Below are 251,747 nucleotides of genomic sequence, written 5' to 3'. Positions count from 1 at the left end.
GTGGCGCAGTGGGTTAAACCACAGAGCCTAGGACTTGCCGATGAAAAGGTCGGCGGTTCGAATCCCCACGATGGGGTGAGCTCCCGTTGCTCGGTCCCTGCTCCTGCCAACCTAGCAGTTCAAAAGAATGTCAAAGTGCAAGTAGATAAATAGGTACCGCTCTGGTGGGAAGGTAAACGGTGTTTCCGTGTGCTGCTCTGGTTCGCCAGAAGCGGCTTAGTCATGCTGGCCACATGACCCGGAAGCTGTACGCCGGCTCCCTTAGCCAATAAAGCGAGATGAGCGCCGCAACCCCAGAGTCGGTCACGACTGGACCTAATGGTCAGGGGTCCCTTTACCTTTAGTTGCCATTTTGGGGCAAGATGGATGGACTGATTCTCAGCTAAACATCTGGCTTGTTCAGATGACAGCCTTGAGCTAGGTTAAGAACTTTGAGAATTTATAGGGGGGGGGAAAGCCACTTGATCCAAGGATATATTGGCCAGTGGCGTAGCGTGGGGGGTGCAGGGGGGGGCGGCCACACTGGGCGCAACATCTGGGGGGGCGCACTTGCACTCGCAGCTCTCTGCCCCTACCTGGCTCACTCTCTCTCACTGCAGTGCTGGCTGTGCGAATCCAATCCGAGCCGCTGGGTCGCCGCCCACTGTGGAGGGGGGGGTGCCAGGCGTGCAGCGCGGAGAGAGAGCGAGGGACTGTCTGGGGGAGGGACAGTGCAGCGGCCGCCCAGCGCAGCGCTGAGCGCGGGAGAGAACCACACCAGACCAGACCAGGCAGCAGCAAGAAGAAGCTGGCAGCGGCGGCAGGCTAGGGGGCGCAAATTACTTGCCTTGCCCCGGGTGCTGACAACCCACGCTACGCCGCTGATATTGGCCACGCCTGACCTATTTTTTCTTAATGGTGACTGCTCCTGCTCAGGCTGCACAGAAAAAGCATTTTGGTTCCTGAAATTCATTCCAATTGTGCTGCTAAAATGTAACTGATGAAATTCTACAGGACCGGGTATTAGTGTGTGAAAACAGCCTAGATCCAGTTATCCCCAGGGATGCACCGCCAGATGGTGGCAATGTCAGGCACCATCCTGGGGCCCAGACATCTTTACTTGGTCGCAAGTGTTCGAAAAGCCTGGTGCAAAATGCACCTGGCTAATTTCAAACACTAATAGACAGGGCGGTGCTTTATGCTGGTTTTATGATTTTACATGCTTGCTGCAAAGTGGTGGGAGAAAGGGAAGAACCTTTTTCAACAGGAAATATATTTCTGGCCAACCATATGCTTCACCTTCCAATAGCTGTGCCTATAGTAATGGACCTCTCTGTGGAGTAAGGACACTCAATTCACTTTCTAGTCTGTTTCTAGGCCTGTCTAGACTTCTCGCAGAATGGAGGACTAGAATGCAGAGGTTCACTTCTGTTCTTCAGCATAGAAACCACAAAAAAATTCCCTCACCCACACACGAAAAATCTACCTCACGACATGCAAACATACAGAGAACTCAGCACGCCACAGCATTCTTCCTTTGTAGCTCACAAGAAACACAAGCTAAAAAGCAGCATTGTCTGAGGGTATATACACTGAACACAACCATCGTTCACTGTGGACACAGAGTCACTGGAATTGAGACAACAAGCCGCAGAAGCAAGTTCTTGAGCTGTTCTGTGACACAACCTTAGAAGTGCAATTTCAGCAAATATTACCGAGGTGTTTTGGATTTCAGTTAGTAAAGAATACCTAGAATTGGCAGGTGAAGCAATCAGCTACCTGCCACCATTTGGCATATCGCCTATCTTTGTGAGAGAGGTTTCTCAACCACAGTGACTCTCAAAACAAAGAAACAGCTTAGCTGTACAAAATATATGCGGTAAATACTTAAATAAATGCTTGTTAAATCTGCAGCTGAGGGCACAGCTGTAGCCAGGATGGGCTGAGCTCCCTCTAACTGGGATTGTGTGTGGTTCTAAATTTGCAAGTTCAGTTACTGGCTTTGGAGTAGGAATATTTCTGAGCTGTTGGGTTTTTTTTTTTTTTAATAATAATAATAATATGCTTCCCCAGAATAGTTGTCCTCCCCAAAACTCTCCTGACTCACTCAAAAGCCCCTACAGGCTCAAACTGAAAGTCCCCCCCCCAAAAAAAAGTTTATTCATTTTATAACACAAATAAAGAACACAGAAACAACAAACAATACAAACAAATTCTTGTCATAGCTTTGCTTTTCTAAACATTGTTAAGTGGGTTTCCCCAAGTCGCATCTCTCTGATTTTCATTTTACTTCATCTTTAGCAGTTTACATATATCATAATTTCTAACCATCTTTTTTTTCCTATCACACTTAAACCATAAAAAACCGCACATTTTATCACTTACAAATAATACTATTTTAAAATACACTATCTTCTACTTCTAACCCTACAGCCTGTATCCACTTCCAAAGCTATTCTAATATTGAAATATTAACATATTTTTTTCAAATATTCCTTGAACTTCTCCCAATCCAAACTGAAAGTTTTGAAATCACTGGCTCTTTTAAATTAAGCTGCAATGATTATGGAAACGGCAGGACGGTTGCTTACAAATATATAAAAATAAGGGGATTGTATTTCCCCCCCATACCCCCTACACACACTCTTTCAGCACCCAGCTTAAGTAAGAAGCTAAATGTATGAGGTTTGGGCTGGGAAGTCCCCAAATGGAAGGCAGCCGATGGGGAGGACATTTTTTTTGCAACCCAGGGGGGGGGGCTTTCCTCAGCGTGGGGGCTACACTCCCTCCCAGGCAGCTTGCCAGGGGCTGCACACAGCAGGCCAGAAACAGGCAAGGCGTGGCTCTCTTACGTTTGTAAATGAAATAGACTCAAGAGTGGATTTCATGCTCTTCCTTCAGCTCATAGTGGTGAGGAGGAATGGAAGTTCCCCCAGAATGTCAGCTTTATATACATTATTTACACAATGGGCCCCACGTGATTGGCTAATTCCAGGATTCACCTGTAGGCCAATCAGGATGCGGATTCACTTCCACCTGGAGCTGGATTGGGTGGCTCCTGTGGACCAATCAGACTGCTGCATTCTGAATACTATTGTTCTAGGACCAATAAGACTGCTGCATTCTGGACCCTATTGTTCTAGGACCAATAAGACTGCTGCATTCTGGACCCTATTGTTCTAGGAGCAATCAGACTGCTGCATTCTGAATCCTATTGTTCTAGGACCAATCAGACTGCTGCATTCTGGACCCTATTGTTCAAAGACCAATCAGACTGCTGCATTCTGAATCCTATTGTTCTAGGACTAATCTGACTGCTGCATTTTGGATCCTATTCAACTCAGTACATGACAGTAAAGGAGTCTCTGTTCCCTCCATGCAAAAAGCCAGAGGTTCCTCCGCCCCTCCACCTGCATCTCCTCCTTGCAGGAAAGCAGGGAGCGTGACCCTGGTGCAAGGACGCAGGCCAGCCATGCAAAGGCACTCAAGGGTTGGGGGGGGGGTTGCACACACCCCTCATGGCTCCTGGGAACTGTAGTTTGCCCCAGCCAGAGCTGCATTTCCCAGCATCCTTCACAAACTCCCAGGGTTCTTTGAGGCGATGTTCCCCTGGTTATTTAAAGGTATGCAGCCAATGAGAGTATGAAGTGAACCCAAGCGAGGGTGTGGCTTGAGAAGTGGCTGTGGCTCTTAATTTTTTCTAATTTCCCTCCAAAATGTATGATAGAAGGCTTTTTCTGCAATTACTGCAACATGGGCAGGCTTCTCACGGACGTGCCCTCAGCACCACTCTGCAGTGAAAACAATGAATTCTGAAATAATTTGGGATTTCTTGACCTGTTTGGTTTGAGTGTGTGTGTGTTTTAGTGGCATGTAACAGAGGTTTAAAACTGAATGTTAGAGGAAATAAGCTGCAGCTGTTTTTTCACTTCCTAGTTACAGCGCGCCCTTTTTTCCTTTCTTTTTTAAACCTGCCGATAACTTTTATTCATTGTGTGCTAATAATATCCTGAATTCTTCTGATACTAGTACACATGAGGGTCATTTAGTTCAAGGAGTTTGTGATTGGTTTTCCATTGCACTTCATGTTCTTATAGTCTGCATCAACTCGTCCCTTAAACACAAAACTCCACAAATGTACTATGGAAAAGAAGGAAAGATCTCCATTATCTCCCCACCTCTCCCCACAAACTCACAACGCCTGAGAGCAATGTCTCACATCCAATATAACTCTCTGAACTGAAAACAGAGGTGCTATTTGTTATCCATGAAAATCTTTCAGTACAAACATTTATTTTTTTTAAAATCCTCTTTTACATGGGATGTTAAAGAATTAACTGGTTATAAGTCTGGGAAAAGCTTCAGGATTTAATCATAGATGTTCATATTCAGCTCCTGTGTTTCTGCTCCATAGGCACAAAAACATATATTGATTTTTCTATAGGTTATGAGGAAATGACAAAATTCCAAATGAATTTCCTTTTGAAGCCTCACTTTGCAGGGAAAATTAGTTTGTTGCTACAGCCCTGGCGGAGGGCAAGTCCCTCTGGTAGCATTGACTCTCAGTAAGATGAGGTTGATTCTAATATAGCAATTTTGTAATTCATTTCTGCATCTAATTTATTGGCATAATCAAAGAGTGAATCACAGGTTGAGGCACTCCTGTGAAAATAATGAAAGGGCTCCTGACACACTTCCTTTCGTTCCATCCTTGCATGAGGGTTTGTTTGCATATCAGAGAGATCTGCTGCATCAACCAAACGTAAACTTCCCCTTTCCATTACTGATTTTGGTTGGTGACTAACCACACCCCGCTTGCCGTTCATCACAACTGTATTCAGACCTTCCAAGTGTCCCTATTTTCCAGGGTCAGTCCTGGATTTAAAGAAGCCATCCTGGTTTCTGATTTGATCTCCTAATATCCCACTTTCGCTTATGAATCCCTATTTTCATCAGAGAAATGTTGGAGGGTGTGGAATTATGCAACCCCCGAGCCAAGGTGATAAGTAACTATACAACCTTTAGAAGACATCTGAAGGCAGCACTGTACCTCAGGTTAAGAACTTAATTAGTTCTGGAGGTCCATTCTTAACCTGAGGTGCACTTTAGCTAATAGGGCCTCCTGTTGCCGCCACACGATTTCTGTTCTCATCCTGAAGCAAAGTTCTTAACCCAAGGTACTATTTCTGGGTTAGCGGAGTCTGTAACCTGAAGCGTCTGTAACCCGAGGTACCACTGTATAGGGAAGCGGCTTTTTAAAAATGTTTAATGTTTTATTGTTTTTATATACAGTGGACCCTCCAGATACAAATTAAATATGTTCTGGGGTCCGTACTTAACCTGAAACGTCCATAACTGGAGGTGCCACTTCTGAGCACGCACATGGCACAATAGAGCGCTTCTGCGCACATTCGTGGTGCGCAGTGTGTTTCTGCAGATGCGTGTGCAGTGAAACCCAGAAGTATACACTTCTGGGTTTGCCATGCAGAGCGGTATCCATCTACCCATGCCATCCAGAGGGTTTGTATCCAGAGCAGTATGTAACTCCTGTCCACTGTATGTTGGAAGCTGTCCAGAGTGGCTCAGGCAAGCCAGTCACATGGGTGGGGTACAAATAATACTATTATTATTATGGAATAGGTAAAGGTAAAGGGACCTCTAACCATTAGGTCCAGTCACGGATGACTCTGGGGTTGCGGCACTCATCTTGCTTTATTGGTTGAGGGAGCCGGCGTACAGCTTCTGGGTCATGTGGCCAGCATGACTAAGCCATTTCTGGTGAACCAGAGCGGCGCACGGAAACACCGTTTACCTTCCCGCCGGAGCGGTACCTATTTATCTACTTGCACTTTGACGTGCTTTTGAACTGCTAGGTTGGCAGGAGCAGGGACCGAGCAACGGGAGCTCAACCCATCGTGGGGATTTGAACCGCTGACCTTCTGATCGGTAAGTCCTAGGTTCTGTGGTTTAACCCACAGCGCCATCCCTATTTTTATCAGAGAAATGTTGAAGGGTATGCTGTATTCAGTTATTACATTTATATTTCAGATGCTCCTTCCACCTGCAACAACACGTTTTGCTTTGTAAAATGTAGCTCAATCTAGAGAGATGTTTCACGTGGCGTGTTGCCAGCCATCACAGCAACACTGCCACCACCAAGTGGACAAATAGTAAAACTACACCCATGTTTGCCTGGAGGTTGCCATACTGTAATTCAATCATTCCCCTTTTTTGTGCTTATTGGAAGGAGCTTGCAGGCAGGGGCTTCTTGTGCAGAAACTTGCTGCAAAAACAGTGCACTTATAGCTACATATTTCAGGAGGATGGAAGCCTGCAAATCAGCTGGCAGATGCTTTTTCACACAGCGAAGCAGAGCAGGCAAGACTCAGAATTGTTTCAAGGGTCCTCCAGGTCTATTTATTGAGGATCCATCCCGATTTGCTTGCAGAAGGCTAACACAGAGGTTAGACTAGGGTTGTGCACACATTGCCCTGGCTCCAGTGTGCTCCTGCCAGATGGCTTTTGAATCTGTGCATGCATGACATTACCTGTGATACAGAGCTGCCCTGTCGTTTCTTCAGAAATGCGTCCGTTTCATGCATTGCCCCTCAAAGCAGCTTCCATCGCGGCATTTTTGTGGTGTCAGGAAAACCGAACAGGTAATATGCACTGGCTGAAACCATCCCTACCCCTCTTTGCCAAGTACAATGTGCAAGTATCACTTGAGATTAAACATTTCAAGGTGCCAATCTGTAAATTTGTGGGGTTGTTATACAGCAATGAGCTTTGCTTGTGGGGAGTTTTCATGCTTTTCGGTTCATCCCACACTTCTAGTGCATTTTCTCATTAATTTCCTAAATACTAAGTTTTTTTATTTTTTTTAAAAAATGGTGGATTTGTGTGCCTAGGACACCACAGCGCTTTAATTGTGCAAGCCTAAAGTTCTGCCATGGGACTGAACCCTTCCCGCAAAATACTGAGAGCCCCATCAATACTCTTGTCCATGCTGTGTTCTCCTCAAACAACTGCTGTTCCACACTTTCTCCCCATTGAGGTTTCGTCAGTTGTTTTCGTGAATCGCTGTTGCTCAGTAGGTCTATCTTCCATGAATTTTGTCTCAATCGACCTAGCTGATATATGGGGAACATGGTGACCTCTAGACGTTTCTGGACTCCATCTCCCATCAGCCCCCAGCCGGCATGGCCGAATGTCAGGGATGATGGGAGTTGTAGTCCAGCGACGTTTGTAGTGATTCAGGTTTCCCATAACTGACCGAGCTGGACACCCTATACAGAAATGAAAAACATATTAATGATTATTAATTAACACATTTTCAAATCGTAGGTGTCGGAAACAACCAAGAGGTAAGCCTAAGGCTATTGCTTACCGTATTTTTCGCTCTATAGGACGCACCCAACCATAGGACGCACCTTGTTTTAGAGGGGGAGAACAAGGAAAAAAAATTCTCCCCCTCTCTGCTCAGCGCCCCTTCAGCGAAGCGGCAGGAGAAACGGAGCCCCTTCCATTTCTCCTCCCGCTTGGCTGAAGGGGCGCTGCGCAGCTCTCCCTCTCTGCTGAAGCCAGGAGAGTCTTGCTCTCCAGGCTTCAGCGAAAGCAATGCATAGCCTCTGGAGCGCAGCGGGAACTCGACCCGTCTCGCTCTCCAGGCTTCAGCGAAAGGAACCCGAAGCCTGCGGAGCACAGCGGGAACTCGACCCGTCTCGCTCTCCAGGCTTCAGCGAAAGCAACACGAAGCTAAGGAGCGCGGAGGGAGCGCTCCCTCTGGGCTTTGGAGGCTTCGTGTTGCTATCGCTGAAGCCAAGGAGCCTGCATTCGCTCCATAGGATGCACATACATTTCCCCTTAATTTTTGGAGGGGGAAAAGTGCATCCTATAGAGCGAAAAATACAGTATTTGGAACATTTTCTAGGCTACTGTCAGAATGGGTTGCTAAGGAAAGCAGAACTATTATGAAACAAAGGTTATGTAATCCAGGCTTGCCTTGATCCAGAAATGGACGGCTGTTGTTTCAGCCTCTGGCGGTGGGTCTCAGAAAATGCTGCCGTTCCACAACACACCAGGATGCAAATTCTATGCAGTTTTTAAAATTTGGAGCGGGGTAAAAAAAATACCAGAGAGACACGAGCGCACACACTGTCTTGAGAGACAAATAAAACTGAAAAGCCGTGTTTTCGAGTTTCCGTCGCTTTATTTTGCAAAAATAGAAAAGTCCCCTCTTCTGCGGCACAGCTGGGAGTGCAGGGGCAGGACAGATTCCTCTAAAACACCATGGAAAGCTGGTCTGTAAACATCACGGAAGGGCTTCAGACTCTTCTCCATCCCGCCCCACAACAAACAGACCCCATCTTAAGGCCTGGGGTAATTATTTCATTAATTCGTTTTATTTCATTTTGGCAGCTTAAAATGACTGGGGGAAGAAGCCAAGGCAGTTTTCGGCAGAGCCTCTCGTTCCTTGGGGGGGGGGCGCTGTTCCACCCGCCTCATCGCCTGCTCCGGGGTGGGGGTAAAGGTGCAACTCTTTGTGCTACCCACCCCCCTGGTGTAAACATAGGCAAATAAATAAATCCACCAAAAGTCTTGCCCCATTCATGGCCAGCAAGGGGCAGCAGAACCTTCGGCTCTCATTCCCAAAGCAGCAGAGGGGAGGCTTTTGTTTCTCTCTCCCCCCCACTGATGAAGCAGACGTAGGGGGAGATGGAATCGCAGCTGCCGATGGCGGAACATCAGCAAAAGGGTGCTGGTGCGATGCCACCCTCCCCAACCCTCGCTTCTTGTAGTGTTCGGGTTTAGTTCCTTTCGTATTGCTAGGAGCACAGGGAAGGGGAGGTGGGAGACGCTTTCTGCAAGTCTTTTGCCCTCTGGGGAGGAGAGGAAAGAGCATTTTCCATATTTGGTCCATTGGAGCTGTGGAGCAAAGCAGATCTCCTCCCCATCTTAGGCCTGGGAGAAGGGGAAACAAAGCTTCCTAAAGCAGGAGTGACCCGTCCCTTCCCCTTTATCAAAGTGCTGGGGAAGAAAACTTTGCCAGTTAAGGTAAACAGTGTCCCGCACCTCCCTGCCAAGTCCCCCTTTCCACACAACCTTATCAGAGAGCAGCTGGTTCTCGCTGCGGAGGGGGGAGGTTGTGGGTAGGGGGCAGCAGAGGCCCCTGAGGGACAGGATATGGGTTCAAGTCTGCAGCTCTGGCACCCCTGACCCTCACCCTTTCCTCAATATCTTTGGTATCTAGTGTCCTTTGGGGTCTGTTTCCCAGAATCCTTAGCACCGGGGTCAAAAGCATCCCAAGCGAGAACAGAGACAGCAAGCCACGCCCCCTGTTGCCCCCCCTCTGCCTTGGGAGGGAGGAGGAAGGATGGACGGACTGCTGCCCCTCTTCTCCCCCACCCCCTCCGACACACACACACACACACCTGATACAGGATTGATTTCTGCCCCAAACAATAAAACATTAGCGCTCTATACATACAGCTAACAAAAAACAACAAAAGACACACACCCCCAGCCCGTGAAACTCACCTCCCTCAAAAACAAAGACTCCACAACCCCTTGGAATCCGCAAGAGATGGTCATGAGCACACACACGCACACACATGTCCAAAAATCCCACAACAGGGATATATATATGTATGCTGAAATCCTAGCTTCACTCTCCCCATCCCGCAGAGTCATTGGTCCGAGATCCTTGTGTGCATTTCGGGATGTGGGAGAGAAATGCAATCCCTCTAGCCGCCTCCAGAGACTAGAATAAATAGTGTCCCGGATGCCTGGGTTCCTGGCTTGGGAAGGTACAGTTCACATCCAGCCGGGACTGTGGACCAGGTCGCGAGGGAGGAGGCCAGGAGCGCGGTGTGGTGTGTGTTTGGGGGCACACGTCGCAGAGTCTTTCTCTCTCGGCTCTCAAGGCGCCCCTCTTCCCACAGGCAGGAGTGCGAGGGGGGGCGGATTGCACAGCGGGAGCTCCTCCCGTTTTGAAAGAAGAGGTCTCCCAGGCCAAACCCCTTGGGGGCTTTCCCAGGTCCCGGATATTTGGCTTGAGGGCGCCCGACGCAACTGGGCAGGCGGCCTGGGGCTTTTGGCAGAGCTCTGGGGTTTGAGGGGCAAAGGCGAGTTTAGAATATACATCCAAGGGCCCTGCGGGGGGAAAGGTTTAAGGCAAGAGGCATCCAAAACCGCCCGAGAAGTCACCAAACGCAGCCGAAGAGGGGGGAATGTGGAGTCTCCCTAGTTGTTGCCGTGACACCCAACTCCGGCGGCCTGCAGGAAAGGCCCGAGTATTAAGGCAAAGAGTCCTGGAGGAAATGGGCGGCTGGAAGGACGGAGGAGATAGATGTGGAAAGGGTTTTCTTTTTGTCCTTCTCCCGGCCTTTCCTAGCCTAGATCCTGGCTCTCTTTGAGAGGCTAGGGGGCTTCCTCCTCTTCCTCCTCCTCCTGGCTCTTGGCATCTGCAGGGCTCTCCTCCGAGCTGGGGGGTTCTGCCAGGGGTGGGGGCTGCGACAACTCGTCTTCAAACATCTCGGGGTTTTCCAGCATCTCTCGGATGAGCGGTGGCATGGGACCAGGAATCTCCATCTTAAGGGTGATGGCTCGTTCGGCCCCTGTTTGGGGGAGAAGGAGGAAGAAGGGAGGTGTGAGATTTAACATCACAAAAGCAGTCCAATACAACGTTTCCTCTTTGCCCAGAGTGGACACACAGGGGAATGTTGCTTCAGCCAGTAGGACTTCCTGTCACACCTGGTCTGGAGCATCGTCCCCCTGCATGTGACCAGGTAGATGGGCGTGACCCTGGCACACCCTATAAAGGGGCTGGTCACGCAGCCATTTTGCCTTTTTCACCTTATCCCATCTTTTTTTTGTTATTTATTTATTTATTAAAGATTTTCTTGTTTTACAGAAGTATGTGTAATGTCTCTCGTATTTTTCCCATGCAACATTTTTACAAATCTGTTTCATTTGTTGAGACACTAGGGGGGAGAAAAAAGGGGTGGAGGGGGGAGAAGATTGGGGGGTGTCGGGTGGCGATGTTTCTATTTTGCTTAATGTATGTAGGGTTTGGTGTCAGCGTTGCTCGTGTAGGTTCTCTGCTGTTCATTTGTGTTTCGTTGGTGGTGAGAGAGGTTGGGGTTGGCCTAGGGTGTGGTTGTTTGTGATTGGCTGTGGTGGTCTTTGTTTTCGTGTGTGAGTGGGGTGGGTGGGTGTTTTGGATCAGGTTAGCCATATTGATCTGTATGCTGTGGGTGGATTATTGTCATTGTCTTGTTGGGCTGTGTATGTGATAAAGGGAAGGTGTCTTCTTCTGCTTGTCTCCATGTCAGTTTCAGTTTATTGGTTAATTTTTCTAGTAGGGCTGTTTCCCATACTATTTGGCACCATTGGTCCATGCTTACTCCTGACAGGCCTCTCCAGTGTCTGGTTATGGTGTTTCTGGCTGCTGAAAGTAGGTGGGTTATGAAAATCCAACTATGCTGGACAACGGCCTACGAGAAATATGTAAAATAACTAACTAAGCAAGTATTAGAAATCACCCCAGAATTGGCCCTACTAAACATCTTCCAAGACAACAATGCCCATTTACACCTTATCGCATCTTGATGCCTTTTGCTGTGTGCTGGCTTTCAGCCAGAAACACATGGGCTCATCCTTCACAAACAATGAACTCACACCTTTGTCTGCAACTGTAACTAAAAGCTAAAGCCTGTCTTCAAGGTCATACTGTGAACTGAATGTAAGTAAACCTTATCATTATAGTTGTACCTTGTTTTTCGAACAGCCTAGTTCTTGAACGTTTTGGCTCCCGAATGATTGCAACCTGGAAGTGACTGTTCCGGTTTTCAAACGTTCTTTTTGAAGCCAAACGTCCGACGGGGCTTCTGATTGGCTGCAGAAGCTTCCTGCAGCCAATCTGAAGCCGTGATTTGGAAGTCGAACGCTTTGGAAGTCGAACGGACTTCTGGAACAGATTCCATTCAACTTCCAAGATAGGACGGTACAGTGCTTTCTAAAAGAAGACTGTTGTGTCATTATTGTTTTTAAAAGGGAACTAACAGAGATTGAAGGGCCGCGGGTGGCGCTGTGGGTTAAACCACAGAGCCTAGGACTTGCCGATCAGAAGGTTGGCGGTTCGAATCCCTGCAATTGAGTGAGCTCGCATTGCTTGGTCCCTGCTCCTGCCAACCTAGCAGTTCGAAAGCACGTCAAAGTGAAGTATTTAAATAGGTACCGCTCTGGTGGGAAGGTAAACGGCGTTTCTGTGCGCTGCTCTGGTTCGCCAGAAGCGGCTTAGTCATGCTGGCCACATGACCCGGAAGCTGTATGCCGGCTCCCTCGGCCAATAAAGCGAGATGAGCGCCACAACCCCAGAGTCTGTCACGACTGGACCTAATGGTCAGGGGTCCCTTTACCTTTACCTTTAACAGGGATTTACCAGGAACAATCTGTACAAGCTGGACTGGATTGTTTAACTCAAATGGTTATAACGAATCTATCAATTAGCTGCCTGCTATGTACGGGGGTATGTGTTCTGCTACTAGCTCACTAGCGTGGGTGAGGAAGGATAATATTTAATCAATATATGTTCTCCTACTATCCTCAACTTTCCCACAGGAGGAAAGGCAGCCATGAGACCCGGGCGGAGTTTCCCTGGCAGCGGAGATGGCGAGAATAGCTGCACCGCAGGGCACTACTGCTACATGCTCTTCTCTGGCGCTACTGCAAGCGCATGGAAGGAATTGGCAAGTTCTTGCACACTGATATGGCAACTGGCCGGCTGTGGGCAAAATCTGTAGATGCACACCCCAGGAGATTTCTCGTTGCTCCTGGAAGAGGTCAGTGCCGGGATGTAGAAGAACCAAAGGTTTGCCGCGGAGGAGATAACGAAGGTTTCCCCTCTCCTCCCTTCAATGCTGTGATTTTGCTGGGGAGGAACCAAAGGGAACAGAGATCCCATAAGCTCCCATCCACCACTGAGGATGCTGTGGGCAAGATGGGGAGGAGACGCAAGAGAACAACAGTTCCTACACAATGCCTGGAAACAGAAAATGGCAGGGGTGACAACGAATGCGCCACGAAGTCGTTGGTTCTCAATAATCCGGTTTTGAGATGCCTGAGATCAGCACAGAAAAGGGTGTAGCTATATGTTTAAAGACTATTTGCAGAAATACTGTAAAATTAATGAATGTTAAAATGATGTTGGACTGAAAAGAAGTGGTTTTGGTAATAAGGTTAATAAGAATAGGTAAATATATAGTTATATGGATGAAAATATATAGTTATAATAGGTTAAGTTATAGACCAAAGATAGATGAGAGAGGGTAAGGATTTGCTGAAAAGACTTGGAAAACGGGATTACAAGGAAATAAGCAAATGAGCTCAAAGATGCTGAAAAATGGATTTATACTTTTTTAAAATATTTTTTCCTTCTTCTTTTTCCTATTTCTTAGTTATCTGTTTTTTGTATTTTGTATCTTCTTTTTTTTAGGTTGCTTTATTGTTAACTTTCTCGTTAGCTTGTGTTTGTTAGTTTTTGTTTGTTTTCTCTCTATGTGTAATTTTTTGCATAATCTCAATAAATAGTCTAAAAAAAGAAAGAAAAGAAAAGTGTGTAGCTATATGAAGATGACCATTCTGCCCTTAACCAGCTGCCTGCCCTCTGACTTACAACCAGTTCAACAAGTGCATCTGGCTTTGAACCTCCTCTTCAATATAGAATCATAGAATTGTAGAGTTGGAAGGGACCCTAAAGATCATCCAGTCCAACCCCCCTGCAAAGCAGGAATATGCAGCTGTCCCTTAAAGGTTCGAACCTGCAACCTTGGCATTATCAGCACTATGCAATAACCAACTGAGCTATCCAGGCAGCCTGACGGTAGGGAAGGGAATGGAGATGAAATATACTCAGAGTCGAGAGTGGATTTCATGCTTTTTATTCAGCTCATAGTGGTGAGGAGGAATGGAAGTTCCCCCAGAATGTCTGCTTTATATACATTATTTACACAATGGGCCCCACGTGATTGGCTAATTCTGGGATTCACCTGTAGGCCAATCAGGTCGCGGATTCACTTCCACCTGGAGCTGGATTGGGTGGCTCCTGGTCATTCTGGACCCTATTGTTCTAGGACCAATTGGACTGCTGCATTCTGGACCCTATTGTTCTAGGACCAATCGGACTGCTGCCTTTTGGATCCTATTCAACTTACAGTGGTGCCTCGCAAGACGAAAATAATCCGTTCCGCGAGTCTCTTCGTCTAGCGGTTTTTTCATCTTGCGAAGCAACCCTATTAGCGGCTTAGCGCTATTAGCAGTTTAGCGGCTATTAAAGGCTTAGCGGCTTAGCGGCTATTAGTGGCTTAGAAAAAGGGGGGGAGCGAAAAAAATCGCAAGACTCGCAAGACGTTTTCGTCTTGCGAAGCAAGCCCATAGAAAAACGGAAAACCCTTTCGTCTAGCGGGTTTTTCGTCTTGCGAGGCATTCGTCTTGCGGGGCACCACTGTAGTACATAACAGGAGACAAAACTAGAATGAGTTGGCTCTGGCTCCACCTACTGGTGGCTGCCTTGCCTTCTTCTGCCGCACCAATTCCAACGGGGACCAGCCACCACGCATTCACATCCAGGGTGCAATTGCTCGCAAGAATCCTACCCCCTTGCCTACGTGGCACTGTGTTGATGATGGGCTTGTGCTCACCTTTGGTGCTGATCCCCCGCAGGTCAGTGATCTTCATCAGCATGCGGGGGAACATGTAAGGCTTGTTGGGTCGACGTCGGCGAGCGTAGATCTTCAGGGCTTCCAGCAGTGGCTCTTGTAGCTTGTCCACTTTCTCCGGCTCTTCCAGGTCCATTCGATCTGGGGACGAAGAGACAGGCAGTGCTGTTTGTTTTGTCTTTTGAGTTCTTTATCGAAAGGCGGGGCAGAAATGCAATGTCAGCCCATCAGGAAGAGGTTACTGCATTGCGGAGGTTGGAAAGACAGCCATGTGGGATTCAGAAACAGGCATGTTCAGCACATTAAACTGGACCGTAACGCCAAGCATGCAACCATTTAGCAGAATTATACAAATGTGTATACAAATTACCAGTGTGATTGTTCCGGTAGAAGATTCTGGCCTTTCTAGTTGTAGACCAGTGTCTCACAAACCTGGGTCTCCAGTTGTTTTTGGACTACAGTTCCCATCACCCCTGGTCTTGCTAGCTAGGGATGATGGGAGTCATAGTCCAAAAACAGCTGGAGACCCAAGTTTGGAAACACAGCTGTATACTTTATGATACTATTCTGGGCTTTCTGCTGATGCAGATGTCATTTCCTATCCTTTCCCTGTAGTGTATTAGAAATCTTACAAAATTTGGTACTGGTTGCTTGCAAAGTAGAACTATCGGCAAGAACCAGACCTTAAAAAGGTCAACGGGCTCCCTTTGCCAGTCCTTAAAGACAAGGCTGGGACGCGGGTGGCGCTGTGGGTTAAACCACAGAGCCTAGGGCTTGCCGATCAGAAGGTCGGCGGTTCGAATCCCCGCGACGGAGTGAGCTCCCATTGCTCAGTCCCTGCTCCTGCCAACCTAGCAGTTCGAAAGCACATCAAAGTGCAAGTAGATAAATAGGTACCACTCCGGCGGGAAGCTAAACGGCGTTTCCGTGCGCTGCTCTGGTTCTCCAGAAGCAGCTTAGTCATGCTGGCCACATGACCCGGAAGCTGTAAGCTGGCTCCCTCGGCCAATAAAGCGAGATGAGTGCCGCAACCCCAGAGTCGGCCACGACTGGACCTAATGGTCAGGGGTCCTTTTACCTTTAAAGACAAGGCTAATAACAATGCCTGAGGAGGCTGCAACACGGCCATTACCTCCACAGATGAGGCAGATGGCGCTGAGCAGTCCTGTCTCTGTGTCGTCCATCTCAAGAGGCAGCAGTTGCCCAGCAAAGGCAAAGACCAGGTCTGTGAGGGGCCCAAATCCAGCATTGTGCATCTGGGTGCGGTTCAGGGTCAGCCCATCCGAGAAGGTCATGGTGTCCTGCTCTGGGGTGTAGCGGGTGCAAATACGGAGCATCTGCAGAAGGTGGAGGAGAGCACAGAGAAGACGGTCAGGAAGAAGGTCACGTCCAGAATGTCCTCTTAAGTGGGGAAGCAATAAAACTGCTGGCACATTTGCAAAGCTAAGCAGGGGTTTCAAATTGCAGGGGTTGGACCAGATGACCCTCAGGCATAGCTGTCAACTTTTCCCTTTTCTTGCGAGGAATCCTATTTAGAATAAGGGAATTTCCCTTAAAGAAAGGGAAACGTTGACAGCTATGGCCTCGGGGATCGCTCCCAACTCTACAATTCTATGATTAATAAGGGAGAGGTTCTCACTAGAGGTTATCCACTCTCCCTCTTGTCCCACTGCTTTCACCCAGGGAAAAACGATCTTTAGTGCTCAATTGGAGCAAATGGCAATTCGGGTTTTCTCTGGATTGACATTTGCTCTGATTTAGTATTTAGGAGTGGGCCTTTCCTAGGAATGGGGAAAACTGCTCGGATCCATGCTTTCTAGGCATGGCATAAGCAGAAGTGTGGATGAGCCCTAGGTCTGCAAAGAAGGTTGCAATTCTGTGTATTAGGTGCAGAGTTCAAGTGTCCTGAGAATCTCAGCCTCTCAAGTAAGCTTCTTGGCCTTTAACCCCTACAACAACAGGCTCAGAAGTGGTTGGAAGATGCCCAGGGAAATCTTGACAGACAGAGACGGAGCTGAGCAGAATTCCCAGCACACAAGAAGGGGCTTCAACATCCGGCCTTACTCCTTGCTCTTCTCTACAGTTAGCAGAGGCAGAACTGTCTGAGCACATGCTTAATTTTGCACCATTTCAGACAACCCTGCAGAAAGGCGTGGCGAAGCTTTCTCTCCGTTGTCACCGTTTGCACCCCGCATTATATGCAGCCCTCTGGCAAAGGCCACACACCCCTCGCTTCCCCAATCAGCTCTTGTTGCCTGCTGTAGCCCCTCACCAAGATGTCTAGGCAGGCCGCCTTGAGCAGGGTGATTTGGTCGGCGATGCTGAGGGTGGTGAAGCCTGGCAGGCGTTTGGCAAACTCCACAATCTTAATAATGCACTTGGTGGCCAGCTCACTGAACTTGTCCCACAGCCCCAGGTCCAGCTGTACTCTGTGGTCTGCGCTAGAGTTCTGGAAAAGAAAGGACGAGAGGTCAGGGATTGAAAATGCTGCCTTCTTCTCCCCACGTTGCATCTTCTGTTTGTGTTTGTGCAGATACAGGAGGGCTCGCACGCTTAGCGCAGCTTAGGAGTTTCTCCCACCAGTCATCATCCGATACGGCAAAGGTAAGCAGATGTCAGGCATTTAGGCAATCTATTTCTTTGTTGCTTTACTTAAGGACCCCTGAGGTCCACCAGCTTGAGCTGATATAGTGGCTTGAAAAGAGTGGTAGGCATAGGTCAAGGTCAAGGGACCCCTGACCGTTAGGTCCAGTCATGACCAACTCTGGGGTTGCGGCGCTCATCTCGCTTTATTGGCCAAAGGAGCCGGCATACAGCTTCCGGGTCATGTGGCCAGCGTGACTAAGCTGCTTCTGGCAAACCAGAGCAGCGCATGGAAACGCCGTTTACCTTCCCGCCGGAGTGGTACCTATTTATCTACTTGCACTTTGAGGTGCTTTCGAACTGCTAGGTTGGCAGGAGCAGGGACCGCGCAACGGGAGTTCACCCCATCACGGGGATTCGAACCACCGACCGTCTATTCGGCAAGCCCTAGGCTCTGTGGTTTAACCCACAGCGCCACCCGTGTCCCTCATATGGTAGGCATACACTTCAACTATAGGAACATGGCATCTCAGAGTAAATCTCAGCCCAGGAATTAGTGGTCAGTATCCAAATCAAGTTCACAGGTCCGTGGTTCCCTCCTGGTTCCCTCCCCACCCCCAAGCAACTTAATTTGGGAGCAAAAGTTTTTTAGTTATTGCAGTGGCAACCTAAGTCAGAAATTCTTGCTGATCTACTGCAAATCATCTAGAGATTCCAATCTACTTTCTGCCCACCCTTAACTACTAGGAGAAGGTGGTGCAGGAAGTGAACTAGGACCTTTTGTGTGTGTGTGTGTAAATCTCTCTTTGCCTCATCTCACGCCTCAGAACACCCCTTTTGGGGGACTTACACATTGCTGCTTTAAGTTCCAGGTGAGCTGGATGCAGGACTTATATCAGCAGGTCTCTGGCTCAGCCAAAGTGGGCTTGCGCCAGTTTATTTTTTTATCTTCCTTACATGTTGTCATGGCATCTATTTACCTCTCTCTCCCTCTCTATCTATTTTGACAAAGTAATAATCATAAATAGGTAAGAATAAAAATGTGCACCCCAACACCGAGACCATTGTCTCTACCTATTGTAACTATCCAACCTCCCAAAATTTCAACACCTTTTTGCGATGGTTTGACCCCTTTCCGTTTTAACAGTACAAATTCTACAAACACCTTCCATATCTCCTCAAAATCATTTCTCCTGCATATTCCCCACCATATCTTAATGGCACATGTTAATTTATCATACTAGGACCTTTTCAAACCTGCAACCATCTTTAGGTCCCACCTTGAAATATGGAACCACCTTAATGTCGTTCCTGCTATATATGATGGTTTTTATCTGTTCTATCTTCCTACCATTGTCTCCTCTCCCAACTGCAATTTCCCCCCTCTTTTGCAGTTTTCTTCTTCTTCTTTTTAATCCTAAACCATCATAATAACAACAAAATGTGAATGGTGGCAGCACCAGTGATGTGGTGGACTTTAGGTGAAAGCATGACCAGCTGTGTATATCAGCTTAACAGCAGAAGACCAATGTACCAGGACAACCTTTCCAGACCAATGTGCCATCTTTAGCCCAAATATGCATTTGGGGACCTACTTTAAAAAATTTATACCACATAATTTGTACAGTGGAAGAGTAGCTGCTCCGACCCAGCTTAGGTCAGGCTATGGGACTCATCTAGTCAATAGCTTCCCTGGAGTATATCGGTATCATAGTCTATTGGTCATCAGCTGGTGGGTTGGGAACATCCATATTCCCAACCCACCAGCTGATGACCAATAGACTATGATACCTATATACTCCAGGGAAGCTATTGACTAGATGTATTAGTTAAAAAAAAGGTTAATATCATATATGTAAAAATATATATGGGACGCGGGTGGCGCTGTGGGTTAAACCACTGTGCCGCTTGGGTTTGCCAATCAAAAGGTCAGCGGTTCGATTCCCCACGATGGGGTGAGCTCCCGCTGCTTGGTCCCTGCTCCTGCCAATCTAGCAGTTCGAAAGCACGTCAAAGTGCAAGTAGATAAATAGGTACTGCTCCGGCGGGAAGGTAAACAGCGTTTCCGTGCACTGCTCTGGTTTCGCCAGAAGCGGCTTAGTCATGCTGGCCACATGACCCAGACAAATGCCGGCTTCCTCGGCCTGTAAAGCAAGATGAGCACCGCAACCCCAGAGTTGGCCACGACTGGACTTAATTGTCAGGGGTCCCTTTACCTTTACCTTTACCTTTACAAATATATAGCTGGGGGTGAGGGGAGTTTCCCCTTAAAACAGGAAAGAATAACTCAGGGAGAACGCAATGCAAACTCAGAACAACGCAGAAGACTTCATATGCAACTAAATAATACTTAGAAGAGACCTGCTAAAATAAATACAAATTAATGAATTAACATCCCACCTTTCCACCAGGGCAGAACCCAATGTGGATCACACCAGCGCAAGTAGATAAATAGGTACTGCTGTGGTGGGAAGGTAAACGATGTTTCTGTGCTCTCTGGCTTCTGTCATGGTGTTCCATTGCGCCAGAAGTGGTTTAGTCATGCTGGCCACATGACCCAGAAAAGCTGTCTGCGGACAAACACAAGCTCCCTCGGCCTATAAAGTGAGATGAGCATCGCAACCCCATAGTTGCCTTTGACTGGACTTAACTGTCCAGGGGTCCTTTACCTTTTCCTTACCTAACTGAGGTAACATTTATTTCAATGGGCCTTTTACGAGTATGGTTTAGCTGAATACCATTTATCATTGTTGGTGAGGGTTACTGATATATTTTTTTTTATAAAATTTTTATTGGGTTTTCATATTTTATATAGACAAAAACAAGAACACAAAAGACAAATAAACACATAAACAAAGAAAAAAAGAAAAACAACAGCAAACATATATACTTTCCCGCAAATATTATTTCCTAACCCTGGTCATTGACTTCCCCCTACCCCCTCCCTTGCATCCCCATTTCCAAATTTATGTCAGCAAATTGGCATTTCCCTATCCTAATATTAGTCCTTTTATAAAAGCAAACAAAATTAATTTTTTCTAAGTTGGACCTCAATTCCCTTCCATCGATTTCCCATTTTGTCTTGAATAATGATCTTTTTAACCAAATCCCATAATCATGAGTGTTGTTAAAACTTAATTTTTCCCTCCCTCCCATCCCCGGTTTGCGTCCCTTCCCAAAGCATGTCCAAAATAACAGTTCTTAGCCCGGGTTCCTCACGTCCGAGGCCCTCCAGTCTCTTTCAGTCCCTCTCCGCCGGTCTTGTTGGTAACCCTTTATGTCAGTCGTCACATCTCGAAAGAGTTCTTTCACCATCAATCCAAAGTCTCTTCCCATATTTGCAAACAGCTGCTGAAGAGTTTCCACAAGGCATGAATCTTGAAGGTAATCAAAGTCAGAGTCTATGTGGAGGCCCCAATTATATTTCTTTATTTTAAATTCCTTGATTTCATAGACTCCCAGGGCCTCCACTTTCATCTTCTGGATCTTTCGTGGATTTATAGTAGATTTACTCCAATAGTCTCCTTGTTTGTATTCCGCAGGCGTCAGCTTCTGCTCAGTATTTTCCCACATCACTTCTTCTCTTTCTTGTTTTGTCTTCTCCTCTGCTTTTATTATCATTTCTGGTTCAGCTGTGGATTCTTTCTCATTGAGGTCCTCTTTACATTCAGCAGGACTACTTGTTTCAGAAGTCAAGGTCATCAATTGTTCACTCATAGCCGTAGTCTGCTCTTGTAAGATTCCAACCAAATAAAACATCCTTTCGATTTCTCCCAGTATCTTTCCATCCACAGCCATTGTAATTCCACAGAATTCCCTCTAGAGGGAATCTGGTTACTTAATATTCTTTTCCCCAACAGTCCTCTGTCTTGTTATTGTTTCTTTATTTCCAACAATTTTAGATCAATTGTAACTCTTTTTAATCCAGAGGTAACTTAGGTAGCAATTTTCCACTATTAACAGTCCGTTTGACAGCTTTGACAGCTGTCAAACTCTGCACTTCTTAAACCAGCTCCAAAGCAGGACGCTCCCGGGCCCGGGAGGGGGGGTTGTTTACATCAGAACATAAAACATCCAACACTTCTCTCTCCTGCTCGACATTTCCAAATCTTGGAAGTTACTGTCTTTTTTTAAAACTCACCCTTTACAGGGTAGGCACTCCAGCTTAGTTCTTTTTTCGTTGCTCTAGATCGTCTGCAAGGTAGGGGGTGCGGACTTCCTTTTAGCGCATCCCCCGATCGTCTCAAATTCAGTGGATAAATTTCTTAAAAGCCAAGTCCAAATTACTCACGGGTTGTTTTTTCAGCCGAATTTCAAGGAAGGAAGTCAGCGCTCTCCGGTCATGGCTCGCGGCTTCGCTCAGCAGAGGTAGCGATGGACTCTCAGTGCCGCGCCACCCCCCGTATCCCCTCCGCAGCCTTTAAAAAGGCTCTTCGCGAATCAGGGGGGGGCGTTTAAGGCACCCGCCGAGTCTTCAGTCCGCAGGCATTCCGCGCCTGCGGTTTTAAGGGTCCCCGTGTCGCCGGCACGGCAAAGACCCGTCCCCTGCTGAGCCGATTCCCTCCGGAGCTCGGAGGGAATCCGCCATTCCCAGATCGCGTCAACCCCGGAAGTCTGGTGAGGGTTACTGATATACATGCCCTCAATGTAAAGGTAAAGGGACCCCTGACCATTAGGTCCAGTCATGACCGACTCTGGGGTTGCGGCACTCATCTTGCTTTATTGGCCAAGGGAGCCAGCGTACAGTTTCCGGGTCATGTGATCAGCATGACTAAGCCGCTTCTGGAGAACCAGAGCAGCGCACGGAAACGCCGTTTACCTTCCCGCCGGAGCGGTACCTATTTATCTACTTGCACTTTGATGTGCTTTCAAAGTGCTAGGTTGGCAGGGGCAGGGACCGAGCAATGGGAGCTCACCCCGTCATGGGGATTTGAACCGCCAACCTTCTGATCGGCAAGCCCTAGGCTCTGTGGTATAACCCACAGCGCCACCCGCATCCCTTTCAATGTACAATGTACACAATTCAAATAAAAAAAATTCTACTCTGAAGAGTGAACCATTTAAATTACCCAGGTATAATATTTTCAGGGACAAGGTGTTTAGGGCCACACTTGATGCCTGCAGGCATGGACTGGGCTAGGATGAGATGTGCCCAGTGTTCCTGTTGCAGTTTGTTGTTTTCTACAGGGGACACTTATGAGCAAAAGAAGGGAGGAGAAACACGCTGCGGCTCTTACCGTTGTATATTTGCCCAGCTGGCAGAGGGAAGGGAAGGTTTCCTGGTGAGCTTTGCTGACCTTCTGGATGAGTTCTTCCAGCTCGGGTGTCATTTCGTAGCTGTCTACCACAACCTCCTCCTTCACGTCTTTTTTCTTCTTGTTGCGGTCGTTCCTCACGGCTGAAAGAGAGAGATGAGGGAAGGAAGGTGAGGAGGGAACAGGGATGGAATTTGGTGTGGGGAACTAATTCTTGCTCTTATGATATAACCCCATCAAAAAATGAAATAAAAATCCCTCCATTTCCAGACGCAGAGAAGAAAGAGAGCCATGGTGGTTAGGCCGAGGCAACGTGCGCGGTGGGTTGGTGGAATTTCTGCCGAAACCGTTCGCAGACGGCACCGTGGGGACAGGGGTGCTGGCTCCCATCCAAGACAATAAAAAATTAAGGTATTAGATATATAAGAAATGTTCATAAATGTACCAAGCAAACACGTACATAGATATGTGGACCACATGTCTGGAGCAGCACAGGAAGACCGCCCTGAAACCATTTTGACTCCCTAACTGACCAGATGTTTTCTCTGCAAGGAGAGAGGGGGTGAGGGAACCTTCCCATTGTCTCAGGAATTGGGTAAGCACCATGTCAAAAGAATAGCGGACTACCAGGAAAGGCAATCAGATAAGACATTATCAGATAACCTGGCAGACAGGAAAAACAACAACATTCAAATTTCTGTTGTAGACCGTCTTTTCTGTGATGTAGGTATGATGTTTGTGGGGGGTGGTCTTGGGTTACACCCCTTCTGTGATGTATGTATGATGTATGGAGGGGTGGTCTTGAGTTCCAGGGCAGGGAATTTAAAATGTCTATATAAGGGCAGGCACACCTTGGTTCTGGGTCCTCCTCCACTCTCCTGTGTGTGAAGGGAGTGCCCTGTTGCAACAGCGTTAATAAAGATCAGGCTTACTAGCTGCTTTGCTTCTCAATATTCTCTGGTTAGCCTCTGTTATTTTCTCCGACCGATGGAGAACCTACAAAGGAATCTCTAAGGGCTCTTGTGTCCCCCGTAAGGGAATAAGGGCAGATTTTTGTTTATCACACCAGGGAGACACCTCACCTAGAGATCTTCAACAACACATCCTGTGGATGAAACTGAAGCCTCTTGCCGGCCCTCTCAGCTCATCTCCAACTCCTGGCAACCTATAGCCTCAGGTGCTGTGTTGTTGCAGTGCCCTAGAGAAACATGGCGGCAGAAACTGGGCTACCGGCATCCACTGAAAACAGTTGCATGGATAGTTGCCAGCCTCTGAGGTCAAGGGGTGTCAATGGCGAACCACTGAGCCCAAGCTCAGGAATCTTTTGCCTAATGCAGGACTCGAATCCATGACCCTGAGATTAAGCGCCTCATGCTCTACCGATTGAGCCGCTCTGGACATATGTATATTGTTGTGACTGTCCTTTAGAGTGAAGGGTGTGTAAGAAATCTTTAACAACCACCGCCTCCACCAGGTGTATCTGAAGACGTGTGCATGCACACAAAAGCTTATACCCAGGACAAACTTAGTTGGTCTCTAAGGTGCTACTGGACATACACACACACACACACACACACACACACACACACATATATATATTAAAAATTTACATTTATATTTATTTATTATTTATATTTATTTATTATTTATATATTATTTATATATACGGTGGTACCTCAGGTTACGTACGCTTCAGGTTACAGACTCCGCTAACCCAGAAATAGTACTTTGGTTTAAGAACTTTGCTTCAGGATGAGAACAGAAATCGCGCAGTGGCAGCAGCAGGCCCCATTAGCTAAAGTGGTGCTTCAGATTAAGAACAGTTTCAGGTTAAGAACAGACCTCTGGAACGAATTACGTACTTAACCCGAGGTACCGCTGTATTTCAACTGCATCAGACCAACATGGCTACCTACCTGAATCTGCTTTTCATGCCGACGGTCCCAGGTTCAAATCCCCAGCATCTCCTGTTAGGGCTGGGAGACACCCCTATCTGAAATCCTGAATTGCTGCTGCCAGTCAGTGTAGACAGTGCTGAGGTAGATAGACCAGTATAAGGCAGCTTCCTATTTTCCTAGGAACTGACTGCAGCCTACCTCTATAGAGCAGGGATTCCCAAACTCACTCCAGCTGTTTGGGGACTACAATTTCCACCATCCCTGACCATTGGTCCTGCCATCTGTGGATGATGCGAGTTGGTAGTACAAAACCAGCTAGAGACCCAAGTTTGGGAAACCCTGATCTAGTGTATCTGGGGAATGGATGTAAATTATATTGGGATACAAACCAATTTCACCCACCCCACAACTGTCTTGTAAAAGTCCCAAATTCCACAGAAACAGCACAGGATTAACTTCTTGGATTCTACAGGCACTTCCCTACAAGAGAACTCACGTGTGGTTTTATTAAAGGTAAAGGGACCCCTGACCATTAGGTCCAGTCGTGGCCAACTCTGGGGTTGCGATGCTCATCTCGCTTTACTGGCCGAGGGAGCCGGCATACAGCTTCCGGGTCATGTGGCCAGCATGACTAACCCGCTTCTGGCGAACCAGAGCAGCGCACGGAAACACCGTTTACCTTCCCGCCGGAGCAGTACCTATTTATCTACTTGCACTTTGACGTGCTTTCGAACTGATAGGTTGGCAGGAGCAGGGACCGAACAACGGGAGCTCACCCCGTCGCAGGGATTCGAACCGCCAACCTTCTGATCAGTAAGTCCTAGGCTCTGTGGTTTAACCCACAGCGCCACCCGTGTCCCATGTGGTTTTATTAGCTCTTTGTAAATTTTAATCTCCCTTTTGTACACCAAACCAGATTGGTTAAATAATAATTCATTCATTTATTTTAAAGGACAGTCTGGGGGACATCTCGTGCTGTGGCGATTTTTAATGTGTCACTGATGGAATAAGGGTTGCAAGTTATTCCAGACCCTCTATCTATCTCATGGCATTCATTATCAAAAGTGGTTGAAGAGTCTATTGGCTGAAACCTTTCCTGGAAATAAGTCCCATTGAATATTTACTTCTGATAATGGCACATTGTAAGATTGTGGAAGCTGGAGCAAGCTTGCTTTCTCCTGCTCTGGAGGGTAGGGCTGGGACCAATGGATTCAAGTTACAAGAAACTTGAATAAACACCAGGAAAAAAACTTTCTGAGAGCTGTTCTCCCCCGGGAAGTGGTGGGCTCTCCTTCCTTGGGGGGTTTAATGCAGATGTTGGATGGCCATCTGCCTGGGATGTTTTAGCTGAGATTCCTGCATTTTAGGGGGTTGGACTAGATGCCTCTTGGTGTCCCAATTCTAGGATTGCACTCACAGTCCCTCACTCTCAGTGAAGGCTGGTTCTTTAGGGGAAACTCCAGCGGGTGCAGAATGCTGCGGCGAGACTCCTTACGGGGTCCTCGCTGCGGGATCACATTCACCCAGTGCTATACCAGCTGCACAGGCTCCCAGTGGGGTACAGGATCAGGTTTAAGGTGCTGGTTTTAACCTTTAAAGCCCTATACGGCCTAGGACCCTCGTACCTATGGGACCGCCTCTCCTGGTATGTCCCACAGAGGAACTTACGGTCTTTAAACAAAAACATCCTGAAGGTCCCAGGCCACAGGGAGGTTAGGCTGGCCTCAACTAGAGCCAGGGCTTTTTCGGCTGCGGCTCCAATCTGGTGGAACGCTCTGCCACAAGAGACTAGGGCCCTGCGGGACTTGACATCTTTCCACAGGGCCTGCAAGACAGAGCTGTTCCACCAGGCCTTTGGCCAGGGCACAGCCTGACTCCCTCCTTTGGCAATCTTCACAGAACTTTGGCCCAATGGTTGCCATCAATTTGATTTGAATTAATTTTATAATGAATTGATTTTAGAATGTACTATTTTATTGTTGTTAGCCGCCCTGAGCCCGGCTTCGGCTGGGGAGGGAGGGATATAAATAAAATTTATTATTATTATTACTACTACTACTACTACTACTACTACTACTACTACTACTACTAATGCCCTGCCAACTTCATTCTGCATTTACCCAGCCCTCAGCCTTCTTCCTTACACATCCCACAACGGAGAGCGAAGCTGTGTTGCTTGAGCAACGAGCTCCAGATGTTTCCAAAAAAAGAAAACCAGAGAGACCCAGACCCAGTGCCCCCTGGGCAAGGAATCTGGAGATGCCTGTGATGATTTCTCAGGAGTTTGTCTTGGGCTGGCATGTGTGTGTTCAGGTGGGACGTGGGGTGGGGAGAAACTGTATCCTCTCCCCTCTCTCTCTCTCTCCAACTTAGGGGTGCCAGGAGCAGCAGCAGCACCAGTATCTCCCCCCGCCCTCGCTTCCCCGGGCTCTGCCGGCACCCCTCCCTTTACCGAGAGCCCTGGGGTTGCGTGTGGACTCTCGCTGGCCTGAGCCTTCCCAGGCTGCCCTTCCTGTTCACCCCAGGATAAAGCGCCAGGGATCTGGGAACAGGATACGCCAATTGGCAGGATATACACTTTTAGCCACAGTCAGCACAATGCTGAAGGGGGTGGGGGGGCTGCTGCCAGCCAAACCATAGACCTCTTTGCAGCGGGGGCGGGGGGCGGGTAACACACACGCAAACTGAGAACCCTACTGCCTCAGGGTATTTCCCCCCCCCAACCTACTCTCCCCAGCACAAACACAAGCTTATGCCTTTGCTTTCAAGAGGCGAAAGCATATACAGTGGTGGTACTTCAGGTTAAGTACTTAATTCGTTCTGGTGGTCTGTTCTTAACCTGAAACTGTTCTTAACCTGAAGCACCACTTTAGCTAATGGGGCCTCCTGCTGCTGCTGCTGCGCCGCCGCCGGAGCACGATTTCTGTTCTCATCCTGAAGCAAAGTTCCTAACCTGAAGCACTATTTCTGGGTTAGCGGAGTGTGTAACCTGAAGCGTATGTAACCTGAAGTGTATGTAACCCGAGGTACCCCTGTAGGTTTAGCAGAAGTCTAGCTGTGAGGGTGAACACCTCAACCCCCCCCCCCCGATTCCTTGGTTTTTCTGCAACGCCCCCCCTTGCTTAGCACTAAATCCCATTTGAGTCTACATGGGATACTGGGAGGGAAAGGGAGGAGGGGCTGCGCTGGCCCAAATCCCTTAGGCCATCCGTTTCCTGTCTCTGTAGTGACAACCCATCGGGATAACATTCCTTCCCCAGCCAGCCAGCCATGCCCCACGCCCCTTGCCCAATCCTCTCCACCCACCGCCTCTCTCCCTTTAAAGTGACAGGCCCTCGGAAATAAATTGCCAGGTTTCGAGACATAGACATTCCTAATTAGGGGCTCTTAAAGAGACGGTGATTAATGTGAGCCCTGGCCCAGGCCAGCGCAAAGACATGCCTAAGCAGTCGGGAGTAAAAGCAACAGCCGCTGAGAGGCTCTCTGTCTCTTGCAAGGGCTAGGCAGCTGACAGCACTCTTGAAAGGGACGGCAAACTCCCCAAGTGACTAAAGTACCTCCCCCTCCACTGGGAGTTTTTTTGTTTGTTTGTTCCTCTGTGGGAGTGCTCTCGGAATTATTTCCCCTCAGAGGAATACACATGGAAAACGTTTCATCAGAACAGAATATCGGCAGAGCTCTGTGTGTGCAGTTTCTTTCGCCTGGAGGAGCAAGGCGGGAATAGTTGCAAACGACAGTCTCCCGCTCACGCAGCTTTCCTGAAAAACCCACGTTGCCTTTTCAGTTCCAAGGTAAATGTTCCCCAAATGCTTTTCCTTGGAGGTGGAATGCATTGAAAAGCACCACCGTGGAAGGAAACGCAGCGGCGAAACCAGATACAGAAAGCAGATGGCTTCGCAGGAGTTTTCAGGCTGCAGGAGCCAAAGATCCCTTCAGAGGCGCTGCCCTGGGTTGTGTGCCTCCTCTTAGATGTCCCTGCGATTGTATCTTGGCAACACAGGCCTTGGTATTACAAAATTCTACATTTGATGCGCGGCAAGTAAAGTGACAGAGGCCGGCAGGAGGGACCCATGCGCAGGCCACTCCTTAAAATAGTGTGGTTCTATTTGGGACGCATGCAAATATGTGCATGCACACAGATGTGCAGGGGGAAATGTTCCTGTGTACCCATCATCTAACCGTGACATGGTCCGTGTCCAAATCCATGGGGGGTGGGGACAAAGAGAATCTGCCAATTGCTGTTGCCAACAAAAAACAGACTATTCGAATGACTACTTCTGCAGTACATAAAACAGTAAGGCAGACGTGGTCCTTGCACACACAGGATGACAGTTTCAAAGTGTGTTACGTCTATGCCAGCGAGTGGGGGCATGCATGCCACCCCATTTGAAAGGCACTGAATGGAACGTCCCTTTGCTTTCTGTTTTGTTTTACCTACCGTAATCTCATTTGCTATCATCCCTCACACACTGCCCGCCCCCCGGGCTTAGAACAGAGCTCACCTTCTTTGGACATGCCAACCTCAAAGCACTTTTGCAGGCGGCAATACTGGCAGCGGTTGCGGGTGACCTTGTTGATCTGACAGTTCTTGTCCCGGTGGCAGGTGTAGACCATGTTTTTCTGGATGCTTCGGCGAAAGAAGCCCTAAAAGGTCACAGAGAGACAGAGAGGGAGAAAGAGGAACAGGTGACCAGGTGGGTGATGCGGAAGGAAGGCACTTAGGTAGTTCCAAGCCTCCTTTCCAAGTCTCCTTTCCCAGTGCAAATTGTGATATCCACGGCCACCTTCTCCAAAACACGCTGCTTCAGGTAGGACCGTTTTTGCAGCTCAGAGGCTGTTTCAGATGTCGTTGCTTACCTGGGTGAATCTTCAGACCTGGCTATGGCAGTATGAGTTTTGAATCCAGATCAGGGGAGTGGCTAGTGACTTTGGGGCATGGTCCATAGACACAAATGTACATGCAATTTGCAAATATGCACATGCCAGTTTAGACTTTAAATGGCACAGAAGGCAAACCAACTATTTCCCATCCAGATCACCCACAGGTTTAAGTTCTTCGCTTAATTTGCGGCCCAAGTCAGATACCCCAAAACAGTACCTCTTCGATTCATATACCCCCGGTTAATTTCCCAATTTATCCTGCTCCAAATCAATTCAATTCCTGTTCAGTTTCTTCCATTCCTTACACTCCAGATCATCTCCAAAAAAAAGGTCACCTTTGGGAGGCAACAAGAGAACGGGCCTTTTTTGTGGTGGCTCCGATTGTGGAATGCTCTCCCCAAAGAGGCTCACCTGGCCCCATCATTACATGTCTTTAGGCACCAGGCAAAAGCATTCCTCTTTACCCAGGCCTATGGCTATTAAATAATCTATGGCCTGTGAAAGTGTGGAGAAGAGGACTGTTATTACAATGACTATTTTATTATTAGGCTGTCTGTCAGCGTGCTTTTTATTATGTGTTATCATTGTATTTTTATCACTGGTGTTCTGTAATGTGTTTTTAACAATTGTACATCTTCTGATAAAGGGTGATATATAAATTAAATAAATAATAAATAAATAATAATTTATGAAATATCCTACTGATATCCCTTAATTTGACCCCTGCTTCCACTGAATTCACTACCCCACACAGGGAAACACTTGGGGCACTCAGAAAAAGATGCGAGGCCCCCTTGTTCCTTGGCCCACCTCTGACTTCTAAAAGTTTGTGTATCATAAGCAGCTGACTTGTAATGAATCAGATCTTCTGTTCTAGCCCAGGACAGTCTTCCCTGACTGGCAGTAGCAGCGACAGCTTTCCCAAAATCTCAGGCAGCGGGTCTTCCACTGCCCTGCCACTTGCAATCCTTTAACAGAAGTTGCCCCTTAAAGAGCTGGCATTTTGTAAGGGGCTGGGAAGTATGTGAACCAGGAAATTCTGAGTCCAAACATCATCTTAGGCAAGTCACTATCTCTCCGCTCCCTCAGTATGGAGATAAAGGGCAGAGGTGGGGAACTCTTTCAGCCAGGAGCCCTAGATCTTTATCTCCCACTCCGCCTGCAGGCCAGCTTTGATAGGGGAGACCACCACCTGTCAATCATCTGCTGGCAGGTGAATGATAGGTGCATGGTAAAAGCCCAGCTGTGGAGCAAGTCAGGTGTGGAGCAGCTGGGCATGGTTTGGGGGACACAGCCTCACAGGCCGAATGAGTCAAGCAGAAACTTTTAACTATAGCTCTCAGTTCCAGCAACTAACCCTCAAAGGTTCCCAAGGTGGAAAACACACGCTCCATATGCATGGATTCAGCCTCAGCCTGACGGATGTTAACCTGATGATCTTGGAAGTAGGTGCAGAATTTTCTGCAACCAGAAACCCCCCAATTCAACAACCGGGACACAGGAAGATGCAAGCCAGCATGCATATGCTTGTTTTGCACATTTCATCTTGCTTGCATAATCTGTTTTTTTGGGTGTTGGCATGCAGCTTCAAATTCCCTGCTGCAACATTCCTTTGGACGAGGAAAGGAGGCCTGGGTGAAGCAGCCAACCCCACCCTCCTGGTCTGAACAGATGCCTGCTTGAACTCACGATTCGGGCGAGCTGCACTGCAAGGAGCCCCCCCAGGGCAGCGGGTTAGCTGAGGTGTGCGACAGCGCCTTGTGGGGTGGGGAATCTCCCTCCACTCACCTTGCAGCCTTCGCAGGAACTGACCCCGTAATGATAGCCGGATGATTTGTCGTTGCAGACGAAGCAAGGTTTGTAGACACGTGGGGGTGGGGGCGGAGAGGGGGAGCTGGGCACCATCTCCTCCGAACTTGTGCTCTGCGTCTCCACCGCTGCAGAAGGAAATAGGGGAGGGTCAGGTGGAAATTTGGGACACTGTACACCCAAACAGCGGGGACGCGGGTGGCGCTGTGGGTAAAACATCAGTGCCTAGGACTTGTTGATCGTAAGAATCCCCGCGGCGGGGTGAGCTCCTGTCGTTCGGTCCCAGCTCCTGCCCACCTAGCAGTTCGAAAGCACCCCTAAGTGCAAGTAGATAAATAGGGACCGCTTTATAGCGGAAAGGTAAACGGTGTTTCCGTGTGCGGCACTGATGCTAGCACGCCAGCGCAGCTTCGTCACGCTGGCCACGTGACCCGGAAGTGTCTTCGGACGGCGCCGGCTCCCAGCCTCTTAAGTGAGATGAGCACACAACCCTAGAGTCGGTCACGACTGGCCCGTATGGGCAGGGGTACCTTTACCTTTACCTTTACACCCAAACAGCAGTCACAAAATTAAGAGACACCTGCTTCTTGGGAGAAAAGCAATGACAAACATCTTAAAAAGCAGTGACATCACCTTGCCAACAAAGGTCCGTATAGTTAAAGCTATGGTTTTCCCAGTAGTGATGTATGGAAGTGAGAGCTGGACCATAAAGAAGGCTGATCGCCGAAGAATTGATGCTTTTGAATTATGGTGCTGGAGGAGACTCTTGAGAGTCCCATGGACTGCAAGAAGATCAAACCTATCCATTCTGAAGGAAATCAGCCCTGAGTGCTCACTGGAAGGACAGATCCTGAAGCTGAGGCTCCAATACTTTGGCCACCTCATGAGAAGAGAAGACTCCCTGGAAAAGACCCTGATGTTGGGAAAGCTAGAGGGCACAAGGAGAAGGGGATGACAGAGGACGAGATGGTTGGACAGTGTTCTCGAAGCTACCAGCATGAGTTTGACCAAACTGCAGGAGGCAGTGGAAGACAGGAGTGCCTGTTAATGACATAAGGCTTCCCCCAATCCTGGCAACTGTAGTTTATCCCTCACATAACTACAATTCCCAACACCCTTAAAATGCTACACATCCCGGTATAAAAGTAAAGGGACCCCTGAGTATTAGGTCCAGTCGTGGCCAACTGGGGTTGCGGCGCTCATCTCGCTTTACTGGCCGAGGGAGCCGGCGTACAGGTTCCGGGTCATGTGGCCAGCATTCTTAAGCCACTTCTGGCGAACCAGAGCAGCGCATGGAGACGCAGCTTACCTTCCCACTGGAGAGGTACCTATTTATCTACTTGCACTTTGATGTGCTTTCGAACTGCTAGGTTGGCAGGAGCAGGGACCGAGCAACGGGAGCTCACCTCGTCGCGGAGATTGAACCGCCGACCTTCTGAAATCATACAGTGTTAGAAACTCAGGTATATAAGCAAGGCACCAAATGTGTAGTTGCCATTTGGGGGCAAGATGGCTCTAAAATCTTATTTTTCAAGGGATGCACTGTCTGTGATTGGTCATCAGGTAGTTCAGATGACTACCTTGAGCTAGGTTAAGAACTTTGAGCCCTTAAAGAAGAAAAGTCACTTGATCCAGGGACAGTCCACATGGATATTGGCCTAATCCTATCTCTTTTTCTTAATGGTGACACAGACAATTCAGTGTAGGAATATTCTTCACAATTGTGAGCAGGGCTGTGGGATGGGGACTCAGGGATGCCCAAACTTTTTTCAAGAGGGCCAGATTTGATGAAGTGAATAATATGTGTGAGGGCCGACCAAAGTTGTTGACCCTTTTTTTAGGACTGAAGTTGTTGATTTTATTTTGCAGCTGGGGAGACTTGAGGAAGAGAGAAAATTGCTTGCCGAATGACACCTCATGGCTGAAGGGGATCATACTTTATCAGGAATATGCTGGGATATATTCCTTATAATATACATGGGAGTAAGTGACTGGAGACAGGGCAGTTGGGATTGGGATGAGCCGGAGTCAGGGTGTTATGTACTGAGTTGAATAGGATCCAAAACGCAGCAGTGTGATTGGTCCTAGAACAATAGGATCCAGAATCCAGCAGTCTGATTGGTCCTAGAACAATAGGATCCAGAATGCAGCAGTCTGATTGGTCCACAAGAGCCACCCAATCCAGCTCCAGGTGGAAGTGAATCTGCAACCTGATTGACCTACAGGAGAATCCCGGAATTAGCCAATCACGTGGGGCCTATTGTGTAAATAATGTATATAAAGCAGACATTCTGGGGGAACTTCCATTCCTCCTCACCACTATGAGCTGAATAAAGAGCATGAAATCCACTCTCAACTTCGAGTATATTTCACAGCCATACACTGAGCAGGCAAATGGCGTTAACTGTGCATTACTTACAGGGAAGGAGGAAACATTAAAAAGAATTAGTCCTAAACTCCCAGCCTCTTGCCCTCACCATGACCCATAACGCCTGGACACAGTTCCTTCGGTTCAAACAGCATTTTCCACTGCCCCCCAACCCCGGCAAGCCATGAAACTGTTTGCAATTCTAGCTTTCAACACAGACTGAATTTCCTGTGACAAGACCCTAAATGCCACATTCCAGGCCAAACAGGTTGGAATTGTTACCAGAGCTGTGTAACCTAATCCCTTCCCCTGGGGGTGGGAAGAGAGGAATGACCCTGCCCAAAGGAGACATAGGTTAGAAAAGCTGGGGAGGAAATAGAGTGGGGGGGGGGGTTAGTCCACTTTCCCCTCCTGCAAAAGGTCTGTATTTAGCATCCCCCCCCAAAAAAAAAAAATTAAAGGTGTTTCCATTTTTAGGGTGGTGAAGCCAACATCAGATTTGCAACATTCATTTAAAGCAGCCTTTCTCAACCTGTGGGTCCCCAGATGTTGTTGAACTACAACTCCCATCATCCCTAGCTAGCAAGGCCAGACCTCAGGGATGATGGGAGTTGTAGTCCAACAACATCTGGGGACCCACAGGTTGAGAACCGCTGAATTTTAAAGCATATCCAATGCACATGCAAAGCACATGACTTCCCCCAAAGAATCATGGGAACTGTAGTTTTCCTTTCCCATAGCTATGATCCCAACCACCCTTACCTACAGGATTCTTTGGAGGAAGTCATGTGCTTTGAATGTGTGTTGGGTGTGCTTTAAATCATGTATAGTGTGGATCTGCTCAAATGGTGACATTCTCCTCACATGGTGAATGTGGACTCAGTCTGTATGGTAACCCTGGCCATTAACCATAATAAAACGACTTGTCTTATACGGTAGTCCTGCTTCTGGGTTATATTCACAGCTTTTTAAAATAAAAAAGTGTTTCACAATTACGATCATTCCACACCGGAGTTTAATTTAAAGTCCGGATTAGGAAGCCAGCTCCAATTTCTCTTCTTTTCTAATGCCAATTTTGTCACTAGAGTTCACTATGAGCTGCTTCTTTGCCATAACCCGGCAGTTCCAAACCTTCAATTGATATCCCTAATGTGTTTGTTTGTTTGCTCATTCATTCACAGGACCAGGCAGAAGGTGACTTCTTTCAGAACACACATTTTAAAACACATTCGAAGCATGTCTCCTCACCCAAAGAATCATGGGAACTGTAGTTTCTTAAGGGTGCTTGGAATGGTAGCTCTGTGTGGGGTAATGAAAAATATCCAGGTTTGGGGGGATTTTTTGGGGGGGTGCTTTCCATGGTACACAGCCTAAAACTGGAGCAAAATGATCCCCCCAATAGATAACGCAAGGGACATGGGTGGCGCTGTGGGTTAAACCATGGAGCCTAGGACTTGCCGATCAGAAGGTCAGCGGTTCGAATCCCCGCAATGGGGTGAGCTCCCGTTGCTTGGTCTGCTCCGGCCAACCTAGCAGTTCGAAAGCACGTCAAAGAGCAAGTAGATAAATAGGTACCGCTCCAGCGGGAAGGTAAACGGCGTTTCCGTGCGCTGCTCTGGTTCACCAGAAGTGGCTTAGTCATGCTGGCCACATGACCCGGAAGCTGTATGCCGGCTCCCTCGGCCAATAAAGCGAGATGAGCGCCGCAACCCCAGAGTCGGTCACGACTGGACCTAATGGTCAGGGGTCCCTTTACCTTTAATAGATAAAGCAACAACATTGCAGCTGTCAAGTTGATGTCAGGGATGGGTTGTTCAGAGAATTTGGGTGCTTGTACAGAGAATTCCCTGCCTATAAAATACAACAGGGATCACAGGAGTGAAGCGTTAGAAGATTCCTCCCTCACCGCCACCCCCTTCACCTTCCTGCTATCTGCAATATCTCCCAGCACAAACTCTTGTTTGCAAAAGGAAAACAGCACTTCGCAGGCCACTCTAACCACAATAGATAAGCAGCATATACAAACTCCATGCAGCCATCATGTCTCTTGAGCTCAGTTCTTATAAGTGACCCTGCAATAAACAAACCCAGCCTTCCCAACTCAACAAATAACCCTCCAATGAATATTCATTTCCCACAACAATAACGGCTCATTTGTGTGTTTCTCTCTCACTCCGCCTTCTAAATGACTCCACAACAAACAAGCTAATGCACAGCAGCCCAGAGCTAAGCAACAAAACTCATACTGTTAGCCTATGCCAGGCACCCCCAAACTCGGCCCTCCAGATGTTTTGGGACTACAATTCCCATCATCCCTGACCACTGGTCCTGTTGGCTAGGGATGATGGGAGTTGTAGTCCCAAAATATCTGGAGGGACGAGTTTGGGGGTGCCTGGCCTATGCTCTGTATCCTCTGTATCCTCTTGAAAACAAGACTCTTCATAGGCAGATATTCGGGGGGGGGCCTCAAATAATTTGGTGCTGGGCACCACACAATAGTGAAGGATCTCAGCATGCATTTTCTTTTCGAACAGCAGATTTCTCGCCCTTAAGATTGTGGAGATATGCTTGAAAGTACACACGGGTAAGGCCTAGACCAGGGGTCTGCAACCCGCGGCTCCAGAGCCGCATGTGGCTCTTTTACACCTTTGCCGTGGCTCCGGGGCGGATATTAGCAAGGGGAGGAGGCGCATTGTGCGCCCCGACACTCCCCACTGTGGCGGGCGCTGTACTGGCTGTGATGTCGCATGGGGGCAGTGCGTGCATTAGTCACGCACCGTCCCGACGTCACCTTCCCACCCGCTGTCAGATCGGAGGGCAGGGGCGCGCATGCTTTAAATGTCGCAATGGTTTTGCGGCTCCCAGGTTGTTTTTTCTTCAGAAACGGGTCCAAGTGGCTCTTTTTGTCTTAAAGGTTGCAGACTCCTGGCCTAGACAAATCTCAGAAGCTAGAAGAGCAAGCTGAACAACGTATGCCGTGTGGTGGGCTTCAGTGCCCTTGGCAAAACCTTTCCAATGGAAGCTAGATTTAAGGTTTCATTCATTTCCCCAAAAAATCAGTCCTACTCATTTTGGATTACAGTGGTACCTCGGGTTACATACACTTCAGGTTACATACTCCGCTAACCCAGAAATAGTGCTTCAGGTTAAGAACTTTGCTTCAGGATGAGAACAGAAATCGTGCTCCGGAGGCGCAGCAGCAGCAGGAGGCCCCATTAGCTAATGTGGTGCTTCAGGTTAAGAACAGTTTCAGGTTAAGTACGGACCTCTGGAACGAAGGGACCACTGTATCACGTAGTCCCATGCCTAAGGACAGTTCGGAAGGCGCAGATCAGGCCAGCTGATGCCCAGCCATATCCACACTTTCAAAAATGTTTGGAAACAAAGTAGGCCACACAAATTGGAACAAAGTGGAAATTCAGTGTTAATTAATGTTTTGTTTACATATACGCAAGAAAAAGGAAAGGGAAAGAGAGGCATGTGAGGTCCAGGTGAAATTAAGCAACATGCCAGATCTAGCCCCTAAATTGGAGATTCCCTCCTTGGCGTTTTGTCAGCACTTGCACCGATCACCTTTTCCGTGGTGACAGCTGATTGCATCAACCAGCTGTTTGCTGTTAATGCCTAACAGCTGATCAACAGGGTCAGTAGCTGATTGAACCCCACAGCTCCCAGTTAAGTGACGTATCTACAAGTTTCATCATCCTTCAAGCTGATAAGATAACAAGCTTCCTCTGTATTAGACTACCAGTAGCGTATAAGCCACCATGGAGATGTTGCCTGGATGCCGCTTGGAATGAAACACATATTTTTGTAGTATACATTTGTAGACACGTAAAAGTGTCAGCTGCTTTGGTCAATGTCTACCCCAAATGACTAAACTCAGGACTCAGCTACATTGGTAAAGAAACAGCTATTTGAATGTCCAATAAACATGCAACACCAGATGGCGCAAGAGAGCAGTAAATTTTAAAGCACAATTTTCCATAGAGATTGTTCTCTTTTGTTGAAATGATCTAATTTCTGACTTGTTTATAGCGTTCTCCACCCCCGCACCCGTGTTTAGATCCACCGACAGTGGTATTAGAAGGGACCTTCCTCTCTCCAAAGCTGTCAACAGTGAGATAGGTTGACCAATGTTCAAGACCAAATATATATAGACTGCAATGACTTATGCACAATTAATATATGTGCGGTTCTGAGTTGGTAAAAGCTGCAGGGGATGACTCCGGCCACATAATTTTCATGTGGGCAGGGATTTATGCAAAAACATGTGTCAAACAGACTGCAGCAGTGTCTTTCTCCAACATGGAAATTCTGCTTTTCATAGAATCGTAGAGTCGTGTCAGAACCCAAAAGTTTCCCTTTCACAAAAGGGTTTGCATTTTCCAAGTGGAAGTTCAGCATTAAACTTAATTATGAGCAGGCCTGCATTTTGCCCAGCAACTGTTTGACATGGAGTGCTGCTCCCATGTCCGAACACCTGTGTACCCAGAGGAGCCAGGATTCTGCTGCACCTTCCTAATGTGTGTTTTTGAAGGCGCATAACTGTTTGTTAATGCTTTGTGGGTACACTGTAGGAAATACCAGAGCAATGCCAGCGGCGAAAACAAGGTTGCTGCATAAAATGTGGAGCCACTCTTAAGATACAGCTGGGAGGGAGAGTCAGTGTCTCTGTTCTTAGCATCCGAGGGGCACCAGTATTAACAGGCTTCGTGATTCAACGTGGCACCTTCCATTTCCCCACAGGGAAATGGCTAAATAGAGTATCCATTTCAAAGCCACTTAAGTCCTTCACATAGCAGGAGTGCGGGCTGCAGGTTGTCACTGTGATGAGATTTCCAGGAGTGAGCCCCTTAATAGAGACAGGGCTTTAGGGCAACTGGCAAGCTGGGAGCTCAGCCTAGACCCCCTCCGTTTCCCATATGCCCCCTCCTCCCCACAGAAAAGTCTAATGGGTTCCTCTCTTTATTACACGCCACAGCTTCTCTGTCCAACATGGCAGCTCTTAAAGGCCTTCCTATTCACTGCGCGACCAACAATGAACCAGAGAGAGAGCCCTCTCCCTTATTTTACAAACCTCTGCAGCTTTCTGCTGCCTGCAAACCAAGCCACAGGCAAATGTGAAGCTGAGGGATATACAAGGCTAACCCCAGCACAGCCCTTTGTACTTAGAGCAGGTACAGAACGAGCCTTTTGCTTGCATTTTGGTTGGCTTGTGCTGGAGCACGTCCGTGAGAGGAACCAATGCCCAGGCCTTATGCGAAATATGGCCTATTAAAAACTGGTTGTTGCTAAGGTGTCCGCATCATTCCGGTCCTTTAAACGTAATTATTCAGCCCTGGGTCCCCAGGTGTTATTGGACTACAACTCCCATCGTCCTCAGCCAGCTTGGCCAATGGGCAGGGATGATGGGAGTTATAGTCCCATGGTTGACATCTGCGGGCCTAAGATGGAAGAAGGCTGCTTTGAAAGGCCTGCACAGGTCTTCTCCCACGGCAACATCTTTGTTTCAGCTTTATGCATGTGCTTTAATTTTCACTCTTGCAGTAACCTTGAGAAGCAGTTGGCTCTTGTTCTTGTTCTGTCAATGGAGAACGGAGGCAGAGAGACAGGTCTCAACATTTTATTCACTGGTCCCCACAGGTATTGTCTTAGGAACCACTGTTTGTTTCTCCTTTTCTGTGATTCAGGGATTGCTTAGGTAAGGATGTTCGCTAGGCAACTGTTTCTAAGCGATGCCTCTTAAGGGATCTCTTGGGTAAGAGCTGAAGTACAATTTTAGATTGTACTTGGGTCTGACAATGCTGGGTTCATGACCCACAGACTCATTTCTTGCCCTTGGGAAGGCAAATCTCATGATGGCAGCAGCTGCTGCTGAGCTACAGGGCTGGGGAACTTGCGGCCCTCCAGGTGTTGCTGGACTACATCTCCCATCATCCCTGGCCATCATCAATGGTGGCTGGGGACTGGGGCTGATGGAAGCTGGAGTCTAACACAATCCGGAAGGTCATGGGTTCCCCATCCAAGGCAACAAGGTACAGATTTAAAACTGGTGAGTCGAAAGCAAGAAGTCCCACCGAACAGACTGAGGGGTCTGAAGATGGTCTAAAAGATGTACGATGCAAGCAACTCCTTTCGGAACTGAGAGTTTTAACTACTCTGCCCTTTCTCACCCTGGACAGGGTCTGTAGGGAATGTTCAATTTCCAAAAGAGAGAGATGTCCCACACCATTAAGCAAGGCTCACTGGGAACAATGTTCTCTGGAGCTAGGTAGAAGGTGATCCCGACACACATGGGAAGAGATCTCAGTGAGTTCTTAATTTATTCCAGCACCAGGGCCTGGTTTCTGTCCATGGCTTCTGCCAGAGCCTATGAGTCACTCCTGGGAGCATGAACCTTACACTGCTTTGCTCATAGGCTCTTTTGGTGTTACTGGCACCTGTCTATTTCAAGAGTCAATGGAGTGCACCTCCAGGGGTGAAGTCAAACCACTGTGTTAGCAGCACCTAAGGAACCTCACTGATGTGGTTCAAAGCAGAGCAATACGTTTGTCACCAGCTGGGCTGCAAGAGTTGCGGAACGGAGGCATACAACTGTATTAGGAACTCCACTCTGGATTTGCGCAAAGGAATCCTCCTAAAGTCTTTTCTTCTCCCAAAGATGTCATGCAAGGCAGTCGAGGTTTAGGACCAGAGTTTTCCTTCTCCTACCAGGTTTAACAGGCTGAATTCTTATGTTGTTCCTACACTGCATGACTAAAAGGCAAAGAGCAGATTCACACCTTCAACATCCATCAGTCAAGAGGAATAAAGATGTCTCCTTCAGGCAGAGGCATGGTCAGAATCAGACAGGGGTCAAGATCTGAGGTGGACAGAGAGGGCAGGATAAAAAGGCCAGAAACAGATGCAAGGTCAAAGTCAGGTATGCAACATGATCCTCAGCGGCCGCCAGCAATAAGAAAAGGAGTAGAATTCAGCAGCCTCAGAAGAGCAACATGTGTCTCAGACTATAATAATAATAATAATAATAATAATAATAATAATAATAATAATAATAAAATAAATAAATAAATAAATAAATAATAATAATTTATTATTTGTACCCCGCCCATCTGGCTGGGTTTCTCCAGCCACTCTGGGCAGCTTCCAACAAAGATGAAAAATACACTAAAATGTCACATATTAAAAGCTTCCCTGAACAGGGCTGCCTTCAGATGTCTTCTGAATGTCAGGTAGTTGTTTATCTCTTTGACATCTGGTGGAAGGGCGTTCCACAGGGCGGGTGCCACTACTGAGAAGGCCCTCTGCCTGGTTCCCTGTAACTTGGCCTCTCGCAGTGAGGGAACCGCCAGAAGGCCCTCGGAGCTGGACCTCAGTTGAACGATGGGGGAGGAGACGCTCCTTCAGATATACTGGACCGAGGCCGTTTAGGGCTTTAAAGGTCAGCTCCAACACTTTGAATTGTGCTTGGAAACATACTGAACAGCGGAAACAGACTGAAGAGCTTCTATAAGGCTGGAGCTTTACAGAGCTTGGTTTGTAAGGACTGGCCCTTGAGGATCAGCTGACCGGCTTTTCGGACAGTCTTGGTACTTAATACTAGATGGCAACCTCAATGCATGGAGCCAAGTCTGCTGGACTGGCCATAGATGAAATGATGGCGCATCAATGGCAAAGCACCAGAGGTTCAAGACACAAACACCAGGGCCATACACCTTCATTCTTGGATTCCATTTCCAATCCCTGGCCTGGCACATTCTCAGCGGCAAATGTTCTCTGTTTGTAAAATGGAAGCAACTGGCCAAACTCGCAGGGTTCTTGTGAGGATGGATCACGCATGAAAGAGATGTTCGAAGCACTGCAAGCGAGAGTAGCTTCCTGCTATGGCTCTTGATATAAATTTGACTATCACCCACCATTACCACCACCAGAAAAAAAACCTTTTTAACCATGAGAAGGGAGGGAAACATTTAAGGTTCACCAATTCCTGTTTATCCATTCTGCCAGAGCCTCTTTTCCTGTCCTTGCAAACCTCTCCAGTGGAGTCTTCATCAGCATCAGAGAAGAAGGGACAATTAGAAGCTCATGAATTTTAACTCTCTGCATTATCCTCTTCTTTCAGATAAGACAATAGGCCTTTGGAGGCTGTTCCCTTGGCTCCAACAGTGCATGACTGGCTCCCTAGGGCCAGGAGATAGAGGCAGACAAAAGGGGGCCCCTGCCAGGTGATTAGATCTCACTGGAAGGCCTTTATTTACCTGAAAACAGCCCATAAACACAGAGGGTTGTGTCTGAAAAGCTGGTGAGAATTAAGGGAGATGGATAAGAGAGAAAGAATGCCAGGTAACACAAAGAGACAAACACACACACAGTAATGTGGAGATGGAGATGTGCCTTCGCAGCTTTTAATTGCAAAGCTCAGAATCTATAAGCTTTTGCAAGCCCAAACGCCTGGAATTCCATGAACCACATCGGAGCATTCTTTCTTATATCAGGAAGACATAATGTGGTGGTGGGTATATTTTATTAGATTAAGTCCAGTAGCATGCAAAGCATTTGTGCTTCACAGGACTCTTCATCAGGCAGACTAGAAAGACAAAAGTTCTACAAAATAAAAAAAATTCTTCCAGTAGCACCTTAGAGACCAACTAAGTTTGTTATTGGTATGAGCTTTCATGTGCATGAAGTGGGTCTGAAGAAGTGTGCATGCTTTCATGTGCATGCACACTTCTTCAAATAGCTTATACCAAGAACAAACTTAGTTGGTCTCTAAGGTGCTACTGGACACTTTTTTAATTTTTCTATATATTTCGACTGTGTCAGACTAACCTGAATCTAGAACTGTAGCAATAATTCCATAAGTGAAATACAGTTGCCAACAGTTTGCTGGCCCCTGCTAATATACCTTAAACTAAATCAAAAGATAGAAACTTCTACTTTGCAGAGATAAATATTAACTCATGCTAAAGTCTGCAAATCCATCTCCTACTGAAGGGACCAATAAATGACTTGGCAACCATAAAGTGAAGTGATTCTGTTCCAAAGCAACTAACAGTCAAAGCAAGCTGTGGGGTTTCAGAGACCTCTTCTTCAAGCACACATGTTCAAAGGGGGGGGGGGTTAAAACTAAAATATTATTCAAAATAAAGTTGATCAATTTAACTTGATAGTCTGTCTCTGCAACTCACTTATTTATTTCTTAAATATACTATTTAATATAATAAAAACTTCAATGTCACTTACAATAAAAAGACACAATATGGAAAATGTAAAAAAAAAATCAGTTAAAAGTTTCCTTAAAAACTGGATGAAAAGAAGATAAATACACAACTGTTTATCGCATATAAAACAGAGCAACCAAAAAAAATTAAAAATTCAAGTGGCAGAGTCCAGGAAACTTGGTTATATAGTGGTACCCCGGGTTACATACGCTTCAGGTTACATATGCTTCAGGTTACAGACTCTGCTAACCCAGCACCTCGGGTTAAGAACTTTGCTTCAGGATGAGAACCCAAATCGTGCTCCGGCGGCGCGGCAGCAGCAGGAGGCCCCATTAGCTAAAGTGGTGCTTCAGGTTAAGAACAGTTTCAGGTTAAGAACGGACTTCCAGAACAAATTAAGTACGTAACCAGAGGTACCACTGTATAAGCTTTTTTAATGCATTGGAAGGTTATTATTGTTTTTACCCCGCATTCAGAGGATGGCTGCTATAATCAAGAATGCCCACTTTTACACTGTCACCAAGTGACACTCAGCTAGTCATTTTGCAATAGCTGCAGCTTCTGAACCATGTGTGCAGTACATTAAAAAAGGTAAAGGTAAAGGACCCCTGACAGTTAAGTCCAGTCACAAATGACCCTGGGGTTGTGGCGCTCATCTGGCCAAGGCGGCTGACGTTTGTCCGCAGACAGTTTTTCCGGGTCATGTGGCCGGCATGACTAAGCCGCTTCTGGAGAAACCAGAGCAGTGCATGGAAACGCCGTTAACCTTCCCACCAGAGTGGTACCTATTTATCTATTTGCACTTTGATGTGCTTTCGAAATGCTAGGTTGGCAGGAGCTGGGACCGAACAACAGGAGTTCACCCCGTCGCGGGGATTTGAACTGCTGACCTTCCGATCGGCAAGCCCTAGGCTCTGTGGGGTTTAGACCACAGTGCCACCCGCGTATAGTCCATTACAGTACCCTAATTCTCTGCACAGTTACTAAAGTTGCAAAAGAGCCCTGCCCTGTCTTGCACCTACCCAACCTAGAACCCAGGGACCCGCTGCTAGGCAAAGGAGATACAGTGGTACCTTGGGTTACATACGCTTCAGGTTACATACGCTTTAGGTTACAGACTCCGCTAACCCAGAAATAGTGCTTCAGGTTAAGAACTTTGCTTCAGGAAGAGAACAGAAATCGTGCTCCGGCGGCGCAGCAGCAGCAGGAGGCCCCATTAGCTAAAGTGGTGCTTCAGGTTAAGAACATTTTCAGGTTAAGTACAACTGTAGATGAATGATGGGTTAGAAGGACAACCTGTTCTGAGGTGGTATAAGGCATGTGGCTGCGTCTTGCAGGAGAAGACTGATCACTGCGAGCAAACTTGGCTTTCACAGAAGCTTGTCTGCTGTCACCAATCTTGTCATGAACGAAGCTCTAGAGAAAATTCCTTCCAGTAGCACCTTAAAGACCAACTAAGTTAGTTCTTGGTATGAGCTTTCGTGTGCATGCACACTTCTTCAGATACACTGAAACAGAAGTAGTATGAGCTTTCGTGTGCATGCACACTTCTTCAGATACACTGAAACAGAAGTTGAACTAACTTAGTTGGTCTTTAAGGTGCTACTGGAAGGAATTTTTTTATTTTTGACTATGGCAGACCAACACGGCTACCTATCTGTAACTGAAGCTCTAGAGAAGCATTCAAGGAACCCCAGGAGTTTGCTTCTGTGGACCAGAGAAGCAAGATTTGGAAAATGGCCTCCCACTGCCCCTACACCCTCAGAACTGGGAAGGAGCAAAAAAAAAGTCCCTTCCCTGTGCAGTTTTGCAGAGGATGTATCAGAGCCAGAGTACAGACTTGTTTCCCCGGATTCCCCAATTGCATTTGACAGCTCACGCCTTGTTTGCCCGGAGTCACACAGCGTGAAGTATGGAAGGAGCCCAGGGTGGCAAAGGGACCACAGCCAAGGCCACCCAGAGCTCCTTGCATGGCTGCCGGAAGCCAAGCTGTCGGGCTTTTTGAGGCATCGTTAAGCGAGATAAAGAGTGTGTTCTGCAACAGGTGGGAGCAGAGGGCAGGAAATAAATTCCGCAGCAGGACAGGGCTCTCCCGCCTCCATGAACGGGGGGGGGGGGGAGAGCAGGCCTGGCCATAAATCGCCCCCGTGCTGACAGCAATCTGATGCTCCCAACAGAGGGAACAAACCCAAACACATTCCCAGAGGGCAGAAGGCCAATGCACCTTCACGGAGGCGGAACAAGAGGCATGAAATATGGTGGCTGGCCCATGGGAGTGGACGTCTGTGTCCAGTCCTTGTCCTCTGGGGAACAAATGAGAGCAGGAAATCCTAATATGCAGCCCAGCAGGGACTCAAGAGGCAGCATATTAATCATCATTTCAAATACTTCCATAGCCAGCTGATTGCATAAAATGCCTCTCAAAGCTAGAATCATTCTTTGGTTCTTCATAATCAGGTGGTAGAATTTCGGGTCGTATCACTGCAGGGGCAGCCATGTTTTTTAAAAAACATTGCTCATTTAAAACACAGGGAGACACACACACACACACACACACACACACACACACAAAACCTCCAAGCATGCAGTCAACTAGCACATGGGGGAGGGGGGACATTTAGCATACCCCTATAAAGGGGACATCTTTTAGGGGGGATGTTAAAAACTATTACCATCCCTTTGGCAGGAACTGGCAGTCTTAAGTGGCACAGTCCAGAATTCTGCCACCATCTTCTTTATAATATGTGGGTCAGTTCCACACTCCGTTCATCTTCACAACCCTTTGAAGTCAGTAATAAAAATCGCATTTTACAGGCAAGGAATCCTGAATACAATTTCAAACATGCAGCAACAAAATAAAATAAAACAAACCAGCCAGATGCAAAGTAGACCTGTCTCTCAAAGTGTGTTTTACTAGGTCTTAATAAAAAAACCCATGGTTTATCTGTTCTGTGTTCTCTTATAAAATCACATGCATATTCTTGTACTGAAATATGGACTGGGCATGAAAACGTGAGATGGACCATCTGCTCTGAAGCTGAGGGATTAGATTATATTACCATATACTAGAGGAGACTGGCTATATCCACACCATACATTTAAAGTACAGTGGATGCTCGGGTTGCGAATGTGATCCGTGTGGGAGGCACGTTCGCAACCTGCAGCGCTGCACATGCATGGGTCGCGATTTGGCACTTCTGTGCATGCGCAAAGCGCGATTTAATGCTTCTGCACATGCGCAAACACCAAAACCTGAAAGTAACCCGTTCCGGTACTTCTGGGTCCGGCGCAATGCGCAACCCAAAAATGCACAACCTGAAGCGTCTGTAACCTGAGGTATAACTGTAATCCAGTATACAGTGCTACCTCGGGTTAAGAACTTAATTCGTTCTGGAGGTCCATTCTTAACCTGAAACTGTTCTTAACCTGAGGTACCACATTCGCTAATGGGGCCTCCTGCTGCCGCCGTGCAATTTCTGTTCTCATCCTGAAGCAAAGTTCTTAAACCAAGGTACTATTTCTGGGTTAGCGGAGTCTGTAACCTGAAGCGTCTGTAACCCGAGGTACCACTGTACTGTACATCCTGGGAATCGTAGTTTCCCCCTCACACAGAGATACAATTCCCAGCACCCTTAACAAACTCTAGGAGGTCTTCCCCACCACCTGCTATCTGATCCTTTTGAATAGAGAGGCCAAGATTTTAACTCGGAGCCTTTTCTAATGTTGTTGGACTGGATAGCTCAGTTAGTCAGAGCGTGGTGCTGGTAATGCCAAGGTTGCAGGTTCAATCCCCATATGCGACAGCTACATATTCGTGCAGGGGGTTGGAGATCCTCAGGGTCCCTTCCAACTTTACAATTCGATGACTCTTAACTCACACCAGCCTCCAATGGCCTGGAACTGTACTTCAACAACATTGCCTGCCTCTGTTCTACATCCAAGGCATGTGTCCTAAAGCTGAGCTACAACCCCTCTCCTACAGAGAGTCAGGTCTGGATTAAACTCTTGCACCAAACAACCTGCAGTGCAGGCTCTAAGGTAAAGGTAAAGGGGCCCCTGACCATTAGGTCCAGTCGTGGCCGACTCTGGGGTTGCGGCACTCATCTCGCTTTATTGACTGAGGGAGCCGGCGTACAGCTTCTGGGTCATGTGGCCAACATGACTAAGCGAACCAGAGCAACGCAGGGAAACGCCGTTTACCTTCCTGCTGGAGCGGTACCTATTTATCTACTTGCACTTTGATGTGCTTTCAAACTGCTAGGTTGGCAGGAGCAGGGACCGAGCAACGAGAACTCACCCTGTCATGGAGATTCGAACCGCCGACCTTCTGATCGGCAAGTCCTAGGCTCTGTGGTTTAGCCCACAGCGCCACCCGTGTTCCTTTTAGTGCAGGCTCTGCTGTGCGCTAATTATCTGGATTCTAGAATCAAGAATTTATCAGTGTAAAAACCAGCCCCACACAGATCTTTCTAGGAAGTTAGCAAGCAGAGGATGAAGACAAAACAGCCAACTCCTGCTGTCTTTCCCCAGCAATGTAGCACTATTATTATTCACACACACACACGAGTGTCATGTGAAAGATCTAAATCTTTCTCAACTCTTCCCAGTGTGAAAGCTGAAAATACAGTGGTGCCCCGCAAGACGAATGCCTCGCAAGACGGAAAACTCGCTAGACGAAAGAGTTTTCTGTTTTGGAGGTGCTTCGCAAAACGAATTTCCAATGGGCTTGCTTCGCAAGACGACAATGTCTTGCGAGTTCCTGCTGGGGTTTTTTTCCTCCCCCCCCACTTTTTCTAAGCCGCTAAACCACTTATCAGCTGATCCGATCAGCAGATAAGCCACTAAAAGCCACTAATAGTGCTAATAGCTCTAATCCGCTAATCCGTCAATGGGCTTGCTTTGCAAGACGAAAAAAACGCTAGACGAAGAGAATCACAGAACGGATTCTTTTCGTCTTGCGAGGCACCACTGTACAGAGAAAAGTCTGAAAAGGGGGTGGGTGGAAAAGTGTCTTTTCTGCCCCCTCTTCCCAAAAGCAACCTCTGCCTCCCACCCTGGAGCTTCCCAAAGCAACTCTCCTCAGGGTCCAGGGACTCTGCTGAACAGGGTGAGCTATGGCACAGGGGCTGGGAAAAGAAGGCTCCCGGAAGATGAACTGAAGGCATCTTCCATCAGCTGGAGCGCCTTCCTGACAACTCTTCTCTCAGTCCATCGAAGAAGAAGAAGAAGAAGAAGAAGAAGAAGAAGAAGAAGAAGAAGAAGAAGAAGAAGTTATTATTTATACCCCGCCCATCTGGCTGGGCTTCCCCAGCCACTCTGGGCGGCTTTCAACAAAATATTAAAATACAGTAATGCATCAAACATTAAAAGCTTCCCTAAACAGGGCTGCCTTCAGATGTCTTCTAAAAGTCTGGTAGTTGTTGTTCTCTTTGACATCTGGTAGGAGGGCGTTCCACAGGGCGGGTGCCACTACCAAGAAGGCCCTCTGCCTGGTTCCCTGTAACTTGGCTTCTCGCAGGGAGGGAACCGCCAGAAGGCCCTTGGCGCTGGTGTCTGGGCAGAACGATGGGGGTGGAGACGCTCCTTCAGATATACTGGACCGAGGCCGTTCAGGGCTTTAAAGGTCAGCACCAACACTTTCAGTTATGCTCGGAAACCCTATAAGTTACTGTGTTTTGGATCAAATTGAAGATTTGTACTTATTTTGCATCAGTAACTTTTTAAAGGACTGTTTCACCATAGCTGCTTTCCGTACAACTTATTCATTCATTCAAAGGCAGAGCGAAACCGAAAGCATCAACCTCAAATAGCTCTTGCTGGGTAGAGGCTTCAACAGTGTGTCTCCTGCTGGGATTCATTACAAAATGCAAGTTCTCCTCTTCCTTTCTTCCCAGGGTGTGTGTGTGTGTGTGTTCTTTTATCAGCTCACTGATGGCCACAGTTTGCAAAGGAAGGGGTCTTCATTACAGGCAAGAATGTGAAGTTCTCTGGACACAAGTTTAGCAAGATTTGCCCCCAGGACGAAAATCCCCCCAAAAGCAAGCACACCAGTCTATTTATTTATTTACAGGATTAAGTGGGGGGGGGGGGACCCTTTCCACACAGGATCACAAGGCAATGTACACAATAATACAGAAATCTAACTAAAACAGTTGTCAACAGGTGTGCAGCTAATAAAAAAACACTAAAGGCAGCAATCAAACAACCTTCAGGTCTATAGCAGCTAAAAGACCAAAAGGACTTAAGGCACCGTGGAGATTTAAGGGCCAGTTTCACACCTTACGTCTGCAACCCGACTGCTGCTCTCCCCACATGGCTGACTCCCCATATGGTACCAGTAAAGGTAAAGGGACCCCTGACCATTAGGTCCAGTCATGGCCGACTCTGGTGTCGCGGTGGTCATCTCACTTTATTGGCCGAGGGAGCCAGCGTACAGCTTCCGGGTCATGTGGCCAGCATGACTAAACCACTTCTGGCGAACCAGAGCAGCGAACGGAAACGCCGTTTACCTTCCTGCCAGAGCGGTACCTATTTATCTACTTGCACTTTGACGTGCTTTCGAACTGCTAGGTTGGCAGGAGCTGGGACCGAGCAACGGGAGCTCACCTCGTCGCAGGGATTCGAACCACTGACCTTCTGATTGGCAAGTCCTAGGCTCTGTGGTTTAACCCATAGTGCCACCCACATCCCTTATGGCACCAGTAACAAGTACAAATTTCACATCATGCATCATGCCCACAGCATGTGAATTTTCCCATGTTGGAAGCAGTGACCTGATGCAAATATGGTGCTGGGGCGGAAAAGATTAATGCAATCCACAGCTATTTAGATGTTACTCTCTTGGCAAGAGGGGAACGAGCAAGACTGGATTACTGCAATGTGCTCTATGTGGGGCTTCCCTCGCACCTGATCCGGAAGCTGCAGTTAGCCGTGCAGAACGCTGCCGCACGACTGCTGACGGGAGTGAGGCCTTGTCAGCATATAACACCTGTGCTCAGAGATCTGCCCTGGTTGCCAATTTGCTACCAGGTCAAGTTCAAAGTGTGATAAACTATGCGACAAAGAATTCATTTCAAATGTGTCACATCTGATAATTAATGTACAGCTCACCCAAGTTGGCATTTTTGAAACAGGGAAAGTGATGTCCATGGACGTCACATGCCCATGATCACACAGGACAGTGGAAGGTGAGCTTGGGTGACATTTTTGTGTGTGTTTGTGTGTTTCTGACTCACTTCAATCTGCTACAGCTCTTTGTTTAACAACTTTGCCCTATAGTTGTTGGGTTAATAAGGAAGTGTGAAGGGACGCACATGGAAGCAAGACAGCCCTTTTGCTGATGGGAGCCTTGAGCTGTCAGAGAACAGCCCAGGGTTGTGGTAAACAGCTCCATAAAAGCATTGACCCACTGTGCAGTTGCTGTGAAAAAGGTGAGCTCCAAGTTATGGAAGATTAGGAAACAGATCAAAAATAAAGCTGCCAGTTATTGTGATGCCTTTATACAAATCTATGGTGCAGCTGCTCTTTTGATATACAGTGGTACCTCAGGTTACAGACGCTTCAGGTTACAGACTCCGCTAACCCAGAAATAGTACTGCAGGTTAAGAACTTTGCTTCAGGATGAGAACAGAAATCATGCTCCGGCGGCGCGGCGGCAGCAGCAGGCCCTATTAGCTAAAGTGGTGCTTCAGGTTAAGAACAGTTTCAGGTTAAGAACGGACCTCCAGAACGAATTAAGTTCTTAACCCGAGGTACCACTGTACTATGGACAGTTCTTCTCAAAGAGGAGCTGGAAACGGTGCACTTCAGGGAAATAAAAATGGACCTGGAACAGGTACAACATTTGGGGCTTTTTAGTTTAGCAAAAAGGCGATTTGGTTTCATAGGGCATGAAAAAGGTGTGCAAAATTAAGCATGGTGTGTGTATAACATAGACAGAGATACAGTTTTCTCCCTCTTTGATTATACTAAAGGAAACAAAGGTGAATGCTGGGAGATTCAGGACAGACAAAACGAAGTAACTTCTTCGCACCGTACATGGTTAACTTCTTATGGGATTCACTACCACAGATTTAGCAAAAGGGCATTAGGCAGATTCATGGGATATAACACTATCAAATGGCTTTGAGTTGTGATGGCCACACACAACTTTAGTGTGCCTCTGAAGACTAGTTTCTGGGAAACGCAAGCAAAACTGTGTGCTATTGTGCTCCTATCTTTTTATTATTATTATTATTATTGCATTTTTAAAACTTACAAAGAAAGCATATATTAAATATTACATCCAGATATTCAAAACTTATAAGAAAAAATACAAAAAGAGAAAAGGGGGGAAAACTAAAATATTAAAGAAAATAAGGGGAAAAAGACAAAACAAAACAAAACCAAAAAAGAAATTATAAAAGAAAAAAAAAGAAATTACACCAAGCACACCAAATTTTTCAAAGGGTACAAACAGTGATTTGTTTATACTATACGCCAAGTTCCCAGAAAGAAATTACATTTGTACTCCTTCTTTTCTTTTCTTTCCTTCTTTCTTTCTTTCTTTCTTTCTTTCTTTCTTTCTTTGTAGTCACTTTCTTTCCCTTCTGGAATTTTTTTTGAATCCCTTCTATGTTCGTTGATTTCCACTATCTCATTGCATTTCAATACTGTCCTTAAGTAGTAAGTGTTCTGTATTCATTTATTAATCTCGGTTTTCTTGTATATCTGTGAAATTAATCTAAGCACAACCAAGTATTATTTTTGGAACCATATTTTATCAGGTAGTTTTTGAAGCAACCCCATTCCTTTTTTGGGAATGGGAAAGGAAAGGGGGGGGGAGCCATTGTGCTCCTATCATGATTGTGGGAACCAACTGGTTGTCTACTGTGGAAAGAGACCGCAGGGTCTTTGGTGTGTGATGCTACCATGTTCTTGACAGCAAGATCAAAAATCGATGAGGAAGTTCTTCAAGCTCGTGTGCAGACAGTGCAGTGGTACCTCAGGTTAAGTACTTAATTCGTTCTGGAGGTCCGTTCTTAACCTGAAACTGATCTTAACCTGAAGCACCACTTTAGCTAATGGGGCCTCCTGCTGCTGCTGCTGCGCCGCCGGAGCCCGATTTCTGTTCTCATCCTGAAGCAAAGTTCTTAACCTGAGGTACTATTGCTGGGTTAGCGGAGTCTGTAACCTGAAGCGTACGTAACCTGAAGCGTATGTAACCCGAGGCACCACTGTATGCTTTAGGGTCAAAGAGAGAAGAAAAGAGCAAAACAAAATAAAATAAAAATAAAGTAAGAACCATACTTTGAAAGGGTCCCCTGTCACTTAACAACAGAGGTGAGGAATGCTCAGCATTCTGACCCAGTAAAATATCAGCGCTAGGAAGAATGCTGGCTTTGGCTATAGTTTACAGCAGCCCATCCCACACTTCGGAATTAACCCAGCAAGATCCTGGTTGTATTCCTACAGCGGAAAATAGAACCCAGGAGTTGTAGGTCACATCCCCCCCTTCCAGGTACACAAAGATCTCCAGATGAGGACTCTTGTGCTAATCTCTGTCAGTGGCTGACAGCTCTTCTTCTGGCAGACCCTCTTAATTTTCATCCCAGCCTCCAGACCCCCAAGGCACTGCATCTTCCCAAAAGCCCCTTTCAGCTCATCCATGTCTTTCTAGGATCCTTCTTGCACAACTCTGCCAATCAAGGTCCCAGATTCTGTGCCTTCAGCCCTATCTGGGGAGGGTGAGGAGAGAGAGATGATGCCCTGTTTGTACTCTAAGCATCAGAAACCACTGGCAAACTTAACACAAGGCTCCTTCAAGGCTCTTGTCAGGCCAAGCTGTTATCAGGCCTGTCATTTCCTGGAGAGCATCACATTTTAGCCCCAACTTATTCTTCTCTAAATAGCTTCTGTACACACCCAAATAACTGCCTGGAGCCACACAAAGGGGGGAAGAGGGGGGAAGAAGAAGAGGACTGCCTGTCTCTGTGTGTGTTTACAAACCACCCAATATCCACAGCAGGGCTCAGCTACCAACAGATGCCTAAATGGTGAAAGAAGGGAGATGTGTGCAGAGATACAGAACCTGACAAGCCAGATTTAAAGGGGATAGGCGATATCTGAGCCTCTGCATCTGCAGGGGACAGAAGCAACAATGTGAAGGAAGAAGCTGTGACTGCCCCCATCAGGCTGCCCTCCCGTGCAACGTAAACAAAATCACCCTCCTGCACTCTGTAATGTAACCATTGTGCCCTACTTCCTGGCATTCACATAGACACTTGTGCGCTTCACTTGCAAAGCATTCGTGGAGTTTTGCAAATCTGTTGTGCCTTTAGAGTACAGTGGTACCTCAGGTTAAGTACCGTATTTTTTGCCCTATAAGACTCTTTTTCCTCCTAAAAAGTAAGGGGAAATGTGTGCGCGTCTTATGGAGTGAATGCAGGCTGCGCAGCAGAAGCCAGAACAGCAAGAGGGATTGCTGCTTTCACTGCGCGGCAATCCCTCTTGCTGTTCTGGCTTCTGAGATTCAGAATATTTTTTTTCTTGTTTTCCTCCTCCAAAAACTGGCCTGGTGCGTCTTATAGAGCGAAAAATGAGGTGCTTGATTCGTTCCGGAGGTCCTTACTTAACCTGAAAGTGTTCTTAACCTGAAGCACCACTTTAGCTAATGGGGCCTCCTGCTGCCGCCGCACGGCTGGAGCACGATTTCTGTTCTCATCCTGAAGCAAAGTTCTTAACCTGCAGCACTATTTCTGGGTTAGTGGAGTCTGTAACCTGAAGCGTATGTAACCTGAAGCATACGTGACCCGAGGTACCACTGTGTTTGGGTTTGTTTTCTAAATGCACAATACACTCCCTTGTCTAACCCAGGTTGTTTCCTCCTAGCTTAGCAAGGTGCGCCAACTCCTCCCCATACTACAAGAGGCAGCGGGGCACAGTGAGACAGCCAACTAGAGACAGCCTTTGAGTGCCCTCCGAAACCAGGCACAGGTCAGGAGCAATGGTAGGAAATGTTCGATGATTAACCTCACAAGAGTCCTGATGGATCAGGCAAGAGGCCTGTTTTGTCCAGAATTCTGTTCCCACAGTGGCTAACCAGAGGCTTCTTATGGGAAGAAAACAAGAAGGAAGCCCCAAGCAGAAGTCATTGCTCACTGTTGTTTGTCAGCTACTGATATTCAGAGGAAATCCCTAGTTACTGTGCCTAACAGAATAGTTACAGATAGGTAGCCGTGTTGGTCTGCCATATTCAAAATAAAAAAATTCCTTCCAGTAGCACCTTAAAGACCAACTAAGTTAGTTCTTGGTATGAGCTTTCGTGTGCATGCACACTTCTTCAGATACACTGAAACAGAAATAGAAGGATCTGGCAACTTCTGTTTCAGTGTATCTGAAGAAGTGTGCATGCACACGAAAGCTCATACCAAGAACTAACTTAGTTGGTCTTTAAGGTGCTACTGGAAGGAATTATTTTAACAGAATAGTGGTAGCCTTGTCCTCCTCCGTGAAATGAGGGTGAATCTATTTATTTGTTTAAAATCTTTAAATACCACTATTCATTTCTTTAAAAAAAGCAGATTGAAACAAATATACATATAGAGAATTTTTTAAAAAAAATGAAAACTTAAAATTAGAGATCAACTAACCATTTCGGAGGGAGGGACGTGGGTGGCGCTGTGGGTTAAACCACAGAGCCTAGGACTTGCCGATCAGAAGGTCGGCAGTTCGAATCCCTGCGACGGGGTGAGCTCCTGTTGCTCGGTCCCGGCTCCTGCCAACCTAGCAGTTCGAAAGCACGTCAAAGTGCAAGTAGATAAATAGGTACCGCTCCGGCGGGATGGTAAACAGCGTTTCTGTGCACTGCTCTGGTTCGCCAGAAGCGGCTTAGTCATGCTGACCACATGACCCAGAAGCTGTACGCCGGCTCCCTCGGCCTATAGAGCAAGATGAGCTCCGCAACCTGCAAGTCGGCCACAACCGGACCTAATGGTCAGGGGTCCCTTTACCTTTAACCATTGCAGACAGGTATTTTCTTAACTGCCTGCATATGATTGGTGGTTTTCAGTGGATGCTTGAAAATTGAAACAGGAGACGGATTCTGAATCTCTATTGGCAGAGCATTCAGGGGATTACCATCCAGGGTCATATCTCTCACTAGGGCTAGATTCCCCCTCTCAGCTCCAAGCTTCCCCCTCTCAATCTCCACCACTAGACTGATTCATGCAGATCCAGGATGGCGAATAGACTCGTGGACTCATAATCTGCGCTTCCTTCCCCTGCCTCTCTTTTCAGACGGAAAGGAAGATCTCTGCACAACAGAGGTTTCAATTATTTACTCAGAATACATGGTGCAAAAAAATGAATGACTGTATAAATAAAAATCTTAATTGTATCTGCCTCCCTCATCCAACTCATGTACAGTGGTACCTCGGGTTACATACGCTTCAGGTTACATATGCTTCAGGTTACAGACTCCGCTAACCCAGAAATAGTGCTTCAGGTTAAGAACTTTGCTTCAGGATGAGAACAGAAATCGTGCTCCGGCAGTGCGGCGGGAGGAGGAGGCCCCATTAGCTAAAGTGGTGCTTCAGGTTAAGAACAGTTTCAGGTTAAGAACGGACCTCCGGAACAAATTAAGTACTTAACCCAAAGTACCACTGTATATAAAAATGGGAATGAAAACTGTACAAAAGTGCAACCAGCTTATAAAATACAAAAACAGGTTGCTCAGATTCTATCAGACAAGGCCATTAAGATGTTCCTCATAGTATTACTGGGTAGGACAAAACAGCTTAAGTCACATCACAAAAGTGGCACCTGTATATTCACAAACGTATACTGCATAATAAAATGTAAATGCGTAATAAATGCTGGTACTTTCTTGTGGCGGCTGGAAGAATGAGAGGAATGGTCTGAACAAGTGAGGACTGGGGAGCTGAGCAGAGCTCAAGTTCAGGTTCTGCAAAGGAGTTCAGTTCCCCCACCCCCCCAACCCTGTTAAGAGGCATTTGCCTTGAAACAAGCTGGAACTCCTCCGAGCTTTGGGAAGAAACCGCCACATAAAATACTCGCTTTTCAGCTGGATTCCTTTCGACGCTTTGGAACTGCACATGTTAGATCTTTTAAACTAACTATGAAAGCTAGAATTTAAAAAGGAAAGGAAAAAAGCTTTGTTCTTCTGGGACAGAAAAGCAGAGAAGAGGAGAAAGAGAGAGAGAGGAAGGAAGGAAGGAAGGAAGGAAGGAAGGAAGGAAGGAAGGAAGGAAGGAAGGAAGGAAGGTGAATCTTCAGGAGACAGAGCAAAGAATTAACCCAGGGGCTCTGTGGATAGCACAATGTGGCGAATCCCCAATCACATGATCACTAGACCCAATATTTCCTTGTACCCACACCAGGTGACTTTTGAACCAGGCTCTGGGTAATGGGTAAGGGAACCTGTGTCCCTCCAGATGTAGTTCAGCTTCTAAGTCCAATCATTAAAAGTGTAAAGTATTGCACTTGGGCAAAAAAAAATGAGAGGCACAAATACAAGATGGGTGACACCTGGCTTGAGAGCAGTACATGTGAAAAGGATCTAGGAGTCTTGGTTGACCACAAACTTGACATGAGCCAACAGTGTGACGCGTCAGCTAAAAAAGCCAATTCAATTCTGGGCTGCATCAATAGGAGTATAGCATCTAGATCAAGGGAAGTAATAGTGCCACTGTATTCTGCTCTGGTCAGACCTCACCTGGAGTACTGTGTCCAGTTCTGGGCACCACAGTTCAAGAAGGACACTGACAAACTGGAACGTGTCCAGAGGAGGGCAACCAAAATGGTCAAAGGCCTGGAAACGATGCCTTATGAGGAACGGCTAAGGGAGCTGGGCATGTTTAGCCTGGAGAAGAGGAGGTTAAGGGGTGATATGATAGCCATGTTCAAATATACAAAAGGATGTCACATAGAGGAGGGAGAAAGGTTGTTTTCTGCTGCTCCAGAGAAGCGGAGACGGAGCAATGGATCCAAACTACAAGAAAGAAGATTCCACCTAAACATTAGGAAGAACTTCCTGACAGTAAGAGCTGTTCGACAGTGGAATTTGCTGCCAAGGAGTGTGGTGGAGTCTCCTACTTTGGAGGTCTTTAAGCAGAGGCTTGACAACCATATGTCAGGAGTGCTCTGATGGTGTTTCCTGCTTGGCAGGGGGTTGGACTCGATGGCCCTTGTGGTCTCTTCCAACTCTATGATTCTATGATTCTATGATTACTGTCTGTGTTGGCTGTGTTGTCTGGTGTGCATGAGTGATGGGACTCCAATCACATCTGGAGGGTCACACCTTCCACACACTCTCTCTCTTTTAGGTTCTCCATGTGTCGCTAGAAGATTCCTTTTTTAAAAAAAGCCAAAAAGAAGTGACCGGAGTTTCAGCCTTTAAAGCTATGGAATTTTACTTACATATTGAAATCGGATTTCTTTAAAAAGAAAAAAAATATATTTTTGATTACTGTGTGATATATATTGTTATGATGACACAGGCTAAATATTATTAAACATGAAATTGCGGGGGGAGGGATCTCAAAATTTATTATTCTGGAAATTATTATTCCATGCACAGCAGCCAAAGAATTAGAAATATAGCTGGTGTAGTTATGTTAAAACCACTGATAGCTGCTCCTACACAGAGGCCTAGCAACAAAGGTTATAGTGAGGAGGACAGACAGCAATATGGGGCACAGCAAAGCATGCATGCCCACATCTGCTCAACCTGGTGCCATCCAGATGTTTGGGATGACAATTCAAATCAGACCACAACCAGCATAGCACCAGGATGAAGAAGGGCTGTGCCAGAGAATCTGAGTTAAGAAACAATAGCAGCCTCGTCCAAAGCTCTCCTCCCGCAGGGCACTCGTCCATAGGGTAGGGCAGCTTTCACACAGGCATGCCTATCCTGGGTGGGATTCAGAAAAGGAGAGGTGCTTTTTGTGCATACAGACACAGGCACTAACAAACCACACACACATTTACGCTAATGAACTGCCTGGATGGATGTCCTTTCCTAAAGCAGCTTTCACGGCATGCAGGTGAACAAGACCTTGTTTTATCCAAGCCAAAGTAAGCATGGTTTATTCCAAAGCAGGGGCCCTCCTTACGGTTCATGTTTTTAAAAACAGAGCATGCCAAGTTTGCAATCCTGAGTGTTGCTCTGAGCAGTTCTGGGTCCTTTTATCTGTTGATGAATCTCTTATAAATCAATTCACCGGCAGCCGCTAAGCAGCCAGCGAGGAAGCGAGCGAAGGGACGGGACAGAATCTGGAGCAGCCTCTTACAGATGCCATCAGCAGCTGCAGAGCACTTTTAGCTCCACAAGTCTGGGAGACATTCACCACCACCACCACCATCCCCCACCACTCCTCTTTTGTTTCATCAGCCAGGAAGGCCACCAACCTTCAGACCAACCCCTGCACAAAGCCAGTGGTCCATCTACACTGGCCAACTCAGGGTCCCTGCTGTTCCCTCCCTTCCTCGCCCCCCTCCCTGCTTAATCCGGCTCGAGGAGTAGGGGTTGTTGGAGGGCTTTAAAAGCCTAAATTGCTGAAATTGAGGAAATTCCTGCCCTCGCCTTGCCGGAGCTTCAAACAAGCCATTTATAACCAGCCGTAAACTGTTTGCAGCTGGGACACTATACAAGCCATTTGTCTCAGCAGCAGCATTCCTGGTGGCAGAGGGCTTGTCCCATACCTCTTACACACCATAATATACACACATCCCACAGAGTGCTCACATATCCTACACTGATCATAGAGCCACATGCCTCTCCCGCCAACATGATGCCCATCATGGTCACCGCACTTGCTTACTTGTACACATACAGGCCATACCAATGCACTTTCAAGGCATCACATGCTTATGTAAACAAACATTGTGCTCATCACACACTTGCAATTTTGTCTATAACACTCAAATACGCTGCGCATGCACATATCCTGCCACATTTCCACACGCACCTCACACTTAACCTAAAACCTAAATAACTCTAAGCTTCTTGTGAGCGTTTGCATCCAGGACTACTAGAGTCTTGGCTTGCTTCTTTCGTTTTGCAATGAAAGCAGAGATTCTCAAGCTGCTGAATTCCTCGCCCACTAGAAATGTCTGTGCTTGCGCCCAGAATTGTGGAGAATATTCAAGGCCCTGTGTCTACTTTTCTAGCAATGTTTACGGTCTCTAAAATGAATATGGTGTCTAGCAGTGTACTAGTCTAATTCAATAGCCAGTGAGCACATGGTCCAGACCTCTCACACAAGATCAGTTTGGTGGATGAGCCTTCTTATTATCCATCTCTACCACTACTTGCCAGAAAGAAAAGAAAAAAATCAGGGCAGGACTCCGGGTAGATGTGACAAGGCCAGGTTCTAACCTCTGCTCAGCCACAAAGTTTGCTGAGTGGTTCTGAGCCTGCCATGCTCTTTGTTCAGACTAACCTACAACTCAAGTGCTATTGCGGAGAGAAACAACACTTGCTATGAAACTCTAGTAAAGTTATATATGTATGAAAAATAACACCATTTTCTGCTGTTGTGAGGGCCTTTATCCCTAATGCCAGACTAGAGTTTCATTCACCAGTATTACATAACTTTTATGTCATCTAGAGATTCAGATTTCATAGGGAGTTATAAGCTGGCTAAGGCTGGATGGCATGTCATTGGTGGCACTGCGACTGTGTATTCACTCAGGAGAGGCCACTCCATAGATACAGAAGCTCACATGTCCTCCTATGTCATATTTCCATAACGGTTGCGCAACCAAGGCCTAGTTTTCCAAGCAACCATTGTGGGTAGCCACGTATCACTGTAAGTGCTGAGACATGAGTAAGACTTGCAAGAAAGTTCAACGAAGTTACTGGTCCACGATTTTATTTTTACCAATTTGTCTGACACACAGACCTTTTGTTAGGTATCTGCGGCACATCAAGGCAAACCGCCCTGAGATCTTATGATGAAGGGTGGTATAGAAATCTAGTAAATAAAATAAAAAATCAACGCAGAACAGGATTGGAAAACCTGTGGCTGGACTACAATTTTTGATCATTGGCCATGCTGGCTAGAGTTGACAGGTGCTGAAGTCCAGTAACATCTGGATGGTCACATGTACTGTATGTATCAGGCCTGGGGAACCTGTGGTCCCCAGATGTTCCTGAACTACAACTCTTACGAGTCCCAGTCAGCATAGCCAATGGGTCAAGGGATGATGGGAGTATGCATGTAGAGTCCAACTGTGGCTTCCAACACTAACAGAATCAGTTGCCCCTTTCTTCTGGATAGACACTTTTTTTGTGCCAGATGGTGGAGGATCACTGATGCCGAGGCAGATAAACCATAAAGCAGAGATGTGTCACCACAAAAATCAAGCAAAGTTAAAAACTTGATGCAGAGGGGATGCCTCAACCCTCTCTCAGTTTTGCAGCTACTTCCGCAATAAGGAGGAAAGTGCTGATTGACACGAGCATACAACAATAAATGGTCTCTTCCCCTGCATCCCCTGTACCCAAATAATAAAAGATGGCATGGTGCCACTCAAAAAGTCAAACATCAGCAAAGTCTTTCCCTTTTTTCTGGGCTTCTGCTGGCTATTAGGATGACTCTTAGGGTGCTCCTGTGATGAGGGCTTGTTATGTCCCCCTCTGTACGATAACACTTTATCTGATCTCTTAATTGTGTTGAGATGTTTTCGTTGTACGCTCCTCTGTATTGTGCCCTATCCTGGGATCAGGGGATGATGGGCATCTGAAAAGCACTACTAACAAATAAGCCAACAAAACAAACAAACTGGCCCATCTTTGCCTTTCCTGCATTACCACCAGGTATGTATCCTCCTCACTCTTTCCTTTGTCAGCTCCTGACCCTTCCTGCCCTCCAAAAAGTACACTTCTTAGCCCTCCAGAAAGAAAGAAAGAGGGAGGGAGAGACCAGATCAGTTCCAGAGCCCCAAAAAGTTCCTGGCACTCCATGGGTACTAAGCACTTATTTAAGCAGCAGTAGTCACTGGAACTGCAAGCCATCTGCTAAGTGAAAAATGAACCCCTGTGAGCTGTTATAACCTGTAAAGAGTTATATCTGTAAAGAGAGTGGTGCCAGTATATTTGTCAAGCCTATCTTGAAACTATAGCCTATAGTCCAGAATCCCAAATTCTAGATGGCATGGGTTACTTGACGGTGATGAAAAGGCACTCTGGCCTTGCCCAGGGAAACTTCTCCCTTTATCATTTAAGATGTTTCTGAGTTGAACCTTGATCTTAAAATCAGGTCCCTGACTGAGCCCTGACTCGAATTCAGCATCAGAATCCTCCCTCTGTAATAAAATCCCTCTGTTTCCTTGGAATGGCCATTGCTGAGTTTTCATTAAACAGCACAGTAACAAGAATTTCTTAGTTCCTCACACAAAGAAGGGTGCTGCTTCTGGTTGTGCCTCTGCAACCTTCTGCAAGCGCTCGGGGTGGGAGAAGGAATCCTCCCACAGTTCAATTATAGACCTAGGCAGGAAGCGACGCGTTTTGATTTCCAGGCGCCGGCGAAAGAGTTAAAGTGCCACATTTCTTGAGAGCGCTTTGGCAGCCGGGCTGGGGTGGGGCCGCTCCAAACGAAACCGCTTTGAAAGCGAGCTCCCCTCGGGTAAGGAGGGGGGCGGGCGGGAGAAAGGGGAGCGGAGCTTAACCCTGCCTCCTCCCCAGGTGCCCCCAAAGGTGATGGGGAGATGTCTTTGCACCACACCGTGTGTGTGTGTGTGTGTGTGTGCGCGCGTAAAAATATCAAAGGATTGTTCTTCTGCAAGTTGTAAACACTGGTGGTGGGTGCCAAAAAGCGGGGAAGGGAGGGAGGGAGGGAGGGAAGCGATTTGGCAGCTGCTCAAAGAGAAAAGGGACCCGCTGGGGACACCCTTGGGTGTTTGACAGATCTCGCAAACACAACACCCCCAAGCCTCCGCTTCTAATTCCAGATTTCCAGATTCCAATAGTGTCTACAGTCTAGTGTGTGTACCAAAATAAGGACGCAACATTGCCTAACTAAAGGATTCTATTTGCACGGCGTGGTAGACTACAGCCAAATCCCCCCCCCTTTTTTTTTTACTTTAAATCGAGAAAAGATAACAAAAGTAAAAAAATTAAACCCCTGCTGCCAGGCTTTGTGAAGGATGAACGCCCTCCCCCCCGCCTCGCCTTCTAGGCATCGTCTCCCAAAAGAAAGTCTTCCTTCCTTTCTGCCGTTCCTCATTTACTCCACATCCCCTCCACCCACACCCAGGTCGCCAAGAAACTTCAAAGTTCCCCCCTCATCTGGTGTTCATAATGCGCGTTTCCACATCAAGACAAAAGAGCCACGAACGAGAGGGACCCCCCGTTTCCATGTAACCGAGACACAGTAGATCGCTGCCCAGATTACAGAAGGAGGGGGTTGCAAACGTCCCAGAGTTTAAGTCACGCAGCTCCCCTCTTTTTTTTTGCAGAGGAAGGGGGGGAGACCCATAAAATTTCGGATCCCGACCCGCTCTCTGCTCCCTCCCCCCCTCCCCACGCCTCTTTCGCGGCGCAAGAGTTCCGAAGCAGGAAAAGAAAAAGTTGGAAAATTGGAACGCGAAGCAACCAATCAGCTCCGACGGCACGCCGAACAGCGCCCTCTAGGAAGATGCCCCCCGGATCCACTCGCGCCCAACGCCCACGCGCGGTTATTAAAAAGAAACAAAACAAAAAAGCCCTGCCCCCAACCCATGTCAACACTCGCTGGACGCGGAACCCAATTCATTCTTTTGCATGCGCGTGGCACCCCAGGGACGCACCCTCCCCAAAGGAGCCACCCTTGACCAAAACAAAACCCCAAACACCAGCACGAGCTCGGATCACCTACATTGCAAGCTGGCCGGCTGGGGCCACCCGAAGGGATCCAAGCCCACGAAACACGGGCTTGACTTCCGCAGCATGCACGGGCTCCGGTTGGTAACATCGTAGAGTTGCCGCGGGGTGACGGCGAACGCCTCCATGCAGTCGTACATCTCCGGAAACAATCCGTCTGGCGTGGAAGCGGGCGGCGGATCAGGCAAGGAATGGTGGTGGGGGTGAGGATGATGATGATAATGGTGCGTTTGTGATTATGATGATCCTGGAAGAGTTGGAGATGTTCCGCGCCTCCCACAGCAGACGCGCAGGGGGCTTGGCTTGGCTGCGCCCCCACATGCAAAGCTTCTCGGCTGCACGCGCGCAGGGCGCACGCCGCGAGCGAAGCTGGTCGCCGGGGAGCGCAGGCGCTGCGATCGGTTTCGCTGCCTTGCTTAAAAGGCTATTACCTTGGGGGCGAAAGCGGCTAAGGACTTCCAAGCTCGTGGGTGTGGCTTGGAGCCGAAAAGGGGTGGGCCGTGTGGGAGGGACACACACGCATACACACAAAATCTGACTACAGTATACGCAGCAGCCACACGGACGCAACAACGCTCGGAGGAAGACCTAGGAAACGCGCGCAAACACGGATTCGGCAGGCGCGCAAGAAGGAAATAATAAGGGTCACAGTCCATTTGCACCGTATTCTTCGTTCTTTTCCAAGCCGCACTCGCGATGACAGGAAGAAAGGGGGGGGAGAGAGAACAACTGCCTAAAGCTCTCAAAAGTTTCGCAAAAGGGCAAGCTGATTATTCATATTTACTGGGAAGTCTGTTCTCCTGAGAAATGCGCAGCTTCTGCCTAAAGCGTGTGGTTCACACAATCACTGCTCTTGCAAAACTACACATCCATATCCACCATCCCTGATATTACTGGTTGAATTCCTCATTTATATAAGCCAACACTGAAAAGAGAGGTCGTAGGTGTGGACCTCCATTATCGTTTTTGCCACTTTTAAAGACTATGGCAAGGTCCTCAAGAGGTGTATTACGAAAACGGCTAATGCAACTGAAGTGAGCTGGTGTCAACACAGGATGTGTTCTCACAAGGTCTCCTGACCAATTGCAGGTAACTCGGTTCTGGCCCCCCACTACATAAAGCCTACCCACCTAAGAGAAATCCTGACTACGCCCATGCAAGGTCTCTTAATATTAATTAGATTCCCCCATCACATCAATTCCTCCATAGTCAAGTTAAAGAATGGAAAGTGTTTATTTTATTTATTAAATGTGTCAGTCGCTTTGCCCAGGGCAACCCAAAGTGACTTGCAACCAAACAAAGAGACAATAAACCCCACAGAGATACATTAAAATCAAGAGGAAATACATTTAAAACATCCCTTTCCCACTTCTAAAGGGCCACGGATAGTCAAAGGCCTGGTTTTGCCTGGTGCCTCAAGATATACAATGATGGCACCAGGCGAGCTTCCCAAGAAGAGCGTTCCACCAACAGGGAGCCACCACCAAAAAGGCCCGTTCTCATGTAGCTACCCTCTGGACTTCTAGTGGAGGGGGCACCCAAAGAAGGGTCTCACATGATGAGCACAGGTGTTCTGTTCCCTACCTGCTCTGCCTCATGTCTATATATATGGGTGGAATGGGCATCGGGTTTGGAATTACCGTATTTTTTGCTCTATAAGACTCACTTTTTCCCTCATAAAAAGTAAGGGGAAATGTGTGTGCGTCTTATGGAGCGAATGCAGGCTGCGCAGCTATCCCAGAAGCCAGAACAGCAAGAGGGATTGTTGCTTTCGCTGCGCAGCGATCCCTCTTTTTGTTCTGGCTTCTGAGATTCAGAATCTTTTTTTCCCTTGTTTTCCTCCTCCAAAAACTAGGTGTGTCTTGTGGTCTGGTGCGTCTTATAGAGCGAAAAATACAGTACATCATCAAGCAATGGTTGATATTCAATGACAAGAGGTGAGATATCAAGAATCCACCCAGGCATGCATTTTGTGTGTGTACAATTCAGGATAGTTAAAGAGCTGCTGGTTCATATCTCAGGTAAGTAAGCTAAGGTTTGCACAGTGTTTCCGCATGGGCATGAAGCCCCTTCACACAAGCCACAATTAAATCAGAAAGGCTCTAATTAACCATAGATTTCCATTCCTCTGAACTAGGAAAATATGGTTAGTAGCTGCAAACAAGCTATGTTATAAACCAATGGAGCTGGTTGCCCATTTTGGAACCAGTCATGATGTTAAACTAACTTTAAACTGTGTTTTAATTTCCCGGCTTATCCTGAAGCTAGTAATCATAGTTTTCTGGTTCAGACAACAGGGGAAACTGCAAATAATTAGAGACTTCTTGGTTTAACTGTGGCCCGCATGTGTAGGCAAAAGGCTCACGCATACTATAGCCTAAGAAGGCAGGATCACCCAAACATGGCCACAAAGTGATAGGAGGATGCATGATGTAAACACCCATTTATTTTTAGCAATGATTTTAAATCTGTATCAGTGAGTACAAAATCAGTACATGGTGGTTAATCTGAATTTAATTAAGGAAACTAGAAAGTTCATAGAGTAAATATCTGGGACCTGGGCATATATATTCATGCTGCAGAACAAAGTCAAACCTTGGTTGTCAAACGCAACCCGTTCTGGAAGCCCGTTCAGCTTCCGAAAACGTTCAACAACCGAGGTGCGGATTCTGATTGGTTGCAAGAGCTTCTTGCACTCAAGCGTAAGCTGTGTTAGACGTTTGGCTTCCGAAAAACATTCAAAAACTGGAGCACTTTCTTCCGGGTTTTCAGTGTTTGGGAGCCGAAATTTTTGTCAACGGAGCCGCTCGAGAAACGAGGTTTGACTGTACAAACTTTCTCTTTCAGTGCTCAGTTCTATGGTCTCTCACTTTTTCTCTTTCTCCCACACACTTTCAGACCTTGATTTCAGCAACTTTGTAGTGGTGCAGTAAATCTGGGTAGAGCTGTGAGCTGGGCACATGGTGAGCAAAGCAATTGCACAACTGCTTTAAACACAACGTAAAAACCCACCCCAGATCTGCTCAGTCCAGGAGAGTGGCCTGCTACTAGTTTGGGTATCTCAAGGATGCAGGAGTTGGATGTGCAGAAATCAGCAGGTAAAACGCGTTCACAGCATGGAAATAAACATTATCACCTGTTAATTCCTGCAGATCAAACTACTGCTGTTCAAAAGCTGGCAACCTAACTGGCAACCTGGGGGTTGCTCTTACTTGTCACAGGTGGCAAATCTGGCTTCAAACAAAATATCCTGCTGTCTTTGTAAAGTTAGAGGAGTATTCTTGAGCCAAATTTTATTGCAGGGATGAGGAAAAACCAGCCCACAGTGCCTCTGGATCCAGGCTACAGCCTCTCCTCCTCAACTCTGCCCCCTCCACAGCAATAAAGTCTTTTTGGGGGGGAGTTCCCATTGGTGCCAATGGAAACTTCCCCCTGCCAAAAAAAAGCCAAATTGCCATGTGTGGAGAAGGAGAGATTGGGGGGGGGGGGTCGTCACAGATAGGATGGCAAGGGTTAACATTCTACTCCCCACACAATGTGACCCCCTCCAAATCGTACATGGTAATTAGGCTTAGAGAAAAAGCTTCCATTGACATGGCAGTTCTTGACCATAGAAGCCTTTCTCCAGGCTAAATGAAACAAATCAACTGAATAATAGTTTTATACTAGGACCAGAGGCATACCTAGGGACCCTTGCACCTTTGGCAAGGAGCTGTATTGGCACCCACCACCATGTCCAAGAGCTTAAAAAAAAGAAAAATCTGGAACTCTGGAGCTTTCCCCCACAAAAACCTGTTTTTTAAAGCTAAAGTGCAACAAATGGCAATCCGGGTTTTCTGCGGATTGCTGTTTGCTCCGATTCAGCTTTAAAGAGTGTGTGGACATGGACCTTTAAAGCACAGACCATGCCTAGAAAATGTAGACAAGCCCTTTGTTTGAATAGCTTTCAGTCTTGCTGAAATAAGGTCCAGGCAAGTTGCAAAAGCTCGCACAGGAAGCAGTGATGGCCACCAACTTAAAAAGGTAAAGGGACCCCTGACCATTAGGTCTAGTCATGACCGACTCTGGGGTTGCGGTGCTCATCTCGCTTTATTGGCCGAGGGAACCGGCGTACAGCTTCCGGGTCACGTGGCCAGCATGACTAAGCCGCTTCTGGCGAACCAGAGCAGCACCCGGAAACGCCATTTACCTTCCCGCCGGAGTGGTATCTATTTATCTACTTGCACTTTGACGTGCTTTCAGACTGCTAGGTTGGCAGGAGCTGGGACCGAGCAACGGCAGCTCACCCCGTCACGGGGATTCGAACTGCCGACCTTCTGATCGGCAAGTCCTAGGCTCTGTGGTTTAACCCACAGCGCCACCCGTGTCCCTGCCACCAACTTAGATGGCTTTAAAAGAGGATTGGACAAATTCATGTATGAGAGGAATACCAGTTGCTGGAAACCACAGGAGGGGAGAGAGCTCTTGTGCTGAAATCCACTTGCGGGTTTTCCACAGGCAAATGTTCAGCCACTGTGGGAACTGGATGCTGGAGAAGATGGGCCACTGACCAATTAGCATTGACCAAAAAGCAGGAGTAAAAACTAAAATTCAGTTTTAAATATATTCTGAGAGTCTTCTACTCTCTGTCTCACATGGACGTTGATAGGTTTATCATATAAACAAGCACAAGAAACCAACACCTTTTCAAAGCGTGCCTCTCTCACAAGTGTTGGCTTAAATTCTTTCTCTCTCACACACACACCCAAGCTGCATACCTTCATCTTAATGCCCCCTGAACCTCCAAACCACAACTGCGGCCATCAGAGGATGCATCCCTGACCATCTGCTTTGCAAGCAAATTGCTCTCCCAGCCCAAAATCCAGGGTTCTGCCAAATCAGTGACAGGGATGAGTAATGCAGAACATTATTCTGAGAAACCACGGTAATCCCACATCCCTGATGGACAGACTGGCTACCCGTGGGACCGGGTCAGAGTCGACAGGCCTAAGCCACCTATCACATTTTGTTGGGTGGGGGAACTGATCCTGTTCCCAGTGCCCTCAAAGCAGAGTAAGAACAGCGCAAGAAAAGGGTCCCGCAAAGCCCCACCTGTTGACTCTGCTCCACAAAAGCTTGTGCCATCATAGGACGTGTTCATCTTTAAGATGCTACATGCCTCCTTGTCATTTTTGCCGGTCACGTTTCCTCTTTGGAAGGAGCCGTCTGTTGAGTGTCCTCGATCCAATCCAACCATGAAGCCTTTTAATAGAATTATTAACCACACGAGTTGGAAGGGACCATGAGGGTCATCTAAGTCCAACCCCCTGCAGTGCCAGAATCTTTTGCCTGATATGGGGCTCAAACCCACAACCTTGAGATTAAAAGTCTCATGCTCTACTGACTGAGCTATGATTTTGCACAAGTAGCGAGCCATACCACATGTGTTTGGCAAGGCAGCTCATCTCCGACAATGGGTCTAGACTAAGTGTGGGGGACCTCAACCCTGGGGACCAAAGGCAGCCCCTCAGCCCTATCTGACACCCCCTGGAACTTTCCCCAGGCCCCCTCATTGGCCACACCCTTCACTGGCTTTGCTTTTCACCCTCTTCAGGGTGTTTTTGCTCTGATGAAGCTACTTCCTTGCCTGGATGGAGAATAAGGTAAAGGTAAAGGGACCCCTGACCATTCGGTCCAGTCATGACCGACTCTGGGGTTGCGGAGCTCATCTCGCTTTATTGGCCGAGGGAGCCGGCGTACATGTGGCCAGCATGACTAAGCCGCTTCTGGCAAACCAGAGCAGCGCACGGAAACGCCGTTTACCTTCCCGCCGGAGCGGTACCTATTTATCTACTTGCACTTTGATGTGCTTTCGAACTGCTAGGTTGGCAGGAGCAGGGACCGAGCAACGGGAGCTCACCCCGTCGCGGGGATTCGAACCGTCCTTCTGATCGGCAAGTTCTAGGCTCTGTGGTTTAACCCACAGCGCCACCCACGTCCTGTGGATGGAGGATAGAGAAAGGCATTGAGAGTGTGCAGAAACTAGCTCAATGTACAAATGAAAATTTTACATTTATGGGTTTGCCCACCACTGGCATGTGGAAGGCTGCCCCCAAGAGAATGCTTCCCTCAGGCCAGAGCAAGTCCCCTCTCCCCAATCTATTTTTTATTTCTTTCAAGGAACAGGAACGTGGGTGTCTTCTGTCTTAGTCAGTCATTAGGACTTATGTGGAACCCCCCCCCCCCCGGAGCAGAATCCGCTTTTTATCCGGCAGCTGCGTTCATGGCAGTGCCAGAGACCATGGCTCATAACATGCTCTGATAACAGCCAGCCTGCACAGCCAGAATGTCAGTGGCTTCCCTTTGGAAATCCATCTCACCTCCTTCCAGAGAGGAACAGCTAGCAAAAGTATGGGACACTGCACTGTCAAAACACCTGACTCACAAACGGAGAGTCCTTACGAGCTCATCAAAAACAGAGCACTTTTGTTCAATACGGTGTTAAGATTTTCTCCTATGTTAGCTTGACTGCACAGCCCACTAAACCCCCTGCTCTACAGATAAATACCAGTATGTGAAGAAGCTTTACTGAAAACCAGATTGACTCAACTTTTCAGACCCCCCCAAGTGTCCCTATTTTCCAGGGAAAGTCCCGGATTTACAGAAGCTGTTACGGTTTCTGATTTGATCCTGGAATGTCCTGCTTTTCCTTAAAGGTAAAGGTAAAGGACCCCCAACAGTTAAGTCCAGTTGCGAACGACTCTGGGGTTGCGGCGCTCATCTTGCTTAGGACATCCCTATTTTCATTAGAGCAATGTTGGAGGGCTTGGAGTTATGCAACCCCCAAGCTAAGGAGATAACTACATAAGGCATCTTATGTATCTTTGCGAGACATCTGAAGGCAGCCCTGTATAGGGAAGTTTTTAAAACAAGTTTTTTAAAGTTTAGGTTTTTGGTATGTTGGAAGCCACCTAGAGTGGCTGGGGCACCCCAGTCAGATGGGCAGGGTAGAAATAATAAAGTTGTTGTTGTTGTTGTTGTTGTTGTTGTGATGTCCCTATTTTCATCTGAGAAATGTTGGAGGGTATGCCTTTTTCTTCTTAATACAATAGTTGCGGCATTGCACTTGCAATAGTCTCCCCATTTCTCCCTCCCCTCATTTTATTTTTGTTTGTTACACTCTCATTTCTCCCTGCATTTTGTACCTGCTTGTGCCAATAACATTCTGTATGAAAAATGGCATTATTATTATTATTATTATTGCCGGCCAGCCTTTCAATAGAACAATAACAGGTGAAGTTATGCCAACTTCTTCTTCACTCAATGGCTGAGATGCTCCAAAAATGACATGGTGGTAAAATAATAATGATGATGATGATGATGATCAATGACATGGTGGTGCCTGGCTTCTCCCCAACAGATGGGATGTTTTTTTCTCTCCCTCTCTCTTTCGCACACCGCACAAAACGCGCTTTTAAAAAACCCCTCCTCTCTGCCCCGTCCCCAGCTTCCACTAAGCGAGCCAACACAAACACACTTGCTAGCTGAGTTGGACATGGCCTACTTTTTGCCCCCCCTTTTTTTTCTAGCCCTGGCTCAGCTATCTCCATCTCTCTCTATCCCCCACCGCCACTGGCCCTCCGCCCCACCAGCAGCTGAGCCAAACTTAATTCCTGCCCCCCTCACCTGCTGGGGGCAAAAAGCAACATTAGCTTTCCTTGCTGGTTAAACCAGGCTTCCCCCTCGCAAGCTAGGCTCCCTCTCCACTGGTTGGGCTAGGCTCCTTGCCAGTAGCTGGCCAGGCCAGGCCAGGCTGTTCCACCCCGCTCTTCTCCATTCCCCCACCCCCTGAAGCCTCTCCCTTTCCTTCCAGCGCGAAGGCCGAGCGAGCGTCAAGCGAGCCAGCGGCATGAACTCTGCAAGAACCCCCTTTGGGTGCAGTAACCTCCGCATGACCCAGCTCCATGGCAGGCCTTCCCTCCGCTGCCTGCAGCACAGCAGCCAAACCAGGCCCTTGCTCCCTCTCCTTCCTTCTGCTCAGTTTTTCCACAGCCTCCCGGTGCCCCACAGTTTCCAGAAAAGAAAAGAAAAAAGCCTTGCAAACAGCAACCACCCTAGCCCCACAGACCCCCATCTCCCCATCACTAGGGGGGCAACTGGTCGCTTCTGAACCAGTATTTTGGATGCTGCTTTTTAACCCTAACTGAAAAACTGGATTTTTTGTTTTCTTTTGTTTTAAAACTTTGCCGAATCAGCAAACAGCTTCTGATCTGCATGTGCTTAAATGTATTAAGTGGCCAGAGAATTCTTCCATAAGCAGATTTTATCCTCCCCCCCCCCGTCCCCATCCCGCCACCACTGCCACCCACCCCCTTGATGATCTGTGCCAGTTTGTGGGGGTGGCAACAGACAGAAGATTTCCAGAGCTCGGAGGGTTGGGAGGAGGAATCAATGCAGCCCCACAAGAACCTCAAAGCAAAAGTTCTGGCAGAATGGAAAGGCAGATTTAACTCGCAAACCACACGGTGCCACAAGTGAAAGAATCCCTTGGATTTGCCCAAGGATGGGCACCCATAAAACAGTGGTCTAGCCCCTTACCCTGCCAGGCGCAGATCGAGTGGAGGCTTGGGGGGCAGGGAGAGAGAAAGAAAGTCTTACTCCTTGTTTCTTACCCCATAGGATTTCTGTAACTAACTTCTAGGCTTGTGATAAATCCATCACCCTAAACCACAGTCTCCTCTCTTTTCAAGCAGCCCTACAGTTCAATTCCCTCTCCCTCCCCTCACCAAGGCTGCAAGTCAGCATTCACAAGTGCTCGTTGTTGTTTTTTAATCCTGGATTAAATAATCCATTCCTTTTCTGATCCTGTGCTTCCAGTGCCTATACTAGATTTAAAAACAAAAACCTACCATCTACAGCCACCCTTATGGTGGTAGCTTATGGTTAAAGGGTGCAAACTGGTACTAACTAATCACTTTCTGAACGCAAACACAGATAGCTTCTGCCTTATATAGGTGGGGGCTGCTTCTTGTCCCCCCCTTGCTGCTCTTCCCGAAAACTCCCCAAGCCTGTACAGATACATGACTCTACCCTGCAGCTGCTCCCCCCTTTCCCCCCTGCCTTGTGGCTTTCCTTTGCCTGACTGGGACTCTGGCCACAAGGGATTCTTTCCTGTATCCCTCTAGCTTGCACTGGCGGGATCTGAAAGGTCCCAATTAGCCTGACCCGCCTGCCTGCTAATTCAAACCAGAAGCATCTCTGCACGGGCTCTGGCTCTGGGGCTGTGCTGCGCAGGAGCAGCATGTGCGCAGACATTCCCTCACTTGCTCCCCCCCCCATTGTCCCCACACAGCCAGGCAGCCCTGCTGCGAACATGAGGGGGGCAGAGAAGAGTGTGTCGGAGGGGGGGAGCATTTTTCTCTTCTTCCCAACGTACACGGTCCTCATCAGCGTCCTTGCTCGTTTTTTCAGAGACAAGTCTCTGTTCTTTCAAAATTTGCCTGCAAGTCCGAGCCCATCCAGAAGACCAAATCTTCCCTGGCATTGCTTGGTCTTCAGAATAAGCCTCTTGCCATGTTCAATCTCTTGCATGGGTGTAGCCAGAATTTACTGTATTTTTCGCTCTATAACACGCACCCAACCATAACACGCACATAGTTTTTAGAGGAGGAAATCTGTAGGCATGCCACCCGTAAGCATTCCCTCCATAACACGCACAGACATTTCCCCTTACTTTTTAGGAGGAAAAAAGTGAGTGTTATGGTGCAAAAAATACGGTAGGTTGGGTCGAGGGAGAGACACCCACCTGTCACTATCCTCTGTCTAGCAGATTCAGAACAAAATGTCTCAACAACAGTTGTTTAAAATTACTTTCTTTTGACCCCAAGTGCTCAGAAAAATAACTGTCAAAATCTTCCTACAATTTCTACTTTTAGTTAAGCGTTTTGTATTTATTTGATTTTGGGGCCCCTGCCCCCCCCGGCTACACCCATGGCCTCTTGCCCAGCACTGCTCCAACTCTGCATCACAGAACAGAAAAAGAAGCAACATCTTTTCCGTGAAAGTGGAGGGGTGTGCAAACTTTCCAACTGCACAAGAACCACCCGTCAGCCGGAACAGAAAAGTCAATTATTATCAGCTATAGAGAAAGTGGTGGATGGGAAGGAGAGGTTGATGGTAAATACGAGCAGTGACGTCATCTCAAAAATTTCAGCGCTTCAACACATACGGATGCGTGAACCACCAAGGAGCTTAACGACAATCTTGTCCCAATGACCCAGGAACCTGAGATTACACCCCTAGCTTCCAGGAAAATACCTGTGTTATGTCTGGAGCAGTAAAAAGTGTGGGAGCATCTGATAAATTAGTTTGGCTATTGTGGCAATAGCCTGTGATACGCAAGAGCTGTCTTAAACAGAGTCAAGTCAGTGGTCCATTGGGTCCAGTGTTGTCCACTCAGGTAAGTGGCTTTCCCTATCCTTGGGCAGAGAGGTCCTTCCTGGACTCCAAGTGGCCCTATTAACTGAGATCCTTTAACTCAGAGGTTAAAGTGTTGTTGTTAAAGTGCTGTCACTCCAAGTGTTGTTGGTCTCCAGCTGCCATCAGCCTCAGCCAGCATTGCCAATGATCAGGGATGATGGGAGTTGTGGTGCAGCAATATCCGGAGGGCCACAGGCTCCTCTTCTTTGCTTTTACTAGAGATGACTTAGTTCAAACCTAGCACTGTATGTAAACTGGAGTTACTGTCTTTCTATAGCTGCCCTTCATTAGTTCTTTTTCCAGTTATCCAGTTGCTGGTTTCCTTCTGTTTAATTACAGTGGTGCCTCGCAAGACGAAAAGAATCCGTTCTGTGATTCTCTTCGTCTAGCGGTTTTTTCGTCTTGCGAAGCAAGCCCATTGACGGATTAGCGGATTAGCGCTATTAGTGGCTTTTAGCGGCTTATCGGATCAGCTGATAAGCGGCTTAGCGGCTTAGAAAAAGGGGGGGAGAAGGAAAAAAAACCCGCAGGAACTCGCAAGACATTTTTGTCTTGCGAAGCAAGCCCATAGGAGATTCGTTTTGCGAAGCACCTCCAAAACGGAAAACTCTTTCGTCTAGCGAGTTTTCCGTCTTGCGAGGCATTCGTCTTGCAGGGCACCACTGTATTCAGTTTGAGCCTGATCACAGCAGGCTTCAACCCACCCCTGCAGGCCCCCAGTGCCAAGGCAGGACAGATTAGTATCGAATTTGTACCTAACTACTGACGTTTGACAGCCAGGAGAATCCACCTGGCTGGCACAGTACTGCCCTCCTTCTTTCGTTCCCTCCCTCCCTCCCTCCTTCCTTCCTTCCTTCCTTGAGAATTAGACCTTCAAATTTCTTTGGTGTGAACTTTTGACAGTCTCAAAAAACTAAGTGTGTGTGTGTGTGTTTGTATGTGTGTGTGAGAGAGAGAATGGAAGTATAATTTCAGGGTTCCAGAGAAACGACAATTTCTTTTGAAGTTGGTATTTCAAAATTTATTTGCTGAGTCATCCCATCTGACCCACGAAAGCAGCTGAGTCCCCACAAACTGTTTGCTCATTTACAGTCCCACACACTGCAGAGTTCAGCACGCCTAATCCCATTGAAATCAGCAGCCTTGAAATGCAAATAGTTTTTCTTAGGCTTTAGGCTTAGGCTGTTAATGTAAAATCATTGAGCCTATTCGCCTCTCTCCCTTGCCTAGGAACAAATTATGCTTGGGGTTGGTGTGAGAGGTTGGTGTGGAGAGGGGGAGAAGACTGGAAGAAGATCTTCCGATCTTCCAGAACTTCTAGTCCCACCCTAGATCCGGCACATCTCTCTAACGAAAAAGATTGCGCGAACCCCGTTAAGTGACGCCAGGAAGTTCCAGTTGTGGGAACTGATCCTGGGCACGAAACGTCTTCAGTTCCCACCAGAGGAGAGGCTGACGACTGTTTCCTGTTGCAGCAATGTTGACAGCTTCCTCCGCTGGCTGGGGCTGTGTGGCTATGGGTCTGGGCATGGCAAAGTCACTGGCATCGACACCTGGTGGCAGTCGACACACTTGCTGGCTTTAAGGAGCTATTCTCTGGCTTTCTTCTCTGTGTCTGGCGGAGGAAAGCGCACAGGCAAAACCAGGACTGGGGTGGCCCAATTATTTACACTGGACAGCAGCGTTCAGAAAACTTTACATGGGCAAGATGGTGCCCCACAAAAACACGCCATGCTTGCATCACCAGACTGTTTCCAGTCAACTACCCACACCTTGCCCTTTCCAACCCAGCTTGGTGTACCACTCAGGGCTTGTTTACATCTTCTTGTTTGTGTTCACATCTAATTTGCATGGTCCACATGGCATTACCCTCAAACACTAGGACCTTGGGGTCCCTTCCAACTCTACAATTCTACAATTCTACGATTCTATGAACACCAACCTTGATGTTTCCCCCCCTGCAAATTTGGGTTTATGCAACACAGGGACAACCTGATTGGGAGAAATGGGCTGCAGACCACTCCACTCAGGATCACAGAGTGTTTCAGAGCGGGTGGGTCAACCTACTTTCTGCTACTCCCCTTGCCATGCTCACTACTTCCTTAAATTAATACTTTCATTTCTCATAACAACACCCACACGCATCCACATTTCTTTTGGTCTCTCAGATTTGCACAAAACCAGAAAACTAAAAAAAGTGTGCGTGCAAGAATTGACAGTTGTCTGTGTGAATGGCTTTAAAGGAGGATTAGATCACTATGATCACTATGTTCTGCCTCCTCTGTCAGAGACAATACTGAATACTGCTTACTGGGAATCACAAGTGATGAGAGTGCTGTTCTGCTTACAAGCTTCTTGTTGGCAGCTGTAAGAACAAGATGCTTGGCTACATGGGCTTTTGATGTGACCCAGCCACATGCTATTAAGCGTACAGAGCAGGTGCAGAGGCCCCGATCCAAACGGGGACCCTGATGGAGGGTAAGAAGGCTGTTAACCCTTCACCCTCCCACACACGGTTACGGTCCCTGTCCTGTGCCTGTTGTTTGCTTTTGGAAGAACGCTCCCATTGGTGCCAATTAATTTTAATTGGGAAAATGGTGTGGATGTGTTTATGAAGTCTTAAACCTTCTCTTCCAGAACCACGGTCTCAGTTCAAATTGCCCTTCACACAGCTGATATAAGCATTTTTTTAAACAGCAGAAGACCCCATACATATGTCTCCCATGTCGTGCCACACTATGTTTGTCTCTACTAATCTGCTTCCCAAACTTTTTCACCATCACATATATTTCCCCCCCAAAAGATATTTATTAAAGTTTTTAAAATATAACAATGAAAATGAAAAATACAAAATACAAAATACAAAATACAACATAAAAACAGTTAAAAAACAGGTAATTTTCCATAACATATCTTCCTTACGCTTATTTCCCCAGACCTCCTCATACCTCCCTTCTTTGTATTCCACTTCAATTTGTTAGTTCAGCAAATCCTTACCATTAAGCTTTTACCCATTTGTAAACCTTTTTTTCGTATCTCCTAAAGCATTACAGCTGGAAACCCCTTAGTTTCTATCCAACATCCTTCTAGCATTCATTAATTTTACAATATTTCTGTAAATAGTCTTTAAATTTCTTCCAGTCTTCTTTCACCATCTCTTCTCCCTGGTCTCGGATTCTGCCAGTCATTTCTGCCAATTCCATGTAGTCGATCACCTTCATCTGCCATTCTTCCAGAGTGGGTAAAACTTGTGTCTTCCAGTACTTTGCAATGAGTATTCTTGCTGCTGTTGTAGCATACAACACGATCACATATAACCACATGCAGACTCATTTCTGCATCCCTGATCAGGGGGATACAACAGCTCCCCTATGAGGAAAGGTCGCAGCATTTGGGGCTTTTCGGTTTATAGAATCATAGAATTGGGAGGGACCCCGAGGGTCATCTAGTCCAGTGTTTCCCAACCTTGGGTCTCCAGCTGTTTTTTGGACTACAACTCCCATCATCCCTTGCTACCAAGACCAATGGTCAGGGATGATGGGAATTGTAGTCCAACAGCAGCTGGAGACCCAAGGTTGGGAAACACTGATCTAGTCCAACCCCCTGCAATGCAGGAAACTTCTGCCCAACGTGGGGTTCGAACCAACAACCCTGAGATTCAGAGTCTCAGGCTCTATCAAATGTTCTCATGAACCGAAGCATGCCACTGCTTGTGACCTGGTAGCAGCTGGTGCAGCAACGTTGCTGAAGCAAAAGATGAATAAGAGGTGACATGGCAGAAGTCATAGAGAGTAGAAGTCATGGCATGGAAAAAGCGGTTAGAGAATTTTTCTCCTCCTGCATAATGCTAGAACTCGTGGACATACAATGAAGCTGGGCATTGGAGGGTGCAGGAAAGACAAAAAGAAAGTACTTGTTCACACAGCACATTGTTAAACTGTAGAACTCGTTCACACAGGAGGCAATGATGACGACAGACTTGGATGGCTTTGAAAGATTAGGCAAATTCATGGAGGCAAACACCATCAGTGGCTATTAACCATGGTGGGTATGCTCTGCTTACATGGTTGGAAGAAGTGTTCTTCCGAAACCATAGATGAAGAAAGCCTCACTGACATCAACAGGAGTTGATTAAAGTGATCAAAAGCTTGCAGTCCTAACAACACGAGGGAATTTATACTCTGGCATCTCCTGCTGAAGAAGGTCAGTCTCATCCTTTGAATTATTTTCTTCCAGGCAAGGCCACTCCTGTTTTACAAGCAGGTATACCTCCTGGCATCTTATCTACCTGTCCTCCGGGTTGGTTTCCACCCAAGAGAGCCTGGTTGCCTCAAGCTAGGTTTATGTACCTGGTTCACATACAGGTATTAATTTTGGAAAGTGAGACATCTGTTGTGATTCAGTGCCACTTGATAGACTTTGAAGCTTGGTCTCATCTAGTCAGGAGGAGCAGGAGGAGGAGGAGGAGGAGAACAGGTCATTTTGCTTACGCACTCTTCCCAGTTATTATTTCTTGACCTGTTGCCACAACAGAACAAGATGCAGTCTTCAACATTGTCAAATCATATACAGAAACTGGAATGAACCAAGGGAATCCTTTGGTCAAACCATTACCTTGGCAGCCTCCAACTGACCCACCTGTTCAATTCAGGAAGGAGTGAATGCTCACCACCCAGGCCCACAAATCACTTTTGAAAGCTGTCACTGGGTCTCAAACCCACATCATGAACTAGCTGGGAGCCACTCTTTCAATGCAGCTAGAATGAAGGCATTCGATGCATGTGCAGAACGTCTGTTCTTTATTAATTATTCCGTACAGCTACGCATCTTCCACAGAAAAGTACAGCGGTAAAGGTAAAGGTAGAGGGACCCCTGACCATTAGGTCCAGTCGTGACCGACTCTGGGGTTGTGGCGCCCATCTCGCTTTATTGGCCGAGGGAGCCAGCGTACAGCTTCCAGGCCATGTGGCCAGCATGACTAAGCCGCTTCTAGCGAACCAGTACACGGAAACGCTGTTTACCTTCCCACCAGAGCGGTACCTATTTATCTACTTGCACTTTGACGTGCTTTCGAACTGTTAGGCTGGCAGGAGCAGGGACCGAGCAACGGGAGCTCACCCCGTCACGGGGATTCGAACCGCCGACCTTCTGATTGGCATGCCCTAGGCTCTAGCTGCATGTGCAGAATGCCTGCTCTTTATTAATTATTCCCTACAGCTATGCATCTTCCACAGAAAAGTACAGCGGTACCTCGGGTTAAATACTTAATTTGTTCTGGAGGTCCGTTCTTAACCTGAAACTGTTCTTAACCTGAAGCACCACTTTAGCTAATGGGGCCTCCCGCTGCCGCCGCACAATTTCTTTTCTCATCCTGAAGCAAAGTTCTTAACCCAAGTTACTATTTCTGGGTTAGTAGAGTCTGTAACCTGAAGCGTATGTAACCTGAAGTGTATGTAACCCAAGGTACTACTGTATAGGGTATGGCTTTCCAGCAGGCCTCCTACACCCAATGAATGACTAAAGGTGTGGAGGGAAATAAAACAAGGACGGGGGAAGCTCTGACCCTCCAGATGTTGGCAGACTACAACTCCCATCATCTTTTACCATTGGCCATGCTGGCTGGGGCTGATGGGAGTTAGAGTCCAACCACTTTGGGAGGGCCACAGGTTCTCCCAACTGTATTGAAGAAAAAAGTGGATCCCATTGGGTTCCTGTGTTGAGAGGGCAGGCTTTTCTCTTTCTGGGTTGTTCTGAACCCTACTCATCATCACACAATCTGAGGGTGCAAAAGGAAGGAGAGGAAGGGGGTGTTGGGGGGGCAGAGGGGCAGGAGGGGGGGAAGCATATTGCCAGATTCTCTCTGGAGCCATCAGAGGAGACGGGAACAGCCTCAGGCACCTTCCCGCATTCCAGCCAAATTGATGCCATAAACACACTGAAACATTCAGAATTCAAGAGAGAGAATATGAGGGGGAAGCACAGAGCAGAGGGACAGGGTGACAGCTAATTTGCTTTCTAGAGCCCATTCGCCCACCCGGCTTCCTGCCCAAATGCAGGATCAGTGGACACTAGCCTCTCCGAAAAGGATACTGTTCCACAACAAGCCTTGGCCCACTGGGTAGTAGTATCCCGTGCCAATTCTATGCAGAACAGATCCACCCAAATTAATGGAGCCAAGTGAATCACATCTATGGATTTCAACAGGTCTACTCTGTGTAAGACCAGCATTTGCCACAAACCACACTGCTGGGAAAATGCATACTCGCCACCCCACCCCACAAAACCCCAGAGAGGTTTCCTTGGAAGAAAACATATGGCTCCTGCACAAGAAATTAGCAACAACTGTCCTTTTTCTTTTTCTCCTACAAGCCGGCCACCCAGGAAAAAGTCCCAAGTTTCGTCTTGTACCCCGCTCAGCTTTTGGCAGCTGTGAGGTCCGTGATACCGCAGGCCAACCCAGCACAATGGGAAAGCTAGGAGGGATGGATGCAAAGGTACTGAGGATTAGCCTAAGCACAACTAGGTACACAAGAAAGAACTTTTTCAAATAGAGCCGCCCTGGAGTGTCCTGTCTTGCCTCTTGTTTCCTGCTTGTCCACCGAAGGATGCTGCCCTGTGGGGGAGAGGAGCACAGTTGGCCGGCTCCACCATCTCTTTAGCACCAGTAGCGGCCTTGTGCGGAGGAGGAGGAAGAATATTAAACAGGGATGGAGATAAGGGGCGTGCAGCACTCTCGGAAGCTGCTGTAAACTTGGCCTCCCCCATGAGCGTCTCCCAGCCAGGAGAGTCAAGGCCAGTTCCAATGGACAGCTGCTACAAGGTTGTCTGCTCCTCTTAGTGGATGGGGGACAACGAAATGGGGAAGGAACACAGTGAAGTTTGCCCAACAGCAGGGGAAGGAAGTACGGCACCGAACATTACTTAGGCACTGTCTGCAGTGCAGGAAAAGCCCATTCAGAACCAGTGAACTCCCCAACTCCTGGCCCTGGGAACTGGTCACCTACAAAGTCTCTATCTTACTAGGATGAAATATAACTTGGTTGGCCCTCATCCTGCCAACTACTGCATTCAGGCGCTGGTTTGGAATCAAGACTGCTTCTCCTGATTCAGATGTTTCGGAAAAAGAGAACTATGGTGTCATCAGCATATTGATGACACCATGCCCCACTGACGGCTTGCCTTAACAGATGTTGGTGTATGTTGCATTTGCTTTCCTGGAACCTGAACCGAGGCAGGTTCAACACAGACCACGGCTGGCATCATCCAGTACTAAGAAGCCCAGCACAAACAGCTTAATAAGACTTTTAAAGGCTTTTCCTTTGGAGAAACAGTACCACATTTGGAACCGTTTTGCTGCAAGAGATAAGGATATCTTCCCTCTGAGTGATGCTTCTGTTGTGGCGAGGTCTCATTCTTCTAGCATTTTAGAAGGAAATTTGATTAAACGGCTGCTGATTAAATGTGAGGCTTCTTCCTGACACAGCTAGCCCCTTCACTGCCACTGAGATCTCTGTGTGCCAGATGGCTGCGTGACTGACGAAAGCAGCTACTGGCTAGTGCCTGTGTCATCATTAATGGCAAGACATACATGTCCTCACCCCGTAACCCAGTTTGCTTTTAATTTGTGTCCGTTCTTTCCAGAGCAAGCATGTTCCTACATTACCAGATGAGTTCTAGTACAGACATTTATTAACCAGACTAAGCATGAAATTAGACTTCTCTTGCATGAATTTCCTGCCACTTGCAAAAACGTTTTTCTTTGCAATTTGCTTATCATTTAAATGTGTGCATCCCACTTCAGCACTGAAACAGACACCTATTCCTTACCCTCTCTTATTTATAAGGAAGTGAACAGGTGTTTTCATCACCCCTCCATTTATGGGGATTTTTGGCTTCGACTGTAGAATTGGACACAAACACCAGCATAATACTAATGGCCAAGTAGCAAAGCATATCATTAGCCCAACAGTCCCTTCCTCATTGCGAAGCACTCTTGGGAAGAGATGCATTGTAGAAGGGAAGGGGCATGGGGAATGGTACTTAACCTTTCCCCAGCCAGTCACTTTTCTCCTGACACTTGTCACCCCCCTCCCCTGCTTTTAGCCCACCAGTGTTCTAGAACCATGTTCACCTTGCAGGTCTAGGGGGAACATGGGAAGGGTGAAAAACACCCATTTCTCCCCACCCCACAAACACACACTGCTGCTCTACTGCAAAGAGCTCCCTCCTTAGGGTGCTTTGTAAATAAAGGTAAAGGTACCCCTGCCCGAACGGGCCAGTCTTGACAGACTCTGGGGTTTGTGCGCCCATCTCACATCTATTGGCCGGGGGCCAGCGCTGTCCGGAGACACTTCCGGGTCACGTGGCCAGCGTGACAACGCTGCTCTGGCGAGCCAGAGCCGCACACGGAACACCGTTTACCTTCCCGCTGGTAAGCGGTACCTATTTATCTACTTGCCCCCGGGGGTGCTTTCGAACTGCTAGGTGGGCAGGCGCTGGGACCGAGCAGCGGGAGCGCACCCCGCCGCGGGGATTCGAACTGCTGACCTTTCGATCGGCAAGCCCTAGGCGCTGAGGCTTTAGCCCACAGCGCCACCCGCGTCCCTGCTTTGTAAATAGAAAGGGAATAAATGGAGGCAGTGAGAGATTTTACTTTTTTGGGCTCCGTGATCACTGCAGATGGTGACAGCAGCCACAAAATTAAAAGACTCCTGCTTCTTGGGAGAAAAGCAATGACAAACCTAGACAGCATCTTAAAAAGCAGAGACATCACCTTGCCAACAAAGGTCCGTATATTTAAAGCTATGGTTTTCCCAGTAGTGATGTATGGATGTGAGAGCTGGACCATAAAGAAGGCTGATTGCTGAAGAATGGATGCTTTTGAATTATGGTGCTGGAGGAGACTTTTGAGAGTCGCATGGACTGCAAGAAGATCATATCGATCCATTCTTAAGGAAATCAGCCATGAGTGCTCACTGGAAGGACAGATCCTGAAGCTGAGGCTCCAATACTTTGGCCACCTCATGAGAAGAGAAGACTCCCTGGAAAAGACCCTGATGCTGGGAAAGATGGAGGGCACAATGAGAAGGGGACCACAGAGGACGAGATGGTTGGATAGTGTTCTCGAAGCTACCAGCATGAGTTTTACCAAACTGCAGGAGGCAGCGGAAGACAGGAGTGCCTGGCGTGCTCTGGTCCATGGGGTCACGAAGAGTCGGACACGACTAAACAACTAAACAACAACAAAATGAAAGAGAGGCTGTGAAGCAAGGCTAACATGTTGTATGGCTATAAGGAGAATGTTGCGTCCGTTGCGCCAAAGAAAACAGACAAACAGAACATCTGTGCAAACCCTGAAGAGAAGGTAGGTTGAGAGAGCTAGGCTCCGCAACTCTAGATCCTTCTGTTTGAGGAAAACAGGCCCGAATGGGTAGGAGGTCTGGGCTTCTGCAGCAGGGAGGAAAATGGCAAAGGATGTGCGTTGTGTCCAGGAAACAAAGCAGCAGTCTTCCCGTTTTCGTTTTTCTGATCTCAACTGACCTATAATCCAGCACTCTTCCCCTACTTCTGGCTGCAGCGTGGGAGGAGCAAAGATGTTTTGGGACGGGGTCTCCAGACTTTCAGAGGGTGGGGGGGAAGCCATCCAAGAGTGAGAGGTGTGAGGTGTGTGTGTGTGTGTGTGTGTGTGAGAGAGAGAGAGAGAGAGAGAGAGAGAGAGAGAGAGAGATGGAGGGAGCGGAGTCGGGAGAGAAACTGACAGCACTGCTCCCTTCTGCCTGGGCCTTGCTTGCTCTCGCTCTCTTTCCAGATGAAATAATTATTTCCAGCCGCCCTGCCAGCTCATTCAGCTGGCCAGGAGGGAGTCCCAATTCATTTCAGGCAGTGCAGGCCAAAGCAGGCCTCAACGCTCGTAACGGGGGCCCGGCCACTAAAAGGGCTTAACAGATTGAGGAGCCAGCACGGTCCTGGGCCTCAGGCGGCTGTTAGATGAGAAGTCAGGGATGCGAGTGCAGTGCTTCAGTCCTAGCAGCCGATTTACTGGGGCTCAGACTGGCCTGGAAGGCCTTAATCTCTCTCGCCTTGGAATACGTATTTCCTTCCTGTTCCAGATATGCGGGGGCCTGGCCGTGATTAGTCAGTGACGGTGGGGAGGCACTTTCCATATGCTCAGAGGCACTAGGATGAGTCCTGAGGGTGGAAGCTGAGTTGCATTTCCTTAGGACGTCCCTCATCAGAGAAAAGTTGGAGGGTATGGCAGGACACCCCTGCTTTCATCAGAGAAATGTTGGCAGGTATGAAGTTATATGAGCCAATGAGATAAGTAACTATACAACCTTTAGAAGACATCTGAAGGCAGCCCTGTGTAGGGAAGTTTTTTAAATGTTTAATGTTCCATTACATTTTTATATGCAAAGATTTTCAGGAGCCAGGTGCAAAGAAAGCCAAACAGATGAGCACTGTGTGCAGGCTGCACAAATATGCTTGCATTGGGACATTTCCACCAGGTCAATATACTTAGGGTGCCTGGATGTAAAAGATGAACAGGGACTCTTAAAAGGGGTACACAGGAGAAGGATTTTTGGCAGGTGCAGGCTGACATGCAGGCTTGAGAAACACCGCTCCTCCCCCTCCGTGTTTGTTTTCATACCGCTGCTGAAGTTACAAGGCCCCATCCTGCTTTGCTTTGGGTCACCTGAGAGATACTGCATCAGACAGAATCGCATCAGCTTTCAGATAGTGCAGAAGCAACAAAGTTGTTCCACAGGCATCCACTAGAGGGACACGGCTATATTGCAGCGCAAAGCACTGTGCACTGTCTGTAGCTTTGGCAGAACCCAAACGGAACGTTTAAATGACCCCACCCTAAGACCTCGGCCTAAAACCTGTCAGAGCTTCTCAAGAACAGGTTCAAGGAAAACCTTCCCAGCCGAACTGCTCTGATGGTTCGTTAGGAATGCATTCCTGTGTCCTGAATGGATTTTCCTTGATTAGGAGGAAGAGGAACCATCATGGTTACTCATTCATGAACTTCCCTGACCGAAGAGGCAATAACATTTAAGGGTTCTGCCTTCTTACTGGCACCCTTGTAAAACATGAGCTGTCTATGTCATCCACTCCCACAACCCCATTATCCTTTTTCTCACTTTCAGCAAGTGGTGGGGAAACTTTGGGCTTCCGGATGTTGCTCCCTGGTGCTGGAGGAGACTCTTGAGAGTCCCGTGGACTGCAAGAAGATCAAACCTCTCCATTCTTATGGAAATCAGCCCTGAATGCTCACTGGAAGGACAAATCCTGAAGCTGAGGCTCCAATACTTTGGCCACCTCATGAGAAGAGAAGACTCCCTGGAAAAGACCCTGATGTTGGGAAAGATGGAGGGCACAAGGAGAAGGGGACGACAGAGTACGAGATGGCAGGACAGTGTTCTCGAAGCTACCAGCATGAGTTTGACCAAACTGCAGGAGGCAGTGGAGGACAGAAGTGCCTGGCATGCTCTGGTCCATGCGGTCACGAAGAGTTGGACACGACTAAATGACTAAACAGCAACAACAACAAGCTGCAGGCAGAACAATACTACAGAGCAGTGAAAGATCTCCATTCATTTCTCATTTGTCTTGAGCCGGATTCAAGATGCTAGTTTAACCCTTAAAGTCCCTGGGCCTTGCCAATGTTAAAGTAACACCTTCTTCCCCTATGTTATTCCCTACCTTTATAGATTGGTAAGAGAGACCCTGCCAGCTTTGTGACATCTCCTTCTGATGTTAAGCTGACAAGCTGAAGATGCAGTGCCTTCTAATTGTTAGCACAACTGTGGCACTCCCTCCACAAAAGGTGCTGCTAAATACTAAAACAATCTATAGGCTTGAAAAAAAGGAATGTACCACCTTTTCTGAAGAGCTATGCTAATGTTGATCTTCCTGCTGGTTTTAGGTTGCTAAGTGGCACCGGCACTTTTTAATTTATTGGATTGCTTTGTGTAAGTTTCCCTGCCTTACATTTCAGAAAGGCAGGTTAGAAATTAAAAGGATGAAAGAAAGAATTCAGTGTCAGGGTGACAATGAACAGCACATTTGATCCCCGGCTGTGACATGTGTGTGCATGTGATATGTGAACGCTGTTAATGCAGGGGAGAATTTGGAAGAGAAATTAAAATGCACACTGCAGTCGGTTTAGTTTTCTTGCATTCCAGCTAAGAGCAGATTTGAAAACAAAGCCAAGGTATGCCTCGGGCGCCGCGAAACACTCCATGCGATCGACGCTGATAATAAAAGACAATTTCAGAAGACACCCAGGCACCCCCGTGAAGTGCAATTGAATTAGATGTGACGCAAGTCACGTGAACGCAGAGGGTCCCCCTGGTGGACAAACAACATGCAGACAGGTTGGAAATAGGAGCTTGGGGGCTGCAGTTGGCAGAGCTAAAGCAACAGAAGGCGCCAAGTAACCTGGGGCTGCCCAGGTCAAGATGAAAGGGCTTAGCCTGGTTCAAGGGCACCTTGCTTCCTGGGCACATCCCTTCCTCCAAGGTAGTGCTGTTCAGACAAAGGCACAGGCAGGCTTACATACGCACAGCTCTGAAGCACAGAAGCATTCAGTGAACAGGAGGCATGAATGACTGACAGCCCTGCAGCGTGGGGACGCTGCTTTGGCGTGCTGGAACCTGCACGCGAGAAAGCATGTAGGGCTCCAATCCCTGCATTGGCAGGCGGGAGGAGCTGAGCCTGGAGGTCTGGCACGGAGCCCGGGCACACCCTGGGGCGGGAAAGGGCAGAGCGGTCGGAACATGCCCCAAAGTATGGGGAGCAGAAGCACAGAACCCGGCAGGAGCCAGTTAAGACCCACACCTAGCAAGCCCTGGGCACAACACCCCTAACACCCCAGTTCAAAAAAAGCCCCGGTGAAATTGAGGCACCGTGTACACAAGAGACATGCACACACACAAAGAAAAGGGTTTCTCTGAGCCCCTCCACAGTTAAGGTTTTCCCCTAGTGAGACTGGGGGAAAGCAACTCCTCAAGGTTGACGCAAGGTCCCCTACAAAGTAGAGGCCAGATGCCCTCCCCAGGGTGGGATCCGTCCCAAAATAGCTCCGTGAAAAGTCAAGCTCCTAGCCAAGATTGCTGTGTGGGCCAAGTCGCTCCACCCACTGTGAATTCCCTCCCTCCCCAAATATCCACGAGGTGGAATGCTTTTCCACACACACACACACAGGCTTGTAAAATTACTGCGTCCTGGAAACTGCTTGTTTTTTGACATCATGGCAAAACAGCATGGGAGGGTGGCTTTCTGTTTCGACATAACCAAATGGCCTTGTGAAAGCCACTGTGTGGCAGTAGTTCCATTTTAAAAATGGCTGCAAGAATTGCTATGTGTTTCAAGTTCAGGGTTTGGTATCCACACCCTCCAATCTGGTGATAATTCTGAGCTCAGAGTCTTTGACTTTACATATGCCTAAAATCCACTCTAACTTCGGGTGCCCAGTGATGGTGTGATAGGCATGTCAAATGACAGACAGCACCTATTCAGGCAAGCTACAAGGCTTGGTTCTTAGCTAGCTGCACTCAGCACCAAAAGGTGCATATCTTTTGGCTGATATGGTTTCCTTACTAGGCTGTAAAGGACTGTAAAGAGGCTTTGCCATTTTGATACCACAATATTGCCATGCACACCTATATCAACAGAGCTTCCATGCTGGAAGCAAGACCTGGTCATATTTAAATCGTGCTTCCTGATAGTTTACCAGGAACTTGGCAACTCATCACTGTTTGGTAAATTCTGGACTAATGTACTACAATATGCTTTGCATGGGACTGCCCTTGAAGATTGTCCAGCTAGTTTAAAAAATGGTGCAATGCTCCTTCTATCAACGTGGGCACCCGTGACCACATAATACCTGTGCCAGTTAGTTTCCAGGCACAATTCAAAGAGCTAGTCAACAGTTTAGCCAACATGTTCAGATTCAGATCGTGGGCTCACCACCTTGCTCAAGCCACATTTTTTAAGGTGAGGCCGATCACCATCTCAACGTATGCCAGATCACTCACACAGCACTGATTTGCCCTGTGGAAATACCTGTCTGAAATATACTCAGAGTCGCAAAGTGATTTCATGCCCTTTATTCAGCTCATAGTGGTGAGGAGGAATGAATGAAAGTCCCCTCAAAGTATCTGCTTTATATACATTATTTACACAATGGGCTGCACATGATTGGTTAATTCTGGAATTCTACTTTAAGCCAATCAGGTTGTGGATTCACTTATATCTGGAGCATGATTGGGTGGTTCCTGCCAACCAATCATACTGCTGCGTTGTTCTTGGACCAATCAGACTGCTGCATTCTGAATCCTATTGTTCTAGGACCAATCAGACTGCTGCAATTTGGATCCTATTGTTCTAGGACCAATCAGACTGCTGCAGTTTGGATCCTATTCAACTCAGTACATAACACTGTCCAAATGTCAACTCATAAGAATTGCCCTTTCGAGTACAGACACAAAGTGGGCAAACTTTTTTCTCTTGAGGGCTGCATTCCTTTGGGGGTAATCTGTCCAGGGGGCCATGTGCTGCCTGGCCTAGTCAGGGACGAAGCCAGAAGAAAGCAGGGCAAGAGGGGGCAACTGAGAAAGACCACCCCCTCTTCTCATCCTGCCACCCCCTTTTTCTCACTTTTACCTGTCGGCAGCATAGCTGTCAACGTTTCCCTTTTTTCAAGGGAAATTTTTCGGCTGTGGCTCCAATCTGGTAGAACGCTCTGTCACAAGAGACTAGGGCCCTGCGGGACTTGACATCTTTCCACAGGGCCTGCAAGACGGAGCTGTTCTACCAGGCCTTTGGCCAGGGCACAACTTGACCCCCTCCTTTGGCAATCCTGACAGGACTCTAGCCCAATGGTTGCCATTAATCTGATTTGAAATGATTTTATAATGAAATGATTTTAGAATGTTGTATCATTTAACTGTTGTTAGTCGCTCTGAGCCCGGCTTTGGCTGGGGAGGGCGGGATATAAATAAATTATTATTATTATTATTATTATTATTATTATTATTATTATTATTATTATTATTAATTCCCTTATTCCGAATAGGATTCCTTGCAAGAAAAGGGAAAAGTTGACAGCTATGGTCGGCAGCCAGGGGACAGACAGATCACTTTTTGTCAAGATCACTCTTTAAACTGCTTCCTTGCAGAATACTTTTTAAAATTAGGCTAAGGATGCCTATCTCTTGTGTAGAACCTGTGAAGAAGAACCACCCTGTGAGATCTGCTAATCTATACAGCACCTAACCCTAAATACAGTATTATGCAGGAGAAGCAGCCCAAGACAGGAGTCCACCTGCACAAATCCTTTGCCACCAGGTTCAGTTATTGTCTAGACCAGGGGTCTGCAACCTTTAAGACAAAAAGAGCCACTTGGACCCGTTTCCGAAGGAAAAAAACTGGGAGCCGCAAAACTCGTCATTATAAAAATAACTTTTTTGTCACTTTTTATTATTTATTTGTTTGACCCCTCAGAATTACTCCTCCTCATAGAAATAAACGTTAAATTAACAAGTTACCTTTTTGTGTGTGTGTGTTCTTCACTCCCCTTAAAAACAGTGACCAGCGTACATGCCCCCTTTCAATGCAGTGACCAGCGTACATGCCCCTTACAATAGCGGGCGGGCGGGCAGGAAGGTGACGTCGGGACGGTGCGTGACTAACGCACGCACTGCCCCCATGCGACAGTCAGTACAGCGCCCGCCACAGTGGGGAGTGTCGGGGCACACAATGCGCCTCCTCCCCTCGCTAGTATCCGCCCCGGAGCCGCTGCAAAGGTGTAAAAGAGCCACATGCGGCTCCGGAGCCGCGGGTTGCAGACCCCTGGTCTAGACACTACTGTAAAACCCTGAGGGTGTAATTCATCTACAGGTGCCATCTCCTTCAGCCTTACAATAGCTTTCCTTAGTATACTTATGCTTATTAAAATTTGTATATTGCCCTTCATCCATAGATCTCAGGGAGGTTAACAGCATAAAAGTACAAGATAAACACACACACACACACACAAAATAAATAATAAAAACAGGAACAAGTACAAAACAATAACCTCCTTCTCACTTTTGCTCTGGACTGAGACATTTTCCTCCCATCCCTGCAAGCAGCTCATTATGAAGAAGGGGTCTAGAATCCAGGCTGAGGCCCAAAACTCTTTTATCGACTGGTTGCCAGTGAGATCCCTACCAGGGACTCTATACCAAGCCAGTGCTGCTTATGAACTTTCAGCCAGTGAATCCGAAGACCTAAAACACTGCTCTACAGTGGTGCCCCGCAAGACGAATGCCTCGCAAGATGGAAAACCCGCTAGACGAAAGAGTTTTCCGTTTTGGAGGTGCTTCGCAAAACGAATCTCCTATGGGCTTGCTTCGCAAGACGAAAATGTCTTGCGAGTTCCTGAGGTTTTTTCCCCCTCCCCCCTTTTCCTAAGCCGCTAAGCCGCTTGTCAGCTGATCCGATAAGCCGATAAGCCGATAAAAGCCGCTAATAGCGCTAATCCGCTAATCCGTCAATGGGCTTGCTTCGCAAGACGAAAAAACCGCTAGACGAAGAGAATCACAGAACGGATTGTTTTCGTCTTGCGAGGCACCACTGTACATTTGGCTGGAACAGTTTCAGGGGAAATCTTTCCAGGGCCCAGAACAGAAATCCACACTCCACACCCAGCAGCTGCATCTCTATGTGGTCAGGTCAGCCTGGCACCCATACCACCCTGGCAACAAAGCCCCAAGCGCCCACCGCCAGCACAACCCCTTTCGGCCGAAGGAACTCACACAGTGATGCCATTTCCTTGGGCAGGTCGTTAGGGTAGCTCCGGAAGTAGCCTCCATTGGTGAGCACCTCAAAGTGCGGGTTGGGAAAAGGGAAAGGGTAGACCGCAGGCGGGAAGCCGTTCACATGAGCCAGGGGGGTTCCGCCAGAGCAGCCCCTCTCCTTGTTTCCTGCCATGGTTGAGGGCGCACGAGAGGCTGGCTTGAGAGAGTCAAGATTCCCCTTAGAAGATCTGGGTTGTGCCGTCACTGCTCTGGGAAGGTGGTTCCATGGTGGTGGTGGTCTGTGCGGGTTCTCAGCCCCCCCAGCGAAGGTGTTTTTGCTCTTCTTCCTCCTCCTGTTGTGCTGTCCTGCATGGGAGAGAATAAGCACACCAGAAGCACATTAATGTCCGTCGTGTTCTAGCAGAGGGTGTTCTAAAGGTAAAGGGACCCCTGACCATTAGGCCCAGTCGTGGCCGACTCTGGGGTTGCGGCGCTCATCTCGCTTTACTGGCCGAGGGAGCCGGCGTACAGCTTCCGGGTCATGTGGCCAGCATGACTAAGCCGCTTCTGGCAAACCAGAGCAGCGTGCGGAAACGCCGTTTACCTTCCCACCGGAGCAGTACCTATTTATCTACTTGCACTTTGACGTGCTTTCGAACTGCTAGGTTGGCAGGAGCAGGGATCGAGCAGCAGGAGCTCACCCCGTTGCAGGGATTTGAACTGCCAACCTTCTGATCGGCAAGTCCTAGGCTCTGTGGTTTAACCCACAGCGCCACTCGGAGGGTGTTGTACTTGAAGTTAAACGTTTAGTTCTTCACCCACCATTTCCCCATAGAGTCAAACAGCTTGGGAGGCAGCCCCTTCTTATATTTCAACCTCTCATTCTTGTATAGGTGAGAGATGGCTCCCGCAATCCAACAAATATTGCACCCTCCATTCCTCGACAAAAATTTAAAATTTTGCATGTACACCAGGGCTGGTGTGCATGTACATGTTCTCTTGAAGGGTGGGGGAGGAAGCTAATAATGTTGGTCATACCCTTCCCAGCTTCACTAAGGTGTTGGGTTTTCACCATCTTTCAAAAGAGCAGATGTGTGTTCTAACATTGGTGCACATATAATACTTCCTATAATTTCAACAAAAGCTTTGCTCAGCGTTGCCAGTTTTTCACCAGAGATAGGGGACTTTGGAAGGAATGGCAGTAAGACAGGTAATGCAAAAGGGGGGGGGAGTTCTGGGTTATACACTATCAGACTGTCCCCCAACCATGTAGACAAATGGGAGAGTGCTTCCTCCTCCCACATTAGCTAAAGGGAGCATAGCTGAGTAGTAGAGCTCAGGGATGGCGTGCAATAAATACAGTGGTGCCCCGCAAGACAAATGCCTCGCAAGACGGAAAACTCGCTAGACGAAAGAGTTTTCCGTTTTGGAGGTGCTTCGCAAAACGAATCTCCTATGGGCTTGCTTCGCAAGACAAAAATGTCTTGCGAGTTCCTGCGGGTTTTTTCCCCTCCCCTCCCCTTTTTCTAAGCCGCTAAGCCGCTTATCAGCTGATCCGATAAGCTGATAAGCCGCTAAAAGCCTCTAAAAGCTGCTAAAAGCCGCTAATAGCGCTAATCCTCTAATCCGTCAATGGGCTTGCTTCGCAAGACTGAAAAAAACGCTAGACGAAGAGAATCACGGAACGGATTCTTTTCGTCTTGCGAGGCACCACTGTACGGTATTTTTTGCTCTATAAGACACACTTTTCCCCTCCTAAAAAGGAAGGGGAAATGTGTGTGCGTCTTATGGAGCGAATGAAGGCTGCAAGGCTAAGCCAGAAGCCAGAACAGCAAGAGGGAGAGCTGCGCAGCGCTCCCTCTCGCTGTTCTAGGTTCTGCCTTAGCTGCGCGAAGCCTCCGCAGGGCAGCGGGGAGCCTTCATCTTGCTGCCCTGCAGAGGCTTCGCACGGCTATCCCTGGCTTTTGTGGGAGGTGGGGCAAGGGACAGAGCGCGCGGCTCTGTCCCTTCCCCCACCTCCCACAAAAGCCCCCAAGATCCGTGCTCCCTCTAAAGAGCGCACGGCTTTTGCGGGAGGTGGCGGGAAAGCCAGGAGGTTTGCTTTCACTGAAGCCAGGAGAGCAAGAGGGATTGGTGCGCACCGATCCCGCTTGCTCTCCTGGCTTCAGGGATAGCCCCGCAAAGCCTCCTGAGCGAAGAGAGGCTTTGCATTCCTTTCTTATTTCTTGCTTTCCTCCCCTAAAAACTAGGTGCGTCTTATGGTCCAGTGTGTCTAATAGAGCGAAAAATGCGGTAAATAGATCTCCAGGTTTAATACGTGCCACCTCCAGTTAAAAACATCAAATAGCTGGGGATGTAGGCGGACTCTACCAGAGATTCTAAAAGCAAAGGTTTGGGGGGAAGGGGGCGTTCCTCTCATGGGCCATTGATCCAAGGGGAAACGGAGCAGGGATGAATTGAGGACCAAACACAAGTAAAAAGAGAAACTCCTTTGAGAGCATAGATCAGGTCAGATGTTCAACTGCAAAGCTCTCCTTAGGTTCAGGGCAGCCTCCTACCCGACAGCTTGCAGATCTGGCCAGATGACAGTCAATCTGATTCACAATTTCAATGGCATTGCAATGCAGTCCTGGGCAACCTCCCATCTGAGAACTTCAAAGGTGCACATGAAATTTGACAACCCTGCCACCACCACCCTCCTGTTTCCAGTTAGAGTAGACAGTAATGGGCTAGGTGGACAAATAGTGGGCATTGCTCAAAGCGGAGAAAGCAACTATGCACACGTGATTTTGGCCTTACGCTAAGATTTTCCAAAGTGAGGAAAGTTGACATATACTCGGAGTCGAGAGTGGATTTCATGCTCTTTATTCAGCTCATAGCGGTAAGGAGGAATGAATGTTCCCCCAAAATATCTGCTTTATATACATTATTTACACAATGGGCTGCACGTGATTGGCTAATTCCGGGATTCTCCTGTAGGCCAATCAGGTTGTGGATTCACTTCCACCTGGAGCTGGATTGGGTGGCTCCTGAGGACCAACCATACTGCTGCATTGTTCTAGGACCAATCAGACTGCTGCATATTGGATCCTATTGTTCTAGGACCAATCAGACTGCTGCATTTTGGATCCTATTGTTCTAGGACCAAACAGACTGCTGCATATTGGATCCTATTCAACTCAGTACATAACAAAAGTATAAGAAAGAAACCGTGGGAAGGAATACCCATTGTCTAAAAGAAGCTGAAAGTTGGCAGAGTCATGGACTTCAATGGGTACGTGGAAATGAAATGTGGCCTCTCTCTTCTGTAAGGATGAGAGCAGCTCCTCCAAGGATCCTGAAGCTATGAAAGGAGTCTTCGCCCGCCCCCCCAAAAAAATTGGGCAACACACATATTAGGTGAAGAGGCCACTACAGGAAAATGACCACAGCAATGCATATAGAGAGGAAGCAGGAAGCTGAGGAAGGGGAAACTGAGTGGACAGGTTTAGAGGGAACCTGGGAATAAGATTGTCAACCTTTTATTTATCCTTCTGTGCCTGCAACAGCCTGGAACACACTGAAATTAGCAGATAAAGCTTTTTGTGCCACTTTTAGTTCCATACAAGGTAAAGCTTGATTTCTTTTAATTTCTGCACGTGAGAGTGCTTTTAAGGTTACAGGCACAGTGCAGGTAAAAAGCATCAACAAACCTACTAGCAAAAACAGTTAGGGACGTGGGTGGTCATAAATTTCCAAAAGAAGAGTTGTTGATGCTGAAGCATGCCCAGAAACCAGTCATCTTAGGCTGGAAATCCTGTCCCAAAATACCAGGTGGTGTGTGGGATTGGGGTTTTTTTTGGGGGGGGGGGATTATTCGGTGGTAAATGAGAAGCACTTGCCACACAATCAAGGGTACCCACGACCTTCCGATTTTCAGGAATCAGGCCTGGCATTGAACTAAGTTATCAGGATTGAGTCCTGGAGGGTAGGATCAAAAATAGTCGTGGTTTCAGGGGGGTAGAGAACAGACTACAATGATGTGGCAGCCCAGGAGGTAAACCAGAGCAGTCCGACAATCACACCTTTATATCATCTATCTATCATCTATCTATGTATCTAGCTAGCTAGCTAGCTAATCTAGCTATCTCTCCAGTACAGCTACTGTAACAGGTATGAGTTACTCGTGCGTAAACTGGTGCCTTTCTCGGTTAATTTGCCTTGTTAAACCTTTCTGACTGCACAGCCCCTTCTCATCGTGGCTGCCTCAGTCACTGGCAGAATCCATCAGTGGGCGTTTCTTGAACCTCTTCCAGCATAAAAGTTGTTTGACGCCCAGTCTCCTCCGCCTCTCACTGCGCGGGAGTCTTCTGCGCAGGGAAGGCGTGGGTAGCGGAGGACCTGGGCTCTCCTCACTGATGTCCAGTGAAGAGTCCTGGAGCCCTCTCTCCACTTCCCCCGTCTGCCCCCCTTTATCCCCGGTGTTGCGCTGATTGGCTTCCCCCTCTACTGAGCTGTTTCTCCCCCTGCTGCTGGGTCCTTCGCCAGCATCATCTGGGAGCCTCCCCTTCGCCTCTCCCTCCGATGTCAGTTCCCTGACAGCTACTAAAGGCTATTCCTGTCCAATCCTTCTCTGTAGCACAGATACCTGGCAAACCACAACAATTTATTTATGTATTTATTTATTTGATTTCTATCCTGCCCTTCCTCCAGAAGGAGCGGAGGGCAGCAGACACAGCGATGATAAAACATTTATTTAAGAGCATTTACAAACATTATCTCAGCCAGTGATGATGTGGCGGTCGCCAGAAGCATCGCCCTCCAGCCATCAAATGTCCAGGTTAACAGGAATGTTTTCAAATTTCTCCTGGGTGTCAATAAATGAGGGAGGCTGACGGCCTTCCACTCACGGGAACCACAACGGAAAAGGCCATGTCATCTGTCAACACCAGATGGGCAGCTCCCAGTGGTGGCTGATCGCCAAAAAACAAACAAACCCCAGTTTATACTGTGGTACCTCGGGTTACATACGCTTCAGGTTACAGACTCCGCTAACCCAGAAATAGTGCTTCAGGTTAAGAACTTTGCTTCAGGATGAGAACAGAAATTGGGCTCCGGTGGCGCGGCAGCAGCAGGAGGCCCCATTAGCTAAAGTGGTGCTTCAGGTTAAGAACAGTTTCAGGTTAAGAACAGTTTCAGGTTAAGAACGGACCTCCGGAACGAATTAAGTACTTAACCTGAGGTACCACTATATATTGAGGTTGCCCTCAAATCAGTTTAAAATGATATATTTAAGATTTTCTTTTGCCTTTGGCATTTTCAGGAGTCAGTACCACACACAATATGTAAGGACAAAGGGGACACTTTGCCCAAGGGAAAGAGAGCGATTTCCCACCCGACAGCAGTGGAGAACAGATTTACAGTGGTGCCCCGCAAGATGAATGCCTCGCAAGGCGGAAAACTCGCTAGACGAAAGAGTTTTCCGTTTTGGAGGTGCTTCGCAAAACGAATCTCCTATGGGATTGCTTCGCAAGACGAAAATGTCTTGCGAGTTCCTGCTGGTTTTTCCCCTCCCCCCTTTTTCTAAGCCGCTAAAACGCTTATCAGCTGATCCGATCAGCAGATAAGCCGCTAAAAGCCGCTAATAGCGCTAATAGCGCTAATCCGTCAATGGGCTTGCTTCGCAAGACAAAAAACCCGCTAGACGAAGAGAATCACAGAACGGATTCTTTTTGTCTTGCGAGGCACCACTGTACAGACTTTGTCTTATGTCTGCATTAGGTCTTTGCCCTGAAGGCTGGAAATCCCTTAGGGAGGGAGGAGTGATGCTCATAACCCCCCCCCCCCGGCAATCGCCCTTGCAAGCTGAAGCCTCTGGCCCAGTCTGTTTCCCTACGAAAAACTTCACTGCACGACACTGCTTCTTACACTCTTACAAAGCCCTTCCTTCCCAGGGCAATTTGAAGCTGAGTTCCATAATTTCGAAGCCAGATCCAGCAGAGCCAGTCCCCAAATCCAATTGAGGAGGGTTTGGAACTGAGCTGCTGCTCAGCCTCAGTTTACACACACACACACACACACACACACACACACACACGTTCCAGCCTGCCTAGCAAACTGGGAACCGAGAGGCTGTCCCTTTAAGCCTTTCTCTCCACGAGGGCGTGTGCGTATTTTCCCTTTTGAACCATCTCCAAAAGCAGGCAAGTCCCCCCCCCTCCTTTTTCCCCTCTTTTCTCCTTCTTCTTTGGGTACTTTTTACCATATGATTTAAATCAAGAGTCATTTCAGGTTCCCAGATAAATGGAGCTTATGTTCTTGCTGCCAGCACTTGGCTGGGGCTGTACCACCCTGGGGGTAGAATGTGAGCTCACATCTTCCACATGGAACCCAACACCACAGGCCTAATTTACAACAGCCCAGGCAGCGCCTTTTCCTGCCGACTCTGTGTCTCTGGCTCTCAGAGCTACCCCCTATTCCACCCCCAGCCCCCAGCACATCACTCACTCTTCACCTCCGCTCCCTATACCCTCGCTTCTTTAATGAGCACACACACACACACACACACACAGACACACACACACTGCACACTCTTACTTTCGCCTCTGCTTCATGCCTGCTGCCCCAACTCCCTCTTTAGGTTTTTTGCCTCTCCCTCCCCACTCCCTTTCTTTCATTTTTCTTCTCCCACCGGGATGTGGTTCCACCCCAGTATGAGGCCAGTTTGAGGCGGCTAATGCATCAAGCGTACCACAGGCAAGGCATGGGCGGCCTCGGCGATGCCGCCACTCAGAACGCCAGCTGCAGGGCGAGAAGGAGCAATGCGTGGAGAGAAGGGGAAGCGGGAGAGCAAAATAATAACGACCCACTACCGTACAACTGAAGGGACGCGGGTGGCGCTGTGGGTTAAACCACAGAGCCTAGGACTTGCCGATCAGAAGGTCGGCGGTTCGAATCCCTGCGATGGGGTGAGCTCCCGTTGCTCGGTCCCTGCTCCTGCCAACCTAGCAGTTCGAAAGCATGTCAAAGTTCAAGTAGATAAATAGGTACCGCTCCGGCGGAAGGTAAAAACGGCGTTTCCGTGCACTGCTCTGGTTCGCCAGAAGCGGCTTAGTCATGCTGGCCACATGACCTGGAAGCTGTACGCCGGCTCCCTTGGCCAATAAAGCGAGACGAGCGCCGCAACCCCAGAGTCGGCCACGACTGGACCTCAGGGGTCCCTTTACCTCTTTACCGTACAACTGAGAGGCACAGACACGCACAATACAGACATCCTTTGGCATCCTCGAAGCAGTGGTTGGTTACCTAGCCACACACACGCCCTGGCAGTGCCCCCTGGCAGCCGGTGGCAAGGAAACTGAAGGAAAACCATGCTAGGCACCACCTCTGTGGTGTCTGCCCCAGCCAAATCTGCCCACCGGTATGGGGTGGGGTGGGGGCAACCCCTTTGCGCTCGGCTCCTTTAAAACGGCAAGGACTTTGGCTCACTCTGCCTTCGCCCCCTCCCTCCCTCCCTCCCTCCCTCCCCATCCACCCCCCTTTTCCCCACTGCCGTGGGTTCTGCCAAGTGCCCTGAGCAGCTAAAGCCACGAGATTTCAAGCGAGCAGCTAACTTAAAGGCTTCATTTCCGTAAACTTTTCCATATGTGAGGGCCTCTCTTGAAGCTCGTGTTCCAAAAATAAACGCGCCGTCAGGCCGAGGTGTCCAAGCACACGGAAACCGGGAAAGAAACCCACTGAAAGAAAACAGCACCGGCTCCTGCCAGCGGTCTTGGGGCACAGTTGCCTCAAGGAGGAGAGAGGGGAAGAAGAAGAAGGGGTGCCTTTTGGGGGGTTGGGTGGGGGAGGAGGTGGGGAGCGGGCTGGTTACAGAAGGGAATGTTTTTAAACGGTGGAACATCAATAAAATCCCAGCCGAGGCTCCCGCCTCCCTCTAAAACACCATTCGGAGTTCAACTTAATTCCAGGCATGCATTTGATTCCCTCGCCATTAGAGGGATCCTGGACCTCGTATTGCCCCATCAGAGGATGGGAGTGTGGGGGTCACAGAGAGGTCACTCTAATGGGGCTCCTTCTTCTCTGGGATTCATCCAACATGGAGACACTGAAACCCATATGTGCTCCCAGGCTCCTTTAATTGTTCCTATCCCTCATGGGCAAAGGAGCTTATGTCTCTCCATATTTCTGTGGTGTGGGGAGGGGCCGCGTTTCTAAGAAACAACCAGCGCTGTTAAAATATATATTTATTTATTTTTTAAAAAAACAAAACGAAAAAATAAATTCTTTGGAACAACTAACATGATAGCTCGCAGCAGCCTGGAGCCATCTCGTTTCAAAGACTTTTTTGTTAGATTGCTGTGTTTTCTATGTCACTGTGCTCTCGCGCTTGCTCAAACACACACACACACGTCTCAAACACACACACACAAAAGTCTCTGCCCGCGAAGAGCATACACTTTTAAGAAGAGCATACACTTTTAAGCAAAAGGGAAACCAAGGCCATTAACGGATTTGGCCCCAGCAAGGTAGAAGTCTGAACTTTGGCACTCATCTCACACTAACCTCAAAATGACACCCTGCACCAACACATCTGTCTAGCCTTTATTTTTGGTAGCGTACCAAATTCCTCCCCCAGCCCACACTCACCACCCTGCCCCTTTCTGGTCCTTCCTTCAGCTGAACCAAATTTCCGGTTCCCTCCTGCTCTCCCCCCACAAAGTTTCTGCAGGAGCCCCAAATAATCAACCACATCCTAGGAGGAGAAGGCAGAATATGGAAAGAAGAAGAAGAAGCAACAATTGAACAAGGTTGCAAAGAAAGCAACGGGGCGCCTGGACCCTTTGCTGAGAGGGGTTTTTGTGGGGAGAGGGGAGAAACTGAAGATGTCTAGTTTTTCTGCATGGTATCTGAAAAAGTGTGCATGCACACGAAAGCTCATACCAAGAACTAATTTAGTTGGTCTTTAAGGTGCTACTGGAAGGAATTTTTTTATTTAGTTTTTCTGCAGAAGAGCACCCATTGCAATTTTGTAAAACAGAAGGTGAGAGTGAGAATTGCATGGAACAGGGACAGGGAACTTCCAGATATTGTTGGACTCTAATTCCCATCACCCCTGCCCAGCATGGTTAGGGATGGATTGGAGTTGACGTTCAACAACATTTGCAGGACTACAGGCTCCCCAGCCATGGTGTAGAACAGGGTTTCCCCAGCAGGTTTTGGACTACAATTCCCATCATCCCTGACCCACTGGTGCTGCTAGCTAGGGGTGATGGGAATTGTAGTCCAACAACAGCTAGAGACCCAAGTTTGGGAAGCCATGGTGTAGAGCACAGTTGGCTAGGCAGCCAGCCCAAAACACTTTGCTACCTGAGATGGAACAGCAACCCCCTCCCCTCATTTTGGCACCTGAGGCAGAAAATCTCGCAAGTGCCACTCTCCATTCCTGGCATAAGAAATACAGCAACAACTTTTTTTTTAAAAAAAAAAGTGTTTCCTTTTCGCGACACCCCCAAAAAAGATGCCTGAGGCAGTTGCCTCATTCTGACTAGTGGTAGGGCCGGCCCTGCCATGGTAGAATGGCGTGTGACTGTCAGCAGCAATCCTGGATTTCAAGAAAGGGTCCATGTCAGGGACTGAATCTCCACCATTAACCTACAGTCCTTGCAAGGACCATAAACACCCTTTGCATTTTATATAGTTTGAGCATTGGAATTAGACCATGGAGCCCCTGTTTCAAAGGCACGCTCAGCCTTTACGCTGGGCCACTTTCTCTCTCTGTCGCTCTCTCATCCTAGCCTATGATGCAGGTTTGTTGTGAAGCTACAAGGAGAGAGGGACTATGCATGCCACCCTGAGCTCTTCAGAGAAGGAGCAGGATTTTAAAAATGTAATAAATAAATAAATAAATAAATATTTATTACACACATAAGGTAAAGGTAAAGGGACCCCTGACCATTAGGTCCAGTCGTGGCCGACTCTGGGGTTGCGGCGCTCATTTATTGGCCGAGGGAGCCGGCGTACAGCTTCCAGGTCATGTGGCTAGCATGACTAAGCCGCTTCTGGCGAACCTGAGCAACGCACGGAAACGCCGTTTACCTTCCCACCAGAGTGGTACCTATTTATCTACTTGCACTTTGACGTGCTTTCGAACTGCTAGGTTGGCAGGAGCAGGGACCGAGCAATGGGAGCTCACCCAGTCGCGAGGATTCGAACCGCCGACCTTCTGATCGGTAAGTCCTAGGCTCTGTGGTTTAACCCACAGCGCCACCCGCGTCACAATACACACATATTCCTGTCCTTTTCTCTAACATAACTTCAGCCTCCCACCCATTGGCATAGGTTAGGGAGGTAAAAAGCCTCAGCTTAGCAAAGAACTTGCACCCAAAGCCTTTCCTGATCCAAGCCCAATCACGCCTTCGACTAGACCAGGCAGCCCTCTTGAGCTGACGCTCTTAAGTGGCAAGGAGTCACAGCAATCTGTTCCAGATTAAAATGGAGCAGTTCGCTTCCCCTCCTCCTGTCTCTGCTTTGCCTACACATGTCTACCAATACTTCTGCACAATCCAAAATCCCTGCCAAAAAAAAGTTACAAACGCTACCCTCCCTCCCTCTCTCCATTCCCACTCCCCACTTACACACACACACACACACACACACACACACTCCAATTGGCCCTACTAAAAGATTTATGCTACTACACCAGATTTGCTAACTGGAATACATTAGGAAAATAATGCCCCTTTTGCATGTTCATCCAACGCGCATAATTTTTTAATCGCGGCGCTTTATGGTTTCGAGAACGCGGGGTTCCTTTCATGCAGAAATGAGCCCCTTCCTTAGCTATAATAACCCCTAATTTCAATTTGCTCTCCTATCCCAAGCACCCTGGCAGCCACAAATACTAAGGGAACATGGAGCACACCACATTCCTTAACCTCCTCATCAAAGAGAGAGAGAAAGAGAGAGAAGGGGGTGGGAGAAAAAGCCCCTAAACTTTCCTTTGCTGTCTGCAAGCGTGTCTGGAGTGGTCCGGGGCCAGTGGGAGGGGAAGGGGAAAAATTGGTTTCGTGTAGAATTGAGGTATGGGGTGGGGGACTGGATTTGAATTTGGACAGAAGCCATTCAGTTGGGTTTGTTGGCTTTAAAATAAAATAAAAAAGCTTATTCCAAGGTGGAAAAAGCTACATGTATTTTCCACTTTACTTAAAAAAAAGAAGTCCGGAGGAGAAAGGGGACAACACAATGACAGGATTGTGGAAAAGGCTGAGTTGGCACTTAGCGGGCAAAGGTTATGGTAAAAGGTGTTTATAAGGAATATGCAAACATGAGCATCAAGGGAGTCATTGCTCATGGTTAGAGGCACTGAAATCCTCTGAAATTAAGCTGCCATGGTGTACATTTTCCATAGTCCTCAATGCCCACAATGGAACGAGTTGTTGTTGAGTTGTGCTCCATTCTCCCCCACCAAAAAGATAGAAAGACTTCACCCCCGTTTTTACACAGACTTTGCAAAAGTATTTCAAGAAGGAACATAGCAACAGCCTTTTGTAAAGCATGTGTGTGTGTGTGTGTGTGTGTGTGTGTGTGTGTGTTTTAACACGAAGCACCTAAATGGAGAGCTAAACCAGAAAGAAAGAAAAATAAGAATTTGGCTTATACCACAGAGATGTTTGTTAGCTTCCATTAAAGGCTCAGCTACAGAGTTGCCAGCCACAAAAGTTGGGGCAGGACCCCCAAATCATAATATTGGGACAACTGAAGCTCTTTTTAATATGATTTCTGGGCTTTCGGGTTACAAAGAGGCCGCGCCTGGGAGCATTATTTTTCTAACTTTGCAGCAAGAAGTTATCACTGGCTGGGATGCTAGAAATGGAAGATCAGCTATCAAGCGCGACTGTCCTGGAAAGTTCACCACAGTTTTACAGAAGTGAGACACAGTGTGAGTGGGCCAAAATGCCTGCCAGGAAGCCCACAGATAGCCAGAGACTCAAATCCAAGCCTTCCAGTCCCAAACCCCCTTGAACTCCATGCAAACTAACCTAGAACACCTTTGCCAGATTCTATCATTGCAAATGCCCATTAGAATGCACACAGAACCCAGATGCAAGCTTTGAAAAAAGCTTCAACGTTTTATCATCCCCTGCCACTAACAAGCACCACTTGCAAGTGCAACAGGCTGCTTAAAAGGACATTGTAAATGAAGGGTTCGAAGCTTCAGGTTCTGCTAAACGGAAAGCCATAGTTTGTCACTGCGTTCAACATACACACCAACATTCTGCTGATAAAAATTGGGGCATGGGCCTTGCGCCTTCTTCCCAAAGCCCAGGAAGCACTCCTTCTTAATGCCGCTGCCGCTGGAGGAGCTACTTCCTTGGTCCCCATCCGCAGGTGGTGCGAAATCTGGGCATCCCGGGCGAAGGCAGAGCCTGGGTGCTTTCAAAGAAACCGTGACTGTCCCGCTTAAAACGGGGCATTTGATAGTATGGTTTGACTGCAGCAGAGACCTAAAAGCCAGGGTCGAGCTGTGCTTTTCAACCCTTGTTGTTGTGGTTGTTTAGTCGTTTAGTCGTGTCCGGGTCTTCATGACCCCATGGACCAGAGCACGCCAGGCACTCCTGTCTTCCACTGCCTCCCGCAGTTTGGTCAAACTCATGCTGGTAGCTTTGAGAACACTGTCCAGCCATCTCGTCCTCTGTCGTCCCCTTCTTATTGTGCCCTCCATCTTTCACAACATCAGGGTCTTGTCCAGGGAGTCTTCTCTTCTCATGAGGTGGCCAAAGTATTGGAGCCTCAGCTTCAGGATCTGTCCTTCCAGTGAGCACTCAGGGCTGATTTCCTTCAGAATGGATGGATTTGATCTTCTTGCAGTCCATGGAACTCTCAAGAGGAGACTCCAGCACCATAATTCATAGGCATCAATTCTTTGGCGATCAGCCTTCTTTATGGTCCAGCTCTCACTTCCATACATCACTACTGGGAAAACCATAGCTTTAACTATAAGGACCTTTGTTGGCAAAGTGATGTCTCTGCTTTTTAAGATGCTGTCTAAGTTTGTCATTGCTTTTCTCCCAAGAAGCAGGTGTCTTTTAATTTCGTGACTGCTGTCACCATCTGCAGTGATCATGTAAGTAAAATCTCTCACTACCTCGATTTCTTCCCCTTCTATTTGCCAGGAGGTGATGGGCTCAGTGGCCATGATCTTCGTTTTTTTGATGTTGAGCTTCAGATCATATTTTGCGCTCTCCTCTTTCACCCTCATTAAAAGGTTCTTTAATTCCTCCTCACTTTCTGCCATCAAGGTTGTGTCATTTGCATATCTGAGGTTGTTGATATTTCTTCTGGCAATCTTAATTCCGGCTTAGGATTCATTGCGGTATTTGGATGAAATGGCAAATTAAACTTCTAACCTTCTCTCTCAATGGAGGCAGGGGAAAGACAAGGAGGCTAGCCACAACTTCTTCATGTCAGGGCAAACCATGGTTTGTCGTCAAGCCTGAACGCAACTATAAGAGGCCATCTTTTCGTTCCTGTTTAACACACCACAAGCTTCAGAAAGCAAGCACATGTATTCTCAACTTGTAGCATTGCCAGTTAAAATTAGCCCTCACCCATCAATCAGTTGAAGCTGGAGGTTGTCTAATTAGATGTCATGGTGAGGTGCAGTAGTTAGAGTGTTCAATTAGGGTTGCAGGTTCAAATTCTCACTCATCTGTAAAGCTCACTGGGTGATCTTCGGCCACTTGCTATTTCTCTTAGCCTTTTCTACCTGACAGGGTTGTTGTGAGAATAAAATATGCATGGAACTCATTGGAGGAAAGAATAAATTAAGAATAACAGTTTATATTTCTCAGCAAACTAAGCAAATATATACTGCCCCAAGCTTTGTTTTCAGCTTCATTGTACAAAACTTGATAGGCCAAAGCACAAAAGCTGGTGCCTGCCCACAAAAGAGGTACAAGCTCTATGGTGTCTTTCAGATTTGCTGCAAATTTGGGCTGCATTCCTGCACACAATTAGGTTGCTCATATCCCACCAAATTCAATGGGTGGTATTCAGCCAAGTTTTACTCAGAGTAAACCCACTGAAATGAATGAACACGGCTAAGTTAGGCCCATTGATTTCAACAGGTCTACTCTGAGTAAAACTTAGTTCAATAAGCACCCAGTGGGATTTAAGCAATCTAGTTATCAACAGGACAACAGCTTTGAAGCACGCAATCCATTGTATGCTGGAGGGCAGGTTCCCCCCCCCCGGGGGGTATGGTAGGGTACACATACCCCTAAACATTTTGTGACTCTAAGTTTGACCTCATTGAGGGGCAGTATTTCAATATGAGTAGGAAAATGAGAGTACCCCTAAACATTTTTTAAAAGGAAAAAAAAGAGCACTGTTGGAGGGTATTATTTTTCAGGAGAAAAAAAGAGAAAATATCAGGGTGAAGTAGAACCACGATATCTTGGGCATATGTTGCCAAGTGCATGTTGAAGCATGTTTTCATGACATTAAAAAACACAGTAAAAAGATCGTAACTGTGATTAAAGCCAGAAAGTCTAGAGCAATATGAAAAAGCATGAAAACCCACTAAATCACTCAAGTAGTTGCCGAAATGATGTGGTTATCTAGTTGGCTCTGCAAAAGGTAAAGCTTATCAAAGCTTACAAATGCCTATTCATAGAGCACTTTCAATGAGTAAAAAAGAAGGAAAGTACTTTGCAGTCTTCATCCTGTTATCTACATAACAATCCAGTGGAGCAGACCTCTATTATCCTCATTATTCATCTGAGTCATCCAAAGACAGCCAGTTGCCTCTCATCTCAAAGCTCCCTGCTTCATTCTTTGCAGTGTTTCTGATCCACAGGAATACCCTGCCTCTAAGCAAATCGCCTTCTGGTCCTAGGGTAGCTAACAAGCTTGCTTTTTAAAGCAGGCATAGGCAAACTGCGGCCCTCCAGATGTTTGGGACTACAATTCCCATCATCCCTATCTAACAGGACCAGTGGTCAGGGATGATGGGAATTGTAGTCCCAAATGTCTGGAGGGCCGGAGTTTGCCTAGGCCTGCTTTAAAGCAAGTGATACAATTAGCCACAAGGCACATCCACAGTTACAAAGCAGAATGGTCATGCAGCAAATATTCAATTTTATTGGGATTTAACTGCCAAATGGCAAACTACTGCTTAGGAATGTGGTAAGCACTCTTAATCCGTGGCTAATTCCTCTTCCCCACTGCGCCCTGAGACAGTGTGCACATGAAATTTAAAAAATAAATAAACGAAGATAATGAATTGAGAAAGGCACCCCTAATGCATGAGTAGTGCTACTGCATGCACTGTTGAGGTACAGAGAATTTATACCACGCACCATTTCTCAAGGTCCATGCAGAAGTACAAAATTCTGGCTGCAAATTGTTGCATGCACCTATCAACATACTGGGGTGTGGACTATGCATATTTGAGAAAAGTTAGGATGTGAATTAGAGGGACACGGGTGGCGCTGTGGGTTAAACCACAGAGCCTAGGACTTTCCAATCAGAAGGTCGGCAGTTCGAATCCCCGCCACGGGGTGAGCTCCCGTTGCTCGGTCCCAGCTCCTGCCAACCTAGCAGTTCGAAAGCACGTCAAAGTGCAAGTAGATAAACAGGTACCGCTTCGGCGGGAGGGTAAACGGCGTTTCCGTGCGCTGCTCTGGTTTGCCAGAAGCGGCTTAGTCATGCTGGCCACATGACCCGGAAGCTGTACACCGGCTCCCTCGGCCAATAAAGCGAGATGAGCGCCGCAACCCCAGAGTCGGCCACAACTGGACCTAATGGTCAGGGGTCCCTTTACCTTTACCTTTTAGGGTGTGAATTGTATAATCTGTGGGTATACGTTTCACTCAATGTGGACTTGGGGTACACACTTCTTCAGTGTGTGTAAGGATATGCATCCAGATACTAGTATCTGGAGAGCAAAACAGGGAGAGAATGCGCACTAAGGAATTCAATACGCTGACAAAATAAATTGTGGAGTGAGTGTGACAGCATTAAGCTTGGCTCCAATCCAAAAGCTGTGGTCTTTATTTATCTATCTGCTGCATGATTATTTAACATGGGTTTTCTGCAGATGACATTTGACAGTTGAGGAGGTTTTGTCATAAGGCACCTTTGTGTCTTGCCACAGTATTATATTAAGTACCAACAGGATGTGATTGCTAGCAATGCACTACTGGAATGAGCTATCCACATAAACAACAAGGCTATGAAAGTTAAGACTCAGTCCCACCAGACAGGACACATATCTACTGCTAAAGGCAAGGTTGCTGTCAAGGAGACAGGTCAATTATAGGGCCAGGAGCACATTTAAGGTATCTCATTGGCATCACCTCTGGGAGTGCCACCGATTTCACCAGAGGACAAAAGCAGACAGAAGACAAGCGAAAGGCTTTCGAAACAGAGTTCACAGTTGCTCCATACCCATCTGGAGGTAGGATGTGACAAAACAAGACGTCACATTAACAAGTCAGGCTTCCAAGAATGTGGCTGTTTGTGACACTTGCAGGAAACAGCATGTGTTGCTCACCAGTTTACAGTGCCATTGGGTGCATATATAATCTCAGCTTCAAGACTCCCTGCCGGTCTTGCCTAGTGCTTTTCCAGTGTTGCATAGTTTTACTTCGCCCTGTTCGCTGTGCAACTGCCTCACTCCTGCCAGCATTCCTATGGAGACTACATACTGGCGAGAAGGTTTCTGGCTTGGCTTAACAATGTGCTGACTTGTGGCTACTGGGGATGCTACTGTATGTGGGTGAATGGACTAGTGTGCTTTGCCCTGGGCCCAGCCATACCTTTACCTGTCCCACAGTACACCTGGTGCCATAGGGCCCTACACCCAAATGGCACGGTAGGCCAAATGGGGAGAAATAAATAAGACCGTGGGGCAGAGGTTCTCCCACCTTTGGCTGTGGGCCTGTTCTCACTGTCACTTCCGTTAACAAACCCTGCCTTACTGGGCTTATTCCAGGCACTGACGGAGGAAAGGGGGGGTGCGGTGGGTGCATCCACCCCGGGTGTCATCCCTGAGTGGGGTGACATCATTGCCCTGCCCCCCTGGGACGCTCGCCGCTCGCGGCACCCTCCGGGGATGCTCGCCCCGCCCTCACGGGCAGTTCACCCTGCTGCTGGGTGCGCCGCTCCGGGTGCCCAAGCAGCTAGCTCTGCCTCTGATTCCAGGGCTCGTGCAACAACACTGCAAGCTAAGCTTTGGCTCAACATTAAGCCTTGAGCATACACCCAACGCTTAAACTGCTTTGTCCCTACATGCATGGATGCAGCAGGACTCCTACACCCCACCCCAGGGTGTTTCGGTGTACCCTAGAGAGGGCTGCCGCTTCCTAACTAGGAAGCGATCCTATGGTAACTGCTGGTGGTGTACGGAGAAGGTGCCATCAGCAAGGTTTGCAAGGGATGGCTGGAAGAAAACAGCAGAGAACTGTGGCAAATGCATGTATGACTTCAAAGAGTCTTTTGTAGAGTTGGAAGGGATCACAAAGGTCATCTAGGACAACTCCCTGTAATTCAGGAATCTTTTGCCTGCATCCACGGCTCTGAGATTAAGAGTCTCCTGCTCCACCAACTGAGCGATCCACTTCGTGGATCTCCATTTCAGAAGATGCTCGGATGGAGTCTGTGAACATTTGCCCTTGGGTCATCTATACCGAGGTGACACAATGTGATGGGTCCATGTGAATGCAAGCTCCCTACAGCACTGTGTGTAGCTAGGGTTTTTCATGGAGAAGAGGTCCATGAATATAGCTGTGTATCTGTGTGCACATCCAGGCATGCACTGGTATGTTTGTGTGAGAGAATATGCACACACACAAACACACAGACACTGTGGATGTGTGTGTGTGTCTATATAGATACACACCCTTGTTTTCAACTTCCCAGTTCACAGTTGAATTCTGGAAGTAGCTTGCTGCGGGCGTGGCTGGTTCAGAACCCACAGAGAGTGAAACACAGGAACTGCCTCCCCGACCCGTCCCATATGGGAACAAGCCTACAAGCTTGAGCAATAAAAACAAAACAATCTCCAAAGAGGTTCTTGGGCTGAGCACCTGGGAGCAGGGCCCTTCCCTTGACTGGCAGCACCGCATTCCTGAGCCCGCCAGCACCCAGCCGCTAACCCTTTCCACGCCGGCACCGCTCTCTCCCATTACTGATCCCACACGCAGCACTGGGTGGAGGAGAGAAGGGTGGGGCTGGTTTGGAATTAGAAGCCCACAATCCCCAATGTTCTGCTACAGGCACTAAGGGGCCACGACAAAAGGTGTCGGAGGTTTGACTGCTGTTCCCCCCCCCCCAGGGTCAATGTTTGTGCCAAGAAAGCAGCTTGCAAAGGCTGTGGAGCTCCATGCCCAGGCTGAGATGAACCATGTGCCAACTCAGACACGAAGCAAGGTTATGAAAATACCTTCTACTAAATCAGGCAACTGATTCCATCTAGCTCAGTAATGACTGAATGGCAGCAGTTCTCCAAGGTCTGCATTTTAAATAAAAGGACACATTCCACTCATGTAAAACACACTGATTCCTGGACCATCCGCGGGCCAGATTGAGAAGGCGATTGGGCCGCATCCAGCCCCCGGGCCTTAGGTTGCCTGGCCCTGGTTTCACCTCTGAGCTAGAATGCTTCCTTTAAAGTAAAGGTAAAGGGACCCCTGACCATTAGGTCCAGTTGTGGCCGACTCTGGGGTTGCGGCGCTCATCTCGCTTTATTGGCCGAGGGAGCCGGCATACAGCTTCCGGGTCATGTGGCCACCATGACTAAGCCGCTTCTGGTGAACCAGAGCAGCACACGGAAACGCCGTTTACCTTCTCACTGGAGTGGTATCTATTTATCTACTTGCACTTCAACGTGCTTTCGAACTGCTAGGTTGGCAGGAGCTGGGACCGAGCAACAGGAGCTCACCCAGTGGTGGGGATTCAAACCACCGACCTTCTGATCAGCAAGTCCTAGGCTCTGTGGTTTAACCCACAGCACCACCCGCGTCCCTTCCTTTACTATGCTTCCTTTACTAGGTGGCAAAGCTTGCATTTTTGCCAGGGCTTGCATGCATGCAGCCCCAGGAACTGCTTTGAATTCCAGGCCTTAGCACGGCTGCATGTTTTTTTAATTTACTGACCTCATGTGTATGTGCACTAGACAGCAACATTATTTGGGCAGCTTAACAGTTTTAATAGAATAATATTGATTTAAATAGAATTTTAATTCTTAAATCCACCTTTCCCAACATGGCACCTTCCAGATGCTTTTGACTAAAACTCTCCGCAGCCTAACCAGTGTTCAGGGATTAAGGGAGTCATGGTTCAAAACCAGATTTAAAACAGCCCACGAGTAGGCACCAAGCGAGTCTCTCTGAGGAGGGAATAACAGAGCTGAGGTGCCGCCACCAAAAAGGCTCTACCCCAGTAGCCTCCTGTAACATCTCACTGGCAGGGTCCCACCCCTAGAATGATGAACTCGTGAGAATGCCCCTAAGCAGGTGCAAAGTGTATTTCCTTCATCACTAACTGCATTGAGTCTCATACCTCAAGGATTATAGGGAAGGACCTCCAGATATGGAGTGGTGTTTATAAATTTGTGAAGTCCTTGCAAACATTTGTGGCATAAGAAAATTATAGGATTCCAGCAGCAGGAATACGTTATGGGACACACACTGATTGGAATCAAAGCAGTACGTCTGCCTCGAAATGTCCACAGGTGCAAACAGTATTGAAAGTGAGATTGCATATAACTACCCCAATTGAGCACAAATCATCAGGAAAACACCAGAAGGTTTTCTATTGGGAGTAGTACCAGGAAGCCTAAAGGAAGAAGACAAGACCTTATATTTATACGCAACAGTAGCCGCAAGGCTATTGATTGCGAAAAATTGGGAAAGCGGTATTGTACCGACAAAAATAGAGTGGCTTGCCAAATTACTGGAGTACTACAATATATCCAAAACAATGGGAGAAATTGGAAGGATCTCAAAAGAGAAGATAGACAGGGACTGGAAGGTGTTTAAAGGATACTTGCCAAACCATATCGAAAAATCAGAACTCCTATTAGAATGAACAAAGTTCCGTTTCAAATACTGAAATACTAAATAAGATGGATAACAATGTGTAACAGAAAAAGAAGTATGAAATTAGGTTAAAGGTGTGTGAAAGAAAGTAATAGAAGTGGAAAGGTGTGGTGAGGGGTGGTGGATGGTGATGGGAAATGGAATTATTTGTGGGATTGAGTGTAAGTATGTTTGAACACTTTTAAGGATTGTATGAAATGTATGTTTGTATGCTTGTATATCTGTAATATATGTGTATTAATGATGAACTATTTTAACAATAAAAAAAATATCATCATGAACATCGTGAATAAAAAGGATGTCAGTGGTGGGGGGTGGGGCATATGTACAAAAGCAGATGCACAAAAATAAGTGACTGATAAAACAGAGATCAGCTTAAAATTGTTTAAAACTTTCCGCTACCACACAAGTCAGTTCCATAGTTCGATCTCACACCAGGCTCTTAGAATGCAAATGATGGAGAGAATCTCAGGAAGGAGACATTTGCTAAATAAATGCAATGGAGGTTTTAAAAATAATTAAAAGCAGAGGTGAAGGTTTCAAGTATTCTCTATGGCAAGGCTATGGGTGTTAGGTTATTCAGTCTGAATAGCCAGAAATTCTTTTATTTCTAGTATCCCAGAGGTTGGATTAATTTGTTCATCTGCTGGAAATATGTCCGAATCTGAAAGGCTACGGCCATCTAACTTTTAAGAATGTGTTGCAACAGGTTGTTCAAGCTTTTTTTCTGTTGTGTTTGCTGCCTTGCAGTTTCTGAAATGTAACCGCAAAGCAGTCGTACACGCACCCACTCGCATGCTGGTGGCACATGGAGAGCTCAGCCCTGGCATGCTGCTGCAAACCTCCCTCAATGGGGATTTGTAGTTTCAAAAGTTGAGGTCAGGGTGAAAGCCCCACCCCACTGGAAGCTTCACAACCATCTTATTGAAGCTTTCCTCAGTTACAAATCAGCAAAAGTTGGGGCTTCCCCCCCACACAAACACTATAGGTGTGAACGACTGAGGCAGTCATGGGAATCACACCCCTACCGCCAAACCAAAGTTCTATGAGTTGGTAAAAATAACCCCAATTTTAGATAAGTATATAGCCATATCATGAAATCAAAAGCACAGGCACTCATTTGCCATGTACACAACCCCACGTATTGTATGCACCAGCCTTAGAAAACACAGCAGCCAGGATTAGGGCACTGAGAGAGTTATCAAGCGCCAAGAGGAGCGGCCGCTTTCTAGGTCAAAACCAGCTTAAAGCCAATTTAAGACACCTGAGGAAGAAAATCAACATACACCCCCCCCCCCGCCCGGGGAAAAACAGTGTTGAACAAAAATCCATTTTAACAAATGAAACTCTCTTATACAGTGGTACCTCAGGTTAAGAACTTAATTCATTCTGGAGGTCCGTTCTTAACCTGAAACTGTTCTTAACCTGAGGTACCACTTTAGCTAATGGGGCCTCCCGCTGCCACCGCACCGCGGCTGCACAATTTCTGTTCTCATCCTGAAGCAAAGTTCTTAACCCGAGATACTATTTCTGGGTTAGCGGAGTTTGTAACCTGAAGCGTCATACAGTCATACCTCTGGATAAACACGTTTCAGGATAAGTATTTTTGGGTTGCGCTCCGCGGCAACCCAGAACTAATGGAGCGCGTTACTTCTGGGTTTCGCCGCTCGCACATGCGCAGACGGTTAATGCGCATGTGCGGAAGCAGCGAAACGTGACCCGCGCACACGCGCTGTCGCATCTTACGTTCTGTTCAGGATGCGAACGGGGCTCCGGAACGGATCCCGTTCGCATCCTGAGGTACCACTGTGCTACCTACTCTCCACCCCAGGTATACATATGCCTCATTGGAAGAGGGGAATTGCAACGCAAGATTCTCAGAATAATTACAAGTATTTGAAAAGGCACAATTCGATTTAATCCTAAGAGCACTTTCAGAGATGTGCTCCTCTGGCTCAGGTCCAAGGGCTGAAATTCAACGCACCTCTTGCCGTGGAACCATCCAGATAGGACTCTCTTGCAGCATGCTTGCCCCAGGTGCTTCTCAGTGATTGGCAAAACATGTCACATGGACAACGAGACAATGCTGCTTTTGTTCTTCTGCCTGAGCTGCGTCAGCAGACGACACCAAAGCAAATCCACCAACCCAGCTGAGGATGTTCTATGTAAATTGCCCTACAGTCAATGCCAGATTTGGGCGGTGCGGGCGCTTCCCCTGCAATGGACTCCAAATAATAAGAATTATTGTGAAAATAAGAAATATAGGGGGGACACCAAATTTTGTGCTTGCTCAGGGTGCCATGTTACCAAAGTCCACTGCCTGTTACCATACACACAAACACACACACACATACACACTCCAACTTTTTTGGGCTGGAAAATCCGAAACCCAACTCCCTTCCCAAAGGCTGGAAAAGATTTGAGATCTAGGTCAACATCTCACCTATCTAAGCCACAAAAACCTAACTGCTGGTTCTTTCTGTGCTGGCTCCCCTCTTGTCTAGAGTACCAATTCGATGAGCTTTTCACACAGTTCAAAAGTACATTCCTTCTGCTAAAAATAAAGCAAAATCTGTGTGGACACAGAACACTTTCAAAACCAGTACTTATACTGAATATTGCATTTTTCAAATCATATGACAAGAGTAACAATGATCCACATTAAGACCTTTGCAGGTCGATTATAGTTAACTCATTGACATCTCTTTTCACATTTTAGAATGGCTGCTTGCCATGTTACACAGCTCATCAAACATATTCAAATCAAGTTACAGTAGAGATAGAAAGGTGGTCTTGGCATCAGGTGTAAAAGCACCCAGAGTTTAACCATGCTTAAAAAAAAAAAAGTGCAGTATTCAAGATGGGAAACCTCTACCCTTCAACTTAAAGGTAAAGGGACCCCTGGCCATTAGGTCCAGTCGCGGACAACTCTGGGGTTGCGGCGCTCATCTCACTTTATTGGCCAAGGGAGCCGGTGTACAGCTTCCGGGTCATGTGGCCAGTATGACTAAGCTGCTTCTGGCGAACCAGAGCTGCACACGGAAACGCCATTTACCTTCCCGCCAGAGCGGTACCTATTTATCTACTTGCACTTTGACGTGCTTTCGAACTGCTAGGTGGGCAGGAGCTGGGACCGAGCAACAGGAGCTCACCCCGTGGCGGGGATTCAAACCACCGACCTTCTGCTCAGCAAACCCTAGGCTCTGTGGTTTAGACCACAGTGCCACCCACGTCCCTATCCTTCAACTTAGGAGTGTATTTTGGAAACCTGGCTCTTCCCAGTTGGCAAATTCATCGAAGTGCCATACATAATCTATTCAGAGAGCACTTTAGGAAATGATAGTTCCTCTTTATGCAGATGCCCACTCCAACTAGGATTTGGTCCACCAGCATTTTTCAGGGACATATCTTAGAAAAATACCCCTGCCAACATGCCCTAATGCCACAAAAAAATGGGTGCAGGTGGAAAACCCACTAACTGCAACACTATCAGCTGCAAGCTACAGCTGAACATGATAGTGCTTAAAGGTGAGTCTTCGAAACCTGTCTTATTCACTCCCAGGTGCCTCTACCATGCCTATAGGTATAAATGCCTTCTAAACGGACTCTCTAAGCAGGTTGTGAACTCTCATTCATTGGAGGTTTTTAAGCAGAGGTTGGATGGCCATCTGTCATGGATGCTTTAGTTGGGATTCCTGCATTGCAGGGGGCTGGACGATGGCCCTCGGAATCATTTCCAACTCTGCAATTCTATGATTCTATGTTTGTTTGTTTTTTTAAAATACCTTTAACTGTGCTATGCTACAAAAGTGCTCCAGCAGGTCTGAAAGGCATGAACACATACCTAGTTATACTTGAGTGAATCCACAGGAGAGCATATATACCCAGTCTATAGACTGCAAAATCTTAGCCAGAGTTCAGGGCTCTCTTACAGACCTGAACACTGTGATGAACCAAGAATTGCACAAAGACAATATTGGCTGTCTCTTAGTGCAAACCCAGGTCTTCGAGCCTGAACTTCCACAGCCACTGAGCTACCAGGACTGGCAGCAACAGCAGCAGATATGTCCTATGCTTATAATATTTCATGCTCTCGCTAATTATGCTGTTTTAAATGTGCATTTTTATATCTGACTTCCTTTAGCGACGTTTTCTTTTGAAATGTTTTAAGATTGTTGTTGTTGCTGCTGTTGTTACCTTTGCTATGTTAAATGTGCTTTCTGCGGTTGTAATGTTTTATTTTTATTATCTTGAAGATATTTTAGCTTCGTGCTAATTACGCTGCTTTGAATGCATAATTTGTATTTGACTTTCTTCAGTAATGTTCTGTTCTGGATTGTTTTATCTGATGCTTTAATGTAGGTTGTAAATCGCTTTGAAATTCCCCCCTCCCTTAAAAATATAAAGCAGTATAGAAATAATAATAATAATAATAATAATAATAATAATAATAATAATAATAATAGGGGTAACCTGCCAGAAAACATCAAGTTACTTGAATGTGACCCTCCAATTTTTATCATGTTTGCCTTTCAAACATCCCCTGAGATGTAGGTCAACACTATTCTAGTCCCACAAAGACGCGGAACTGAGGCTGAGGTAAAGTGAGCTGATCTAATCCAGAGAGGATGAGGAGGAGGCCATTTCCTAAGCCATGGGTAGGCAAACTAAGGGCTGCGGGCCGGATCAGGCCCAATTGCCTTCTGGATCCGGCTCACGGACAGTCCGGGAATCGCCACGTGGATTGCCAGCATACGCGTTCTTTCCCTCTCCCTCATATGGCAGCGGCGGCAGCGCTTCCTCCCTCCCTCTTCCTGGCTTCTCCCTGCCCTGCCTAGGGGAGGAAGGGGGCTGGGCTTTGTTGATGCAGCAGCAGCAGCAGCAGTGCTTGAGCGGCCGCCATTTTAAGCAGCCCCTCTCCAGAGCCCTTTCGCACGCCACTCATCGTCCCTTTGCCGCCACCGCCAGCCCCTGCCGCTCACAAGACACAGGTAAGCAGCCACTGGGGCCCATGGTGCTCTTGAATCATTTTTTCAAAATACAGTCCAGCCCCCCAACCTGCTGAAAAGGTTTGCTGACTCCTGTCACATAGGTAAGAAAAGAGTATCTGGCACATGTTCTTGGTTTTTTCAGTGGAACAGCAGAGCTGGCACCTAAAATGAGGAAACCAGTGCCACTCTGCACATCATATGAGAGGTAAGCGAGCCACTTCCCAAATTCAATATAGACACATACAGTGGTACCTCGGATTAAGAACTTAATTCATTCTGGAGGTCCGTTCTTAACCTGAAACTGTTCTTAACCTGAAGCACCACTTTAGCTAATGGGGCCTCCTGCTGCCAGCGTACCGCCAGAGTACGATTTCTGTTCTCATCCTGAAGCAAAGTTCTTAACCCGAGGTACTATTTCTCGGTTAGCAGAGTCTGTAACCTGAAGCGTCTGTAACCTGAAGCGTCTGTAACCCGAGGTACCACTGTACTGCAAATTTGATCGAAGCAGCATGGGGGGGGCAGACTGCTTAACCACTTTCCATGCATGGTACTAATCCCCCCCCCATCAAGATCATTATGTGAAGATGGGGGAAAAGATACAAGATTCACAGGTCTTTTTCCCCACGTGGACAAAAGCAGCTGGGAGGGGTGATTATTTCCCAACAGGGAAAGGGTTAAGTACTCCCTGCACACTGCTACTGCTCCGATCAATTTCAGACACCCCCTCCAATGGCTGCGTTAAAGTGAAATTAGCACTGTGAGACACATCACACCCAGGTTGGCTCCCAGAAGCAGAGAGAGCCATTCATATCCACTGCATCCCTCTTTCTTGCCTGATTGCAATTTTGTTAAGTTTTATTGCTTGCAGAAAGTGTTGTATAAGTTTGCACGAATTCCAAGCCTAAATCGCAACTGAGCCGTGAAGTTCACAGGGTACCCTTGGGCAAGTTCACTGCCAAGCTCACCTCCACCCAGGGACCGTTGTCAAGATAAAATTAGATATGGATACAGTGTAACCTGCCGTAAGCCCTTGGGATAGGGCAGGGATGATCTCTGAAGAAAATAACATGTTGCATGATTACACCATTCCAGAACGGTATTTGGCTAGAAGCAATTGCGAAAGTAGACTTTTTCAAAGTTCATCTAGCAGGGTAATTAATATATCTGTTCGTAAATCACAGAACTGTAGAGTTGGAGGGGAACCCAAGGGCCATCTAGTCCATCCCCAGCAGGTTCCTGAAACATCTAATGGTACAGCTCAGATACACTGGCATCTATAACCCAAAGGGTGCAGGAACAGACAATGCACAGCACAACAGGAACACTGGCAGAATTGTACTGTGAACAGTGCGAACCATGGAACAATTAAAGTGGGTGCAAACATAGGGCTGTTGTTTCTTTGGTGCTATGAATCTGTGCATGTTTCCTGCCTGCCGCTGTACAGCATCTACACATCTTCCTTGACTGTTACGCTTTACTGCTGAAATACCACACTTCTCAAGTTCTTGCAAGCTCAGTGTTATAAATCTGGGGACACGAGAGTGCATTCACTGCTATTGTGATTGCTGCATGGAATGCAACTGTACGAGTGTCAAAGACATCTATAGGATATGTTTTGCGGTTCTTGCTTGTTGTTGCATTGCCTCTCCCAAAGAAGTTTCGAAACCCTCTTGGCTTGTGGGTGTTCCTTTTCAGTTTCAGTTTTTTAGTTCACCCTGGGAAGTGAGTTCTCCTCTGCTTTGACAGGGTTGCTCTGCGGTAGCACATGCCTAAGCAGATTTTAAGAAGAGAAGGGGCATGCAGTAGCATGGAAAGCTACAGCTAATGCAGTGTGAACAGTGGGAGGCCAAGGACGGAGGAAAGGAAGCATTTCTTTACACTGTGCATGTAGTTAAAAGTACAGAATTAGCTCCCCCAGGAGGCAGCGATGCATTTAAAAGAGGTTTAGACAAATTCAAGGAGGAAAAAGCTCTCCATGGCCTTTGTAAATCCCTTGTTGCTGGTTTGCAAATGGCGTGGAGGGGGGAATATATGCTTGGCTGAGGCCGCATCCAGTATGTTCATAGTCAAAGTGATGTTTGAACTGGGGATTTCCTGGCTGACGCTGTTATAAGAATTTCACTCAGATTTCTGTTGTAGACCACCTTTTCTATGATGTAGGTATGGTGTATCTAGGGGGGTGGTCTTTGGACCACACCCCTTCTGTGATGTATGTATGAGGTTTCTGGGGGTGGTCTTGAGCTCCAGGGCAGGGAATTTCAAAATGTCTATACAGTGGTACCTCGGGTTACATACACTTCAGGTTACATACGCTTCAGGTTACAGACTCCGCTAACTTAGAAATAGTACCTAAGGTTAAGAACTTTGCTTCAGGAAGAGAACAGAAATCGTGCTCCGGCAGCGCAGCGGCAACAGGAGGCCCCATTAGCTAAAGTGGTGCTTCAGGTTAAGAACAGTTTCAGGTTAAGAACGGACCTCCGGAACGAATTATGTACTTAACCCGAGGTACCACTGTATAAGGGGAAGCACACCTTTGTCCTGGGTCCTCCTCCACTCTCCTGTGTGTGAAGGGAGCACCCTGTTGCAACAGCGTTAATAAAGATCAGGCTTACTAGCTGCTTTGCTTCTCAATATTCTCTGGTTGGCCTCTGCTATTTTCTCCTACCGATGGAGAACCAACAAAGGACTCTATAAGGGCTCGTGTTCCCCATAAGGGAACAAGACCAGATTTTGTTTACAACAATGCTCTAAGCTTCTACACCAGCTCTCACGTAAGTACGCCCCTTTGGCTGGGATGCTTCCTGCTCAACTAGTTGTGTGCTATAGCAGGAGGATGGGAAGCCCCACCGCCACCGCCCCAATTTCTCTTTGTGGCATAAAACATAGCAGAAGAAAACAAAGGAAGTCTCAGTAAGAGTTCCTTAAGTAAGTCACTTCCAAGAGATCATTTTTGTGGGTGGCCACCACCCCTTTTATTGCTGTTTACTATTTGTTGCTCTGTTTAGACCACCAGTAAGACCATGCCAGTCCTCCCTGATTGCTGCCAATCCAAACCATCTTACCAGCAGTGTAGATGTAGGTGGCACAGCAACTCCAGCGCAAGAGCAGCAAAGGCAGCGCAGAGAGAAAAACACACCTCGCACTGTGCCCTGTTTTTACTCGCTAAGGGCACAACTACAGACTGAAATCCCTGGGTTTCAACCAGTGTGCTGTGGTACCCTGGGATGCCTTGAATGGTGGTCAGGGGTGCTGTGATGGCCTGGGATTCGGACTCGGAGGCTGAACCTGAGGAATCCCAGCCTGCACAGGAGTCCCCGTCTCCAGAACCAGCTAAGCCGGGGCTGGGGCTTGAGCCTGAAGGGTCCTCACCTGTGCTGGATCCTCAGGTGCAGGCACCAGCTGAGTCTGCTCTGGCTCCTGAGGTGATGGAGGACCCGTTGCCTGCAGGTGCTCCACTCTCAGCCCCGTCAGGGGAAGGTGAGGTTGCCTCCGGGTCCAGTAACCCTCCAGCCTCACCTGAGCTGCAGAGGCTCAGGGCAGAGAGGCGGAGGGAACTAAGTTCCCGCAGGAGGAGTGCTCGCCTCCAGGCCAGGAGAGGCGAGTCACCTGTGGACCGGGGCCACCCTATGCCTCCGGGAAGATAAAAGCCAGCCAGCCCCAGTCCCAAGTTGCGGGAGCAACGTTGTTGGTAGCCTGTTCCTGCCTGCACCCTGTCCTGCCGGATCTCCTGACCTCACCTGACTCCCTGCCTTGGACCCAGCTTCAGCTTTGACGGACGGCCTCAATACTGCTCCCTCGACCTCGGACTCGACTCGGACCTCGCCTCACGGAAACCCACGGGACCAGCACAGGTGCCATGGGCAACACCGCCTCTGTCCCTCTTCCCTTCCCTTCCAATTTTCTGTTCAGTGATGGCATCACTGGGTGAAGCTGATATCTGGATCTAGCATGAGCTCCCAATCTGGAGGGAAAGCTAGACTTTCATTTTGAAATCAGTCTCCAATAAGCGAGCTTCGAATTAGGTAACCGCTTGGTCTAGGCACTTTCCCAACACCGCCTCCCAAACATGTGGGATGGAATGGCATCCTCAGCTGCGAGGTTACCTGTTGCAAGCGTGGGTGGGGCGTGTGCACCTTTATGGAAAGAGACTCGTTTTCATTGATGCCTCTTTTCCCACACCAACCCGAGGCGCACCTGACGGAATTCTCACATCTAGAGGAGTACAGAAGATCCAAGGGAGCCCCACCTCTGATTAAATCGGGTCACCCTAACCTCACCCCAGATAATTAGTGGTATTACAGAAACAGCTATGTGATGTACACACTTGCCCAACTGTGGTTTTAGTTTACCCAATTAACCTATTGAGATGGAGCAGAGCTGGCAATAGCCGTTAGGGCAATGCAGGCAGCTTCCTGGGGCAGCAGAATTCAAGAGGTAATAAGGAAATGGATTGAGGAATACAGTTAGTGCCCCCCATCAACCAGACGTTTGGGACAAAGGAAATATCCCAACTTCACAGGTTTCCCAACTGGCCTCCATTCACTTCTGGAGCAAGGGAAAAGCAGTGGCGTAGCGTGGGGGGTGCAGGGGGGGCCGGCCGCACCGGGCACAACATCTGGGGTTAGGGTTAGGGGGCGCAAATTACTTGCCTTGCCCCGGGTGCTGACAACCCACACTACGCCAGTGGGGAAAGGGACTGTAATCAGAAAATAAACCCACAAATAACAGAACATACTTATGCCTCCAAACACACACGACTTCGTGCAACAAGATGAGGGGGACAGCGAAATAATTTTTTTGCCTAGGGCAGCAAAAATAACTCCAGCCAGCCCTGTGGTAGGGACTGAGATATATTGGAAGCTGCCCAGGGCTTTGTGCAGTAGAAGACCGCCCTGAGTCATATTTGGCGCCTGGAATGCCACATCAAAATGCCCGGTTTATGTGCTGGAGTCTGCAAGATGCCCTGGGGGCATCTGAGGACGGGGAACAAACAACACTGTTTGTATGAAAGCTGCTTCCTCTACACCTACCCTGCCCTGCGACATAGTTCTGCCCCCAGTGCACAACAGCATTTTGCCTCTTCCTCTCCTTCACACAGGTTTACAAAGCAAGTCACCCAGAAGCCAGAATGGGTTGTGGGGTGTACATTATCTGGTTTTTGCATGCTTTCTCCAAAGCCCCAACTCTGCCCATTGTGCTGCAATGGTTGTGTGTGTGTGGCCTAGCGGAGAAGCAGGGATCTGCTGTCGCTTAAGGTTCAGGTGGCCTCAGTGGCTTGGAATGCCTCCCATCACCTTCGGCTAGTGGCCCACTGTCTGGACAGTGACAGCCTAACTTCTGTTGGCTATGCTCTGGTAACCTCTAGCTTGGATTACTGCAACATGTTATACGTAGGGCTGCCTCCAAAGATGGTTTGGAAGCTTCAGCTGGTGCAGAATTCAGCAGCCAGGTTGCTCACTGAGCACACCACACTGATTCTGGTCTGACTGCACTGGCTGCCAATTAGTTTCCAAGCCCAATTTAAAGTGATGGTTTTGACCTACACAGCCTTAAACTGCCCAGGACCACAATACCTGAAGGACTGCATCTCCCCCATATAAACCACCCCTGACTCTGCATTCATCATCTGAGGCCCTTCTTCGTTTGCCTCCTCCATGTGAGGTCCGGAGGGTGGCAACACAGGCCTTCTCTGTTGTGGCCCCCCATCTGTATAATGCTCTCTCCAAGAACGTTCGCCTACTGCCTTCACTATATATATTTTAGGTGCCAGACGAAAATGTTCCTCTTCAAGCAGGCCTTGGGCTGATGGATATTCTACAGCCTTTTAAATGTGTCTAGACAGCATCTTAAAAAGCAGAGACATCACCTTGCCAACAAAGGTCCGTATCGTTAAAGCTATGGTTTTCCCAGTAGTGATGAATGGAAGTGAGAGCTGGACCATAAAGAAGGCTGATAGCCGAAGGATTGATGCTTTTGAATTACGGTGCTGGAGGAGACTCTTGAGAGTCCCATGGACTGCAAGAAGATCAAACCGATCCATTCTTAAGGAAATCAGCCCTGAGTGCTCACTGGAAGGACAGATCCTGGAGCTGAGGCTCCAATACTTTGGCCACCTCATGAGAAGAGAAGACTCCCTGGAAAAAACCATGATGTTGGGAAAGATGGAGGGCACAAGGAGAAGGGGACGACAGAGGACGAGATGGTTGGACAGTGTTCTCGAAGCTACCAGCATGAGTTTGACCAAACTGCGGGAGGCAGTGGAAGACAGGAGTGCCTGGCGTGCTCTGGTCCATGGGGTCACGAAGAGTCAGACATGACTAAACGACTAAACAACAACAATAATGGCGGACAAACGTCAGCTCCCTTGGCCAGTAAAGCGAGATGAGTGCCGCAACCCCAGAGTCGTCTGCGACTGGACTTAACTGGCAGGGGTCCTTTACCTTTTTATGAGACGGGGGGAGGGGTCTGTTCTGCTGCTTTGTTTCACTTATTTACTTGTTTTTATCCTGTATTTTTATTCTGTGAACAGCTCTGATATCTTATGAAGAAGGGCGGTATATATATACAACAAACAAACAAGCCCAGCTGGGATCTGCCCAGCAATGCTACTGATGATGCAACTGCTATCCCACATCTGCTATCCCACAGAATTTTGGCAGTGGCATCAGTACAGCACCAACCCATGTCTGCACCATTCCGGGCTTATACAATGCAAGCGAACTTGTTCCAAGAGATGCAAGTGTTAACAGATCAACAGCCAACTAATACTGTAGAGCATTGCCACTGTGATGTTATTGGACAGCAAATCCAATCGTACCTGACCACGGTCCATGCTGTCTGGGGCCCAATGGGAACTGGAAGTCCAGCAAAATCTGGAGGGCACCACATTGCCTGCCTCAATAGCAGGTCACAATCGCTGAATACAATGGCAGATTACTGTTCATTAGCATCACCGCCGTGTCAGTTAATTGACAGGCCTGACCACAAATAAAAACCTTTGCACTCCTGAAATGCCCAACCCCACACTGGCCAATTACCCACTCGTGCATCTGATTTGACAAACCAATAAATGTGACCATGGCTTTTTCTTATAATCTGTATATCTCAAGTTGGTAGCTACCTAGCCCATCTTGATGAAACAATTGTACTAAGGTTACCAAAATAATAATCACAACAGCTGACACCCACTGGTGTTCCACTGAACTCAAAATGCACTTGATTTTTAAAACCTTGGTACTTCACAATGCCGATAAGTCCTGAACTTGTTTCTCTTCAAAGCCACGAGTTTGATGTGTTACAGCAACAAGGAATATTTGAAACTCTCACATGAAGCTAGAATAAAAGGGGTACAAATCTTCACTGAGATTTGATATGTCATTTTATTTCAATTTGAAGAACCCATTAACCAAAAAGTTAATCATTTTGAACATTTTGTTTAACCAGGCTACTCATATAATCCCATCCTGTTCTGTCACGAATGGTTATGGCAGAAAATGGAGACATTTCTTTCATCTTACCCTGTGCCGACACTGCCTCATTGCTTCCTGCTTTCCTTATACTTTACAAGGTGTATTGTTTAGTTAGGGAAAACTGTTTCAAAATGGATTAAAAACATTAATAAGAAAAGGAAAGAATATGCAGATATTGGGCTGTATTAAGCTACCATGTCCCATCAGCAGAAGGATTTATGTTTGTGCAATGGGACCCCCCTGCCCCAGCTGGCCTGTGCCCCAGGCCCTCCACAAAACTGCTTCAGAGGGTTGGGGGAAGCCCTAGAACAGAAGGGGGGAAGGAGAGAGGAGAACCCTGTTTTGTGCAAGCAGAAACCCTTGTGCATAGTGCTACAATGGATCCTACCCATTAGCTGCAGGATGAAGATGTTAATTACCCACCATACAAAAGGATGCTCAGGTAAATCAGAGAACATGTGCCTTTTCCCAATGCATGTTCGCTTCTGCATGCTTCAAAAAAGGAGTGAGGCACTTGAACTGTTCTTAAGAGTGGCGGTTTTCATCCTTTCTTTAGGGATCCCTTTGATTTGCTTGCCACTCAGCCACATCTGCCAAGGAAACTGCTGTCAAGAATCCTGTGCACACATCAAATTCAAAAGGAGCATTGGGGAGGCCTGCAGGAGACCCGTCCTGAACTGAGAGACCTCTTAGAATCTCTTCGGTGACTGGATCTGGTCATAGGCCGCATCCTTATCTCTCCCACCCATGGCACAAGTGCCTTGGTTTTTGTTCACGGCGCTGTGCATGGGGCTTTGCAAGCTCCGGCTATCAGCTAAATGCCACCCTTTGCAACCCGCTTTTGCACCTAGCCATGTCTTCATCTGTAGGGCTGGAGTTTTCCCACTGCTGTTCTCAGAACTCAGCCAAAAGCTCCCTGGCGGCTCTGCATTGATGGAGAGGTTTGGAAGCCACAGCAAAGTTGTCAGAGGGATGTTTGTTCACCCTCACTCACCTTCTCATTCGGGAACCCCTCACATGCTTCCAGGGAACTCTGGGAAATGCAGCCTTCGAAAAATGCTTAAACACAGGAAAAAGGTAAAGGACCCCTGACCATTAGGTCCAGTCGTGGCCGACTCTGGGGTTGCGGCGCTCATCTCGCTTTATTGGCCGAGGGAGCCGGCGTACAACTTCCGGGTCATGTGGCCAGCATGACTAAGCCGCTTCTGGCGAACCAGAGCAGCGCACAGAAACGCCGTTTACCTTCCCGCCGGAGTGGTACCTATTTATCTACTTGCACTTTGACGTGCTTTCAAACTGCTAGGTTGGCAGGAGCTGGGACCGAGCAAGGGGAGCTCACCCCATCGCGGGGATTTGAACCGCCAACCTTCTGATCGGCAAGTCCTAGGCTCTGTGGTTTAACCCACAGCGCCACACACGTCCCTAAACACGGATGGTAGCAACACAACTACTGCCATAGTCTAAAAAGCCAACAAGGACAGCAGCCCTTTCTTTCACTGGAAAGTTGGAAAATAGTGGGGCCCAGGGTAAGGCGTATACTAGCTCCCCACCTCAAAGTTGGGTGATGGTTCAGACTTCTCTGTCCTGCAAGCCCTTGGGTTGGGCAATAGGTTCCAGAACTACAGTGCCTCTGTATGTCTTCTAGAAATGAAAGATGGTATATTATCATCAACATCATCATCAATAGGGCATCCACTTACAGGAAATGCAATGTGCTAAGGAAACAACAGGACTCCAATTTGCAGCTATGTTGATTTATATGCATTGGTGCAGAGGAGGAAGTCAATGGCTATAATTTAAATAGAAATGAATCTCATAGTGCATTTCATAGTGGTGACCTGTGTGCCTCTTCAGTCTGCTGCAAAGGTGCTAATTAACTGCTGATGGGCCACTTGAAAGGGCCCTCCCTTATTTTCAGATCTTTACACAGGACCTGGACCACTGGGCATCTTCCAATAAAGGACTTTTCTCTGTAAAATAGGGCACTTGCCCACAGGACCAGAACTAACCCTGGAGTTAAGGAGGAGGAAGAAACTTTGGATTTTGTTTTCGTTTTAAATGTTTCTTTGTTGTTCCCACCCAGCCCCCTTCATCTGCAGCCTTCCAGGCCTCTCTCTCTCTTTTTTTATCAAACTTTACCATTTCAGATACTTTATTTGAGAAAGGGGGGGGGGAATGAGGAGTGAGGTGAGGTGGGGGGAATTTAGCTCCAGCACTCCTTCCCCTTGGCCTCCTGGCTCCAGCTTGCGAACAAAGCCCCCATTTACTGCCTGAATATCACACTTATGTTTAAGGTATTTCCACCAGAAAAGAGAGAGACAGAAAAAAATCCCAAACCTTTTTCCATGACCGAATTAGCTCACTTTTTTTTATGGCTAGCAAGCTGAGGCCTGTCTCGCAGGCGGCAGAGCAGGAAAGTCTGAGCAAGCCTTGCATTTCCCACCACCACCCCACCCGCTTCGCACCCCCTCATCCCCTTAGCATGGGGAGGGGAGGGGGAATTGCTGCACAGGCATCTGGCTTCACACACACACACACACAGTTCCAATGAACCCGTTTTGTACAAGAAGGCAAGAAAAGGGAACAGGATGGATGAGTGACAAGCTGGGAAAGAAAGCATTGGACTTGCGGCACATGGAGTAATATAGGAACACAATAGGATTCAGCAGCATTCAGGGACTTGGGGGCCACTCCTGAAAATCCTGGCAAAACCATTAAAATGCCCCAAGCCTACCTTGCATAAGATTCTGGAGCTCTTCAGCCTGGCATTTCTTCCCCATCCATCCCAAGAGATTCAGTGGCTAGATAAGCCATCAGCAGCTCTCTTCCCTTCCAGCACCCAAGCTTAAATTGCTAACTCAGCCTTTCATTCATGTCACATGTCCACCAAGACTCTTGCACCTGGCAATCTCCAGACCTACATTAAGGTTTGATTTCTCAAAGCAAGAGGTCTTGGAGTTCATGTCCACCTTCTTATCACACCCGTTGACCCCACATTTTGAGCTCAAGAAACCTGGCAGTTGGGAAGATGCACTCTGTGCATGTTCAGGGGCCCTTTCATACTACATGATCAGGGGCTGAGTCCTAGTACAGGCGCAAGGGATCAGGTTAAAACTGCTCTCATACTCCTTCATCTTGCTGCTGTGCTGTGTTGCTTAGTTCAGCACCTGTCCCTTCCTCAAGTCCCTGCAGCAGCCACAGACAGAACTCCTTTCTCTGCTTCTTCTGCTGCTGCTGCATTCAAAATTCTGGCCCTTAAACAGTCAAGAGCAGTGAGGGCAGTGAGTAGTGAGGACCAGACATGACTTTGGGAGAGTCTTCTCTTTTTAAAGTTAAAAGTTAGACTTCCCCTATTCTAAATCGCTCCCCTTATACAGACACACACACACACACACACACACACACACACACCACACACTTATGCACATCTCACTTGCACATGACCACGTATATGCGGGTCGCAGTGAAATAAATACAAAAACAAACAGACTAGCCTTCCCTAGCTCAGGGCTGCTGCCCAAGTGAGGGAAAGCAGCCTTCGTTTGACCAGCAGCAGCGCAGGGCAGGAAGCGCCTTCTCCCTGCCTCCACTGCATGCCCATGCCCCCATCCTAGCACCAATTCTGCTGAGGGTCCTTCTCGGCCTTTGCCCTCCGTGGCCAGCCGCCACTGCGCAAACTAGCCCCTGCCCAGTTAAGGGAAACGTGTGGATCCCGGTGGGCTTCATTCCTTGGAGTCCTCACCTATTTAGCTGCCTTTTCATGTCCACCGCCCCTCAGACCACGTGGTGGGCCGGACTATATTTTTTTTGGGGGGGGGGAATGAACAAATTTCTATGCCCAACAAATAACCCAGATATGCATTTTAAATAAAAGCACACATTCTACTCATGTAAAAACACCAGGCAGGCCCCACAAATAACCCAGAGATGCATTTTACATAAAACAACACATTCAACTCATGAAGAAACACGCTGATTCCTGGACTGTCTGCGGGCCGGATTGAGAAGTCGATTGGGCCGCATCCGGCCCACGGGCCTTAGGTTGCCTATCCCTGTCTTATACCATGCGGATACTTGGGTGAAAAGGAAAGCCCTTCTGCAAGGAGTCCCCACCTACAAACTGGAACCACATCATGACGAATGGCACTGGGGAAGGTCACCCTTTAGCCGTACAGTGGTACCTCAGGTTACATATGCTTCAGGTTACATACGCTTCAGGTTACAGACTCCGCTAACCCAGAAATAGTACCTTGGGTTAAGAACTTTGCTTCAGGATGAGAACAGAAATCGTGCTCCGGCGGCGCGGCAGCAGCAGGAGGCCCCATTAGCGAAAGTGGTGCTTCAGGTTAAGAACAGTTTCGGGTTAAGAACGGACCTCCAGAACAAATTAAGTACTTAACCCGAGGTACCACTGTATAAGGATTTGATACACCAAGCGTTTGTTGGGATAAAACACACACACACACACACACACACACACACACACACATATACAGTGGTACCTCGGGTTGAGTACTTAATTCGTCCCAGAGGTCTGTTCTTAACCTGAAACTGTTCTTAACCTGAAGCAGCAGTTTAGCTAATGGGGCTCTCTCGCTGCTGCCACGCCACCAGAGCACGATTTCTGTTCTCATCCTGAAGCAAAGTTCTTAACCTGAAGCACTATTTCTGGGTTAGCAGAGTCTGTGACCTGAAGCGTATGTAACCCGAGGTACCACTGTATGTATGTGTATATATATGTGTGTGTGTGTGTGTGTGTGTGTGTGTGTATCTCACAAGGGCACAAGTCGCCGGAAAGACAGAAGCTAAGCTTGTGCTTCCACACCAGCTCCTCTTTCACACCAGGCGTGAGCCCAGAACGGTGCGGTGTGCGCAGGTGTGGCAAACCCCATCCCCACGCTGGGGTCAAATAAGGGATTTCACAGGGCGGGTAGGGCCAGCAGGGATACGAACTGGCTCACCTGGTATGGGTGGGTGAGTGCCGTTCCTCCTCCCTCAGGCGTGTGTCCAAGAGCAGGCACGGAAACAGGAGGTGCCAGTCCGGTGGCTTCGGCAGCCAGGAGGGTGGTGCCCGACGCCTTGAAGGGAGGCGAGGCTGTTTTGCTGATGATTCCCCAAGTCAGGATTTGCATGGCACCGCTTCAGAGGGCTTGGCTGCATCCGCCGTCCTCCTGCCCTCACTTCCCTGAAATGTTATCCTGGCAGAGGGGACTCCGCGCTGGCCAGCCCACTTTCGAAGTCCCTCCATCTTGGAACCCCCCGTCTCTCCCTCTCTCACACATCCTTGGAACCACCCAACACACAAAACTCCCTGCCACCGCTACCTCCTGTTTGGCTGGATTCGAACCAGAAATGTCAAAGCCCACACCCAATCCAACCCGCTCACACACACACACACACACACACAGACACACACACACCCCACCCCGCTGCTTTTAGGACAGACAATGCAGCATTCACGTCGTCCTGTCAAGAGGTGTTGTGCTTACGGGCCCTGGGGGTGTTGTGGAGAGGTGAGTCAGGGCCAGGACACCAAGGAGAGAAGAGTGAGAGTTGGCGTGGGAAACCAGGCAAGACTGTGCGAGGGTGTGGGCCGCAAGGGGGAGAGAGGTGGGGCTGCAGCTGGATTCTAGAACAACCATCGCCTACATGGAGGAGGGAAAGAACCCAACCGCTTTATTTAGGTGGCGGTGGGGAGACTGAGACATGCTGCGTGCTTGCCAGAGGTACAAATCAGGGCACATCCTCTCTCTCACACACATACACACATATGTACATATCTCAGGGCAACAGCTAACTTCTCAAACTCTGTGCACTCTCTCACTTTGGCACAATGTTTGGTTTCCTCATGTACATGACTGTTCTGTGCCCTCGCCCCCAGCTATAACACTGCGGTGCTCAGTTCATGCAGTCAGGCGGTAGAGCAGGAGTGTTCCAATAACCAGAGGTGGTCGCGATGTTGTTGTTTAGTCGTTTAGTCGTGTCCGACTCTTCGTGACCCCCTGGACCAGAGCATGCCAGGCACTCCTGTCTTCCACTGCCTCCCGCAGTTTGGTCAAACTCATGCTGGTAGCTTCGAGAACACTGTCCAACCATCTCATCCTCTGTCGTCCCCTTCTCCTTGTGCCCTCCATCTTTCCCAACATCAGGGTCTTTTCCAGGGAGTCTTCTCTTCTCATGAGGTAGCCAAAGTATTGGAGCCTCAGCTTCAGGATCTGTCCTTCCAGTGAGCACTCGGGGCTGATTTCCTTCAGAATGGAGAGGTTTGATCTTCTTGCAGTCCATGGGACTCTCAAGAGTCTCCTCCAGCCCCATAATTCAAAAGCATCAATTCTTTGGTGATCAGCCTTCGTTATGGTCCTGCTCTCACTTCCATACATCACTACCAAGGCACAAACAACATAAGCCAGGGCAACTGCTACAGCCATCTTATCATTCCTGGTGGTGAGCCTGTGAAGAACTGTCTCCGCAACCATGCCTCTTGACTGCCACTGGGTGCACATGAAGAAACTCCCTTACACAGCAACCAGCAGAACTGCCTGAAATAATACGCTTTCAAAGAACAGCTGCTACCAGAGATCATGATGCTTTGGAGGTGTGTCTGCACAATAGCTTTAAACCACTTCCATCCCCGTTTGACCAATCTGCCTCCCAGCCGAGGAGACTCAACAGCGGCAGTTCTTGCAGAAAGCAAAGCGCTAGGAATCTCAAGCAAAGACTTCTTAGCACCCTCACACAACGACACTAACCGCAATTCTTTGGGGCCAGACTACGACGATTGCATCACTTTCAAAGCTGTCTAAACTTGTAGCACAGACCCCGATCCCTGCCATGCCAGATATCCACAGGCCCAACAGCAACTGCGGTGATCCCAGCACAGATCACAGCTAGCATAGACTTACCGGCAGGAGTAACTCAGGCGGAACGGCAACAACAAAAAGCCAGCGCAGGGAGGATGAAGACAGATATAACACATATGTACCGTATATAACTCACAACACAGTGCTCAGGTGCAGAGTGAAGCCAGCTTCCTCATTGTAACCAAAATGACTAACCTGCTATTCAGAAAACTGAATGCCGGCTCTGCTAGTCATCTTTCCCCTCCACCCATCCTTCAAGCATACTGTTTAGTTAGTTAGTTAGTTAGTTAGTTGCATGAATATTCATATATTTCTGTTCAAATTTTTCTCCCCACAATGACATTTTAAAAAGATTTTTTTCCCCAGTGCAAAGCTGCTCCAAGGGTTTTTGGTAGGGCACCACCAACCAATTAACACTACGTGCAGCTAGCTGCTGTTTCAAACTTGGAGAACCATTCCATTTTCAAGGTTCAGCTCTGGAGAGAAATATAACCCAAAATCAGAAGTTAGTTTCTGCCAATTGAGATCTGGCTTCCCCCCCCCCCCCACCGCTTCTTTTTCTGGTCTTCTTGGCTACGTAGTCTGCAAGTTTCTTAGGACAGTGTTTCCCAAACTTTGGTTCTCCAGCTGTTTTTGAACTACAATTCCCATCATCCCTGACCACTGGTCTTGCTAGCTAGGGATGATGGGAGTTGTAGTCCAAAAACAGCTGGAGGCCCAAGGTTGGGAAACACTGCCTTAGGACAACATCCCTGCAGGCACCTGGCAGCAGAACAGGAACCTATGATGATAATAATGGACTGACACAGCCAAAAGGATGACCTGCAGAAGTTAGGATTCAGAGCACTGATTGTTTTGATGCTTCGGGGTGCACCTAGAACAGGCATAGGCAAACTCGGTCCTCCAGATGTTTTGGAACTACAACTCCCATCATCCCTAGCTAACAGGACCAGTGGCCAAGGATGATGGGAATTGTAGTCCCAGAAATATCTGGAGGGCCGAGTTTGCCAATGCCTGACCTAGAATGAAAAATTTTCCCACCTCAGAATTTTTCATGCTTTAAACTACAATAATGGAACATGGTATCAGGAAAAAGAAAGGGGTTGCGTTCCCATTTCTCTGTCCCCCACGTGGACTGCACAGCCCTTAATTCATCCTATCAGCACAAGCTGCAGCTTGCGGTCCAATAAATATACTCAAGTCCCATGTGGAAGTGCCCTTAGGCTATGTACAAAAGGCAGGTCTCTCTCTAGGAAGAGATACCTTTTAATACAGGGGTTTAATGCTACAGTCACCTATTTGAACTGTGCCACCTGTGCTGATCTTCCTAGTCTGTTTGGATTAGCAGAATTCAGAATAGGTGTCAGCACGGCCCCCTCTGCTCCTTGAGGATATCAGGTGTGCAGATTCAGCATACCTGACAACACCTCGCACACTCCTGCACCAGGAAGCACTTTCAGGAACATTAGGTTCATGCAACAAGCAACATTTTTCATCTGGTAGATTTGCATATGCTGAGTTGTCCACAAGACACATGTCCCAGGTGGATGCAGCTAGCTAGGAGCACCAGTTCACTCTTCGGATATTTTTCAAGGTGTGCTGTGTGTCTCACTGCCTTACAGAAGCTCGACCCATTCATGAAACACACAGAAGAGGTCAGCTCATTCACTGAAAAAGAAAGAACTGCCTGTATTATGGTCCTAAATCCGAGATGAAAAACTGCTCTGTTTCTCTGTCTGCTTCCCTGACAAATGTTGGATCTCATGCCTCCTGTTTTGCTTTCGAGCTTTCCATTTATCCCACCCTCCCCTTGACAAAGTAGCCCAAGTATCTGCAGCTTGTCCTAACTTGCAACATACCACATGACAGAGTTTTTCCTCTCTCTGCACCAAGCCGTTGCCCACCACCTACCCGAAGTATGTCCTTGGCTGTACCACACAAACTATGGTCGTTTCTCCCCACGTCCCGCCAAAACGATTCATGTACACAGGGGCTGTACTGTGTCTGTGCATGGTAACTGTGCCCTTACAGTTTCCTAAGCCTAGGACTGCATCAGATGAATGCTACATACACACATGCAAGCAAGCAACAGGGAACTCCAGCACTATGGCCATGAGCACATCTTTATTTTCCAAAGTCCATTGTCCACATGGGTTTTTTTTATCTTTTCAGATGGGTGTTCAAGGGCTGAGCCAACATTTCCTTTCTCTCTGTTTCTGACCTGCAGCTCATGAGCTCACAGCCTAGTTGTCCTTCAAGGTTAAGGCTAGGCATTGTTGCTGTGGGTCAGATTTAATAACGACCCCTGGGATAAGGACTATGGGTAGTATAACACACCATTTAATTACTTCCTTGCTCACCAGAACGATTCTCAACATTCAGCAGGGTGTCTCTAGGGTCTAACTTCTGCTATGCCCTAACACAAGTTGGATATGGTAGCAGGTTCCATATCTCAGGATTATATCCCAATTTAGCAAGGCAGGTACTTCCATTACTCAAACCTAAGCAGGCAGACACTGAGTATGCCACTTAGCGGTCAACTCAAACCCACCATAGCCTTGGGGAGCATAGCAAGAACATGTTAATCCTTTGGACAGCACACTCCTGCTTCTTCCATTAGACCTCGGTTCCTTTGTCAATGGTGCAAGAGACACAATGGATCTATGAAGCAACAAAAGGATGGTGAATCGTTTGTGCAAAGACAATGATATTCTCTCCAGTTTCCTACTGACACCACCTGCCCCTGCTTTTGTTCATAAAAAGGGCAGGGTGGATCTAGAAAAACCACTTTGCTGCATTGTTTTCTAGGAAGCACATCATGCTTCTGGGAAGCTCCTATCCACATGAATCTCACTGCTTTCAGGCTCCCCAACACTAAAAAGGTGACGTCTTTCTAATACAACTTCTCAATCTGTGGGGCAGGGCGTGCCAACTCATTTGCAGATAGGGGAAACTGTGGAGGGCACCATGCAGCAACAATGCACATGCTCTCCCTTCCACCAGGAATTAGGCTTGGAAAAGGGGTTGGGGTTTTGTTTTGTTTTTTTGCTTTTTCTCAAGTTATTGAGGGGAGGGTTCTGATCTTTATGGGGAGCGCAAGTCAGAAGGCAAGAGATAACCTTCCCTCCACTGCTGCAAGCTCCAGGAAGACCACCCTCCTCTTGAAGCCAGTGGAAGGTCTCTTTCAAGCCTAATTTCAGCAAGGGGCAACAGGACCCTATTATGGGTGCTAGGGAAGGTCTCTGTGGGCACATGCACACCAGCAGGTGCCACACTGGATATCTATGAGCAAGGGGACCTAAGAGACCAGACCAAATACCCTGACTCATCCTTCTAATGTGCTACCTCTACTGAAAAAGGAGGGAACCTGAAGTTAGGCTGTGTCCACACTCCTGTTTGCTGGGCACTTAACTGCATTTCCAGTGCTGGGTTTTTAATCTGAATTCACACAGTGTTATCCAAAATACATGCGTGTCCTGTACTTTGTTATAAGATACTAGTGTTTGGTGTGTTGTTTCTCAAACCATCCTCACACCAATGGGAGTCCTTAAGCCTTTCCTAATTAGACTCTAGCCAAGGTGTGAACACCCTTAGAATGCTGCTATGAAAAGAAAACAGATTTTGCTTGCTACCCCATTCAGCACCTTGGGAAGGGAAGAGCTCAATCAACCTTATTTTGGCCAGCAACCTATTTTTTAACTAGCTGCTTTCTTCCCCTTTCAGGCCAGCACGAGAAGCTGTTAAGATATATTTTTTAAAGCCAAAAGAGCAGCAAGGGAAAGGGAGCCAAGGAATGGACAGGGATAGGCAGAGCTGCCTGAGCTAAGTAAACCCGAATTCAGCAAGCAGAGTTATTCAAATTAAGTACATCTGCATGCATTGCTTACTTTGCATGGAGTCCAAATAGAAGCCCAGGAGAGGGAGCAGTAAATTATGGGAGGGAGAGGACCGTAGGGAGCAACAATGCCCTACTTTTGGACCACCATCACTCCCCTAGTTTGGACCTTCCTTGGAAGATGCTCACACATTTCCACTCTCTATAACCTCAAGGGCAAGAAATTAGTGTGTATATAGATATCACTTCAAGGCTTTTTATTACAATCAAATGGTGTATAAATCTTTCTTTCTGAATCAAAGCTATTATCTATATCTGTATCCATGGAATGTCCAATTCTTTGCAAACACAGCAAGCTTTTTGACACACTGCATACACACAATGCTAGTGTGATGGTAAAGGTAAAAGTAAAGGGACCCCTGACCTTTAGGTCCAGTTGTGACTGACTCTGGGGTTGTGGCGCTCATCTCGCTTTATTGGCTGAGGGAGCTGGCGTACAGCTTCTGGGTCATGTGGCCAGCATGACTAAGCCACTTCTGGCGAACCAGAGCAGTGCACGGAAATGCCATTTACCTTCCTGCCGGAGCAGTACCTATTTATCTACTTGCACTTTGAGGTGCTTTTGAACTGCTAGGTTGGCAGGAGCAGGGACCGAGCAACGGGAACTCACCCCGTCGCGGGGATTCAAACCGCTGACCTTCTGATCAGCAAGTCCTAGGCTCTGTGGTTTAACCCACAGCGCCACCCGCGTCCCTTTAGTGTGATGGTACCCAATAATATTTTTTTTAAAAAGTGACGAGCCTTTGGAAGAAGGTATTTATTTCCCATGAGAGCCATGATTTGCCATAGCCTGGATCTATGAACATTTACACTCCATTTAAAGCAACACCCGCCAACACACATCATCACTGGAACTGCAGTTTACTACTCACAGTTCCTAACACCCTTTACAAACTACAGTTCCCAGGATTCTTTGGGGAGGGGGACACATCATGTACTTTTAAATGCAGCCTCTAGCTGGTAGCCACCCCACAGCTACTCTTCTATATGGCCTTTAATAGAGACATCTCAACATACAATGGTACCTCAGGTTAAAAACTTAATTCGTTCTGGAGGTCCGTTCTTAACCTGAAACTGTACTTAACCTAAGCTAACCTTAGCTAATGGGGCTTCCCGCTGCTGCACGATTTCTGTTCTCATCCTGAAGCAAAGTTCTTAACCCAAGATACTATTTCTGGGTTAGCGGAGTCTGTAACCTGAAGCGTATGTAACCCGGGGTACCATTGTACCTCCAAAGAAAAAGCATTACACCCAGTTTTGCGAAGTAGGTCAGTGCTAACCCCATAGGGCAAGTGCAGAAACAAGAAGCCCACATGACTCACATGGGGAGGCAGGAGGCTGGACAAAATCCAGAAATCCTGATTCCTTACCTAGCCTCTGGAAATGCAATCCCTAGCCAGCGTTCTGCTGACCCGTGGAGAAAAAAAAGAATTCCTGCTGCTCACAGACACTTCCAAGGAGGGGAGTTCACACCCTGGTAAAAAAGGCCAGCTACCTCCTGCTATTGAGCCCTCTGGCCAGGGTATGGGCACTTTATTAGTGCAGAGGGCCTCATCAGGATTTTACAAGCCAAGAGTCACAATTAAAGAAGCATATTTCCATTCCACATTCTTTTCATCATCTCATTTTTTTTTTTCACATGACAAAGCTACAGCTGTTAGACACTTATTTCAAGAGGAGTTGATTTCAAAACGTGCTCCAGAAAACCCCGCAGTTCTTTGGAAGTGCACCAGGCGTTTCTCAATAAGAAGGTCAGCGTTGGCACACAAGGGTCCTTGAATGGCAGCTCACCCACCATTACCAATCTCCTCCTGGAATGTGCAGGGGGAGAACTGTGTTCTGAGGCTCATCTGGGGCTACAGCAAAGCAAAAGAGACCTAGATGATGTCCTGAATGATGAACGGGGATCATACTCGAGGTCAGGAATGGAGAACCTGCAGCCCCCCAGATGTTGTTGGACTCCAACTCCCATCAGCCCCAGCCAGCTTGGCCAACGGTCAGAGATGATGGGAGCTGTAGTCCAGCAACATCTGCAGAGCTGCAGGTTGCCCGGCCCTGCTCCAGTACATGTTTTCAAACATGGTCTTCAGCCACAATGTGTTGACCAAAACATGAGAAAACAAAAATAGGGTTGCTTTTTTCACATTGTGGACGGTTTTTCTGAGCTGCTTTGGAACTGCTGCTGTTGCAGAGTGTGTGTTGCTTTGTGTTGTGTTCTCTGTTTTGTAATAAAAGGCAAAAACAAACAAAACGGAGGGGGGAAACTGGTCTCCAGTGCTTTCAAACCTGGGAGCCACTTTTGACCCAAACATGCATTTTGGGACACATTCCTTAATTTTATTTTATTTCATATTGGTGTGGTGGCAGCGCTGCTCATGCCTCATCTCACATCAGCTCAAGACCCAGCAGTGTGTCTCAATTCCAATGCTCTAGAACAGAGATGAGGAACCTGTGGCTCGTCGAACATTGGTGGACTTCTAAATCCCACCACCCCTGACTATTGGCAAGGTTAGCCACCCTTGCTCTACAACATTTACCAGAATCCTCTGCATTCTGTATAAGTTTTACTGGACTGAATTCTGGCTGTTTATCATACATTCTTAATAAATTTTGGTAACTTATTTCTACAACTACGACTGCCACAGTGACTATTACTATTTAGCATGCATTTTGCATGTTGCACAGGACACACACACACAAAAAGGGAAGGAACACTGTCTTCACTCAGAGTTGACACTAAAACTCTGGACACCTAAGAGCAGATTGAACAAAATTGCAGCTTCTGCTCACAGCAAATGATCCAGATGACAAAGGAAAGGAGTCTCCGGGAACACAGGCAAAAAACAACAACAGCCACCATAAGAAAGCAAATGGTAGCTATCAACCCTTAGCAGAATGGTGGGGAAGCTGGTGGCCTTCCACATGTCGTTGAACTACAATTCCCATACTCCGTGATCGTGGCCAGTGGTGGCTAGGGTTGGAGGGCCACAGGTTGCAGACCCAAGAATCAGAGGGACAGAACTAGAGCAGGGGGAGGGGGGGGAGAAATAAGGCTTGGAAAAGGAGTGCTTGGAGTGGGGGAAGATAAGATCAGCACGGTCATGAGGACTAGAAACCTCTTTTAAATTAAATAAACTCTAATGAGAACCACACAGAAGTGTGTTGGGGCAATATGCAGCCCCTGCTCACTGTTTTCTCATCATGTGATCAATCCCTTTAAAAGAAAAGCAGTACCGACACACCTGCAGCCAACCTGAAGTGACTAGCAAGGGGCCAGATCAGGCAAAAGACTCAGACAGAAAACCTGGGTCCCAAGATGCACTCAGCCATGGAGCTCATCTGACTACCTTCAGTATCCCTCAGCCTAATCTAGGCTGCTGTGAGGATAACATGGCCAGGAATGCGCCAAATATGCTGCCCTGAGCTAAGTGATGTCATAAAGGTAGGAGAAATTGCTCTGTTATGTGAGTTGTTCCCATGGCAGGCCACAGAGTAATAGGCACATCATGAACAGAACGAGATCTGCAGTCAGATCAGCCTTGCAAATGAAGTCCTCAGAAGTTACTAGCCCACCCAGCCAGAGGGTCCTTTACAGCACAAACAAGACAAGACAAACCCAACACCTGTAATGTTTCCCTGCATGGATCGCCTAGACGCAGTTTGCTACTCACCACAGGTAACCAGTCAAGAAGCTATTTACAAACCTGAATTTAATTGCACCTCTTTAACGGTTTATTTTTGGACAAATGTTCTGGCTAATGACTAAGGTCAAGGAAGTGTTCCATTCCACAGAACGAAAAGCAACCGCAGTCGGGATTCAAGAAGAGTCCATCTTTGCTAAGATGTCTCATTGCTGGGTCCTGGAAGTGAGCCCAAATCCAGTTCCTTAGAGACGGGAAGACACTACTAGCCCATCTCCAGTCCAAGGTGAATTCTTGCCCATTTTTGGTCCAAGCTAATAAGTAGGGAGAAGGTAGTCTCATTTTATGACCAAGGAGACACCTGATGGGAAGGGGAATCAGTTTTCCTTTCCATACAGTATTTCCATCTGCACAACCTGGAGAATCTAGACCTTGCTCTTGAACAATACATCAATTTAGCTGCATACCTGTCAGCCTTTCCTCCTCCATGTTTACAGTAGGGATAATAGTCCCACCCTGCCTCAAACAGCAGAAGATGCCCAGGTGCATTGCAAGCTTGGGAGGAAGAAGAGGAGAGATACAATGGGAAATGAAGTTGAGTGATGGAGCAATCCCCAAATTTTCCTTTAGGGGGTGCTCACTTAAAAGAGCCAAACTGTACCTGGGTTCCATTTTCCCACTAAAAGCATCACATAAATATGTTAATATGTAAATCTACAAGAACAGCCAGAGAGAGAGAGGGAGGGAGAGGGAGAGGGAGAAAGTGGGAGAGATTTCAAGGCCTGTGTGGGGTCACATACAGACAACCTGACCTGCCTATTTTTGGAATCCTATAAGGTCACCATGTACTTGACTGAGGGTCACACATCTGGGCCATAGAATGAGCTCCATTGCTATGCTGGCGCCTAGAGAAGCTCACCAAGGTAACAAGAGTCCTTGCCTACTCAATAGACCAAGAACAGGGACAGAGACATGTTAGTCATGGCCAACGCCAGTCCAGCCCAAGCCAACAGGCAATGCGAGGTGGGCTCTTTGAACACACAACAAGTTGTTATACACAGAACAAAAGTTAGGGAGAGACTGTGGTTTAGGGCAACAGCTACAGATGGATGGATGTGTGGATGTCAACAGAGGTCTCTGTATGGGAGGAAAATTGGGGAATCGAAAGGTAAATGAATGGACAGGACGTTTTGTGATATGGCAGCTACAGGATGGATTTATGGATGTCGAAAGAAGGCTTCCTTGCTCTGTTCCTGGCATAAACCAGGAATCGGTCAAGGAACAAGTGTGGGACCCATAGCTGTCAACCTTCCCTTTTTTTGCGGGAAATTCCCTTATTCCAGAGCCGTTTCCCACTGCTTCCCTCTGCTATCCTGGATTGTTAGATATCCCATAGACTGTCCCCGGGACAGGTGAGGCTGCTGATCCCTTATTTCCAAATCTGAAAGTTGACAGCTATGGGGGGGTCTGAACCATCTTTCCCCCCACAATAGTTAATTAATGAATGAATTGAATGGCAATGGGTGCCAAGATGGCGGCACTGCTTACCTGGGAAGGCCACACACCTAACACAGAACTGAGCGCTGGTAAGTCATGTGGCTATTATTTTTGGGGGGAGGGGTTGCAAGAAGGGGGGGGGGTATTATCCAAAGCACCCCGGAACTTCACAAAGAGTCTCCAGAGGCAGCCTTCGATCAGCCCCGTGTTCCTCTGATGGCTCAGACGTCTGGAGACCCATCGCTCTTCCGCTCCACCCACTGCCCGGCTTTCCCCGCCAAAACAGAGCTGGAACCTTCTTCCCTCAGAAGAACCTCCTGCCCGTCTTGCTGGGAAGCAGCTCTCCCTCCGGAGCGCCGTGGGCAGCCCAAGGCAAGGCGGCTCGGCGCCCCCCGCTTCCGCCTGCCCCCCTGCGCCATATGCTGGTCAGCTTCAGACGACGCGGGTTCGAGCAGCAGCAGAGATGCTGAAGGAGCAGGGGAGAGAAGGAGGCAGGTTCAAAAGAGCAACGTCGCCCACCTTGCGCCCTCTTGAATCGCCGCACAGCTGTGCCCGTGGCTGAGGGCGCCTTCCCACGACCAGAGGTCAAGAGCACAACACACACCCCAGGAGAAGACATCCCTCGAAGCCCTAAGCGGGATCCCAGGAGAGCGACCACTGAAGGCCACCGAGTGGACCCAGCTCACGCGCGCAGAGATGCCCCTGCACGCACTCCGCCCCGCTCACACGTGCACCGGCCCCAATGCCACGCTCCACTCCATTCGGGCGCTCGGCAGTCACTTGCCTCGCACGTGGGACCGCCGAGCAGCCGCCAAGGTCTGTCGGCTCGAGAGACACCCGCTCTCCTCTCCCTCCCTCCATACACACGTGCGCGCGCTCCAACAGCCCGATCCCCCCACCCACAGCGCCACGCGAAAAGTTCCTTTCGAACAGCAGACTTCAAGGCCTCGGGAAGTCAAAAAGAAAAAGTCAGCAGATACGTGTCCACCCCCCACCCCACTCCCCCCCCCCCGCGCCACAAAAAGCCGGCGCAGTGGCGAGGAAAGTAAATCCAGATGCAGAACTCGCCATCTGACCTCTCGCGCTTTCTGTCCAGGCCCCGCGTGATGCCCACTCACCTGGTCGTCTGAGTGGGCTCGACACGCAGAGACACCTGGAGTCGGGGGAACTTTCCACGTCCCGTCTCTCTCTCCCTGCTGTTCCTGGGCGAGTGTGAGCCTCCCTCTCGCTGAGAATCACTCTCTCTCTTTGCTTTTTTTTTTTAACGTTCACTAAGAAATCATTATACTCGGCTATTCATAACCCCAGCAGATCATGTGACACAGCCCTGAAAATATACAGCACATTTTTTCAAAAACCACAGAATGACTTCAGGCGAAGACACGGAAAATATTTTCTCTCCTCCTCCTCCTCTCGCTGCTGCTGCTGCTGCTGCTGCTGCCGCTGCTGCCGCTCCCCCCTGCGCCCAGGCGTCTGTCAGCTTGTCAAAAGGACTTGACATCAGGACTGTGTCGGTGGCACAGAGCGGAGTGCTTTCCTTCACCAAGAGAGGGAGGAAAGGATGCATCCTGAGTCTGGACCTCACCTACAGAGGGACAGACAGACAGACACACTTGTTTTCCTTGTGCTTTTTTATTATTAAAAAAACCAGAAGGAGAGACCAATCCACCAACTCTGGATTAGCACTTCTGCTGCCACAACCACAAGCTAGTGCTCTGCGTTTCGGAGAGAGTCTGGGGCCATTTCAGAGTCTCCAAGGCAAGAACCTTACCAGGTGCAGTTTTTAAACTGTGTGGCAGCCCTCTGACGTCCCTCTGAAGTTTAGCAGAAGTTTCTCTGAGAAAATCAGAAACGAGTGCTTGCTGCCTGCTAGTGATCTCTCTCTCTCTCTCTGTCTTGCAAACCTATGTATGCATCTACTGAGAGGGGTCAGCAAACTTTTTCAGCAGGGGGCCAGTCCACTGTCCCTCAGACCTTAGGGGGGGGGCGGACTATATTTTGAAAAATATAATGAACGAATTCCTATGCCCCACAAATAACCCAGAGATGCATTTTAAATAAAAGCACACATTCTACTCATGTAAAAACACGCTGATTCCCGGACCATCTGCGGGCCGGATTTAGAAGGCGATTGGGCCAGATCCGGCCCCCGGACCTTAGTTTGCCTACCCATGTACTGAGGAATGTCAAGGGTCTGAGTGTGGTCCAGGGGAGCTGAGCCCCAGGTCTTTTGCATAAGGGCTGTGTACACACCATACACTGAAAGCACATTTCACACACACACCCCAAATAAGCTTGGGAACTGTATCTTATCCCCAACAGCTTATCCCCAACAGAGCTAAGATTCCCGGCACCTTAAACTATGGTTCCCAAGAATTGAGAATCACCCTCTCTCTCTCTCTCTCTCTCTCTCATTCCCCCCTCCTCACTCAGATGTGCTGCCCCTGTCTCTCCCTTTTCAAAAAGACTTGCTTACAGGGAAGCTGGGACCACAACAGTGCTGGTGAGGCATCTATACATATAAATTAGCATATGCACATGGATCTGTGCCCAGAGTCCTTGTAGCTAGCAGTGCTGTCTGTCCCGGCAAGATTGCTTTATGATGCAATGTCAGTTTGCATGGGTTGATGGTAAGGTATAAGAACATAAGCAGCTTGCTCTGGCAGTGGCCAATCTGGATGTCCATGGAAAGCCTGCAGGAAGAACCTGAGCTCAAAAACACTCTTCCCGCCTGTGATTCCCAGCAAGTCGGAAGAGGTCTAGTCAGTGACCTGGGTGAAATGGGTGTGTGCTGTAGAACGTATCCCAGAAGACTCTGCAATCCCTGGCAGCCTCTCAGGGCTTCCTTAGTTTGCAAGCCAATGTGGAAATGGTTAGAATATAGGAATCTGCCTTGCAGATCGTGGCTCTCATCCTATTTAGCTCAACGGCGGGGGCTCTCCCACATTCCAGACCAGGGAACTTGGGACCATAGATATCACAGAATTGTAGAGTTGGAAGAGACCCTAAGGACCATCTAGTGCCCCTAAAATACAGCTGTTCCAGATGGGGATCGAACCTGCAATCTTGGTGTTATCAGCACCATGCTCTAGCCAACTGAGCTATCCTTTCACTAGCTGTTCAAGCCCTTCCCTCAAGGTAGAAAGTTTGGAAACTACTGTGCCACATCAACTGTACATCACGTTGAAGGCCAAGCAACCCAAGACTATGTTTGCTGGGATGGCTATTATTTATGTCATCCACCACTTGCACGGTGCAATTTGCCAGGAATCACCAACGCCACAAAGCCTCCGCTCCTCACCACCTTTGCCTCTGTGCTAAACTCACACCAACTTTTGGGGCAGGAGAAACATGCTAAATTCTGACCATGACAGATAAAGAGTTGAAGTCAGGGGTCAGCAAACGTTTGCAGCAGGGGGCCAGTCCACTGTCCCTCAGACCTTGTGGGGGGCCGGACTATTTTTTTTGGGGGGGAATGAACGAATTCCTATGCCCCACAAATAACCCAGAGATGCATGTTAAATAAAAGCACACATTCTACTCATGTAAAAACACACTGATTCCCGGACCGTCCACGGGCTGGATTTAGAAGGTGATTGGCCCGGATCCAGCCCCGAGGCCATAGTTTGCCTATCCTTGGTTTAAGTAGCCATCTATTGGTCCTGGCAAGGGAGAATGCAAGCCTCTTCTCTCTGTGAACAACACAGCCTCCATTCATGACTGGATATGATATGAGAGACTACAGTTGGGGGGTAATGCCCTGTATTCTCACCAGCTCATAAGCACCGGTGACTCTTTTGGCCTCACATGCATTAAGGAGAGCAACGGGCTATGTGCACATTAGTGGCTTAAAACTCAGTGAGGTAGTGAGGTTGTCCCCTCCACCCCCCACCCGCCATGTTTCAAATCACATTTGCCAGTTGTTGTGCACACCAAAGAGGGGACAGGGATGTCCTCACCCAATGTGCTTTACCTGTCTGGTGTTCTCACCCGTGCAACCTCCCCCAAACTCCTATTTGCAAAGCTGTCAGCTGTGCATGTGCTGTCATCCAAGCATATGCAATGGCCGTCTCGAATGTGCACACCTCAGGTTAACTGTGATGTGAATGTGGGTGAAATTTCCCTCTCGAATGGAAGCTGGTTTGACAGTAGTACTTCTCAAGAAACAGCAGGATAGCTCTGCATTGTGGGAAACAACACATGTACACAGATTCAAAGCCAGCCATGGGGCCAGAGTAAATGGTAATACATACACACCCTAAGAAATCAACCTGGAGGAAGAAAAGTAAGCGTGTCTCTGTTATTTACTTACAACGTTTTTTAAAATTACTTTGCAATTGTTTCTACCCTATATTACCCAAAACACAAAGCATGAGCCACAACCCTGTGAGCTTGGGGTCCAGGGGGTTCTGGACTTGAACTTTCGGACTCAGTGTTGCTCAACCCCAGGTTCAATGTAGGGCCGGAGTGTGGAACCTATTTAAACCCAAGGGCCACATTCTCTTCTGGGCAACTGTCCAGGGGCACATGCCTGTGGTAGGCGGGGCCAGAAGCAAAAGTGGGCGGAGCAACAAACATTGCTGTCTCTCTCCTTTCTCTCTCTCTCTCTCTCTCCTTCGCACAGGCAAGCAAAAGGCATCACCAGAGTTCAATGACAAATTCCACCTGGGCAAAGGCACTCAAGGAGGGTGCAGAAGGGAACGTGGTGTGGCCCGGAAAGAGTCCTGAAGGGCCAGAAAAAAGGAGTTGTTTGGGCCCTGAGGGTCTGAGGCTCCTCACCCCTGACATGGGAAGAGTAGAGGGTGCAGCTGTCTTCAGCTGATGGCTGGATCTGAGAACGGAGGCAGCCTCCAACTTGATCCGATGGGCTTGAGCAATCCTGGCTGAACTGGTTGCCTCTCCCCCACCCCCAAATTGCTTATCAGCTAGAGAGAGTGCCTGTTCCAACAAGAAGACTCTCCTATTCTCTGTTCTCTGTGCATTGCTGTTCGATTTCCTAAGCTCTCTGCTGTTTACTTCCCAAAGATTCCAATCTAGCTCTTGGATCTTAGCTGGGCTACTGGTTCACCCCTTTTTGATCTCTGTGTTGCTCTCAATGACTGCCTGACTTCGGCCCTTTGCAAAGCAGCTGGCCTTGGCTGCTGTGCTACCGGGCTGGCCATCACATTTTTCCTGGCCTTTATCCTATCAAGCCTGCTCATGCTAGGTTTCTGCTACTCTCATTCTGCAAACAGGAGAACTAGGGGCAGATTGTCCCACTGAAGCAATCCCACAAGTACTTCAGCATATGCTTCCAGCACAATGTAAAGGTAAAGGGACCCCTGACCATTAGGTCCAGTCGTAGCTGAATCTGGGGTTGCGGCTCTCATCTCGCTTTATTGGTCGAGGGAGCCGGCATACAGCTTCCGGGTCATGTGGCCAGCATGACTAAGCCGCTTCTGGCGAACCAGAGCAGCGCACGGAAACACCATTTACCTTCCCACCAGAGCAGTACCTATTTATCTATTTGCACTTTGACGTGCTTTCGAACTGCTAGGTTGGCAGGAGCAGGGACCGAGCAACGGGAGCTCACCCCGTCTTGGGGATTCGAACCGCCGACCTTCTGATCGGCAAGTCCTAGGCCCATTCAAACCACATTTTCTGTGTTAGTCCGATCGTGTGAACTGGAGCCCAGAGGGAAGAACTTCTGGTACTGTACCCACCGGCCACTTCTCGAATCTCAAAATGGCCCCCAGAATGTCATGGTGGATAAAAAAGCAGTCCAAGAAGAAAGGGAGGCAGGGAGAAGTTCTGATCTGGTTGCTGCTGAATGTCTCCAAGGTGGGAGTCCAGAATGCCCACCCTGCCTGCCTCTTTGTCCCCATATGACTCCAACACAGCAGGATTAAAGAGACCAAACCATGACCATAACAGGCACATGAAATGTTTCAGTCCCAGGCCGTGACAGAACCGTGAAGTTCAGGCCAATTTACTGTGAAAACAAAAATATGCTCTAGTTTGAGCAGGCAACAGAGCTTGTCTTCTCTCTGTGGGATGCTCAAGTAATCTGATGTTACAGAACTTCAGGTCCCTTCCCAAGCCTAGAGGCTGGACTGCAGGGAGAGCTTCCTGGTTTCCTCATTTCTGTGGGAGACACTCCCTCTCAACCCACGAACTTTCCATCGGGCCATCTCCCAACCATCTATAGCTGCCAGAAGAGCTACATTATGCCTCAGACTGCTTATCACCAGCTCTGTGAAGGGTTGAAGAAGAGCCGGACTGTGGGCTTATCCACACAAACCTTTCTTCCATTCACTCCAGGCATAGGTCTGCACTTTAAAGCTCCACATCTAAGCATTCCCACCCCTCTTTCCCCATGAAAACCTACCCTTTGGCGCTCAAATGGAGCAAAAGGGTTTTCTGTGGATTGCCATTTGCTCCGATTCAACTTTAAAGAACAAGGTTTTACGGGGGGAACTCCAGAGCAAAAAAAAAAGGGGGGGAGGTACTTGGACACAGCTTTAAAGAGCAAACCATGCCTGGAAAAAGCAGAGGAAACGTGTGAAGAAGCCCCGTGTCTCACAATTCCTTTCGCCTTCTAAAGCTAGCCTGTAGTGTACTAGCGTAACATCTCCATGCAAGCAGAAATGCAAGTATGCAAGGCAGGTTCAACACGAAAGGGGTTGTTTGCGGGGTGAGGGGAGACATATGCGAAAGCGTTTGATCCTTTTCAATACAGGCACACACAATACCATGCACTGCATTTCAGTGAATTGCTTAGCGCAGGGGTCTGCAACCTTTAAGACAAAAAGAGCCACTTGGACCCGTTTCCAAAGGAAAAAAAACCTGGGAGCCACAAAACCATTGCGACATTTAAAACAAATATATCTCCAGAGCCGCGATCTGACAGCGGGTGGGAAGGTGACGTTGGGACTAACACACGCACCGCCCCCATGCGACGTCACAGCCAGTACAGCACCCGCCACAGTGGGGAGTGTCGGGGCGCACAATGCGCCTCCTCCCCTCGCTAGTATCCGCCCCGGAGCCGCGGCAAAGGTGTAAAAGAGCCACATGCGGCTCCGGAGCCGCGGGTTGCAGACACCTGGCTTAGCGTTAATATATCTATGCTAGATTATGTTTGCAAGAGCATTACTCTCTTTGCACAACCACTGCAGGTACATGTCTTGTTGTAAGTAGGTTGTACCGGGTGTGCTTCTGTGCAATGCTATGGGTCACTGGGTACAACCTGCATCTTTTTGCGTCTCCTTGCCATGTGTGCACATCAATGGCGCTGGGTGTATGTGGTGACCGTAGACTTGTTGTATGTCAGCAACCAGTTTGTTGTTATGTCAGCAATTAAATTGGCCACCAGCCCAATCTGGAGCAGAGGACAATGACTAGGGACCATCCCCTTACTTTGAATCAGGAGCTCTGGCAGTTTGCAGCGCCTCAGCCACCCTGCTCACCGCGAAGCATCATGTCTTTAAAAAAAAAGAACTCACCAACTTCAGCAAAATCTGGGCTACTGTTTTAAAAACAAAACTGAAGGAGCGTCTCCACCCCCATCGTTCTACCCGGACACTGAGGTCCAGCTTCGAGGGCCTTCTGGCAGTTCACTCATTGCGAGAAGCCACGTTATAGGGAACCAGGCAGAGGGCCTTCTCGGTAGTGGCGCCTTCCCTGTGGAACACCCTCCCACCAGATGTCAAAGAGAACAACAACTACCAGGCTTTTAGAAGACATCTGAAGGCAGCCCTGTTCGGGAAGCTTTTAATGTTTGATGTATTATAGTATTTTAATATTCTTTTGGAAGCCGCCCAGAGTGGCTGGGGAAGCCCAGCCAGATGGGCGGGGTATAAATAATAAATTATTATTATTATTATTAAAACAGCAAGCTTCTAGACCTCTTCAATCCACAGGAAAACCCTGGAAAATGTGCAAGCACCATTTCTTGTTTGACATACATGCCACGTTTATTTTATCCCAGCCTTTCAACAAGTTGCTCAGAGAAGCATCCAAATTTTGTCTCACAACTCCCCCTTGGGGGGGGGGGAGAATGGGCTGGCTGATAGAGAGCTGCTTAAGGTCACCCACAAAGTTTCACGGCTGAGCAGGGATATGAATCTGGTCTCCCATGTCCATGCCCAACACTGAAGCGGGACGCCCACGCAAAGTTGTCTTAGAACTGTATTGCCCCTATAGAAAATAGCCTGCATAGAATTCCAAGATCAAAATTAGTCACTGAACAGGATGCCACAGAGTCCATCTCCATGTTACTATTGCTTTCGCACAGAGAACAGGCTCCCAAAGTATGTCTCCTGATCCTGTGAAGGAAGGGCAGGAGAGATGGAGTGATGTCTCGCCCAGGAAATAAGGAGGAAAGAATGAATTCAATGTACGATAGACTCATGGGACTACAAGGGACCAGGAGTTGGTCAAATTGAATTGGACACACAAACACAGGGAGAATTATCTACATTGCAGCCACTCACATGATTAAACAGCAGAATTAAAACTAGTGTGCAAAGTTTTGATGTCCACTGACTAGTATGTGAGGAGAAAGCTGGGGAGGACTTGAATGCTCTGGGGTCCTCTCTGCCCCACACAACAGCTGTTATGGGTTCTCCTTGCCCTTCTCCCTCTGCTCCATCCCTTAGACTTCATTTCAACTGAGGTGTGAAGCCTGAGGTCCAAGCCACACATTGCAAAGAACCAGCCCACAGCTGGTTCTATAATACTTAAAGATGTGTGACGTGATGTCGATATTTCCCCTTCCCCTACCCCACTTCTCTGGCTGCCATTTGGGGGGCGGGGGCAGGGAACTGGCAAGTGAAAATGACATCATGCCATGTGCCTTTGAGCATTGCCAGAGATTGGGGAGCGGAGGAAGAAAAACATGTTCACTGTAACATGTAGATTGAGCTTAGGACAGGTTGCCAGACCATAAACCGGAGAAGGAGCATTCTTGCCCCAGTCTGGGTCTGCTCCTGCTCATTCTTCTGCCTGAAATAATGAGCATTTTGGGAGCACTTGACCATTGAACAATATGCTCAGCCTGCAGTTGGGCGACCCTTAACTATTCCCCTGCTGCTCTTGAGTTCCTCTTTTCCCTTTTGCTTCTTCTTCTCTGTTTGCCAACATTTCAGCTGGCGGCTCCTCAGGGCAGGGACATCTCATGTTTGTTATGCTGTCCTGCAAAGTGCCAACATCAAGGAGAACGTATTCTTCTGACAAAGAGTAAAGCATTTGAATCGTGTCTCCTCACAAGAAGGGGGGAAGGAAAGCATTTTGATTTTGCAGAGAAAGAAAGAAGAAAAAGTTCTCATGATTGGATTGCAACCGGGAGTTTTTAAGAGCGGAAAGGGGGAGGGCTGGGCTTTCTGATTTATCATGGTGAGCCAACAACAGAGAGCACAGAACCCTTCCAGTGGCTGTTACCAGCATCTCATTTTACTTCTCCTGCTCCAAGAACAGGAGCATCATCCTGGCCCAGTGGTACCAGGCAGGGAGTTCAACCTTGGGTCTCCGGGGAATGACCCAGAAGGCTCTACCCTGATACAATGGTACCTCGGGTTAAGTACTTAATTCGTTCCGTAGGTCCGTTCTTAACCTGAAACTGTTCTTAACCTGAAACACCAGTTTAGCTAATGGGGCCTCCTGCTGCTGCTGCACCGCCAGAGCATGATTTCTGTTCTCATCCTGAAGCAAAGTTCTTAACTCGAGGTACTATTTCTGGGTTAGCGGAGTCTGTAACCTGAAGTGTATGTAACCCGAGGTATCACTGTACAGTAAATGGATGACAAGCACGTTTTTAATATACCGTGGTACCTCAGGTTAAGAACAGTTTCAGGTTAAGAACCCACCTCCAGAACAAATTAATTTCTTAACCCAAGGTACCACATTAAAAATGTACTTGTGTGTGTGTGTTAAAAACCTGCAGATTATCCATTTACTGTATCCGGGTAGCTGCCACCGCAAGATTTCTGTTCTCATCCTGAAGCAAAGTTCTTAACCCGAGGTACTATTTCTGGGTTAGCGGGGTCTATAACCTGAAGCATCTGTAACCTGAAGCATCTGTAAACCGAGGTACCACTGTGTGTGTGTGTGTATACACACACAGTGGTACCTCAGGTTAAGTACTTAATTTGTACTGTAGGGAATAATTAATAAAGATCAGGCGTTTTGCGCATGCATCTAGGACCTTCATTCTAGCTGCATCGAAAGACTGGCTAGTTCATGATGTGGGTTTAAGACCCAGTGACAGCTTTCAAAAGTGATTTGTGGGCCTGGGTGGTGAGCGTTCACTCCTTCCTGAATTGAACAGGTGGGTCAGTTGCAGGCTGGCAAGGTAATGGTTTGACCAAAGGATTCCCTTGGTTCATTCCAGTTTCGGTATATGATTTGACAATGTTGAAGACTGCATCTTGTTCTGTTGTGGCAACAGGTCAAGAAATAATAACTGGGAAGAGTGCGTAAGCAAAATGACCTGTTCTCCTCCTCCTCTTGCTCCTCCTGACTAGATGAGACCGTGCTTCCAAGTCTATCAAGTGACACTGAGTCTCAACAGATGTCTCACTTTCCAAAATTAATACCTGTATGTGAACCAGGTACATAAACCTAGCTTGAGGCAACCAGGCTCTCTTGGGTGGAAACCAACCTGGAGGACAGGGAGATAAGAGGCCAGGAGGTATACCTGCTTGTAAAACAGGAGTGGCCTTGTCTGGAAGAAAATAATTCAAAGGATGAGACTGACCTTCAGCAGGAGATGCCAGCGTACAAATTTCTTTGTGTTGTTAGGACTGCAAGCTTTTGATCGCTTTAATCAAATCCTGTTGATGTCAGTGAGGCTTTCTTCATCTATGGTTTCGGAAGAACACTGCTTCCAACCATGTAAGCAGAGCATACCCACCATGGTTAATAGCCACTGATGGTGTTTGCCTCCATGAATTTGCCTAAGCTTCCAGAGCCATCCAAGTCTGTCGCCATCATTGCCTCCAGTGGGAATGAGTTCTATAGTTTAGCAATGTGCTGTGTGAACAAGTACAGTGGTACCTCGGGTTAAGTACTTAATTCGTTCCGGAGGTCCGTACTTAACCTGAAACTGTTCTTAACCTGAAGCACCACTTTAGCTAATGGGGCCTCCTGCTGCTGCTGCGCTGCTGGAGCACGATTTCTGTTCTCATCCTGAAGCAAAGTTCTTAACCTGAAGTACTATTTCTGGGTTAGCGGAGTCTGTAACCTGAAGCATCTGTAACCCGCGGTACCAGTGTGTGTGTGTGTTTGTGTGTGTGTGTATACACACACACACACAACACCCTGCTTAAAACCAGTTAAATTGGCAACTCTGAAGAAAGCTGCCTTTCCATCTGCACAACCCTCTCTTGGGAGTGGGGGGGCGGGGGGGGCGGGGGGAGAGAGGCTTGTGTCTTTTTGCTGGCTATTAATTCCAGAATCTCAAAGAAGTGGAGAAACCGCAGAGAGAAGGCAGGGAGAGGCGGCGCTGCTTCCCTCAGCTCCGGGCCCTGCCTTTGCAGAACTGGGCACTGTTCTTTGGCAAAAAAAAAGGGGACGGGTTGGTGTGGGACATGGAGGCGAGAGGCTGGAGCAGCTGATGTTTTTACAGTGGAAGGCTGCCAGCAAAACCTTCAGGCACTGCACCCCTGATTTCCACCTCCCCTCCTCCTTCCCTCTCCTCCCCCCCCCACTCCAGCCAGCCAAGGGAAGTGTGGGGCCGGGTTGGGCTCAGCTGGCGTCACTGATGCCTAATCCATTCAAGATGGGGAGGCACAGCGCACAAGCAGTACATGCCGTTTGCTCAGAGAGTCACACCCAACAACACACACACACACATGCACAAAGCACATGCGTGGCACACCATTGCACACAGGAAGCCCAGGCGTACAAACACAACCCCGCAAAACAAGCCCAACACACACAAATAGCTCTCTTTATGTTTTTTTTTTCTGGACGGAGGCTTCCTCAACCCAAAGGAGACAGCCGCACTGACGGTCAGTGTGGTGTGGTGCTTAGAGTGACTGGGAGACCCGGGTTCAAATCCCTGTTCAGTAATGATGCTCTCCCTTCTGTTTCCTAGCCTAATTTACCTCACAGGGTCGTGGGGATAAAATGAGGGAGAGAACTATTTTCTTCGCTGCTGTGCACGCCTTGGAAGACAGGATATAAACATTGTAAGTACCGCATTTTTCGCTCTATAAGATGCACTAGACCATAAGACGCACCTAGTTTTTGGAAGAGGAAAACAGGGGAAAAAATATTTTGAATCCCAGAAGCCAGGAAAGCAAACAGGATCACTGCGCAGCAATCCCGCTTGCTATCCTGGCTTATGGGATAGCCGCATGCAGCCTCTCCTGGGCAAGGGGAGCCTTCATCCCCTGCCCGGGAGAGGCAGCACATGGCTAAGGCTCCCCCAAGAGCCGCGCTCCCTTTAAAGAGCGTGCAGTGTGTGTGTGTGTGGCTCTTGGGGGCTTTTCCCCGAGGAGGGAGAAGGGCGCACACACGGCTCTTTAAAGGGAGCGCTGAGCAGAGCCTCCCACCTGCATTCGCTCCATAAGACGCACACACATTTCCCCTTACTTTTTAGGAGGGGGGAAGTGCGTCTTATAGAGCGAAAAATACGGTAAGTGCACATATATACAAAGGCACCAGTCCCTAAGGTTTCCTGGCCCAGCTCCCGTGCATTTCACAACTGCCCTGCACTAAAGTTTCCTATGCTAAACCTTTCCAGTAAGGAAGCTAAGAGGTGAGAGATATTTCAGCAGCTTACACTTTGCGTAAACCGAATGCTTTTGATGACACCGGAGATAAGTGCGGTGATCTTCCTGATCTCACAAACCCTCCTTGTAAAAGAGAGTGACTGTACACAGCAGAGGCAGAACCTGAACTCAGGCCATCCAGACCCAAGGTCACCTTTTGGTCTACTGAACCCACTTACACTTCCTGGATGTGACCAAAAACTCTGGGGGCAACCTTTGCTCCTTTAGCAGCCTTTCCTCAGTTGCCAGAAAGCTTTCTACCTCTCCAGACAACTCTAGGCTTTCTCTCTGTTTGCAGCTGCCTCCAAGAACTTCTTTCATGTCTATTAAGTTCCACCTCAAAAACTACCTTTGCCACACAACCTTTGGAGCAACCACTTAGTCCACATAAACACACTTTGGTGTAGGCAACTCAGACACATACTATTTCCCTGTTTAGCCACTGTGTTCATCATTCTCCCTTTAACATCTGTAATCTCCCTTTGAGGGGGATTTTTGATTGCAAGCTCCTTGGGGCAAGGAACTGTCCTTTTGACCTTTGTGATGTGTGCCATGCCCTTTGGGGGCAAAATATAATGGAGGAAGGAGGAGAAGGAGGAGCAGAATCTGCAACACAGGATTGGAGAATCACAAACTTGGGGAGCCAGATGTGGCCCTTCAGACCTTCAAATCTAGTCTGTGGTACTTTTTCCAGGACACGCCTCCTTCCCAGGCCACACCCCTTTTTCTAGGCTACACCCATCTGAATTGTGAGGATGCTTCTTACTTGCTTAACTGAAAAGAGAATGGAGAAACATGCCTATAGGAAGATCTGATTTCTAGAGCAACTAGGGTGGGGTGGTAAGATCACTTGCCTTGAACACAAAACAGTAATCATTTATCCTACAACAAGACAAGCCTACCCAGGTATTTCAAAAATTGATGTGTGTTTTAATCTGTTTATTGTTATTTTAACTTTTCAAAAGTCTTAAATTATTGTTTTCAAGTCTTCTAATTGATAATTTTACCTTCTTTGAGGGGGTTTTTTATATATAAGAAACAACAACAACCAAGTGGTGTGTACATTTTACTAAATAAAAATAATAAAAATATCCCAGGCAACTATAAAAATAATGTTAAATTGCATTTTCTTGCCAAGAGGCTCACTGAGGGCAGCAAGCTAGGCATTTCCACTGGCCCTTTTCATGCAGCCTAACACAGCGAAGCACATTCAGGGTCTGAAATCAGCTGATGGGGAAGGAGAAAAGCAGGGGCGCATAACAATGGACAAAAACAGACTGGAGTTGTTTTTTACACAAGTAAAAACTGAGCAGTGGAAATTTCAGTAGCAGGACCCCTAACAAACCCTCCAAGTTTCCCTATTTTCCAGGGACAGCCCCAGATTTACAGAAGCCATCCCGTTTTCAGACTTGATCTTAGAATGTTCTGCATTTCCTTAAAGGTAAAGGGACCCCTGACCATTAGGTCCAGTCATGGCCGAATCTGGGGTTGCGGCGCTCATCTCGCTTTATTGGCCGAGGGAACCGGCGTACAGCTTCCGGGTCATGTGGCCAGCATGACTAAGCCGCTTCTGGCAAACCAGAGCAGTGCATGGAAACACTGTTTACCTTCCTGCCGGAGCGGCAGCTACCGTATTTTTCGCCCTATAGGATACACTTTTTCCCCTCCAAAAATGAAGGGGAAATGTGTGTGCGTCCTATGGGGCGAATGCAGGCTTTCACTGAAGCCTGGAGAGCAAGATGGGTCGGTGCGCACCGACCCCTCTTGCTCTCCAGGCTTCAGGAAGCTGTCCGCAAACCGTGGGAGGGCTGCGCAAAGTCACACAGCTCTCCCACGGCTTGTGGAGAGCTGCCTGTTCTGGGGGCTGGGGTTGGGGGAAGCTCGGGCTTCCCCCAGCCCCGCGTCTGGGGGGAAAACAAAAACTGTTTTCTTTATTTCCCCCCCAAAAAACTAGGTGCGCCCTATGGGCCGAAAAATACGGTATTTATCTACTTGCACTTTGATGTGCTTTCGAACTGCTAGGCTGGCAGGAGCAGGGACTGAGCAACGGGAGCTCACCCCATTGTGGGGATTCGAACCGCCGACCTTCTGATCGGCAAGTCCTAGGCTCTCTGGTTTAACCCACAGTGCCACCCGCGTCCCTATTGCATTTCCTTAGCACGTCTCTATTTTCATCAGAGAAATGTCTGAGTTTATGCAAAGGTTCACAATCCTTCTCAACTTGCAGGTTTCAAGAGGGGCAGGGAGTGCAGAAACGTAACCTGCCAAACACATACACACGACTAGTTATGGCACTAAAGAAAACACACACAATTTGGGCCTGGCTTCGTATATCTCATTTCAGCCATGATCTCATTGAGGAGCCATTGGTAAGCGTCGGACCCATCTGCCAATCTCCACACCTGTCTCTGCAAGAGGGGATGATGACAGCGACCTGCTCCACAGGGGTGCCCACAACCATCAACATGCTGAAGGCGGGCAAAGTGTTTTGCACAGTGAGACCTGTTTAAATATGCCGGTTTTACACACAGTTGTTCTCCTCCGCGTACGCACACAGGCCTTTGTGTCAGATTGGCGGCACACGCCTTCCGGCATGCTGTGTAACCAAACACTCTTTCCCTGAACGCACACAGAGAGCCTCTCGTTCCGTGCGCTTACACACCCTGCTCCGCTTGGTAGAATAATATGTATGCCAAGCTTCTATTCTTCCCCATCCTTCAATTATTCTGTTATTTCTTGGTTTTCACAGGCAGCTTTCCCACTGGCAAAGGGTACCCCAGTCCTCAAGCGGGAGAGGAATAGAATTGGGGGGGGGGGTCTTCTTTCAGCCTAACTTGAGCCAAGGCTGAGTGACAGAATCTGTTTCTCGAGCCAGATGAAAGATGCAAATGGAACATTATCTCTGAGAACATACAGAGGGTATTTCCCTCACCTACAAGCAACCACACAGCCCATGCAATTGGGGTTTGGCTTGTCTGAGCACACCAATATCTTTGAAATCATTGATCACCACCACCATCAACACAAAAAGAAACCATTGTGGTTGAGGGATCACTTGTTGCAGGCAAACTGTAGCTTCAAGAAGGCCTGCTTTTGTTCTAAAGTACGTGTGATTGGAGAATTATTTCACTTCACTTCTCCTTCTAGGCCAGGGCTGGGGAACCTGTTGCTTTACGAGATACTACTGGCCTCCAATTCCCATTATCCCCAGCCAGCTGAAATATACTCAGAGTTGAGAGTGGATTTCATGCTTTTTATTCAGCTCATAGTGGTGAGAAGGAATGGAAGTTCCCCCAGAATGTCTGCTTTATATACATTATTTACACAATGGGCCCCACGTGATTGGCTAATTCCGGGATTCACCTGTAGGCCAATCAGGTTGCGGATTCACTTCCACCTGGAGCTGGATTGGGTGGCTCCTGTGGACCAATCAGACTGCTGCATTCTGGACCCTATTGTTCTAGGACCAATCAGACTGCTGCATTCTGAATCCTATTGTTCTAGGACCAATCAGACTGCTGCATTCTGTTGTTTTTTTTTATAAAAATTTTATTGGTTTTTCACCTTTTATAAAGACAAGACACACACAAAAAAGACAAAAGACAAAAACATGTATAATTTCAGAAAATCCTACTTTCCTAACCCTGTTCCCTGACTTCCCCCCACCCCCCCTCGTGCATCCCAATTCCCAAAATTGTGTCAGCAAATTGGTATTTCTCCTCTTAACCATCTTAATATTGCCTCTTTTATAAAGAAAATAAATTTTTCCTAAGTTGGACTCAGATTCCCTTCCATCGATTTCTCATTTTGTCTTAATTAAAGGTCATATTAACTAAACCCAAAGGTCTTGAGTGTTTTTAAAATTCTATTCTTCCCTCCCTCCCATCCCCGGTTTTCATCCCTTCCCAATACATGTCCAGAATAGCAGTTCTTAGCCCGGGTTCCTCACGTCCGAGGCTTTCAAGTCTCTTTCAGTCCCTCTCCGCCGGTCTTGTTGGTAGTCCTTTATGTCAGTCATCAAATCTGTAGAGAATTCTGTCACCATCAAACCATCTTCTCTTCCCACAAGGACATTTAAAAACAGCTGCTGGAAAATTTCCACAAGGCCTGCATCTTCAGAGTCAAAGTCAGAATGGGGGCCCCAATCATATTTCTTTATTTTAAGTTCCTGTATTCCATAAACTCCCGGGACCTCCTCCTTCGTCTTTTGCATCTTTCGCAGATTTGTGGTAAATATATTCCAAAAGTCTCCTTGCTTGTATTCCACAGATGTCAGTTTCTGGTTGGTACTTTCCAACTTTACTTTCTCTTTTCCTTGTTTAGTCTCTTCCACTTCTTTAGATATCATTTCCGATTCAGCTGTGGATTCTTTCTCATTCAAGTCCTCAATACATTCAGCAGAGCTGCTTGTTCCAGAAGTCAAGGTCATGAGTTGTTTGTTCATAGCCAGACTCTGCTCTTGTAAGATTCCCACCAAATGAAACATTCTTTCGATTTCCACTAGTAACTTTCCATCCACAGCCATTGTAGTTTCACAGAGTTCCCCCTAGAGGGAATCTGGTTACTTATTAGTCTTTTTTCCAACAATCCTCTAACTTATTGTTATTACTTTGTTTCCAACAATTTTAGTTCGATTATAACTCATCTTAGTCCAGAGGGATCTTAAATGACAATTTTTCCGCTCTAAACTGTCCGTTTGACAGCTTTGACAGCTGTCAAACTCCGCACCTCTTACCCAAGCTCAAAGACAGGACGCTCCCGGGCCCGGGAGGGGGGGTTGTTTACAACAAAAGAAAAGCTTCCAAAACTCCACTCTCCAGCTCAAAATTTCTTTTTGCCAAATCTTGGAAGTTAATGTCTTTTTTAACTCACCCCTCAAAGGGTAGGCTCTCCAGCTTAGCTCTTATATCATTGCTTTAGATCGTCTGCAAGGGGGGGGGGTGCGGACTTCCTTTTAGCACACCCCCCGATCGTCTCAAATTCACGGGGAAATATTCTTTAAGTCCAATTCCGTCTTACTCACGGGTTATTCTTTTCAGTCCGAATTTCAAGGAAGGAAGTCAGCGCTCTCCAGTCATGGCTCGCGGCTTCGCTCCACCGAGGTAGCGATCGACTCTCAGTGCCACGCCACCCTCCGTATCCTCTCCGCAGCCTTTAAAAAGGCTCTTCGTGGATCGGGGGGCGCTTAAGGCACCCGCCAAGTCTTCAGTCCGCAGGCTTCAGCGCCTGCGGTTTTTAAGGGTCCCCGCATCGCCGGCGCGGCAAGACCCGTCCTCGGTTGAGCCGATTCCCTCCGCAGCTCGGAGGGAATCCGCCATTTCCAGATCGCACCAACCCGGAAGTCCCTAAGAGCCAGACTGCTGCATTCTGGACCCTATTGTTCTAGGACCAATCAGACTGCTGCATTCTGGACCCTATTGTTCTAAGACCAATCAGACTGCTGCATTCTGAATCCTATTGTTCTAGGACCAATCAGACTGCTGCCTTTTGGATCCTATTCAACTCAGTACATAACAGTGGCTCTCTGCGTTACGGGGCAGGATGCTTGGTAACACCACACAGAAGTTAAGTAAATAAACACCTGGAGTGTACCAGGATCTGTAGGATGGGAAACAGGGGTTAACTTCAGTCAGGGACTGGGCGTAGAAAGTGTGATATGGTTAGGAAGAGTCATCTGAGAATGTGCAGACTGCAAGCCAACTCCTGGCCTGTATGTGAATGGCATGTTTGTGTACATATTATATAAGCATGTGTATAGAACAGGGGTTGTTAACATGTGGCCCATGTATGGGATGAGCTTTGGGGAGTACGCGAACAGGGTGCGTGCACCCCCTGTCCAATAAAATAAATGCCATGCAAAAAGTTGTATGTACGTGCATTTTTCTGAGGCAGGGTCCATAGTTTTCAACAGATTCTCCCAAAGGTCCATTAACTCCAAAAAGGCTAAGAACCCCTGGTATAGTAGAAGTAGATATAGATATATGATTAAAGAGGCCTAATTTGTGCAGGACACACAAAAAAAACCAGACCCCCCCCCCTCCCCCAAGAAAATAATCTGTTTCTTGTGAAAGGACCACTAAAAATAAATACCATTGATAAAGGACAAGAATCTTAAAATACATGGAGTAAACCTAATCATCATCATCATGGGCTCCCCCCTCTCCCTGAACTCAGTTCCAGCACCTCTCAAGTAAGTGCCATTAGTCACAGTGTGCGCAGTTGTTGCTTGGGAGAAAGTAGTTCAAGAGGAGCGTGGAGAGCCAGTGAGGGCCATAGACAACTCATTAGCAGTGCAGAGCTCGCTAACAAGAAAACAAGGGAGGCGTTCATGATGAGTTCCGGCACCTCTTTTTCTAGAAAAAGAGCACTGATAACAACAACAGACCCTTCAAGTGTTCCTCTTTTCCGGGGACAATCCCAGATTTACAGAAGCCGTCCCGGTTTCTGATTTGGTCCCAGAATGTCCTGCTTTTCCTTAAGACGTCCCTATTTAAATCAGAAAAATGTTGGAGGGTCTGGACTTATGTGACCCCCCCCCAAGCCAAGAAGGTAAGTAACTATACAACCTTTAGAAGACATTTGTAGGCAGCTCAGTATAGGGAAGGGTTTTTTTAAAAAATATTTAATGTTTTGTCATGTTTTTATATATGTTGGAAGCACTCAGTTAGTTGGCCGAGGTAGAAATATTATTATTATTATTATTATTATTATTATTATTATTATTATTGAATAGGTAAAGGTAAAGGGACTCCTGACCATTAGGTCCAGTCATGACTGACTCTGGGGTTGCGGCGCTCATCTCGCTTTATTGGCCGAGGGAGCCGGCATACAGCTTCCGGGTCATATGGGCAGCATGAATAAGCCGCTTCTGGTGAACCAGAGCAGCGCACGGAAATGCTGTTTACCTTCCCACCAGAGCGGTACCTATTTATCTACTTGCACTTTGACGTGCTTTCAAACTTCTAGGTTGGCAGGAGCTGGGACCGAGCAACGGGAGCTCACCCCGTCGCGGGGATTCGAACCGCCGACCTTCTGATCGGCAAGTCCTAGGCTCTGTGGTTTAACCCACAGCGCCAGCCGTTATTATTGAATAGGATGTCCCTATTTTCATCAGTTAAATGTTGGAGGGTATGCAACAACAGCAGATTTTCTGCAGCATATTTGGCGTTTCCCTCCTTTGCTTTTCCTCGTCACACAGACCTTGGAATAACCAACTGCATTTGGTCACACAAGGTTTACAAGGCACCTGGTCGATTCCAAGTTGATCTGTGGTAATTCCTGTTCTAGCAAGATGAGGCTCAGTGTCCGGATCCTTGACTGCGTGGCATGCGAACTGCGAATCCCCTTGGTTCTGTTCCCTTGCTGTGTTTTGGTTACAGGCCTGCTACGCACTATGAAAGACAAATCTGTGGGTGGCGGGGTATGCTTGTTCCTGGGTTATACCCTACACACAAAGCCTGCTTCCCTCCCCCCCCTTTCTTAATTGGCCACTCTTTCTTCTGAGCAAAGGGTTAAGGGCAAGAGACAGCTATACAATGGGAGCCCACATGAGCCCCATCAAGACAAGCGATCGTCAACATGGGCTTCTTCTCCAGGACGCAGCGCCGCGCCCGAGGGGAAATGCCGCCGGAACAAAAAGGGCATTCATGATGTAAATCATCCGCCTGACAGCAGGAGGCCTGGCAGGCTCCTGGCCAAGTCTGATCCCACACACTGCCCACCCCAAGCTCTCCTGACCTGCAGAAGGTGATCCTTCCAGTGCCCATGGCTATATAATTCTAATTCATGGACCCCAGAAGAGATTTACGTAGGCAGGACTTGGGCACCCTTGACCTCTCTAAATTGCATCTCTGCCTTAGTCTCTACCTATGTGTATCCACATGGGGACAAGGGTGGCACTGTGGTCTAAACCACTGGGCCTCTTGGGCTTGCCGATCGGGAGGTTGGCGGTTCAAATCCCTGTGATGGGGCGGGCGCCTGTTGCTCTCTCCCAGCTCCTGCCAACCTAGCAGTTCGAAAGCACGCCAGTGCAAGTAGATAAATAGGTACCACTGTTGCGGGAAGGTAAATGGCATTTCCGTGCGCTCTGGCTTCCGTCACGGTGTCCCGTTGCGCCAGAAGCGGTTTAGCCATGCTGGCCACATGACCCGGAAAGCTGTCTGTGGACAAACGCCAGCTCCCTCGGCCTGAAAGTGAGATGAGCCCCATAGTCGCCTTTGACTGGACTTAACCATCCAGGGGTCTTTTACCTTTACTTTTACCTATGAACAATGCACACACACAATCTCAGTAATACACAGGCCCTTTCTTCGTGCATCATACCTCATCTGCCATTTATTTATTTATCATTATATGTAATAGCCCACCTTTCCTTGACAGGTCAGGGTACTGTACATGGTTCTTCTCCTTCCCATTTTATCCTGGTCCACTAGACCCTGGGGACGTGGGTGGCGCTGTGGGTTAAACCACAGAGCCTAGGGCTTGCCGATCAGAAGGTCGGCGGTTCGAATCCCCACGATGGAATGAGCTCCCGTTGCTCGGTCCCAGCTCCTGCCAACCTAGCAGTTCGAAAGCACACCAGCGCAAGTAGAATAGGTACTACTGCGGCGGGAAGGTAAATAGCATTTCCATGTGGTCTGGTTTCCATCATGGTGTTCCTTTGCACCAGAAGCAGTTTGGTCATGACCCGGAAAGCTGTCTGCGGACAAACACCGGCTCCCTCGGCCTGAAAGCGAGGTGAGTGCCGCAACCCCATAGTCGCCTTTGGACTTAACCATCCAGGGGGCCTTTACCTTATTCAACTAAGAGTAGACGCATTGAAATTAAAGGACCTTTCTCATGTTCCTTAATTGCAATAGGTCTACTCTGAGGAAAATATTGTTGAATACTACCCTATCATTTTTCGATGCAGCTGTTCTGTATTATAACCAAAACAGCTACCTTCATAAGTTGGTGGAATTAGGCATGGTCCCTGCTGGAAAACAGGTGATGAAGAAAAAATAGAAACAGGGTGTGTGGCAAGAATGCCATGTCGTTGCACACTTCAACAATGTCCATCTACCCCGGGTGGAGTGTAAAGTTCAATATAAACACAGTCAGAATCGGAGCCCTTTTATGTCATATTATTTCCCCTTATTGGTTTATCTGCTAATGTGGAAACTCCAAATTCACTCGGAGGGAAAGTACAGACTTCCATTTGGATGTGGAGGAGGTCATGTGGATACCAGCGAAAAAACCTGAGGCACAAATAGCCCCTGATGCACACTAAAGTCCAGTGTGGAGGTACCCTTTGCTTTCTAATCATATGAGCATTTGGAATGCCAAATTCTGCAGGCGACACCACATTCCAAATTTGCGCTGCAGAATTGTATAATATTATCCTTTTCGTTTCTAACTCTTTAGCTTGTTTTTCATCTCCTTTGGTTCCCATCAGGGGCAAGAAAGTTCCTTTTTTTATCCACACTAAAACGAACGCCGGGATTTTAACAAGCACTTTCAGGCCACAAAACAAAGCGTTCAAGGAGCAGAGGCAGCCCACAGGGCTTAAGACAGCCCAGCCCAGCCCTGCTACAGCAGGAGGTCTTTCCAAGGAGCTCAGTGTGTCCAATACAGCAATTTGCACCATATTTCCCTCACAACCATCCTATGACATAGCCTAGGCTAAGATGCAGCCGTCAGAAAATCATATGGTGAGATTAAGGATTGTGTGGAGATTGAACCCAGGTTGTCCCACTGAACTTTATTAACTACACCATTATGGTGTAGGGTGGGACACGGGTGGCGCTGTGGTCTAAACCACAGAGCCTAGGGCTTGCCGATCAAAAGGTCAGTGGTTCAAATCCCCGTGACGGGGTGAGCTCCCGTTGCTCGGTCCCTACTCCTGCCAACCTAGCAGTTCGAAAGCACCTCAAAGTGCAAGTAGATAAATAGGTACCGCTCCAGCGGGAAGGTAAACGGCGTTTCCATGCGCTGCTCTGGTTCGCCAGAAGCGGCTTAGTCATGCTGGCCACATGACCCGGAAGCTGTACGCCGGCTCCCTTGGCCAGCAAAACGAGATGAGCGCCGCAACCCCAGAGTCATCTGTGGCTGGACCTAATGGTCAGGGGTCCCTTTTCCTTTACCTATGGTGTAGGGGTCAAATCCTTCATCCAGCCTGGGTCTGTATGCTGTTGTTCTTTCGGAGGCATATTCTGCAACATGTCGTTTGTGCAATAAAAGTGGTGGTGGTGGGGTTATACGGCAGCATTCCACATTATTTGCCGTCCTATGAGGCTTACCCAATGTTACCGCATTATTGCCATATGATGGGGCACTCTTGCGCAAAAAAAACCCCCAAAACACTTGTGGTGTAAAAAGCAACAGGATTCCAACAGGAAGTTACGGAACATGCACGGATTGGAAAGGAAGCCGTACGCTTACCCCAAAACAGCAGGTACAAACAAGACTGAAAGCTTGATTGCCCCACAAATAACCCAGAGATGCATTTTAAATAAAAACACACATTCTACTCATGTAAAAACACGCTGATACCCGGACCGTCTGCAGGCCGGATTGAGAAGGCGATTGGTCTGCATCCGGCCCCCGGGCCTTAGGTTGCCTGGCCCTGGTTTCACTCCTGAGCTAGAATGCTTCCTTTACTAGGTGGCAAAGCTTGCATTTTTGCCAGGGCTTTCATGCATGCAGCCCCAGGAACTGCTTTGAATGCCAGGCCTTAGCACGGCTGCATGTTTTTTAATTTACTGACCCCATGTGTATGTGCACTAGACAGCAACATTATTTGGGCAGCTTAACAGTTTTAGCAGAATAATATTGAAGTCGCAGATTTAAAAAGAATTTTAATTCTGAAATCCACCTTTCCCAACCTGACACCTTCCAGATGTTTTTGACTACAACTCTCCGCAGCCTAACCAGTGTTCAGGGATTAAGGGAGTCGTAGTTCAAAACCAGTTTTAAACCAGATTTAAAATAGCCCACAAGTAGGCACCAAGCGAGTCTCTCTGAGGAGGGAATAACAGGGCTGAGGTGCCGCCACCAAAAAGGCTCTACCCTAGTAGCCACCTGTAACATCTCACTGGCAGGACCCCACCAGTGAGAATGAACTCGTGAGAATGCCCCTAAGCAGGTGCAAAGTGTGTTTCCTTCATCACTAACTACAGAGAGTCTCATACCTCAAGGTCCATGGGCTGGATTGAGAAGGCGATTGGGCTGCATCAGGCCCCCGGGCCTTAGGTTGCCTAGGTAAAGGTAAAGGGACCCCTGACCATTAGGTCCGGACGTGGCCAACTCTGGGGATGCGGTGCTCACCTCATTTTATTGGCCGAGGGAGCCGGCGTACAGCTTCCGGGTCATGTGGCCAGCATGACTAAGCTGCTTCTGGCGAACCAGAGCAGCACACAGAAACGCCGTTTACCTTCCTGCTGGAGTGGTACCTATTTATCTACTTGCACTTTGACGTGCTTTTGAACTGCTAGGTTGGCAGGAGCAGGGACCGAGCAACGGGAGCTCACCCCGTCACGGGGATTCGAACCACCGACCTTCTGATCGGCAAGTCCTAGGCTCTGTGGTTTAACCCATAGCGCCACCCGTGTCACTTGGTCTAAACCCCAGCTCTAAAAACCTGAAAAGCCACTGCCTGCCAACATGGAGACTATGCTGAGCAAGAGGAACCAAAGGTCTAACTTGTTAGAAAGCAGTTTCTCACAATCCTATGCAGACGTGGCAGACCGAGAGTGAAATGGCAGCTGTGTGAAGGGTAAGTTCGCTCTGTACATCCTACCCCCATCCCAAACATCAGAGGGTCAGGCTCGAATGTGGGAATCCAAACTTCAGTGCGTATGGCAAGCAACTCTCCCTCTCCCCACAAGGGTCAGGAGGGTCAGGCTCGAATGTGGGAATCCAAACTTCAGTGCGTATGGCAAGCAACTCTCCCTCTCCCCACAAGGGCTGCTGTTGCAAGATTAAGCCATGGCTCTTACTTAGCTCCCGGGGAGGAAGGTAGGGATACAAATGTAAGAGGTGAAATGAGCCAGGCATTCCAGCTACCTTTCAAGAAAAATGAGGAAATACTGGAAGGAGTTCAGGGAAGGGCCACAAAAATGACTGGGAGATTAAGGGCATAAGTGGCAAGGCCAAATGAGCCCCATCGATCCAGAACGTCAAGAGACTGATCTGTACTGTGCATGGCAGCTGGCTGATTCCGGTGGATGGAAACCAGGGGGGGGCATGGGGGGGAGTGGGATCCACAAGGAGGGATGGGGGAGCAAAACTTGATTCAGTTTGCACTTAAAGGCAAACGTGCCTAATTCACACTTTTCGAAACAATATGCAAACAAGCAGGCAGCCGTCTTTAGAAATTTGCACATCTCTGAATTTTGCAATACAGTTCTCCAGCTGCGTATTGTGTACCAACAAAAGCACATAGGTAAGGTAAAATGAGCATCAAACTTGCATATGTTAGTGAAATGAACACGCAAAAAGACATTAAACATTGGAAGATTCCTCTGCTGAAATATGTATATTAGGCAAAATGGCCTGCAAAATGTGGACATTATTAGAAATTGGCACTAAAATGAATGTTCAGGTTTTAAAATCATCATCATAATCATCAGAAACTGATGTGGAAATGTGGAGAATCAAACTTAAGGTTGGAAGGTGGAGAAACTGAGAGAAATTTGCCCTTTTCTACCGCTGTGGGTTAAATCACAGAGCCTAGGGCTTGCTGATCAGAAGGTCGGCGGTTCGAATCCCCGTGACGGGGTGAGCTCCCATTGCTCGGTCCCTGCTCCTGCCAACCTAGCAGTTTGAAAGCATGTCAAAGTGCAAGTAGATAAATAGGTACCGCTCCAGTGGGAAGGTAAAAATGGCGTTTCCGTGCGCTGCTCTGGTTCGCCAGAAGTGGCTTAGTCATGCTGGCCACATGACCTGGAAGCTGTACGCTGGCTCCCTCGGCCAGTAAAGCGAGATGAGCGCCGCAACCCCAGAGTCAGCCACGACTGGACCTAATGATCAGGGGTCCCTTTACCTTTTTACCCACATGGTAGCAGAAGATGGGGAGAACCCTTTGTTACTCTTGGCAACTAATCAACTGTGGGAGGTGGTCTGGTTTCAGAGGAGTCTCCCTCCAGTCCCACTGCAAGACTACTTTGGTAGCAAAGAGATAGGGAAGAGTTGCACTTGCCACTGAACATTCGAGCAGAGAAGGTAGGCATCAGACCCCCTTCAATACACCAGCAGGACCCTGGTCACTTCTGAGGATCCTTGAGGATCCCTGGTTGCTCGAAAGAAGGAAATGTATGCAATCCTGGGGGGCATGGGGGGCAGAGGAAGGGCTGAGGGAGGAAAGTGGCCATTCTGACCCCTTGCTATTTTTACGCACTGGGGAAACCTTCTCCCGGGGTGGGTGGTCCATTAGGGGGAATCGGTCACTTCCCCTCTGAGTCGAGAGTGGATTTCATGTCCTTTATTCAGCTCATAGTGGTGAGGAGGAAATGAAAGTTCCCCCAGAATGTTTGCTTTATATACATTATTTACACAATGGGCCCCACGTAATTGGCTAATTTCGGGATTCACCTGTAGGCCAATCAGGTTGTGGATTCACTTCCACCTGGAGCTGGAATGGGTGACTCCTGTGGACCAATCAGACTGCTGCATTCTGGACCCTATTGTTCTAGGACCAATCAGACTGTTGCATTCTGAATCCTATTGTTCTAGGACCAATCAGACTGCTGCATTTTGGATCCTATTCAATTCACTACATAACACCCTCCCAGAGCTACAATTCCTAGAGTTCCCTGTGAAGAGTGACTGATTGTTTCACCACTCTGAGAATTATGACTCTGCCTCCTAACAATCCTCAGCAGCTTTAACAAACCATAGCTCCCAGGATTCTTTGCGGGGCGCCATGACTGTTTGAAGTGGTATCATGGGGCTTTAAGTGTATGGTGCAAATGTGCCACGAGTCTTATTAAAGGCTTACCACAGGACTGCAAGGACTACCAAGTCCTTCCCGCCCCCGTCACCGATCACGTAAAGTGTTTTGTCAGTCCTAAATAAAGCTTAGACTGTCCCATCCCATTATTTTGGTAAACAAGACACAAAAGAAGAGAGAGAAAACCCTTTCCCCAAAATTCAAATAACTGATAGCAAAAGGATGATTATGCAGCAGCATATAAAGGGATAAAGGTAAGGGGACCCCTGACCATTAGGTCCAGTCGTGACTGACTCTGGGGTTGTGGCGCTCATCTCGCTTTATTGGCCGAGGGAGCCGGCGTACAGCTTCCGGGTCATGTGGCCAGCATGACTAAGCCGCTTCTGGCGAACCAGAGCAGCGCACAGAAGTGCCATTTACCTTCCCACCGGAGTGGTACCTATTTATCTACTTGCACTTTGACGTGTTTTCAAACTGCTAGGTTGGCAGGAACTGGGACCGAACAATGGGAGCTCACACCGTCATGGGGGTTCAAACCGTGACCTTCTGATCGGCAAGTCCTAGGCTCTGTGGTTTAACCCACAGCGCCACCCGCATCCCTGTATAAAGGGATATCTCACATTAAATGATCTTGTGAAAGGCCCTGCATGAAACCGTCAAGTTCTGGTTTACTGTTTTGCATCAATACACATTAATCATGGGCTCTGAATAAATTCAGACTGAAAATGAGAAGTGGGATTCTAACCAGTGGGACGAAGTTCTGGAATAATTTCCAAATGAGAGTCATGGGACAATAAACTTAATTCCCTCTGAGCAGCTAGATAGTTTTATGAGTGGAGACCTTTGTGACGGATTTGCCTTTAGTGGCGGTGGAGTGTGGTTTAGGGGTTACCTCTGATGTGGACTGACAAAAACACCAGTAACCCAGTAAGCAACCCAGTAAGCCAAATTCTGCGACAAGAACAGCTACATTCTGCGGCCTGTATATATTACAGATAAATAAATCTGAACAGAGCTGCTCTTTCGCATGATTTACATTGAAATCCAATGCACGTCTACTCAGAAGTAAGCCCCAGTAACTTCAATGGGGCTTTTAGGATTGCCACCTTATTCTTCTGCCATGGAGCAAAAAGCTGCAGACGACAGGCCACCGAAAGGCTAAACTTTTGACGGTTGGAAACCTTCAGAGATTTGATCTAGATTCTGAGATGTTTCACCAGACATTGCCCACACATTTCTTCACAACCCAGGGGGGCTCCTATTTGCTCCAATGCACCAAAAAAAGGAGAAATTATTAGGAAGAAGAAACCTGAATTACAACACCCAGAGGTTTATCTGTAGTTCTGCAGAATAGGCCATACACACCATCTTCCTCATCCCAGCCATACAAGGGCACCCATCTGTTCTTCTTTCGTAAGAGGTTGAACCTATCACCTCCCCAGCACGCAGTGCTAAGAGCACCAGTGGCCATCCTACAGATTTACACCCCACTAGGAATAAATGAGACAAGGAGCTGATTTTTCAGGTTTGGCCAAGTTCTGTTCGTTAAAACCATTTAAAAAAATCCATCACACATATCACATTTTCTCTATTGTGCTTAGCCGGAAGCTGTCTATTCCAGGGTGACTACTTCTTCAATATAGTAAGAACATTACTATTGGATCAAGTCAATGTTCAGAAAGTGGGGGGGGGGAATGAGTGTTCAGACCCCTGGGCCCTCACTTGTGGGATGCCTCAGCAGGGTTCCGTCCTCTCCCCCATACTTTTCAACATCTACACGCAGCCACTGGGAGAGATCATCAGGAGGTTTGGGGTGGGTGTCCATCAATATGCAGATGATACCCAGCTCTACCTCTCTTTCAAATCAGAACCAGTGAAGGCGGTGAAGGTCCTGTGTGAGTGTTGGGAGGCAGTTGCAGGATGGATGGTGGCTAACAGATTGAGGTTAAATCCTGACAAGACAGAGGTACAGTTTTGGGGGGACAGGGGGCGGGCGGGTGTGGAGGACTCCCTGGTCCTGAATGGGTTAACTGTGCCCCTGAAGGACCAGGTGCGCAGCCTGGGAGTCATTTTGGACTCACAGCTGTCCATGGAGGCACAGGTCAATTCTGTGTCCAGGGCAGCTGTTTACCAGCTCCACCTGGTACGCAGGCTGAGACTCTATCTACCCAAAGACTGTCTCGCCAGAGTGGTACATGCTCTGGTTATCTCCCGCTTGGACTACTGCAATGTGCTCTACATGTGGCTACCTTTGAAGATGACCCAGAAACTACAACTAATCGAGAATGCAGCAGCTAGACTGGTGACTGGGAGTGGCCGCCGAGACCACATAACACCGGTCTTGAAAGACCTACATTGGCTCCCATTATGTTTCCGAGCACAATTCAAAGTGTTGGTGTTGACCTTTAAAGCCCTAAATGGCCTTGACCCAGTATACCTGAAGGAGCGTCTCCACCCCCATCATTCTGCCCGGACGCTGAGGTCCAGTGCCGAGGGCCTTCTGGCGGTTCCCTCATTGTGAGACGTGAAGCTACAGGCAACCAGGCAGAGGGCCTTTTCGGTAGTGTCACCCACCCTGTGGAACACCCTCCCACCAGATGTCAAAGAGAACAACAACTACCAAACTTTTAGAAGACATCTGAAGGCAGCCCTGTTCAGGGAAATTTTTAATGTTTGATGTATTACAGTATTTTAATATTTGGTTGGAAGCCGCTCAGAGTGGCTGGGGAAGCCCAGTCAGATGGGTGGGGTATAAATAATAATAATAATAATAATAATAATAATAATAATAATAATAATAATAATAATATCATCTTTATTGTCATTGCCCCCTTCGGGGACAACGAAATTACTTGACTGCTCCATAAAAACACTAATTAAACAATAAGTATAATACAGCAAGGGAGATTAGATGACTTTCAAAGTCCGGGCTTCCCATTCAGGGCCAAGATCGCTCTGGAGAAGAAGCTGTTCTTAAGACGTCTCGTTCTTGTCTTCATCATCCTGTATCTCTGTCCCGACGGCAAGAGCTCGAAGAGACAGTGACCAGGATGAGATGGATCTTTTACTATGTCCAGTGCCTTCCTATGGCACCTTGTGGCATAAATCTGCTCTAAGGTGGAGAGTGGGCAGCCAACAATGCTCTCTGCTGCCTTAACAACCCTGCACAACCCCATCCTGTCCCGGGTAGTGCAGCTTCCATACCACACACATAAGCCATAAGTGAGCACGCTCTCAATGGCACAGTGATAGAAGGCAAGCAGCAGTTTCTGCGGAAGATGGTTTTTCCTTAGTATTCTCAAAAAGTACAGTCTCTGCTGCGTAATTCAATGCCCAAAAATCTGAACGTTGTTACCCTCTCCACACAGACCCCATCAATCAAAAGTGGCTGGACGTTGCTCTTCTGTCTCCTGAAGTCCACCACAAGCTCCTTTGTCTTCCTTGTATTTATGAGCAAGTTGTTAGCTCTGCACCACTCTGTCAGCCGCTCCACCTCATCTCTATAGTCCGTTTCACCCTCCCTTTCATGGATGAGCCCAATCACGGTTGTTGTTGTTGTTGTTATGGCGTTTCTATTCCAGCATCTTCTCACAATGGCAAACCAGCCGCCTGTGGGAAACCACAAGCAGGATCCAACCACAAGAGCACTCCCCTCCTCTATCCCACAGTGCTGCTCTGTGCTTTCAGAAAATTGTCTTCCTGATATGTATGTGTTTTTCACCAAAGGGCCACATCACATCCTGTCCTTCCAGTGTTGGAAGTGCAGATTCTTTAAAAATAAAAAAAGCAGCAAATAGGCTTTTTACTCAGCCTCGCTGCAGCAGCAAGACTCCCTTTTCCATTACACATACGTGAGGCGATCGCCGCAAGATCTGAGCTAACGTGAGGCTAGCTCTCAAAGGGAATCTGCTGCCACTGCTTCTGAAAAGACGGGGGGAAATGATCCTATGTGGAAGGCCTTGTTCACAGCAGCAGTCCCTTCTCCACTGCTAAATGGCAAGTAGCTGGGTGGGCAGAGGCAGACACATTTGTAAAAGGACATAGTTTCCTGATGAGGACAGATTATTTCATTGCCTGGCAGCAAGCGCCAAAATATTCTGCAACTCTCTTGTCCCCATAGAGGGGAGGGGGGTGGCGTGTTTCACTCTCATGCCTGATGTCTGACTCCACTTTGAGCTCCCCTGGATGATCTGTTTATGCAGCATTCATTCTGATTTGCTTGGACAAATCTTTCGATTGGACCCAGTCTTTATTGAACATTCATTCTGATTGGCTTGCACGGCGGTTATATGGCACTGACAATGAGCACTCACTCTACTTTGTTTGCGGGGTGTTTATACATCTTCCCATTAGCCATCTATTCATCCACACCTTTCAATGCATTCCTCTGTCACTTTCCTTACTGCAAAACGTGTGTTCCTTCTTAAAAGGGGATTTTATTAGTATTATTTTGCACTAGGGCAACCCTGTATACCGCCACCACATGCATTCATATCCATGCATTTGAAGCACATCTCTCCCACCCCGTAAGAATATTGGGAACTGTAGTTTACCATTACAGGACTACAATTCCCAGAAGCCTTCACAAACAGTTCCCAGGATTCATTGGGGGAGAGGAATGTGCTTTCAGTGGCAGAGAGCACTTTCAATCGACTTTAATTATGCAAACTAAAATCTCCCACTATGCACTCGAATCCTTCCCACAAAATATTGATAGTCAAGATGCATCCTTTGCTAGCACTGTCTCTGAAATATTGCTATATTTTAGAACTGTTGGGGTGGGGGTTGAATTTCGAAGGGGGGAAGCAAGAGTGTGCAGGAGACGTTGGGAGGAAAAAATGGCACACAGCTTATCATCTAGCCCCTCAGTTGTCTGTTGTAGTAAGTACTCCTTCACCACACAGATGGCATGGAAGGGAAGATACAAAATGAGGGAGGAGGGAGATTACCAAATCTCCCGCTAAACAGAGGAGCTTCAATGTACAGTGGTACCCCGAGTTAAGAACTTAATTCGTTCTTAACCTGAAACTGTTCTTAACCTGAGGTACCACTTTAGCTAATGGGGCCTCCCGCTGCCGCCACACAATTTCTGTTCTCATCCTGAAGCAAAGTTCTTAACCCGAGGTACTATTTCTGGATTAGCGTAGTCTGTAACCTGAAGTGTCGGTAACCTGAAGCGTCTGTAACCTGAGGTACCCCTGTATAGTGTATGCCTCCCTGTTTGCAACTTGGCACACCCAATAAGATCATGTGGTACAAATAAAGAGCATGATTGCCAGGGTCAGCCTACCTATGAGAGGCACCGAGTTCCAAGTGACATTGGGGAGGGGCTTGTCGCATGCATGTGACATCACTCGTGTGATGTCATGAGCTTCGGGAGGAGGCTGCCAGACCTGACGAGGTCCTCCACCACCACCACAGGGAGGCCTGACGAGGCCCTCTGCTGCTGCAGGGAGGCCCGGTGGGGCCTGGCCCCTCAGAATTGGGAGGCTCAATCCCATCCCATCTGGTTGTCCTCAGCCCCATAGAATTGACGCCCATGCCACCCATGAGACGACATCTCCCATGGGTGCCCTGCCCACCTTGCTACCTCCACTGCTGGTAAAGAAGCGGTGGCGTCAGCAGCAGTGCCTTCCAGCAAGATCTCACTGAACCCTCCTGAGATCTCGTGGGAACTTGCCGTCATTGTCGCTGCACTGTGGGCACCATCACATTGTTGAATGGTTTCTTTAAATGTAAAGGTTCATCATTGTTCCACCCAATGTATATGTCTTTAAGGGGCCAGAGCAAGATAACGAGACCCAGCTTTACAGCTGTGAAACATAGCAGGTGCTGCTGAGTTGTATTGATTAAGCTGTGTAGTATATAAGGAGCAGCACCTAGCTCTCCCATTACCCTGGGGGATGGGTTGGTGGTTGGGTCTGGTTTGTTGTTGATGCATTTAGTGTATAAGGAGTTTTTGTTTTTGTAATTAAAACCTTGTTTAAGTTATTTTTGAGTCCCTTTTTAATGCATGGTCTCCCCAGCAAGCTCTCTGCAGCGTTACTATACCGCAAATAGCCAACACACATGACCCAGCTAAGGGAGGCTTTGGAGTGGGGGCAGCTTCTTGCTTTGCCTCAGGTGGCAAAACAGGGCAGGTTGTCCCTGATGGTTGCCCATACTTCTGTGCCTTTAAAGGTGCAACAGTGGGAGAGAATCATTGTCTCCTAAGGACTTCCAGGGTGGTGCCATCAGCAATGGCGGACTCCCTCTGATCTGGAGGGACTAGCTCCACGCAAAACGGGTCTTTTTCCGCTACGGCGAAGCGGGGACCCTTTCAAAAATCACAGGCGGATGAAGCCTGTGACCATGGGACTCGGCGGGCACCTTTAGCGCCCCCCCAACCCGCAAAGGAACCCATTAACGGGCTCCAGAGCGAAGAGGGGGAAGTGGCGCGGTGCTGAGAGTCAACTGCTTCTTCCGTGGAGTGAAGCCACACAGCCGTTGCCGGAGAGCGCTGCCTTTTTCCTGGGACAATTTGGCTTCTAAAATAATCACCCGTGAGTACTTAAATCTCGGACAATTGGACTTTAAATAAGGACTTGCAAGCAGAAAGGAAAATTGGACTTAAATTTTACTTCAATTTGGCACTGAAACGGGAAGGTCTAAGCAGGAAGTCAGCCTTCCGTTTCTTTGTAGATAGATTAAAGCAAAGACATGACAAACTAGAGCTCAGAAAATCGCTTGTAAAAGGTTAACTTTCATCATTTAAAATTGTTGAACCCCCTTCGGAAGCAGGAGAAGAGGGGGGATTTTTTTCGGACTGTTTAAACCTGCAGAAGTGAGTGCAAAATAAAGTAACTTTCCACCGTCTTGACCCTGGATCGGGGTGTCAGGACTGACGTTTTTTGAATCTCATTGACCAGAGACAAACGGCTTTGACAGATAGCTAAAAGAAGAGAAACATGGTGAGTCCATTGTTCCCCTTCACATTTTAAAGGAACAAATATTGACAAAATATCTGAAAAAGGAAACTGTGTTGTCAGACTTGTATTTAAAAGAAAGAACAAATAGAAGTTTTCCCCCTAGAGGGAGACTGTGAAACTGTAACCAGCTTACAGCTGTTACTGATTACAATCGTGGGAATAGACTCTGACCTTGCAGGACGATGTATTCAGAAGCTCTGTTGTGTGCTCTCTGTAAAACAAATGCCCTACTGGAACAGCTACATGAGAAGACGGACTTGATGACTGATGCGATCAGAAATTTTGGACAGGCAGTGGGAAATTATATGGAGCCCACCCAGGAATTAAATCAGGAATATGCCCTGACAGAACAGATGAGGGAAGAGGATGTTGCTGAATCTGGGGCGCCAGAGATGGAGGGAGCTGTGGCCCAGAAGGATCATGAGCTTTTGGATTTGACAAATGAACTTGGAAAAAGCCAGATTTGGAAAGATAAAGTTTGGTCTGGTTTGGAAATGGGGGTTTGGATAGACCCCCCTATGCAGGGATGTTTGGACTTTTCAAGTCTGGCAATGGGCCGTGAGATGTTTGGGGTTGTGGGGGCTCTTAATTTTGGAGGGACTTTGAAACATGTTCTTAAATACCATATGGAGTTTAGTGTGGACTATGGAAAAGGGGCTGATTTGTCGAGAAGGGTCAAAAACATTGTTAAGCTGGAGTTCCCATGAGTGAAAGGAGCAGGAGACAAAGGAAAATACAGCTATAAATATGAAGAAGAGCCACGGAAGGAACATGGAAGAGACTTAAGGGCCTCGGATACAAGATTGCCAGGTTAATGCGCTAGATTGATGGGATAAAAAGGACTGACAAAACCCGGGACCAGGAGGAAGGGACGTTGGATGAAGATTGGATTGTTTTTATTTTCTTTTTATTACTAGGATTGTCTTATAAAATTGATGGATGTTAGAAAAATGTTGGAACGAAATTACTTGGCTTTAGCAAAAATGTTTAAAGAATTATGTAAGAATATTATGGTTATGAGAAGTTGGTAAAAATAAGACTTAGGTTTTAAGCTTTAAGGTTTTTTATAGTAAGATAAGATTAAAATAGATTAAGGTAAGGTAATGACAGAATATTATGAAATATGGAAAGGATTTGCTGCGACAATTAACAACCAGGATACAAAAAAAGGGAGGAGGAGGTGGTCAAAGAAAGAAGGTAATGATGATTTGAGAATGATGGATTTGTTTTTGAGTGTTTGTGGTGTGTTTTTGTTTTTTGAACTTGTATTGTTTGATGTGGTTTGTTTTTTCTTGTTTTTTCTTTTTCTGCTTTGTTTTCTTTTGTAATTCTAAAAAAATTTCAATAAATATCATATTAAAAAAAAAAGAGAATCATTGTCTCCTAGTTCCGCTTGCGAGCTTCCTTGAGGTTGGCCACTGTGGAAGCAGAGTGCTGGATTAGATGCGCCATTGGCATGATCCCACAGGCTTTTCTTACACTCGGGAAACACCAGCTGCTGTAACATTTGTTGTTATTTAGTCGTTTAGTCGTGTCCGACTCTTCGTGACCCCATGGACCAGAGCACGCCAGGCACTCCTGTCTTCCACTGCCTCCTGCAGTTTGGTCAGACTCATGCTGGTAGCTTCGAGAACACTGTCCAACCATCTCGTCCTCTGTCGTCCCCTTCTCCTTGTGCCCTCCATCTTTCCAAACATCAGGATCTTTTCCAGGGAGTCTTCTCTTCTCATGAGGTGGGCAAAGGTGCCCGCCGAGTCCCATGGTCACAGGTTTCATCCGCCTGTGATTTTTTAAAGGGTCCCCGCTTCGCTGTAGCGGAACAGACCCGTTTTCCGTGCAGCCAGTCCCTCCGGATCAGAGGGAATCCGCCATTACCGATGGCGCCACCCCAGAAGTCCCTCCAGGGAGTCTTCTCTTCTCGTGAGGTGGCCAAAGTATTGGAGCCTCAGCTTCAGGATCTGTCCTTCCAGTGAGCACTCAGGGCTGATTTCCTTCAGAATGGATAGGTTTGATCTTCTTGCAGTCCATGGGACTCTCAAGAGTCTCCTCCAGCACCATAATTCAAAAGCATCAATTCTTCGGCGGTCAGCCTTCTTTATGGTCCAGCTTTCACTTCCTTACATCACTACTGGGAAAACCATAGCTTTAACGATATGGACCTTTGTTGGCAAGGTGATGTCTCTACTTTTTAAGTGAAGCTAAACAATGCAGAGTGTTGCAGCACCTTAAAAGCTGGCATAAGCTTTCATGGACCACTTTACACTTCATCAGATGCTTGAAGTGCAATCTGGAATTAGTTAATCGCTTATATGCATGGGGGGAAAGTAGAAGAGTGAGCTCAGAGGCAAATAACGTGCTAAGGTACAAGTGGCAATTAACAGAAATATTTACAGCGCCAATTAACAAGGCAGTGTAGATGACACAACAGAAACAATGGTCAGCTAGTTAACAAATGTAGTGTAGTTTTTTAAAAAGATAACTGATTGGCCGTGTGGCACGATCATATTCCCAGCAATGTGATCCCTGATTGGATGGGGTCCCAGGAACAAGAAGAAAGGGGGGAGGAATCGTCCTGGCACATTAGCCAAGAGGATTTGCAGATATCAACAAATCGGATAGGCTATGCAGCATTCTGGCATCCTCATGTTCACAACGTGATCCCTGATTGGATACGATCATAGTTCCAGGGACACAAAGAGAGATAAGAGGGGAAGAAATGGTACTGCGGCAGCAGTCAAGGAGAGGTCTGGAAACACATTTTGGGCTGGGGGAAGAGACACATACAAATCTCACATTTCATACCAAACATGTGCACTGGAGAATATTTGTTACAGTTTGATGTGGATTGCCATCGCTTTATAACATACGCTGCAATGAAGGAACATTAATTACCACACAGATCACTCTGGGTTAACAAATCTTTTATAAGAAATGATACTTTCGTCCTGGAAACAAAGGACCCACGACTATTGACTGGACTTTGAGTGCTATTTCTTGTAGTAGCATTCGTTTCACATGAAAACAATAAAACACGTATTATACAGAGAATATTTGTTACAGTACTAAAACGGCGCGTTCTGCCTTCCAGCCTGTTTAAACATGCGCCTGCCTGCATGAGCAATTTAACATGTCTGGATTGCTGCATGCTAAAATAATCTCTCCCCATCGCATGCGCCCCGCCATTGAGGTTGGAGGCCTCTGAATCTGCCAGTTACAAGGGGAATCCTGCCTTGCACACACATCTGCTGTGCAGACAAGCAAAGGGGTTTGTGCATCTTGCACACAGGTGCTGCAGCCCATGCAGCTTGCAGGAGTAATACACGTCCCTGTGACCCGAGAGACAGCCACCATGCACAACCGCCCTGGTAAAACTACTGAGATTAATCCATGCACAACCGGGGCTGGATATCTTATTATTCAACGTAGAACCCATTTGCAAAAGCCTGCTCTTAACATCTAAATCAGTCCCTTTTCTTGCTTGGTGGGGGTGGCGGACGGGGGGAGCTTTTCATTCGCTCTCTCCAGTTTTCAGAAGGCAGTTTTGCTCTGGCTGGTAAACTGTTGGGAGAGGCTCCTAATTATAAACAGGTTTAACTGGCAAGAGCTAACTCAGCTCAGCCCAGGGTGTGGCTGGAAGCAACAACACTGTACAATAAAACATTTACCCAAAAAGAGAGAGAGAGAGAGAAATTGCAAGTGAGCATAGAAGCAAGTAAAGGGGGTGGTGGGAGGGGGGCTGGGAAGGGAAGGGAATGCATCATAGTCTTGGAAGTTGAGTATCAAAGTCTCTCTTGTCTCGACTTTTTGTAACTTCAGTTCTAAGGGGAAATGTATATATATATACACACACACAAACATACATGCACACATACTTATTAAAAACTTGGCACTGGCTTTCCCAGGGGGAGAATTTCCACAAGTAAATTGTACGGGAATGTGGCTTTTAAAAAAATAAATCCGCGCCAAAGCCTGGATTTTGGCAGGACAAGGGTAGCAGTAGCAGGAGAAAGGGGAGGGGGGTTGGAGGAGAGAGGAGGTTGGCTTCAAAGCCCCATCTGAATCCAGGCTGAATGGTTTATTGTGAAACCGCTATATTAAGAGTGTGTGACTGGCAATGCATTTTGCAGATCAGAGCTCCAGACATGGCACAGCAGACTGGAAAAGCTTGCAGAGATGGAGCGCCGACAATATTGCAAGGGGGCGGGGGCAGCCGGGGGCGGCTGGGCAAATCTACGTATCACCTACTAGAGGCCCAGAACTGCCAAGGTGTCTGCAGGCAACCCAATACGTAGGCTGGGGCCTTGCACCTTCTGCTAGAACTTAACAGCACTTGTATTGTGAAGCAAAACGACTGCATTCACATGAATGATGGAGGCAAACAGCATTAGGCGGCAATTTCAGAGACGCGTCCATTCGTCTCGTACAGTTGAAACACACTTTGTACCCAAGGATATATTCTCTGTGCTCTCTTGCGCAGGGGGGAATCAAATTCAAGGAAGATGCGTGAAAGTCATCAAGGAGTTCTCTGCTGAGCTTTCGAGAGCAGTGGCACTAGGGCTGGCGCCAGAAGCAGGAATCTTGTGCAGAGGGCTCACGGTCAAATCCCTGAACCAGCTGATGCCAATGGCACTCCTAGATGCCACTGCGAGTTCATCTGGCCTCTCCAGTTGGTGGCAGAAGAAAGGAAGTAAAACACCCTCTGCACACCTTGTCCTAATCCAGGCGTGTACAAAGTCCGTCTTGGGGCACCAGCCCGCTGGTCAATTTAATCTGGCCCCCATGGCAGTACAGTTGTACCTTGGGTTACATACACTTCAGGTTACATACGCTTCAGGTTACAGACTCCGCTAACCCAGAAATATTACCTCGGGTTAAGAACTTTGCTTCAGCATGAGAACAGAAATTGTGCAGCGGCAGCAGGAGGCCCCATTAGCTAAAGTGGTGCTTCAGGTAAAGAACAGTTTCAGGTTAAGAGCAGACCTCCAGAACGAATTAAGTTCTTAACCCGAGGTACCACTGTATATGTCCTGGGGTAAAAGCTCAGCAACTTCTTATTTTAAAAATAATAATAATTGATTTTCTTTTCTCATAACAGTTATTCAATATCATCATTTAACATCCATTTTCTACTTTCTCCCCTCCCTGTTGACTTCCCCCAACTTCCATTTCTGGTTTGTTACATCAAATGTCACATTCTTCTGTTTATACTAAAGCCCAACAACTTCAATCCTATAAAAAAAGCTCATCAACTTTGGTCGGCCCTCCTGCATGTTCACTTCATCAAATCTGGCCCTCTTGGAAATCTGGCACCCCTGTCCTAATCTCTTGGTGGTGAGGCAGATTCAACCTAGAAGGACAAGGCAAGCGAATGAGCAGTAGGAATGTTGACAAGGATGCAAGGCCTAGCGCCATCTTGCTTTCTCTACCACCATCAATAACGCTCTAGGGAAGAGGGACCCCAAGAACAGATAAAGTGATGCCTAAATGTAAAGGTAAAGGTACCCCTGCCCATACGGGCCAGTCGTGTCCGATTCTGGGGTTGCGTGCTCATCTCGCTCTAGAGGCCGTGAGCCGGCGCCGTCCAAAGACACTTCCGGGTCACGTGGCCAGTGTGACGAAGAAGCTGCAGCTGGCGAGCCTGCACCAGCGCAGCACACGGAAATGCCGTTTACCTTCCCGCTATAAAGCGGTTCCTATTTATCTACTTGCACTTAAGAGTGCTTTCGAACTGCTAGGTGGGCAGGAGGTGGGACCGAACGACGGGAGCTCACCCCGCCGCGGGGATTCGAACCGCCGACCATACGATCGGCAAGTCCTAGGCACTGAGGTTTTACCCACAGCGCCACCCGCGTCCCTAAAAGTGATGCCGAAGAGGGGGCAAAAACGGTACGCCACAATGTCTTGACTTTTACTCCTTTGTAAAACGCAAACTTTTGTAAAACAGAAGCTGCAAGGTGTGAAGCACTTGTTACGCTGAAGTAACGGTTCGTGTGAACATGAGATCCCCTCCAACATTTCTCTGATGAAAATAGGGACGTCCCATTCCACAATGATAATTCTACTATTTATAGCCCACACATCTGACTGGGTTGCCCCAGCCACTCTGGGCAGCTTTCAACATATATAAAAACATAATAAAACAACAAACATTTAAAAAAACCTTCCCTATACAGGATTGACTTCAGATGACTCGGGGGTCGGATAACTGGCTCCCTAAACCAGTAATTCCCAAAGTGTGTTTGAAAACACTTGAATGTCTTTCTACTCATGTAAAAACACGCTGATTCCTGGACTGCCCCTGGGCTGGGTTTACAAGGCAATTGGGCAGGATCCGGTCCCCCAGGCCTTAATTTGCCTAGCTATGCCCTATGCTTTCCTTCTGCTGCAGAACAGAGCATAGGATCAGGTTGTCAGCTGCCTGCTTAGCACTATCTTTCATAACATGCCGTGCAACGCTGATCATTTGACATGAGTATGCAGGTTCCAAGACTCACTGCATCCATCCCTATCTGCAATGCACCTTTCCCAGCCCAAATCATGAAGGGAAAGGGCTCAGATTTGCATGTAGAAGATCCCAGGTGCAATCTGTCATGGATGCTTTAGCTGAGATGACTCTTGGGGTCCCTTCCAACTCTACAATCCTGAATAATAATAATAATAATAATAATAATAATAATAATAATAGTAGTTTATTATTTATACCCCACCCATCTGGCCATTTACCTTCCCGCCAGAGCGGTACCTATTTATCTACTTGCACTTTGATGTGCTTTCGAACTGCTAGGTTGGCAGGAGCAGGGACCGAGCAACAGGAGCTCACCCCGTTGCGGGGATTCGAACCACCGACCTTCTGATCGGCAAGCCCTAGGCTCTGTGGTTTAACCCACAGCGCCATCCGTGTCCCTAGGAGAATTATTAGTTAAAGGCAATATGAAATTAAGAAAGGCATAATAAGTGATAAGAACGGAAAATCATCAGAGGCGTTGACGGAAGTCCAAAAAATATTGTATAAGATGTGAAGTTCTGTTGTGTGAATGTTAATTAATATGTTAAAAACTAATAAAAATGTATTTAAAAGAAGAAGAAGAAGCAGCTTGCCAGTTTTCATAAATGAATCTTTTCCAGTCCTCCCTGGAAATGCCAGGGATCCTAGAATTATAGAATTGTAAAGGCCAGCCCCTTGCAGTCTCACCACACACACCCCTATTCAGTTGTTATAAGGGAGCTTCCCAAGTTTCTTTATTGACTCAAAAGAATGTCCCTATCATCTTTGCAACGGAACTGTTAGGTACTGAGTTGAATAGGATCCAAAATGCAGCAGTCTGATTGGTCCTAGAACAATAGGATTCAGAATGCAGCAGTCTGATTGGGCCTAGAACAATAGGATTCAGAATGCAGCAGTCTGATTGGGCCTAGAACAATAGGATTCAGAATGCAGCAGTCTGATTGGGCCTAGAACAATAGGATTCAGAATGCAGCATTCTGATTGGTCCTAGAACAATAGGATCCAGAACGCAGCAGTCTGTTTGGTCCTAGAACAATAGGATCCAGAATGCAGCAGTCTGATTGGTCCTAGAACAATAGGATCCAGAATGCAGCATTCTGATTGGGCCTAGAACAATAGGATCCAGAATGCAGCAGTCTGATTGGTCCACAGGAGCCACCCAATCCAGCTCCAGGTGGAAGTGAATCCGCAACCTGATTGGCCTAAAGGAGAATCGTGGAATTAGCCAATCACGTGTGGCCCATTGTGTTAATAATGTATATAAAGCAGACATTCTGGGGGAACTTCCATTCCTCCTCACCACTATGAGCTGAATAAAGAGCATGAAATCCACTCTTGACTCCGAGTATATTTCAGGAACACTACAAGAATGGCAGTTTTCTGGGCTGCGCCTGGGCACACGTACTCAGAAGAAGCACATCCTGTTCGGTTTATTGGGGTTTAACCCCCCAATTAAGCATGCATAGGCTCGCGCAGCATTCGGTCCAAATTCAGATCAGCTGGGTGGAGATTCATACACAAGCCCAGAATAGCTCCTCTTCTCAGCTTTATCCCCTCAAGATAGAAACACATGATGAAGCTTTGAAAAATGTGGACACTGTCTACAGAAAGCCTCAGAAATCAAAGGGGGAAAGGGGGGGTGGGAACCAGCTATGGCTTCTATCGCAACATGGGATGTTTTGCATGCTTCTCAGCTTGTTCCTTGCTGTGATCACAAACCTTCCCCCCCCCCTCCCTGTGCCGGTCAAATGCACTGCCCCACCCAAATGACCCACGTACATGCCTACTCCACCCCCACGCTGGGCCCTGCCAAAAAATGCCAATTCCTGCAAAAACAAAGCCACACCCTCCAGCATGTGTCAGATGAAAATAGGTGCCCTTGTGTTTAGAATTGACTGAGAGAATAGCTCCTCACAGTGGGGTGAGGAGGAGCAACCATTTCCACGGGGCTTGGGGTTCCACTGGGCTTGACTCTGGAAACTTTCAAATGCAGTGAAGCAATTTCTTACCCATTAGGGTGATGTTTCTTTGTATGGAGATTTCTCTCTCTCTCTCTCTCTCTCTCTCTCTCTCTCTCTCTCTCTCTCACACACACACACACACACACACACACTTTGTGATTCATTACAGATTTTGCCTCCCTGAAATCCCCATCCTTTCGATACACATTGTTGTTGTTGTTGTTGTTTAGTCGTTTAGTCGTGTCCGACTCTTCGTGACCCCCTGGACCAGAGCACGCCAGGCACTCCTGTCTTCCACTGCCTCCCGCAGTTGGGTCAAACCTATGCTGGTAGCTTCGAGAACACTGTCCAACCATCTCGTCCTCTGTCGTCCCCTTCTCCTTGTGCCCTCCATCTTTCCCAACATCAGGGTCTTTTCCAGGGAGTCTTCTCTTCTCATGAGGTGGCCAAAGTATTGGAGCCTCAGCTTCAGGATCTGTCCTTCCAGGGAGCGCTCAGGGCTGATTTCCTTCAGAATGGAGAGGTTTGATCTTCTTGCAGTCCATGGGACTCTCAAGAGTCTCCTCCAGCACCATAATTCAAAGCATCAATTCTTTGGCGATCAGCCTTCTTTAATAATAATGAAAAATAATTTTTTATTTATACCCCGCCCTTCCCGGTTCAAAAACCGGGCTCAGGGTGGCTAACGACAAATTTAAAACACTTTAAAACAGTTATAAAGGCAGCATGAAATATGGTATAAAAACATGAATAACAATAAAAATTAAAAATCAATTAGATAATACCCAGGGCTAGCTGGCTGAATTGGTCCTACTTGTGCCAGCGAGGAGGCCAGGGGAGAATTAGCTGTGGGGTCTCAGAGAGGGTGCTCTTCATAAAAGGAGAGGGGGAGGGAAGAGAAGGGAAGGGAAGGGAAATAAAAGATCAGGCTGAATTCAAATTAAAGGCCAGGCGGAATAGCTCTGTCTTACGGGCCCAATGGAAGGAGGTCAAATCCTGAAGGGCCCTTATTTATACCAGCAAACTTGCTCAAGGCGCAGCCAAAGCAAGTGAATGAGTGATATGGTATCCCAGCTAGTTTTAGTTCAGACCTTCCAAATGTCCCTGTTTTTTAGGGACAGTCCCGGATTTACAGGAGCTGACCTGCTTATCCTTAGGACGTCCCTATTTTAATCGGAGAAATGTTGGGAGGGTATGGCGTTATGCAACCTCCGAACTAAGGGGACAAACCAGAAGACATCTGAAGGCAGTCCTGCAAAGGGAAGTTTTTAAATGTTTAATGTTTTATTATGATTTATTTATGTTGAAAGCTATCCAGAGTGGCTGGGGCAACCCAGTCAGGTGGGTGGCGTAGAAATATTATTATTATTATTATTATTATTATTATTATTATTATTATATAGGTAAAGGTAAAGGGACCCCTAACCATTAGGTCCAGTCGTGGCCGACTCTGGGGTTGCGGCGCTCATCTCGCTTTATTGGCCGAGGGAGCCGGCATACAGCTTCCGGGTCATGTGTCCAGCATCACTAAGCCACTTCTGGCGAATCAGAGCAGCGTACGGAAACGCCATTTACCTTCCCGCCAGAGCGGTACCTATTTATCTACTTGCACTTTGACGTGCTTTCAAACTTTCAAACCGTCGCGGGGATTCGAACTGCCAACCTTCTATTCAGCAAGTCTTAGGCTCTGTGGTTAAACCCACAGCGCCATAGGGCATCCCTATTTTTATCAGAAAAATGCTGCGTGGTATGTATTATTTATCAATATTTACTACTACTACTACTACTACTACTACTACTACTACTACTATCCTGGGTTTCCTCCAGTCAGGGAATGAAGGTGGCTTACAAAGATAAAACAAAACAAACTAAAAATATAGAAAAGGCAATCATTAAAATGGAGGTAACCACTGGTTCCACGGCCATGGCCTAAAGGCTTATCCAACACAGCCCTGCAAAGCAGTTTCCAAATGGATTATATAATGTGCAATCTTTTTGCAAGTCAAATGCCACCTCTGACATATTCAAAAGTCCCGTTACACCTTGTCCTGCTGCCCTTAACTTCCAACAGCAGCCACAAGTCCGACACACCTCACAGGGCTGCCTGCGCATGCCACATGGCAGTCCTAAACATGCCACCCATAACGCTGTGTATCAGGAGTGGGGGGAAATGTGCGGTGGCAGTAGTCAGAGGAGAACAGCGCATGGATGAGGGGGAATTAAAGGAGGGGCAACGGGTTCACAATTAAGGCTGGGCAATATCTGGTTTTCAGCATTGTGATATATCACCAACTAAACATTGGGATAAACAGTACCGATACAGTGGTACCTCAGGTTAAGTACTTAATTCGTTCCAGAGGTCCGTACTTAACCTGAAACTGTTATTAACCTGAAGCACCACTTTAGCTAATGGGGCCTCCTGCTGCTGCCACACCGCCAGAGAACGATTTCTGTTCTCATCCTGAAGCAAAGTTCTTAACCTGAAGCACTATTTCTGGGTTAGCGGAGTCTGTAACCTGAAGCGTATGTAACCTGAAGCGTATGTAACCTGAGGTACCACTGTATATCACAATATCTGAAATAAGGATGGATCTATGTAGAGGCATTGGCTGGCTTCATGGTTTTTTCCACATTGTGATTTTTGGATATCACACCCCCCACACACCCCATGATTTTCAATATATTTACAGGTCAAAAATTATGAAACCAATTTCACGATATGGAGTTGAAACGGGTTTTGGACAATACTTCGTCCAGCCCTAACACACCTCATGATTTGCGATATTTTGCCAGGTCAAAAACCGTAAAACCGATTATCACGATATGGACTTCAAACCAGTTTTGGACGACATATTGATATATCGGCCAGCCCTGTTCACAATCCAAAAGAAACCAAGGTATGTTCAGGCTCCTACAGGAATGTTTTTTTTGATTTCCATCAAAAACTGTCAAACAGATCTGTCTTTTTATGTGTAATGCTAAAAACCATCTGCTGGAAAGTCCCTACGGCTGGTGTCACAAAGGCCCTGGGACACATTTGTGTAGGCAACATGATAACAGGGTGGGTCTACCTCCACTGGCCTTTCAGGGAATGTTTTTTTAGCTGCTGTGGCGTAAGCCTCGGTTTGTGCCACTGCACAAACAGAATTAGGCAGAGAGAAGGCTGACGTCATGCCTATGAAGGAGACTGTCATCTAGTATGTATGGGAATGTCAAACAAAATTCCCAAATCAGAGCTTGCATGTGGAATGGATTAGCAGGATCTCGTAATTGTGTACAAACATGCGTAACCGTCTTTAACAGGAATTGGGCCCCTGTGGCCCTCCATCAGCCCCAGAAAACATGGACAATGTCACCTCTTTTTCTAGAATAGCACTGATATTTCCCTATGTCACTACAATATGTACAGTGGTACCTCGGGTTACAAGGGACGCGGGTGGCGCTGTGGGTTAAACCACAGAGCCTAGGACTTGCCAATCAGAAGGTCGGCGGTTTGAATCCCCACGACGGGGTGAGCTCCTGTTGCTCGGTCCCAGCTCCTGCCAACCTAGCATCACTACTGGGAAAACCATAGCTTTTACTATACAGACCTTTGCTGGCAAGGTGATGTCTCTGCTTTTTAAGATGCTGTCTAAGCTTCATTTTAGAATCACAGAATTGTAGAGCTGGAAGGGACATCAAGGATCATCTAGGCCAACCCCCTGCAATGTAAGAAACTCAGCTGAAGCATCCATGACAGATGGCCTCCATCCTACTTCTTGCTTTAAAAACTCCACCACCTTTCAAGGGAGACCGTTCCACTGTCGAGCAGCTCTTACTGTCAGAAAGTTCTTCCTGATGTCTAGTCAGAATCTCCTTTCTTGTAACTTGAAGCCATTAGTCCTCCAAAGCAGGAGAAAACAAGTTTGCTCCATCTTCCATGTGACAGCCCTTTAGATATTTGGCTATCACATCTCTTCTCAGTCTCCTGTTTCCCAGACTAAACATACCCAGATCTCTCATAAGGCTTGGCTGAACAATCTTCCACTGCACCTGAGGGCACCAGACTAGCTTAAGGGATGCAGGTGAGGCGGAATGACTGTGTATGACACACACACTACTCTGTTTGTTCATTGCCCTGCATCATCATCTACTTGAAGCAGCTGCCTCCTGCTACCTAACAGTAGAGCTGGCCATACTGAAGGCAAGGGCTGGCACAAAATAGGAGAGGCACACCTTCAAGTATTTACATCTTTCCATAACGCAGGGGTCGCCAAACTAAGGTCTGCGGGCCGCATAAGGCCTGAGGGACTCGTTTATCTGGCCCACGGCAACTCCCGCTGCCCGCTGCCACCGCCTGCTCTTACCAGTGCTGAGCTGCGCGGCTGCCCACTTCCGGGTCGGAGGAGCACCAGAAATAGCTTGTGCACATGTGCAAACATTATTTGCGCATGTGCAAGTGTTATTTCCGGTGCACATCCAGGTTGGAGGAGGCCCGTGCACACGCGCACAAGCTATTTCCGGTGCTCCTCCGACCTGGAAGTGCACCGGAAATAGCGTGTGTGCGCACGTATGGGCACGCGCTCCCCCGCCCTCTGGCCCGCCGCACGATTGGTGCTGGAGACACCGGTCTGAGGCGCAGTAAGTTTGCTGACCCCTGCCATAATGGTTAGTTGACAGTCTCTGAGTTTTAATTTTATGTGTTTCTTATTGTGTTTATATATTCCATATCTATTTACTGTATTATTGTAAACTGCTGTGCATTTTTTGTAAAAGCTATAGAAGTATATCATCTTTTTCAAAAATAAATAAATGTGGGACCTAATTTTAGGGCTTTATAAATTAGCGGCAAAACCTTGAATTGGGCTCAGTAGCATGTTGATGTTCAAGCTATGGTTTTCCCAGTAGTGATGTAAGGAAGTGAGAGCTGGACCATTAAGAAGGCTGATTGCCAAAGAATTGATGCTTTTGAATTCTGGTGCTGGAGGAGACTCTTGAGAGTCCCATGGACTGCAAGAAGATCAAATGTATCCATTCTTCAGGAAATCAGCCCTGAGTGCTCACTGGAAGGACAGATCCTGAAGCTGAGGCTCCAATACTTTGGCCACATCATGAGAAGACTCCCTGGAAAACACCCTAATGTTGGGAAAGACTGAGAGCACAAGGAGAAGGGGACGGCAGAGGATGAGATGGTTGGACAGTGTTCTCGAAGCTACCAACACGAGTTTGACCAAACTGCAGGAGGCAGTGGAAGACAGAGTGCCTGGCATGCTCTGGTCCATGGGGTCACAAAGAGTCAGACACGACTAAATGTCTAAACAACAACAACAACAGCATGTTGATGGTCAGGGCAGCCCGTGCAGGGTTGGTGTTAATTATGGCCCCAAAATGATACACCAGAGTAAATACCCACTGTAGAAACAGCACAACGGTTTTCCCCTGCTTTAAGGAGACCTTATCTAGTGCCTTTGTGACATCAGCAGCTATTATTACACCAGTCTCCCACCTTTATATCAAACCTAGCAACCAACCAACTAACCTCATATTAAGGAAAAAGCCAATGACTGAAAGACTTAACAGGAAGCAAAGCAAATACTACAGCCTCCTGACCACAGCTACTGCATACATGTTTCTGCCATTTGCCAGACATTTCACTAATTTATTTGTATTGCGGAACACACAGCTTTGGAAGTGCGGAACTGTGCGCTGGCTTAAGACTGAAAGGCAGCAGCAGAGGTAATAAGCAAGTCGTCTCCGATTTCAGGAAAATCTGCTGATTGCAACTCTAGCAGAATTGGGGTGGGGCATCAGCACACCATCACATTGTTTTGTTTCTAGGAATCACAGAGGGTTTTATTTCTAATCTCCAGGAAGAAATCAGAGGCCTGTTGCCCAGCCGTGGATTTGCTGGGCATAGAAAGATAAACAGGAAGCATCTCAAAAGAAAGAAGAAGCTATGGTTACACAGCTTTCTCTGCAGAATAGACATGCCATGTTCTGTCTACAGGGAAGTTGCGACTGATCTGCAGGCAGAGTTTCACTTTCAGAAGAGAATATTCCAGTTTGGGGGCTCGGGGCTAGATGCTCAAGTAAATCTGTGTTTACTGCTGGAAACATCTGCCGCCCATATAATTCTCCTTTCTCTTGCTGCAACATCTGGTCAAAGAAATGAAAATGACAGCACCGTGTAACAAGTTTCCCTGACCCCCTCCATATACCGTATTTTTCACTCCATAAGACGCACCTGACCATAAGATGCACCTAGTTTTTAGAGGAGGAAAGGGGGAAAGCCCTGGTTTTTTGAGGATCAGCACAAAGTTGTGCAACTTCTTTTGCAAAGGGAAAAAATCTGGTTTTTACGGGGTTCAACCCACAGTTCTGCAGTTTCTTTAGGAAAGGAAAGGGAGCCGTTTTTACAGTTTCCAGACAGATACAGTGGTACCTCTGGATGTGAACGGGATCCGTTCTGGAGCCCCGTTTGCATCCTGAAGCGAACGCAACCCGTGTCTGCGCACAAACGGGTTGCGATTTGCCGCTTCTGCGCATGCGCATGACATTTTGAGCATCAGCGAATGCGCGAGATGCAAAACCCAGAAGTAACGCACTCCGTTACTTCTGGGTGGCCATGGAGCGCAACCCGAAAATGCTTAACCTGAAGCTACTTCAACCTGAGGTATGACTATAATCTAATCAGCCAGTCACATGTCACAAACAGCCTCCGTCTGCAGAACATTCATTGGCTCAGGCTTGGTGAGGTGGGGAGGGCAGAAGGAACGGATGATGCGCAGAAGTAGCAGGGGCAAGGGGTGCTTTACCCTTCCTCCACCACCGCCTCCCCACCCCACAGCAGCTCTCCACTAGCTGTTTCCCCTCCTGAAGTGTTCCAGATACATACTTCCCTTGCAAACACTTTGGGAGGGCAAGGGAAAACAGCTGGGGAAAAGCAGTAGGTGGAGGAAGGGCAAAGCACCTCCTCCCCACTGCAGCAGCTCCTCTTCTAAATGCTCCCTCACAAAGCTGTTTTACCTGGGCCTGGCCATTCCCAACTTGGTGTCCTCCTGATGTTCATCTCTTGACCGCTGGCCGTGCTGATTGGAGCTGATGGGAGTTGGAATCCAACACCTGGAAGGCACCAGGATAATAATAATAATAATAATAATAATAATAATAATTTATTTGAACCCCGCCCATCTGGCTATGTTTCCCCAGCCACTCTGGGCGGCCTCCAACAAAGATTAAAAATACATTGGCCAGCATGACTAGGCCGCTTATGGCGAACCAGAGCAGTGCATGGAAACGCCGTTTACCTTCCCACCGGAGTGGTACCTATTTATCTACTTGCACTTGACGTGCTTTCGAACTGCTAGGTGGGCAGGAGCTGGGACCAAACAATAGGAGCTCACCCTGTCATGGGGATTCGAACTGCCGACCTTCTGATCGGCAAGCCCTAGGCTCAGTTGTTTAGACCACAGCGCCACCCGCGTCCCTGGTTACTTAGAGATAAATCCCAGTGAAGTCAATGAGACATACGGACTAGTAAGTATTGATGGGATTGTAGCATCAGTTAGACCTATTAACAGGCTATGTACCTTGTTGGTGCACTTCAAGAACCATCTCTAAACGGTACAAAAACACATAGGTAAGCCTATAGGGTTGTGGCTGGTGCTGTGGGTTAAACCACAGAGCCAGATCAGAAGGTCCCATTGCTCAGTCCCTGCTCCTGCCAACATGGCAGTTTGAAAACACGAAGTGCAAGTAGATAAATAGGTAGCTCTCTGGCGGGAAGGTAAACGGCGTTTCCGTGTTCTGCTTTGGTTCGCCAGAAGCGGCTTAGTCATGCTGGCCACATGACCTGGAAGCTGTACGCCGGCTCCCTCGGCCAGTAAAGCAAGATGAACGCCGCAACCCCAGAGTCGGCCACAACTGGACCTAATGGTCAGGGGTCCCTTCACCTTTTTAAAGCCATTTAATACACTGCATTTGCTACATGCAGCGCAGCAAAATATTTTAAGTGTGCATCTAGATATGAAGTGTGAGTGTGTCAAATAAAAGGCTCCGAAGGCCAAGCCACTAGGTGGCTCACCTGTGTGCCTCTACCTGTTGCGGGCTACAGCCCCCATCATCTCCCTGACCGTTGGCCATGTTGTCTGGGGCTGATGCTTGTCCAACAACACCTGGAGGGAGACAGGGTCACCATCCCTGAATCAGAACATCTGTAGGGATGCTCCCATGTGTGCAACTGTATGTTCAGAAGTCTCTGCATAAGCTCAGGAACCCTGATCAAAAGATAGTGCTCCTGATCCCATGCAGACAGCTGTAGTAGAGTCGGGGACTCCCTACTGAACGCACACAGCCTGAGCAAGGACCCTGCTGCGCCATAGTTCAGCCTGCCCCTTGCCTGTAAGCAAACTTATACCCCAGCAAACGCCTGCAAAGAGCTTAAGTATGTGAAACAGCCTTTCCTTGCTGGCAATTCGCTAGATTGCATTCTTAAGTTAGTGTGGCATCATGGTTAGAGTGTTGGACTGTGACCTAGGAGACCAGGGTTCGAATCCCCAAACCAGCCATGAAGCTCACTAGGTGATCCTACACCCCAGCAAACGCCTGCAAAGAGCTGAAGTACAGTGGTGCCTCGCAAGACGAAAAGAATCCGTTCTGTGATTCTCTTCGTCTAGTGGTTTTTTCGTCTTGCGAAGCAAGCCCATTGACAGATTAGCGGATTAGCGCTATTAGCAGCTTTTAGCGGCTTATCTGCTGATCGGATCAGCTGATAAGCGGCTTAGCGACTTAGAAAAAGGGGGGGAAGGGGGGAAAAACCAGCAGGAACTCGCAGGACATTGTCGTCTTGCGAAGCAAGCCCATAGGAGATTCGTTTTGAGAAGCACCTCCAAAACGGAAAACTCTTTCATCTAGTGAGTTTTCCGTCTTGCAAGGCATTCGTCTTGCGGGGCACCACTGTATGTGAAACAGCCTTTCCTTGCTGGCAATCCGCTAGATTGCATTCTTAAGTTAGTGTGGCATCATGGTTAAATGGGGAGGAGGAGGAAAAAAGGAACAAGCTTGTTTTCTCCTGCTCTGGAGGGTAGGAGAAACAATGGAATCAAGTTACAAGAAAGGAGATTCCGATCATCAGGGAAAACTGACTGAAAGCAAGAGCTGTTTGACAGTGGAACAGTCTCCCTTGGGAGGTTGTTGGCTCTCCTTCCTTGGGGGGTTTTAAGCAGAGGTTGGATGGCCATCTATCAGGGATGCTTTAGCTGAGTTTCTTGCATTGCAGGGGGTTGGACTAGATGACCCTTGATGTCCCTTCCAACTCTACAATTCTTTGATTCTATGATTCTATGTACAGTACTTTGAGCTCTTCGGAAGATAAGGGTGGCATATAAAGGGAAAAAACAAAAATAACAGCAAAGCCTTTGTCCTCAGATGTTCACCACCACCAATACCACTCAGGTCTTTCTAACACAGTGGTACCTCAGATTACATACGCTTCAGGTTACAGACTCCACTAACCCAGAAATAGTGCTTCTGGTTAAGAATTTTGCTTCAGGATGAGAACAGAAATCGCGCATCAGCGGCACAACAGCAGCAGGAGGCCCCATTAGCTAAAGTGGTACCTCAGTTTCAGGTTAAGAACGGACCTCCAGAACGAATTAAGTTCTTAACCTGAGGTACCACTGTACACCTTTTGCTGCTACTCCTTCTTACACACAAACACACACACACACACACACACACACGGCAGGCAGGCAGCAGTCTCTCTCTCTTCCCCCAGCCCCACCCCACTTCATCCCCCTCTGTTCCACTTTCCCTCTATAGGGATCTTTGCCGTCTCACCTGGAACTTGCCTTGCGGGGGGCGTTAAAAAATGTTATAAAACAAGCCCCAACTCCCCTGACTGCCAAGAACAAACGCATTCCCTGCCGGCCACGCCCCATGCAGCTGCTCACACAGACGCAGCCAGATGCAGTTTCAAAGGGTGAGCTCAGACCTCCCAGGGAGTAGCTGTCAGGGCTTGCATGCGGCTTCACTGATTGATTGGGACGGCGGGGCGGGGGGGGGGGAGAGAAGACAGAATAACTGTTCCACCCCTTTGCTGAGAGTCAGCAACCCACACGCTTGTTGCCATTGCCAGCATCGTCGGCACAGGCCAGCCTTGTCCACAGATCCTTGCAAAACATTCCCCCTCGATGGCTTTCCATATACTGTGCATTTAAAGCACCCAGCCACCAGAATCTTGGGAACTGTTGTTCACAGAGGTGCCCCTTCCAGCACTCTTCACAAACTGCAAATCCCAGGATTCTGGGAATAATAACAACAACAACATTTTAAAAATTATTTATACCCTGCCCATCTGGCTGGGCTTCCCCAGCCACTCTGGGCGGCTTCCAACAAAATATTAAAATACAGTAACACACCAAACATTAAAAGCTTCCCTAAACAGGACTGCAAAGCAATGATAAACCTGGACAGCATCTTAAAAAGCAAAGACATCACCTTGCCAACAAAGGTCCGTATAATTAAAGCTATGGTTTTCCCAGTAGTGATGTATGGAAGTGATAGCTGGACCAGAAAGAAGGCTGATCGCCAAAGAATTGATGCTTTTGAATTATGGTGCTGGAGGAGACTCTTGGACTGCAAGAAGATCAAACCGATCCATTCTTAAGGAAATCAGCCCTGAGTGCTCACTCAGATCCTGAAGCCGAGGCTCCAATACTTTGGCCACCTCATGAGAAGAGAAGACTCTCTGGAAAAGACCATGATGTTGGGAAAGATGGAGGGCACAAGGAGAAGGGGACGACAGAGGACGAGATGGTTGGACAGTGTTCTCGAAGCTACCAGCATGAGTCTGACCAAACTGCAGGAGGCAGTGGAAGACAGGAGTGCCTGGCATGCTCTGGTCCAGGGGGTCACGAAGAGTCGGACACGACTAAATGAATAAACAACAACAACAATAAACAGGACTGCCTTCAGATGTCTTCTAAAAGTCTGGTAGTTGTTTTTCTCTTTGACATCTTGTGGGGGGGTGTTCCACAGGGCGGGTGCCACTACCGAGAAGGCCCTCTGCCTGGTTCCCTGTAACCTGGCTTCTCGCAGCAAGGGAACCACCAGACAAACCTCAGTGCTGTACCTCAGTGTCCGGGTAGAATGATGAGGGTGGAGAATATATGGTATATAACATGGGCTAGAGAATAAAGTACCCAGAAGCCTCTGCAGTGCACCTCTATGACCTCAGTTCCTCAGTGGATAGAAAGTTTGAAAACCTCTCTCGACCGAGTCTTTATAAGGGAGATGGGTCTCACTGGCTTGCATGTGAAGAACAGTGGTGATAAGAGCCAGGATTCCTGCCCAGCCTATAAGGAATAAGTACAGTAGACGAGAGGAAAGGTACACACATATGGCCCAACAGCGACTCAAGATTCCTGATTCTCTGCTGCCACTCATCAGTTTTCTAGCAGTGTGCTAAACAGCTGAAGATCAAAGGATAGGCTAGCTTTTTCCAAACAACTATTTTTTTGTCTTTTTCCCTCCCACTCAGAATGCAAACTGTTTATTTAATTATGTAAATCTGACTTTTTAACCATCCAGCAGGCAAAAATTAAGCAAACGAGGCTTTCCTAGCTGCTTTAGCTCAGGGCCAGAAAATGCTTCTCTTGTTTAAAGGTTTACACCGCAGGCTGCTGTTAAAGGCGCAGGAGCAGGAGTGATAAAATAAGGTGGCAACCCTGTTCCCCCTGCCCTCAGCGACACCGCTAGTTCCTTCAAACACTCCAAGGAAAGCTGCAGCCACCCATTATTATCATAATTAGGGCTGGGCAATATCTGGTTTTCAGCATTGTGATATATTGATATATCACTATGTCTGAAATAAGGATGGAACTATGTAGAGGCGAACACCATCATGTTTATTTGTGTGTAAACTTTCCATGTCATCCTGGCCTAAACGGCTTACAGTAAAGTGCAATAGTAAGATATAGTAAAGGTAAAGGGACCCCTGACCATTAGGTCCAGTCGTGACCGACTCTGGGGTTGTGGCGCTCATCTCACTTTATTGGCCAAGGGAGCCGGTGTACAGCTTTCGGGTCATGTGGCCAGCATGACTAAGCCGCTTCTGGCGAACCAGAGCAGCGCACAGAAACGCCATTTACCTTCCCACCGGAGTGGTACCTATTTATCTACTTGCACTTTGACGTGCTTTTGAACTGCTAGGTGGGCAGGATCTGGGACCGAGCAACAGGAGCTCACCCCGTCGCGGGGATTTGAACTGCCGACCTTCTGATCGGCAAGCCCTAGGCTCTGTGGTTTAACCCACAGCGCCACCTGCGTCCCTAGTAAGATATAAAAGCATGCAAATACATAAACACTGCATTTCCAAGGTAATAATTAATTAATTCAATTCAGAACAAATAACAGCATTTCAGTAGACCTTACCAAGCCATCTCATATTGAAAAATTGTAGAGGGCAATCCACAAACAACCCATAGGAAACCCTAGCAATCAAAATACTATGGAAGAATCCAGATTAACTGTACATATATAAGACAAAGTAAGAGTGCAAGCCTAATGTCCTGATCTTTGCTGCTGCAGAGACTTGGGATCTGTTGAGGAGGTAGGTGTCAGGGACTGGCTAGAAATACTGTACCTCAGCAGTACCAAATGCATATTGAAATGGTGCAGTCCAACAAAAGTTCACCTTTCAGTTCTGCTGTTCTGCAGAAGCCTGGACCATAGAGGATGAAAGACTGGCGTAACAAGACAAACGCACCAGGGATTAAAGGTGAACAGAAGGACAGTTAAATGAAATCGCCATTAGGACTATAAGCAGGATGGCAACAGCATACGTAGCAGTGATGATGGGCGTTCTTCGCTTCAAAAGGCACACTATGTGTCAGATTTAATGGTGGTGTGTGTTTGTGCGTGGACTTGCACTATGTTCACATGAGCAGAATCAGCAGTTTAGTAACCACTCAACATGACTGATTTCCTTCTCGCAAGCAGAAAATTCACATGACAAACTGAGATTTCAGCATGCAACTGCAAACAACCTCAAAGTGGGTGGGGCAGTGGTCTGCTGAATCACACAAGCTGTGTTGTCAAACCTCTTCACCGCAACCACACTTGAATTTAGGTCAGTGAGAAACATCAACCCGGAGGAAAACTAAGCAGCTGGCCCCATTTCTACCTCGTCTGATTCTTAAGAGCAAAGAACATGAGGTGCCCTCCATGCTGGGTACTTCTCCTGCACATGCCCCTTTGAAATGTGCAACTGCGCCTCTTGCATGCTCAATGCATTTCAATGGTCTTTGCGCCGGAAAACTGGCCAGAACTGCTCTCCATCATCAAAAACAGCGTACCAGGCCAGATGCCAGCAGACACAAGTGCCTGCGCATGTTCAAGCTTTCATACGAAACCATGAGATCTAGAAACTTGCTTTCCTCTGTTGAAGCAAAATTCACTACAGCCAAAGAAAAATGCATATTATGACTTAGGGGAGATGCACACAGGTTCCTTGCACTGCGGAGACAATGCTCTCCCCCCTTATTTTCCACACGTGTCTCAACACTATGCTGCTTTCAAACAAACAGCACACAATTCTGAGTCACATGGCAACGTTGCTGGCACAAAGCAATGTGGAAAGTGTAAGTGATGATGTCACAAGGACTTTCTCTCAGAGACACCCTTGACATTTTGCTTGACACATGTTCAACTCCTTGGTTTGCTTCCTGTACAGTACATTATTTTGCAGTGGGGGGAATCAGTGGTGAGATATGGAGCAGTTTGGTATATAGTGGAATCAGTGGTGACATATGGAGCCGTTTGCGGGTATTGGGTTTGCCAATCAGAAGGTCAGTGGTTCGAATCCCCACGATGGGGTGAGCTCCTGTTGTTCTGTCCCAGCTCCTGCCAACCTAGCAGTTCGAAAGCACACCAGTGCAAGTAGATAAATAGGTACTGCTGCGGCGGGAAGGTAAACGGTGTTTCCGTGCGCTCTGGCTTCCGTCACAGTGTTCTGTTGTGCCAGAAGCAGTTTAGTCATGCTGGCAACATGACCCGGAAAGCTATCTGCGGACAAATGCCAGCTCCTTTGGCCTGAAAGTGAGATGAGCATCACAACCCCATAATTGTCTTTGACTGGACTAAACCATCCAGGAGTCCTTTACCTTTACCTACCTATACAAATTTAATAAGTAATAATTTCCCCGTTCCACCTTCTGAAGGTGGTGCCACGTCATACCTTGCTGTGTGGCAGTGATTCCATGGTTATTTGCGCTGTGATTCCATGGTTATTTGCGCTAGATATTGAAATTTTTAAAATGGAATTAGAAAAGCAACTACAAACCAGCATGTGCTGTTGTGCGTAGCTACGCAGCTGTGTAGGTTTGCACTTATAAGATCTCTGAGGGTGGGGATGGAATTCAAAGAATAAGTGACCCTAAGAAATAAAAATCAAAATGAAAACCAGCTTGTCAAAAAAATAATAATGGTGGAGAGGTTGCTAGAGGTAACGCAGCTGAGGCTGTGAAAGGAAGGAAATGGTGGACACTGATGCCAAAAGGTGGGTGGGTGGTGCAGACACTCTCCCAAATTAATTCTGCAAACTAAACCACTCTCTGTCCACTGGGGCGTCAATATCACAAGCCCCTCCCTCCATCGTGGGCTCAGGATGTGGCCCAAGAGAGCAAGCAGGTGGTTAGATGGTTTAGTACAGTATCTTCCTTTTTCTTTAGACAAGTAAATAGGGTATTATATATTACCATATTTTTCGCTCATAAGACGCACCTGACCATAAGACGCACGTAGTTTTTAGGGGGGGAATGCAAGGGGGAAAAAATCTTTAAAGGGAGCGCTGAACAGAGCCTGTATGCATCCCAGGCTCTGCTCAGCGCTCCCTTTCACGAGCCGTGCGGAGCGTGTGTACGGTTCTTGGGGGCTTTTTCCCGAGGAGGGAGAAGGGCAGCCCGTCACTGAAAAGCCCTCTTTAAAGGGAGCACGGCTCTTGGGGGCTTTTCTAGGAGGTGGGAGAAGGGACAGAGCCACGTGCAGCGCTCCCTCTCGTTGTTCTGGCTTCTGGGATAGCTGCACAGCCTCCATAAGACTCACACACACTTCCCCTTACTTTTTAGGAGGGAAAAAGTGTGTCTTATAGAGCGAAAAAGACGGTACTTGTCTTGCTATGGAGAATAAGATATTGGATGTGCACAGAAGTCTGTCATGAACTTAAAGGGTCACTATACCCTGTGTGGTGATGATGATGATGATGATGATGATGAGTCATTGCTAAACAATGGGAAGTAAGGGATTCTTGTTTCTGGGTGGCAGCACGTGAGTAATGTTTTATTTTTAGTATGAACAAATGAAGCATTTTTTCAAAATGGTAGATGAACCATCTAACCATCGTGGTGTCATGACACTAACTGTGAATATGATCTGCATGTCTAGTTTTTCAAATGTAAATAGCAGCTGCAAGAGGGGACTGCATGCTATACACTGAAAGGGAATTAGAGTGGTACCTCAGGTTACATACACTTCAGCTTACATACGCTTCAGGTTACAGACTCTGCTAACCCAGAAATAGTGCTTCAGGTTAAGAACTTTGCTTCAGGATGAGAACAGAAATTGGGCTCCGGTGGCACGGCAGCAGCTGGAGGCCCCATTAGCTAAAATGGTGCTTCAGGTTAAGAACAGTTTCAGGTTAAGTACGGACCTCTGGAACGAATTAAGTACTTAACCCGAGGTACCACTGTACATGAAAATGATCCATAGATTGTAGATTGGCTAAGGTTCATAAGGTGGAATCGGACTTACGTTGAAAATACAAAGAAGTAGAAGGAACTTTTTCCCATATGTGGTGGACATGCAAAACAGTTAAAGTACCGTATATTGGGAAATGATATAAACTGAAATGAAAAAAATTGTGTAAAACAACTTTCCCGCCAAAACCAGAGGCATTTCTGTTAGGAATTGTTCAGACAGAGGTTCCCAGGATTCAGAAGAACTTATTCAAGTACGCAACAACAGCAACTCGGAACTTCTTAGCCCAAAAATGAGGGAGGTCCCCAGTAAGGAAGATTGGCAAATTAAGACGATAGAATATGCAGAATTAGCAAGTCTAACAAGTAGAATAAGAGAACAAGAAGAACAGGGGAGTGGAATTTTTTTGTCAAGTATATTGAAAGTAATTGTGCACAGTTAAAAACACTGGCGGTATTAAAGTAATTCAACATATTTTGAACTGATGTAAGAAAGGAAAATTAAATTAGATGGATATATTAAAATATGCAGGAATGGTGAATAAGTTAAAAGAAGCTTAGGAGGGGAGGGAGGAAAGTCAATGAATGTATGGTATAATAAAATATGTTTAATTCGAAATGTAAAATTAGAAAATTTAATTAAAATTATTATTTTAAAAAGTATTAAAAAGCTTGGATAAAATGGAGCCCTTCATTTGGATTACCAGTTTTGATTTAAAGCAAAGCCATGCCTATCTTCATCACTTTGGCATTCCCCTCTCTTTCAGACTGATCTCCTAACAGGCTCTGCCAGGCTGCTTGCTGGAAGCCGCCACCTGCGTCAAACCGAGACTTTCACTATGACCAACCCTGAAGAGTCCACCCACCTCTTTGAGCCTGCCACCGTCATTCCTAGAGTGCTCGCAGCCTCTGACTTACAGCAGGCTGGCATAAGGCAAGAGGAAGTGGCAAGTGTAGGAGGTTTATTCAGGCCTGGGAACGCAATGAATTTGGTTACTCTCACTGCCACTAAATGACACACATATAAACACCGGAGGTGGAAATTTAACACCAGCGGTGGCAGTTTCTGCCACCTTGGCTTGCATGCTCCATGCCCAATGGACATGCTTGACAATCCTCATGCTTTTGGCAGTCCCAGGCAGGAAGCAAAAACACAAACAATTTAGCAAGGGTGGTGTTATATACTGAGTTGAATAGGATCCAAAAGGCAGCAGTCTGATTGGTCCTAGAACAATAGGATTCAGAATGCAGCAGTCTGATTGGTCCTAGAACAATAGGATTCAGAATGCAGCATTCTGATGGGTCCTAGAACAATAGGATTCAGAATGCAGCAGTCTGGTCCTAGAACAATAGGATCCAGAATGCAGCAGTCTGATTGGTCCTAAAACAATAGGATTCAGAATGCAGCAGTCTGATTGGTCCACAGGAGCCACCCAATCCAGCTACAGATGGAAGTGAATCTGCAGCCTGATTGGCCTACAGGAGAATCCTGGAATTAGCCAATCACGTGGGGCCGATTGTGTAAATAATGTATATAACGCAGACATTCTGGGGGAACTTCCATTCCTCCTCACCACTATGAGCTGAATAAAAAGCATGAAATCCACTCTCGACTCTGAGTATATTTCAGGTGGGTACAGCCAGATGCCAAAATAGGCAGGGCAATGGCATACCCTCCAACATTTCTCTGATGAAAACAGGGACATCCTATTCCATCGTCTTCATCAAAATTTTATTATTTATACCCCCACCCATTTAACTCTGGGCAGCTTCCAACATATATAAAAGCATAACAAATCATTAAATATTTAAAAACTTCCTTATACAGGGCTACCTTCAGGTGTCTTCTAAAGGTTTTATAGTTATCTCCTTGGCTTGGGGGTCACATAACACCATACCCTCCAACATTTATCCGATGAAAAGAGGAGAAAAGCAGGACATTCCAGGATCAGGGATGGCTTCTGCAAATCTGGGACTGTCCCTGGAAAATAGGGACACTTTGAGGGTTTACAATGAACAATGTGACAGGACAGCATTCCGTTCCATCCATGCAGAAGTCAGCAGTTTCTAGGGACACCTCTCTCTCTCTCTCTCTCTCTCTCTCTCTCTCTCTCTCCTCAGGTATCACTTTAAGGGCACAATCTGGTCAGGCAAAGCAGTGCGGTTGGGGCTAGGGATTGGGGCAAAGAGTCATGAGGGCCAAACAGAGAGTTCTGTATTTGGTCCCTGGGCCTGAGATTCCCCACCCAGCTCCAGTTTAGAAAGGCCTGGGTGAGATGCCGTAAATAACTAGTGCAACACGTTGGCGACTAATATACACACAGAAATTGCCAAAATGATAATGCATTCTTTATCAATCTTCTGAGAAAAAACACACAAACGTATGCAAAGCCACAGAGACTTGCGAACTACACAACCTAAGATGAACTTATAATGTCTGATTTCAGTGGATTTTGCAAGTCTTTTGTTTTCTTTCTCTTTTTAGGTAAGTTCATGAAGATACCAACAAAAGGTAAGTTCGATGTTGTTCACAATACCGAGAGATGCTAGTGACGTTGTAGATGGATGTTAATGAAGTTGTAGACAGGGTGTTTTTTGATATATTAGTGGCCATGTGATGATTTTGGCTTATGGATTTTATTGTTTAATGTCTTGTATATTGGGGTATATTGTATATGGTATATTGTATATTGGAGTACTTTTATAGCTCTGTTTAGAGTACGTAATGTTTTGATAATATAAATGTTTTAAGTCTTTTGTATCAATCCAATATATTTTCTTTTAATTGTTGAATGATTCTGTGTACATTGCGGCAGCCTTTGGCTATGTGCAATAAAACTGACTGACTGACTGACAGTTTGATGTTGTTCACAATACCAAGAGATGCCAGTGACGTTGTAGATGGATGTTAATGAAGTTGTAGACAGGGTGCCAGTGTTTTGCACCTGTTTCGCCCTGGCAGTCCAAGAAATCAAGAGGCCACAGTTTGCCCCCGATGGGGCCCTTTTACTGGGGCTTGCAGGTAGCACACTCCCAAGGTAGTTTTCTGGGCTTCTTCAGTGATCTAAACTCAAATCCTTGATGCCTATATTGATATTCAATTTCATAGAGAATACTATTTCTTGGCTTAAGCTTAGGAGACTGATTTGTTTACATTCCGCTTGGTGGGTTCACAGTTTGCACAAGTCTGCTCCAAAAGCACAACAGGATTCACTTAGGGCAGAACCACAACATACATTTAAAGCATGTTCAATGCACATGACGTCCCCCAAGATTCCTGAGAAGTGCAGCCATGCGGTGGTTTAAAAGTGTGTTGGATTTGTATGGTGTGAAAACTAGATGTGGCATTTAAGCATGTGACTGACCTCTTGCATTCTTGGTTTTAGTTCCCTAAATAGGAACCCTATAGGCGGGGTCTGGATTCGGACCATGGAGTGGATGAAGGGAGGCTGTCATCCTTCACCCTAGACGGTCCTGATCTAGATTCCACCACCCCGCCCTGCTTACTGCTGCTGCTTCCTCCCTGATGGGGTAAAGGTGCCATAAGAGGAAGCCCAACTGAGAAAGATCAGCATCCGTGGGGGGACACAGACATCCTGGCTGCATTCAAAATTGTAAATATTAACACAGGAAAGCCAAGGCTATTTGCAACATTTCTCTTATGACTATTCGTAACTTGAATGTATTGAAGTTTGGTGAGTAAATCATACAGATGTAATACGGAGGGTAAAGGTAAAGGGACCCCTGACTCTTAGGTCCAGTTGCGGATGACTCTGGGGTTATGGCGCTCATCTCGCTTTACTGGCCGAGGGAGCCGACATACAGCTTTTGGGTCGTGTGGCCAGCATGACTAAGCCACTTATGGCGAACCAGAACAGTGCATGGAAACGCCCTTTACCTTCCCGCAGGAGTGGTACCTATTTATCTACTTGCACTTTGAGGTGCTTTCGAACTGCTAGGTTGGCAGGAGCAGGGACCGAGCAACGGGAGCTCACTCCGTTGTGGGGATTTGAACCACCAACCTTCTGATCGGCAAGTGCTAGGCTCTGTGGTTTAGACCACAGCACCACCAGCGTCCCAAAATATGAAGGGTATCAACATGAAAAGGAATGGATGATGGGATTATGGGGTCAGGGTGAAGTTTGGTATATGCTGATGCAGTAAAGTTGTGATAAATAACAAGTTGGGGCTAGTTTTATTAGCACACAGAAATTAAGAAGTGAAAGGGGTTACTGCCTATGCAAAAAAAAAAAAAAAAAAGCAAGCTTGAAAAATGAAATTTTGAGCCGAGATGCATCCTCTTACAGAGAAGAAAAGGTAGTCAGATACTTACAATTCATTCAGTAGAGTATAACGAAGCAGATGTTTAACCAGAGTATCATAGACTTCTCAGATGTAGTTACTAAATGCAGAAAATCTAGATGGGGTGATTTTCAAAAATTGATCAGAGTGAATGAAAACAGAACTTCTGAAATCTCAAATAGAGGACGAAGATATTTTACATTAGGGATAAATCCATCCATCCATAATGGATTTTATTTGTATGCCGCCTTTCCTTTTTTTTTTATAAAATTTTTATTGGTTTTACAAGAGTTTTTATAACAAACAAACATAAAAGAAAAACAGACAAACAAACAAATATAATTTCAAAATGTCCTTTCATAAACTTCTTTCCTCGGACTTCCCCATACCTCCCCTTTCTGCATCCTCATGTCCAAATTTTATAGCAACTTATAAATGTTTTTTCCGATCCTAATTCATCATAGTCCTTTCTTAATCTAATCTTATATTACTGCAACCCTTTCTCTCTGTAAAATCTCGACATTCTAAACTTCATCAAGTTTATAATAGTTCTTAAGATAAATCTTAAATTTCTTCCAGTCTTCTTCCGCAGTCTCCTTTCCCTGGTCACGAATTCTGCTCGTCATTTCCGCCAATGTCATATAGTCAATCACTTTCATCTGCCATTCTTCCAAGGTGGGTAAATCTTGTGTCTTCCAATACTTTGCGATCAGTATTCTTGCTGCTGTTGTTGCATACATGAAAAAAGTTCTATCCTTTTTTGGCACCAGTTGGCCGGCAATGCCCAAGAGAAAGGCCTCTGGTTTCTTAAGAAAGGTATATTTAAATACCTTTTTCATTTCATTATATATCATCTCCCAGAAAACCTTAATCTTCGGGCATGTCCACCAAAGATGATAAAAAGTACCTTCAGTTTCCTTACATTTCCAACATTTGTTATCAGGCAAATGGTAAATTTTTGCTAGCTTAACTGGAGTCATGTACCACCTATAGACCATTTTCATCACATTTTCCTTTAAAGCACTACATGCCGTAAATTTAATACCAGTGTTCCACAACCTTTCCCAGTCAGCAGACATAATATTATGACCAATGTCCTGTGCCCACTTAATCATAACTGATTTAACTGTTTCGTCTTGTGTATTCCATTTCAACAGCAAGTTATACATTCTTGACAAATTCTTAGTATTGGGTTCTAACAGTTCTGTCTCAAGTTTTGATTTTTCCACCTGGAAGCCAATTTTCCTGTCTTGTTTAAAAACCTCCATTATTTGATAATAGTGGAGCCAATCTTGTACTTTGGGTTTTAATTTTTCATGGCTCTTTAATTTCAGTTTCTCTCCATCCTGTTCTAAGATCTCACAATACTTTGGCCATCCGACCTCCATATTAACTTTCTTGTGGGCCTTAGCCTCTAAGGGTGACAACCATCTAGGGGTTTTGTTTTCCAACAGATCTTTATATCTCATCCAAACATTAAACAACGCTTTCCTTACAATATGATTTTTAAAGGCACTATGCACTTTGATTTTGTCATACCATAGATATGCATGCCAGCCAAATGCATTATTGAAACCTTCTAAGTCCAAGATATCTGTATTCTCGAGGAGCATCCACTCTTTCAGCCAGCAGAATGCTGCTGCTTCATAGTACAATTTTAAGTCCGGCAGGGCAAATCCCCCTCTTTCTTTTGCATCTGTTAAAATTTTATATTTTATTCTGGGCTTTTTGCCCTGCCAGACAAATTTCGCAATGTCTTTCTGCCACCTCTTGAAACAGTCCATCTTGTCAATAATCTGCAAAGTTTGAAATAAAAATAACATTCTAGGCAGTACATTCATCTTAATCACTGCAATTCGGCCTAACATTGACAATCTCAAATTTGACCATATTTCTAAATCTTTTTTAATTTCTGACCAACATTTTTCATAATTGTCCTTATACAGATTCAAATTTTTAGATGTTAAATTAACCCCTAGATATTTCACCTTCTTAACCACCGTCAGACCTGTCTCTTCTTGAAACTTATTCTTTTCCATATCTGTTAGGTTTTTCCCTAAGACTTTAGTTTTTTGTTTATTCAATTTAAATCCAGCTACCTGTCCAAATTGTTGGATTATTTCCAACACTCTTTTTGTACTAGTGTTTGGCTCCTGCAAGGTCAAAACAAGGTCATCTGCGAACGCTCTTAACTTATAGTGTTTGGTTCCGACCTTTACACCTTTAACCTGCTGGTCGTCTCTAATCATGTTCAGCAACACCTCCAGGACCGAAATAAAAAGCAATGGGGAAATTGGGCACCCCTGTCGTGTTCCTTTTTCTATCTTAAGTTCCTCAGTTATTACATTATTTACAATCAACTTAGCTTTTTGTTCGGAATATATTGCACCCATACCATTCTCAAATCCTTGTCCTACCCCCATCCCATGAAGATTCTTTTTCATAAAACTCCACGAAATATTGTCAAAGGCTTTCTCCGCATCCACAAATATCAAAACTGCTTTAGTATTTATGTTCACCTCTAACTTTTCCAAAATGTCTATTATATTCCTAACATTGTCTGAGAGGTGTCTTTTTGGGAGAAAGCCTGCTTGGTCTCTGTGAATCTTCTCCATCAGTACTCTTTTAAATCTTTTTGCTAAAATGTCTGCAAAAATTTTGTAATCCACATTCAATAACGAAATTGGGCGGTAGTTCTTCAGTTGAGTCTTTTCAGTCTCTGTCTTTGGTATGAGTGAGATATATGCTTCTTTCCACGATTCGGGTGCCTTTTTTCCCTCTAAGATCTCGTTACAAACTTCCTTTAACGGTTGTATCAGCCATTCCTTTAAAGATTTGTAATATCTGGAAGTCAGTCCGTCTGGCCCTGGAGATTTGCCCAATTGCATGTCCTGAATGGCACCCTCTATCTCTTGTTCTGTTATTCTCTGGTTTAGATCCACCTTGCTATGATGAGAGATTTTTTGTAATCCATATTTATTAAGGAATTTATCTATGTCCTCTTCATTTTGTAATCCTTGGGAATAAAGTTTTTTAAAATAACTCACAAAACAATTTCTTATCTCGTTGGGTTTAGATATATTTTTTCCATCCACTTCTAGACTTGTGACTGTATTTAATTTCTGTCTTTTCTTAAGTTGCCATGCCAGAAGTTTACCACATTTGTCTGCCGACTCAAATGTCTTTTGTTTCATTTGTTTTATTTTCCATTCTATCTCTTGGTTCATCAATTCCATATATTGTGTTTGATACAACTTAATCTCCCTCAAAATCTCCTGGGACTTTGGTTTTGATCTTAATTTTTTCTCTCCTTCTTTTATCTTTTCCAAAATTTTTTCCTTTTTCTCATTCTGTTTTCTCTTCTTTATTGAATTTTGTTGAATCAAAAATCCTCGCATCACAGCTTTACTTGCGTCCCAGATCACTCTTTTTTCCACTTCGCCCTTTAGATTGATTTCAAAATAGTCCTTTAGAGTTTTTTGGGCCTTCATGTGGATCTCTCTATCTCGGAATAGGGTGTCATTCATTCTCCATCTAAACTGACCAGTTGTTGTAAATTTCATTTCCATCTTCACGGCGTTATGGTCGGAACAGGTTTTTGGGCAGATTTCTACCTTCTTAATCTTCGGAGCCATTCCACTAGTAACCCATATTTGGTCGATTCTGGTCCAGGTCATCTTTGCATGGGAGAAAAAGGTTCCCTCTCTTTCAAGAGGGTTCCTTGTTCTCCAAATGTCTATTAAGTCCATATTTTCAGTCATTTCGAAGAAAGTCTTCGGGAGTCTCCCTTCTTTAATAAGTGTCAGTCTTTGTGTCTTGTCCATGTTTGTAGAGACTACACCATTCATATCTCCCATGATTATCATATTGTATTCCAAATAATCCGTCAAAGTTTCATGGAGTTTTTTGAAGAATTCTGCTTTACCTTCATTTGGTGCATAGATCCCAATTATCAAAAATTTTTCTCCTTGTACCTGGATCTCCACCGCTAAATATCTTCCTTGTTCATCTTTGAACATCATTTTTGGAGCCCACTTCTCTTTTACATAAATTACAACTCCTCTTTTTTTCACTTTGTCCGACGAAATAAATTCTTGTCCCAATTTTTTATTCATAAGCAGTCTCCTGTGTGCTCTAGTTATATGGGTTTCCTGTAAGCAAATCAAGTCCAGTTGTTCTCTGTACAAAATATGGAATACTTGTCGTCTCTTCAAAGGACTGTTCATCCCATTACAATTCCAGCTAAGGAATTGCAGGGCCATCTTGTTATTTTTCTGGTATTCCTCCAACAGCTCCCAATTGTTGTTCCTCCTCTGTTGGTGGTGGAAGATTCTGTCCAAACGAAAGGTTCAGGATGTCTATTACACTCTTTTGCTCAGCAATTGGGTCTACAGTTCCTTTCTGTAAATCTTCTTGATTTCTTTGCAGGAACCTGTCTTTATCCTGTATCGTCTTTATTTTCACCTTCTTCCCCCTATAGTCAAAAGACAGTCCCTGTGGAAATTCCCACCTGAAGAGAATGGTGTTCTTCTTCAACAGGTAAACCAAATCCTTATAAGAAGCTCTCAAGTCCAAAATATGTTTAGGAATGTCTTTAAAGATCTGTATCGGTGAGTTCCCAATTTGTAAGGCCTTTTCAAAGTGCAGTCTTAGAATTTTGTCTCTTTCCTCCTTCGATCTCAAGGTAATCAGACAGTCTCTCGGCGCCTTTCTGTTCTGTCTTCTGCCCAGTCTAAATGCTGTTGTAATTTTAAATTCGTCTTCCTCTAGATCTTCCCAGGAATCAGCAAACTCTTTCGTTAAAAAGTCCGTAAGATTGTCTCCTTCGTCCTCTGGAATTGATCGTAGTTTCAAATTCCTTTCTTTTCTTTGTAGTTCCCACAATGCCAGAGTTGCGTCGTGGTCATAGACCTTCCTGGCAATCGGTTCTAATTTTTCCTGGGTCTCTCCAGCAATAGTTCTGGCTTCCTCCGCAATTTGACGTGTGGCAGAATTTTCTTGCGTAAGCCTGTTTATAGATTCTGTATTCAGGTCAAGTCTTGTTGTTAAATCTGTCAATTTCTGTGAATTCTCTGTCAATTTCTTGGTGTTTTCAGCCGTCTGCTTTGTTAGATTCTCCAGAGACTGGTTTATCTTAAGAAGGGCTTGCGACACTGCATCCATGGAGACTGCTGTACCTTTTTCTTGTATGCCGCCTTTCCACAGGTCAAAGCATGCTCAAAGTGGCTTAAAGGTAAAGGTAAAGGGACCCCTGACCATTAGGTCCAGTTGTGGCCGACTCTGGGGTTGTGGCGCTCATCTCGCTCTACAGGCCAAGGGAGCTGGCGTACAGCTTCCGGGCCATATGGCCAGCATGACTATGCTGCTTCTGGCAAACCCAGAGCAGCACACGGAAACGCCGTTTACCTTCCCACCGGAGTGGTACCTATTTATCTATTTGCACTTTGAGGTGCTTTCGAACTGCTAGGTTGGCAGGAGCAGGGACCGAGCAACGGCAGCTCACCCTGTCACGGGGATTCAAACCGCCGACCTTCTGATCGGCAAGTCCTAGGCTCTGTGGTTTAACCCACAGCACCACCCGCGTCCCCAAAGTGGCTTACAACATGGAAAAAAACTACAGCTACAACATAGCAAAAGTAGTCATAAACAATAAATAAAACATTAAAAAATGCACAACCAAACTGAACAATTTCCAAATAAATCACAACAAGATCTAAAATAAAGATACAAATAAACAAAACAGACCAAGATACAAACAAACAAACCCAGCAACAACCTCCCCCAACAAAACACCCCAGCCCAAGAGTGTGTTCAGCAGCCTCAACTTTTGTAGTCGTATGTTATATGAGGGGTGGGAAACCTGTAGCCCTCCAGTTGCCTGGCTGGACTACAACTCCCATCATCCTTGGCTGAGGCTAGATAACGCTAGACTTCCTTGCTGGGGCTAAACAACTAGAAAACATTTTGAACACTTGATAAGCCTATAGAAAAGTTAAGCAAGTATTTTTATTGCCAACAATGCATTTGGATATATCAGCATCCCAATGGCAGAAATGATACCTTCTCTCCACCCCACCCATCCAAATATGTATGGTTTCTGATAGTATTGTTGAAAAAAATTAAGGTTTGTGGCACAAAAAGCATGATATATGCCAACTATAATTTGTAATCTTTGCTGTGGGAGTTAGATTTCGTCAGGGAGAAAACTTGGCAAGGGAATGAGACTCTGTTACAAGACAAAGAACTCCAACGCAGTTATGAACAAAAACTACAACTCCTTTTCAGAAATGGTAATATACAGGAAATATATATGGCAAAACTGTGGGAAGCCAGCAAAGTATACTTAAGACTGCAAATCATATCTTTTGGGTTTTTCCACAAAAGAAAGAAAGAAAGAAAGAAAGAAAGAAAGAAAGAAAGAAAGAAAGAAAGACAGCAATTGAATTAAAACAGAAACGAAACAATCATTGAGTAGAATTAAATAACAGTAAGCAGAAATAATTAAATACAAATGTATTATTCAAAATCAAAAGAGATTTACAAGAACATAAATATCGTGAAGTTAAAACACTTGAAAACAGTTAAGCATGGTGATCAAATACTGGCATGCCAAATACGAGAAATAATAATAATTTTAAAATCCCTTTGAAAATAAGTGAAGATGGTACTTGCACAGTCAATAACTCTGAAACCTTGGCAGAAGTCAAAATATATTTTCCTCTTTTATGGAAAACTGAGTGACCAAACCAAGAAAAAACAAAACATGATTTTACTACAGCTCAACTTTCTTTTTTCTGACCAAGATGACTAGTGGAATTTCAATTAAGGAACTGGCAGAAATGAATCATGCAATTTATTCCGAACAAAAACAAAAATCTAGTATTTTAAAAAGTCGAAAAGTAGGGTGAAACAAAAGGGAATAGGAAAACACACAAGTACAGTGGTACCTCAGGTTAAGTACTGAATTCGTTCCGGAGGTCTGTTCTTAACCTGAAACTGTTCTTAACCTGAAGCACCACTTTAGCTAATGGGGCCTCCTGCTGCCGCCGTGCCGCCAGAGCATGATTTCTGTTCTCATCCTGAAGCAAAATTCTTAACCTGAAGCACTATTTCTGCGTTAGCGGAATGTAACCTGAAGTGTATGTACCCTGTACTTGCATTATGCTTATACTCACTCCCTCCCCTAATACAGTTACAGATAGGTAGCCGTGTTGGTCTGCCATAGTCAAAATAAAAAAATTCCTTCCAGTAGCACCTTAAAGACCAACTAAGTTAGTTCTTGGTATGAGCTTTCGTGTGCATGCGTGTATCTGAAGAAGTGTGCATGCACACGAAAGCTCATACCAAGAACTAACTTAGTTGGTCTTTAAGGTGCTACTGGAAGGAATTTTTTTATTTTCCCTCCCCTAATAGTAACAGTTGTGGGGAAAGGAAGGGGATTATATCAGGAAAATAACATGTGGGAAAGGCTCAATTGCTGCTCCCTCCCCAGTGCAGCCGCTCCAGTAAAATCCAGAAAACTATGAGCCAGCTTTTAGGTAAAAAATTGAAATGTAGGGAGAACTTATCATGGATCTCGTGTGTCTTGCCTTGCTTTGGCCCTCAGAGATTTGACAGTAGTTGAAACAATGATAACATCTTTTTGATAAGGAGCGCTCACGTTGCAATCCTACACACACTTACTTGGGAGAGATTCCCATTGAACTCAAGAGGACTTGCTTCTGGTTAGGCATGTATGGACTTGGACTGTTAGTGTCAAAGAACTGCTGGAAAGAATTGCGACACACAGCAAATACCAAAACAAAACTTCACATGCGTCATCTAATATGCATTGACATTTGGAGGGGCTGGGGGGGGGATTACAGACGTTTGTTTTGGTTTTAGTTTGGGCCAGGCACCAAAATATAATGCTTGTGGGGACATTGATGGGAATTCTCCCATTTCAGGACTCTTAAACAATATAATGGATTTTTGCACCCTACTTTCAGTAATATGTGCATTTATACACACACCTTTCCCTAGAACAGGGTTCCCCAAATTTGGTTCTCCAGTCTGTTGTTGGACTACAACTCCCATCACCCCTAGCTAGCAGGACCAGTGGTTGTCCCAGATGAAGGGAGTTGTAGTCCAGGAATAGCTGGAGACCCAGGTTTGGAAAAACCCTGCCCTAGAATCATAGCTGTCAACTTTTCCCTTTTCTCGCGAGGAATCCTATTCGGAATAAGGGAATTTCCCTTTAAAAAAAGGGAAACGTTGACAGCTATGCCTAGAATATGTGTTTTCATACACCATCATTTGGTTGGAGAACTTCATTGGATAATTCAGAAAAGTACCAATTTTAGAGGAGTGGCCATATTTTGCATCGTGCATTGTTATGGTGAAATATACTCAGAGTCGCAAAGTGATTTCATGCTCTTTATTCAGCTCATAGTGGTGAGGAGGAATGAATGAATGTCCCCTCACAGTATCTGCTTTATATACATTATTTACACAATGGGCTGCACATGATTGGCTAATTCCGGAATTCTACTGTAAGCCAATCAGGTTGTGGATTCACTTCTATCTGGAGCAGGATTGGGTGGTTCCTGCCAACCAATCATACTGCTGCATTGTTCTAGGACCAATCAGACTGCTGCATTCTGAATCCTATTGTTCTAGGACCAATCAGACTGCTGCAGTTTGGATCCTATTGTTCTAGGACCAATCAGACTGCTGCAGTTTGGATCCTATTGTTCTAGGACCAATCAGACTGCTGCAGTTTGGATCCTATTCAACTCAGTACATAACATATGGGAAGTGCAGAATGAGTAGTCTTGCCTTTAAATGCAAACTGAATCAAATCTCTCTCCCCATCCTTAGATTTCTCGCTCAGCCGGTCCAGGAGCTGCTAACTGCTGATGGGTAACATCAAGGTCTCCTCCTTGCATCTCCCTTCTCAGGGGTCTTTACCTCTAAACTGGGCTTGGACCAACCAGCCGTTCCAAGAGATGACACCTTCCATTAGAGGACGACATGTCCCCTGACAGTGGCCCCCTCAAAGAGAGGACTGTCCTTGGTAATGTAGGACACCTCATAACCAACCTAGTGACACTGGTCTGTACCACTCCTCTGCCTGTTCATTGTGCCTGGGGCTCTTCTGCTGTAGAAAGTGTGATAGGAATTTTGAGGTCCTAGATATATGTTAAATGTTCATAAGTGTACCAACCAAGCACGTACATACATCAGCACAGGAAGACCGACCTGGAACCATTTTTGATTCCCAAACTGTCCCAAACTGACCAAATGTTTTCTCTGCAAGGTCAAGGAAAATGGAAAAACCTCCCCATTGTCTTTTCCTTCACAAATCCTGTCTTAAGGGTATGTCTGTGTTTGAACAGATTGAGCCTGTAACCTGACTCAGGAACTAAGTATTTATCATTACTAAGTATTTATCATTACAAAAGACTGGCCAGGCTCCCCAGGGTATCCAGTCAAGTAACCTGCCAGACAGGAGATAAACAATGACAGGAGAAAAACAACATTCAAATTTCTGTTTTAGACCGCCTTTTCTGTGATGTAGGTATGATGTATCTGAGGGGTGGTCCTAAGTTACACCCCTTCTGTGATGTATGTATGATGTTTCTCGGGGTGGTCTTGATCTACAGGGTGGCAACTTCAAAAGTCTTTATACGGCCTTGCGCGCCATTGTTCTGGGTTCCTCTTTCTCTCCCGTGGGTGAGGGGAGCACCCTGTTGCAACAGATCAATAAAGATCAAGCTTTCTAGCTGCTTTGCTTTTCAATATTCTCTGGTTGGCCTCTGTTATCTTCTCCTACCAATAGGGAACCTACGTAAGGACTCTGTATGGGCTCTTGGATACCCCATAAGGGGAAAAGGACAGATTTTGTTTACAACAAAAGAGAGCACAGATTTGGAGGCCCGCCTCCGCCTGTGGTCTAGCAGGATTTCCCCTGCCTCTCTCAGCTGACAGTTTATCGACACCCGGGAGAAAATGCTAAAGGGGGCAGACTCTGAATGTTTACTCCCTCTCTCACTTTACTTCCTCCACCCTCGCCCAAGGGATGGGGGAAGCCCCCAAAAGTTATTCATCAAAGCAGAGCAGCAGCAAAAGTGCTGAGGGTGGGATGGCAAGTGAGAAGGAAAGAAGACTTGCTTCAGTTGCACAGGCAGTCTCTGGCAGAGGAGGCCCCTGAAACCGCAACTTCGGCATCCTACTGCCTAACCCACAGAATGATTTCCCCACCCTCCCTCCCTACGCAGAGAAAACAAGAGCTGCAGCTGCTGCATGGGCTAAGGGGCAGGCAGCCGAGGCCCGGTGCAATCTGGGATGCGCCACAGCCCTTAAAAAGGTGCCCTGATAGTAGGAGATCAAACTGTTTCAACCAGCTTGCTTAATGAAATTTAACTTGCTATATTATTGTTTAAAACGTTGTTAAATTCAAAGTCCATTTTACCTAAATTATCCCATAGACATCACCTTGCCGACAAAGGTCCGTATTGTTAAAGCTATGGTTTTCCCAGTAGTGATGTATGGAAGTGAGAGCTGGACCATAAAGAAGGCTGATTGCCGAAGAATTGATGCTTTTGAATGATGGTGCTGGAGGAGACTCCTGAGAGTCCCATGGACTGCAAGAAGATCAAACCTCTCCATTCTGAAGGAAATCAGCCCTGAGTGCTCACTGGAAGGACAGATCCTGAAGCTGAGGCTCCAATACTTTGGCCACCTGATGAGAAGAGAAGACTTCCTGGAAAAGACCCTGATGTTGGGAAAGATGGAGGGTACAAGGAGAAGGGGACAACAGAGGACGAGATGGTTGGACAGTGTTCTCGAAGCTACCAACACAAGTTTGATCGCTTTATTATTAATAATAATATTTTGTTGGGAGCCACCCAGAGTGGCTGGGGAAACCCAGCCAGATGGGCGGGGTATATGTTGTTGTTGTTGAACCTGAGACCTTCTAGATGCAGAAGAGATGCTTGACCAGTAAGCTTCAGTCCTTTCCCATTTAGAGGTATAGGAATGCTTGTATTTAGTTTCTTTGCTGTTCTGCATTATCTTAAAATCCTTCTTATGCACATCGATGTGGTCTTAAGCCCCACCCGCTCCATAAAGTTTCCGGCTTCTGTACTCACGGAAGACAAGTCTGTATAAACAGGATGATGTGGTGTTGGAAGATGGCGTCCTAATTACTGCACTTGCCTGGTCCTATCTGAGCAGCCCTGTCTATAGTGAGCAGCCCTGTCTATGGTGTTTGTCCACATCTTCTGCAAAGGCAAAATGTGTACCTTGGATAAACTCCAATCCTTGCTGCCTTCAGTTTCAAAAATAAGTGTTTGGGTTTGAGGCAGGAGTGCTTTCTGGAGGAAGTTGCTTGCTGAGGGGGCTCATTGTCCAAGAAAATGTAAAATGAACTTATTTGTTTTAAACAAATAATTAGAAGAGAATGCTACTTTCTGGAAATATATTCTGCGGTGTAAGTGCAATTCTATACTGGGGGGCCCACTGAGGAGCTATACTCTGGCAAAAGTGGGTGGGGCAACCACCGCTGTGAGTCTTTTATACAGTCAACTTATTGCAGCCACACAAAAGTTGGAGGTTTCTATGTGCACACACACAAATCACTCAAACCAGGCAAGCAGGAGGCATTCTCAGAGTTCAAGGACATATTCCAGCCAGGCAAAAACACTTGAGGTGGGTGTGGAGCTAAACCAGTGAAGGTATGGCCTTCACTGAGGTGAGAGGAGGTGTGGCCTGAAGAGGAACTTGGCCCAGGAAGGCTCCAAAAGCCTGGATAGAGTGGACTAGAGGACTAGATTCGGCCCCTGGGACAGTGTTAGAAACTGACATAGGGAACATAGGAGCTAAATGGCACCTTAATCCTAGGTTATGGATGCAACAACGAAATGTCCAGGCACACTTTTTTAATAACAAGAAAACTGAAAATGAATGAACTGCAGCTAAAGTACTATGTTCATTTTTCACAGGGTCTAGTCCTTCCCCTGCCCACTCCCCTTTAATATTCTTAAGAGGGTCTCTTCTCCAGGTCTTCAGAGAGTAGCTGGATGTGGGGAGGCAGAAAAAAAGGTCCTCCTTTCCTTCCGCTCTGCTGAGCTCAGAAACTGCTCGCGCTAATAAAATTCCCTGTTGCAAAATGCACCTAGAACAATGGGAGTTTTGAACCCTGCCCTGGGCGTGTGGTTCCCACCCCTAGGCTATAGGATTTGGTGCAAGCCCCACAACACGGGACGCGGGTGGCGCTGTGCGTTAAACCACAGAGCCTAGGACTTGCTGATCAGAACGTCAGCGGTTCAAATCCCCACCATGGGGTGAGCTCCCATTGCTCGGTCCCTGCTCCTGCCAACCTAGCAGCTTGAAAGCACGTCAGAGTGCAAGTAGACAAATAGGTACGCTCTAGCGGGAAGGTAAACGGCGTTTCCATGTGCTGCTCTGGTTCGCCAGAAGCGGCTTAGTCATGCTGGCCACATGTATGGCTGTATGCCGGCTCCCTCGGCCAATAAAGCGAGATGAGCACCGCAACCCCAGAGTCGGCCACGACTGGACCTAATGGTCAGTGGTCCCTTTACCTTTACCTTTACCACAACACTGGTAGATTGTCAGGTGCACCACCACCACAGAGCCAGTCCTGCCTTCCTTTTTCTCTGTGTTGTGCTCATAAGACAGCAGTGTAATTTAATCACCTTCCCAAAGGGATGCCTGGAGAATGGGCAGTGCCAGGCTCATTGCTGGCTGTGTATACTGGGGCTGGAGGAATGGGGGAGCTGCAGCGTTGTTTTACACACTGTGTGAGGTGTGGGTGGGTGTACTCATCAGAAGTTCACTGACTGCCACTCTGTGTGGCTAGAATGTGAGCAAATGTTTCCAGCAAAGTCTCTGATTGGTTGTATTCCCAGGGTTTCTGGACATCTCCAGACTGCCAACAGCTTGTGGGAAATTTAGGTTTGAGCAATCAAAGTGAATTAAAGCCACAACAAATTCACTTTACAAAAAAACCCAATTGTCACTTTTTGCAGCTAGGAAAGTGACAGGGAAATGCAATAAAAAGCAGGGGATAAACAACTGATTAAAGCACACCAGTGCAAGTAGATAAAAAGCTACCGCTGTGGCGGCAAGGTAAATGGCGTTTCCGTGCTCTCTGGCTTCCATCATGGTGTTCCGTTGTGCCAGAAGCGGTTTAGTCATGCTGGCCACATGACCTGGAAAGTTTTCTGTGGACAAACGCCAGCTCGGCCTGAAAGCGAGATGAACACCGCAACCCCATAGTCACCTTTGACTGGACTTAACGGTCAGGGGTCCCTTTATCTAATCTGTGGTACAAAATTATGTTAAACTGATTTGATGTACAAACAGCGGTGAAGTGGAGGTGAAATGCAGCAGAGTGCAGCTCTGGGACCTTTTTCAGAAGGGAGGAAAGGTGTCAACTATTGGAGTGCCAACGATCGAAGGATTCCCCTTGCTCTAGCCAGTGAAAGAGGTGATCGTATTTGTTTGTGGCAGATTCACTTAAAATCGGATTTGTTTGTGGCAGATTATGAAGTCAGAAAATAAGCAGCCTCTAGTTGCTCCGTATAGTTAAAGCTATGGTTTTTCTAGTAGTGATGTATGGAAGTGAGAGCTGGACCATAAAGAAGGCTGATCGCCGAAGAATTGATGCTTTTGAATTATAGTACTGGAGGAGAGTCTTGAGAGTCCCATGGACTGCAAGAAGATCAAACCTATCCATTCTCTTCAGGATCTGTCCTTCCAGTGAGCACTCAGGACTGATTTCCTTCAGAATGGATAGGTTTAATCTTCTTGCAGTCCATGGGACTCTCAAGAGTCTCCTCCAGCACCATAATTCAAAAGCATCAATTCTTCGGCGATCAGCCTTCTTTATGGTCCAGCTCTCACTTCCATACATCACTACTGGGAAAACCATAGCTTTAACTATATGGACCTTTGTTGGCAAGGTGATGTCTCTGCTTTTTAAGATGCTGTCTAGGTTTGTCATTGCAAGGCTCTGCTGGCTGATAGATATTGTGGTCCAAAACATCTGGGAGGATTCCGGGTTGGCAAAGGCTGCTGTAGACAGACGGACACTGGTGCTCTGTTTTGGGTTTCTAATACTAAGAAACCGCAGCCAAGACAGGTTTCCATCATCACGTATGAAATGACCTCCCAAAGTCTTGAATTGGATTCAGCAATCTGGGTTGGTTCACAGTAGCATTCTGGCAGATTTCCTTTTGGAAGCTATCAAGGTTTGAGAGCTATAAAGAAGAAATGGTTGCACTCATCGTTCTAACCTGGCCTCCCCCTCCCTCAGCGCTCTAAATGCAAGGGAAGAGTGAAACGATATGATGTCTGCAGGCAGCCGATGGCTCAGAGCCAGACAGACATGTAGACCACCCTTTTCCTATAGAGAAAAGCATGAGGCCTTTCCTTGCCAGATGAAAGCAAGAGATTTAAGTTTACGCTGTATGTGGAATTGCTGGAAGAGGTAGCACAGAGAAGATTCTGCTTCCAGTTTATACTGTATCCTCCCTTAGCCACAGTCCACACTGTTTTTTGGGGGGGGTCCCCTCAACCCCCCTGAAAGGCTTTTTTTTGCCTAATGCTTCAGTGGGCAGTAAAGGGCACAAAAGCTGGGCACTCAGACTGAGCAGAGTGCTCAATTTCTGCTACCACCACAGCTCAGTAGCAGAACACAAACTTTGAACATACAACATCCTAAATTCAGTCCCTGGTATTTCCAGTTTAAAAGGGTCAGGTAGCAGGTGACAGGAAAGGCACTTGCTTCATTTAATACCTTGGACAGCGGCAGCAGGTCAAAGAGACCGCAGCCTGGAAAGCATTATGGGGCTCATCCGTACTGTTGTTGAATGTGGCTAGTAAGCTTACTGTACTGCCATCAGTTCTACATTGTCCATATGACATTGTCCTCTAAGTCGCAGTCTGGTTCCAACCGGTCTAGACCGGTTCCAACTAGCTTGGACAAGTTCAAACCAGTGTTAAACCCGCCCAGCCGTTAAAACAGGTCCAAGAAGGTTGGAACCGGTCGTAGCCGGTTGGATCGATATCGTTATTGTTATCAATATCGATATCGTTATCATTATCAATATTCATATACATATCGTTTTCGTTTTCGATATCAATATTGATAACGATAACGATAAGTTAGGTATAAGTTTGTTATTGATATCGCTATCGGTTATCCATATTCATACCAGTTTGGACCGGTTCCTAACAGTCTGAACTAGTTCCAACCAGATTTGACCGGTTCCAACCGGCTTTGACCGGCTCAAACCGGTCTGGATGAGTTCTGACCGGTCTAGAACGGTTCCAACCAGCTTGGACCGGTTCCAACCGGTCTAGACCGGTTCCAACCAGCTTGGACAGGTTCCTACCAGACTGAACCAATTTCAACCAGCTTTGACTGGTTCCAACCAGTCTAGACAGGTTCCAACCGGCTTCGATCAGTTCAGACCGGTTCCAACCAGTCTGGACTGGCTCAAACCGGCTTGGACTGGTTCCTACCAGTCTGAACCACTTCCAACCGGCTTAGACCGGTTCAAACCAGCTTGGACAGGTTCCTACCAGACTGAACCAATTTCAACCAGCTTCGACCGGTTCCAACCAGTCTAGACAGGTTGCAACCAGACCAGTCTGTCTGTACCAGTACTGACCTGTCTAGACGGGTTCCAACCAGCTTTGACTGGTTCAAACCGGTTTGAACTGGTTCAAACCAGTCTGGACCGGTTCAAACTAGCTTGGACCGGTTCCAACTGGTTTGGACCGGTTCCAACCAGTCTGAACCGGTTCCAACTGGATTCAACCGGTTCAAACCAGTTTGAGCCACTTCCAACTGCTTCCTGCCAGTCTGAACCAGTTCCAACCTGCTTCGACCGGTTCCAACCGGCTTCAACCAGTTCAAACCGGTCTGGACCAGTACCGACCTGTCTAGACAGGTTCCAACCAGCTTTGACCAGTTCCAACCAGTCTGAACCAGTTCCAACCGGCTTTGACAGGTTCCAACCAGCTTGGACCGGTTCAAACCGGTTTGCACCGGTTCCAACCAGCTTTGAGCAATTCAGACCGGTTCCAACCAGTCTGGACCGGTTCAAATCACCTTGGACTGGTTCCTACCAGTCTGAACCAGTTCCAACCGGCTTAGACTGGTTCCAACCAGCTTCGACCGGTTCAAACTGGTCTGGACCGGTTCAAACCGGCTTGGACAGGTTCCTACCAGACTGAACCAATTTCAACTGGCTTCAACCGGTTCCAACCGGTTTTGACCAGTTCAAACTGGTCTGGAACAGTTCCAACCGGTCTAGACCAACCGGCCTTGCACTGGTTCCAACCGGCTCAAATCAGTTTGGACTGGTTCCTACCAGTCTGAACCACTTCCAACTGGCTTAGACCGGTTCCAACCAGCTTGGACAGGTTCCTACCAGACTGAACCAATTTCAACCAGCTTCAACCGGTTACAACTGGCTTAGACCGGTTCAAACCGGCTTTGACCGGCTCAAACCAGTCTGGATGAGTTCTGACCGGTCTAGAACGGTTCCAACCAGCTTGGACTGGTTCCAACCGGTCTAGACCGGTTCCAAGCGATCTGGACCAGTACCGACCGGTCCAGACAGGTTCCAACCACCTTGAACCGGTTCAAACCGGTCTGGACCGGTTCCTACCAGTCTGAACCTGTTCCAACTGGATTCAACTGGTTCAAACCGGTTTGAGCCAGTTTCAACCGGTCTAGACCGGTTCCAACCTGCTTGGACTGGTTCAAACTGGCTTGGACTGCTTCCTGCCAGTCAGAACCAGTTCCAACCTGCTTCGACCGGTTCCAACCGGCTTCAACCAGTTCAAACCGGTCTGGACCAGTACCGACCGGTCTAGACAGGTTCCAACCAGTCTGAACCAGTTCCAACTGGATTCAACCGGTTCAAACCGGTTTGATCCCGTTCCAACTGCTTCCTGCCAGTCTGAACAAGTTCCAACCTACTTTGACCGGTTCCAACTGGCTTCAACCAGTTCCAACCGGTCTGGACCAGTTCAAACTGGCTTGGACCGGTTCAAACTGGTTTGAACCAGTTCCAACTGGTCTAGACCGGTTCCAACCGGCTTCAACCGCTTCAAACCAGTCTGGAACAGTTCCAACCGGCTTTGACCAGTTCCAACTGGCTTTGACCGGTTCAAACCGGCTTTGATCGGCTCAAACCGGTCTGGATGAGTTCTGACTGAACCAGTCCAACCTGCTTCGACCGGTTCCAACCGGCTTCAACCAGTTCAAACCGGTCTGGACCAGTACCGACCGGTCTAGACAGGTTCCAACCAGCTTTGACCGGTTCAAACTGGTCTGGACCGGTTCCAACCGGCTTCAACAGGTTCCTAGCAGGCTGAACCAATTTCAACCGGCTTCAACCGGTTCTGGACCAGTTCCAACCGGTCTAGACCAACCAGCCTTGCACTGGTTCCAACCGGCTTTGACCGCTTCGGACCGGTTCCAACCAGTCTGGATCGGTTGGAACTGGTCCATACCAGTATGGCTTTGACCGGCTCAAACCGGCTTGGATTGGTTCCTACCAGTCTGAACCACTTCCAACCGGCTTAGACCGGTTCAAACCAGCTTGGACAGGTTCCTACCAGACTGAACCAATTTCAACCAGCTTCGACGGGTTCCAACCGGTCTAGACAGGCTCCAACCAGACCAGTCTGTCTGGACCAATACCGACCGGTCTAGACAGGTTCCAACCAGCTTTGACTGGTTCAAACCGGTTTGAACCGGTTCAAACCAGTCTGGACCAGTTCAAACTAGCTTGGACCAGTTCCAACTGGTTCCAACTGGCTTTCACCAGTTCCAACCAGTCTGAACCGGTTCCAACCACCTTGAACCAGTTCAAACCGGTCTGGACCGGTTCCTACCAGTCTGAACCAGTTCCAACTGGATTCAACCGGTTCAAACCGGTTTGATCCAGTTCCAACTGCTTCCTGCCAGTCTGCACCAGTTCCAACCTACTTTGACCGGTTCCAACTGGCTTCAACCAGTTCAAACTGGTCTGGACCAGTACTGACCGGTCTAGACAGGTCCCAAGCAGCTTTGACCGGTTCAAACCAGTCTGAACCAGTTCCAACCAGCTTTGACCGGTTCAAACTGGTCTGGACCAGTTCAAACTGGCTAGGACCGGTTCCAACCGGCTTTGACCAGTTCCAACTAGCTTTGACTGGTTCAAACCGGCTTTGACCGGCTCAAACCGGTCTGGATGAGTTCTGACTGGTCTAGACCGGTTCCAACCGGTCTACACCGGTTCCAACCGATCTGGACCAGTACCGACCGGTCTAGACAGGTTCCAACCACCTTGAACCGGTTCAAACCGGTCTGGACCGGTTCCTACCAGTCTGAACCTGTTCCAATTGGATTCAACTGGTTCAAACCGGTTTGAGCCAGTTTCAACCGGTCTAGACCGGTTCCAACCTGCTTGGACCGGTTCAAACTGGCTTGGACTGCTTCCTGCCAGTCTGAACCAGTTCCAACCTGCTTCGACCGGTTCCAACCGGCTTCAACCAGTTCAAACCGGTCTGGACCAGTACCGACCAGTCTAGACAGGTTCCAACCAGCTTTGACCGGTTCAAACTGGTCTGGACCGGTTCCAACCGGCTTTGACTGGTTCAAACTGGTCTGGACCGGTTCCAACCGGCTTCGACAGGTTCCTACCAGACTAAACCAATTTCAACCGGCTTCAACCGGTTCTGGACCAGTTCCAACCGGTCTAGACCAACCGGCCTTGCACTGGTTCCAACCGGCTTTGACCGTTTGGAACTGTGACCAGACTTTGACCAGTCTGGACCGGTTGGAACTGGTCCATACCAGTATGGCTTTGACTGGCTCAAACCGGCTTGGATTGGTTCCTACCAGTCTGAACCACTTCCAACTGGCTTAGACCGGTTCAAACCAGCTTGGACAGGTTCCTACCAGACTGAACCAATTTCAACCAGCTTCGACCGGTTCCAACCGGTCTAGACAGGCTCCAACCAGACCAGTCTGTCTGGACCAATACCGACCGGTCTAGACAGGTTCCAACCAGCTTTGACTGGTTCAAACCGGTTTGAACCGGTTCAAACCAGTCTGGACCGGTTGAAACTAGCTTGGACCAGTTCCAACTGGTTTGAACTGGTTCCAACCGGCTTTGACCGGTTCCAACCAGTCTGAACCGGTTCCAACCACCTTGAACCAGTTCAAACCGGTCTGGAACGGTTCCTACCAGTCTGAACCAGTTCCAACTGTATTCAACTGGTTCAAACCGGTTTGATCCAGTTCCAACTGCTTCCTGCCAGTCTGAACCAGTTCCAACCTACTTTGACCGGTTCCAACTGGCTTCAACCAGTTCAAACTGGTCTGGACCAGTACTGACCGGTCTAGACAGGTCCCAAGCAGCTTTGACCGGTTCAAACCAGTCTGAACCAGTTCCAACCGGCTTTGACCGGTTCAAACCGGTCTGGACCAGTTCAAACTGGCTAGCACCGGTTCCAACTGGTTTGAACCAGTTCTAGCTGTTCTAGACCGGTTCCAACCGGCTTCAACCGCTTCAAACCGGTCTGGAACAGTTCCAACCGGCTTTGACCAGTTCCAACTGGCTTTGACCGGTTCAAACCGGCTTTGACCGGCTCAAACCGGTCTGGATGAGTTCTGACTGGTCTAGAACGGTTCCAACCAGCTTGGACCGGTTCCAACCGGTCTAGACCGGTTCAAACCGATCTGGACCAGTACCGACCAGTCTAGACAGGTTCCAACCACCTTGAACCGGTTCAAACCGGTCTAGAACGGTTCCTACCAGTCCGAACCTGTTCCAACTGGATTCAACTGGTTCAAACCGGTTTGAGCCAGTTTCAACCGGTCTAGACCGGTTCCAACCTGCTTGGACCGGTTCAAACCGGCTTGGACTGCTTCCTGCCAGTCAGAACCAGTTCCAACCTGCTTCGACCGGTTCCAACCGGCTTCAACCAGTTCAAACTGGTCTGGACCAGTACCGACCGGTCTAGACAGGTTCCAACCAGCTTTGACCAGCTCAAACCAGTCTGAACCAGTTCCAACCGGCTTTGGCAGGTTCCAACCAGCTTGGACCGGTTCAAACCGGCTTGCACCGGTTCCAACCGGCTTTGACCAGTTCAGACCGGTTCCAACCAGTCTGGGCCGGTTCAAATCACCTTGGACTGGTTCCTACCAGTCTGAACCAGTTCCAACCGGCTTAGACTGGTTCCAACCCGCTTTGACCGGTTCCAACCACCTTGAACTGGTTCAGACCGGTCTGGACAGGTTCAAACTGGCTTGGACCGGTTCCTACCAGTCTGAACCAGTTCCAACCGGCTACAACCGGTTCAAACCAGTTTGAGCCAGTTCCAACCGGTCCAGACCGGTTCCAACCTGCTTGGACCAGTTCAAACCAGCTTGGACTGCTTCCTACCGAACCAGTTCCAACCTGCTTCAACCGGTTCCAACCGGCTTCAACCAGTTTAAACCGGTCTGGACCAGTACCGACCGGTCTAGACAGGTTCCAACCAGCTCCAACCGGTTCAAAACCTGCTTCAACCGGTTCCAACCGGCTTCAACCAGTTCAATCCGGTCTGGACCAGTACCGACCGGTCTAGACAGGTTCCAACCAGCTCCGACCGGTTCAAAACCGGTTCCTACCAGTCTGAACCAGTTCCAACCTGCTTCAACCGGTTCCAACCGGCTTCAACCAGTTCAAACCGGTCTGGACCAGTTCCAACCGGTCTAGACAGGTTCCACCCAGCTTCGACCGGTTAAAACCAGTCTGAACCAGTTCCAACCGGTCTACACTGGTTGCAACCGTTCAGACCCGGTACTGCGCCTTGAACCGGTCCAATGTGGTCTGGACCGGTTCAAACTGGCTTGGACCGGTTCCTACCAGTCTGAACCAGTTCCAACTGGATTCAACCGGCTCAAACCGGTTTGAGCCAGTTCCAACCGGTCTAGACCAGTTCCATCCTGCTTGGACCGGTTCAAACCGGCTTGGACTGTTTCCTACCAGTCTGAACCGGTACCAACCGGTCTGAACCGGTTCCAACCGCCTTGAACCAGTTCAAACCGGTCTGGACCAGTTCAAACTGGCTTGGACCGGTTCCAACCGGTTTGAACCAGTTCCAACTGGTCTAGACCGGTTCCAATCAGCTTCAACCAGTTCAAACCGGCCTGGACCAGTTCCAACCAGTCTAGACAGGTTCTTACCAGCTGAACCAGTTCCAACCTGCTTCGACCGGTTCCAACTGGCTTCGACCAGTTCAAACCAGTCTGGTCCTGTACCGACCATCTTGGACCAGTTCCTACCAGTCTGAACCAGTTCCAAATGGCTTTGACTGGTTCCAACCAGCCTCGACCAGTTCAAACTGGTATGAACCAGTTCCAACCGGTCTAGACAGGTTCCAACCTGCTTGGACCGGTTGGAACCGGTCGAAGCCGGCTGGAACTGGTTCAGACTGGTAGGAACCTGTCCAAGCAGGTTTGAACCGGTCCAAGCAGGTAGGAACCGGTCCAAGCCAGTTTGAACTGGTCCAAGCTGGTTAGAACCGGTCTAGACTGGTTAGAACTGTTCCAAGCTGGTTAGAACCGGTCTAGACTCGTTGGAACTGGTCCAGACCGTTTTGAACCGGTCGAAGCTGGTTAGAACCAGGCGAAGCCGGTTGGAACTGGTTCGGACTGGTTGGAACCATTCCAAGCTGTTTGGTACTGGTCTAGACTTCTGGTCTACACTTCTATCTGAATGATTAAAATGCACAGAGGACTCAGCTACATTAGTAAAAAATCATAATCAGCGTTTTAAATGCATTATAAACTTGCAACAGCAGACAACTATACACCAGACACCATGCAACTATAGAGCACAAAACTTTTCTATGCCATTTTACATTGGGGATTTTTTTTTCTTTTGCTATAACAATTTAATTTATGACTTATTTATAGTGGGGGTTTTCCTGTGTGTAGATCCACCCAGAGACAAAGCAACTTATTGCAAGTAGAAAATTAAGGCGGCAGGAAACAAAATGGGGTAAAAACTTTGTCCCTGGCTTGTTGGTAACTAGTTCTTCTATTAGTGGAGAGTTTCTTACACACTCCTTAAGTAAAGGTGAAGGGACCCCTGACCATTAGGTCCAGTCATGACCAACTCTGGGGTTGCGGCGCTCATCTTGCTTTATTGGCCGAGGGAGCCGGCATACAGCTTCCAGGTCATGTGGCCAGCATGACGAAGCCGCTTCTGGCGAACCAGAGCAGCGCACGGAAACACCATTACCTTCCCGCCGGAGCGGTACCTATTTATCTACTTGCACTTTGACGTGCTTTCGAACTGCTAGGTTGGCAGAAGCAGGGACTGAGCAATGGGAGCTCACTCCGTCATGGGGATTCGAACCGCTGCCCTTCTGATCGTCAAGTCCTAGGCTCTGTGCTTTAACCCACAGTGCCACCCGTGTCCCTTACACACTCCTTACTTGAACATTAAAAAATGCCCTTCCTCTGCCTGCAGCATAAAGTGGCACTGTCCATTTTACCACCTACGGATTATTCTACCTCCTCATTCTGCTGCGTATGCAGATCAGGCCTTATTCTTTGGAACTTGCTGATAAATTTGGCTGACTTGGCCATCGTTGGTACAGATGCTGGAATGAAACGTCACACCATGGGAAGGGCATAGTATTTCCCCCCCCGATTTCAAAATACTCTGTTATTTACAGCAGTGGGTGGAGGGTGTTGATCTGAGAGTAGTTCCTACTAGACTTGCCCAGAAAGGGAAACAGCTAGGAAGGTTCCTCAAAGTATAACAGTGAGTATATATTGCAGAATCATGCAACACACATTCAAACCCACACTTACACACATATCAGGCTTAAGAAGGGCAAAGAAGGAGGAGATGGGAGATCTAGCTGCAAATCTAGAGAGATAAAGACGTTGACGGGAGCAATTACGTAAGAGGCAAAACCCTTTGGAAAGTGTTGCAAATGTCACTAGACGTGGTCTCACAGTTACAATGTGAGGGTGAGGCAGAATACCAGCAGCACCTTGCCTGCCACATACCCTCAAGATTGACAGCCCCTCCACTTCTATTACCGTATTTTTCGCTCTATAAGACTCACTTTTTCCCTCCTAAAAAGTAAGGGGAAATGTGTGTGCATCTTATGGAGCGAATGCAGGCTGTGCAGCTATCCCAGAAGCCAGAAAAGCAAGAGGGATTGCTGCTTTCACTGTGCAGCGATCCCTCTTGCTGTTCTGGCTTCTGAGATTTAGAATATTTTTTTTCTTGTTTTCCTCCTCCAAAAACTAGGTGCGTCTTGTGGTCTGGTGCATCTTATAGAGCAAAAAATACAGTACTTTCTTTCACACACCTTTAACCTAATTTCATGCTTCTTTTTCTATTACACGTTGTTATCCATCTTATTTAGTATTCCAGTATTTAAAACAGAACTTGTTTATTCTAATAGGAGTTCTGATTTTTCAATATGGTTTTGCAAGTATCCTTTAAACACCTTCTGGTCCCTGTCTATCTTCTCTTTTGAAATCCTTCAAATTTCAATTGAGTAGATTGGAAGTCTAACACAAAGGTGGGGTGAGGGGTAGTGGATGGTGATGGGAAAAGGAATTATCTGTGGGATTGAGTGTAGGTATGTTTGAACATTTTAAAGGATTGTATGACATGTATAGGGACGCGGGTGGCGCTGTGGGTAAAACCTCAGTGCCTAGGACTTGCCGATCGTATGGTCGGCGGTTCGAATCCCCGCGGCGGGGTGAGCTCCCGTTGTTCGGTCCCAGCTCCTGCCCACCTAGCAGTTCGAAAGCACCCCTAAGCGCAAGTAGATAAATAGGTACCGCTTTATAGCGGAAAGGTAAACGGTGTTTCCGTGTGCGGCACTGATGCTAGCACGCCAGAGCAGCTTCGTCACGCTGGCCACGTGACCCGGAAGTGTCTTCGGACAGCGCTGGCTCCCGGCCTCTTAAGTGAGATGAGCACACAACCCTAGAGTTGGACACGACTGGCCCGTACGGGCAGGGGTACCTTTATGGCATGTATGTTTGTATGCTTGTATATTTGCAATATGTGTGTATTAATGCTGAATAATTTTAATAATAAAAACTTTTCAAAAAAAAAAAAAACATTGACAGCCCTAAAGGACAACAAGCTGTGTAGAGCCATGTTGGCAAGCAGATTGGAACATGGTAGCAGAGCAGGCAGTATTTTACTACTTTAGTGCTTTGAGCCAAGATTCTCTGCAAGATGTACCATTTTGGAAGAAGATTCCAGCTGGAAGAAATCCTAGCTACCTGCTGCCCAAATGTCTAGACCAGTGGTTTTTAGGAACAACTGAGATAAGATGCAGGAGATCTATGCTAGGATATCCCAGAATCTGCATATTTACCTAACAGCAGCTCTCCAATTTTTCAGAGCAGGGGTTTAAAAAACAAAAACAAAACATTTTCCGGGCATCATTTCCCTGATATAAAAATCTCCCCGGTGGAAAACACATGGATTGCTGATTAATTGACAGAAGCCCATTTTGATCAGTGAAAGTAAATCATTGAACTGGCAGGCTGGTGAAATAACAGCATACATTTTCAGACTCTGCTTTTTAAAAAGCAGAGACATCACCTTGCCAACAAAGGTCCATATAGTTAAAGCTATGGTTTTCCCAGTAGTGATGTAAGAAAGTGAGAGCTGGACCCTCCTCTCTGACAGGGGGGAAGGCATAGCCATATATAATCTTCTCACCTGGCCGGGCACTTTCCCTTTGCTCTTTCACCCCATTCCAGCAACGTAGAACATATGCTAAGTCTGAGCCACAGCTTATGTGTTTGTAACGGAATTACCATTTTAAGCCTGCCTGAACAAAGCTGCTGTACCTGTTAATCTTCAACAAGTATCCTGAATGAGTAGATGTCATTTTTACCTTTTACAAGGCTGTTTGTGCGACCGTTGCTTTAAGGGAGGAGAAAAGGGGAAATACCAGGTGAATCCAGTCTGCCTTAAAAGTATCCTGGATTACTGACACCAAAAGGTATAAAACTAGCCTATCTAAGCTTCCCTTTTGGGACGCGGGTGGTGCTGTGGTCTAAACCAGTGTTTCCCAACCGGTGTTCCGCGGCACACGAGTGTGCCGTGAGACATCGGCTGGTGTGCCACGAGATACCTGGAGGGAGGCGGGCGAGTCGGGCGGCGAGAGGCGGGGCGGCGGCGGCGAGGAGAGGCCCCGCCTCCTGCTGCTGCCTGGCGCTCCTCCTCGCAGCTGGCAGCGCTGCCTGGGCGCCTCCGCGCGACTCTGCCTCGCTGGGTTTGGTCTCCCAGCAGAGACGGGTCACACGCGCCCCTCCCTCCCTCCCTCAGCCTGCGCGGAGGGAGAGCCAGAGAGAGGCATCGCTCCTGCGCTCCGAGGCGGATTGAGCGCAGCTGAGAGGAGCTGCCGAGGGAAAAAACTCTCACTTTTGTGCGTCCCTCCCGGCGTGACGCTGCGCGCTGACGTCACGGGGCGGGGCTTTAATGGTGGTGTGCCGCGAGATTTTTTTTCAGTAAACAGGTGTGCCGTTGCCCAAAAACGTTTGGGAAACACTGGTCTAAACCACTGAGCCTAGGGCTTGCCGATCGGAAGGTCGGCAGTTTGAAGCTCCTGCCCACCTAGCAGTTCAAAAGCACGTCAAGTGCAAGTAGATAAATAGGTACCACTCCGGCGGGAAGGTAAACGGCATTTCCGTGCGCTGTTCTGGTTCGCCAGAAGCGGCTTAGTCCTGCTGGCCACATGACCTGGAAGCTGTACGCCGGCTCCCTCGGCCTATAGAGCGAGATGAGCACCGCAACCCCAGAGTCGGTCACAACTGGACCTAATTGTCAGGGGTCCCTTTACTTTTAAACTTCCCTTTTAAACTGCAAAGGGATGGCACTCGGCTGAACTCACAAACATGAGGGTGGAAGGACAATATCCAATAAATATATCATCTTCTAGCATCTATGCACATCCCTACATAGCGGTTGGTGCTGGGCCTTGACTCAGACCTGCTTAGCTTCATCAGGGCAGCTACCAGGATTTATGCTATCACATGCCACACTGAGGAAGCCAAAATGGTGGAAATATAAATTTTAAATGTATATAAATACACACACACACACAAATAATCCTAATAAAAAATTCCTTCCAGTAGCACCTTAAAGGCCAACTAAGTTAGTTCTTGGTATGAGCTTTCGTGTGCATGCACACTTCTTCAGATACACTGAAACAGAAGTTGCCAGATCCTTCTATATAGTGAGAAGGTGGGGAGGGGTATTACTCAGAAGGGTGGTGGGAATGGGAGATTGGCAGACAGCTGAGATGAGCCTGTTGACGACTCTTAACGACTGCAATAGGTCTTACAGGAAAAGGCAAGGGGTGAGAAGGTGAAAAATGGCTTAGTCATGTATAATGAGATAAGAATCCAATGTCTTTGTTCAGACCAGGTCTCTCCATGGTTTTAAGTTTGGTAATGAGTTGCAATTCAGCAGCTTCTCTTTCCAGTCTATTTCTGAAATTCCTTTGTAGTAAAACAGCTACTTTGAGATCTTGTATAGAATGTCCTGGGAGATTGAAGTGTTCTCCTACTGGTTTCTCTGTTTTGTGACTCTGTTTTGTCACACTATATAGAAGGATCTGGCAACTTCTGTTTCAGTGTATCTGAAGAAGTGTGCATGCACACAAAAGCTCATACCAAGAACTAACTTAGTTGGTCTTTAAAGTGCTACTGGAAGGAATTTTTTTATTTTGACTATGGCAGACCAACACGGCTACCTATCTGTAACAAATAATCCTGTAAATGTGGCATGAGTGTGGCACCACACTCTTCTTGTTGCCCACTAACTAGGTGTCTCTGTGGTGTCGCGGTGCAAATACAGAGGCATCAATTCTTCCTCCCACGAGCAGGGTTAAAGGTGGCAGGCTGTGTTTGTCTTTGCATGAGGTGTAGCCGTGTGCCTGTGACACCGGCAGGATTTATGAGCCTCATTAAAGCCAAGGAGATCATGCCCTCTGACGGGGAGAAACAGCTGGTTAGCAGGCCTAGGGGCTCATCCTAGGGCACGGCAGGTTCCCAGCTTCTGTCTCCAACTTTTCAGGCCTCTGTGGCCACTTCTCAAATTACTTTCGAAGAGGGTGATTAAATGCGGCGGAAGGAAAAAGCACAGCCCAGCTGCTTCTCATTGGCCCATGCATTCACTGCACTCTAACATACGTACAGCTTCCTTCCCTCTGACTAGGGCTAAAGGTAGGTGAACCCTCTTTCGCTTTCTGCCCTTTGTTAATTCCCGATCTCAGGCTCCACTCCTGCCTTGTCTACCTATTGAAAATTCTCTAGCGGCCATGGCACCTGGATAACTGGTTCAACTTTCTAGCCAATTAACCTTTTAAAATTAATACAGTGGTACCTCAGGTTACATACGCTTCAGGTTACATACGCTTCAGGTTACAGACTCTGCTAACCCAGAAATAGTGCTTCAGGTTAAGAACTTTGCTTCAGGATGAGAAGAAAAATCGTGCTCTGGTGGCGCGGCAGCAGCGGGAGGCCCCATTAGCTAAAGTGGTGCTTCAGGTTAAGAACAGTTTCAGGTTAAGAACGGACCTCCGGAACGAATTAAGTACTTAACCTGAGGTACCACTGTAGTTGTGGTAGCAGACACCTCCTCTCCCGCAGGGTGTTGTACAGCCTTCTGGTCGGTGCTCATAACATCAGTGAGCATAAAGGAACCAATTTATTACACATTTCCGATGGTCCCTATTTACCAGGGAGCGTCTCATTTTCAGTTCCATGTCCCTGGAAAATCATTGTTAGTGTGAGCTGCTATCATTGTCAATCTTCAGGGTTTAGTGGCTAGGGGATATGGGAGTTGTAGTCCACAACATCTGGAGGGAACTAGATTGAAGAAAGATGCCATAGGGACTAATTGTTGGACCATATTCCTTCGAAGGACAATGAAATGGCCAAAGACTTCTTACTGACAAGGAGAGCTATTGGGAGAATGGGTCAGGTCATTCTTCCCACACACTTCAGACCTACTTCTTCTTGGAGGTTGAGAACCACGAGTATCACGTTTATCTTGTGTTCTTCTTCTTCTTCTGGAGAATTCTTCATGGCCATCACTGGAGGAATATCGTAAGTTGATTTGTGGAGCAAGCAGGCAGTTTGGAAGGGGAATGGGAGGGAGATGATTCTCCACCGTTTCCTGTGTCAGCTGATAAAATATATGCTCTTTGCAGGATCTGCACTGTGCTATTGGCCTTCTGGCCTGAGGAATGGAAAATCATTGGGTCTGCTGGAACAGCAAGATGGAGCAAGCAGGGAAAATATTCAGGGTGGCTTTAAAGCATCCTCACAATTCCTTAGGAAGTTCTCCTGCACAAGCATACTTAAAACGACCATGGGCTGTGTGGATTGCTGCACATTCACACTATCCTACTCTGTGACCCTTTGCAGTACCCAATATGGGACTCCTGAGATGAATGTCAACCACATTAGCTTGACTCAGAGTAGAGCCATAGCTGAAAAACTTACGTTTTGCAAACGCCTTTTCTCTGTAGTCATCTCTGCCCTACCTCTCCTTGTCTATAATCTGGGCAGCTCCTTCTGCTTTGTCCTACTAGAATGCTTTGCTCTCATGTGATCCAACATGAAAAGCTGGCAAAGGGTTCTCTTTTTCTCTGTCAGCTCTCTAACTCCAGTGATCAAGCTTGTGGCCTTGCACTCATGTGTTGATAGGTCTTGTGGTTGAAACATGGGACTGTCTGCTGGTAGCTCTGGGCTCTGCTCCTCTTTTGACCATTCATTCCAAAAGCCAATGTGACTTTGCCCCACTTTATCTACCACAGTCCTCTCTCTCTCTCTGCATTCCTGTTTGTTTGTTTCACAAGGATGGTGGAGCTGTAATACTGGCGAGTGTAAGCGCTGACTAAAATTGTACCACTGGCAACGTGGTCCTGACAAGACCAGGATCAGTGGGATAAGCTGCAGCACATCCGTGCATGGGTGCACACCAATGAGTCCATTTCCTATCCAAAGGTTAGCAGTAACTTCAATAAAATGTAATATCAGAGTCCGGTCAAGGGACTCTGCTTGATGGCCCGCAGGATTATATAATCTCATGCTTTGACAGTTACACCTATATGTGGAGCTCATTGCCAGTAGTAAATAGCCAAGTTGTTGGTGGTGACTTTGGCCACACCCAATTTGTTTAACAATCAATAAGCTCCACACCTCAGCAATGAGAGAACTTCTAGAACACCACAACTCCAAAAATGTTAGGTCTGTTTCTGCAGTGACCCATTTTGCAAATAAAGCACCCACTTCCCTGCTCATAATAATAATAATAATAATAATAATAATAATAATAATAATAATTTATTTCTGCCCCGCCCATCTGGCATAATAAAGCATCAAACATTAGAAACTTCCCTAAACAGGACTGCCTTCAGATGTCTTCTAAAAGTCTGGTAGTTGTTGTTCTCTTTGACATCCGGTGGGAGGGCATTCCAGAGGGAGGGCGCCACTACCGAGAAGGCCCTCTGCCTGGTTCCCTGTAACTTCGCTTCTCACAGTGAGGGAACCGCCAGGACGCCCTTGGAAGAGGACCTCAGTTTCCAGGCAGAACGATGGGGGTGGAGAGGTGCTTTTTGGGAGAGGCACCTGTGTTTCTTAGTATCTCAATGGAGGTGTCAGAGTCTCAGTCTTGTTCTGAGTCACTTTCAATCAATCTCACATGCCAGTATGGGGAATATGCTTGGAGGCACAGCTCAGCTGACCATTTCTGAGCTGGAGGTGTAATTCACCCTGCCTGTTGAAAGTAAGCCAGGAGATGCTGAGTCCTTTGATGGTTATGCATGCACGCTCTGTTAGTACTTACTGTATTTTTCGCTCTATAGGACGCACCCAAGCAAAGGACGCACCTAGTTTTTAGAGGAGGAAAACAAGTAAAAAATATTCTGAATCAAATCAGTGTTGGGGCTGAAGGGGGAAGCCTGGGGTTTCCCCATAAAGCCCCGGCATCCCCAAGCTAGAACAGCGAGACGTTGCACAGCACTCCGTCTCTCTGTTCTGTCTTTGGGGACAGCCTTTCAAGCCTCCACAGGGTAGCGGGGTGCCTTCACAGCTAACCCTGAAGCCTTTGGAGCACAGCACGAGGTCCCGCTGCGCTCCAAAGGCTTCAGGCGGCTATCCCTGAAGCCTGGAGAGCGAGAGGGGTCGGTTCGCACCAATGCCTCTCGCTCTCCAGGCTTCATTGAAAGCAACATGTAGCCTCCGGAGCATGGAGGGAGTGCTCCCTCTGCGCTTCGGAGGCTTCACGTTGCTATCGCTGAAGCCAAGGAGCCTGCATTCGCTCCATAGGACGCACAAACATTTCCCCTTCATTTTTGGAGGGGAAAACGTGCGTCCTATAGAGCAAAAAATATGGTACCGTATTTTTCGCCCTATAAGACGCACTTTTTCCCCTCCAAAAATGAAGGGGAAATGTGTGTGCGTCTTATGGGGCGAATGCAGGCTTTTGCTGAAGCCTGGAGAGCGAGGGGGGTCTGTACGCACCGACCCCTCTCGCTCTCCAGGCTTCAGGAAGCTATCCGCTAGCTGTGGGAGACCCAGCTCTCCCAGGGCTAGCGGACTGCTTGCCGGCACCCAGAAGCTTGGGGCGCGCTGAGCTTCACACGCCCCAAGCTTCTGTTTTTTTTTTTTTTATAAAATTTTTATTAGTTTTACAAAAGTTTTTATAACAAACAAACATAAAAGAAAGACAAACAAACAAACAAATATAATTTCAAAATGTCCTTTCATAGACTTCTTTCCTCGGACTTCCCCATACCTCCCCTTTCTGCATCCTCATGTCCAAATTTTTATAGCAACTTATAAGTGTTTTTTCCCATCCTAATTCATCATAGTCCTTTCTTAATCTGATCTTATATTACTGCAACCCTTTCTCTCTGTAAAATCTCGACATTCTAAACTTCATCAAGTTTATAATAGTTCTTAAGATAAATCTTAAATTTCTTCCAATCTTCTTCCGCAGTCTCCTTTCCCTGGTCACGAATTCTGCTTGTCATTTCCGCCAATGTCATATAGTCAATCACTTTCATCTGCCATTCTTCCAAGGTGGGTAAATCTTGTGTCTTCCAATACTTTGCGATCAGTATTCTTGCTGCTGTTGTTGCATACATGAAAAAGGTTCTATCCTTTTTTGGCACCAATTGGCCGACAATGCCCAAGAGAAAGGCCTCTGGTTTCTTAAGGAAGGTATATTTAAATACCTTTTTCATTTCATTATATATCATCTCCCAGAAGGCCTTAATCTTCGGGCATGTCCACCAAAGATGATAAAAAGTACCTTCAGTTTCCTTACATTTCCAACATTTGTTATCAGGCAAATGGTAAATTTTTGCTAGCTTAACTGGGGTCATGTACCACCTATAAACCATTTTCATCACATTTTCCTTTAAAGCACTACATGCCGTAAATTTAATACCAGTGTTCCACAACCTTTCCCAGTCAGCAGACATAATATTATGACCAATGTCCTGTGCCCACTTAATCATAACTGATTTAACTGTTTCGTCTTGTGTATTCCATTTCAACAGCAAGTTATACATTCTTGACAAATTCTTAGTATTGGGTTCTAACAATTCTGTCTCAAGTTTTGATTTTTCCATCTGGAAGCCAATTTTCCTGTCTTGTTTGAAAACCTCCATTATTTGATAATAGTGGAGCCAATCTTGTACTTTGGGTTTTAGTTTTTCATGGCTCTTTAATTTCAGTTTCTCTCCATCCTGTTCTAAGATCTCGCTATACTTTGGCCATCCGACCTCCATATTAACTTTCTTGTGGGCCTTAGCCTCTAAGGGTGACAACCATCTAGGGGTTTTGTTTTCCAACAGATCTTTATATCTCATCCAAACATTAAGCAACGCTTTCCTTACAATATGGTTTTTAAAGGCACTATGCACTTTGATTTTGTCATACCATAAATATGCATGCCAGCCAAATGCATTATTGAAACCTTCTAAGTCCAAGATATCTGTATTCTCGAGGAGCATCCACTCTTTCAGCCAGCAGAATGCTGCTGCTTCATAGTACAATTTTAAGTCCGGCAGGGCAAATCCCCCTCTTTCTTTTGCATCTGTTAATATTTTATATTTTATTCTGGGCTTTTTGCCCTGCCAGACAAATTTCGCAATGTCTTTCTGCCACCTCTTGAAACAGTCCATCTTGTCAATAATCTGCAAAGTTTGAAATAAAAATAACATTCTAGGCAATAACTTGCTGGTCATCTCTAATCATGTTCAGCAACACCTCCAGGACCGAAATAAAAAGCAATGGGGAAATTGGGCACCCCTGTCGTGTTCCTTTTTCTATCTTAAGTTCCTCAGTTATTACATTGTTTACAATCAACTTAGCTTTTTGTTCGGAATATATTGCACCCATACCATTCTCAAATCCTTGTCCTACCCCCACCCCATGAAGATTCTTTTTCATAAAACTCCACGAAATATTGTCAAAGGCTTTCTCCGCATCCACAAATATCAAAACTGCTTTAGTATTTATGTTCACCTCTAACTTTTCCAGAATGTCTATTATGTTCCTAACATTGTCTGAGAGGTGTCTTTGCACACGCCCCAAGCTTCTGGATTAGCGCAGCGGTCCGCTAGCCCTGGGAGAGCCGCGCGGCTCTCCCAGGGCTAGCGGACTGCTTGCCGGCACCCAGAAGCTTGGGGCGCGCTGAGCTCCGCACGCCCCAAGCTTCAGGATTAGTGCAGCGCACCTGGGGGGGGGAAATAATTTTTCCCCCTTTATTTCCCCCCAAAAAAACTAGGTGCGTCCTATGGGCCGGTGCGTCTTATGGGGCGAAAAATACGGTAATTGACATAACGGAATCATCAAATTGGAAGGCAGGGACAAACACGTACCCACTGGTATGAACAGAAAGGACAAATTGTTCTTATACAAATTCAAATACATGTGGGTGTGGACTATAGGCAACCCCCCTGCTGGTGCACATTTAGGAGGGGGTTACGTGCAAGGCACTGTGCGCCTTAGTGAAATCACGCATATTTGAAACACCATTGAAAAAGCCAGCAAACACCCATTACACCTCATTTTGTGATGTTTCTGTGGTGTATTGAACGTGTGTAAATGGGTGTGTGTTTGCCCGTACTCTGGTCTAATTCAAAGCGGGAGGAGGATTAACAGCTCAAATAATGTTCAAATGTGGATACATCCCTAAACTCACAGCAAATCTATGGGTAATTGATTGGGGAAGTTCAGCTATGGGAACCAGCAAGTTCAGCTGGTGCAAAAAGTGGTCACTTACCTTGATAACAGAGCTGAAGGCCTTGGGAGCCACATCTAGCTGCGCATTGCCTCTCCATTGTTGTTAATATGGCTACAGTTCAACACAATGGCTTTGACTCAGGGTATGCCAAATATTCTCTAATTTTGATATTTGACTTGAAACCAGCAGTTTCCTTGCAGTCAAACAAATTACCAGGGGGCAGTGGAAAGACTCTTTCAACAGCGTTCCACTGTTTCGACAGTGTTCATTATTGGAGTTAAGGAGAGGGCCTTCTCCACAGTGGCACCCTCCCCGTGGAAAGCCCTCCCTTCAAATGTCAAGGAGATAAAGAACGACACAAATTTAAGAAGTCATCTGAAGGCAGCCCTGTATTGGGAAGTTTTTAATGCTTGACTATATGTATATGTACTCTATATGTATACATTTTCCTGGAAGCCGCCCAGAGTGGCTGGGGAAACCCAGCCAGATGGGCGGGGTATAAGTAATAAAATTACTGTTATTGTTGTTGTTACTGGGATTGGGCTTCTGGCTTCCTGCAGCACCAAGGTTGACAGATGAACTACAAGCCGTTCCATGTGGGACCCACACAGCCTCTAGAAAGCCATGTGACTTCTGAGGGGCCAGTTGACTAATATTAGGGTCTTCTGTCATCTCAGTCTGGGCAAGTTATTGCCAAGGAGGGAGGGTAGCATGTTTTGTTGCTGAGTCTCCAGACTTACCTGAACTGAGACTTCTTCCTGCTTGCCCACCTGTTTACCATGTCTTCACTGGAAACTCAACTGTCCTCAGGCCTGCACACCTGATATCCATTGCCTAGATTGGTTCCCTGGCAACAGCTGCTTCTATCTTGGTGCCATTTTCCTTCCTCTAGTAAGCCTCATTTGCCCACACTGCTGTTTAACCTGATTGGCTGTGGTGACCCATGTGGTTTTTAGATTTTTTTAAAAAATGAGTGTTTGTGATGTTATCAGATGAAGCATTCTGACCACATCAGCAAAAGTATGCAAGTCCAGAAAGTGTAACTCAGTGAGATGCACTCAAGTTTACTGTTTGTTAAGTGTTACGTTGTGAAAATTCAGTACAGTGGGAACTCCGGTTAAGTACTTAATTAGTTCCGGAGGTCTGTACTTAACCTGAAACTGTTCTTAACCTGAAGCACCACTTTAGCTAATGGGGACTCCCACCGCTACTGCTGCTGCACCGCCAGTGCGCGATTTCTGTTCTCATCCTGAAGCAAAGTTCTTAACCTGAAGCACTATTTCTGGGTTAGCGGAGTCTGTTACCAGAAGCGTATGTAACCCGGGGTACCACTGTACAGTAGATTTATAAAAACACACACACACTGTCTATGGCAAAGGCTTTGGATGAGAAATAGGGGGGGGGGGAGAGAATGCTGTAGGGAAGAACACTGGTGGAACAATATGAGTATGTTAGCATGGAACAAGTAGAGAAAATCGCCAAAACAGGAGGTGCTTTTAGATGCGCACCAAAACAAACACACCATGAGGCAAGTGGCTTTTGACTCAGCTCTCGTTTCGCGCTATGAAACACGGTGAGTTTCCATATTTTGTGATTCCGGTGTACCTGCTCATTTCAAAACAAAAAAAAATGAGGCCATCAAAAAGAGCAGTAAAATACTATAGAAGCTGTCTGTTTTGAGGTTGCTGTGACATGCAGTTTTTCCCCGCTGAGCTGTTTTTATGAAGGAGTAATATGAATATTGCCAAGAGTTGCCTTTTTCCTGTACGTGGATGAAGCTACTAATCGCTCCTGCAGCAAAATACAGGAGCGCCCAGTGTGCTTGGAACTTGTGCATCTCTGCGCAGGGCAGATATGCGAGATATTGTCACATGTTATACCAGAGCTGCAAAATAGCTGGTTGCAGTTGATAACATCAGGCTGCCACATTGACCATCACAGAAGAAAGAAGGAAACTCCAAGCTACACATGCTGGGAGTGATTTCTGGAAGTATTCTGAAGCCAGCTTTGAGTTATCTCTGGGGCAAAAAAAGTTCATTTTAGTCCCTGGAAGCGGGGAGTTAATTAGTGATCATCTGTGGGTCACATTTGGCCTGCCGTCTGTCAGTTCCTGACCACAACGCTATACCCTATAATGCCATCTAATCTGAAAGCAGCCACATTTACAGTGTCATTCATGTGCCAAGTTGTCTATGGAGCAAAGAAACTCCAGAGAGATGTTTCTAGAGGCTACCTCCCCTGAACAGGTGAGTCTCTAGGAAAAGTAACTCCATAATGCAACAACTTACTTCAGAAGTGATGTAGGGATGCTTATTTGGTCTGTCGGCGGTTCGAATCCCCGCAATGGGGTGAGCTCCCATTGCTCAGTCCCAGCTCCTGCCAACCTAGCAATTCGAAGGCACACCAGTGCAAGTAGATAAATAGGTACGGCTCTGGCGGGAAGGTAAACGACGTTTCCGTGCGCTGCTCTGGTTCGCCAGAAGCGGCTTAGTCATTCTGGCCACGTGACCCGGAAGCTGTACGCCGGCTCCCTTGGCCTATAGAGCAAGATGAGCCCCGCAACCCCAGAGTCAGTCACGACTGGACCTAATGGTCAGGGGTCCCTTTACCCGTGCACTTCTATAGCTCTCATTTTACCCACCACTTTGGCAAATAAAAAAGGCTTGTAGGACTGCTTACATACAGCTCTCCCTGCCTCTCAGCAGTTAAAACACAAAAATAATAAATTAGTTAACAATGCAACCCTTTCAGGACACCCAGAATCAACTGCCCTGAGGTGACCGCCTTGCTCTGCCTAATGGCAAGACTGACGCTGGCAGGCAGTGATTTTAATTCCCCACAAAACCCTGGAGTGTCTGATATAAAGTCACTACAGGGAATTGTGGGAAATTAGGATGGCAGTCTGCTGCTGTCGCCAATGTATCATGGGCAGTGCCAGATGGGGGTCATGGGGCAACCCCTCACCCAAACAACGAACTCCCCCCCCCACTTGCCTTTCAGACGTTGTGATATATCAGTATATCGCTGCGTTTAGCTGCTGATATATCACAGTGTTGAAAACCAGGTATTGCTGATCCCTACTAGAATTATGAGGGACGCGGGTGGAGCTGTGGGTTAAATCACAGAGCCTAGGACTTGCCGATCAGAAGGTCGGCAGTTCGAATCCCCACTATGGGATGAACTCCTGTTGCTCGGTCCCTTTGAAAGTACATTAAAGTGCAAGTAGATAAATAGGTACCGCTCCAGCGGGAAGGTAAAGGGCATTTCCGTGCGCTGCTCTGGTTTGCCAGAAGCACTTAGTCATGCTGGCCACATGACCCAGAAGCTGTATGCCAGCTCCCTCAGGCAATAAAGTGAGATGAGCACTGCAACCACAGAGTCGTCCGCGACTGGACCTAATGGTCAGGGGTCCCTTACTAGAAATATATTTTGTCCCTTCTGTGCTCTGCCTTGCAATTTTTTTCTGGTGTCACCCCTGCACTGCACCCTAAACATTGCTGGAGTGCCTGGCCCCGGCAGTTGCCTCAGGGTGCTGATGCTGGGCCTATTCAACAGTATTTGCTCGGAAAGTGCTAAAGGGCTGGAAGCAGTCAATACCTTCTGCCCAGGGTGGCAGCTGCAGCAGTGGTTGCAGGAATATCTGGGGAAGGGGCTTTGAAGTACTTCTGTGATGGCTTGGGATTCGGACTCGGAGGCTAAACCTGAGGAATCCCAGCCTGCACAGGAGTCCCCGCCTCCAGAACCAGCTGAGCTGGGGCTGGGGCTTGAGCCTGAAGGGTCCTCACCTGTGCTGGATCCTCAGGTGCAGGCACCAGCTGAGTCTGCTCTGGCTCCGGAGGGGGTGGAGGACCCATTGCCTGCAGGTGCTCCACTCTCAGCCGCGTCAGGGGAAGGTGAGGTTGCCTCTGGGTCCGGTAACCCTCCAGCCTCTCCTGAGCTGCAGAGGCTCAGGGCAGAGAGGCGGAGGGAACTAAGTTCCCGCAGGAGGAGTGCTCGCCTCCAGGCCAGGGCCGCCCTATGCTTCGGGGCAGATAAAAGCCAGCCAGCCCAGTCCCAGGTTGTGGGAGCAACATTGTGGGTAGCCTGTTCCTGCCTGCACCCTGTCCTGCTCTTCTGCCAGAGCTCCTGACCTCACCCGACTCCCTGCCTTGGACCCTGCTTCAGCCTTGACGGACAGCCTCCATACCACACCCTCGACCTCGGACTGGACTCAGACCTCGCCGCACGGTTAACTCTCAGGACCAGCACAACTTCTGCCTACGCCCTTCCCCAGAACCTGCCTTGCCATCACACCTCTGAACTCAAGGAAAGCTAGGAGCCATGACAGTTTGACACCAGCCCACATTTCCTTGCTGCTATTGAAAGCACCCATACTCTGAAGACAGATGGCTGAACAGAGAGGCTCACAATTTGTTTATTCTCAGGGATTCTCTTAGGTCAGCAGGATAACAAGATTCAGAAAGTATCTTCTCCAGAGCCCGAATATTCTTTGTGGGACCCATCCAAATGAGAGCAATGGATCGTCACAATATAAATCTGCTTTTCTGAACTGCTTTGTGAACCGTTCCGGTTGAAAAGCAGTATACAATTATTATATTATAAAATAAATATGAATAAAAAGAGTGAGGTCATTCCTGTAAGTTTGAGAAGGATTATTACCCCCATGGGGCAGGTGGAGATATTAGTTTGCCTAAGGCAATCCACAGAGCTTATAGCTCAGGGGAGATTTGAACAAGGAGTGTTCCCAGTTTGTCTCCCTCTCCCTCCCTCTCAATCTCTCTTTCTCTTTAAAGTGCTAGAGTGCAGCATCTGTTATCAGCATATTTTGCTGATTTAATGGAATTTTAACTGGATACTTTACATTAAGTTTGAAATCTATTCTGGCTAGCCCCAAGTGTTTGGAATAAGATGAGTGATAAATGACTATTACATATTAAAATATGATTACTCCTAGTCTAAATGTGCCCGAGCGCAGTAACTATCGCTGTAAAGAGGTAGCTGAACCCGGCGAAGAGGTTTCGAATCTCTGTTAGAGCGTTCTGGAATCCCTTCCAATTACAGACTCCAAGCCAGGAATTTTGGAAAACTTTCCATGCAGCCCAGACTAGAAGTTTAAGAAGCCAGAATAAACTAGGAGGTCTGCCAGAGTCCAGAAGGTTCCACGATGAATTGGCACAGTCCTTTTACCTACCACAAGGGGGCACCGAGCATCCATTGCCCCCCTCCCCCCCCCCAAAAAAGGGGCAGCTTAGGACAGGGACGCTTGCAGCATCTGTTTGGCTGCATTGTCTCTTGCAATGGTCCTTTGACGCTCACAAATACTTGTGACGTTGAAATCTGACCACAGTTTCCCCTTCAGGCGAAGTGGGCGTTGCAAAGAGGCCACAGAGACTGGCATCCGGGCAAAGATAACTCCTTCTTAGCTTCACATGAGAAAAGGGGGGGGAATGCCACAGGAGATCTAATGGTCCATCTACTTGGGCATTCATCGGACCCCCCAATGGTGGCTTCATACCTGGAGACTTCAGAGGACCAGTGCACAAGTTAATTCATAGGCATCTTCCGTGCTCATTTTGCAAATGTTAAGCTACAGAAGGCACAATGTTTTTGCATACTTTGAGGGTTAAGAAGAATTCAGCTGCCCTGCAGATTTCCAATTAGGATGCAGCAGCAGGCTCGAGTGAGGCTCACTTTGGGATTCCTCAGCTGGTGGAAGGAAAGCAGAGAGGTTTATGCTTTTTACCTCAAGGTTTACCCTTCTCTCTCCCACATCTCCCCGCTCAATCCCGCAGGCAAGAATATCACAGGAGGGGTGGTGGCGGTGGAGGTCAGCTCGCCGCCGAAGCCCATGAGTTGCAAGCCAGCAAAGTCCCTGGTTCGAGTCTCTGCCATGAACACACTGGGTGGTCTTTAAGGCAAGCCGTTATTATCTCAGCCTCAAGATGAAACTAGCTGTGATGGCGGTAGACCCATTTATTTTAACCTATAGCTTGTTGACCATGGGGAGGGATTCTAGCAAAGCAGTGGAGCACATGTTTTTATACAGAAAGTCACTTGAACAATCCCTGGTGTCTCCAGCTAAAAGAGGAAAAAACCAAGCGGAAGGTCATGTGGCAGTGGGTGGGGTGGGGAAACAATTCCTCCTGAAGCCCTAGAGAGAACAATTGCCAGTCAGAGTAGACAATATTGGGCTTGGTGGATAACTAATCTCACCTGTTATAAGGTGCTTTCCTATGATCCCAAGCCAACTCTGTCCAATCATATATTAATGGGGAAAAGGCCTTCAATTGTAAGAGCTACAGGATTGCTGAACACTCCTCCGTCTGCCAACACTGTGCCCACCAGCACCTTCTTTGGTGTACACAGAAGGTATCAGTAAATGATGTTGTTGTTTAGTCGTTTAGTCGTGTCCGACTCTTCGTGACTGCATGGACCAGAGCACGCCAGGCACTCCTGTCTTCCACTGCCTCCTGCAGTTTGGTCAAACTCATGCTGGTAGCTTCGAGAACACTGTCCAACCATCTCATCCTCTGTCGTCCCCTTCTCCTTGTGCCCTCCATCTTTCCCAACATCAAGGTCTTTTCCAGGGAGTCTTCTCTTCTCATGAGGTGGCCAAAGTATTGGAGTCTCAGCTTCACAATCTGTCCTTCCAGTGAGCACTCAGGGCTCCTTAAGAATGGAGAGGTTTGATCTTCTTGCAGTCCATGGGACTCTCAAGAATCTCCTCCAGCATCATAATTCAAAAGCATCAATTCTTTGGCGATCAGCCTTCTTTATGGTCCAGCTCTCACTTCCATACATCACTACTGGGGAAACCATAGCTTTTACTATACGGACCTTTGTTGGCAGTCAATAAATATCAGTAAGTATCTCCTGAAAATTCCACAGTGCATGAGAGACTCATCCTGCTCAACTCATGTTTGTACCGGCTTGGCCTTGCTACAGGCTCCTACAGCCAGTGGCATACTGTTAAGTTGTAGGTGAACATATCAGACGACACAGCGATTCTTCAGACAGCTCTTGTTTATTCATAGGCCAGAACAGAACTGAACTGAAGGTTTCAGCCAACCAGCTTATACAGTGGTTCCTTGGGTTACAGACGCTTCAGGTTACATACGCTTCAGGTTACAGACTCCGCTAACCCAGAAATAGTACCTCGGGTTAAGAACTTTGCTTCAGGATGAGAACAGAAATCGTGCTCCGGCAGCGTGGCGGCAGCAGGAAGCCCCATTAGCTAAAGTGGTGCTTCAGGTTAAGAACAGTTTCAGGTTAAGAACGGACCTCCAGAATGAATTAAGTACTTAACCCGAGGTACCACTGTATGGAGCTCAACTACAAAGCAACAGTAACCACTTTCTGCAACTAGCCAATCACTGAAAGTCACTTTCAATTCCTTATTTGCATATGCGGACCTGAGTGAAAACTATCTACAGTATCCCCCTGCTGGCCCAGGGTGAGAACTTCAGTACATAACACATAGCATGGAGGGGGGAGGCAGGGGGCCATGGCCCTGGGCTCAAATTTCTGAGGGGGTGCAACCTGGTGGGGGCACCTTCTTTCTCCTTGTGGATGGTGAAGGGACGCCCACCCGCACCCTGCCCCTGGGTTGGCAGAGAAGGAGGGAGGGAGGGGTAGGGTGGTGGGAAAGCACTTCTGGAGCTACCTGCGTTGCCCAGAGCGCCTCATTGCAAGGCAGAAGGGCGAGGCAGCATAGTGGCGTTCCTGGCTTCACGTTTCTCTGCCTTATGTCTGCTCCTAAGTTGGAGCTGGGGACCCGGGTGGCGCTGTGGGTAAAAGCCTCAGCGCCTAGGGCTTGCCGATCGAAAGGTCGGTGGTTCGAATCCCTGCGCCGGGGTGCGCTCCCGCTGCTCGATCCCAGCGCCTGCCAACCTAGCAGTTCGAAAGCACCCCCGGGTGCAAGTAGATAAATAGGTACCGCTTACCAGCGGGAAGGTAAACGGCGTTCCGTGTGCTGCGGTGGCTCGCCAGATGCAGCTTTGTCACGCTGGCCACGTGACCCGGAAGTGTCTCCGGACAGCGCTGGCCCCCGGCCTCTTTAGTGAGATGGGCGCAAAAACCCCAGAGTCTGTCAAGACTGGCCCGTTCGGGCAGGGGTACCTTAAGTTGGAGCTAGTTTGCCAGAAGAGACTCCCTTGATTAGATGCTGGACAGCAAAGGGACTGACTGCTGCTCAGTCCACCCCGGGCAGTGGCAACCCATGCTATGCCCCTGCCTACAGCAGACATTTTGTATTATGGTACATCTCCACTGTCTCAAATTCCAAATATGCCCGCTGGCCCCTAAAGGCTGGTGACTTCTGCTCTGACAGATCACTCCCCTACAATCAAATGCTTCTCCTGCCCCCAAACTCCAATTTATTTGGGTTCCAATATCAAAAAATGAGCCCAGCTGAAAGAGAAATGCCCAGGGATACAGACTGTGGGGAAGAAAGTTATTTCAGTTTACCTGCATATTTTTTTGTTCATTAAATCAACCCCAGCCATGGACACATGGCTGAAATTACCTTCTGGGTGCAGGTATTGCTAAGGAATCTGAAGTGGGACAACAGGTTAATTACCGTGCTCATATTTGCCTCCACTTATGCTCTCCTATTTTATACGTACACAAAGCAAATATTGCAAAAGCGCTGTTGTCTCCAGAGTACTCCCTATCCTTCTCTCTCTCTCAACTCCAAAGAAAGCCAAACTTAGGATGGAGGAGAAATTCTATTCAATTTGCACTTAATAATGAGGTTATCCAGGGCTTTTTTTTCAGCCATGACTCAGTTTGGGCACCTCTCAGAGGGGCACCTTTGTCATTACAGTGGTACCTCGGGTTACATACGCTTCAGGTTACAGACTCCGCTAACCCGGAAACAGTGCTTCAGGTTAAGAACTTTGCTTCAGGATGAGAACAGAAATTGTGCTCTGGCGGCGCGGCGGCAGCAGGAGGCCCCATTAACTAAAGTGGTGCTTCAGGTTAAGAACAGTTTCAGATTAAGTACGGACCTCTGGAACGAATTAAGTACTTAACTTGAGGTACCACTGTATAAGAGAATCAGTAAGGTGCACATGGTGAGTTACGGCACCTCTTTTTCTAGGAAAATAGGACCACAGCTACCTAATGTTCCCTTTCTGAAACAATATGCAAAATATAAAGCTTGGCCATCCCTCATAATAAGCCCATCTCTGTATTTTGAAATGCCATTCTCTAGCCAAGTGTACAGAAATGTGTGCATTTTCAAAAAATATGTACAGTACAGTAGGCAAAATTGCGTACAGGCATGTGTGTATTAGTATAAATTTGCACAAAAATGCTCTTGAGTACTTTAAACAAAAATGTCAAACTGATATGGAAATGTAGAGAACGGAAGTTAAAATGGGAAATATGAGAAACTGAGAGAAAATGAAATTGACAGATTCACTCATCCGTACACCAAGCACAGGTCATCCTGGCCCTAGAACTTCTCACTGGTCAGGGTAGTGAGCCACAAGCAGTGTGGTATTCCAGCCTCCATTTAGTCTCTTGGTAGAGCGGATGGGATGGCCTGCTACTTTTTACTGGCACATCTCCCTCTGAGCAAAGGTTTCCTTAGAGCTGCTCCACCTCCCTCTCTTTCCCCCAAACTCTTGTTCATGGGTAGGCAAACTAAGGCCCAGGGGCCGGATCCGGCCCAATTGCCTTCTAAATCCAACCCGCGAACAGTCCAGGAATCAGCGTGTTTTTACATGAGTGGAATGTGTCCTTTTATTTGAAAGGCATCTCTGGGTTATTTGTGGGGCCTAGGAATTCGTTCATTTTTCCCCCTTCAAAATATAGTCCGGCCCCCCACAAGGTCTGAGGGACAGTGGACCGGCCCCCTGCTGAAAAGGTTTGCTGACTCTTGTTAGACTGAGCAGAAGAGCTTCATGGCAAAGGAGGGGTGGGTGGTGGGGACTGATTCGTCTTTTTTTATTTTTAATAGCAGCAGATATTGCAGCAAGCTGGGTCCATTGCCGGGAGCCTCCCAGGTAATGAATGGGTAATAGGATTACCTGGGCGATCCCAGGGGGATGCTGCCACCTGCAGAAACTCCATCTGTTTATATTTGTTAGTCTTGCAGTCCTGACAGGGCCGAGGTCATTGGAGGGGCCTGACCCAATCAACAATCAACACAAAGGGAGATGGGTTTCATATTACAGATGTGGCCTGAGGCCTTGGACTCCCTGCCTCCACCAGTGAAGTGGGACAGGGGGAGATGATGAGAGAAAGATAGATTTGATACCTAGTGGAGTAATGTTGACTTGAGGTGTGTGTTGGAGGGAGACAGCTTCCTCTTTGGCTATCCAGTCAATGTGGAGTTTGTCTTGGTAGAAATTATTTATTTTAGTTCATTAGCTCTCCCCAACATTTCTCCGATGAAAATAGGGATGTCTTATTATAACCTCACCCATCTAACTGGGTTGCCCCAGGCACTCTGGGCAGCTTCCAACATATATAAAACATAATAAAACATTAAACACTTAAAAAAAAAAAAAACCCTTCGCTATACAGGGCTGCCTTTGGATGTCTTCTTAAGATCGCGAAGTTACTTGTCTCCTCGGCTCGTGGGTCGCGTAACTCCATACCCTCCAACATTTCTGTGATAAGAGGGACGTACTAAGGAAAAGCGGGACATTCCGTGATCAAATAAAAAACCGGGATGGCTTCTGTTAATCTGGGACTGTCCCTGGAAAATAGGGGAGTCCGCATTCTTAAGCTTCTACTTTCCACAACTCTACGCCAGAGTGCCATTTGTAGGTTTCAATAGAGTGAATTGGGCTGAGGAAGTCCTTTCAGAAGGAAGGGAAAGGCTGCCAGACACATAACAATGATGTCAAAAATATACCGTTTTTTTTTGCACCATAACACTCACTTTTTTCCTCCTAGAAAGTAAGGGAAAATGTCTGTGCGTGTTATGGAGCGAATGCCTGCGGGTGGCAGGGGGGATCTGCTGCAGTCGTGAGTTCCCCAGTCCATGGTTCCCCTTCCTTTCCTCCTCCGTGGTTACAAAGCATGGATCCACATGGATCCTCAGGATTTTTGCATTGGGCTACTCCAAACTCACTGTCAGATCACATGTCTGTGGCCACAGCATGAACCGCAAAAATCATATATCCACTATTTCGTTTAGAATATTTTTTTTCTTGTTTTCCTCCTCTAAAAACTACGTGCGTGTTATGGTCTGGTGCGTGTTATAGAGCGAAAAGTACGGTACTTTGTAGAAACGGCATCCTCCATCCCTGAACTGCAGCAGTCTTACGTGTGTTGGTTCTGGGTACATTAGCAGAGACAGATTAGTACAGAAGGGCAAGGGAAGAAGTGATGGTCTTTGGTGTCTGTCCATTGTAGATTGTCCTATGTGGGCTGGCTGAGGGCAGGTTGAGGTTGGTGGGGCAGTCCCTCCTTTGTCATAATGGACCAGTCTCCTCTGCCGGTCACAAACAGTTGCCTTGGGAACAGGGTAGAGCACCATAGAGATGAAGCGTTAGAGTGGCTCCCCCATCCACCTTGTGTGGTTCTGGTCTGCAGGTGGTAGCTTTCAGGTGGAAATTTGAGGACTGCTTGTCACTCTGGCCTCCTGCGTAAAATTTACATGTATGATAAGTAACCTTTCAAAAATAATGTTAGTTGTTGGTCCAAATTATAAGACGATCACTGTTGATCATCCAAATGAGCCTTTAGGTAACCTGTTTCAAACCGGGCAGAAAAATTGGTTAGTCCTGAGATGAGACGGGCACCCGTGAACTGAACTTGCCTGTCCATACGCCATCCAATTGTAACTTTAAGCCAAGATGCCTGTCCTCTCCAAACACATCAGAGCCACCTCCACAGCTCTAACTGGATTAGATCATTCCCAGAAGCCAGCCCACTTTGCTCAGACCCCTTCTATAAACAGCTCACTTCAGACTTTCTTCATTTTTCCAAATCGAATTTATTTCAGGCACATTTGAAGTCATTGTGCCAGCTTGTGATTTCATTAGCCGGGCCCATGGCCTGCGGCTTGGAAAGGCCTGTCGGCTCGATGGAGATCTATCGTCCAATATCGGCCTAAGGAGCCATAAAGGCAGGTTCCCAGCAGAGAGATTATGTAGGGGGGGAACAATCTACTCCTGGCTTTTACGTTGTGTGTGATGGATTAGCATATAAATCTCCACATCACACCACACATCAGGAACAGGGGTGGTGGTGGAAGCAGCTATCTGGTTCAGGCCAACTTTTGAAACCCAGAGTGCTTTTTGAGGCTGCTTGCCAGGTTCTCGCCCAACCAGGGAAAAGTCAGCATCAGATTCTGCGACAGTCTCCAAAGAGATCAGCTTGCAAAGAAGGAGATTATCACACTTGTCCTCGATAAAACTCCAAAATAGCCTCTTTTGAATGCTTCCTGCATCTTACTCTTCTCTCTGGAACATCCTCCTTTGTCCCGTCCCCCCAACACACAGTGAAAATACCCTCAGCATGAGCCTTGCAAGTCCTTTTGGCCACCAAAGTTAGGCTCAGCAACCAGCATTGATGGGCACCTGTCAAAGCCCATGCATAGCCAAGGGTGCACTGCTGGCACTCCCTGTGCCTGCCACTGCTCCTCTCACCACTGCCACCTGCTGGCCTCTGGTCCAAAGAGTGTGTTTGAAATCCGCTCGGAGTCAAGAGTGGATTTCATGCTCTTTCTTCAGCTCATAGTGGTGAGGAGGAATGGACGTTCCCCCAGAATGTCTGCTTTATATACTTTATTTACACAATGGGCCCCAAGTGATTGGCTAATTCCAGGATTCACCTGTAGGCCAATCAGCTTGCGGATTCACTTCCACCTGGAGCTGGATTGGGTGGCTCCTGTGGACCAATCAGACTGCTGCATTCTGGACCCTATTGTTCTAGGACCAATCAGACTGCTGCATTCTGAATCCTATTTTTCTAGGACCAATCAAATTGCTGCATTCTGAATCCTATTGTTGCAGGACCAATCAGACTGCTGCATTCTGAATCCTATTGTTCTAGGACCAATCAGACTGCTGCATTCTGAATCCTATTCAACTCAGTACATAACAGCGTTCAAGCAAGAAAAGCAAGTGAGAAGAGGCAACGTCTGCCACCACATGGTCGCTTGCCTGCCCTTTCCATCGGGGTGTCATAGGAAGTAGCCAGTGCTGGGGAGGAGGGATGCCTACAAAGGGCATCTTGCCCTGAAGCCCCACAAAAACCTGCAGCCAACACTGCCGGCCAAGTCTTTTCCAGACTAGCTACCACTGGGAAGATCCTTTCCCCATGTTGTACATGGCAGGCCTAATGCAACAGGAGGGTTCGGTGCAGGAATCATGTCCATGGAGAGTCTTGAAGTTGCAATGAGAGGGCTGAGATTCAGCCGTTACCTACTTTCTGGTCAAAGAGGGACAAGCAGGGAGACCAGATACACCAGTCCAACGGGTCATATCTCCCACTTCTTCTATGGAAGACCAATCTATCAATGCGATCTCAGCCTCAGTGGCCTGGAGTTTTGATAAGCATCCCAGAATAAGGTCACCATATGTTCCACCATGCTCACCATGTGTTCACTGGTATTTGCTAAAAAACAAAAACAAAAAACAACTGTAGTGAGGAGAGACACGCTTCTCCAAACAATTAGAGACATTGAGTGGATATCTACTAGGAGTTTGAAAGTAAATCTGCTGCACTGCCAGCTAAGCTAAGCAATTGCCACACAATGCCTAATGATAGGGCCGGGCCTGCTTTTTCAAGGATTGTTTCCCATGTTCATACTGAAGCAGGAATTCAGATACCTTCAGAATTACCCTTATGGCATTTTCACAAGTTTCTGAAAGGGCTTATAAGCCTGACTCATTATGTTTCTGCACATGTGTGAACCGTGTTAACAAAATCTGGGGGGAAAGCTATTTTAACGATCTAATCAGATAATCCATTTCCAGAAGTGCCTTTTGATACACTTCTCTGGAGACAAAATCACATTTAGAGGGTTGAAAGTGTTTTGACAAGAACCCTGGCTTCCCGTGGTGTGTACACATACTTATTTCATTTTGACCCTCTGCTACCTCTGGCCAAACAGATTGGGCAGGTTTTTGAAACAATACGGAAACCTGCCCAACAAGTTTCAATAGAGGCAAAAGTGTAAGTGAGCAGGAACCTTTTCCCTTCCAAGCCCTTTTTCAGCTATTGGCAGGAAAAATGACTGCTGTCTCTTAGGCTGAACTTCAATTTGACCCGAGAGGGAATATTATGCCTTGCCCGCTCTATACCCAGGCTTGGGTGCCACTTGCATAGCCAAGCTCTTTGCTTGTCAGGATCCAGCCATGGAGACTTGACAGACATTGAAGCACCTAGATTAGAAGGAAGCAGGCGAGGAAGGAAAAAGCGAGTTGGGAGAAACTTGCCTGCGCTGATACAGCTTAATCAGCCATGTGCTGACCCGCAGCACGGAGATGTGGGCCAGCTTCCCTGCAATGCCAGGGTTTTCTTAACTTTTTGGACTCATCCGTGCGCCAGGGAATGGAGCGGGGCGGGGGGGGGGGGCGGGAGCAAGGGGGAAAGTTTGGTGCCAACTCACCACTCCACACAGATCTTCTCTGCAGTTCAAACCACTTGCAGATGTGACAAGGAGAGAGGAGATGGGGGGAAGAAAAGCTGCAACATCTGGAAAAGTTTGGGGAAGGGACAAGCAGGGGGCTTAAAGGAGTGGGTCCTCATACCTCATAAGCGTGGAGCAGGAATGAGTCCTCTCCACCCAGCCCCTTCATAGACTGCGAAATTATTTCATTTTGGACACAGATGCACAGCCCCAACATCATCTGAACTACATTCCTGACTCTTTGAGACGTCGGGCTGTCATTTTAGAACTGAGATAAAGTACCTGTGGTCCTCTGTTGATGCACCCCAACTTCCTTGTTGCCCCTTCTCCTCACTGTCCAATTCCACAGCAGTAATGTCACTGCTGGAACGCGGGTGGTGCTGTGGGTTAAACCACAGAGCCTTGGACTTGCCGATCAGAAGGTCGGCGGTTCAAATCCCCGCGACAGGGTGAGCTCCCGTTGCTCGGTCCCTGCTCCTGCCAACCTAGCAGTTTGAAAGCACGTCAAAGTGCAAGTAGATAAATAGGTACCGCTCCGGCAGGAAGGTAAACAGCGTTTCCGTGCGCTGCTCTGGTTCGCCAGAAGCAGCTTAGTCATGTTGGCCACATGACCCGGAAGCTGTACGCCGGCTCCCTCGGCCAATAAAGCGAGATGAGTGCTGCAACCCCAGAGTCGGCCACGATTGGACCTGATGGTCAGGGGTCCCTTTACCCTTTAACGTCACTGCTGGGAAGCTAGATCCACTGTGCCATCTCTCCCTGCCACCCATGCCTGATCTGAGAGAGAGATGTCCTATACAATAGTGAGCTATAGTGCTGGTCCAAAACATTTTGAGGCCTTGGATAGCACAGCAAACACAGTACAGTGGTACCTCAGGTTAAGAACTTAATTCATTCTGGAGGTCCATTCTTAACCTGAACTGTTCTTGACCTGAGACACCACTTTAGCTAATGGGGCCTTCCAATGCCACTGCACTGCCAAGCACTTTCTGTTCTCACCCTGAAGCAAAGTTCTTAACCCAAGTTACTATTTCTGGGTTAGTGGAGTTTGTAACCTGAAGTGTCTGTAACCTGAAGCGTCTGTAATCCGAGGTACCACTGCACCCCCAAGTCAAGCTGTACCATACTCCCACAAGCACTTCTTTAATAACTAATACGCGGCAACCATTTTATTGCACCCTAAATCAGCTTCCTGAGTTGGCCCCACTGCCTAATGGTAGGGGTGGTCCTAAGGTCTGTCTTGTCCTGCCTGCTGTGTGGGGCGATGGCAGCTCTCCCTCATCTTGGTGAGTGTCTTTTCTCGGCTACCTGAGATTCCTCTTAGTGGAAAATATCAGAAACTGTAACGGCATCCTTAAATAACATACCCTCCAGCATTTCTCAGATGAAAACTGGGACTTCCTATCCATACCCTCCAACATTTCTCCGATCAAAATAGGGACGTCCAAAGGAAAACCGGGACATTACAGGATCAAATCAGAAACTGGGATGGCTTCTGTAAATCCGGGACTGTCCCTGGAAAATAGGGACACTTAGGGTCTGAAATAGGCATGCTCATTTAGCTCTCCTGCTGAGCTACATTACTTCTCTTATTCATATTATTATTATAGAATTTATATACTCCCCTATACCTGGGGGTCCCAGGTTGGTTCACAGAATAAATTCAAGATATAAAACCACAAAATACATCATAAAAATAAAAACAACAACACAATAGCCCCACCTGAGGGGGGGGGGAGACACATTTTAAAAGGGCATAGGATGTGAATCAGATCAACCAAAGGCCTGGTTAAAAAGGAACATTTTTGCCTGGTGCCTAAAGGTGTATAATGAAGGTGCCAGACAAACTTCCCTGGGGAGAGCATTCCACAGATGGGGAGCCACTGCAGAGAAGGCCCCGTTCTCGTGTTGCCACCCTCCGGACCTCTTGAGGAGGAAGCACACAAAGAAGGGCCTCAGAAGGTGATCTCAGGGTCTGGGTAGGTTTACATGGAAAGAGGCAGTCCTTGAGGTATTGCGGTCCTGAGCCATTTATCTTATTTGAGGATGTCATTGCTTAAACTTCATCCAGCCTTCTACTTGGCAAAATATACCGTGTAACAGGTACTAGCCATGATGGCGATGTTCAGCCTCACTGTCAGAGGCAACTCTGAATACAAGTTGCTGAAAATCACAGGTGTGTGAAGAGCTGTTACGCTCCTTCTGGGGTGGGGCTTCCCAGGATGTTGGACTAGGTGGGCCATTGGTCGGATCCAGCAGGGCTATTATGTGCCCCACCAAGCTTTTGGGGGCACTCAAAAATCCTGGAACCAGGTCTGGAGAAATAATCCACACAGCGTTCTAGGCTGGGGACCAAAATACACTCCACCAGGCAGGGTCAGTGAGGTAAAGCTCTGAGTTACTAGACATTTTCTTGCCAGTAAAGCGAAAGCCCTCAGGGGAAGTCCAGGGAACCCACTTGGCTGCCTTTAATTAAATACTCAGTTGCAATGCTAAGGCAATAGGGAGCACTGAATGTGCATACATTTCAATGAATTAATCTCTGTGTTAAGAGAACCAGGCAGAAACCTACTGAACAGAGGAGTGGACTGAGCAGCTCTGGTAAAGAGCTGCTGGGTTGGCTGAATGGGGCACAAATCTGTCCAAAGATCCAAATTCTACGGCCAAGAGAATGAACGTTTGGGTCAAAATCTGATAAGGCACTTTTGCAGCAACACATTGAGCTGTGGCAAATAAGTGGTCCTATCACATCATGCCTTCACTGGCTGCCAGCAAAATGTCCAAAACTGAAGTTGACCTAAAGTTTATATTAGGCTGCCAGCCAAGCAGAAGGCTAGGCTGTTGGGGGAAGCGCAATTGAGGCCTGGGGAATCTTATAGCAGTGGGGAGCTCCTTGCTTTTCAGACTTTTAGTTGAGGCGTTGGATTTGGAGGGCGCAGAGGGCCTGCGCAATATGAAAATGAACAAGAGGGAATGTATTTAAGAGAAGTGAGAGTTAGGGAATAGGTATCTTGCCTCTCTCCTGCCAACCTAGCAGTTCGAAAGCACGTCAAAGTGCAAGTAGATAAATAGGTACCGCTCTGGTGGGAAGGTAAACGGAGTTTCCGTGCGCTGCTCTGGTTCGCCAGAAGCGGCTTAGTCATACTGGCCATGTGACCAGGAAGCTGTACACCAGCTCCCTCGGCCAATAAAGCGAGATGAGCGCCGCAACCCCAGAGTCAGTCACGACTGGACCTAATGGTCAGGGGTCCCTTTACCCGTGCACTCCCCCCCCCCAGATGTAGTTGGGCTGCAACTCCTGCTACCTCTGACCATTGCTGGGGGTTTTGGGGGGGAGTTTTAGTCCAAGACCTTCTGGAGAGCCACAGATTCCCATCCCGTTTTAAGTGAAAATGAAAGACCATTACACAACTCCGAGCTATATGTGG

General features: G+C 47.3%; 1 protein-coding gene and 4 long non-coding RNA genes across 10 annotated transcripts; 2 read left to right on the top strand and 3 right to left on the bottom strand.

Annotated features, from left to right (window-relative positions):
* Nucleotides 1–8,168: 8,168 nt before the first annotated feature.
* RARG (retinoic acid receptor gamma) lies at nucleotides 8,169–139,675 on the bottom strand. 3 transcript variants are annotated; one of them, XM_082212668.1, is made up of 9 exons: nucleotides 139,376–139,675; nucleotides 89,842–90,189; nucleotides 31,102–31,250; nucleotides 28,935–29,076; nucleotides 22,517–22,677; nucleotides 16,969–17,145; nucleotides 15,829–16,033; nucleotides 14,679–14,837; nucleotides 8,169–10,595 (listed from the first exon to the last, which is right to left on the bottom strand). In XM_082212668.1, the coding sequence occupies exons 2-9, from the start codon at nucleotides 90,014–90,016 to the stop codon at nucleotides 10,399–10,401; spliced, it is 1,365 nt and encodes a 454-aa protein (XP_082068794.1). In that variant the 5' UTR covers nucleotides 90,017–90,189; nucleotides 139,376–139,675; the 3' UTR covers nucleotides 8,169–10,398. The 3 variants fall into 3 exon arrangements, with proteins under 3 accessions (XP_082068794.1, XP_082068795.1, XP_082068796.1); XM_082212669.1 differs by lacking the exon at nucleotides 139,376–139,675 and adding an exon at nucleotides 129,267–129,412; XM_082212670.1 differs by lacking the exons at nucleotides 89,842–90,189; nucleotides 139,376–139,675 and adding an exon at nucleotides 62,574–62,933.
* On the bottom strand, nucleotides 10,602–14,079 carry LOC309526718. The gene is made up of 3 exons (XR_014216876.1): nucleotides 13,617–14,079; nucleotides 11,560–13,141; nucleotides 10,602–10,792 (listed from the first exon to the last, which is right to left on the bottom strand). It is a non-coding gene; the product is annotated as an uncharacterized lncRNA (long non-coding RNA).
* A 45,872-nt stretch (nucleotides 139,676–185,547) lies between the features above and the next one.
* LOC309526313 lies at nucleotides 185,548–186,463 on the top strand. The gene is made up of 2 exons (XR_014216722.1): nucleotides 185,548–186,085; nucleotides 186,220–186,463. It is a non-coding gene; the product is annotated as an uncharacterized lncRNA (long non-coding RNA).
* A 7,554-nt stretch (nucleotides 186,464–194,017) lies between these two features.
* On the top strand, nucleotides 194,018–206,775 carry LOC309526652. Of its 4 annotated transcripts, none has more exons than XR_014216790.1 (4): nucleotides 194,018–194,196; nucleotides 196,869–197,035; nucleotides 198,587–199,715; nucleotides 206,592–206,775. It is a non-coding gene; the product is annotated as an uncharacterized lncRNA (long non-coding RNA). The 4 variants fall into 4 exon arrangements; XR_014216791.1 differs by lacking the exon at nucleotides 206,592–206,775 and having other exon boundaries at nucleotides 198,587–198,613; nucleotides 199,488–199,826; XR_014216792.1 differs by lacking the exon at nucleotides 206,592–206,775 and having other exon boundaries at nucleotides 198,587–199,826.
* Nucleotides 206,776–238,132: 31,357 nt separating this feature from the next.
* LOC309526668 lies at nucleotides 238,133–245,182 on the bottom strand. Its single transcript, XR_014216814.1, has 3 exons — nucleotides 244,960–245,182; nucleotides 243,988–244,068; nucleotides 238,133–239,429 (listed from the first exon to the last, which is right to left on the bottom strand). It is a non-coding gene; the product is annotated as an uncharacterized lncRNA (long non-coding RNA).
* Between the last annotated feature and the right edge of the window lie 6,565 nt (nucleotides 245,183–251,747).

This window comes from Podarcis vaucheri, assembly GCF_965113315.1.
Source record: "Podarcis vaucheri genome assembly, chromosome: 2".
Lineage (NCBI taxonomy): Eukaryota > Metazoa > Chordata > Lepidosauria > Squamata > Lacertidae > Podarcis > Podarcis vaucheri.
This window is presented reverse-complemented; position numbering and strand designations above follow the sequence as displayed.

Bases quoted from the DNA above. Each gene is read 5' to 3' on its own strand.
- RARG (XM_082212668.1), bottom strand. From the start codon at position 90,016: ATGGCAGGAAACAAGGAGAGGGGCTGCTCTGGCGGAACCCCCCTGGCT. The intron at 17,146-22,516 runs GTAAGAGCCGCA...TTTCTTTTCCAG, and splicing joins AGCTGGGCAAATATACAACG to AACTCTAGCGCAGACCACAG. The intron at 10,596-14,678 runs GTGAGCACAAGC...TCCCCCAAACAG, and splicing joins GCGGGGGATCAGCACCAAAG to GGGCCGAACGAGCCATCACC.